The 288,358-nt window shown below is 42.3% G+C and overlaps 1 protein-coding gene across 1 annotated transcript; it reads left to right on the top strand.

Moving 5' to 3' along the window:
• Nucleotides 1–67,729: 67,729 nt before the first annotated feature.
• XYLT1 (xylosyltransferase 1) lies at nt 67,730–273,218 on the top strand. The gene is made up of 11 exons (XM_050905951.1): nt 67,730–67,960; nt 174,236–174,770; nt 210,533–210,705; nt 211,355–211,557; nt 237,168–237,248; nt 249,592–249,808; nt 251,922–252,098; nt 254,108–254,370; nt 257,874–258,069; nt 264,087–264,420; nt 272,830–273,218. Exons 1-11 carry the CDS (start codon nt 67,730–67,732, stop codon nt 273,150–273,152), a joined length of 2,733 nt encoding a protein of 910 aa, XP_050761908.1. The 3' UTR covers nt 273,153–273,218.
• The last annotated feature ends 15,140 nt before the right edge of the window (nt 273,219–288,358 follow it).

Below are 288,358 nucleotides of genomic sequence, written 5' to 3'. Positions count from 1 at the left end.
CAAACCTTGTCTGCTGTGGGAAAAGCTGTCGCGGTAGAAACATTCAGTCCTACCCATGCTCACCTCTGAGTCCTAACGTAGCCAGGCACCTGAAGTACTTGAGGTACTGTATCTCTGAACAGCGTTCAGAGTAGGTCTTCTAAGCCTGGGTTTCAAAATGGCAATGGTGGCTAATGGGCTGCTTATTTCAAACTGCTCAAAACGTGGTTGGAGACTGCCTGTTGCTTCTCCAGCTCAGCAGATCAAGAATTTGTTTCCATTCCTTACATAGCTCTGTTGTCTGAAGCTCAGATGTCCACCTGAGTGCATTCAGAGAGACCTAGCATATATCACTGGGGTTTCCCCCAGAGCAAATCGGGAATATGGCACCTCCAGTTCCACTAGTTTGATCCATGCCCTCCCTTACTGAAGCGTTATGTCACCTTCTCCCACCGCTGCTACCCCTGACAGCAGCCGTGGTAAAAATAATTCAGACAGAGTGTGTGGTGAAAAAAAGACTTTAAACAAAGTTTGACATTCACTGAAGCTGGTTCTGGAGACTTTGAAACCGTTCAGGGAATATGGACGTGTCATTTTCATTCTTTCTAGTTCAGTTCAATTTTTATTATATAGACTTTATTTAAATGTCTCAGCATCAAACATTGCTATTACTGGATGTGGAGCTGTACTGGATTGTTTGTTAAATGTATTACAGACTGCTCCTTGCTCTTGAAATCTAACATTTTTTCATGACATTTTTCTGACATTATAACTTTAGTCATTCAAACTTCATGTTACATTAATACTTCCTTGCATATTTAATACATTTCAGTTTTGTCTCTGCAGCAGTTGCCAAAGTTTTCAGACAAAACCTTCAAAAAATATAGAAAGTGTAAATCTTCATCAAAAAGTTATAAGAAGATTATTCCAGATATTTTCCCATGGTAATGATTTCCATGTGTTTGGTAGAGAGCTTGTGTGCTGTTGTGCTCTAAGAGGCTGTGCACACAAATTCAAGGGACATAAAAGAAAGCCTGAGATAGTGAGTCTATAAAATAATATGGGTTCATAATAGCTGAAAAGCTACATTATCCCAAATACTCAGAAACAAATCTTTCCTATCCATTAACTGTGTTGTTACTAGCAGAACACTTGCTATCAAAAAGGAATAAAAACAGTCAATATGGACATCTTAAAAATATTAGCTGGAGGACTGCCAGGAAGTGAAGAGCAAAGTGTGCACATATGCAGTGTGCAGATGTTCTCCACTGCATTATGTGGCCAACAGAAGTGTGCAAAGACAGTTCTGTTTATCGTCCTATCAAGTCAGTAATTTGCATTTAACACTCACAAGATCTTCTATCATCCCTCTATTCCTTCTTAATTTTCATTGAAAATCCTTCCAACGTTAAAATAATTTCTTCCAGCTTTGAAGTAATGTATGCCCAAAATCATTGTCTGACTACTTGAGATAAATGCAAAATGCCACCATGTAATAAAGAACTACAGTTTTCAGCAGAAGAAAGCTGCTTTGCCTACCTTGAGGGTGCTCTTTGCCTGCGGTGTGTGCTAGAAAACCATCTCTCATTTATCTTCCATTGCAAAGGCCCTAGCACTGCTGTACCTCCGTCTTCTTTTGGTACATGGATAATTGCTCTCTGGGGAACTGCAGTAGTGTAGTTGCCCCCAGTTACTAGCTCAGTTGAGGGGTAAATATATAGTATTTAATGGTTTGTACTTTACAGAGGGGAAGAGGAGGAGGAGGACAGTCAGCTTTGATAAGCAAATGATGTCTTCTGCATTTTAAGTTCTACGAAATCATTTGGGCTGTCATTAGAGCTCAGACACTTGCGAAATTCATGTGATGAAACCAGAGGAATGGAGATCTGATAATTTCCCTTCCCAGTAAAATCGAAAGCTACCAGCTGGAAAAAGATGACCAGGGTAATTTTTTAGAACTTAAAGAAGAGAAAAAGAAAAAAAGAAAGGGAGAAGTTTCTCGGATATTTCTTGGCTTTGCAATTTTGGAAAAAGTCTTTCTGTTCCAGCATTTAGGCTATTGTCCCTCCAGATGAGGCTGTCACATTGATCCAGGTTCAGGAGATCCCGTTGCATGAGAGGAAGGAGTGTAGAAATTGCTGAGTGAAAGGGAACAGGAACACAATTAGGCTTTGATTTAAAACCAGTGGACCTCACTCTTCACTACTTGCAGCTTGTGCCAGCCTTTTTTACCAGTATAAAGAAAGGGCAAAATATATTTCCCCTTTGACACGCAACCTCTTCTGATGCAGCAGCAGAAGGTGCAGATGAGTGAGAATCAGGGTCATCAGGAAAACACACAAAACACTTGAAATTCAGGCTGTGTCTTATATCCCCCTTGTACCAGACCAGCTCAAAAAGCCTCGGTTATCCTAACACCATGAAGTCTGGAACCTCTGTTTTTGAGCAGGGACCTGTGACAGAGCTTTGCCTCCAGTCCTGCAGGCACCAGGTGGCTGCAACAGGACTGGGACCCCAGTTCCCTGAACTCTGGGCCCCATTTGCTGCCGGACCAGCTCTGCTCCCATCAGTTCTTGATTTATAGAAAACAGCAGAATAGCTTGGCTGGAAGGATGGTGTAGGAACGTGGGGAGTATTGAACACACTGCATGAAAAAATAATCAGTTTCCAAAATTGGTAAATTGACTTAACTGAAAGCTGTGCCTGTAGAACCCCCGGAATATGGAATATTGTAATTAATTGCAATTAATAATTAACGGTAGGCAGTTAATTGATTGTCATTTGTACTGAAGCCCAGAACAATGATCCACAATAGCAGAGGCTTGTTAGTTTGGCCAGCTGCTTTTTAGCTGACTGTGTTACCATCAGAAGGTGTCCGACATACAACAGAAAGGATCGCCGCATGTCAGGTACCCGGCAGAGGGTGTGGGGGAGATCTCTGACAGTCAGAGAAAACTTCCTTCAGCTCACCTCCACCTTCCTCTTCACACGGAAAAAGCAAATTAACCCAAATTCAATATGACAAGTATTTAAAATGCTAATGCCTAATCATTTGGCATTATGAGGGAGGAAGGAATGGTAGAAGCAGAAATTTCTTCAGGCCTGACATGTTCATGGATATGGACTTGGCTGGTCTAAATTCTCACAGTAAATATCTCGTAGAAAACTTGACTAGAGAAAGGCGAGAAAAAATTAATATTCAAAGCCAAGGCATTCAAAGAGTTTTAAAACCTTTCCTTAACCCGTAAGTAGGAAGGAATGGTAACCAGTGACCTGAGTGCTCACAGCTGAAACATCCTTAATTTCATTCCTACTCCTCTCTCTTTTTGGAATAATTTATTTGAGCAGAGAATTTTTGCTGAAGTGAAGATTAGGCTGCTTTGATTTTGTCCCTTTATTGTGCATTCAGACGGCTGCCTGGCACGTGCCTGCGTTTTGTTTACACGAGCATGTCCAGGGGATGCTGCACTGCTGATGCTAATTAACACCTCGAATGTCACTTTCTTCCTGGTTCATGTCACTCATCGTGTGACACTGCTAATAGGAAAACCAGAATTCAGGGGAGAATTTCATGCCTGAATTTTGAGCTGTAGCAAAGATGAGGTGCCTGCAGTCTGAGGCAGAATTTTTCAGATATCTGAATTTTGCTTGACTAAGTGTATGGGACCAGCCTGAGCCTCCTTAAGCACTCACAGCTCTGGTTAAAGGAAACCTCCGTCTGCACTCTCTTACTTGTAAGTGTGTATTTGTTGACCATTGTGTATTTGCTGGGATGCTGTGACTGCAGGGCCAAATCAGAGGTAAAGGGGTTGTAAGCAGGAAAGCGGGAGGCTAGCACAAAGCCACAGGAACATTTTGCAAAAAGCAAGTGTGGATGTAGGACCAGGGGAAGGAGGCGTGAAGGATACTGGGATGTTGTGGTGGGGAAGCGGGAATGCAGGGATGGAGGAGCTGGAAGGAACTGGAGAGTGGTCGCTGTTAGGAGACAGCGATCGGGCATCTGGCTGGGGGCTGAGGACTTTGCAGAGGTACGGACAGGCCTGAGGGATATTGAAGGGGATGGAGAAAGTATAAAGAATGAGAAGCAGTAATTCCTATGAAAATCTCTATAGAAATATTTGAGCCTCTTATGTATGAATCTGTGTGAAAGTCTGTATGAGCTATAAATACGACACATTCATCCTGGGGCCAATAATAATGTTTTATAGAAAATAAGCTAGCACTTGTTTTATTTCTTCTTCATGCTTCTGAAGGGCAAGTATTCTTTGGTAAATTTTCCTAACAGTTTTTAGAGCTGAAATACAACCGCTCAGTCATTTGTATTAAAGCTATTGCTAAAATTCAGAATCAATTAATGAGAATGGTGTTAACTCACTGAACTTTAGAAAAGCAAAAAGGGAACACAGAAAGAAATCTGTCTTGCTGTCCTTTTCACCAAGTTTCTGTCTTTTACATCATGATGCCGAAAGGCCAAAGCAGCACTGGGGAAATACACTGTTGAAAGAGGAAGTCGTTCTTCCCTCCTTAATTAAAGAAAATGAACAATTTAAACTCACAGTTGATGGCTAGACAACCAAAGCCAGACTCATGAACTTTCCAAACGTACTTAAGTTCCCCAAAGTCTGCATCAGGGAACTGGCAAGGGCTTTGTCTGTAATTGCTCAGCTGAATTACTTGGTCTATTTTTCTTTCCTCTTTCGTGTCTGACTGGCGAATAACCTCCAGCAGAAGGACCTGCTTTTGCTGTTTTATGGGCAGGGTCCTATACCCAGCAACAATTTCAGTGCCACATCCAGCTCACGTAGTCTGTGCTGGGATTGAGGTGGCACGGGGGCAGGTGCACCGCTGCCTTGTTGGCAGTGTCAGCGTGACCCTCTAGAGGTCCATCCCTGTGTAGAAAAACTCATCGCATGGCTACAGTATAAGAGTATTTGCTGCATTTTTCTCCCTACCTCACACAGAGAGGGTGGAAAACTTTTGCAGTTATTCATCTTGCTTTCAGCCAGCCTGTTTCACAGCTCTGTTGCCCAGCTGTTTACAAGGAGAGCACGGTTAGACTATTGTCTGTGGACAGTCATTCACACCAACTGCTAGAGGTGGATTAGGCATTCTGCCTGGGGTTTATTTCTGTACTGATAATAGAGATTGAGATGTTTGGGTTTTTTTTCTCAACAAGCATCAGTTGTGGTTTTGTATGTACCTACTGCTGCCCTTTACTGATAACATTTACATACCAAATTTTTCGGGGAATGCTTTGCTGGCAATATCCTCTCTTAGATGGCCGGCTCTTGTGTAGTTAGGGAAACCAGGCTGGACTTGGGAACTGACTGCAGATCTTGGCTGCCCAAATCCTCACTCAGAAGTAACCTTGGTGTAAGACTCTCGTAGTTTGCTGCTGCCTACCATTAGCTTATCTGAAAAGCCAATAGTAAAATAAAAATCCTTTTTTGTGTGTGACCATTCATTGTGATTTGCAGCAAACATAGGATGGAGGTGATCAGAGGCTCCATAGTTCTGTTTTAAAGTTAGACACACTGACGGAGGAGTGCTCTATAAGTACCTGTTAACATGGAGGACCAAAAGCAACCTTGCATGCGTATAGCAGGGAACTCAGATTTATAGTTGCCCAGCCACCTCCAAATGTGCTCCTGGCACTGTCGAAGGCAGGAGTGAGGCTGGGGAGACCTTTGGTATGTCTCGGCCAGCAGGGCCTTTTTAAGCTTTTTCCCGTTCTCATAACGTGTTCTTGGCACAGCTTAAACCTGCCGTTGCACTCAGAGAGCTGGCACTTCCAAAGAAACCACCTTGGCAGGCCTCACCTGAGCGAGCCTGACCAAGCTTGACCCTTTTTGTACAGACTCAGCGCTTTGCGTCAGGGTGGGCCTGTTCAGCCAAGGGCTCCCCATCGGTGTCCCCCATGTCCCATGGCTGCTGTGCCACTGCCCCCTCAATGGGGTATAAGAGCAAAGCCGCTGGGCTGGGTGGAATGAGGTGGGCAGGTGGAAGAGAAAAGGTGTGGAGCGATGGGCACCTCCCTTGCTCACATCCAGCCGTAGTTTCAGGAGGGTCAGCAAACACCATGACAGCCCTGGTGACAACGGGGGAAACCCTTTGTGGTCTTCTGAGCCCCAAGTGCTGTGTTAAAGGGTACTAGAGACATTTTAGGTCTTTCTGATAGGACTATAACAAGGCATTGGAAAGCAAGGTAAAAGTGTTCCCTTATATATATATTTTATTTTATATTTATTTTATATATGTCTATATATAAAAAAACCCAAATGTGTGTATGTCACCTGTGAAGGAGTCAGTCCTGAAGCTCATAATCAACTCTTCCTTGGTGCACACACAAGGCTGACAGCAAGGTGAATGAAATCAAACTAAAAAGCAGGAGCAAATATACGGACTTCTAAACTTGTCAATGTGTTCGATATGCATTGCAAGTAACAGAAAGAGGGATGCTGTAAATCAGAACTTCACTTTTCTCCCTTCCCTGTATCATAAAACATAACGAGTCTCCATGGGCACGAAGGAAGGCCCCATCTCCTTCCTTGTGATTGAGCGATGCTATAAACTGCAGCAGTAGAAAGATGGCTCTGTCAGGTTTACTGGGCAAGACCTTGACGGAGTTGTTTAGGGCATATCTGCAGAACCAGACATGAGAGCAAGCTCAGCCCAAGCTAAATGTGAATCTGCAGGGGCAGGGGAGCCGGGCTGGGCTTTGGATGCCTGCTGCTTTATTGCTGTGGTCCGGCACTGCGCCACGTGGGTTCAGTGCCGCCAGGTTCCCTGCGGTGAAGGCGTGCCATCGCTTTCCAGAGTAGGGAAACTGTAAGGAGATCTAACTTGCCTCTTCCTTGAGAGCATTGTGAGAATAAATATGTGTTGGTCTGAAAGTACTGTAAAGGAACGCTGTCAGTGTTTTTACCAAAAAGGAGTTAGATGAGACTCAATGATTTACTGTGCTTAAAATTACTAAGAACCGACAAGCTGCCTTTGTCTTCCAGTTAAAATTTACATCTGCTCTAAAACAAACAAACAAAATAAAAATACCCCAAACCCAAGGAAATCTTTTGTACTTCTGAGCCGTCTTTTAGCTCATATGAGTTCTCCTTTGAAAAAAAAAAAAAGATGTTTTATCAAGTCCCCTGACACACAATGGAGCTGGATTCAGCAGGTTCAGATTTACTGACTTGAATTCACTGTGCGAGGTTTTGCTAGAGAGCAGTCTGGCCTGATAAAAGTTGTGTGTTTTTGAATAAAGTTGTCATGCAAATGCAGTTTAGAAGACCTTTAAATAAACAATAAAAATCTTCTGTTTCATACATGCATATATATTTACATTAATCTGCAGCTAAGTTAGCAAATGCTATTTTTGCCTTAAATACTGAGTTTGATGAAAACAGTATTATGTGCCAAGCTGGTTATAATGATCATGTAATTCAGAAAATATATGGGACATTAAAACTCTGTGACATCTCCTTTCCATGCTAAAGACTGCAAGAGGGATTGATGGGACCAATAAATCCATTCCCATAGGGAAGACTGTAGAAAAACTGGGAAGCAGTACGAAATATAGCCCACCTGGTAGTTTTATGGCCCTATCTGAATGCTGTAATCATTTCAAAAAGATGCTGATTAATATCAGCAACAGGAGTTGAATTGGCAGCATCAGTAGCATCAATTTCAACAACAGCACTGGAGGTCCTTAAGTTCCCATTTTGTGACTTGGATGCAAATGATTCATCCAGTCAGCAGGTGCTGTTCAATCTGTACTAAATATATATAACTAACAGATGAAGGAATGCAGAATTTGTACTTAAAGAAATAATTGAATGTCTCAACTGTCACTGAAATTCAGTGATTTGAAAGGACATTTTAGAGTACAGACAGAAAGTAGACAGAAAAGATACAGGCCCAGCCCTTCAGTGAAGTGAATGCGCCACGCTGGTTCATCCTAACTGGCAGTCTGGCATGGAGATAGTTCTTTCACTTTTGTCATGAGTTCTGCAGATTTCCACAGCCGAATCTCTTCCAGCTAAAACTCAGTCAAACAGCAGTGGTTGGCTCCAGCCAGATCATCAGGATTCATCTGGCTGAGCCTGAAGGAGGAAAGGCAAAGCATTGTAACTCAGAAACGCAGAAACACCTTTCCACAGCCAAGGATGGTTTTCGTTTTAGGAGCCGCATAAATGTGTTTCATGAACCTGAAAACCAGCATGATGACATGATGCCGTCAGCAAGAAGCATCAACGATTATGCTTTGCAAGTTATTCGTGTCTTTCCATTCAGATCCTGTCATTGGGGTTTATGTGTTTTCAGTGTCTTCCTGGACGTGGTGTCTGAGGCACACAAATACACACTTAGGTGCATTTCTCATGAAGGGAGGAATCGTCCACAGGCTTGCTGTGAAATGAGGTCATTAGAGAGACAAGGACTATGAGTGGTACTTGATGTTCAGCTGGAGATGAAAATCACATCCTCATAAGTCAGTTTGCTTTGAAAAAATTATTTTTAAATTTGGTTTTAGATATAATAAAAAATACCTTAGTATAAACCTAACACATTGAGTTCTCCAGCCATTTCAGGTCTGGGAGGAAGGACTTTCTCCAGCAGACTGTTCACATCTGGTGTCCCTTGTGCTGCACAGAAACACTTGGCTGTCTCGCAAGCAAACTCACTGCTGTCATGCTAGTCAGGAACGCAGACAATACCTCACCATGCCCACTCTGCTGGGGATGACAAACTGAAGTGAGGAGTCTCGGAGCTGCTCCTGGTTAAGGGAAGGAAGAGGTTATGGGGTTATGCATCTCTGGCATGCTCCTGCTTCTATGAAAAGTTGTGGTCTGTGGATTGGAGAAGGAATTGGGCACAAAGCAACCCTAATTTCGCCCTCCCTGATCTTAGATAGGTAGCTGGGATGCAAGGTTAGGTGTCGAGCGTCCCCATGCTCTCTTTGTACTCGGTCATCCAGGTGGTGATGCCGATCTCCATGCGATGTGCCAGCGCTTGTTCAAGGCTCAGCTTTGCTGGGGTCCTGTCTTGCTTGCACTTTGTTCATTTTTGCCTCTCTTACACAAACAGGCAAAAATTCTTGGAAGAGCTGCTAATGGAAACTTGCGTGTGTGCCTGTATTTTTGTCTGGAGCTGCTGTTTTAAGGGGAAGCTTAATAGGTTTTTGTAAGTATCCTCAGTCAAGGGTGGCTGTTACACCATTCTCTAACAGCTGCCAGTGATAGCTGTTTGTGGTACAACTGTAACGTTGCTACTGACCTGGTAAGGTTTTATCCTCCAAAAAAAGAATTGAAACTACACAAGCAGTAGATAGTGGTGTGCTGTTTATCCATGATACCATATAGACTCTGAAATGGGCCATTGGTGTTTCACCTTCCTGCTGATCAAGGGCCAGGAGACATGCTGCATTGAGACTATTTGTTTCCAGCACATTTACATTCAAGCTGTCCATCAAGAATTTTTAATGTGTCAGTTCTATAGTATATCAAAAGTAAGTTGAGTTTGTGTAGGGCCATCTCTGAATACTGGATTTGGAGTTCATAGGGTTCAGCAGGATTTCCAACAACCTGCACCTGGGACAGGCAGAGAACGTATGGCCCTTGGACTAAACCAGTCACATTTCCACCCACAGCAGGTGAAGCAAGAGAACTGCTGGTCTGCCAGCGTGCAGGTGGTCCTAGCACAGTGAACTCCACTTATCTGTAGGGTGTAAAACATGTGTTTTTCTCCTCACAACCACTTGGGGCTCCAGCTACGTTGTATCATAAATACAACTTTTGCTGTACCTGTTAGCGTGGCACTTTCTTTTTTGCACTCTTTTCCATGGAACCAGTTTCTACAGAATTTAATGACAAATTGGACTTACATCAGCAAAGCCTTGAGCGTGCTGGCCATTGATCTTGTGGCAGAATATATCGGCTCCGCTATTCATGGTGGTTCAGTTCCTATCACCATTTCTTTTTTTTGTTTCCTTGTCGTTAATAAAAGGAGGGTGGGAAATACCTGCTGTGCTCGTTATCTTTTCTATTCCCTGATTTTTCTGCTAATTTCCTGATATTTTAATTTCTTTCTTTCTCATTTTGGTTCATTTTCCTTTAAGGCATTGTAATTAATGGACTGTTCTAATTTCCTTTGAGACAACATTCTTAATTGCTGTAAATCTCACTTATGTCTTTTAGGCATCCCTGCTGGCATTGATTTATTTCAATTTGCATTCCCGAATGCTGCAACTCTAAATACTCAGTCAATACATGTAGCCAGCTAATCTCTTGTCCTTTTGAATGCGATACAGGTTTTTCTTTGCTTTTTTGTAGCAAAACTAAATGGTGACGTACGGTTGTAGCATTATCTTAAAAGCTGGCATATGTGCGCCTTTATCGTGTTCAGTATGTTGTGCTTTGGGTTGGTGGTAAAGTGACAGGGAGTTTTAAGTGATGTATTCTACTGTGCACGCCTGCCTTTTTTTTATTATTTTGAGAATAATAACCTTGAGGGTTTTTTTTAAACCAAATTGTCCAAACAAATGAGTTTTCCAGGGATAGAAATTACAAGTTATGAGTAGGACTTGCAAATCTGGAAAAAAATAATATGCGCTGGTGACACAATATTTCTTTTATAAAGAAAAGGTATGAATGAGATCATATGAAGCTGAAGGTCTCCAGCTTGGATTCTTAATGAAGGCAGCAGGAACAGCACCGCGAATGCCATTATGCAGAAATGTTTTGCCGTCTCTGCCTCGCTGCACTTGTCCCGGTGCCAGCGTGACCCCCACCCCAGGATCGGCCTCTCACAGTGTGGCAGGAGAAAGCAAGTTGAGGGTCTCCTGCCACTGGCCTCCTGACCCCATCTTACGTTAGCTTTGGACTGAACAGCTTTGAGTAGATGTTTTTCCACTGTCAACTCATTTTCTGCAGGCCACCAGAAAAGCCCCAAGGGAAGTAAGTTTTAGTCACAGCTGTAAATAAAATGAAACAAAGCGAAGCAGCTCTGTGTCCTGTTACCAGACCCCTGGGTCACTTGCTCTTCGTGGTTTCTCATTTGGCCTTTCACTCTGGTACAATTACTTCTTGCAGGCACAGAACTTTAAAATGAGATTAAAATTACTTGGATGTACTTTAGAATAAGTGCATCCAAATTGCTCCAAACGCAATAAAAATATCCCCTACAGAGGAGTCCTATTTATAGATCAAAGAAATACAACAAATAATCCACTATTTTTTTAGTATCCCCACAAACGCATTCCCATGGAAGGAAACACGAAATGTGGTTCTGCGGTCAGCACTTGAAGCAGTTGCATTTTCTGTATTGATGACAGAGAGTTGCAACAGGGAAAGACTGCTGGGTTGCAGTAAAATGGAAAAGGATTGACCAATTGTCTTCTCACCGGTTAAGATGATTAACCAATGAATTAGGACAAGAATTAAAAGCTTAATGCATTAAAATAATATTTATACTGGTGATTTAAACTGCTTTAATAGATTATCTCCATTCAAATTTGTGTTCACTGCACATCACTTACAAATAACAAGTGGTGGGCAGCACACAGAACAGGCAGGAGGCAGAAAGCAGATAGATCCGTGCTAACGTGTGCAGTTACAGGGCAGCCACTGGCAAGCCTTCCTTGTACCGTTTCCTACTTCCACATGTGTTTATTTGGAATTGCTTAATTGTTTTTGAGTATTCTGATTTTTTTTTAATGGAAAGTGTTTGTGAACTATCATCATGTTGAACGAGGATTCCCATTTTCCCCTACCCCATTTATATTTGTTGTAAATTTTCCATTCATTGACAAAAATTGATTCTGATTATCTTGTCCTTTATGAAATATGTAGTAAAGAGGTTTCATTACGACGAACTTAAATGCCAGTTAGAATGAAATGCGACATCGGCTGGTGGGAAAGCTCACCGGCCAGGCAGCGTTAGAGTCCAGATAAAGCAGTAATGGGCTCTGAGAACAGGCTGTGCTGCTGTTACACCTTTTGTTGTCACCTTTGCTCTTAAATGGTGTGCTTTTATACTGCCCTGGATGCTTGGCCACAGAGCACGCTGCCAGCGCAGGGCAGACGCATCTCGCGACTCCCCCCAAGAAAGCAGAAGCAGGGAGATAGTGGGGTAAACTACAGTTCCTGTTTTCACCTCTTGCGTAATGTAAGTCTCCTCCAAGGTGAGATCAGTTTTTGCCAGCCAGCAGTCTTTGAAATCCTGTTGAACACATGGTGCCTTCCAGGAGGAGTTTGCTGACAGCGAGGTCTCTGCGAGAAATCAGGTCGGTTACTCAGAGCTGCAGCTCTGGGTGCTCTAGATAGCACCACGGGGCTTGGAGGGTGTTTGAGGCTTTCCCTGTCCTTTTGCAGTAGACTGCTGGGCCTGATCACCGGCCTAGGTCCGTACCACGTGTCTGCGAGGCACTGAAATCACCCAGTGCTGGCGCCTTTGCGGCCCCGCTGCCACGGCTGGCTCCAGCGTGGTGCCCACCTCTCTGGTCCCAGCGATGCTGAGGGGCTCAGGGGTGCTGCCTGTTGGAACAAGTGCTAATTACCAAGTCCTGAGGGCAGCTTAATTACATGGGTTTTGTATCTTCTTATCTCAGGAATTTGTGCTGGGTGAGCATGAGGAGAGCAAAGGAGAAACCTGTCACGCGCTTTTACACTCATTCATTTTCACACTTTCTTCATTCTTGTTAGCTTGGCAGGTTGTCAGCGGGATGAAGAAAAGCCCCTAATAAGAGTGCTGGAAAATAGAATACAAGCATCACTGCAAAGCACAGAGGCTGTGAAAGAGGAGATTCAGGGAAGAGATGAAAGCAGTTGTACGAAAGGGTAAAAGTAACTTAATTATTACTTGGCAAAAAGTATATACAGCCAGCCACAGTGTTCAGCAAAATCTCTGTTCATTTTCAGTCCAGTTGCAGTACTCTGGTGACTGCCCTAAAAAATTCTTGGTGGTCACAAGAGGTTGTGATCAAGGGCACGATGTCCTCCTGGAGGCCAGGCAGTGGTCGTGTACCCTTGGTGTCGAAACTGGCACCAAGGAGGTTTAACATCTTTGTTCACAGTCATCACTGACAGTGTCGTGTTAGGGTAACTCAGAAGCAAAGCCCATCAAAACAAAGTAACTTTAGTTATAAGGATGGTTGAAGCAATGTAGAGGCCTGAGAAAAAAGTTGCATGAGAGAGAGGAAAGGCTGGGTTGGGAGACTTCATTGACTAGATCCCCTGTCCTGGTGGGCTACAGAGCTCTGCAGACTGGACCCTGCCCCAGCAGTTTCACACTGACTTCAGACCCAGTTCACTTCTCAGTGGATCCTGCATAACCCAGGTCCTGCTTCGCTTGATGATGCACGCTGCTCCCGGGGTAGAGGGAGCGATCCCAAGCCAGAGGAGTGGACAGGTTTGCAGCAGATGTACAGTCACTCCATGGTGACAGACAAGGAACATTCCCACTCGGGTTCTTTGGGGCACTGCCTTTTTAGACCTGCTCTTCACCAGCTGTAAGTAATTTCTTTTGCAGCTGGCTGAGTGCAAGGGGACATGGTATGCCATTGGTGGCCAGCCAGAAGGCTATTTAGTGTTTCATTGACCTGTAGGCCAAATTGGTCTGTTCACTGGGTCATCTATTTGACCATTGATGTATACAATATTCCATCCTTCCAAAGTGGGCTCTCACTGTACAGTGAGTTTTGTGCCCCCAGTTCGCTTACCTGCACCCCTTCAAGTCAGTATTCCCACTGAGCTGGACATGCTGTGATGTGCTGAGAGTGGACAGACCAGGCTTTCTCTGCAGATTTGTTTTGGTTTATATTAATAATAAATTGGCTCATTCTCCTTGTGACTTGGTTTAAAAAAAAGATAGATGACTTAAAATGAGAGTGAATTAAAATTCAAGATGTGTTGGGAGCTTGAATGAGCTGGGCTGGATTCCAGGGTGCTTCACGAAGAGACAAAGACAGGAGGGGAGGCAGCAGAAGCAGTGTGAGTGGACAAGCAAAAGTAAAGTGGTAGCCGGCAAGGGGCAGGGAAGCAGTGATTCCCCCTTGCTGACATATATACAAAGGAGGTGCTGCTGTGCCCATGCTCTGTGTATAGCTGACTTGTCTTTTAAATTGCTTTTAAGTTAATCAAACTAGGAGGGAAATGCTTGAAAGACGTTGCCCCTTTTCCCTTTCGTTCCTTCCTCCTACAACCGATGCTCCTTCTGTCTTTGCCATTTTCTTATTTTTCAAAATCCAAATGTTTCTACTGGCTCTGTGCAAAATGAAGGACGATATCACTTTTTCCCTGATTGCTTTTCCCCCCAAGCAGTCCTTCCTAGGATGAAAATCTGAAAATGGCTGTACGTAGGGAAAACGCTGCTTCTTTCCAGACAAGCCAGATGTTAGGGAGGGCACAGATAGCCTGGCCTCACCTGCGAGAGCATGGCTGCAGCCCGCAGCGGCTGGGAGCCCCGCCAGCCCCCGAGGGCCTACGGCCAGGCACGAGGAGCATGCTGCAAATGCAGAGTGCTGAGTAGCAGTGGGAGGAACAATATCTGAGAAAAAGAGCAATAATCTAGTATTTCTTTGGGCAAAGCAATAGGTGGCATGGTAAGCTGACAGCATGACATGTTCTCCCACTGTTTAAAAAGTCTTTGGAGTGGTGTGTTTAGGTAATGCACCAGTACCTGGTTGTCTGGGCTGCATAGGAAAGTATCTTTTTTTTTCCAAGTATGTTTTTAATAGCAGAAAATAGTGTCAATTCTTTTTTTTTTCCTACTTTTGTAATTAGTTTGCATTCATTGGTATTTTCTTACAAAGAAAATGATGAATGGGTCTTAAGTTAACACCACTTTGCTTGCAAATGAACTTAAAATAAGTCCATTTAATAAATGATAAAAAATGCAATAGAGCTGAAGGGAGGGCCAAGTAATTTACTGATTTTTTTTTTTTTCCAAATTAATATATAAAAATCGGAGCAATATAATTTTCAGCTGGCTTCATAAAAATAAATAAGCATTTTCTGCAAAGCACTATTAAAGCAGGAAGAGATGTAAGTAAGATGACCAACACATTGTGCTATGGCTGGGATTCCATTTTTGCAAAAGAATGGCATACTTAGGCAAAGCAAATTATTAATGCTTTTATCTTCTGAAATAACAAAGGAGATATGAAAGATTTTCTGTTATGCAAAACTTTCAGTGAGGAAAGCATATGCAAAAGGTAGCCAACCTGCACTGTAAGAATTGCTCCTCCAGCACTTTTTCTTGTCTATGAAGTCACAGAATTAATTGTATTCCTCTCTACTTTTTACATAAAGTTAATGCATGCACGTATGACTAAGCTTGCCTCCTGTACACCTAGTAGCCTGGAGGCCTGTGAATTTGCATGCTGTTGTTTAGATGGTCCTATTGACTAGATCAGAAGCTAATCTGACCCAAATGTTAAGGGTGGTTAAGTTATTATCCTAAAGGGGCACAAAGAATTAAACCAAACGGCTGAATATCGGTGGCTGCATCCTGCGCTGTGAACTTGGACTGCATCTCTAGCAAGAGTAACCCAACTTTTCTTCCTTCCTTGAATTTAGCATCTGCCTCATAAATTCTCCTTCCTGGAACTGCCTGACATAGAAGCACACTTATTTAAGGTCAGAGCTAGCTTTTTGATAGCTTCCATAATGGTGACTGCCATTCCTAAGAATATATACTGGAAGAAATATAAATCGACTGGCCTTTGCTGCCTGCCGCTGTTTATCAAAGTTTCTCAGCTGTAAAAAATAAATATCATCGTTGTCTTCCATTTGCTGCTAACACCACTGAAGCCAGGCACTGCGGGGCTGATGAAATGAGTGGCTAATGGGTCTGTTTTTAACAGCCTGGCTGCTGCCGGGGTGTTACTAAAGCCATTTGTTTGGGAAGGGAACCGTTGTCACTTGCATCTCAGCAAGCACTAATTTTCCTAAGAAAGCACAGGAAATCTATATTTAAATTATATAATAGTTTGTACCAGTGTAACACCGTGGAGGTTTACTGTGCTCTAGAAACCTGCTCCTTCCCCAGCCTCTGCTTCTGCCTGGGTAGTCTCTTCACATTAAGATGCACAAGTGGGAGAAGTTAAGTAGGGCTTTCTAGATTGCACTGCACCAAGTAAAAATGAAAGCCAGAACGAATAACTTCAGAAACTTTTGAGAGCAGCAAAATGTCTGAGAGTGATGTAATGTGCAAGAAACAGCAGAAGTTCACCATGGAAAAAATAAGCTGACGTGCTGGCAAGGAGATTTGTCTGTTCATATGCTAAAGCAAAACAGAGATCCATAAAGGTGGCCTTCAATATTTGTGTGATTTACAAAATTCAGCTGTCTGTGGGGATATGCCTTCCTTGGCCCTTATGAGTGGCAGCAAAGGCAATGGCTGAGACTTGCTCAGGTTGCCTGGTATGGCTGTGGAGCGCGGGGTTTCTCCACCGGCGCAGTAGATCTCGTTGGACATACTGCTTCTTCAGCACTTTTGTTTTGGTCCTTTGTGTCCAGACTCTTCTCCTGGAAGAAGACAAAGATTATAGTAAAGAATGCTGATGGTACGGAATAAGTATTTTCATGTGCTGTGGCTACGGAATAAGTATTTTCATGTGCTGTGCAAAGTTACTTCTCTTTGGAAGACTTAGCTGTGCTGGCATAGCAAAGTTCTGGATATTTGTGCCTGTCCCTGTTGTCCCAGCCAACTGTAAACAGACAAACCTGAGATGTGCTGTTGATCCTTAAAGGCTGCTAAAAATGCCTAAGTGACTCGTGGTTTCTTGGTTCAGTTGTTCAAAGAAGAAAGAATTGTTATAGCAAAGATTGAGATGTACAGATAGTTTAGTCACGTCTTAAATGTAGATGCAGTACCATGGTTAGACATAGCCTATAGCATTTAAGATTTACACACGATATGCAGCGAGGCTCAGTAACACATCTCAAACTCCTTTTCTCCTAAGGAACAGTATAAGTAAGTCTGTGGAAATATCTTTGGGGGAAATAGCAAAAAATCTGCACCTCTGGTCCAAAATTCAAAGTGAATTGAAACTAAAACATCTGGGGCATTTTGGAAAGGTTAGTTAACTTTTGTAAAAATGTAAATATGTCCCTACACTCCTGATTTTCAGGTTTGAAGTTATCTTACCTGTAGCTCTTGACAGAAATCTACTATAAGTTATTGGCTGGATCGCTTTGGTCTTCTCACATTCATTCGTCCCTGCTTGTGTGACACCACTTTCAGATTTGTTGAAGCCCCTGCAACTAGGCCACTGATTGCACATGTAGGTTTTTCTCAAAGTTTTTAGAAGAGCTCCCATGCAGCGAGCTCAGGTTGTAAAATTCACAGTGGCTGAAAAGTGAACCGAGAAAAATGCAAATATAAGGAACGCACTACATCTTTCTGCTGGTTGCTTTTTATGGTATACACCTCATATTCAGCTCCTTATCCCCGTAAGTTCTTCTATGCTAAAACTGTGTCTTTTCTATCACAGCCCTTTAGCATAACAAGACCCTTATTTTCTTCAAAGCTTCTGAGGGCAACCTAACATAACTATTAAGTAAGTTACACCAATAGTATTCCTGTGCCTCCACTTAGAGGTATTACATCATCCTACATTTCACTTGTGAATTTTCCCCCAGTTGGACATAGCGTTTGGCTAGGCAGTGAGTGCTGGAGATGATATGCTGCATGCAAACTTCTTGGCTCCGCTCCCATGGCAGAGTGGCTTCAATATAGGTTCTCCTTCCAAAAATACACTACAGATTGGTAAGTGTTATAACAGCACCCTTGCTTTTTATTAACACAACTTTATCTAAGCTTGAGTGAAAGCTTTTGTGAGCCTTTGGTGAACACTTCTGTGGCGTAGATGTTTTGCTAATGGCCTCTAATGAGCGGCAGCAGTTAACGTGGAACAAGCCGAGTGGCTAACGGACTCGCACCCGTGTGCGGGGGTGATGCTACGCACCGTGTGCAAACAGACCGAGTGAGGATGGGGTTTGTCACAAGAAGTGACTAACTGTGAAGTGTACAAAGTTGAAAGTCTGCTGGCTCCTGTCCCAGCTCTTGGCTGGGAAGAAGAAATTGGAGGAGGGAAGAGGCTGCGGCTAGCAAAGGCATTTCTGTGCAACATGGTAGGGTGTGAATCAGAAATAGTGAGGATGGCTCTTAGCAAGCTGTTCTGTAGGTGTTTTACTTTCTACAGCAAAGCTCCCTTGTCTGTCACCAGAGCAACTTTCCCTGGGTGGTACCACGTTATGGCTTACAGTCACCAGCAGCTTCAGCTGTCCCTTCCTGGGGTCAGATCTCTGACCTACCGCTGTGATCTACCATCTCTCCCAGCTGCTAACATCTTGTATCCTTCTTGACTTCTCCCTCCCTCCCATCATCAAGGAAAACACATGATAAACCCATTTGTGGCCTGGCAGAGCCTGTGATGTTTCTCACCGTGCAGTGGCTGTGCAGAGCTGCGAGGTTTGGGTTGCAGTGCAAGTGCTCGCTGAGTGCTGTCTGAGGGTACTGGCCCCCAGCCTTACGTGCCCCTGGGTATGAGTCTGACAGCACTACTGTCCTGCCATGCCATGCTTTGGATGAAATCTTTGAAAATTAGAGGTTGTAGGACTGAAACATCCTTCTCACCCCCCTCATCTCCTTCATTGCTGCACTCCTACCTTTGCTTATGTTCAAGAAATCCTGAGATGCAGCTGGAAATCTTGACTGAAGGCTATTTGCTTGTGTCCTTGGCTGTTTGCTGGGGTGGGGATGTGCGCAGCGCAGCTTGCTGAGAGCCGTGCCTGTCGGAGGCTGAGCTCTGCAGCTACCAGAGCCTTTAGTGGGAATGAGGAGGGGCTTTGCTCTTTGCTGGGGTACATGGCAGTTGCAAGAATCAATTCCTAATGTGGAAGGAAGCAGTTTATTTCCTGAAATGAAGAATACGGGGAAGTCTCAGTTATCAAGGTCAGATCTCTACAATGACAAGAGGAGCTGTCTGTCAAACTCTTAGCATCAATACGATGTCCTCTTGTAGAGACTAGCAGATGTGTGTAAACTCTGCACATTAAAAACCACTGAGGAACTATTCCTTCCTAATCCATTGAAAATTAGGAAAGATTTTAGCCCATGCCTCCATTGCACTGTTTAATTCATGGAACACACATTGCATTTAAATTGCATTAAAAACACGTAAAGCGAAGTAAAAGAGAGAGGAAGAAAGAAAAATCGTGGTGAAGGCTGGAACAGATTTTGCCATATCGTGTCCCTCATTACCCAGTCACTGAGGGGTGCTACGTGACAGCTTTTTCCTGCACCCATTTGTGCCAAGATACTTGAGGAAATACGCTTTATTCTGTCCTTGCCTGTGAATTTCTTTGCCTTTATGGTTTCTCATTATCGCCTTAATGTTTTCTTACTGTAGTTTTTAGAGTGTGAATAAAACCAGTGGCAGGACACATGGTCCTTAGAAAATGATACCTTGTGTGTCTGGAGTTCCAGCTTATGGCTTTTTGTTGTTGCTTCAACAGTCTAATGCATGGCTAGAGGAAGCATTTTAATCTGGTTCAGATGTTGTCTGCAATAAGGGGGAGGAGAGAAACCTTCAAACGAGCAGGGAGGCTAGTGAACGAGAGATGGCTGAACGCTGCAACACACCGTTATTCAGGGCATGCCTTCTGAAATGCACTGGTTGGTCAGCAGTTTTCACGTATGCCAGATCTGAGGCTATGAATCAATTGATATTGGACCAGCACTGAATTACTTAACCCAGGCATTGGGCCTGATTCTGGGCATCTTGAGCAGAACTTGTCATGATGCAAGGTTGGCATGGGCAGCAGATCAGATCGCAGTGTTGGGCCTCTGTCTACAGCATGTCGCCACTGTTGGGAGACTTAAGTATTTGTGTTTTTTTTAAATTAAATGCTTTTTAATTTATTGGCAATCACATTTAGTTTTCTTTTAGCATTGGCGGTGTGATGGTGCAGGGCACTCTGGGAGGGGATGAGGGTTTGCAGGGTGACTGGCTTAAAGGACTGACCATCAGAAGTCAGGCTTTGTAGGGCAGCAAGCAAGCTAGGTGCTGAGAAAACTTTAAACCCCCTTTTTTTTTTTAAGAACTGAACTCTCCATGAAACTTTGCACTCATTGTTATGCCTGCTAAGTGCCATGGCTTCTGGCAGTGTGTAGATGTCGCGAGAACAGAATTCAGACGGATTTTTCTACCTGTGGTATTTTGCAGGTGATTGTCAAGGAAACATAACTCTCACTGTTTAGGAAGTACACTTTTATAACCTTAACGTAGGTAAAGCAGTGTTTTTGTTACATAGCAGATGGGAAGACCCCAAACCTTTTGAATGTTTGTGAAACTTCACAAGTTCTTCCAACCACTTATAAATTTTCTGTGGGAACTAAAGCTTATTTCTGGAGTTACCCTCCATACTTTGATGTCTTTATAAATGCTGCAAAAATGTCTCCCTGTCTGCTGTGGCTCTACATTTATGGCATGCTTACAGCAAAATCTTATTTCTGTTTGTAGTTGTAAAAACTCCCAAGCTGATCCTTAAATAGATCTGATTGCTCTGTAGTCCTTGCTGCCTCAATTTGTCTTAAAAATATTAGTCTATCCTTTCTAGTCATTAAACATATGCCCCTTCTGTCTGCCACCAAGGATTTCGTTGGTGTAAGTAGTGCAGAATATTTCGTATTTTCCACGTGGGGATTGGAACAGGCTTAATGGAGTGTAAATCTTTGTATTATTTGAATAAACAGGTTTCTGTCTTTCTTCTGATTGTTAATTTTGTTCATTAATTTTGAGCATTTTGTTCTGTCTAGCAGACCTGCCACAGGGATCAGTGAGACCTGAGGTCAAGACTTGCTGAAAATGAAGGGCTAGAGGCAGACTGTGGTTACAACAGGTTTTCCAGACCTAATTGGAAATGCTGAAGGGCAGTGCTGTCCTCTTACGTAAGGAAGGCTCTGTGCATGGAGCTGGTCCACCTCTCCAAGCTCTTTAAGAGACCTGGTTATCGTTTTTATTACCTTATGTATTATTTACCCCTGGCTTGAAATACCAGCATTTCAATAGGAAGTAAGTTTCTCATTTTGTTAAATGTTTTAAATTCTGAATGTGGGCAAAGATGTTGAACATGCAGGGAGAAAGCAAATAATAATTAAAAATAATCCAGGGTTTTTGGAAAAAACAAAAGGATTTGTGGCTTTTTATCTGTCCAGTTTAAGGACTGCCTGCTGTCTGCAAGCTCTGGCCCAGGGGAGGGCTGTGAAAGAGCCCAGAGTGGTTCCTCTGGAGCTAGTCCACCAGCCCTCCCCGCCACGTCCACGCCAGTCCCAGGAGTAGCGCTGCTGGACCAGAGCCTTTCTGGGGTAAACCAGCTTCACCAGCTTGTGCCCCCACCAGCCCCTGGCTCAGCAGAGCAGCTTGTGGGTGGTCAGCTCTTCCATGGCTGATATTTGCACTTGTTCTGCAGTAAACAGCCATTGTTTAAATGGAACCGTAAGGTAATTTTTGCAGTTGATTTTGAGGTCAGAAAGATGTTTTTGTTGCATTTTCACTTGCCGCTCTTACAGTTTCTCCTGACATTATCTGTGGCAATGTCTTGGCATCCCAGGTGGGGTTTCGCTGCTGGAAAGATTAATGTCACATCTGTGTCACTCCTGTAGGCATGCACCATTACTGTAATTACTCTGGTGCCATTATAAGCTAAATGTACTGCACTTTCTCCTCCTTTGGTATGGCAAATTGACATTAATAGGCATGGTTTTGAAAATGTTATTTGTGCTAAAGAAATTATTGGAACTATACCGTTCCATGGTATGGAATACCCCTTTGGCTAGTTCAGGTCAGCTGCCCCGGCTGTGCTCCCTCCCAGCTTCTTGCACACCTGCTTGCTGGCAGAGCACGGGAGACTGAAAAGTCCTTGGCTTAAGATAAGCGCTACTTAGCAACAACTAAACCATCAGTGTGTTATCAACATCATTCTCACACTAAATCCAAAACACAGCATTGTACCAGCTACTAAGAAGAGAGTTTACTCTGTCCCAGCTGAAACCAGGACACTGCTACATAGAGCTTTCTTGGTTATTTTCCTTGTGCTCTTTATACTTAGCTCTTTAACTCACACTTAGGGCTGGGTGGTTGGGGAAACGGTCTGTGGTAGAATGAACTGAGGTCTTTGGGATTAGTGGGGAGTTTTGTGTCAGTAGAGTTATTCAAAATAAGCCTTAAAAGAGAACAAGTTCAGGAGGGAAGGAGGACATCTGTCAAATGATTTGAGGAAACTTGAATGAGTGGAAGGTGCTGGTGAGAAATTAGGTGCTCTTGCTGATAGACATTTCTCTCAAAAAATGACAAATAGCCAGATGTTGAGATCTGTTTTTATAAAGTGTTGGGTTGTCTGTCTCAAAGAGAAGGGGCATACATCTGAGGCCAGATATTGTTGTGGGCTTTACAGATTTTGCCAGGGGAGGCATTTTTTTAAGAGCTGTCGTTGTAGAGCATGTGGCTCCTCCAAAGACGTCCCCAAGATGAGAGCTCTCCTTTCTGAGCAAACCTCACGCACCTGCAGTGGCAGCCATTGAGAATATGCGTCATCTTTTATACATCTGTTTATGTTACAACATCCCACTGGTTTTTAATAGAAATATTGTGTGGAATAAAACTCATTAGTTTCTTCTTTTTTAGCTTTTTAATCAGAAATTCTGGGAACAATGCTTCCGTTTCGTCCCTGCAGGGTCTCTAGTTGAGGTCCGTAGTGACATCCCAGGGATGTCTACAGTTCTTCCAATAGAAATGCTCTCAGATTACCTACCGCTGTTCACACCGGCCAGCTGCCTTGTTTATAACCTTCACCTCTCCCTATTAAAGAAACAGCTGAAAAGATCTCTTTTCATTTCAGAGCAACTTGCATGTATGTTTTGTCCCTCTGAGATACTTAAAGCTCAAGCGCAGTGCAGTGTTTTAACATAATTGTTGTGTACAGTTCTCCCTGTGTACTTGCTCACCTCAGCAAACAAAGAATTGCACATCATTGATGTTCAGAGTCTGCAAAATTTAGTCCCGAGGGTTGTTTATACAATATGCTTGTTTTATTTTTCTCTCCCAGTGCTCCTATCTGTCAGATGACAGCTGGGAAATTCAAGATAGTAGTGTCTATATGAAATGAGAAACCATTTTCTGTTGGTTTAATAGACAAGGCGGCAGTTCTAGGAGGGAGGCACCATGGTTTTGTCTTCCCCAGTTTAAGGCCTGAAAATAAAAAAAATAAAAACTCTGGGTATTTCTTGTTCTGCTGTGAAGCAAGCTTCCTGTGCAGGCAGCAGCGGGATCAAGCCTGGGAGCCCAGGCTGGAGCAAGAACGGTCCCCAGGTTTTAGGTGACGAGCAGGGTAGTTGTGACACTGAGCATCAGCTGAAGGTTGGCTCTGAATCTTGCTCTGAAGCAATGATCACATGGAAGATATTTCGCGTTCATGTAGGTGATAATTACATATGTGAAGGTTAATACTCTCTTCTAGCAGTCAAGTCAGGTATGAAGCACTCAGATGTGCTTCCATGCTGTCCATACTTGGAGTCTCTAACGCTACAGTTACAGAGATTGGGTTGTTCTTTACGTCTAGAGGAGTTGCTTTACACGCTGTCACATCATACACTGCACATAAGCACATACCACATACAGATACAAAGTGTACTCTGATTTTCTTGGAGGATTGCTTCATATTCATGAATAAATGGAGAGGCAGGAAGGCTGATGGAAATGGGCAGCAGACTGGGAATCTGGTAGTGCTCTTCTAAGATGTGAGGCTGTCCTCTTGCTGAGGAAAGCCACCCGACATGCCGGAGCTGGCCCTGAGCACGAGGCGTCCCCTTGCCAGCCTGCTCTTGCTTCTTGCTTTGTGGTCTTGGGCAAGATGCAGAGATGTGGCACTGAAATGTCCCCATCTGTAGAGGAAAGATGACCATACTCGTCTTCCAAACAGGGATTTTGCTAGGATTAGATAGTTAATGTTTCTGTGGGTCTTTAAAATGTAAAGTGCTACATAAATGATGAGCGTCCCTATTAAACACCAGGGACATCTGTGTTGTTGTATAAATAGCAAACAATAATAAAAATATTAAATTGGGTAGACTTCTCAAATAGTTATTTCTCCAAACTGCAGGTAACATCTTTTTAAATCATTCAGAAGCAAATTAGCATGCAAATGTTTCTGCCTCCCTTAACAGATGATTTTGCCAGTTTTTAGTTTAAAAGATGAACAATGCAAGATGAGAAGTTAGAGCCTGTTATTCTCTGGGTGGCAATGGAAATCAGCTGTCAAAAAGAATCCAAGAGATTTCTGCTTCTAGTTAAAAAAGCCCACAGTTGCTTAAAGGAAGTCTAAAGGGGAAATGCCATCTAAGATCTGGTGACCTCAAAAGGAGCAAATAACTAAATACAGAATCGTTTCAAAAACTCACCTGCACCCATCATGGGAAGGCAGCATATCTGGTAACTTCTTTACACATGATCTGCCTTTTGAACTTTGCAAGGTCATACGTTTTTGGTCTCACCCAGGCACACAAATCAATGAAACCCAGCAGTGGGACATGACTGACAGCCCAGTGTTCAGGTAGGCTGTGGGATTTTGAACAAATGCTAAATGAGTTCAGAGTTAGTCTGAAGTGAGTGAGTGAAGCAGATGGGTTTTGCTCCATATGAGCAAAAGGAGAATCAGATCTGTTGCCTGGAATTGGAGTGTATTAATGGATCTCTCTGCTATTTTCATGCCTTTTCCTGCTTATCTCCAGTTTTCATTACCTTCCTCAGCATTGTTTCTGGCTTTCAGATTATATAAACATCCTTAGCCCCTTTAAGGTATAGTCTTGTGTTACACCTAAGCCTGTTTAATGGCAGCTGCTGTCAGAAGCGCTCCCAGCTCCACTCTTGGTTTTGCATTCCTGTTGTCCTTTTTGCATTGGATCTTGCAGAGGTGGTTGGCCAAACTTGATGGAAAACTAACTAAAAAAAACCCACAAAATCCCAAACCCTACCTTTTGCCTCTGATCAGCCCAGTCATCAAATTTAACACAAGCAAGGGGACAGGAACCTGGAGCAGGGACAAACTGCTGGAGGGAATGCAAACTGCTGATTTTGACAGAAACCTACAGTTGCACCAGATTAAATGTAGTGTGAAATTCCTGTGGTAGCACTCCTTTAGTGGGAAAGGTGTGATATGAGCATGTGTTCAGGCAGATAAACTTGGTATCAAGGGAATGTGCTGCTCTCACACGCTGTAGGTCTCAAGAGAGACTCACATGTATATGGACTCACCTTCTCACAGGGAGACCATACTCTGGAGCTGCTCTCCGGGGTGACACATCAGCTCAGGGACTGGGGACAGCCTTGCTATGGCAATACAAGCATTGATGGTGGCAGCCCTCTCCTGCCTAGGAGTCTGTTAGGAGGACCAGCCTGCTGCATGTACCGAATCTGGCTGGTTTAATGTCAGCGCCACTCCTGGATGTCACCCCCTGGCATGGCAGTTGACATGCCCTTGGTTTGCTGCTGTCAGACGTGTTACAGCAAAGCCAGGGAGCAGTCAGTTCAGACATCAAGATTGACATCGAGATTCACATGCAGACAGAGTTCAGATTAAGTGTGTGATCTACCCGGAGTCATAAATGTTACTGCAAACAGATGTCTGTGATAATTAATTAAATACTGCTGGTGAATTTGTAATAACTGAGACAGACACAAAGTGCTATTATTCAACGTGCAAAACAGCACCTCTGGCAGCTGAGGGAGGGCTGTTGCATTACTGTTTGGCTGTGCCCATCGCAGTTCAAAAGCCGCTGGTGTTACACACGGGAGCAGAAAGTCTCCCCCCACCCGGCTCCCATCCAGCCCCCAGCCCCGCTGACCTCTGCCCATGTACTGGCAGCACGTGAGCGGTGCCCCACCGAGGACCACATCCTCTTCTGACTTGTGTGAGACCTGTGGCCAAGAGAAGGTACATAAGGACCTTAGTGAGAAGGTTTAGTAGCCTTATTATGGGCTCCAAATGGCCAGAACAGCAGCCTGGGAAGTGCCATATATAACAGCTTTATGTCCGTACTTCAGATCTTAGAGAGACACAGGGTTGCTTCTCCTCTCCTCTGTTTTCCACAAGCTAGGTGATGGCAGTTACTCCCACAGGCGTTTGGGACATTGCATTTCAAGATTGCAGTTCAAGGCTCTCAGGTTAACTCAAAGCGAGTTTTACACTTACTGGTCTAATTGCTTTCAAGTTCAAACCCTTTCACTTTGATGACAGGAGTTATGATTGTTTGAATGTCAGTCTAGATATTGCTTTTAAAACTGCTGGTTTTAGATTGAACTGGTGCTGAATTCTTCTCCAAACGAAGCTGCAGCCCTGTGGCAGGGGCTAAAAGCAGGGTGCACAGGAGGGCTGCGGGCTGTACGACGAGGGGCCGTGGGAATAGAGACGATGTGCTGGGCTGGGGTGCTGTGTCCTGCTCTCCTCCCTGCCCAGGGCACCCCCAGGATGCTCTTGGGGCCAGACCCCACTCAGGAACTTCTGGGGTGGATACGAGCTTGGTGAGTGTGAGGCTGTTGGGTTAGGGGCATCATACAGTTGGGACAGGCGCAGAGCACCAACCAGCAGTGCTGGATGGACCCACCAGACCGGCAAAGGAAGGGGCTACGTGTGCCCTTGTGCTGTGGCATGCAGGGCACTGTGTACAGGGGCAGTAGTACAGCTCTGGGCCAACTGCCTTAAAAAATCATGGTGATTACTACTCTTCTTTCCCCACTCAATTACTGCTGCAATTGTAAGCTACAATTGGCAACTCGATTTTAAGGCACTGCGCTCGGGGAATACAGGGTAGTTTGGTACATGGTTTTATCTTCAGTCATTCTGACAGCAGCACGTGTGTTAACAGGAAAGAAGGATCATCAGCTGAAGATGCTGTTCAACCAGTGTAGTGTTAACTCTGTATGTGGTGTAACACAAACAGCCTATAACGTTTCTTTTTCTCTATATGTAACACACAAACACAGCGGCTACCTGCAGGAATGTATCTCTATATAAATAAGGCACCTTAACTTGGAAGCCAGCAGGAGGAATCGGTAAACACAGGTCCTTTGCCTATCTTGTGGGTCTGCCCAACACTGCTGAGCCAAGGACGGGGCAGAGTATTATTTTTATCTAAGGGCCCTGGGGTCTCTCCTGGTGCCAAGCAGCAGGAAGGGAAAGCAGAGCCATATTAAAGCCTGGATACGGTACAGGTTGGTCTAGATGGCTTGATACCAGACACAGCTACACAGGCTGGTAACGTGCAGCAGCTTCTCGAGTGTGTGGTGGCTGCTGGAGGAGAGGACCTGGGCCAATTAGGGATGCACTGGTGAAGCATGATTCAGCTTGGCCCACAAGCTGCTCGGAGCAGTGACATGAATCACGGTTCTTCTATTAGAATTGCCAAGAGCTCCAGCAAATGGAGAAGTTTATTGCTGAGCAGTGGGCCCAGGGACCTCCAGCGTTCATTGCATTCAGAGCATCGCATCGCTGAATCATTTTTGACGTTGTAGCCAGCAAAGACTGACAAGACCGAGGCCTGAAGGCACTTTCCACTGCAGCAAATAGCACCAGCTGGCACTGCAGGAGATGTTATACTCCCCATGGAATTATTTCTGAGCTCTGTAAACCTTCTGTGTTCCTGTGATTTGATGCTCAGGCAGCAAAAATTGGCAAAGCCCCTCCACCTCCATGGGGGCGATGCTCTGGAACTGGAACTGCAACCGCAGGATGGGATTACAGGAGGAGGAAGACTGGATAAACTGGAAGCAAGAAGGAAAGAAGCCAGCAGGAAGAGCTGTACATCCATCTAGGATATATATGTGGTGCATTACAGCTGAAACCAGAACAGCTGCCCTAACAAATCATTGCCTCGTCTAGTAAAAAAGAAAGGGGGGGGAATATGTGGGGTCAGACAGGCAATTGCTGCTGTGTTTCTAATCACTCTTGCATATTTCTGATAAAGATAATATAAGCTTAAAAGATGAACCATCCTGTGTTAGCAAACAGTTAAACAGACAGTGCTTAGAGAAGTCCAGAGCTGCCAAGTCCTGTATGTTCAGCACTAGGTATGCACATCTGGCCACCGTCTCCCTGTCTGGTACTGCAATGCTCTCAGCTTGCTTATTCCCCAAATGGCACCAAAAGGTTCCTGGACCTCAGGTACCAGATGTAGATGTGATGGCCACTCAGAGATGCCAACTTACTTTGCAGAATCAATAGCAAGGGCAGCAGTCTCCAAGAAAGGTGCACATTCCCCTATATCTGTCCTGGGAGTGGAGCTCCATGCACTGGCACCTTGAGCAAAGGTTCAGCCACTGATTTATGCATCTCTGCCAGCTTTCCTTAAGGGGCTCCAGCCCATAGCAAGGCAAATGGTTTCAGAGTACGGGCACACAATCAAAGCAATAGTTCCTCTTGTTGAACTGAGTTATGGCTGCTCATCAGCCGAGCTTCAGGAACTCAGGGGAGGTGTGCTCACAGCTGATGGTAAATGCAAATCCCCGCATGCCAGAGCAGAGCCATTCCAGCAGAGGAGCTGCAGTAAGTTATATGTTATGGTGGTACTTTCAGTATTGGTTTTGTTTTGTTCATTTGCCTTAACTGTGAGACGGAGGAGATTGGTTTTTTATAGATGGCAAAACTGAGAGAAGCTCAGAATAAGCCCCACAGCCTGGGAGTGCCAGCCCTCTGCATCTGACACGCACCTTTGGCTGAGAGAAGTTATTTTGCTGCTCTGGAGATGTCACGACACAGAGTACAGCACACACACTCCATGCTGGCCATGGTCAGTACAGCTCCCTCAGACAGTGAGGCAGTGCTTGCTCACGTGAACTCCAGGCTCTGGGTTTCCAAACAAGTACCTCGTCCTAAACTGAAGTAAAGGTGCCTCAATCCCTGCACGCAACTTCAAGGCACTCTGTGGTGGGTGACACAAGCAGCCAGACAGCAGGTCTCTGTTTTCTGCTGAGGCTGGGGCATTTCTACTGAGGCTGGGGCATTCACAAGGGACACTATAACAGTAAATTGTTCAACACAACAGCACCTCGGCTTTCAGGAGGGAAAAGGGAAATCCTTTGTTCCCTGTATGACTTATAAAAATAATGGGAAGCATCATACCAGAGAGATGTAGGTAGCCAGTGGTCTTTCTGAAAGGTAGGTTATGAATGGGTATATATACGTAGCTCTGCCCAGAACATAAACGTGCCCTTCATCAGAAACGCAGCCCCTACCTCCTCACAAGTGGAAGAGATCACATAAGATGTTTTCATTTGCAGCATCTTAAAATTCTGTTCTGCCTTAACCATCAGTCTTAAAAAAAAAAAATAAAAAAAATCTGTTGATGTGAGTTGTTAGTTTTGTTAATATTGGGAATTGAGCTCTTGTGTAATATGATTCATGAAGTTTTCTAAGATGTAAAAAATGCTACCACTCATCTAGTAATTACTAACAGCTTGACTGACTGAAGAAGAGCTATGCAACTTTGTCTTGCAGCAAAATAAGATCCTGTTTTTGTTTGGGACTCTCTCTGCACTGTGTGGTTTCTGTAAGTGGCATGAGAGGAAGGGATGGGTTAATCTTTTCCAGTTGAAACCTCTCTGATGCCTGCGAATTGAATGGAGTTTGATGTATTTTTAATTAATAGCTCCACACAGAGACACCGTTTGGGATGGTCAGTGAGTGAGGAGGGATACTATTTCTGAGCTTAGCATAAATCATGCTGTTTGCCTTTTTTTACTGTCGGACTTAAAACTTGACTATTTTCTGCATGGTTTTCATGTCATTTCCTCTACCAGGATGAAATAAAATAATTTCATGCATGATAAAGAAGTCCCTGGTCAGTTCTGTTCTGAGACCGGTGTTGGAAGCTTTAGAGTGAGATAAGTGAAAAGCCGACGTAACTTCTCAATATCTATTTCAAAGCCTTTTTTTCCCTGCTTAATCTTCAAAGACTTTTATTTTGTCACAGCTGACAGTTTTGATCACTAATGTATCCACAATGCTCTCTGTACAGATTGTGGGCATTCAGAGATGATGGGGGTGGTGTCTGCCCTTACTGACTTGGAGGCACCGGTCTCCTGCAAGGAAAACTGTAGTATCCAGTATTTGCAATATCCTCTTATGCACAGGTAAAATCAACAGGAGCTTGGTATTCAGTGTAAGCCTGACAATCAACAAAAAAATCCAAACAAATAATCCCCCTCCAAACCCTCAGGAGGCATTAGATTGAAAGCAAGTGGTTTGGAGATGAATTTCTTAGAAATTTCTAAATGTAGAAAAAGCTTCATGTCCTTGAGTACTAGTTGGATGCAAAGCTCATGATTTATGTGTGTATTTGTGACAGGCAGCGATTGCCGGAGCGATGTGCCTTGGTGCCATGTGCCCAGTGGACTGGCGCTGGCCTCACAAGATGGATTTTGTGTCTGATGTCGGCTCAACCCCTTGGGCGAACGCTGTAGACTCTGACTGCAGATCACCGGTAGCTGTACCACACCATCCTGCTCTGTCTGGTTTTTCAGGAACTCCTGTTGCACCTCAGAGCAAGGACTTTCAGTGCTTCCTCAGACTGTGTCTAAAACGGTTTCTCCCTCCCATGAAATTGGGTGCTGGGGGATTTCTCGGTGCTCGAATCCTGCACACCCCTGGTCCCTGTGTGCAGCCAGGCTGCCCGGGGGCCGGGAAGGCACACGCTGCTGCGGGACACCCCGGGCATCACGGGAGCACCATGATGGACAAAATCACCCGACTGCTCTCTGACAGCAAGCAGAGGTCGATCATGCTCTGTCGTAAGTGAGCTCAGATTCAATCTGTCTTTGAAAGTGAGCAAAGCCTACTCAGCCTTTCTTAGAGCTATTCATCAAAACTTCAAAGAAGTACTATTTTTCCTGCAAGGTAGGTGCACAGCCTGGCGTCCCTTTTTCCCTTTTTACTTAAAGCAGTAAATCTTCATTTTCTTAGAGCTCTAGGAGCAATTTCTCATCTCCGTATATCCCAGTTTATGAAGATGTTACTTATGCGGACATCTCTTCTGCAAAATCTTTTCTGCCTCAAAAGACTCAGTACCCTTCAAGCACTATATTCCCCTTTTAATGCACATCTTTTTTTCCAGCTGAGCACCCTGGCTAGCCACAGGACTCTGCCTTCTGCTGTGGCTTCAGCCTCCTACTGACAGCAGGTAATTTGCAACTCGTTCCTCTCCATGCAAAAGCAAAGCTGATCATCAGCTTCTTCCAACCCATTGCCTATTACCTGAGATAAAAGGCTGTCCTTCTTCACAAGGCAGCATGGGAAACGTGTCAGAAGAGCAGCATATCACACGGCCAGACTTGTCGTGTTAGAGGAGCGTCTGATCCTCTCCTTCGGGACCTGTCATTCCATGTTACGGACCAGCCCGAGCAGCTACAGGGCTCTCTCATTAGTATTCACTGTATTTAATGCGGAATTGTAAAACACTGAACTCAGATGAAAACAGTCTGCCTTAAGTTACATGGCCAACTGCGAGCTGTCATAGCACAACGTGCTCTCCCTGTGGTGGTGGAGCCGCATTAGGCCAAATCTGAATGCTTGTGGCAATCCCGTCTGGGTTTTATTCAGAAATAATTTGGTAATACTCGTGGGACTGAAGAAACGAATATCCACGTACCTGTTTGCGTTTGCTGGGGGTATTTACAGGCACGCTCTGAAGAGGCTGTTGAAAGACACAGTGGGACAAAGGAGAGAGCTCAGGGTGCTGAGCGCTCCTGGGGGGCTGAGTGCCCGCAGCCCAGCAGCTCTGCTGGGCGTTTGCTGACCTGATTTGATTCCACACTTGCCTTGCACTAATCAGAGTTCAGTGACTTCAGCAGGAGGCTTCCAAAATTACAAATGTAAAAAAGAGGAAAATTTGACCCTAGCCATGATCACAGTAGAAATAGCAGCACTTGCTGTTTGTGGGGGGAGGGGAAGAAAAAGGAAAAAGGGGGCAAAAAAGAGCGAAGACTCAGCAGATGTGCTGTCTGTAGGCCATCTCTAATAGCGCAAGTGCTGGCAAAGCAAGGCATGAAGATTTAATAGCGATCAGACCGTAACAGGCTGAAGCCCTGGTGGCTGTAGCCCTCACAGTAGCAGGGAGGCACTGTACGCCGTGCTGGGCTTCGCTTAGCTAACCTTTCCCCACTTAGTACTTTCTGAATTCTAGTCCAGGCGCTGCATTTGTCCAGCTCATAGTCAGTCTTACACCACGTTTGCCACCATACTGTGACTCTCGTCTTCAGAACTGAGAAGTCTGAAATGAAGCAGAGGAGAGCCATGAGCTCCATCCCTAGCTCAGGCTCAGCAGGCCTCAGGCAGGCGCGGCGCTGCGCAGGAAGGAGCTTCACTCTCCCAGCTCAGTTATTATTTTGGTACCTCCAGCTTTGTGATCCCTCCTAGCACGGGCCGATTCTTGGACACGTTAAATGCCACCATGCTACGAACACGCCGACAAGTTCCCCGGGGCTCAGCTACATCAGTGAATGGCACAACTTGTAATTCATCCTGTCGATAAGTGGGTGTGTTAATCAAGGGGAAAATCTGTGCAATTGGCTGATCTTGATTCCAATTAATTTTCCATTAACAGATTTCCTAAATCATTAACAGAATGCCTAGTTACAGATGATGCCAATAACTCTTTGGCACATATGGCCTTCCTGCCATCACGGGAGGGAGTGGGCTGGCTCAGTCAGAAGGGAGAACTTTGAGGATCCTGGTGCCTTTCTTAAAGTAAGGATTTTTACCTGAATATTTTTATAGAGAGGTCTGCTTGTTGGAATACCTGTGTCTTGGTGAAGATTGATCTCTTTGTAAAGGGGAATTATGTTTTGTGTGGTAAGAAGCAAAGTTTACAGTAGCGTGTGTATTGTGAAGTTTGATAATTTTGATTTCTGTCTGAAATTATTGTGGCTGTATGTAAATCTGAAGAATATCGTGTTCCATTTGTATCCCTTGGGTTTTTTTTCCTAAGTGATGAGGGCTTTTCACAGGATAAATACTAGGAGAAAAAAAAAAGTTGCGTGAGTGAAGCACATCTATCGTAAAAAACTCTAAGGGCTATGGAAAAGCACTCTGGAGCTGTTAATAATTAGGGGTATTGATTAGGCAGCAGGGAGTCAAGATTCTGGCTTATGATTCAGAAGACTTGCTACAGGATCAGACCACTAGAACGTGCAGTACTCAGTGTGTCAGAGAAGGAAGAAAGTTTTAGCATACCTAGGTATTTTAAAAGTTTTATAGTGCTTCAGGTTCCTGCTGTTTTGCACCACTCCGCTGTTGAAGGGTTGCCTTAAATTCAACCTACCAAGTGGACTCCTTCAGCGGAGAAGAAGTTTTGGGAGCTGAGACTTGCTGGGTAGGAACTGTGGATTTAGACCATGAGCAGGATGGCATCGCAAAGAAAGTTAATTTTCATGGAATCTTTTTATAGTTCTGGGCTCTTTTAAAAAATCTCTTCTTTAGATTTCAGTTGGTAGAAATAAGGCCTTTTTTTTTCACAGGGGAGTTCCTGGTGCCTGTGAAGTCAGTGGGGGTTCCGCTGTGGACTACAGCTGCTGACCCATGATTTTATCCTTCAGCTTCGTGGTTTGCAGTGAGCCACCAGGGTTCACCTCTGCTCCTGGACAGTCTAATTTGGGGTGCTCTTGGCTTCTAGCTGTGCCATAGATCATCGAGTAAGGACTCTGTTGTCAGAAAAGAAAACCCTTAGGACCAACCCCAGTGGAGTTAAGAATGGTATCTTCAATTGTGGGAGCTTTATTCAGAGCATCCATCTCAAAGAGGCTTGATGTCATTCCTGTCATTGAGGGTTGGTTCTGGTAAGAGTTACTGCGCCTCTGTTTTCTACAGGTTTGTTGTCTCTTTCTACCTGGAAATCATGTTTGAGGTCTCTGGGTTTCTGGGTATGGGGCAGCCCCCGCTGTGCTGTAGAGTGACTGGGTATATGGAGAACATCACAAGTCAACATGCAATAGCTTAAATAGTCCTTTGCCTTTATAATAAATGGCAGGCTTTAGTTTAAATGTGATTCTTTTCCAGCTTATCTCAGACTCAAATGCTTACAAGTGCAGTTTAGGACCCTCGCGGTGCATGTAGCTTTACTAACGAACACTGCGTTAACCACCAGCTCTGGGAGCAGCCACGGAAGTAGGATCTAATGGATCACACAACCCTGGAATTTAAAACAGCAGCACGAGGAAGAAAAAAAAAACCAGAGCAAATAGTCTGACTGGGGGGAAGGAAAATAATTCTATTTTATAATTACACTACAAAGCAGGATGACAGACTTCATAAACTGAGTCCTGTTTCCCTAGACAAGTCAATTAATGTACATGGTTGGAATGATATGTGTTTTAACAAGTAGCATGAAAAATAGTGAGTTTCAAGTTAGGAAAGTCACACTCAAAGCCTTTAACATGCACAGTCAGCTAGATACAAAACGCCAACAAATCTATCTTAACAAGCTTTTAAAATGTATTTGGAGTAATGAGGAGAAAATATAGGAAGACTTATAAACACACATTAAAGTAATTTCAGCAGTTATAGATTGCATAGCACAGTGAAAGCATTTTAGTTACTGAGCAGCAGTAAAATGTGTTGACTGTTTAATTTGTACACAGTTTTATTTTATAGCATTTTAAAAGTTGCCTTTTGGCAGAGAGAATGCATAAGGATGTAGACTTATTGTAAGGCAGATGACTGACAAAAGAGCTCAAGTTATCTTCAAGGTTAGAACTACTGTGGGATAATAATGCTCCCGAGGATCTGGGATGTACGTGGCTGTGTCTGTGTCTATAATCAGTCCCAGTTATGGATCCCACCAGCAAAGGCATACTTGGATTCTTGCAGTTCGCTAACAGCTGTGTTTCAGATACTTTGCCAGGGCCTGATCCCAGCCTCGTGCTGGACAGCCTGCTCTTCGTTCGGTGGACTTTAGATGAGGCCTTTAATGAGACATTGTCTTTTTACAAATGTGCTGTAATCAAATAGAACAGGTTCCTCATTACTGTTTGTGAAATGACTGTGACTTCCTGCATATTCTTTTTTATCTAACAACCACACAGGAGTCCGAGAGTCCTTATGAGATCTAGAAACTTCATTACAGATAATTTTACAGTCAGTATCTTCAAGCACAGCGCAGTTTAAAAATACTACACTTTATATAGTATATAATAGTTCTTCACCCTGGCCAAGAAGTTTGGGTTCCACCCTTCCATCTGAGAGGCAAGTGCTTTTGAGTCCTAAGAGCAGTAGTTAGCAAGACAATAACAAAATTGTATAGAACTACTTGATCATGTATGAAGTCCATGTAGCAGGGTGGGCAGTAGTTACGTCTACTGTGTATTAGAAAAGGGAAAGACGATGGTAATGCTTAACTAGCTTCAAGTCTCAAGAGAGGAGGCATCAGTCTGTAATAACTAAATGGCAATATAAATGGGCAAGAGCAGAACTTACACTTTAATAGCTGAGCATGACACTCGCTCTGCGTGCTGCAAGGCTTATTTATGATGAATTTTCTCCTCCCCTACCCTGGCAATGCCTGAGGAGAACATCTGATTTGAAGGTGGGTGAAAGGGGCAGCCTGGCTCAGGCCGAGGGCAGAGCTGAGCTCCTCCGAATCCAGCAGCCCTGGAAGCGCCGTGCTACGCGAGTGCCTGCTGCTGTTGTCTCCTGTACGGAACACTCAGCCATTTGAACTTGATATCAACTGAAATAGAGCCATCAGTGTTTCAACTTGGAAAGTGTTAGATCAGGGGTCACAAATCTCATGCTCTCATCCGTTCTAAGTGTTAAGCTGTTGTTTCTTGACTGCTCCAAGCTAAATGCACGTGATCAGCAGCGCTGATACACAGTATTGATTTTTATGCTGTTCTTGGATGGGGTTCACATGTGACTCCCAGATACTGTGGGCACAAGCCAAGAAGTCCTGGGCAAGCTCCGTACTGTCAAACCCATGAAAGACTCTATTCAGTTGTGTCGTTACTGCTGAGCTAATGGCTGGGGAAAAGCTCTGCTGTACTGAAGATTAATAAGGGCTCTCAAAATAGCAGCCCAAAATTTACCTCTCTTTGTGGTTTGGTGCAATATCCTATGAATCAGTGGTGGTTAAGGCTGTTTCCATCTTTTTTTTTTTTTTTTTTCCCCTCTGTGAGATGAAAGACCAGGGCCCCACCCTCCTTAAGTAATGAAGTTTCACCAGCAGTTCCTCTCCACATGTGGATGGACCAACTGCCTTCCACGAGCAGACAGCCTGTTTCCAGCCATCTCTAGGCCAAGTTACACTGTAGCATCTGGTTGTCATTATATAAAAGCAAATAGGCCTGTTTTTCCATCTCTCTTACATATGTTAATATAGCACAGCTGGACTCCAAAACGTGGAGAGAAGCTCTTTGCAGAAGTGTGAGACCAGAAATTTGCCGCTTTCTGTTGCGCACAGTTTGGCTGCAGTGGTGGGCAGGCATCAGTGCTCCCATTCCTCCCAGGGATTAACCTGCTGCTGCAGCCATAAGCCTGCCTTGGACCCCACAGAAAACACTTTGTATTGTTATTGCTGCTGAGAATCACTGTTTGGACGGAGCAGAAAGCAGCCTTTTGTGACAGTTACCGAGGAGGAGTACCGTTTCCGTGTGGTTGGTCACCCCCATCACCTGGTATCTGGGTGTGCAGTGCTGGGAACCACCTGCAAAACAGCTCAGAGAAGCTTCCTAGCAGCACAGGTACCCTTCCTTGTCAATGTTATGCCTCATTTGCTTTCCCTGCTGCCTAACTGACATGTAAAAGAAGTACCAAACCAAACTGCTACAGCCTCCATCTGTTCTCCTTTAAGCTCTAATCCCATAAAACAGCTCTGCATGTGTTTAATGCTCAGCGTGGTCCGGTCATCTCGCTGAAGTTAAAGATCTGGATGTTCAGCCATGTGCAGGGGTTGTATGGGAATGCCAGCACGGAGAGTGATGTAGGCACAACTGACAGCTTTAAAGCCAGATTCAATAAATGTCCTTGCTGTGCTCTGGTCTGTTCCTCTTCCCAGCACTTAACATCTATTGACGTCTCCTGCTTATGTTCCTTTTTGAACCACAACGCACTGAGCGCGTGCCTTTTGTTACACTAAAGGGAAAGTAACGTGGAGGGGAGCTCGACTTCCAGGACACACAGAAGCCTTGAATGTAACCTGGCATCCCTTGATGACAGGCCTTAAATGTAACCTGAAAAAAGGAAAATACATCACTATTTCAGTTTACGTTGGTAGCTTCATTTCTCTTACTTTTTATGTGTTTAATTTATCTCTACATTTGGAATTCCTCATGCAAATTATCACTGACTGTTTAACTCTGCTTAACTAATTGGTACTTGTATATGCAAGATTAGTGATCAACTATATTAATATTATTGACCCCTGTTTGCCTTAGTGCTATCTGTTTTTCCCAGGTGAATGCAATTAAAGCATAATTAATTATCACATAGCTATGTTCCTTTTATTCCGAACACTGTAACAATTACACACAGAGATCAGCACAAAATCCTGAATGCATAATTCATTGTCTTGTGCTTTCGCCATAGAATCCATGGGAGATTTGCTAGAAAACAGACACAAGTAGTTGGTACATAATGTATTTAAAGACCTATAAAAGTTTCATCCTTGAGGGTCCACTGGGAATAGGATGGTTTGAATTTAACTTTTAATTGTATAGCTGAGAAATGACATAGAGATAAAGGGACGGTTGCTGTAACTGGCACCAGACCAAAATAAATGTTGGACCCAGCTGTCCATAGCCTTGAATACAGGAATAACTTTATGTTCTTGGGTGGTTTAATTGGATTCTGTGGGACTGTGAATTTGAGTAAACGTATTCATGCATGGGTATTTTTTCAGAATCAGGCTGTTGCAAGTACTTTCGTTGTTGAACAGAGGAAAAAATTCACAGTGACTGTAGCTGAGGCCATGCATTTGACTCTGGGGGTGTCAGGTCTGCTCTTGCCCAGTGAGCGCTCTTGTCCATCCTGCGTTGGCACGCAGGAATCCCACTTCCCTGGGCAGCAGCTAACTCTGCAAGTGCTGAGTACTGTGGCCACGGCATCTACTAAAACTGCACCATTAGAAGAAGAAATGATTTCTGTCCTTTTCAAGGCCAAATCTAAATGTAAATTGGCGTCTTCAGTTGAAGTAAAAACAGTGATGGGATAGGAAGCCTATGTACCAAGTAAAGATACTTACCTCACTGGCCATCCAAACCATCACGGGCCAGGTGCTGCATCAGCTTTACGTATCTTGTCCAAGCCAAGCCTGGATGCTTGTCCTGATGCAGGGTGCCCTGTTCCTTGCCTGCTGCTGAGCACCAAGCTCCAGCACCGCAGGGGGAGGCTGTGGCCACAGCGATTCAGAGCAGGAGTGAGACCCTTTCTGTGCTTGCTCAAACACCTTCAGCTTTCCCACCTCCCAGTTAGGGCTGTGACGTACTTGGGGATGCAGGGGGATCGATATTAAGTGTGAATATGGCCCTTTACCTTGGGTAAAAGCTTTTTGACATATTGGGATTAAAAATTAAATGCATGGTGCAATGGTTGCAGGTTTCATTTTCCCCTTTAAAAAGGCATAGAGGAGCAGACCAAAAGAAAAGTGTATGTTTGGCTAGAAAGACTGGCAAGAGTGAAGAGAGGTTGGGTGGGATGTGCTCACAAACTAGACTCCTGATTCACTTAGGCCTTTATAGCTGTGCCTGTGTGCATTAAAGAAAATGCAACTAGATAGTTCCCTTGGGGGTTTTCTCCACCTTTCCCATTTACAAGGGACCACTGGAGCATGCTGGACAGGAATGCAAAACATCTTGATTCTTCTGTCTTTGTCTGGGGTAATTTCAATAGATTGCTTTTCCCCTGTGTATCCAAGCTTTTCTGTTAGTAAATCAGGGACAGTAACATACATGTTCTTTTTATAAAGTGCTTTGAGATTATTTTTTTTTTTTATTACTGTGACAGTCTGGGATCTGAGTGCACAAACATATGAAGTCTTGTAAAGCACAGTGTTTCCCTAAATTTAAATTACTGTTCTGAAATATGAGTTTAAATTACAAAAAAGGGGAAAAGGATCTGTTTATGAGCTTTGGCTGCTTCTCTCCCCCCCCCCAATTAGTTTATTAAATCCTGAGCTCAGTGACTCAGGATGGTCAACCCTGCTCGCCAGGCTGCAGTGAACAACAGACGCTTTCTGAAGGTTTAAATACGCCGGTGTCTGGCTTGGTTTTTCCCCTCGGTTCTTCTTTTCGCTTCCTTTGCCCTTTCAGGTTTGGGAGCAAAATGGCTACATAGCAGCGAGCGGCGCATGTTTCTGGTTGAAGCGCCGGCAAAGGCTGAGGGTGCGTTCCCTGACAGGCTGCCGAGCTGCCGGCCCGCAGCAGCTCCTTACCAGCCCCGAGCGGCTCGCCGGGCCGGGGCCGGGGCCGGGGCCGGGGCGGGGCCGGGGCCGGGGCCGGGGCCACCCCAGTCCCGCGCGGGGCTCCGCGCCGCCCCCGAAGCCGGTGCTGTGGCGCCACCTGGCGGCGCGCGGGGGCGGAGGCTCCGGCGCTCCCACCCGCGCCCCGGAGCCGTGGGCACAGGCAGCGCGGAGGCCATCCCTCCAGCCCGGTGCGCTCGCGGGTTTCAGTGAGCTTGGACACTTCCCTCGCATTTCAAGACCATCCTGTCTTCCCCCCAGACCTGCTGGTGGCTGGTTAAATAATAGGCGGTAGCGCTATCTGTTCATAACCGTTTCTCCACGCCATGTTTGCTGGCCGTGCTGTAGGGCTCCGTCGGTTCATACTCTCACGATGTTCATACCAGGAATCGGTATTCAAGAGAGAAAAGTGCCTCGTTACCTGTTTTAACAGGTTTCCAAGACATTTTCCGAGAGTGGTGCTCTACTAATGCTGAGCTCAGCTCTCCGTGGCAAGTTTTACTGGTTTGAGATGGAAAATAGCTGTTAAAAATGAGGAGGTGGAGAGGGAGGAAAAAGAAAAGAAAACACCCCAAACTCTAGCGATGACAAGTTGGAATACAATTAGCTGAACTCCTGGCTGGAAAGCCCTGAAATACTGAGGGCTGCAGGAGACTTTTGGAATGATGTTGCAAGAAGTTTGAAAAATATATTCCATATTGTCCCTAAGTTTTAATTGGCAGAGGTGAATAAGCCAAATTTTATTGGTAGAAACACATCAGAGAGCTCTGCATATAATTCTCCTCTCTTGTTATGGTACTTTATATATGTTTTCTAGCATAAACATTTATTTGAATATGCGCTGGGCAGTTCTAAAATATTTCCACATATCTGTGATGTATGCCTGACACAAATTAGGTGAGATAGGTTCAAGGTTTCATTAAGTTACTGCTCTTCTTGCCAGCTTTATACGGCTGAGAAATTGTGAACCATAAAGTCCAGCTTTCTAACAGCCATAAACACGTCCCGGGGCAGAGAGGATGATTCCAGGTCCATTAACTGTGCGCGTGGCCTTAATGATTCTAACTTCAGTCTTCTCTTTGTCAGAATTTGGATCGAGTAGAGCAACGAGCCAGGTTGTCTTTAACTCCTCCTGTTTATCAAGAATATCAATGCATGAAGGTAAAGCTTCTTCCCCTAAATCAAGAGGATTTGCTATCTGGCTGTCATGTAAAATTAACTCCAGAACAATATCTGGAGATACCAGACCTCTCCTCTTTCAGTTGTATCACTTGGAATTGCTCATTTGCTAAATTAAAGTTATTCAAGTCTTAGCTTGACCCAAGGCTCTGGACTACGTAGGGTTCCTCCCATTAGTTTTCAGTGGGATTTACATGAGAAAAGATGAAGTTCTCCACCCTCACGTACTTTCATTTCTGCTTCTCGTCAGAGCTTTTCTTTGCCTTTCGCAATTCTGAGAATCGCTTTTTCTCTTCGTTGAGGGAAGGCTGTTGTCTTTGACAGCTGCCAAGGTATAGTCTGTCACTCACAATAGCAAGTCACAACAACTAAAATTCTGGCTGCATCTCTCAAAATAGGTTAGGTAGTTAGCAGAGGCATTAACGGAGCCATTTCTTATAAATTATGATTAATTGAGCATGAATTATGAATTATAGTTCATGTTTGGTGCTCAGCATGCTGCTTAAGAACACTTGTCCCATGTGGTACTCTTCCATTTTCCAGAAAGAATTAAAGGATGTTTATAGAGGAGAAGGAAGTATTTTGATGTTACTGTGGCATAAATTGGAACAGCTCCACTGTTCAGTGATTTTAGTCTGGATTTCATCCAGCATTACTCAAGGGATAATTTTACCCAATTTTTATTGCATTTCTTCCTTCAGATGGCTGTTGTTGTTGTTGTTGTCATTCTTGTTGGTTTGTGGGTTGTTTGTTGTCCCTCCGCTCCCATTTCAAGTGAGTTCCTGATACTTAGCTTTGTGACTTCACCTTTGTTCCTAGTCCATATGTTGTAGGGCAGGCCAACGATATTCTGTTTTGAGGGGAGAAATCAGGCTGTAGGCTTTTCATCTGTTTTTCTTAACCAGGCAGAAAATGAGAGCTTTAAAATCAATGTTATTTGACTATGTCATTAACATAATGATAGTGGGGATGAAAGAACTGTAGCGAGCACAGAAGAAGAATTAAAAATGTAATACACTGCGTTAGATGTAAATCAGGACAGGTATTTATTCCAGAGTTTCTAAAAAAAAAAAAGTCTTGGTAGGCAAACATAACTACATACTGGGACTGAAGACGTTGTTCTGTTCTCGTGTTATGCTAACATAAGATTTTTCAGTTGAGTTCTAAACAGAATAATTCTGGTTAAACACACACACAAAATGTGATCATTTAACCAAACGCACCCCAGCTTCTGATTCTTCTAATCTCAATCCCACTCTGTTTACCCCTCCGGCACATCTCTGTCATACCTCTTTCCTCTCTGCCCCACCTGTGACCTTCTGCTCCCAAGGAAGCTCCTTATTGCATGCAAAATCATGGTGGCAGAAACTAGATTGGCTGGGCTGGAGACAAAAGCTGATCTAAGTCCAGTGACCTTTAATGGCCAGGTCCTGGGAAGGACTTTTAGACCAACACAAATGCTTTGACTGTGACGTAGCAATATCAGTTTATTCCAGCCTGAAGAGCTGGTCCAAACCCTTGTTTCAGTTGCACAGATTTATACTTCATTACACATTACAAATCACTTAAACCTTCTTTGGGATTTGTTCTTTCTTCATTTTTGTTATTATTAAAATAATCATCAACGCTTATAGGTCCACAATGGGATGAAGTGGGGGAAAGAGAGTTCTTCAAGTCACTGATCTCTTTTGGAAATAATGCTGCCTTACACTTACTTATAGAGATAAATCCATGGTCCTAATTAAAACGGCTATAACTGCATGTGTAAATGGAAATGGATGTTTGCTTACACCCTGGAGGTGCTTATACACAGGTCTTGAAACTTCTTTGTGAGCCTCATGGCTCTCCCATGGGATGTTCTCCCCTAGGATAATCATGACTCGGGTAATCAATTGCAAAGCACAAATTCTGGCAGTGAAACAAGTTTCAATAATCCATTTGTTAAGTAATCGTGCAGAGCAAATTCAGAAGAAAAAGTAGTTTGCTTGTAGAAAACTCCCAATCAGAGAAACTGATTGTGTTTTGGAATTGGGGATTCGTTGGAAACGGTTTACCCAGTCTTAGAGACCTTACTTTCACAGGTTCTAATACTTTTGATTTTTAGGAAGATCTTGCAAAATAAGATGTTATTCCTCATGAAGCTGTGCTAACTTCCTGGTTTCGATGGAATGACTCCTATCTGTGTAATTCAGCAGAATTTCACCCTAAATTCTAGAAAACTGGATTGCATGCCTTTTTTTTTTTTTTTAAAGTATATCATATTTCAGATGCATCTGATTTGTACTACCTTCTTTTTTTGGTTAAAGAATTACTTGGTGTACAAATCAGCACTTTTGGTGATGCAAGAATACAGAGGAAATACTAAAAATGCAATCAAATAAGATCCACTGTGTCCTTTTTTAAAAAGAGTTATGGATAATTGATCCCATATTTGTCCCTGGACTGTCAGATTGAGTCTCCGGGTTGGGTCAGTATGGCGACTGCGAAGCTGAAGGCTGTGATGGCAGCAGCATGGCTGCCAGTTCTCTAATTAGCCCATGGGAATTAGGGGTGACATGACTGTTGTGATGAATATTTTGAGCTGTAACTAGGTCTGTGAGCACTCTGACATTTTTGGCACCTTTACGCCCCATTAGTATCTACTTTTGAGAGATATTCCTCTAGTTAATCTTTCTGGCACAAATGATCTAGAGAAGCACATACCAGAGACCCAAGCAGAAGGCATTAACAAAATAAGCCTTGCTGCAATTGTTAGATGAAAGAGGCTACCATTGATCTGGCCGTAGAGGGTTGACTAGTCGGAGCTAAAGCTAATGGGGTTGGGAGGGAAGGTCTTGCATTGGAAATGACTGTGGAGAACGCTGGAAGACAACTGAGACAGATGGAGAAAAACCCTGGAGACTGGGGTTTTTTTTCTGGAAGTCTAAGTGAGCTAGATAGCCACATCCTACTGACATCTGATTTCCTTTGAGACTGCCATGAATAAGTCACTGCGCTGGTGTAACAGGGTTGTTTCTGGGACCAAAACTAGTATCTTCGTACCAGATGCTGTGTGCTGTGTAGACAGACACATCATCAAGATACATCAAGTATGATGGCTGCTTTTACCTTCTTCACGGTATCCTTGGATTCACTTAAATTATGTTCCACCAGAGGAAGTAAAAGTTAAAGATTACTTTCTGCTTAATACATACTTTTCAATTGAGAATAGTGCTAAAGTTTACGTTAAAAATTCCCATAGTAATCTAAATAAACAATTTCAAGGCTAAGAGCTTAGCTTATTCACAATGTGGACTTTTGCGTCCATGCTTCATTTCCTCTAGACAACATTATTGTAACACGTTGCTGAGTGCTCTTTCCCCTCCTGCTGCCCCCCCACCCCCCCAGTTAGCTCACAAAATTGCCCCCAGTTCCTGCAGATCGGCCTGTAACCAGAATACAAGGTCTCATCGCAATTTACCAGCCTCAATAGATTGATTCCCATTTCAAACACATTGATTTTTTGCGGCATTCTGCTCTCCGTGTTTTGTACCCTTGACTGATCAATGTTAATCTTCAGCTGGAAGCCTGGATGTATCTCTGGTATGAACTTCAGCTTTATGTTCATTTAGAACTTACAAGCCTGAGGAGTTTCAGCCTGAAATATGACAGTGACTTATTAGCAGCTCAAAAAAGAGGTTTGTCATGAAAATATGTAGGAAGCTGATCAATCGCTGGATCAGGTGGATCTATTGTGTCTCCAGCCACATCTTCTTGTATTACGCTCCTCTACAGCTAGGCTGACTTCGGCAGCGAGAATCAGTATAAATGAGTGCTGTCTCCTGACCTGACATTATACCTAGCACAGCAAAAAAAGAGGTTTTAACTGGCTTGCATTACTCTACACACTTAAGTACTGAATTAAAGCTTCTTCTAGTGCTGTCAGTCTTTTGGTCTGCAGATATTTTGCCTGGAAAAGTATCCCGTTCTCCCTCTGCATGTAATAGGCTAAATTTATTTAGAGGCAAATATGTGCCACAAGAATACAGGACATAAACCAGAAAATGTAGAATCACAGTGAAATCTGAATGAAATGATCCTGTCAGTGAAGAATATGGCATCAAACTTTTTATTCAAGGAAGATACAAGGAAGGGTCATCTGGATGTTACCCACAGATCCTCCTAGAGACATGTCTTGACAAGCCTAGAAAACTCATGTTACTTATTATCTAAGGGTCAAGAGTACAATAGCAGGGGAAACAGGACATATTACATCAAATCTAAATTTTTGAGAGGTAGTTATGGTTATTGTATACAGACTATAAATATACATTAATAGAATTGTTGAAAGGGTGGAATTGGATTGCTCTGGAAGTTCTCAGTTAATGTTCTCAGTTCCTACAAACTGGCAACCCATACCTATCCATACTTAGTGCCACACTCTTAACTTGTCCTACCTCATCATCATTTTATTAATATTTGTTTCTGTAACACTAACTGCATATGAACTAAAGAACTACCTTTTTCCTATGTTCATAAATTAAAAAAAAAAAAAAAATCACAGGGACCATTTTTGTAATCTTCTCTCAGCTTGCACAGACATGAATTCATTGTCTTGGACCTTTTAGGGAGAATTTTTTTTTCATAACCTGCCTTGATTTGACCTTAAAACTACAGATGATGATTATTCCCCAAGAGTCCTCAGTGAGGAGTTCTATAGGCTATTTCGATCACTGCTGCCAACCTTTCCTTAAGATGCCCAGCTGCAGTGTCAGCCAGCCTATCTTGCTGACCTTGTCTGACATGCTAAACAACCTAGTCGCCATTTTTTGTCTGAATTGGGAACAGTGATGTTAATTCTCTTTTTATTTGAATAAACACTTTCAGCCTCCAGAAACTTTCAGCAGAAAGGGTGTTCCTCCTACACCCCACCCCCCCACCCCCTTTTATTATTCCTTTGGGGTTTTTTTTAACACCTTTCAATTTATTAACTTCACCCGCTACGGATTCTGGTGCTGGATATAGTATTCTGACAGTAGCTGAGACGGTATAGTCTATATAACTTATTTTTCTTTAAATGCTTGAGGCACATCAAGGTCATATAAATCTGTCTTTATTTTGGCCAGGAGGAGGGAGGAAGAAGGAGGAAGATGGCCCGTGCCCACAAGCCTTCTGCAGTTTCTGTGTCTACTGTATTTGTCTAAGCTTATATTGTACCTTTACTGCTGATACATTTTCTTGCAGAGGGAGAATATACTACAGTACTTCATCTTCTCTCTACTTGTGCTGGCTCTCAGGGAAAATCTGGTCTTTTTAGTATGCAGTTCAAACACTGTCTGAAAAGGTATCATGGTTTGGATAATAATTTTTCAAACAAATTTAATACACTGATTTCCTTGGGATGAAGATCAAGTACTGTTCCATCCAAGATGCACCTAAAGGGCAACTTGTTTGAGTTAAGTTTACTGAAACAGAAGTGACAGAATATCAATTTGTTTTCTAACTTCACGTCATATTTGAGAATCAAATAAGCAATTACATGAGAGTAAATTGGATTTATTTCAATATCAGATTTGCAGTCCACTTGTTGTTTTATTTGATTGAGATAAAATAGCCTTTCATTTTACAGTAAACATGCTCAAATATTATATTTCTTCCTTGGCTTCTTCAGAGCTTGTAGTTTCTCAGCCTTAAGTTGAAAACATTACCGATACATAACATGTAACTGACTGACTTAACACCAGAAGCCGCCCCTGTATTAAGGTGATGAAGGTGATGAATAGTCCCAAGTCTCTCTTTCTTTGCGACGAGGCGACTTGCAAACTGGTGCCAAAGTATTCATGTCAACTTCTTCCGTCATTTGCATTTCCCCAAACCCCAAATTTGAATGTAAAAATAGGACCTCACATGTAATGTATTTGCTTAGTCCATGGGTGCAACCATGTGTAAATATAAGTCAAAGTTATTGTTCTGGTTTCGGTTAGGATAGAGTTAATTTTCTTCCTAGTAGCTGGTATAGTGCAGTGTTTTGGATTTAGTAGGAAAATAATGTTGATGACACACTGATGTTTTCAGTTGTTGCTAAGCAGTGTTTACACTAAGTCAAGGATTTTTCAGCTTCTCATGCCCAGCCAGCAAGAAGGCTGGAGGGGCACAAGAAGCTGGGAGGGGACACAGCCAGGACAGCTGACCCAAACTGGCCAAAGGGATAGTCCATACCATACGATGTCATGCCCAGTATATAAACTGGGGGGAGTTGGCTGGGAGGGGCAGATCGCTGCTGGGGAACTAACTGGGCATTGGTCGGTGAGCGGTGAGCAATTGCATTGTGCATCATTTGTTTTGTATAGTCTAATTCTTTTAGTATTATGATTGTCATATTATTATTATTATTATCATTATCATTATTTTTCCTTCCTTTCTGTCTTTATCTCAGCCCACGAGGGTTTTTTTTTTTCTTCGATTCTCTCCCCCATCCCACTGGGTGGGGGGAGTGAGCGAGTGGCTGCGTGGTGCTTAGTTGCCGGCTGGGGTTAAACCACGACAATTATATGACCCATAAAGGGTACAATTTTATCTTTTGTTTTAGAAAAGATGGCATTTTCAGATTCTTCCCAGACTTTTCCAAATGTTCAGATGCCTCCAAATAATCTAAATTGTCGTACTTAAAGGAAGCAGATTTCAGTAGTCTCGTCCTTTCTGTTGTTCATCAAAGAGCTTTTACTGTAATTTGGTTTGTTACTAGATATGATTTACACAGATGTTTCTGCTCCCTAACACTATGTAAGGATCCTAGACAGCTCAAAGGATTACTGAAAGAAAACTTAAGTGGTTCATCTCTAGGCCTCCTGCTCAAGATTAATGGTAACGGAATTGCTTCCTTCCCCTGCTTTCACCCATAATATATTTTGCAAAATGTGTCAAATCAGACTCTTCCAATTCCATATGTTTTCTGAATCTGAATTAATTCCCATGGTGGGGAGGCAAAGATCATTTTGCTTTTGTTTTAGTTCATCTTTTACACAGAATTATCTTGGAATATATTCTATTACAAATTACTTCTGTGTAAAAAAGCACATTCTTTATCTAGAATTGTAACGCCCCTCTAAGCCAAACAGAATTTTGGTGAAATATGTGAAGCTCTTTGCCAAATCCCTGAGCCACTGCTAGACACTCCATTCTACACAAATCAAACTCATGCATTTATAATAGACGTTAAAGAAACTCCAAACATGACAATTGAGGTTTTACCAGCCTGAAAATTATAGCCCGACCGTGATAACTGAAGTACTGGCAGCAATGAAACTGAAATTTGGCCGCCAAAAGCTGTATTTAGCTGTTTGTTCTAATGGTTGTGATCACCATGAATTCTGACGGGAATTAGCAATCTCGGTCCAGAAGTAGTCGCAGTGCGTGCAACGTGCATGAAACAGCCAGGTATCTACATGCAAAATAACAATTGTAAGCCAAAGGAATGACCTCGGTCAATTAAAGGCTAAATTAGTCTCCTAAATGAACTACTCAAAGGAGTTGCCTACAAAGGCCTAGGCTGAAGCTCATTAGTACTGCAGTGTCTCATACTGCCATTGCCCACTGGAGTGGTAAATGCAGCACTTGCTCATTGGGTGCTGCCAGCCTTTCAGAAACACTGAATTCACGTCTCCTTTTTCTGATAGATAAATAATGCTCTTTGCAAACGTTTCTTAAGCCATGATTTGGACCTTCTTATTGCAATTGTTTCTTCAGATTCTTTCAGTAAAATCATACTGTTTATTAATACATATGGCTGTGAAAGTATTTTTCTAGCATCCTACAATTTGCAGACAGGAAACAAGTTCATCTGTGTTTCCATGTGGAACTGTGGCAGGGCTCCTGTCCCTTCGTTCACCCACTAGCATATTCTGTAGAATCATAGAATACTGGGTGGGAAGGGATCCTGAAAGTTCTTTTTGCCCTCAGGGAAAATCAGAAATGCTTCAGCCATTCCTGACAGCTTATTCGTCTAACCTGTTTTTGTGGAGACTTCACAGCCTCCCCAGATGATCTTACCAGTGCTTAGAAAGTTTTCTTAATGTCTTTCTAAATCTTTTTTTGTTGCGGTTTTCTTGTCCTATCTTCATTTGGACTCAGAGAACAATTTATTGCCTTTCTCTTTGCAACAGTCTTACGTATATTTGAAGGCCATTAGCATATTTACTAATATGCTATCCAAGATGTACAATACATATTTTCATTTATCTTTTCCTTTTGCATCGCAGGACATGCAGTCAGATAAGCTATGTCATAAAATTCACCATCTCCAGTGTGGCTCCATGCTGTGCTAAGGACTTAGATAAAGAGTTTGCCCATTGGCTTTTAGCAAGAGGTGGTATAAATGTACATCAGCTCAGGAACAGTCACTTGCCGAGGCGATCAGCTCCGGTGCAGACGCGTTCTGCAGCAGAGCGGCCGATTGCGACGTGCAAGGGGAGTTTCCTGAGCCGGGGAAACGCCAGGAGAGCGCAGAGACCCGCCAGGAGCCAGCAGATCTTATGAGAGCGAGCGGCTGATGAGGCGTGGGCGAGGCCTGGAGTAACGGCGGCCACCCCCCACTCCCACAAAGGGCGGCCCTAGGGAGCGTCGCGAACAGGGCATGGTGTGGCAGTTCATACGGGAGGGCGCCTCTTTGAAGGAGGGGCATTCCACTGGCCGAGTGGAGAGGCTTGAAGTCCACATAACCCAGCAACCGGGCACTGTTCTGTGACCGTCTGCACAGGTCAAGGGCACTCATCCTACCTGACCTCGACCCTCGAGGCAGAATGGTGTGTGCTTGTCTGAGAGCAAAGGCTGCAGCTCTGGCTGGCTGGGGGTTCTGCACCATCTACTGAACCGGTGGCCAATGCCTCCACCCAGACAGAGCTGCTGAAGGGAGAGGCCGCTGTGCAGGCCTCAGACTGCAGGCAGTGCCTAGACCTTTCTCCTGGGGCAGGGACAGGCAGTAGACCTGCCTGCAAAAGGTGTGCCCAGGTGGAGGACCTCCTGCAGCAGGTGGCTGAGCTGCAGGAGGCGGTGAGAAGGCTGCGTAACATCAGGGAGGCTGAGAAGGAGTTAGATAGCTGGTTCCAAGCGCAGTCTGCAGTGGACCCACAGCCAAACAGCCAAAAACTCCCCACTGGCACACACGGAACGGGGGGGGGGGGTCAGTAATGCAGAAGAGTGGAAGCTTGCAACGGGAAGGACCTGCAGGAGGAAGGGACTTCCCCTAAAGCCTGAGGCGCCCTTGCAGAACCACTTCACCACTCTGCAGACTGAAGAGGAAAGACCCGTCACATCAGGACAGGCACTGGACCTGAGTAAGGCAGCCCAATCTGCTCCCCGTATAACAACCAGCGCAACTAAAAAAAGGCGACAGGTGATAGTAGTAGGCGACTCTCTTCTGAGAGGTACGGAGGCAGCCATCTGTTGACGTGATGCACTCTCTAGAGAGGTGTGCTGCTTACCAGGGGCTCATATTAGGGATGTCACCGAGAGACTACCAAGCCTTGTACAGTCCACTGACTATTATCCGCTGCTGTTGTTTCACGTGGGCACCAGTGATACGGCCAGGAGCAGTCTGAGCAGCATCAAGAAGGATTACAGAGCCCTGGGAGCGGCGGTAAGGGACTCTGGAGCACAGGTAGTTTTTTCATCAATTCTCCCAATCAAAGGGAAGGGGTCTGAAAGGGCCAGTCGAATATGGCGAATCAACAAATGGTTACGGGACTGATGCCCCAGCCAGGGGTTCGGCTACTTAGACCATGGGACTTGCTTTGAAAAACCTGGTCTACTGGGGGCTGATGGGGTCCATCTGTCAGACAAGGTGAAGAGCATCTTTGGTCATAGGCTTGCCAAACTGGTGAAGAGGGCTTTAAACTAAAGTTGCCGGGGGAGGGGAACCTCAATCCATCCCACTCCTACCAGTTTGATGCCAGTGCCAGCAAGAGATGCCCAGAGCCTGGAGGGGGATCACAGGTCAGCAGGAGAGCATCTGAAGAGCAGCACAAAGGAGTTCCAGCTACTCCAGCCATTACGTCACCTTCATTGGGGGCCCAACTTAAATGCCTCTATGCAAACACATGTAGCATGGGGAATAAACAAGAGGAGTTAGAGGCATGCGCATGCTTGCAGGGCTATGATCTTATCAGCATCAGAGAGACGTGGTGGGATGGCTCCTATGACTGGAGTGTTGGAATGGAAGGATACAGGCTCTTTAGGAAGGGCAGGCAGGGGAGACGAGGAAGGGGTGTCGCCCTGTATGTCCATGACCAGCTGGAGCGCGTGGAGCTCCGCCTGGGGATGGATGAGGAGCCAACCAAGAGCTTATGGGTCAGGATTAAAGGGAGGGCAGGGACAGGTGACATTATAGTGGGGGTCTGCTACAGGCTACCCGACCAGGAAGACTGAGCGGATGAGGCCCTCTATAGGATAGGAGCAGCCTCATGTTCACAAGCCCTGGTCCTCATGGAACCACCCCGATATCTGTTGGAGAGACAACACAGCAGGGAATAAGCAATCCAGGAGGTTTCTGGAATGCGTTGATGACAACTTCCTTCTCCAAGTGATAGAGGAGCCAATGAGGAGAGGTGCTACGCTGGACCTTGTTCTCACCAATAAGGAGGGGCTGGTGGGGAATGTGAAGCTCAAGGGCAGCCTTGGCTGCAGTGACCATGAAATAGTGGAGTTCAAGATTCTTAGGGCAGCGAGGAGGGCACACAGCAAGCTCGCTACCCTGGACTTCAGGAGAGCAGACTTTGGCCTCTTCAGGGATCTGCTTGGTAGAGTACCATGGGACAAAGCCCTGGAGGGCAGAGGGGCCCAAGAAAGCTGGTTAATATTCAAGGATTACCTCCTCCAAGCTCAGGAGGAATGCATCCCAACAAAGAGGAAGTCAGGCAAAAACACCAGGAGGCCTGTGTAGATGAACAAGGAGCTCCTGGACAAACTCAAACACAAAAAGGAAGCCTACAGAGGGTGGAAGCAAGGACAGGTAGCCTGGGAGGAATACAGAGAAATTGTCCGAGCAGCCAGGGATCAGGTTAGGAAAGCCAAAGCCCTGATAGAATTAAATCTGGCCAGGGATGTCAAAGGCAACAAGAAAAGCTTCTGTAGGTACGTCGGTGATCAAAGGAAGACTAGGGAAAATGTGGGCCCTCTCCGGAAGGCAATGGGAGACCTGGTTACTTGGGACATGGAGAAAGCTGAGGTACTCAACGACTTTTTTGCCTCAGTCTTCACTGGCAAGTGCTCCAGCCACACCGCCCGAGTCGCAGAAGGGAAAGGCAGGGACTGGGAGAATGAAGAACCGCCCACCGTAGGAGAAGATCAGGTTCGAGACCTCTAAGGAAGCTGAAGGTGCACGAGTCCATGGGACCTGATGAGATGCATCCATGGGTCCTGAGGGAACAGGCAGATGAAGTGCCTAAGCCACTATCCATCATATTTGAGAAGTTGTGGCAGGCCGGGCAAGTTCCCACTGACTGGAAAAGGGGAAACATAACTCCCATTTTTAAAATGGGAAAAAAGGAAGACCCGGGGAACTACAGGCCAGTCAGTCTCACCTCTGTGCCCGGCAAGATCGTGGAGCAGATCCTCCTGGAAACTATGCTAGGGCACATGGAAAATAAGGAGGCGATTGGTGACAGCCAACATGGCTTCACTAAGGGCAAATTGTGCCTGACAAATTTGGTGGCCTTCTATGACAGGGTTACAGTGTTGGTGGATAAGGGAAGAGCAACGGACGTCATCTACCTGGACTTGTGCAAAGCCTTTGACACTGTCCCACACGACATCCGTGTCTCTAAATTGGAGAGACATGGATTTGACGGATGGACCACTCGGTGGATAAGGAATTGGCTGGATGATCACAGTCAAAGAGTTGCAGTCAACGGCTCGATGTCCAAGTGGAGACCAATGATGAGTGGCGTTCCTCAGGGGTCAGTATTGGGACCAGCGCTGTTTAACAACTTTGTCGGTGACATGGACAGTGGGATTGAGTGCACCCTCAGCAGGTTTGCTGATGACACCAAGCTGTGTGGTGCCGTCGACACGCTGGAGGGAAGGGATGCCATCCAGAGGGACTTTGGCTTGAGAGGTGGGCCCGTGCGAACCTCATGAAGTTGAAAAAGGCCAAGGGCAAGGTCCTGCACATGGGTCGGGGCAATCCCAAGCACAAATACAGGCTGGGCGATGAGTGGATTGAGAGCAGCCCTGCGGGGAAGGACTTGGGGGTGTTAGTGGATGAAAAACTGAATGTGAGCCAGCAATGTGCACTCACAGCCCAGAAAGCCAATCGCATCCTGGGCTGCATCAAAAGAAGTGTGGCCAGCAGGTCGAGGGAGGTGACTCTCCCCCTCTACTCTGCTCTCGTGAGACCCCACCTGGAGTAGTGGGTTCAGCTCTGGGGCCCCCAACATAAGAAGGACATGGACCTGCTTGAGTGAGTCCAGAGGAGGGCCACGAAGATGATCAGGCGGCTGGAGCACCTCCGCTATGAGGACAGGCTGAGAGAGCTGGGGTTATTCAGCCTGGAGAAGAAAAGGCTCCAGGGAGACCTTATAGCAGCCTTCCAGTACCTAAAGGGGGCCTACAAGAAAGCTGGAGAGGGCCTTTTTACAAAGGCATGTAGTGATAGGATGAGGGGTAACAGTTTTAAACTGAAAGAGGGTGGATTTAGATGAGATGTAAGGAAGAAATTCTTTACTGTGAGGGTGGTGAGGCACTGGAACAGGTTGCCCAGAGAAGCTGTGGATGCCCCATCCCTGGAAGTGTTCAAGGCCAGGTTGGACAGGGCTTTGAGCAACCTGATTGAGTGGAAGGTATCCCTGCCCATGGCAGGGGGGTTGGAACGAGATGATCTTTAAGGTCCCTTCCAAACCAAACCATTCTATGATTCTAAAATTCAATCAGGTGAACTGTTCATCTATAAAAAAGAAAAGCCATTTTGACATGTTCAAAGCCATTTTGTCAACTTGAAATGTTTTCAGTATGTATTTATATGTACTAAGTGCAAATATATTATGTGATTCTCTTTTCTAATTATTTACGGCCCTTTTGTGATACTGCACGTCAGTTTAAATTTGCACCGCTGCTGAAGTTATCTGACAGTAAGCTATAATTCTGACATGCAGTTGCGGTGCTGTAAACAATATCTTGTCTTACTGGTGAAGAAAGCCAACCTCAGAGGCTCCTCTAAAAGACTAACACGATAGTAGATGGGTATATTTCCTGAGACTCTATAAAGCATACAGGGCTTTTTCCTCCAAAGGTTTTTGATAGTTCCCATGATACTTGTGCTTTTTTTGTCAGGTCTCAGTTATTGTGCTTGGTTGATGATGATATTTCACAGATTAATCCAAAAGAGGAACCAAATGGTAATGTGAGACAAACAGTAGCAGAGCTACAAGGGTTCCTCCTTGTTCAGGATACTGGTTTTTGTTGCTCTATAGTAAGACTAAGTCCTTTTTTTAGCCCTTTGCAAAATTATTTAGAAACCTGGGGAGGAGTTGCTCTTTTCACTCCTTTCCACTTCCTTCCCAGTCCAGCTGTGTCAGAGGACGAGGTCACCATCCTCAAATGCTCTTTACTACCACTCTGAAGGAGAGCAGTTTGTGAGAGTGCTAATAGGCTTCTGACAGAGCCAACTGGGCAAGTTTAAACAGTTTTTAAATGGATAGTCTGAGCTATCTCAGACAAATTTGCTTGAAGAACTGTAGGAGTGTTCCTGTAAATGTATTCAGTAGAGTTATCCACCAGGGAGTGGTGACAAGTGGCTGGCGTTGATGATCTCTCCCACTAAGACAGCTGGATGGGGAGATGATGAGTGTCTCCAGCCCAGTCCCCAGGCCAGCAGTAAGTACCACTGGCTGTATCTTCAGAGGGGACTTGTCTGTGTATGAATGTTTTATCAGTCATACACTCTCTATCCATGCTGACTTTCTCAGTTTCGTGTTAACCTTTCCTTAAATACCTTAAACAGAAGACCCTGTTATCCCTGCAGGAATTACAGTCTTATAAATAGTAACAGGAATTTACACCTGAGTTTAGTCCAGCATAACTTTTCCTTGCACCTTGAAACTTACTGTGCATCAGCTGAATTACATTAACTTATCCTGTGTGCTCTTAGCCTATGATAAACTTGGTGATTTCATCTCAGTCATGCAGTAATAAAAATAAAAACTAAATATACCAGATTATTTAAAGGCACTGTAACTGTTTCCAAATGAATCCCCATCTATTGTTTGTAAGGATGCTTTTTGCTATTTGAACAAACACATTGAATTTGAAAAATGGAAATGGGAGAGAGATGGGAAGAAGCACTTAAAACTGTTCTTTTGACTATACTATGCACAGCAAAAGTGGATTAAGGACCTGTTCCTGAGCTGATGGTAGTGACTGTGATTCATACCAAATTTAAAATCTATATGATGTCTAGTTTCATCATGTTTAATTTTTAGTGAAATATTTTGTTTATAATGACACACATGCCAAATAAATAAATCATAATCCAAGCTAGTGAGGATAAAGGAAACGTGAAAGAAAAATGACAAATTTGATGGAATTGCAGTATTACGAATTCCACCTGTATTTGATGCGCAAGTACCCATTGCATCTTGCGCTTATATCTTTGGAACGCTTCCTCTGCATTTCAGAGCTCATATGGTAGAATGATTCATTTTGTCATCATCAAATCAGGTAGCACTTGAGGCTGCTTAAGCAGTGCAGTGATTACAGTTGATTGGGTGGCATAACCTTTCTGAAGGTTATTCTGACACCCAGAACACTTGGTACTGTACCACGTGAAACTGAGAAAATGCCTATGGTCATTCAGCAGGGTTTTTTGCCATTTAAAATGCAAGAATTACTCTATCTGGCTAATAAGTGCCTATGTTTCCATTTCATATACCATGTTAGCATTGCTTATGCAGCAAAGTTTACATCATCGTCTTCAAAGAGACTTAAATTGGTTACATGCATCCAACATCCATTGAAATTCAGTGGCATTTGGACACCAGATTCACTTGTGCACCTTTAAATACTTTGGCCTTAATTAGCAATAAACTTTACAATATGATTTAATCAACCAGTGATTCTCCATCTAGTCTTAATTTTTTTTTCTAATCTCTTGCTGTGTGTGTGAAACAAATAGAACTAATATCAATAGACCTCTTAATCCGTTAATCTAGCTAGCTTTTGTGTTATGAATATGAGCCTGACTTTCAAGCAGCTTCTTCTTTATGTTTTGCTTAGGGTTCTAATATTTGTGCTTAACATCTTTGATGGATTAATGAGTAAAACCAAGCCTGTTGTGATATGCCTCTGGATCTATGTCTATTATGACTTTTCCTTGCGGCAAAGATGGTTCATAACGTTTCAGAGGCACAGAGAGCAATGAAATTATTTAATGTGTACTCGGCTAGAATCTGCGTTTCTTTGGAAGAAAGCTTGACTTTTCTCCCCAGTATTAGCAAATTTGCTAGTTTAGAGTGGGGGGAGGCAAGGAAGGTGCTAGCAAGCCATGGAGGACATCAGAAAAATAAGCTGCACATGAGACCCAGAAATACTGAAGGCTTAGAGCTTGCCACAATGCTGGTTTTAGGGGAATGCTCACAAGCCAAGACACTATGAATGGGCAGCAGTCTTTTGCAAAGGAAGGGTTAGAAATTTTATGCCAATATGAAGAGCTGATGCCCCTAGAGTCAGACTTGATGGTAGGTATGGTACAAGTCACATATTGCAATATCTCACTCACAGTGTTGTAAGTCAGAAGCAAGCACAGTGAAGTCCAAAGATACACGCTGCTGTAAGAGCAGAATCAGGCATCATTTCTACATGCTGTGGGATTTATTTGCTGTTCAGGATTTACAGTCATCTCTGACAATTGCTTCTTGCAGCCACAAAACCAAGTACATCCTACACTGAAGCACAGCAATAACAAGATTTGAATGTTATTAGGGGCTTCTCCTACACATCTTGTATTAAAGCAGCTAAGTGTTTAACCCATGAATAGAGCTCCTATTATCTTTGCTTTTGAAACCTCAGTATAGATCACTTAACCACTCTGCAAGAAATCCCATGAGACCAACAACAGCAGGGAACAAAGTCAGGCAAAAAGGACTGTATCTGCTAGAGCTTTTTAAACACATTTTTCATATGAGTGCAGTCAACTTGAATATTACTCCTAATATAGATTAACCTAAGACATTTCTGCAGAGCATGAGGCTGTAAGAGAATTTGGCCAGATAGTTTTTCACTGAAAAGCTCTGCCAATTATGTGCAGCACAAAGGAGAGACTAATGCACGAAATGCATAATATGCCTCCTCCTTCACAACATGGGGCTTAAAAATAAACGTTACAGATCCTATTTGCATTTTCCATCTGTGCTCAGGTAAATCCAAGTCTGAGATAAGAATCTATTTCAGCGTAGTTCATCTAGCAAAATGAGCTACCAAATTTGTGGGTTCAGTTTCCAGGCAAGAATGTGGCCATTTGAGAAGTTTCAGTGTTGTATAGGGTCAGCTACAGTCTCATCAACAGTTGTGTAAATCTGGAGGACTGGGGTTGAAGAGGTAACAGAAGTGTGAGATCTACCTGTATATAACTGATTGAGAAGAAACCTAGAGCCTCTCTGCTGGCTAACAAGCAAACTACCTTATTCACTTAAATATATTTTATAAATAGTAACTGATCATTAACAAATGTATAGTACCCTGGCTTTTTACTTATGTTTTAATGCTTAAAACAGATGTCAGATTGACAGTACATCAAACAAATCTCTTTGTTTAGTCACAGAAAAGTTATGTACTAAAACTGGTGAAAAAGTCTGTTTTTTCCTCTGCCCTTAATCCAGTGACTTAGAAGGACTGACTTGAAGAGGCTCCTTCCAAAGGGAAATGGGGTCAGACTCCACCTTCATCTTTGGCATTCCTTCTGAGATTGCAAACGGATAATTGTGATGATGGCAGTTGTATGCAAAGTGAGGTGAAAGGATTAACACTATGAAATGCAATCAACCTATGCTACCAGCCAGCTGCAATCTACTCTTTGCATGAGTGTATTTGCAACAATGTTTTAGCAGTAGTTTTACAAATTAAATGTAGGGCTATATATAAAACAAACAGACTTGCACATGCATGCATAAAATCTGTGTTAAGAGTTGGCTATATGCTGCTTCCTGGAGCAGCAACAGTGCTGGAGAAGAGATTTGGGATCATGACTATGCTGTGGACCTGCCTGCATAGCAAATCAGAACATTTCCAGAGTACTCTCTGCATGATCTGATTATGGACTAGACTAGCTCTCAGTCTGGATGTCACCATGGGACTTGGATACAAATACACCTCTCTTATGAAATGTAAAGACATTTACTGTTAGCGAAATGAATTACAGAAATTCATTTCCTAAGCAAAAGCTTAGCAGGCCACTGCTAAGCAAGGAGAAACAGGGATGCTGACTTCCCTTCCCTGTTCTGCTCGTCTGAGGTTTTCTTTCGTAGGTCTGCAATGGAGGAGAAGTGAATCTCTCCTCAGATAAATCAGGATAAGCTTTTGTTGAGCTAGGCAGTTTGTTTCCTAGTTCAGCCACAGGCAAAGCTCATCCAGAGACAATAACGTGTTGCATATGAATTTTCAGGAAAAAACATCTCACACCTACCGCTGAACAGCAACCTGAAAAATGTTTCTGAATATGGAGGTAGGAGGACAACTTAAAAAACCCGTACAATTATTTTACATCAAAAAAAAGAGCCTAAGAAATCACTGTTGATCAGTGGTTACATTCAATTTCAAGCCAAGTTTAGTTTCTGAATATTTTTAAAGTGATTTGCACAGCATCATTCCGTAAGGCCTCAACTCAGCAAAGCTCCTAAGTACATGCTTTATTTGAAGCCTTTGCATATGCCACCAAATTCAATGGGATCATACATGTCATTAAGTGCTTTTCTGGGTTGAGACCTAATTCTTTGAATTTACAGGGATTTCCAGGTGCTTATTTAGGTCATAAGAGATCTGAAATATTTTATTGTAATAGTTCTTCAGGAAAAGAAAAACCTAATGCAAAACTTTGCTTTCACTAATCATCAAGAAAGGTGTGTCCCACTATTACATGAAATTGCAACTACATATTAGAAGCCATTCTAGGGCAAAAGAGAGCCATATATTGTAATACTCACGTAGCTGAGAATGTAGATTGGATTGAATTGGATCATTTATGTGTTGTCAAAATTTACTACATGGTTCAGAATTAATCAGAATTAAAATTCACCATAACTTAACTTTTTTTTTGATCTTAAAGGTGGCTTGCACATTATATACAAATAACTTGCTATATCAACTTCCTGAAGAATTTATTTTATACTGTAATTTAGTGTCGAAGATGTAGAGACAACAGGAGTACATTTGAATTGTTTTACGAGCACAGTGTAATCACCGTAGGGTATACTTACTTATTTTCCCTTTCACTGAATAATATTTAGTTTCTTTTCTAAATCTTCTCTGCCTTTACAAGAGAGGTAACACTTATTAAAGTCACTCCTGGGGCAAACTATTGTAATTTAAGTTCCAACCCCTAATCTGTATTCTGTGAGCTAAGGTATTTTACCCATGGCATCTATTTGTCTGTTCAAAAATGCCTATACATGTACATGCCTGAATTTTGCGCATATAAACATCTAGATATTCAAGTTTTTTAATCAAGGCATTATGTGCCTATGGTGGGTTATGGGGGAGTGCGTTATTTGAGTTCTTACATAACAAGTGGATGTCTCCTGCACATCACATCACTGCCAGAACGGTTATCCTTTGTGGCAAACACCTCTTGGCCTTTCGGAGCAGAATGTTCTCCAGGCAAACAAGTTGTCAGACGTATGCTGTACCCACAACTTAGTAATAAAATGGGTGGAAGGAACCAGTAATTTCAGCACTGAATTGTCATGGCAAGAACCTGTACTATCCAAAAGGTAGAACTGTAGTCATGTAAGTATCTCCATCTTACCAGGCAGACGTGAAGGAAGGAGAAGCAGCAGGACTTAGTACCGCATGTATAATCTCCCTTAGTGAGACTACAGAGAGCAAGTAAGCCACTACCTCCAGTGGCCCTTGCTGAAGAGTCAGCACATCTACAGTGCTCTTACATGAGATAAGTATCAGTTTTCAAAACTGATGGAGCCATGATGATGGGCAGCAAACCACACCTTTTCCTTAAAGATGGTTACAACAGTATGTGCTGTACTGTGGCATAACTTGGACATCTCCATATGTACATAATTTTTGCAGCTGCAGGCATGCAAACCAACGAACAAACCACTGATTACATGTGCGTGCAAGTGGTCACTACGTAGTAGCCACTGCTTAGGCATGGTCAGCAGCATGGCTCCGGAAATCGCAGGCACCTGGTATGTTTTGTATGACGCTGCTCATGTGGATGTGTTAGTTTACCAGCTCTTTTTCCTCCCAGTCCTTAAGTTCATCAAAGCAGAAATCATTATGAGGCCAAAACCATACAGATTTAGAAGATCATTTCAAGATACTTCTGCTGTCTGCTACTGCAGAACTGCTGCTAGCTAGCTCATGAGGATTTTCCTCTGGCTCCTCAGCCTCCATAGGGCTTCAAGAACCTGCCTTCTTGTCTTGCAAAGATGGGAACTTGTTCCCTAGAGGAGTATGTTTGCTAGATTCTCAATGAATCTTGCATCTTTTGGTCCTATTTATGGAGGTTTTTTCATTGTGATGGAAGATCTGGGGCATAGATAAAAGTCGGTGCTTGATCCGTTAAAAATGAGAGTAATTCTCAATGATTGTCAAGGAGGTATCACCTTTACCAAAATCTTCCCTGATTCAATAACAAGTGTTTACAATGTGTTACCAGTTCTACGAATTCAAAAGCTCTTAAAATGAGAAATTGTATAGTGTACGACGCAGTCATCTTTGCCATACGTGGACTAATACCTTACTCCTCCAAAAACTGTATTTCTTTTAAGGCACATCAAATATCTTGTCTGAATACTTCCTTTTCTTGTAGCATTCAAGTTATAGCCAAGCAGGTATTTGCACCTGCTTTTGTTAATGCCTGTCTAAATACAGCAAGATTAATGATCATTATCAAGCTTGTTTGCTTACGTTTGTATAATTGTCTTTGGTTTATAATATCCTTGATAAGCCTGTGGTGTTGACAGACCAAGTTCAGAGGTGAGCTGAAACACTTCTTTGCTAGCTTGGCTGCTAGGAACCGCAGCAGGAAATGCAGGCTACCTGTTCTGTTCCTCTCTCCCGGGCGAAACAGCATGTTCACACTTCCCGCCCCATCCCAGGCAACCCGGTCCAAGGGTTTGGACTATTTATGCAGAAGTTCAGGAAAATTTCACTGTCCTGCATGGGCATACAGTACCACCTCCACCTAGCACACAGTTTTCTGTGGGATGGTCCAGTGTGGTCAAGGGACACGAGTGCATCAGTGGCAGGCAAATGATCTGTTGAAGCTGCCAATACTGGGTTTGACATAATATCATAAACAATATTACCTGACAGAAAAAGTTGTATTAAATCAATTACCACAAAATGGCCCTGTATGACGAATAGCTACACTATTTCATTAGATATTTTTTATAGCAAGCTTTCATACAGATGAACTTGTATTGTATCAGAAGCTTACGAATAAAACTTTGTCTTTAAAATACTGTATTTTTCAGTGTTAGGCAAAATGAAAGAGTATTGAAATCTTCTTTAAAAAGCTTGTTTCCTTTCTAATTATTGTTTCTGCAGCAAACGATAGTGATGTCTCAATAAAAGTTTAGACACATAGAAAATGTTGCAGGTGACTAGTGGAAGAAATCTCTATATATACTTTGCATTGGTATGTCATTGTAATAAATGTTGTCTAAAAAACTCTCTGTTGGTGTTTTGAAAAACTGGCTAATCATACAAACACCATCTACAGTGTCACTCTTCCTGAAGAAGTCTCTTTTTTTCCTCTCCTCCCCTTTGATTTTCCTTTTTTGGGTACCACCTGTCTTTTTCCATCAAGTGGAAAAACAAACAAACAAAAAAAGGCAAAACCCAGAATGAAAGCCCAAGCCAAAGAAACTTCCGCATCTAAACGAAGTGCTATTTGCAACAGTCAGTGGCTGGTTCTAACTTAGATAATCCAAAGTAGGTCACCTTCATGAGTCTTCCAGACTTTCCAACTTAGTAACTCAGAAGGACAATAATACAATTTTTAGTTAATGAGAGAACATCAGAAAAAAGAACTGCAGGAAGCTGTGAACTGCAATATCGCCTTACTGAAGACAGAATGCCACATGGCAAGAACAGATGGGTAATCCTTCCGTGATTATCCTCGACCACTGGCTCAAAGAAAAAGCTGTCACAGCACTGAGGACGGTATATAAAGTACATATACATGACATTCCCCCTCATTGGTAGTAAAAGGTTATATATGCTAAGAGATTATAAAGAAAAAGGAACGCTTTAATGTGGTGCTGAAGGGAATAATTCTTCCATTTGCCTTCACTTCCTGAAGTGGAGCATATGCCAAGGTCCTGAACTAAATTCATCTCTTAGAAGGAAGAAGTAATATATATTGCACATATGTATTGGGTATTTTATATAAATTGAACATAGAAAAGTACCTGCTTTTATTGTCTTTGACTATACTGACCCAGAAGTGAAAAATAAGGATTATTTGTGTTGCTAATTTATAGATATTGTTACCAGAATGAAATGTTGGTGTTAAAAATTTGGTGTTTGCATATACATTGACACCAGAGTTTGTATTTGCAAACTATTAAGTGGCAAAATGGAACAAGAGTGGATTAAGAATGGCTTGCTGGAATCTAAAGTTTTACAAAACCACCAGAACTAAAAGCATTTTTTGCACACAATGGTCACATCTCCATTGACTTTAGTTCTGCCAATGCACGCTAAGAGAGAACCTGGCTTTTGTAACTCACTTGGAGAGTAGCTAGATGTAAAATGAGTACATAGCAAGGAATCTTGGAATTTTGTTTGTTTATGAAAAGAAGAGACGGAATAGTGAATATTCATGGTACAGTATACGTGAGTGGTGAAGAATGTACATGTAAACCATAAAATGACTGAACTGGAGAACACAGAGTAAGTTAATGATGGTGCTGTGGTTCCAAAAAAATCAAGATACATTTCCCCTACCTTTAAAGTATAGCAATACACCAGTGTTTAAAAACAAAAAGCAATGAGTTGGGAACTTGTTGCAGAGCAGACACGGAACTGTAGTCTGAGATGGTGAAATTCTCAAAGGGTAATTCCCTACCCTGTTTTGCTCTTTCAGATTTGATGCGTAGACCAGTAAGACTGCCAGCCTCCCGCGGAAAAGGTATATGTCCTCCATATGCACAATGCTTCACTAAAATGATTAGGGGTGGTATGTTGTTCCAGCTAGTGATAGAAGGAAAAGAAAAAAAAGAATTTGCTGCTTCAGGGGAGAAGCCCAAACCTCAGGAAGATACCTCTACCGCTACTGCAGGTTACTCATGAAACACTGCTCATGCTCGTGGCCGATTTTCAGTCTTTTCTGTTCCTAAGGTACGTTCCTTAGGCGCTATGATTTTTTGAAATCATAGGAATATATATAAATTTGCTAATTGTTCTGGATTCTTCACAGATTTTCTTTTGAGTGTATTAGAGATACCTATCCTTAGACAAATCAGTTCATTCCCAGATATGCCTTTTCCCCCTTCACCCTGGTAACATATATCTGAAATCTAAATTTTGATGTGATAGGGACATGACTGTTTTTAAGAAAAATGCAAATCTTCATTCTGAAATAACTTAATCTTTCACTGATTACAGAATGTGCTTCTAAACCGCCTATGAGTCAGCCTGTGAGTTGGAGTTCAGATAAGCCTGTAGTGTTTGTTCACCAGATGGACCATAAGCTCTTCAAAGGAGAGGAAAGGATATTGCTTATTAACATTGCTCTCAACTTCACTTATTTCCTTGTACAAAGTCTGGTTAATTGATTCAGTTTTAGACTATATCTACACTGTAAGGAGGAGGAAATGTATTTTTATAACAGGATAGGTAAATCTAGCAAAGTAGATCAGAGTAAAAATTTTACTGGAACGAAGCATGGTTCTTTTTTTACATCATTCTGAGTAGCCAAGATTGATACCCACCTCCTCTCAAACACACCCAGGCTGAATTTACATACCTATGCAGAGGTAGAAAATATTTAAACCAATTATCTGTTAAGATTTTAGAGCAAATCAGCCAAGTCACATTAGTTATCCTTGCTTACAACACCATCTCTTTGACAGTTAAGTGCAACCATGATAATACTTGTCCATTAAGAATAAAATCTGTTTTTTCTCTTACATACTTTGTGCTAGATACTAACAGTCTCACATAACATGGGCAACATCAGGAATTTTCAGTGGTAACTCTCTCAAATGTCCTCTGTGTAACCAGATTAAATATTTTCTGATGCAACATAGCTCACTCGAGCTGCCATTATTAATGAATGTGATAATAAAAAAAGTCCATTTTATGGTTTTAACTTTTATGTAATTTCTGATTTTAGTTTGTTCTTAGGATTTGTACAGTTCAGGTTTTCAGTTTTTGTGATTTTTTTTTCATCTTCAAATTCTCAAGCAGCTCAGTGTTGCCCTTTTTACTTTCCAGTTTGAATCAGCGCAGGAACAAATAATTAGCTAAATTATCCTCCTTCTTACTTCTATTTGGCTGTTTTCTTTAGCAACAGAAGGAGGATGTTTTGAGCAGTTAGCGGTCATTGGTCATAGCATGGTTTTAAAAATGAATGCCATACCTACTGCACTCTCCTTTCCAGATTTTACATCATCTCTATAAATACAGGGAAAGGAGGATGTTGTCAGAGAGAAAGCCTGCTCCCCTCCCCGCTCCGCTTTTTCACTCAGTGCAGAAGTGTCTCGTGCTGAGGCTCCCACCCGTATGCAGGGCTGACTTTACACTGAAGACTCAGATCTTTATGGCCTATAAATTATTGTGGTTTGGATACAAATCTTCTCTCCAGACGTGCTTTCAGTAGGACACACGTGAGACTGAGCGTGCACTGCTGTTCCTCACTGCCTTATCAGTCACAGTAAGTATATACAGAGATTAGGAAAATCCACAGACATTTTCCGGTATAAAAATTGCCCCTGAAAATCTGGAGGAAATTTTCCAATAGGTCATAAAAATTTTAAGGAACATGGATCACAATTTGGTCATAATTACTGCTGTGCTCCTTTTATAGACAGCCGTGTTGCCCTGTGCTAAAACACTGCCTGGCTTGAATGTTGCTTTTAGGGCTTTTAGGCATTTTAGGGCATCCATTTGAATGTGTCTCCCATTTCACAATGAGGAACGTAGGATCAGAATCAGGCTCTGAGGTCTATGGCTCTTCAGAGCTCTTGGTGATTTGACTAGTTCAAGTCTGTTTTTTCTGGCTCCTTGAGTACCTCCTGCCCTCCAGAAGCCCAAGGGAAGGCTGCATGGGGCAACCACATGCTAAGACCACAACTTCCTTTTGAAGAGGAAGGCACTTAATCCCAAGTGGAAGACACTTTTATCTAGTTTTCGTCAGCAGATTTGCTTGAGTGTATTTATAATGCCCAATTATTTGATGGTTTGGAATAAAAGTTATCCATCGACTTCCCAAGCTGTGCAGACTCTGTCAGAATATTCAAGAACACTTTGAATCTTTTTTGGTTTTTTGTTCAAACAGCTCACTTCACTGTACTGTGTGACCAGAAAATCCGATGCATGTGCAACTGGTGCGGAAGCCTGGCAGTGTCAAAATTCGTTATCACAGGCTCTCTGCCCATAAAGAGCAGTTCGCCATCACCACAGATGGCAAAAATGGATGCTGTCCCATTGCATGAACTGAAGGTCAGCCAGACGATGCTCAGCCTTCACACAGAAAGAACCCTTTCCGTGCTGACTTTCCTGGAAGTTGCTAATGATGTATTTTGATCTCTCCATTTAGAGACACCTTGAAGTCAGTGATACTCTGACTGCAACCCTGTTTGGAACTGCATGCGTGTATTTGGGCCTGATTCAGATCTCACTACTCTATATATGAGGAGTAACTGCATTGAGTCAATGGTTTTACACCAGGACAGAGTTGCTGTGAAGTGAGTATCCAACAGCGTCAGAGGATAGTACAGCACCAAAGAGCCCAGGAACTGCCATGTATGGAACACCACCTTGCATTTTTTTCTTGAGGATACAATTTCCCACTGGAGACTCAAAATTCTTGTGTTAGGAACAACAGATTATTTCTTTCTAAACCTGATTCTTCCATCAGATCACGAGATTATTATTAAAAATTAATTGTAATATTAGAAAGCCTGTTTACCTAATCATGCACACCTCTGTAAAGCTAAATACTTGCACAATGCTTCTTGCCACTAACCTGCCGCCTACTTCATCTGCTTCTGTAACACTGCAACAAAAAATACATCCTGTGAAATTTTATTTGCAGCCTCATTGGATCATGAGGAATATTCCCTTAATAAAGGATGCTTCTGAATCTTACTACTTGTTTCATTGTTCTTCAGATCAGAAACTAAAGCACTTCCAATGCAAACAAAATCCTGCTGGTCTGTGCAAATCCTGCTTGGCTGTCATTTAGAAAAAGCAACTGTCCTTATCAGAAGATATTATTTTTCACCTTTGGATTTGGTTTGTAAAGTGGAATTAGGCTTACAAAAAGAGGCACTGTGCAGGCAGATTAAAAAACCTCCCTACTTCACTACTATCATCAGATAATGAGATCTTTCAGATTAGAAAGCCAATACCAGTATGGGAGAAAAAGGCAACTGAAGTCATCCATTACGTACACTTTTTGAGACACTGGGCATTTAATTACAGTCACCTTGCGCCTATCCCTGGTACTTGCAAACCTCACAGGGCTGTGGAGGTGTTTGCACCTTGCTCTCGTTCTCACTCTGCTGAGGCCAAATGCTGCCAGCAACACTTTTGCTTCAAAAAAAAAATCTCAAGTCTTGGGGGATCTGGACCGTTTTTGCCCGTCAAACAGTTTGCACGCGTTCATGCCAGTGTCATACATGGGGATTGCTGTTCGCCAGATGGGGGGAAATGACAGTGTCTTTAAAGGCGTACCTACACTGCAAGCAGTCAAACCACTTGGCCATTGGCAGGGCCCACACAGACTGAAGGCCCCGCAGACTGAACATCGCACTCAGGTCTACTTTTACCTATAAAGGTAGCTAAGCTACCCTGCTACATGGCAGGGAAATTAATGAGTATACGTGGAGTTGTTGATAAGCTGTGGAAGTTTGACGATTTATCGACAAAATTTTCTTTCATTAAGGAGTGCAAGCCGCACCGCCTTTTTGCTGCGGCCATTTTTAATGCAACCAGTCAAAACGAAAAAGCTCCATCTGAAACGGCTGCAGGTCAGTTCGGCGCGAATTAGCTCCAAATCGGTTAAAAAAAATAATTATTAATAATAATAGAAAAAGGACCGAGTACCAACCTTCACAGGGGAATCGTCTGCCAGCCGGGAGCGGGGGAAGGCGGCAACCGGGCGTGAGGCGACGGGCGGGAGGCGGCACCCTCGTGCCGCCTCGCGCCCGTCGCCTCGCGCCCAGTTCCCGCCCGCCGGCGCGCGGCAGCTTTCCCTCAGAAGATGGCAGTCGCCGCCCGCCCCGGCGCCGGCCGCCCCCTCCCCGCGCCTGCCTTCCCGCCCGCCGTGAGGCGCGGAGCCGCCCCGCCCCGCCCCGGCTCCTTCCCCTCACGCAGCGCCGGGGTCGCCCGCCCGCCGGCGGCAGAAGCAGCAGCAGCAGCCCCCGCTGCCGCTCCTCCTCCGTCTACAGCCCACCCTCCTCCTCCTCCTTCCTCTTCCTCCGCCAACCCCACCCCTCGCCCCGGGCTGGCCGGGCCGCGGGCTGCCGCGCCGCCAGGGCTCCTTGCCGGCTTCCCCCATCCCCACGCGCCGCGCACACCTCCTCCGCCCGCCCTTCCTCCTTCCCCACCTCCGCCCTCCTCCTGCTGACGTCTGGCTCTGCCCGGCTGAAAACTCCGTGCCGCGGCGGATGCGGCGGCTCTCGGGAGCGCGGCAGCCGCGAAGATGGTGGCCGCTCCGTGCGCCCGGCGGCTGGCGCGGCGCTCCCGCTCGGCGCTGGTGGCGGCGCTCACCGTGCTGCTCCTGCAGACCCTCCTCGTCTGGAATTTCACCTCCCTCGATGCCGGCGAGGAGCAGCGCGGCGGCGCCGCCGGCCGCGAGAAGCGAGACCGCGGCGGAGACCAGCGGGCGCACCCGCAGCGCCGCGGACCCGCCGCCCCGCACGGGAAGGCGATGGTAGGCGCGGGCGGCGGGAGGGGGAGCGGCTGCGCCCCTGTCTCGGCGTTCCTCCGCACTTCTGCGGAGGGGGCCGCCCGGGAGGCGCGGGGAAGTTGGGGCGAGCGAGGCGCGGTCGCCCGGGGCTCGCGTCCCCCCACCCCGCGTGGGCGCCTCCCGCCGCCGCGCAGGTGCCGCGGTGCGGGTCCGGCCCTGCCGCGTGGGCTCCCACCCGCGGCCGGGGTCCTGGCTGCCGGCGCCCCCGGCACGGCCAGCGGCGGAGGGGCCGTGCGGCGGGAGCGCCCGGGGGCCGCGGCTGCAACGCCCGAAAACGCATCGGTAGGATGCTCTCCTCTCCCCGGTGCCCCTTCGGCACTGCCTGGCTCCGCAGCGGGCATTTCGGCATCCCCGAACTTCTCTGGAGAGCCGCCTGCTCGATACGTTCCTAAGGGTTTATTTTACTGCTACTTTATTTTTTCCACCTGAAAACCGCACAGGCGCTATTGTTTATTGCACAGCTCTATCAGGCCCAGTAGGTGACAGGCAATGAAATCTAATGCAATCGTTTTATTAACCGCTAAATACTGAAGGATACTGAAACTGTGCCCTCTCGCCGTACCTCTTAGCATTTTCTTTTGCAAACTCCCCAGTTTTCAGTTACATGACTAAGGCCTGGAACTGCAAGGGGTTGATTGCCAGTTGCATTTCTGAATTTTCTAATAGGCACGTGAAAAAGCAAATTAACAGTGTTCTTGGTCAATTAATGCAAACCTCAGAAATACGTGGTGGTGTGTGCCACCGGTATGTAGTATTCTTCAGCTCAAGAGAAGGTTCCTTTTGGTTTTCATTTCATTCTTTTAGCAGTAGGGTTATGTTAAATAAGTGCTGCCTCTTAAAGTATGCATGCATATTTTTGTCTGTTTCTGTATTTCTGTTTACATCTTGAGAGAGAAAGCAACAGCTTGGGGCTCAGAGATGACTTATGCTCATAAATGACTGTGGGTGTTTCGGCTGCAGAAAGGCTGCAGAGAGCTGTGCCCCAAGCACACGAGTGCTCTGTCACTAACATTTTGGGACAACTTTTCTGAAAGGTAGTACGTACCCATCCAGTGTGTGCAGATCCTGCTGTACTTTCTAGATGTGAAAATTAAAATTCTTGCTTACTGAGTTCTATCTTTGTCTCTACACGTAATCTTATCTTGGTACTTGCTGGGTTCATAAATGTAACTGTTCAGGCTCCACTATTTTTCCTCCAGCGCTCTGCCCTCTGCCTCTTTTCCTATCTGTCTAGTCTTTTATTCTTTTATCTTTCATCCTTCTCCAGCTTTTTTCCTTCTTGGTCTCTCCAGTGTGGGTTATCAGTGGTTCGCAGGTGCTGGTACCCAGGCAGGCGGGGGGCCAGGAGGGGGCAGGCCGCACCTGGGGCTCCAGCCCCGCTCCCTAGCTCGCTGGGCTTTCTAGGAAATAATCCTCTTCTGTGGGCTCCAGGGCAGCGTCAGAACGAGTACCGTTAGCAGTTGTCCTGCAAACGTCCTGGCACAGCGTCCGGTTTGCGCCCAGTGCGTTGGAACAAATGCCGAGTTCAGGGCCGAGAGCTAATTGTTTCTGTGCTGGCGATATGCGGACGTAGAATATGATTGTTTTGATGCTGGCAGTTATGAATCATGCCTTGGTGCATACAGATTTGATCAAAGACCTAAAGATGGAGCACTGGGGTTCCGAATAGAAAACACGTTTTAAAACACATGCTGAGTGTACCTATTTTCCTCTCGTTATCTAAATGACTAGTATGGATCACACTGGGCTGTCCCACAATGTCTGACATTGGTATTAAAAAAAACCCACAATGCTCAAGACAAGTGGCAGCGTGCTTGACAAAGTGCTTTGTCAAGAGGTGATTTGGCAATACTTCTTCAAGATGACTTTATGGTACTTGCGGCTTTGCTTAACCTACACACTGGGGCATGGCCGCCATCCTTAAAATTACTTTGTCAGAATACAAAATCCCACACTTAGGCATCAGTCTATTGATTAAAATGTGTGCTTGGTGGAAAAGTGATAGGGAAATTGGATTTGTGCAGATTTCTGCCTTAACAACCTGGCAGCTTGCTTAAATTGGTAGGTGAAGTTACCAGGCACTCCTGACAAGCAAATGTTGATTTATTTAACCCTACTTACGTTGCCTGTCTCTGAGGCAGGCCAAATGTTGATTTCAGACTCAGGTCATGAGAAAAATCTCTGTTTAATGGAATTACACAATACAGAATCGATGTGACAGAAGATTTTTTTTTCTGTTGCTTTGTTTCCACATTACAATGCAATTTATGTAATGCCCGAGCAAAGTTGTTATCCTTCTCAATCCAAGTTTCCCATAGTTTGTGTATGTCAAATTGTTTTGCAACAGTTGGAGAAGCTGGCTGGTGTGAATACAGTAGTCCCATTATATCCAAATGTCTTTGGGGTTAGTGCATCTGAGAGACCCTCCAAGGATTTTCAAAGATTTCTCAGTCTTGCATTTTAATCAAAAAAGAATTTTAATTTTAATGTATCTTTGGTCTGTTAATGGAGTGGTGTGTTTAATATATCTTTGAGGAATATTTTCTCAAAAGGCTGCTAAATGTCTGACATAGTACTTGATCACTTTTTTCACTTTGAAGAGTCTTTAACGTGTGGACGCCCTGCTGACTGCCTTTATAAAAGCCTTTATACTAAATAGTTAAGCAAACCAGATTTTGGACACTTTGCAGAAGATAGCACTTCTCAAACCTATGTCTGAAAGTTGCCATATGAGGTTACAGTGTTTTTATTTATCTTGTTTTTTCTTTGTCTCTGACCTATGTATGTTTTTTCTTTTGTCTCTGACCTATGTACAAGACTGAAATGGTGGTACGTGTTTTAGTTTACTGAGCTGGACATAGGTAGTGTGAGGATTTGGTAATTTGTGTCTGTGGGAAAAGAAACATAATCCTTTGAACCAGGTGTTTAAGGGGTATTTAGATTTTTATTAAATGCTGTCAGATATGTGTAATAAGCAGTTTCATTTGGAAAATGAAATAACATCGTACCATAGTAAAAAGATGTTGCCACTGTACCTGTGCATAATTGAATATGAATTGCCAACTTGGCAGGAAGAAACAATTTTGAATTGAGCTATTTTGCAACTGAAAACATTGACTGTGCTAGATCCCCTGGCCAGCTACATCTGGAGCTTTCATTACTCATAAGCAGTTTCCTGCAGTTGTTCCACATTTAATTAAACCAGCTTATAGATATCTTTAAAGAAGTATGAATTGTATCGGTAGCAGTGATTTCAGTGGGTATTTGCAACCATGTATGATTTTTGCAGCTGTTCAGCACCCTTTGCACAAGCTTTATTCATTCAGCAAAACTTAAGCATTGAAAGCACGGAAGAATTAAGCTACCTTCTGAGAATGGGTTGATTTTTATGTAAGGGTCTTTAGCTTTGAAAAGTATGCAACAGCTTTTGTGCGACAATACCATAAGCATGCTGCTTAGTCTCAGGCTTTTTTAATGCAGCCTGCTAGCGATGGTGGAAGGGGCTTGTTGGTGTGTTGGGATGTTGTGTGTTGGGAGCCCAAAGGGAAGAACAAGGAATGCAAATCCCCGCTTCAGGGCTGCTGGTGATGAGAGGGATGTGACAGCAGAGCATCTGCCGTGGTCTTAGCTCACACCCAGCATTGCACTGAGAGGCAGTTGTGCATCGCAGTCATGTGCTCGCGTTACCTAGCTGTGGCCTCTGCCTTGGAATTAGGCAATGTCTGTGGGTACGTAATGCTCCTTCATGCCTCGTGGCACTGTTGGATTTTCATTACTGCCTGTTTTACCATAAAGCAAAAATGCCACTGCATTGTTACTATGTCAGTTGAGTGAAATATAGCTCTTGCCTGCTGGTGTGGGATCAAAGCTTTTCTTTAGTCTGAAATTTTGTGTATTCATTTTAAAGAAATGGCATGTTTCAGCATGAAGCTGTCAAAGGAACCAAGCATAACTATCGATAGCTCAAAATGTTCAGAACTGTAAAATGAAGTGTCTTGTGTTTGGGGACAGTGAGGATTATCTGTTTTAACTCCAAGCAAAAGTTAAGCTAGGGAGGACAGTCCTGAGGATCACTAGTGCCTCTCCTCCTTATTTTCATTTCTGTAGTGGGAAATGTGGTATTTCTTCTTCTCCTGGGAATGTGGAGAGTGAGGCTGGGTCCACTGCTCCTCCGTGGGTTGGCCAGCTGAATAGGCTGAAACAGGTTATATTTCGTCTTGCTTGTTCCTTCTTGTCCTTTCTTCTTGTCCTTGTTCTTTCCTTGTCATCTTGTGGTGATGCATGGTGATCCACCAGGTTAAAGATGCAAGAAGCCAAACGTTACTATAATGTGTGCTTAAACTCTGTAATACCTGTTGGTTACTGAAACTAAGAAGGGCATCCAGCTGCTACTCTACTCAATGCTAACACTTAAAAACTGGGATCAGTTGTTGTAACTGAAGGCAAAGTAGCAGCAACTCCGTAATGCTGCAGAAAACTGGGGGAATCATACAGCAAAGAAAACCCAGGAAACTTTGCTCCACTTTCTCTGAAGTCTGTCCATCAAATATTTCCCCCTGCCTTTTCCAAATGCTTCCCCAAAATAAGAATGGTGCAGAATTCACCTTGCGTATCAAGCAGAAGCTTGGTGTTTTTTCAGGTTTGGAAACAAGAGAGTTTTCTTTTGAAGAGTATGTGCCCCTGTAATGGTTAGATTCTGCAGGTGGATTCCCAGCGCTGTTTTGCCAGAAACAAACACACAGCCCGGACCTACCCTCTGCTGAGCATCAGTGCGTTATTCATGTAGGAGGTACTTAACAAGTGATTTTCTGCACGGCGCACAGGTTTCAGTATAGCACCTGCATTAAAGTATGGCTTTGCACTGGGGTGATAGCAAGGTGAGCATCGAAGGAGGGAGCTTCTGCCTTGGGCAAGGAACCGGCCTACTGCTGGAAGATTCACTGTAGTTGCTGGGAGTTCACTCTACAAAGTTGCACTTAAGCATAATCTGTTAAGCTCCAGAAAACAAAAGAGATTTCAAGAAAAAAAGGATTATTTCATCCCTAATTTATCCTTTTTGCTTAAATGGGTGAATGTATAGGTTCTATATATGATGACACAACCAGGTGGTACCTATTTAAACATCTTCCCCTCTAAGTAGCTTGTTGATGTAGACATGTGGCCTCAGTTCAGTAATTTCATCTCTGAACACAAGAAATGAGGGGAAGAAAGGTTTTCAGAAAAATTTCCAGACCTGAAACGTGCAAGGGAGCTTAATGTGAGCTAATCGTTTATGTGTTAAACCTCAGTCCAGTGTGAATCAAGCTCTGGAAACTAGGTCCTCACTCCTTTTAGTATACCTGCTGGTCTCAGTGAAACAGCTTAGTTAAGGTACCTTAGGTCGTGAATAAAATTAATGGCATCGAGCTATTCTGTGGCCAAAAATGATGTATTTCTTAGAGAATGGGTCCATAGTACTGACTTGACCGTTAAGTACAGTTTTGCTTGTTAACAGGAGCTTAATCACGCTGCAGTACAGCTTTAATAACAATTGAAAAGGAGAATGGAGACAACTAATCATTTTGTAATGGGAAAGGGAGGAGACAATACATCTGCAGCTAGAAGCTGCATAACGATTTTTACAAAGTCTTAGCACTTAAACAAGGCACATGTTAATAAAACAAACAAATCTTTTCAGTAACAGAGAACTAATGTATGCATTATTTAAGAAGAGTATTAGAACCAGATTAGATTGATGGACTCCTGCAGCAGTTACCTCGTTAAGCATCTTCTCTGTGGGGATGTGTGAAGGTATTATATGAAATGGCTGTGTTAATTGGTTATGCCATCGGAAGTCTTTTTCAGGCCACTGGTGTATTTTTGTTGTGTTGGTTTTTTATTCTTTAATATATGATGGGATCTTGCAGATGTTCCCTTTGAAATAGAAGCGGTTTCATTTTTTAGCAAGAGAAGACCAGCTGTTGTACAGGAGACATACAAATCCCATTTACTTCTTGTCAGCTATTGCAAAATGGGTACTTTTTGGTGTAAAAGGCCTCATTACCTACCACATGTCTCAGCTGTATTGAGAAATATTTTTCAAAATATTTTTTCCCTTCAGCAGTGAAAGTCCATGATATGTGGTATAGCATCTTGTTAGTGTTTGATGAAGGGACAGCAGTATAATGAAAGCATGAAGTGAACTTAATTTGTAGGAACGGTCAAATTATGTAACTTCAAGGATTGATTTTGATCAAATACTTCCTGGTTTTTCTTTACAGTGTTAAAACTAGGTCTGGCAGTTCACTGGAGCTTTTACAATGACTCTTTAAATGGGATACAATGTCCTGTATTTTTTCTTCTACTTTAGGCCGATGGAGTGTCTGATTTGGGCAGATGCAGGAGCATCCCTGCACGGATACTCGGAGGGTGCATGAGTGCTGGCGCGTGTAACTGCTTGTATTGGTGCAGTTTATGAGGAATAGTACTTTCAAGTGTTCGAGTCTGATTTCTAGACTTGGGAACCTCAACCCCTCTTCATTTTTTTTAAGTAATGGTATGCCTTTGATGCTGTGCCACAGAGTACATGTTAAACAGGAGAGTGCTCTGTGGGAGCAGGGAAAGTCGGAGTCCTGGTTGCCTTCTCCCATCAGTAACCTCTTGACATCTGTAGCAAAGCGTTTAGAGCCACATAGCTAAAAGCAACATGTAGTTTTGGGATTTTCAGTTATTGGCTGTCCAGACTAATCCTCTTTTGTCTGATAACTGTGTTTTGTTTTTTTTTCCTCCAGAGGAGCCGAGCCCTGGCAGGTTCCAACTTTATTTGTCCCTTTCACGTTTGGTGCTGGTGGTTACGGCTGTCCCCTTTTGAGCACTTAAGTCGGGGCTGAATCTCACGAACACTGGGGTGCTAAATTCAGGCAGTCTAAGGCCTTCTAATGAATAGAGATGAGTGCCTCCAGAAGGCAATTCAGCTAGCTTGAGGTCTGAATCTCTGCAAAAGCCTGGTCCTCTGTGCCAGCAAGGGAGGGGCACGGTGGCAGTGATGCTCAGATACCTGCCGTGCCGTTGTAGGAATCCATTCCTTCACATGCCAGGTCTGGCATTTCTCTTCCCCAGTCTGCAAAGTGTGCTTAATTAACTTCCCATCTTTCACAGAAGTGGTGTGGGTTTGAAGTAATCAGTCCTTGTGAAATAGTTTGAGATCTTCAGCAAAGACTGGGACCAGCTTGTCAGCTGCCATGCGTTGGCATAGTTCCATTAAAGTCAGTACAGACCAGCTGAGGATTCTGGACCCACAAATGTAATTATTGTTATAATAATAGCATCAAACAAGTAATCATTATTTTTACTCTCTCTTTTCATTTCAAAATGAGAAAATGATTTCCTCTTGGATCAGTGAAAGTAATTTACATTATGCACAATAATGGTCTACATGGAAATATAATTATTATTCATTTGTATGGCACCATCTGGCCACTAGAAGCTTTACAGACACATGTGAGGAAAGGTCCCTGCCTTGAAGAGCTTACAGGCTGAATAGCAAGTATAGCTGCTAGCACTTAACAAGAGTCACGAATGTAACTTTTGCAGTATTACCATCAGGGACCTGTTCAGCACAGGACTTCCACAAACTCTTCTTCAGTGAGTTCCACTCACTGATCAGAATTTCTCTGTGATTGGCACTATACAGCCTAAGAGTAGGATGAGTCAAAGGATTGATTAGCGTGGATGGATCAAGAAAGAAGTCAGCAAGAGGCTAGTATTATAAATTGGCTGCCCAGCTGTTTTCAGGCAGGTAAAGGAGATTTCCAGGCTTCACTTGGGAGCAGAAAATGGTCTCAATGCCTTGTGGACCTGTGCCTCCTATGGAGCTACTCCCAAGCTTTACATCAGATACAGAACTGAATGCTTTACTGAGTTTGAGTATGAGCTAGAAGTGAAGAGACCAGGCTTTCTAATCTTGTGGGTATAAAAACTGAGCAACATGTAATGTTGCCTAAACTTATATATGGTGTAACCTTCCTGAGTTCATCCTTTTATGTGAAGTACCAAAAGGGTTAGTGCAGGACACTTAAATCATGTGACTTCTTATTTTTAGAGATGATTAGAGGATTCCTCCAAGGGATGAACTATTTATAGCATGTCTATAATTGGCTTCTTTTTTTTGTGGTAATGAAATTAAACTTCACAATAAATGAATATCAGTTTAGGAAAAAAACTTAGCTAAAAAAGATTTCACACGAGTATGTGGTTGACTCTGAGGTCAGATCTTGAATGCTTCCCCCATGTATTTTGTTTTCAAGCTACTGCTCTATTGCTGTTCTGTTATATTATTAGAGAGTAAGTGGGATGCTTATTTAAAACAGTTCTACAAAGCTGAACGACACTACAAACTGTAGTTGTTGGATTTGGTTGAATGAGTCATGGACAGTCATTTTTATTTCATACTGCAGCCTTTGCTTGCCCTTCAGATGTACTTTTTGGTTCAGTTATGTTGGTGGAGTCTGAGTATTTTTCTTAGGGTTGATACTATTTGCTAACTTTTCTTAATGGTGAGTTTTGGATTTCATGCTTTCTGAATTTCTGAGAGGTCTTTTGTTCTTAAAACTCAGCCTGTTTGTAGTTAGCTTTGTTCTTTATAATTGCACTCTTTGATTCAGGAGGACACATGGTTCAGTTAAAACATCTTCTTTGAAAGAAAAAGCGATGGAGGTCGTGGCTTTATTGACTAAAGCGAAGTGAGTTCCCTGAAACTTTATCCAGCCCGTTGACCCTTACTTGGGAGGTGAACAGACAAACCTGAAAAATGACATTTCCATGGTAAATTTTTGGTTCTTCAGAAATGTGCAACCATGTGTCATAGAGGCAAGTAGAGTCCTTGTGTCACGTGTTCTATCTGTAAATTTAGCGGGACGACAACTGGCCACCCTTGATGAAGAGCCCCACAGCTGCCAGGATCATTAGTTATCTTTTTAAATGAGCAATTTTTTCCTCACTCTGGCAGTGTACCTGGAGCTGTAACTAGCTAAATGGCCATCTGCTAATTAGGAAAATTTAAATTGGACTTCTGTGTAGAAATGGAGTATTACCAGAGATCTGGATTGGGGTCATCTTGAAGAAGCATGTGAAGAAAAAATAAACTGTTATCAAGCTGATATTACCTGGTAGAAAAAAATACACTCACAAAAAATAGCAACTTGTTGCCTGCAGAGGTCCACGTTTGGGTAGCTGGAGATAAATCTAGGCACCTAACTATATTGACTTAGATGCCTACAGGCTTGCTTATGCACTTAAAACTTTCTATGGATGCCTGACACAGATGTTTAAATATGTAAATATGGATTCAGGTGGCTACCTTAAGGCATCTAAGTTCAGCAACTTGGCCTACAGTATGTAAAACCCAAGCAAACAAGCAGAAGAGGAGTAAATGTAGTAAACAAAGCTGTTAGTGTGTATACACCAGGAGAATAATAATACTTTGCACAGCTACTGTGCCTCAAATTGCTTATGTTTTGGCATTCACTTGAATTGAGTTTAGTCACTCAGTTGCATAAATAGAAACTTGGAGGTGCTGTCTGCTAGCAGCGTACATGGAGCAGTACCTCAGCAATGAACTAGCTTTTTGGCAGTCTTACAAGAAAAGATGTGCAAGTCTTCAGCGCAATATTTTGATAAGTCATTGGTTCTTATTAAAATAGTAATTATGGCGATAATTATAACTGTAGTTGGCTCTGACTGAGCTGCTAACTGAGTAGGGGGCGGCGGGAGGAGGATTATGAAATATTCTTGTAAAACCATCTGAATCCTGCTTGCTTAGCTGTGTGCACACAGATGAGGACGTTCGTGTTGGTATTTTTGGCATGTCATGTGCCAGTACATGGCAGCACCCGTGTGCTGCGTGGCTGCCCTTCGGAGGGCGCTGGAGATTCCCGCGCAGTCTGCCTTGCAGGCTGATCATCATCCCTGGGTTTGTGTTTCTGATAAGAGATATGATCAAAATAGGTGATAGTGTTTTACAGCAATACAGTGATAAAATGGTGTAATAAGCTCGTGGCTGTCTGGCTTTCTGTAGTTAGCACTGTGACGTTTGCTGTGTCCGCAACTTCATAGCAAGATTATGTCATCTTGTTCCCAAAAGCCCAGGTCAGGCCTTGATAATATTGAACCCAAAGGAAAGTTTCCATTAGCAGGTAGCACTCTAGCTATGATGACACTTTCCTGAGCCTTTCTAATCTAATTCAGTATTAAACATTTACACTAGCCAGGCTGCTACTGCATGACCTCCTGTGCTAAGTGACTGCAAGTGATTAATGACTATTTATTAGAAAAAGATCGTCTCAAACCTGCTTATTTTCTAGACGGTGTAAACAGTGATTTCCCTTCCTCACCCCCAAGCCTCAGTTATAAAATATGGTATTTCTCTGTCTGGTTTCTTTTGAAGTTGCTTTTTCTCACCCCTGGATATCTATGAGAAAAGCAAACAGCACTGGCCATTGCCTGCCCCCCTTGTGTGAAGCTGCAGTAGGCATCTGGAGTGGGAGTTTTGGGATGCTTGCTCCCCTTGCTTAGGGCTTCAGCGAAATGCCTCATGAAATGGGCAGAAGGAGAGTTCAGGTTTTAAATTGCAGGACAAGTTTCTGTATGGGGAAGAACAGAAAGTTAGAGGTCAGCTGTGAAGCTCTGTGGGACCTCTGGGAGCACAAGCATTTTAAAAATTGGATAAATCTAAATGCATTTAGCACCCTTTCAGAGCACAGGAATTGTCCAGAAGTGAATCTCATAACGAGTGCTTATTTTGAGAGGTAGTTGGTGCAGAGAAAGAACAAGGTTTATTTGGTATTTTGGGTAGGTTCATGTAGCCCAGGACTTTGGTTCTGCAGTTGCTGTGGGATCCACGGGTTTACGCACATGTTCCACACAGCAGAATTTGACCCAAAGGTATTTTATGTGAAAGTTAGGTTATAGGGTTTGTCTGCCTTTATGCAGCCAAATATATAAGGAAAAAGTGCTTTACTAGAGTTCAGACGAGTTTGACAGTTATTTAAGGCAGTTTGTTTTTTGTCCGTTTCAGTACCATCAGCAGTCTGTCAGACTGAACAATGATCTCATGCTGTCAGAATGTTACCAATAGGATATTTCATTCTGTAGTTTAAGTCCTTCAGGGGATTTTCACTTTCTAGTTGCACTGATGTAAATTTGCAGTAATTCTCATATGAAGGACCCATGAATGAATGTAATTGCGGAGGGAAATATGGGTCTCGCAGGTCAAATGGTTCTTCAAGGACTCCATATTTGGACAATGTGGACATCTCAACAACTGATGGAGCATTTTGTTGCTTTTGAAGTGTCACTGTAATTTTGTAATGAGTGTTCAACAGTCATGTGCTATGCTCTAGATGCTTTCTTTTTGCGGAGTGTATGTCACTTGGAAGGGATAAGTGAAAGGAAGCCCTTGAATTTCATACTGTCCTGGATTCAACTTCTGGGTTGTGTTTCCAGTTTAGTTACCAGACCTAGCCAGGTTTTGATCTGAAGTCTGCTACCTAAACAAACCTCTTCAGTGCTTTGAAGCCTTTGGTAGTCAATAAGCAAGGTGCTATTTGTTTTGCTTGTTAGTAAATGTTTGTATTTTGTTGTTAGTTTTAACATAGTCTTGTGTATTAACTTCCTCCTCCTCCTTGAACAATTCACTCCTGTTTCTGGAGGTTTTCTCAGTGGTTGCAGAGGCTGGTTCAAGCTCTAGTTTGAAGTCACTGGGAGTTATGGCGTTGACTTCAGTATCTCAGCTGGGACCGTGTTGGTAGCACAGTTGCTCAGGAGGTGGATTAATGTAATTGGAAAGTACTTCAGGTCTCTATTAGACACTTGGTAAATAGTGACTCCGTTATGGAACGCTGTTTCTCCTTTGAATAAATTGGTGTGTTTTTGTTTTCCTTGCTTGCTGTCATTGGTAAGCTGTTTTCTTCCTAACTTGCAGTCGTCCAGTTTGAAAGACTGTTTCCTGTTTGCTTAAAATAAACACTTCTGCAGCATTTGCCTGTTTTATGCTGCCTTCAGACAGCAAAATGTATCCTCAAATGTTTAAATCTGTTGCTATGGTTAGGATGGTAGTTTTGTAGTGATGTAGAGATGCTATAGGAGTTTGAATCATCTCTTTAGTAGAGAGTTGGTGGTTTGGTGTATTTTGGGTTTCCCCCCTCCCTGTTTACTAGGGTAAAATGTATTCAGGGCTTGATTTTGCAATTCTTATGCGAACAGAGGCGTGCATGCATACCTGTATTCCATAGTCGTCAAATATTTGTGAGTCTCAGTGCCAGTTAATATAAGCAAGAGTTGCACATTTGGGTGATTTGGCCAGGATTTTCCAGACTGACTGTTGCTTTGAAATATTTCGCTTTGCAGTATCCAGTTTACATGAGCCTGGGACTTGGCAAGTCAACACTTTATCAAGTTTGTGATCTTTTAGTAGCCAGTCACTTTTGAAAATCTTCACATTTAGTGTTAGTTCAGACTTTGATCATTATCCTGTGTAAGCATGATGTGTGAGAGATTATTGTACAGGACTAATTTTGAGACACCTTTGCCAACTAAATTTCACCTTTTTCAGTGTACTCACATTTGCTATAGGATGAAGACAGAAACGTGCAAGAGCTCGAGTAATACAGTACACTGAGAATAACCTGTAGTTCTTCAGAGCCACTGAGTGTCTTCACTAGGAGCTGGAGTGCAGAATTGGATGTAAAATGAGGCAAGAATAGTCTTATGAATATGATTGTGTTAGGGTTTTTTTATGTAGCTTTTGTATATTCATTTCAGTTGTTAAACTGAAAAGGCTTTTAAAATAAAGGTTGTTCTGTTGTCCTAAAGTGTTCCAAAAAAAAAAAAAAAAGGAAGTATTTGATAGCAACACTTCTTTAAGTGGGTTTTATAAATATTGGTTCTGTAAAACGTGGTGGGTTGACCCTGGCTGGACGCAAGGTGCCCACCAAAGCCGCTCTATCACTCCCCTCCTCACCTGGACGGGGAGAGAAAATATAACGAAAGGCTCGTGGGTCGAGATAAGGACAGGGAGAGATCATTCAGCAATTACTGTCACAGGCAAAACACACTTGACTTGGGGAAAAAAATTAATTTAATTTATTACCAGTCAAATCAGAGTAGGATAATGAGAAATAAAACCAAATGTTAAAAAACACCTTCCCCCCACCCCTCCCTTCTTCCCAGGCTTAACTTTACTCCCAAATTCTCTACCTCCCCTGCCCCAGCGGCGCAAGGGAATGGGGGTTGCAGTCAGTTCATCACACGTTGTTTCTGCTGCTCCTTCCTCCTCAAGGCAAGGACTCCTCACACTCTTCCCCTGCTCCAGGGTGGGGTCCCTCCCATGGGTGTCAGCCCTCCACAAACTTCTCCAAAATGAGTCCTTCCCACAGGCTGCAGTTCTTCACAAACTGCTCCAGCGTGGGTCCCACCCACGGGGTGCAGTCCTTCAGGAACAGACTGCTCCAGCGTGGGTCCCCCATGGGGTCACAAGCCCTGCCAGCAAACCTGCTCCAGCGTGGGCTCCTTTCTTCACGGGTCCACAGGCCCTGCCAGCAGCCTGCTCCAGCGCGGGCTTCCCACGGGGTCACAGCCTCCTTCAGGCATCCACGTGCTCTGGCGTGGGGTCCTCCAGGGGCTGCAGGTGGCTATCTGCTCCACTGTTAACCTCCATGGGCTGCAGGGGGACAGCCTGCCTCACCAGGGTCTTCACCACGGGCTGCAGGGGAATCTCTGCTCTGGTGCCTGGAGCACCTCCTGCCCCTCCTTCTTCACTGACCTTGGTGTCTGCGGAGTTGTTGCTCTCACATATTCTCACTCCTCTCTCCAGCTGCAACTGCTGCTGTGCAGTAACTTTTCCCCCCTCTTAAATATGTTATCCCAGAGGTGCTACCACTGTTGCTGATTTGCTCGGCCTTGGCCAGCAGTGGGTCTGTCTTGGAGCCGGGTGGCACTGGCGCTATCGGACATAGGGGTGGCTTCTAGCAGTTTCTCACAGAAGCCACCCCTGTAGCCCCCCCACTACCAAAACCTTGCCATGCAAACCCAATACAAATGTAAAACTGATATAAATCTGATATGATTATTTCTGTTAAGCAGTAACTTAAAATCAAAATAATATACAACATTCTTTTAACTTTTCATTCCCGTTCTGTGTTCTGAATGGAGATTAGCCGTGACAGGAGAGATTGATGGGGCTGGACAGGTACAGCTAGAGTTCCTGCATGTTTCTGTTGGCAGTGGTGGAATTATTTAACAATCACTGTCCAATTTTAGTGTTTTTAGGGGTGCTGAAACTTACAATTCAGGATTTTTTCTTTTTTAAAGGCCCTTAGTATTCTGCTGGCCTTGTTGGGCCTCTTCCTAAGTTATGCAATGTTAATGATTTCATCCCATGCTGAATTACTAAAGATGCTCATGCAGGAGGACTGCACTCTGAGTTTTGCATTATGCTTGATGCATGGAAATACTACGTTGATGGAAGATGTGTTAAATCCATCTATGTTGCATTATGCTTTACCTCTGATAGTCAGCTTCTAAGAGGTCATACGCTTCAATAAGTGTCTACTGGTGGACTTCTTTGGGCCAGCTTTGAAAGGAATGGGTGGGGTTTCTGAATGGGTTTTAAATGTCTGCTTTGTATTCAAGTGGATTACCTGTGTTAGAATTTAATTTAAATGTATTGATCCCTACTTAAGGAGATATCCAAATTACTTGTACATGGTGATCTGCCTGGGGATCAGCCAGTGTTAGGTTAAACTACAAAGATTTATGTTGAAGGACTGTGTTGTATTCTGATCAGCTTGTACAGTGTGTCAGCTTTAACAGTTGTTTAACAGTGTTTTTAACAGTTGGACTTGATGATCTTAAGGGTCTTTTCTAACCTAAATGATTCTATGAGTCTAACTTTGAAAAATAAAACAAAATCTCAGAGTCTAAAAGAAAGGTGCTGTGTCTAAAGGCTGTGTGGCAGCAACTGGTTGTGGATTCGACTCCTAGCTTTACAGGATGCTGCTTGTGTGGCCTTCTTGTGGAGGAGGAAAATACGGGGCTTGCTGTCTCTGCTTCCCGTTAGTCAAACAGAAGGACTAAGTCACTGGATAGTGGACCTGATCTCTGTGTACCGCTTCCTGGCAGACTGCAAACACGCGTATTGAAGCTGCACTGAGAGGCGATGTTCGCCAAACATCCTCGTCTCACTTTTTTGAGGAAGGCGACTATCCTGGATAGACCAGTCAACCAAAGGAGTTTGAGGGTTTAAGGAGCATTCGTAACCTGACAAGTGACTCAGTGGGGAATACAGAAGGGAAGGTGTATTTGAAGAAAAGCATAAGATGTTTTTTTGCCACAATATCTGTTGGGGATTACTGTGACTAAGGAGACTGCGTAGATAGATGTACTTTGCTGTGACAAATTCTTATTCCAAAACCAGTGCAAAAAGTGGCTGTTTTATACAGCTTCTGTGTGTTAGGTGTGTGCCCAGCATAACCCAGTGCAGGTCTCCCAGAAGCAGAAAAGTTCTTCTCTTTGTTTTGGTTTCAGAGTCTGAGTTTGTTTGAGCGAAAAATAAAAATGACTGTTGACAAAACAGTTGCCAGCCCTTAACCTATCCAGGTGTGTTGTGCTAGCATCTTTCCTGCCACAAGAGAAGAGACCCTCCTGCTTCAGCTGTCTGATAGAGTCTGGTTTGGTGGGATGAATGGTCCAGGCCTGGACAGTGATGATAACCACTTACCAGTTAGATTTTGTTTCGAGTGCTATGGGCTGGGGTTGTGCCTGGCTCGCCTCGCAGCAGCTGTTTCTGTTTCAGAGCAGTTGGTGGGAGGGAACCCATTTCATCTTCTTTCTGCTACATCTGTAATCAGGATAATTTTTTCTGTGAGCTGCATACATCTGTGGCCTAAAACCTGTGCTCAGCCTGGAGGTAGTCAATGGAAGGCAATGTTTCCCACAGCGCGGTGTTCACTTGCCATTAGTGGAAGCTTGTGCTGCTTCACTCTTGTGCATTTTATTTTTAGGGATTCAACACTGATATTTATCAAGTCCTTTGGTTTGCACATATCAACATAAATATGAGTATCTTCTGAACATACCTAATGTATTGCAAGCCTAATGTTTCTTCTAGGATTACCCATCTCCTTAAGTAGCCCTTCTGTGCATATGAAGGGGGAGTAAAAAAACGAACCCAAAAACCTTTGACCATTCCAGCTGCTGAGTTGTGAGCACTAAGTCCTTGAGAAGAAGCTTTTCTATTATCCCTAATGCTCTAAAGCTAGCTGAATAAACAAAATGAACACAGATGTTTCCTCGCTGATGATACAGTTCGTAAGACTACACCACTAAAGGCATTACTCAGCTGCAACTTAAACTTCTGTGTGCAGAAATCTGTTGACCAAACAATTCAGTCTTACTCAGGAAAACTTCCTGCAAAGTTGAACAGCCTTGCTGAGTAATGTTTTTTGTGTTAGCAGTTTATTAACCACTTGATGAATTACCCAGATGTGTTTAAATTAGCCAAAAAGCTGTTTTCTTACCGCATGGAAATGCTGGGAGGACGCTGTGATGTGCTGCTGATGTTGTGCCCCGTTCCTGGAGGAATGGGCTGAACCGTGTGAACAGGCATTTGCCTGCAGTTCTGGGGAGCAGCTCTTTGGCTTGTACTCGAGTGAAAACAGAATCAAAATCAGTGCTGTGCAGAAACCCTTTACAGGTGTTTTAATTCTGGCTAAACTCTGGTTATGCCAGTTTTAACAATTTTGTAAGAAAATTTCTTCACACAACGAAAGGAATAACTATGAATTGGCTGCAGTCTGTATTTAGTAACAAAGCAACTCTTTGCTGCACTGATCAGGCTGCCTCCCTGCCTGCTCTTTTTCCAATTATCTTCCTTGTTTAGGCATTTTTTTGCGAGATTAAGATCTTTAGGTTTATAGAACAGAGTTTGACGATGCAGGTGGGAAGGGGAAGCCAGAAACAATGCCCAGTTCTTCAGTGAACCTGAGCCACAGCGGTGGATGTGCCCTGGGAGCAGAGGGTGCTTCTAAAATGCTCTGATCTTAGGCAGCTTTCACAGCTCACCTAAAGATGAGGTCATGGTTTGTATAGTAGAGCAGGCGTATCTTAAGGCTTTAAGGCAAGCTTGAGAAATCTGACAACTTACACCCTGCTTGTGACTACAGGATCTGCTATTGTGTTTAAAAAAATAATTATAAAAAAGAAAGACTACTTTCTTGGCATGTGTGTGTGAGGACTTATGTTTTGATAATTATTTCAGACTATGTATTTCAGGGATTTTAGAGGTATCAGTTGCTATTAGAAGGAAGATAACTTTAGTCACCTAGCTCATGAATTGTTAGAAACAACCCATGTGGGATGATACTATCTCAGAGCTGCTGATTTCTGTTACTACTCTATTAACTCCTGACTCTTCTTGGTAACTCTGTTGTTGCTCTGATCCCCAACTCCCTTTTCATTGAAAACTTACTCCTTTATTCCCACACCAGGCTGAGCTTGCTGTTGCTGCTGTTTCTGTTAGCCCAAGGCAGTGACACATGGAAACATTAAGCTGCATGTTCAACTGCTGCACTGTGACATGGCTGCTTCCCAGGACCCACATATGTCACCAATTGTACGAGGCTGTCCAGCACTCTGCCGGAGTTGTATCAGAAATTCTGGAGGCTTGAACTTCAGCCACCCCTCATCCCACACGACACATCTGATTCACCTGCAGGACAACTCATCACTGGTGCAAAGATGACCTTTCTGTTTGGATTCTCCCTCAGTGCACCATGGAAACTTGGTTTCATGTCCATATCTGTGGTCCCTCTCTTCTGGCACCTTTTTTCTTTCTAAAGATCAGATTTTCCTGCTCTCCCTTTCATTTTATTTTTTCCTCACTGATGTGCATCTCTACTTCTGTTCCTCCCTCCCTTTTCTGAACAAAGAACATTTCTTGTTTCTAAGCATTTGATTAACACAGTTTTGTTCCTTTTTTGCAGAGATAGATGAACTTTGATCAATAGCAAAAGCAAATGGTTGTAGAAATTCACATTGTGCGCTTCTTGCATACTGTGTAGAGTGTCTTTGTAGCTGGTACTTAGCATATTGCCTCTGGAAGCACGTTTCTGGCATGTAGCTTTTATTTGTGCAGCCAGAGACCTTGGCAAATGCTTCACGTTTGATCTGAACCCACAGTCCTAGATATTGAATAATATAAATAAGGACTTATCAATATGGGAAAGTGATGGCAAAATAAGCAAAGGTTTGAGTTTAAACCTTGGTAGTTTATGTGATACTAAGTCCCCACGTGGGCACTTTCATTCCACATGCAGGGTGCTGCTCTGTGGGTTTGCTTGATCCACTCCCAAAGCTGGTGAAGTTCAGCTGATACGTGCTTTTACTATGGTTGAAAGCCACCACATAGGAAGCAGGTGAGGATTAGTTACTCTGGGCTATTGACCCAAGTCCTGAGTATATGACTTGTTCCAAAATATCAATATTATTGATCATTTGTTCTTTATATAAATAAAGCAAAGAACAATTAAAAGAAGCATTTATCTTCAGGCAAGTTGCTATTTTTAAGCATGTTCTTCAAGAGTAATTTTAAACTAGTATTTACAATAAGTTATGTTATCCATGAGAGAAACTGTGTGTTTTATTACTCTAAATCTAAGTAAAAAAAAAAAAAAAAAAGTAATTTTTCTATCTCCATCTAATGTGTTACTGTAGTTTCCTCTTTGGATGACAGCTGGAGGGGTCAGAGGTGATAGGAATCAATGCAAACTAGTACTGGGAGACGCTTCATGGCTTATGTTGCGTTAACATGGGGTTATTTTGCTAGTTGCATCTGTAATGCAGCCTTTGCTTACTTTGGCTGATTTGTAGTATCTGACTCCTCATTTGCATCCCATTTTGCATTGATGGCATTTTTGCGCCATGGCTGACACTTATTTCTGTGCAGAAGGTCAGTGCAGATCCTGTGCCAAACTTATTGAAAGGTCCTCATCAAACCAGGTTATGGGGTAGAAGCAGAGCAAATAGTACAAAGGAATTTGTCATGGCTTTCCACTCTAAGGTGAATTTTTATCCTAAAGTAGAAAGTACATTGGAAAGTCTGCTCTGAAGTCACTGTAAGGAGAAGTGGAAATGTGAGTAACGGGGGGCACATCTTTTTCAGTCAATTAGAAAAATTAGGTTTGATAATAATGGTGGCTGGAGAAAAATGTATTGAAGTGGCTGTCACTGAAGTCTTGGGGTCCTAAGTAACGTGCTTTAGGAAATAGCTGCGGAGTTCATATTCTTTTGCTCAATCCAAAGGCCGGTTGAGAAGGGATGAGCATGCTTCTGAGGCTGTGAAAAGTCCAAAGTGAACTCTCTGAAGAAACAGGATAAAACATGCACTTTTTTTTTTCCATTTCCCTGGAAATTGCTTCTTTCACATGTGTATGTTCTTTATGATACCAGCTGCTTTATGAGAAGCATCTTTCTGTGTTGCTTTTCAATACTAGTAATAGCAAAAGGCTGGTAGTTACTAATATGGATGTTAAAAGAGCCAATGGAAACAGGGTATAGCACATTTCTTGTATTTTGTAAATAGTGTTGTAAAATAAATTTCAGCTTTGGGTAGGTGTGCATCTTCTCAAAGAGCACTGTGGTTTGTGCCCTACAAGGGTGGCATAATATGGTATGGTATAATGGGAAAGTTCCAAACGGTATTTGAAATAGCGTATACGTTATTAACGGTAAAAGCAATTAAATGTGGAAGCAATTTCTTAGGAAGGTGGTGAATTTTCTGATGTTGAAGTCTCTTAAATGAAGACTAGAGGGTCTAGGGTAACTAGAAGTCAGCATAGGTATCACAGGGTAATGTTCTGTGGCCTCTGCCATGCTGGCCTTAGCAGGACGTGTCTGTGCATTTGGTGTGTTGGAAGGTTAAAGGGGACACAGAGGTAGTGGAGTCCAGGCTTTAGGTGAAATATTGTCCTTGGATACATCTGTGTTCGATTCATCCACATCACTGTGCAGGAGCTTTACCTGATGCTGATGTTTCTATTAGCTAGGCTCAAGGACACCATGCTACTTGATATTTCTAATTTCTACCTTTTCAAGATCACTTAAATTAAAATGAGAATTTCCACTGTCCTTTAATATGTAGTGTCCAGTGTGAATTCTCAGCTCCTCTGAAGATGGTGGAAAAATTCCCAATTACTTTGGAGGAGTTAAGATTTCACCTTAAGGCTTGTTTGCTCTAGCTTTCGTCCTTTGAGTGTTAAACTCCTGGCACAGCTGTAAGACCTGAAATATTTAGTAGTGATCAGTAGTGACTGACTGCAGTCAGAGTCACCTGGAGCATTTCACCAATTTGACATTTGTTTTCTAAGCTCATGTTGATGTTTCCTTTAACATTCCTTACTCAAAATCAAGTTCAGTTTTGATTCACATTGCCAAAGAGGCATTACAAATTTTGCCCTTATCTAAAGCAGTTTGCCATGATGTAACATTTATACGATGGCAGATGCATGAACATCCTGAGCTACTGTTTAGGGTTCTTTTGCCAATGCAAAGCATTTATGGATCTTTCTCCCTGCTTATGAAATGCACCTGTCCCAAATATGGCATAAGCAAATACATCTAGAATAAATGTTTTTCCCTATGCCCCATTTATCGACAAACCAGCCAGCCTTACTTAAATATGGATATGTACATATATGCATATACATACATATACATGTGTTTATATGTGCACATTGCTTCACCTGCCTGGTGAAGCCTGGGGGAGGAGATTCAAAAGCCTGGGGGATGAGATTTCTTGCAGTGTGAAAGTCAGAGATCAAAGGGTTCATGCTCTCCCTGAAAGGCAGTAGGGTGTCAACCCATCCCAGTTACTGTATAAAAAGATTGTGCAGGACTTTCATGCTGCATGAAGCAGCTTTAGCCTCCCAGTGAATATTGTGTTTTGTTGCATAGAGGAAGACAAGGACATCTGTGGAGAGCGAATCTTGAGGAAAAAGAACTTCAACAGATAACAAAGTGAAATTTGTATTCATACACGGCTCAGGTATTTGGAGAGTATAAGTTGTGTGCAGAATTGTGCTGCTGTGACAAACTAGCTTTTTGATTCGTAACAAAATTATTGCTATTAGTCTTTTGCAGCACATCCAAAAGCTATTGCAACATTTGATTTCAGGTTAAAGCTGTGCAAACCCTTCAGGTTTTTTTTAGAGGAACATAGTTAAATTTTCCTTCTCTTTTAGATGAGAAGTGGTGTCTGCCTGCTACTTTTTTTTTTTTCCCATGTAACTTTTCTTCTTGGTGATTGTAACAAAAACTGCCAACTAAATTTTGTTTCGTGTGACAAAGTACATCCTTGGCACAAATTCTATATAGCTGGAACAGAAAGCACAATAAAAGAAAGATTTGGAAAGTAGCCCGTCTTAATCTAAGACAAATGTTGATAATCTGGTGACCTTTTTAACAGCATAGAAGTGTGATATCTTGTTACTTATTTGCAGTCTCCTTGGTTATTGAGGTTGTCAGTGGGATCCTACCCATCTCTTGCCAATTTCTGTATTTTTTTTCCCCCCAGTGTTTATGTATGTGTCCTCAGGAGTTTGGAGCATAAACAGTTCAGCTTCTGCAAAGGAAAATGAAGTCTTGCTAATCTGCTAGAAGTTATCAGCAAAGTAGATGATAAAGAGGTGAAGAATTATGAGTCTGCAATGTAGTAATGAGCAATTCCATTCCGGAGCTGTTGACAGGACACTGCTAGAGAAAGTAAGTTGTCAGGAAGTGAGGAGCAGCATCCTGCCATGATTAGGCGTTGCCTGAAAGATTATAAAGAAATATTAAAAATAAATTATCCATTTTTATTGTTGCAAAACATATGTTGAGGGTTTTCTCTGAGGTGCAAAAACCTGGAATAAGTTTGGTAGCGCTGCTGAGAGAAGAACTGCATGCACCTTGGTCCTTGTAACAACTACTCCATCCTCATGTGCTTGAGCCCACTCCAGAGAAACAGCATACCTTTAAACGTCTTACCATTAAAAATAGATACCCCACTGCTGCTGCGTGGCTTGCTCCCCACCTGGGCAGCTGCACATCCAGCAACTTCCTTAGCCCAAAGCAGCGGCTTCCTGCTGCTGGGAGATGAAGTGGGCAGCAGAAGTATGGGAGAGGGAGGGTTACTGGGGGCAAGCAGGGAGGTTGCGGGGAAATCCAGAGCAGAAAGGATGTGGTCTGTCTGTTGTAGTGAGTCTGGTAGTTTCATTCATATATGCTCCTGAAAAACCTGTGGATATTCTGACTTTTATTTATCTGTAGGGACTCAAGGAGAGGCTCTTGCTCCTCTCCCTCTCTCTCTGGATCTTGGACCTTGAGTCCCTGTCCCCTGCCAGCCATGTTCCCCAGCCCACACCCAGAACCAGTGGGTGGCCAGCATGCTGCCCTCCTGATCCAGTTGCTGGATGCGAAGGATTGCTAGGTCTCTGCTTAAAATCCAGGTTAAAATCTAGGGTTGTAGAAGCTCAGGAGGAGAGGAAAACAGGTTTGACTTCCAGTTTATGCTTTGTGTTCTTGCACAGCAAAACCCCAGAAGGCCAAACAGAAAAAGTGTCTCAGTCCTCCTTGTTGGGGCTACTTCTAACCTCTGCTTCAAAGGTGTCTAAGTGGAGTTGTTCCTTTATTCCTGAAGAGTGATTCTTCTAATATAGACCAGCAATTCTGTGCATCACCAAGATAATAACTTTTTAAAAAATCTTTAAAAATTTTAAAATTTTCTTTGTCAAAGAAATAACTGATTCTCCTTTCTCGACTTGCTTTTTTCCTCCACATTTAAGAGATCTCAAGAAGTGTTTTCCCTGTACGTATGAGTTTCTTTTCAGTACCAGACAGGGCATGTCGTCATGAAGAAAAGATTGAGTATCCTCTTTGTAAGGAGTGCTTGGAACATGTTATTGTTGAGGATACATGGTATATGGCAGAACTTGGTAACCTCAGCTGAGGTAATGACTAATCAGAAGTACCGCCTCGGATGTAGGGATGCGATGCCTGTTAAAACCACACAGGAACTGATGCACAAAGTAAGTCTTACTTGTTTATTTTTTATGTGCCTGTATTTCCAGTTGCCTGTTGGCATCTTTCTAGCTTGAAAAAATTAAAAGGGCAGATATGATAGCAAAATGTAACATACAAGGGCCTCAGAGCCTTCTCTTAGAAAGTAAAATGTGCTTGCAGTTAGACAAGCACGTTATTTTATGCCCCAAATTAAGTCCTGTAGTAAACTTGAAGAAATATGAGATGACATAGCAAGCGAGGTGCTGACCTTGTTAATTTACCTTCGTCATCTGGCAATTTTTCAGAAACTCCCACTGTATGCATTATTTATTCACTATTTTAATAGTTCTTGCTGCCACCTTACAGTTGGTACTGTCTTCTATAGAGTTTTAAACCATATTTAAAATGTTATATCTTAGGGTAAGAATGTGTACTGAATCAATCACTATTCATAATAAAGCAGCCAAAGATGGATAAATTAATACTATTTGAAGACTCTCTAGTTTTATAATTTCAAATTGTTTCATAGCCTGAATTATTTTTTGATTACTAAAGCATTGATACTAAACCTTGAATTTCTGAGTTCTAGCAATAATTTCAAATTAATGTTACAAGTTGCAGTTCAGGCCCTCTAGTGAAGTTGTCCAATACCTCTGCAGTAACTTTACCTCGGTTAAATTAACTATAGAGCGATCTTTGTGCTTGATTCCTGTAAAGAAGTGAACTTTACACTTAAGCCTTGTGAGGAAGACTATATACCAATGACTTCCGTTCTGCACAGTGCAAGAGTAGCTTCTCTCATTGTCCCTTGTCTCCTCCTGAGTTCAGAGGATGTTACACTTTATTACTGGGAGTGGGAGAAAGGATCAGACAATACTGGGAGACCTCTTGACTCTGCAGGGGTAATACTGGATACAGGGGGACAGGACTCCTAAGTTTTACTCTTCCTGACCTTCTTTTGTGGCCTTCGCTGGCCTCTGTGCCTCTGTTTCTTTCTGCATTTAGTCTTTTGTCTCTATGGATCTTGTAAGTTTTCTTTGAAGCAGGAATGTTATTTTACTATATGTTCAGCACAGAGAGGCCCCACTCACAGCGGGAGCATTCAGGGGCTTTTGTGTTACATGTAATGATCGGTCCGTATTGTAAAAAAGGCAAAGTAAACAAAGCAAGAGAGGAGAGTGTATGCGCTTCTGATTTGAAGGCAGGTTTGTGCATAAATATCTGTTCAACTTTAGGAAACTGAAGTGTGTTACAAAAGAAATGCTTAGCTGTAGCTTTCTGCATGTTTCAATTTTTCATTTTTTCCCCCTCTTCCTCCCTGCATCTAAATTGTCCAGCAAAATGTCTCTTCCAAACCACTGTTTTGCTATTTTAACATATGTAATTGGTCCTAGGACTTTTATGAAGCTATCATCAGAGGGAAACTGCTTTCTTTTTATTGAAACTTTTTGGGGTGTTTTTTTGTAGCTTGACTGCAAGACTCTTAGAACTTTATCATTGTCTCCTGCAGTTCTACTTTGTGTGTTTTACCTTTGCATTCTTCTATCAGATTCTCTTCAGAGCTCTATGTCGTCCTATTTGTATCCATCTTTATAGAAATATTCTACAATATACTGTTTACTAGGAATTTTGATTCATCTAGCAGTTCTTATCTCCCAGCAGATTGATTTACAGACATTGACTGGTACATGTTGCTGTTTGCTGCTGTCAGAAATGCAGAGTCATGTTAGAAACTGTGCAGCATTTTGTTGCCTAACTATGATAGTTAAACCAATCCTTGAACTGCAGGGATGGTAAACCTTTTAAAAATTGAATTGTATCTCATAGAGGCCTATTACTCTGTGAGAAAATAAATTACTTCTTTGTAACATTTTCTGCTAAGATGTTCTTCCTTTAGCTTTCTGATTATTCATCAGCTTGTCAAACTCTTCCTATTGCCATTTATCCTTTTGTTTTAAGTGTCTCATAAGTTTTGATTGATTTGCCAAATTTTCCTAGTTTGGAAGAGAACAAGTTTGGGAGCTCTGAAACAGTTGCTACAATACCAACCCCTGAGAAATGCTGTGGTTTTGAATGCTAATTCAAAGAAAAATTGGTTGGGAACATTATTTTTCTGTTAAATGCTGTTACATAAAATTCTCAGGGATCTCACATAAACGTTTAATTCCTACAAACAAACCCTGAGCAGATGCTTTATCTAACTCATTCGAAGTTAAAAAAAGAATTAGTGCTGTCTTTGGAGTAAACCTGCAGGAGTTTGGAAAGTTGCTCTGTTAATGTGATTGATTTTTACTTCAAGGATAAATCTTTCCTTCAACACCCAAGTGCAAAGGTTTACACGCCTGCATGGAATAACTAAGCATGTGCGTGACTTCAGAGTCTTCAGGAGGCAAAGGAACAGAGTGTTTCCAAACAAAAATGCCTGTTCTGTTTCTCTGGAGAGCAAGAGGCTTGGTGCGGACTCTGTCAGGGAGAAACTTCTGGTAGGCTTTATTTCAAGATTATGTCAGATGGGTTTCTGTGGACGGAGGTGCACAGCTCTTCCTCCTTGGGGACTCCTGGCGTGGTGGCTTGATCTGCATTTGGCCAGTTTTTTTGCAGGTGCTGCTTGGGATGTGATGCTTCAGTCATCTTGTAAAATCACAATAATAAATATTGGCTCATTCACAAAGTCTCAAAAAAACCCCAGCACTGTCAAAATCATATCATTACAAAGCCAGCGGCGCAGAAGAGCGGTGGATAGCCCATCAGTATTCCACCCGTGTGGACTTGCCTTGGACAGCCCATGCTAATGGGCTCTGAATGAGCCCAACTGCCAGCCGTTGTTGGATGGCATGGGGCTGCAAACACCGCTACTTGTGAGTTACAGCAGTGAGTGCCTAATACCGTGCTCGATCGGGGTCAGGAGGCAGCTTAACGTGACATCAGTCAGCAGCAGCTATGTGGGGACAGCCGTTGAAGCAGGGTGGCATTCTCTGAGCACGTGCTGCAGGGAAAAAGGGGCATTAAACAGTGTCTGCTGTGCTTGTGTGGGAGTGGAGAGAACAGAAGCTTTTAAAAAAAAAAAAATTTGCTTTTTTCTGCCAAAATATTCTAGGCATAGCTGATGGAAAAAATAAATTAACTGGGCTTTGATAAGTATGTGGTTAGCCTCTGTCTCCATCTGTATCTTTGTATTTATGGAGCATCTTAGAAGTTTTGCTAGTTTCATCCGAGGTAAACAGGTTGTGTGTCCTGCACACCTGCAGGTTTTATTTGTACTCTCCTGCATGCATACTCTGAACATTGCAAGCAGTTTCTGTGTTAGAGTAATTAGTTGTTATGGGCTATCATTGTGTCAGTATTGATTTCTCAGTTGCAGCAGGCTTGTAAGTAAGGTGATGGTCCAGAGCCCCAAATTAGGATGTACTACTCTTGCTCCTTACTGTGTTGGTTGGAAATACTTCCAACATTGCTTACCTGCTTAAAATCTCTATTTCACACTGTACAGGTTGGTGTAACAGGAGCCTTCCATGCTGCTACTTAGGTAAGAAAAAGATGAACACTTAAATGTGAGTAAATGACAAAGCAGGAGTTTTACTGGGTGTAGGGGAGGCGTTCTGTGCTGGAACATTGCCGTTTCACCTGCCTGTTGAGAAAAGGATGGTTTTGTCATACAGTTTTTCACTGCAAATCTAATTCATGCATGGCTGAAAGTCTTGTGCAAAGGGATTGTAAATGTTATGCAGAGGATTCCCTGAAGAAGTTTATGACAAACAAAGCAGCAATATAGGTTATTGGATGTTTGTTACGTGTTTGTAGGCCTTTTTTTTAAAAGGGAATTTTAGAGGTGTCATACAACTGCAGATTTTGAAATTTTAATCCTTTGGATAAGGTAGCAGAGGTATCTTTAATGAAAACTACATTGGAAACAGCTAGGACTATGTGTTTCCTAGCACTTGAAATGATTGATGGAAGGAGACAAGCAGAAAAGCAAACAGCAGACGATTATGTTTCAGGGCAGAGCTTAAGGTTTTGGGAAGAGGACGATTTTATTTTTGCTGAAGTGCTTGTCATGGAGATGATGTTTGGTACTTCACTGCACTCTGCCAGCCCCTGCAAAACAGGTAGATGCTCAAGAAGATGAGCTCACATCTATGCTTCCTGTAAAAATGTTTCTCAGCTTCCCACTTTTAAACTTCCTATCTTATGTGGTTTTCTCATATCGCTACCCCTTCCTCTATTTTCCTAATTGCTGCCTGGATGTTATCACTGTTCCTCATCCTCTAACCATTCTTTTTTCTTCTTTTTTCCTCCTGTAAATCCTAGCAACGCGTGTGCTGTACTCTCACCACTGTAGTGCTTCCTGTGTAGGGTTTCTGCGAGGAGCCTCAGCCCAGCTTTTGCTGGGTGCTCATAGCAACCTGCGAGCGAGGCACGGCCATGGCTGAGCCAGTTCCTGTTTTCTCGTAGTGCTGCACGATGGCCACAAACGACACGGCTGCTGAGCTGCCAAGGCTGGCACGTTTCTTCTTCTGTTGTTGGGGGAAACTTGGACCAGCAGCAGCACACAAAGTTAGGAGTGTTAAGGGATAATGTGTTAGGCAAGTTACTGTCACAGACACCTGGAAAGCTGACTCTCAAAAGCCTTGCTTCTGCCTTCCAGAAGGGCAAAGTTTTCTACAGGGAAGTTTGCTAACGGTTGTTGGCAAATAGACTGAATTCTTGAAACCAGTAATTCTTGCATAAAGTAACTGCCTGTATTTTCAGAGGTAATAAAATCAGCCATAATCTATGTCTCAGCCAGTGTCTTCTATAGGGAATTGCACAGATAGACTAGATAGTGTAGAAGATCTGACTATGTATTTATTTATTTATTTATTTTTAACAGAGCAGTTGACATTGGAAAATGCTGTTTCACTAAGGGCATGTGTGAAAACTCAATGTAAGATTTTAAGTAACTGGAGACTGGAAGAAGCACTACTGCATTGCCACCCTCCTAGCATTGTCGTCATCTTTCATTCTATCCCATTAGTTACAACATAGTCTGAATATACAGTACCTAGTAATAACTATAGGTGAATAATGTGTGCATTAGATCAACAGAGTAGAATTTTTGATGTCCTTAAAGTGAAAAGGATAGAAAACACTTAAGAAATTTTATCTAGAATTTTCATAGAATTAAATTGAAAGTTGTTCAACTTCTGTTTCATATTAAGAATTAAGGTTAACTTCAAAGCATCAGACTTGGTTTGTGCTGGAAGATCCATTTTCTGTCCATGTCTGCAAACAATAGTTGAGCAGATACATACTTCAACTCTAACAGTAGTGTCTGGAGTTTTGGTTTATTATTTCACTCTGTGGAAAGGCATAAGACAATGTCTGTATTTTTACCAAATGGAAAGAATTTCGTCAGGAAATGTCTCTACTCCAAATATGTTCAGGTTTTCTTTACTGCAATCAATACGGTTATTCATGGATTTCTGCTCCCAGCTCACTCATGGCTATATTTAACACATGTCATTGTACTAGGCTACATCGTTTTAAGAACGTTTTTTATTGTTGTACGGATGTGTGTTGCAATGAGGCCAGTGTTGTATACAGCCAGAGTGCTGTATAAATCTGTCTCCTACTCCTGTAAACATGAGCAGGGCTGCTGTGTGTGTTGGGTTTTGCTGATGGTTGATGTCTGTTTTAAATTCCTGTAGTGGCTGAAGCCAGCTCAGCAGATCATCCTTGGTGTAGGTTCAGCGGCCTCACAGCTTTTGCATAAATAATTGCTCAGATGATCTGCATAGTTTGTGTAGTGCTGAAAATAATTTGCATTTGCTGATGATGAGGCCTGCGGCATTATATATCCACTTGTTGTGATGATGTGTCCTCTGTTGACAAAACAGATTCTCCCCCCCCCCCCCCCCCCGCCCCCCGGAGTTTTGAGTCTTCTGAAATGAAATGACTGTTTAATTTTCAGTGGCTACTTTCTTTTAAAGGTCAGTGGTTACACAGGCACAATTAGGAGCATCTCTGCTGTTTTTATGGACAAGGATGAACCAACATTACATATGAAAAGCAAATAGTATATATTTTTTTTTCTTTCTCTCTCTCATCTGTTGCCTCCAGATGATTTTCTGTTGAAATGTGATGCTAGGCAGTAAAGTAATAAGATTTAAAGTGAAAACTGCTCCCAAGCTGAGCTTTGAGATTTTTGGGCTACATATGTGGATCCCAATTCTTATGGGTGCCAACTACCCACAGTTGTCAGGAACTTCAGTACAAACTGAAGATCTCTGGCACCATCCAGAGGGCATTTGGCACTTTTTAGTTAGGTCCCAGTTGGATATTTGTTAACATCTGTAATTTTGAAGGGTCTGTGACACTTTGGCATACAGATGCCATTCGTTTTGAGTGAAGTTGGCTCCTTTTGAAAATCTCAACTGTGTGTCCTTCAGTGCTGACGTTGGGATTGCCAGTTGCTTCTCATTTACATCATGTTGGGATCCCCTAGTTTCTCGCATGCATTTTGCCCCTTAGTAGCCTGCCAGCATTATCTGCAAGAAGTTTTATTGCTACATTCTACAAAAATGGCATTTAAACTAAAAAAAAATAAAATCTGTTGTACTGCACGTTTACTCAGAAAATGCTGTAGTGCATGGGATCTGGGGTCAACACCTAATTTACTTGGTTTAGGTTTGGGATAGGTGTAAGTATTGTAGCACCCTGTGTTGTGTGCTTCCTGTGGCAGGGCAGGGGTATGAACATCAGCCAGCCACCCTGCGGCTGTTGTGAAATGCTCAATGGGCATGCATTGAGAAACGCCATCAGAAGTTGCGAGTGCATTTGTGGTTTTTCAAACACATGTTTGAGACACACATAGTTACCTCTGGAATGAATATCAATTACAGAAAGCTGGGGCTGGTAGACATTTGACAGGTAGTAGTGGTATAACTTGGTTCATTTCCACGATGCTGTCCTAATAGGATGCAGCTTACTAAGGCAGAGAGCATGGGCTGGCTGAAAACCAACTTTGATTAAAACAGTGAAATTTCCACCCAACTATAGGTAGGAATTTTATTACTAATTTTTATCCCCCCACAGTTACGACATAATAGGCTGAAGAGGAGTTATGTTTATATTCATTTCAGGTGTCATCCCTTTAGGGTAAAACCATATTATGTGATTTTGAAAAAGAAGATAAATGCAGAGATTATCACAAAAATAAATTTCGTCATTTCAGTTGCTCTGTTGCAGACTACAGATTGCAACTTGAGAAGAAAATGGGGTTGCAACCTTTTTTGAAATGCTGTAACACCTGTTTTTGTGGTAAGCCTTTGAACTTTGAAAGGAAGAGAGTCCTCAGGTGAAGGAAGTATCTCTTCTTTGTCCCTTGGTATTTTGCTGAGGTTGGGCCGTGGTATGAATTTGAAATATCTCAATTTTTTGCCATCAGATTGTTTTAGATTGGATTAGGTTAATCTACTTCATAATAATGCTGGAGATCTGGTAAAATGACAGATCATTATTTGATTGTTGGTTTGTTGGGTTTTTTTAATTTTATTTTTCCTTCCTTTCCTTTCAAGAGAGTGTGTAATACCAGCAGGAGCAGCAGCAAATACTTCAGAGATTGCAAGAGCAGTAAGACTTTTCTTTGCTTCATTGCATTCAAAGCTTGCAGTAAACACTGTGGCAAAATTAAGACTCCTGCTTTTCTTTGACCTCAGTACAAGTGTAATGCCTTGTAAACGTGCATGAGTATGTTGCCACATCTGATGAGGAAACTGCAGCAGAAAGGTACGCCTGAGGCCTCGTAAAGGATCGGTGGCAGATCTAGAATAAGAAATCAAGACCTCTTGACTACCAGAATCTGCTCTCATTTGTCTGAATCCATGCTTTCTTTTCATCAGAGAAGACCTATATCTCTCCACACCATCCACAGATAATATTGCCTTTAGCCATTGCAGGAAGACTCAGCAGTTTTGAAAAATTTCCAGTTGTTCACCAAGGGAATGAAAAATGTGTTGGAGCTGCTGGCTGGCTCTTAAAATTGTGATGCAAGGGTGTGGCCAAGTGTTGGAACACTGTCAGCAACTGATTTTGTGTGTGTGCATGCATCATTCATCTTAACCAAAACCTAGTTGTCTTTCATTTTCTGGGTTGCCATGCCTTGTGTCCCAGCCTGGCTGCGATCAATGGGGCGAGTGGTGCAGCCCTAGCCCATTGCTTGAGCTCTCCCACAGGAGAGTCTGCTGGATACAGCTGCAAAGCAGAACAAACCTGTTTTATAGGAGCAACTCAATTCCTCATGTTTTTAACTTGATCACCTAAACGCTATTGTCTTAACCCTCCCCCCTGTTTTTTTAAATAAGCAGACTAAGTCTGAAAGTGGAAGTATGACTTTAATGCCTGAAGTGATACGGTTATTGCAATAAGGATTTCTTATTTTACTCAAATCACAACTGGCTGTGGTTTGCATAGTGGGCATAAATTAAGCTCTGCGGACAGTGCTGTGTTACCTCTCGGACATAAAAGGGTACGTCAGGCAGAAATGTTTACATACACCCTGCAAAAATCCCAGACAAGTCCTCTCCTGCTAAGCACTCTATGTAGGTTGGCTTAAGTTATTCATAAAATTGCTTATCCTTGTTATTTACTGATACATAGGCAAGCAATTGGTATAATTTTGTGAGCTACACAATCAAAATTGTTCTTGGCCACAATTTTTAACGGCAGTGTATAAAAGTTTTTAAGGAGCATCTGTATGACCTTGAGCTGGCTTCATGGTTAAGATGGCCGTGGTATGCTGGTTCATCTGTGACAAGTGGTACCGTTGGCTTCCAGCTGTTGGCTGTTCTTGGGAGGATATGAATAAGAGCATGTTAATTGATCGCCTATGAGTAATCAACTTAGCCCTGTTATTTTTGTACGAAGCAAACTAAAGAGCTTTTGCGTTACATATTAAAATGTAGGAGGGCTTTGCTTCTTTTTAGCTGGAGATCCTTTTTACCAGTTTTTACTTTCAGAATACTCCATGGTGGCATGCCTCAGACTTCTGCTCTTTCTGATATTCACACCCGACAGTTAAAAAGACTTGTAAATTATGTTGCATGCCTAATATCACTATTTTCTCTTTTGCATCTGATTAAATGTTTTAAGCACTAGACCAAGCAGGATGGGGTAACTCTTGGTCTGCTGACTAGACTGGGTTTGCCCTCGGTCCCTTTGGGAGCTGAGCAGCAGAGCAGTGCAGAGTGCCTCTCCTTCGCCCCACTGCACCGTGTGCCTCCTGCATCAGTGCAGATTGCTTCCACTCATGTCCATCTCCCTGCACCACTCAGGAGCAGCTGATTATGTTTCTAGTTGCCTTCCACTGCTCTTTGCAACTTGTTCTTCTTGCAAAACTTGTCCTGAGCTTTGAGCTGCTGCGAGGTTGTTTGTTTGGTTTGGTTTTTGCAAGACAGTTCTGTTTCTGGGCTCATCTCCAATCATATGCTGGAATTACATTTTTACTTTGTGGCTGCATGTAAGAATATAAAATCAAATGTCAGGATACGTGGCTGCAAGAGAGATCAACAGTGAGAATGAGGCAGGTTCCTGTGCTGTGGGGAGGGAAGCAGCAAAAAATTGCATTGCCTACTCGAACTTTTTTTCCCCAGAAAAAATCTTTTTTCTTCACCAGTCTGGAAATGGTGTCCTCTAGCAAGCATAGTGTTATCAAGATGATGGACCTTTGTTCAGTTTGCAGCATGAACAGAGATTTATGGTTGCTTTACCTAGAAATTAAATAGTACTGCCACTGAAACTTGTTTCTGCAAACAGAATATTTATTACAGGAAGTCTTGAAACTTGGACTTCAATGTTTACTTTTATAAACTTTGAACTTAGCTTGGTATCTAGGCAAGATACTTTCAGATATAACCATGCTGGCAATTGAGAAAGTGAGTTATGTAAATAATAATCAGAATAAATACGCCAAACCAATGAAACAAATTTGTCAAATGTATTTGCTACTATCAATCCATTATCTGGATGAAATTGTAGCAGTGTCTGATGTAAGCTCAGAAATATTTAAATATACTGTAGTCCAAAATTTTAGGTCTGGTATATGTTGAATATGTGTCTATTTCATATTGTGAATTTGAATGGGTTTGGCTGTTTGTGTCTGTGTGTCCATTAGAAAGTACTTGGAAAATACCATGCAGCATCTTATGGCTGCACTAAAACTGTTTGTGGCCTCCTAAAAATTGAAAAGCAAATACCTTGTTGTTTCATGAAGCATAGCCAAAAGAGAAAAGTTTTGGCTAGTATTTTGCAAGAACTATAGACAGCGGTGTGTAAACATAGCGAGACAATGTGGCAGATCTTCAGCTGGTGTCTTGGGTGTAGCTCTGTCTCAGCTGCATTTTCAGCAGCTGAAGGTTGGATCTCTGTATAACTGCTCATTTCAAGGGTCAGTCCCAGCTTTCTTTGCCCAACAGGCATGACTGCGTGGGGCTCAGTGAAGTAATATTTTGTCCACGAAAAAGAAGAGCGAGGCCCCATAACTTTCATAACTGCTTTATTTAAAACCTCATAATCATTATTCATTTAATTTGGCCAACACACTTTTTAATAATCCCAAGTGTTAACATGTCACTCTGGGCTCTTGCAGGTGAGTGCAGTTTGACAAGGAGCCCTCTCTCTCTGCCCCTGCTTCCCTGGGACGCTGCCTGAGCGCGGTCTGTGCGTTGGCAGGCACGCTCAATGGGCTTCTTTCACCAAAGTGTAAAACTTGGCTGTAAGACGGGTTTGGAAAGACACACTGCCTTGCTGTTGCACAAAGAAAATTGTTGCTCCTCGGGGAAATAACAAAGTTAGAGCTCTGGTGCCAAATGTTATAGGATGCCGGCACAGCGAGTGTTTGCGTTCTGAGAGATCTCTGCCTTGCCATTAACAAGGAGTGATTGTGCAGGAGGAAAGCATTTGCTTTGCCTTCAAGACCTGTGCAGCAGTGAGCAGAATTGCCATTAGAGTTTATTCATTGCCTGATACTTTTTTTTTTTCCCTTAGACACCATCAGCTGGCATACTTGGCTTTAAATTGGAAGGAATTAGTTTGTAATAGATTGCTGTAAAGTGATATAATAATCTCACTGTTCAGTAAAAGTCTGATTTATATGGCATTGTTTTCATCCCAGGATGTACATGTGAAAGGAAAGAGCATCCTAATTGCTCCTACATCACATGCAGTAAAAAAGTTGATTTTGGAGAAGTTAATGCTAAAAGCAAAGTTGCTGCGTAGTTAAAGGTATATATAAGTGTTAAGCATTTTACAAAAACCCCTCTTTTGACTCCTGAGTAGGTGATCAACTTGTGTTATTGCATGTAGAGCTTTCTGTTAAAATTGCATTTTTATTTTTTCATCAGAAATCAAGCTCAAGTCTTTCTTACTGCCTTAACAGAGTTTTTGAAGGCACAAAGGACCTGTTCTGGTGAATTCAGAGAAAGGTTTTCAAAGCTGTTGTGATGCAGAATAGGAAGGAAAATAATCCAGTCCATCGGAAGTTTTGTGAGAGCGTTGGTTAGAAAAGCATAACAGCGTATCTCCAGGTAGAAAGGGTGTGGACACCTTGAATGCTCAGTTACTACAGAGTAATGCTCTGAAATGGAGACTTCCATACCTGTGGATATAAATAGAGCAAAGGATTGGAACTTCCTAATGGTAAAGAGGCATTTTGGGCTTACTGGGGGTAGTGCTGCAGCACATCAGCGTTTGAATGTATGGGTTTGTGTGTTCGGGAAGAATAATGCTTCCTTTCTTCTGCAGTGCCTTTCTCTCCCCCGCTCTTGGTGAAGCACATTTCAGTGAAGTACTCATCAATTACATGTTTCAAACCTAACTTTATGGTATTTTTTATCTCCTCATCAGTGATGTTTTCTCATCCTGCCCAGTTATGTACAGATCTGTGCTGTAATTGGCAAGTAAAACTTTGCGAGTTCTATAATAACTTGTATTATTAGCTCAGATAGGAACCCATGATCAAATTACTGGCAGGTGTTAGTTGCTAGAACTGTATCCAGGATTAATGGAGATCATTAACTTCGCAGATCTTACAACTGCAGTGTCTGTTTTAGAAAAAGTACAGAAATTGGAGAGTAGAGGTACTTTACATTTTCTAGCAGCACCTGAGAGAACCACACGTTAAATCCAGATATAAAATGGAGCAACTTTATTGTCTGAGTAGAATTACATCTGCTCACACTAGCTTTGACCAAAATAGTTTATGATAAATCAGTGTTACAAACTATAGCACAGAGTTTATAGACTGTAGTGTCCAGCACTCCACTCAAATGTTTTTTGTTGTGTTTAATGACTCAGTTTGACCATAGATCATGTTTTGCATTAGTAGATTTAGCATATGTGTATCCCAGCCCGCAAACAAAAAGGGCTATACTTCCAGATCCTAGCAGAGAATTTTCCAGGATCATGTGGGAGTGTTTTCCATTTCTTTTTTCCTTTTTTTTTTTTTTTTGACTCTCATGACATGAATTTGCACTTTTTTGCCCCCATTTCCAAGGTACAACAGTTTGTATGTACTTTGCTTTGAAATCTCCCTCTTTTGCAAATGATCTGCCTGCTATGGGTGAATAACCGTAAGAAAAGGACTTATCCCCTCATAAACCAGTGCAACATCTATTTGTTTATGGAGTGGGAGTAACTCAGTGACTTTTCAGGTATAGGCACACACCCTTTCCGTCTCCCATCGTTAAATCCAACTCTGGATCTTTCATTATGTCCAGAAAACTGTGGCCAGGATTAATATGAGCCAGACCACCCTGGCCTCTGCTTCTGTCCTCCTGAGGTCTGTCTGCAGGCTTTAGGTACTCGGAGTCATCTCACTTTAACATTGTAACTCCATCTTTTTAGGGTTTTATATATTACTTTTCCTCAGCTAGCAATCAAAAACTCAGAGGCTCATTTCCTAGCTTCCTTTTTCAGAAATGAGTTGTCTTTTTTTAGCTGAACTTGAGGATAAGGCCTATGCATTACTATTTAAAGATCCTGCTTACCACATGTTAAGGAAGGTCATGGAGTTTCTTAACCTTCAGTCCATTAAAACAGCTCAAAAGGGCTGTGCATTAATGACATTTCTGCTTAGCTTAGTACAACGGTACTTCTTGCTTACTGAGAAAACCCTGACTTCAGATAGCTCCATTTCAGGTGCCCAGACAGGTTTTCTCCTAGTCCTTAAGGAATGAATGAATTCAGAGTATGCGTTTGGTTGCTTTCAAAGACATCTGTTTAAAAAAGCCAATGACTGCTATTCTGATGATCCTTTCTTTACAAACACCCCCAACACCCCCCCCCACCCTCACACCCCCCCCCCCCATCAGATCTGGTGACTTGCTCTTTTTTGTCCAAATTAAAAACATACCCAACTCAGCCAGTCAAATTCTTGGCTGATCAGGCATGAGCAGTGTAAGCTCATATTAAAGTAAACTTATGGTTTATTTCCCCTGAAATTTTCAGGCTCTTTTCAATCAAAATATTAAGAATACATTAAATGTTTTCTTAAAAAAGGTGTATTAGTAGTCTCTTCAAAACAAAAAAAGCCATTGCCCTAGAAAGAACTGAACACCCTTGATTGGATTGACAGATTTTGCTCTGGAAATTTTGTATTTTAAGTCGTTCAGTAGAAAAAACTTTCTTTTTATCTCTGTAAAAATGTAATTACTCTAGGCGTGAGATAACGTTGAAAAACTGCATTATTTTTCAAATACAGAAATCTTGTCATTTATAGTTTGAGAGTTGTTTGATATATATTGCCTTTACTTAAAGGAACTGTTGCTCATGGAAGCTACCAATAGAATGAGTTGAGGTATGTTTCCTCTTAGATAAAACTGAATTTCCTATCTGCAGCCTGGCAGTCACCTGTCAGTTACAGAATAGTTAGAATGAGAAACACCTTCCTTTTGATTTTTATTATTTTTTTTTTTTTTCTGAAACACTTGCTTCTTGGATAATATTGCCATTAGCAATGTAACATTCAGTAAATTAACTGCCTCTGACAGAGCAACAGTGTTTGTTTATGCTTTAGATCAGTGATGGTATCTTCAAGAAAAGAGATGTTGTATGTGTAGCAATTTTGATCCTCCCCCCCCCCCCGAGCCTGGATAATCAGTCTGCTCTCATCTCCAAAAGTGCTGGGTTTGTTCCAGCAAGTAGGAGACTTTTCCTTATGCTTGGATGAGAACCTGCCTGCAACATCCCATTAGTTTACAGTTTCCGTGCTGATTTACTTTAACGTATCATGTCAGAAACTGAAGTACATACCCCTCAGTTTTATTTAAAAAAGAAAAAGAAGTGGTAACTTTCCCCTGATCCAGGCTGCCAGGAAGATGTCAGGCCTTGTGGTCAGACTCCTCCCAATCAGCTTCAGTTGTGTTTTAAAGGCAATTCATTGTTCCCAGGACAGTAAAAAAAACCCCACATTTTTCTCTGTGAGCGTCCCACAACAGTTACGTGCAGTGCATGGACACTGAAAATTTCGCATGATAGCTGAGAATAAATTGTTGTGCATGTAGGTATAGAGCAGCCCTTGAGACAGGACTCATTGTAATCATAACTCACCTAGTCCTTTTAATCCATACTTTCTGGTAGCTCCTAGCCTTTCAAAAACAAAAATCAAAACATAGGAATAAGCCCAATGGCACTGAAATTCAGCCCAGAAAAGGGAGAAATGCTAGACACACAGCATGAAGCCCACTGGGAAATTTGCACTTGCTTGCTTGTTTTGTGGAAGGTGCTCAAATACAGATGAGTGTCAGTAGAAATCTTTTTTGATAGCCTTATGTGATGATTTCCTGCTTCCAGGAAATGAAATATAAGAGTGTGCTTTTTTTCTTTGTGTTTTGTCCAGAGGGATGGCAGTCCAGGTAGCACAGTCAGTTATTTCTTTTCACCTGTTATGTGTCAGAAACAAGAGCATGCTTGTGTATTAGCCTCTTCTCCCGTTAAAAATAATGCTCGGTCTGGAGTTTGTGGAATATCAGTCTATGAAATTCTGTCCTCCAGGAGTTTGGGATGAACTGGCTTCTTTACTAGGTCAGCAGTTATATCATAAAAAGGATATGGCTGCAGTGATTAAGATGAATTAGCCAAAACATTTATCAAGCTACTAAAGCCATGAAATCATACAATTAGTGATGAAGTGGTAACAGCAAGTTGGCCTTTCATCTCAATACTGTACAGATTTTTCATTCAGAGAAGTAGAGTAGTCAAATTCTTGAACGTAGGTATAACTCTACAACAAAAACCTTGGGTGACCAGTGTATTTGTAAAGGTATATGTTTGCACAACCAAATTTTCAAAAATGAGAAATGCTGTGGGCAGTGGAATACTACTGTTCACTTTCAGAGGTGATGATGGAAACTGTTAGCCTGCATGCTGCACAGTTATAATTGTATGTGCAGATGAGTGCTGTCCAGGCTCGGTAACTTACTGCTAGAGTGCTCAGCCCAAGACAGACTTACAAAGGAGTTTTTTCCTATGGGATGTTCTGCTTACATTGTGTTTGTATTATTCCACAAAGATACAGCCCTTAAAAATGCAGTAGGAGACCAAAGAGAAACAGGTTCAATTTCAAGTAGAAATCTAAAGCCAGTTTTAAATGCTTCTGCTCCAGCGATGTCCGGCTATCTCTTGTAACCTGTATGTTATTCAAGATCTTTGCATCTTAAAGCAGGGTACTATGAGGTTTCATTACTGTAGTTTCAGGCCAAAGGCTGAGCCCTTATGGCTAAATTAAATGCCTATTTTTGTATCAGACATGACTCTATGTTACATGGAGGTAATATGTCTCTGTGTCAAAATATGTTGATATCCTCATGGTGTGTCTTCTGCTCTCAGCATAACCTGAGAATATTGTAGCTCTGATCTACTTAAGCAACTATTAGATTTATTTAGATGTGCTATTACAGGATTTACAGAGAGCCTGTATTAGCCATAAATTCAGCCTTCAGCCTCCCCCAAACAAGATATTACGGAGGAAGACTTTTCACCACTGGATCCTGGATGCAACAATAACGTACTTGTTTATATGGTTTTTCAGGCTGCATTCAGAGATGCTAAAAGTGTAGACAGATTTCAAATGATGATTTAATTGTTTACAAGTGAGTGTTTTCTGCAGAATACAAAAGAGATGAACTAATCCCAAAAGGCTTTTTGATATAACTTGAACAGATGATTTCCTGACATTGTTATATATCCTGGTTTAAGGCGATGAATAATTAGCTATTTAAGTTAAAAAAAAAAACCAAAAAACCTTGAGAACTAGATGTCAGCTAAAAAGCTGTCAGTAAATTTGGAACAGCTTTGCATGTCAAGTTGATTATAGCAATGAATAAAAGGAATTACAGGAAAATGAACCATGCAGCGTGCAGTTTTTAACTTCAGTCTCCCCACAGTTTCTCCCATCTCATTCTCCAGATTCCTAGGGTGCTTGTGATATTATCAAGCTGTGGAGTTCCCTTTCACAAAATCCTTTACTGTGGGCAACTCTTTCTTGCTATTTACTCCACTTCATCAATGTGCAGTCACTTGAAACTTTACATTCAAGGATTTCCCCCCTCCAGACCCAAGGGCCATTAATAGCATCTTTTGTCTGACTTCCTGAAATACGGAAAGCCACTTACTGCACAGCTTCAGTTCCAGGTGACTGCCCGGGACCAAGCAGCTCAGCTGAGGGCAGCGAGTTCTCCTCTCCTGCATGTCCAGCAAGTTGCCATGTTTATCCTCTAGTAACAGAGGTTATTTTATGTTTTCCAGAGTGGATCGGATGGGCGTATTCTCTGTGCGGTTAGTAACAGAGCAGTTGCTAGGTCTGAGCTGAACAGTTTGCAGGCTTAGTGGGATGGCACTAAGTGAATTGCAATAAAGAGTTTTGGAGCCTTTTTAACAAGAGCATTAAGTTGTTTTTGAAGGTCTGAACCCTGCCTGTGGCTGTGCATAAAAGGGCACTATGGACATAGAAGCTAATCAGGGTCTTAAAAATCTGGTTCATTTAAGCAGGTGGGATTGAATTAATGTTCTTTGTATTATTCAGCTTGAAAATAAAATCATGCATCTGTATTAAAGTTAGATGGGCTGAATCTCCTGACACCTACATGTGTGGAAGCAGTACTGACTGCAGTGCAGTGAATGGAGATGCTTTGGCAGGAATTGCGAGATTCTGTATTCATATTCTTATATGAGCAGTCATCACCGTGGCATCTGAAGGCCAGTGCAAAATGGAGCTGCTGTACGGCCATCTCGTGTCTAGATGACAATTGCTGTTTACCAACACAGAATACCTGTCTTGATATGCTGAAGTGGCAGACTTCGCCTTTCTCCCGTCGTCATGACTGTTGTGAGCCAAAGCAGTGCTGGAAACCTGTTCTAGAAGAGAGAGGGAGGCTCTCCTGGCAGAGGCAGCTGTGCTGTTTATGAAAAGGTGGCTTACAGAAAGTAGATTGCAGATGGTCTGGCAGCAGTGATGCACAGAAGAAAGGAGGGGAAAAAAAGGAAAACAAGGAAAACTTGGAAATTAAGGATGGGGATGAGAGGTTCCTCGCTGACTGCTTCCCATTCAGACAGTGAGCAGCAGTGAAGTCGCTTTGCACTGGGTATTACTGCAACCCTTTCTTTTGCCTGTGCCCCCTTCTTGCCATACCATTTAAATGTGTGATGTGGAGCAAGGCTTGTTCAAGAATACTTTAAAATCATTGCAATTGGTCATTAGTAAACCATGTGTCCCACGTGTGTTGAAAATACATGATCATTTTGGGCTGCAGTACTTTTCACACTGCTGCAGAATAAATACAGTAGCAATGTATACCAGTATAGTGATACCAGTGTGGTGTATACTGGTATAGTGAAACAAAACCAAACTCCTACAGTGTATTACTAAGTACTTGGCTGTTTGAGGGGCTTAATGGCATCACATGAATGGATTGGTAGCTAAATGAAGGATTGACTAAGCTAATCTCTGTGAGAATCTGCTTTAATGACTTAATGAGGTGTTCTTATGGGCTCCCTGCACACACAGATGCTAAAGAGAGCTTTTCCAACTTACCAAGTGATGAAACTTGGATCTGCATCCAGGCTGATAATAAAAATGATGGATAGGTTCTGTTATTTGGGAAAAATATGTTTTAGTTCTGGCATGAAAACCACAGAAGGGAGCCAAAACTGCTGTTCTACCTGCATATTCTTTATCTTTTCCTATAGCATATTGATTAAACTCAAAGCCTCAGTACTGCTAAACCCTCAGTACTTCCAAAGCTGAAAATCAGCAGCTGTACTTAAAAAAATTATTTATCTATTTCATCCTTTAAAGATCAGCGTTACCAAATTCTGTGTTCAAAAATTTCCCAGGAAGACCCGGTTTTGGTTTTTTGTTGGGGGAGGGGGTGTGTGTGTGTTTGTTTTGTTGGGTTTTTTTTGGGGGGTGGGTGGGGTTTTTTTGGTTTTGTTTTGTTTTTTTTTTTTTCCCTCTCCTCTCTTAAAGATTGGAAGGTAGTAAGTGTATGCAGAGGAAGTGTCTGGTCCTAAATTGGTTTATCAGGGACGTTATTTCATAAAACCACAATTTTTTAAGCTATAGCAGGGAAACGGGGAAAACAAATCTTGGTGGGATTTAGGGCATTGTGTTATTTGTAGCAGTGGGATTGTTTGTTTTCTGGCTGTGCCTGAATGGGAGGTCTCACCCTTCCTCCTGTCAGCGGACTCCTGCATACCTGACATCTGCCAAGGACTGAATTTCTGCGATGCATCTCATTTGACTCTCAGGAAACAGAGAAAGTTATGTTTATTTACAGGGTGGCCAGTGGTGGGGGAGGAGGTGTTGTACAGTGCATGGGTCTGTGTGAGAGGGGCAAGGGGGATGGATGACGAGCGGCTGTGATCTGATCTGCCAGCCAAGGATCTGGGGGCAGTATCCTGATGCTGGATGTGTCGTCTTCACCTTACAGCAGGCTTGCGTCCATCAGACACAATCTGGCTTTAATGCAATCTTCAGATTTCGTTAGCGTTCTCTTTAATCCTTGTTCCAGGTCATTAATGAATTTGTTCAATACGACCTCCCCTTCGCTCAATACAGTGCCATTTATCATTATCATTTGTTTACAGTCCTGCAGCCAGTTCTCAATTTCAGTGCTGTGCACTAGTCCTTCTCAAGTCTTCTTGAATTAATTTTTCAATTAGGATTTCAGGAGACACAGTATCAGATGCTGTCCTAAAATCCAAAAAATATGACTCCACTGTGTTCCTTTAATCCCCTCTGTCTGTAACTCTATCAAAGAACAAATAAAGCAATTAAATTTGTCTGGCAGGCTTTATTCTGTATAAAGCTATACAGGCTGCCTCTCATTCTATTACCCTCAAGATTTTTAGCTGGATTTTCTTAATTAAGCTGACTTCCTCTTCTCTTTTTTTCTCTCTTCCCCCCCTCCCCCCCCCCCTTCCCTCCTAAAAGACCTAGGGCTGTGTTCCCAGCCACTTGTTGTCCTCAGTTTATTCTTTTGAAAGATCCTGCTCATGAGAATAGCAGGATGGAAACGCTCAGGGCATGACCCAGGCTCTGTGCCAGGCTGCGCACCTCTCTGGAGGGGCCCCAGGGGATTGCAGAAGGCTGCAAGACGGTGAAGAGCTGAACCTAGTGCTCACAGCGTTAAGTGACTCCACAGCGTGGCTGTCACCAAGTAGCCATGCTTTACTCTGCTTTGAGACCAGGGGTTGTGTGGGTGTCTTTTTCTCTGTGCAGTGCAAAATCTGGTGAAAATGTGCTCTCTGTAGTTGTTGTTGTTATTGGGGTTATGCAGACACCACTTAAGCTGGCCTACCACTGTATCTCTTTCTTTTCCAAGTGCTTTGATACAGATTTCTAGCTCGATTACCTGTGATAGCTACAAGTGAAATGTGCGACTCTTCTGCCGACTGGCTGACTTCTGTTCACACCATGGCAGTGCCTGACTCAGCTTTGAAGCTTGTCATGCCTGAAGTCCGTCCTCTTCGGCTGTTCATTTAAGTTTTGAACATATTCCTTAGTGCAGGCTTTAATTTTCTTCTGGTAGCTTATTTGTCTGGAAACTTTAAATGAGCCTGCTCTTTGAATTCGGTCACGGCCTTCCTGCTGATTTTCTGCACCATGTCCTGTTTCAGATAATATTCAAGCAGAGCAGTTTGGGATTGTTCTCGTAAGAGACGACGACTGGAGCGGTTGTCAGCCAGGACAGTTCTTTTTTCCTTTAAATGCTATGCTTATACACTGAACTGAATTAGTGTCTCTCTCCATGTGTAGCTTTTTATAACACTTAGTTACTCTATAAATACAGACTCTTCTAGCTCTATTAAAGTTGTGAAAATGTTGCATAAGGACATGTATCTCTTTTTCTTTTGCCTTTCCATCACTAGAACTACAAGTAACCCACATCCATGTGCCTGAATATAATTATACTCAAAATCATACCCAGACTGTACCTCCTGGGGTGCCCTCTTAGAGGCTTCCATGGCAGCATCTGCTGGAGAAGTGGGCATGAAACTGCGTTTCACAGCAGCGAGGAGCTGTGGTGTGGGGCTTTCAAAGATGAGCTGGGGCATGGAGGGAGAAACATATTTTTCAGTATCATCCGGTACACTTTGCCATCTCTAAACAACCCAGTTACATTGATATGTTAGATTAGTATTCCTCGTATTTTTACACATTTGCATTTCATGCTGGAATTTGTTTGCTGCCTGAAACAAACTGTCCAGTTTGTTAGGACAACTGAACAACACAGCAAAGCCACCGCTCCTGCCAGCTCTTAATAAATTATTAAAGAAAGCAGGACAGTTGACCCTTGCTCTGAATTGGTCAGATGTATCATTCTTAAGCACATATTCAAAAAGGTGGTGTTGGAGCAGCTATACTGTATTAAAGTGTCAAGGCTGAAAGATAAGCCTGCCCAGAGTTAGTAAGTTAAAACATTAACTGTCTTTCAGCTCGTACCTGTGAGACAGCATGTCTGGCCTGGGTAGCTAACATATTCAAAATGTCAAAGCAGTACTTGGGCAGCAGCATCTCTGTGGCCAGACATATTTTATAGACATCTGTGAAAGCTTCCTACTGCTATCTGCATACTGCTGCAGCTGGCCCTGGCTGAGTTCAGGGGTCTGTGCTGGTAAAAGACACCAAAGATAGGGATAGTACCGGCTTCATTTGTAACTGGAATTTCAGGATTTAATAGACAGCAGATTCAGTCTGTGGCTTAAGTGTTCAGTAAGATGGTATGGATTTATTTTGGGTAATGGTTTTTATGGAGGCATTTGAGAGTTCTGGGCTATTTCTGGGCACTGACTATTATTGCAGACTAAGGAATAGTAGGTCTTGCTGCAATTCAGGTTCTGTAAATGACTGTAGTCTTCTGTAAAACTCCTGCAGACAAGAAAACAGTTTTATCTTTGTGGAAAAGCAGGGAACCAGCAGGTCTTAGATTTAACTGAGCTGCCCTTCAACTGCCGGATAACCATGCGATTGTTCATTTGGCAGAAGACACATGTGCTGTGTTAAAGTCCTGGGCAGACCCTCAGCTTTTTGGCTTTGAAGGAGCTACACCAATTTACTTTACTAGCCAAGGATTAGAGCAGTTTTTACCAAAGCCATTGGCTATTAAAGAGACTGCAGTTATTTCTGGTGGTGAAATATCCAGAGTCCGTGTGCAGAGGCATCGGGCACATCAGATTTTCAACCAGAACATTATGTTCTACCCGTTGATATGTACCTCAGCACAGAGGGAGTAATCTTCACCAAACTATATCAAGCTAGTCAAGGACTAAGTAGCTATGAACTGATGTCTCTGTTATGTCTCAAGTCCTGCTGACTTGTTTCAAGTTAAGAAAACATGAAAGTGCTGCCCTTTCCTACAGCTGCCCTGTGGCTGAGTAGAAACAACCTGGCAGCTTGGGCCTCTTCACATTTCTAATACTCTTATCACAGGCTTAATATCCAAATGCTTTCTAATGCCCTTTCTTTCATGTGGGAGAGCTGTCCCAGTGTTGCAGAGGATGGTAAGCCTATGCCACACTCAAGTATGTGTTGATAAAGTTATTCACCAGTGTGCTATTTTTATTTTCTGTAACTTGGGTTATCTTAACCCCTCCGTAATTCAGACAGAACCCCAATGCACTTGGAAATGGAGTGGGGAGGAAGGCTGTAAGCATTCGGGGTCTCAATCTCAGATTTTGCTATTTTGTCTTGAATTTTTGTATTGCAAATGGTATCTCTGCAGAGTTCATCTTCTCCATGTTTTTGCTGCATGTGCTGCTTTCCACTTTTAGTAGGTGTCTTTCTACGGTTTGTTTCTTCCTGCCTGCACTCCAGCCTTACTTGATCAATATCCTCTTCTTCTAAAGGATTACAAGTGGTTTCAATGTATTTTATATTCTCGTTCTTGCTTCTTCCTAGTATTTTTCTACCTGGGACTCTCCTAGGTATGCTACAACTGAGGACAGTGAGAATAGCTCAAAGCGTGCAGTGTAGTAGCAGGAAAACTACGATATAGTTGCCATCACGGAAACATGGTGGGATGACTCGCACAACTGGAGTGCTGCAATGGATGGCTATAAACTCTTCAGAAGGGATAGGCAAGGGAGGAGAGGTGGTGGGGTAGCCCTGTATGTTAGGGAGTGTTTTGATTGTCTAGAGCTTAATGATGGTGACGATAGGGTTGAGTGTTTGTGGGTAAGAATTGAGGGGAAGGCCAACAAGGCAGATATCATGGTGGGAGCCTCTTATAGACCACCCAACCAGGATGAAGAGGCAGATGAAATATTGTATAAGCAGCTGGGAAAAGTCTCACAATCGCTAGCCCTTGTTCTTGTGGGGGACTTCAATTTACCAGATGTCTGCTGGAAATACAATACGGCAGAGAGGAAACAGTCTAGGAGGTTCCTGGAGTGTGTGGAAGATAACTTTCTGACACAGCTGGTGAGTGAGCCAACTAGGGAAGGCACCCCACTGGACCTGTTGTTTGTGAACAGAGAAGGACTTGTGGGTGATGTGATGTTAGAGGCCGTCTTGGGTATAGCGATCACGAAATGATAGAGTTTTCAATTCTTGGAGAAGTAAGGAGAGGGGTCAGCAGAACTGCTACTGTGGACTTCCGGAGGGCAGACTTTGGCCTATTTAGGAGACTGGTTGACAGATCCCCTTGGGAGGCAGTCCTGAAGGACAAAGGAGTCCGGGAAGGCTGGACATTGTTCAAGAAGGAAATCTTAAAGGCACAGGAGCAGGCCATCCCCATGTGCCAAAAGACGAGCTGGTGGGGAAAAAGACCAGCCTGGCTGAACAGAAAGCTTTTGCTGGAACTCAGGAATTGGAACTCAGGCAACTCAGGAGGACTACAAGGATGTCACGAGGTTATGCAGGGAGAAAATTGGAAGGGCCAAAGCCCAACTAGAACTTAATCTGGCTACTGCCGTAAAAGACAATAAAAAAACGTTTCTATAAATACATTAGCAACAAAAGGAGAGCTGAGGAGAATCTCCATCCTTTATTGGATGTGGGGGGAAACATAGTGACAAAGGATGAGGAAAAGGCTGAGGTACTTAATACCTTCTTTGCCTCAATCTTCAATAGTAAGACCAATTGTTCTCCGGGTACCCAGCCCCCTGAGCTGGAAGACAGGGATGGGGAGCAGAATGAAGCCCCCATAATCTAAGGGGAAATGGTTAGCCACCTGCTACACCACTTAGACACACACAAGTCTATGGGGCTGGATGGGATCCACCCAAGGGTACTGAGGGAGCTGGCAGAAGTGCTCACCAAGCCACTTTCCATCATTTATCAGCAGTCCGGGCTAACCGGGGAGGTCCCAGTTGACTGGAAGTTAGCAAATGTAACGCCCATCTACAAGAAGGGCCAGAAGGAGGATCTGGGGAACTACAGGCCTGTCAGCCTGACCTCAGTGCCAGGGAAGGTTATGGAGCAGATCGTCTTGAGTGCCATCACGCGGCACGTACAGGCCAGCCAGGTGATCAGGCCCAGTCAGCAGGGGTTTATGAAAGGCCAGTCCTGCTTGACTAACCTGATCTCCTTCTGTGACAAGGTGACCTGCTTAGTGGATGGGGGAAAGGCTGTGGATGTTGTCTACTTAGACTTCAGTAAAGCATTTGACACAGTTTCCCACAGCATATTCCTGGAGAAACTGGCTGCTCATGGCTTGGATGGATGTACTCTCTTTGCCGGGTAAAAAACTGGCTGGATGGTCGGGCCCAAAGAGTTGTGGTGAATGGAGTTAAATCCAGTTGGCGGCTAGTCACAAGGGGTGTTCCCCAGGGCTCAGTATTGGGACCAGTTCTGTTTAATATCTTTATCAGTGATCTGGACGAGGGGATTGAGTGCACCGTCAGTAAGTTTGCAGACAACACCGAGTTGGGCGGGAGTGTCTTGAGGGTAGGAAGGCTCTGCAGAAGGATCTGGACAGGCTGGATCGATGGGCCGAGGCCAGTTGTATGAGGTTCAACAAGGCTAAGTGCCGGGTTCTGCACTTGGGTCACAACAACCCCATGCAATGGTACAGCCTCGGGGAAGAGTGGCTGGAAAGCTGCCTGGCAGAAAAGGACCTGGGGGTATTGGTAGATAGCCAGCTGAATATGAGCCAGCAGTGTGCCCAGGTGTCCAAGAAGGCCGATACCATCCTGGCTTGTATCAGAAATAGTGTGGCCAGCAGGACTAGGGAAGTGATCGTCCCCCTGTACTCAGCACTGGTGAGGCTGCACCTTGAATACTGTGTTCAGTTTTGGGCCCTTCACTACAAGAAAGACATTGAGGTGCTGGAGTGCATCCAAAGAAAGGCAACGAAGCTGGTGAAGGGTCTAGAGAACAAGTCTTATGAGGAGCAGCTGAGGGAACCGGGGTTGTTTAGCCTGGAGAAAAGGAGGCTGAGGGCAGACCTTATCGCTCTTTACAACTACCCGAAAGGAGGTTGTAGTGAGGTGGATGTTCGTCTCTTTTCTGAGGTAGGAAGCGATGGGACGAGAGGAAATGGCCTCAAGTTGTGCCAGGGGAGATTTAGTTTGGATATTAGGAAAAATGTCTTCATCAAAAGGGTTGTCAAGCATTGGAACAGGCTGCCCGGGGAAGTGGTGGAGTCACCATCCCTGGAGGTATTTAAAAGACGTGTAGATGTGGTGCTTAGGGACATGGTTTAGTGGTGGACTTGGCAGTGCTAGGTTAATGGTTGGACTCGATGATGTTAAAGGTTCTTTCCAACCTAAATGATTCTATGATTCTATGACTAAGAATCCAGATTAAGTGCCTGTATTGTGTACTTAAGGGTGTTGACCAAGATAGTACTTTTATGGAGCCGATCATGAAATTCTGTATCTTAAATTTTAGTGGATGTCCTGGCTTAAGCTGCTCTCCTGCTCTTTGCGGTTTCTCAGCAAACTAGATGAGGAAACGATCTTGCTTAAATGTATTTTCCCCCAATGGTTTGTTTTTAGTTAGGATTGGTTCTCCAATTTGGCCACACAAACACTTCATTTGTCAAAATTAAGGGCTGGCAGAGGCCACGTGGGCTGATGTTGCGACTGAAGAACAGGTTCGTTAAGCTGTGTACCAGTGAGGCTATTAGCAGTGAGCGCAGTAATTGCAACTCAGTGGTTTGGAGCAGCCTCTGCACGTTCTGGCATCCCGAGAGCTTGCAGGAGCTGCAGGACCACCTGGCAAGTTTGGCTGGGGTTGCTCCACCTCCATTGTGGCCACATCTTGTCACTGGCACTAGTTGAGAGACGAGCCCCTGGAAGGTGTCTGCATCTTCCTCGTGTTGGCTTCACCGCAGGAGTTCTCCCCTCTCCTGGGGCTTCAGTGTCTGTCAGTGCCACGCACTGGACTGAGAGCAGGGCTGAGACCTGAGCTTGGGTCTGTACCAGATGTAGCGGGTGGTGGCTGTCAGGCAGTTGAGAAGCAGCTGTCGTCCTGCCCTGACTGCATGGCCAGCAATGGGGCTGTGCTGTCACTGGATTACTGCGTGACACAAGTCTCTGCTGCTGGAGAGCCAGCAAGTGGGGCTCAGCCTGGCCCTGCTGGTTGTCCCAGGGGGTTGCTTCATGCTAACTACCTCCTTCAGTGTTTCTACTCCTCGGAAGCTGTTGTCATTGCTTGCACACTCCATCTCCCCTCTGCTCCCTTCTGTCTCTTCAAAGGACATGATAAGTGTCTGCGGCTCTTTGTCATATGAAAATTTGGGTATGTGGCTTGCAGAGCAGACAGGTTGGCTGCCCCTTTTCTGCACTGCTAGTTTGGGTGACGGGAGGTTGTACACGCTTCGGGCTCGGCTTCTGCCACTGCTTGCCTAGAGCCTGCTGCACTGGCTGAAATCCTATCTTCACTAAACGTTTGTTTCCAGACCATTGCAGCTGTAGTAAGTGGTGGAAAGATTGGTATATTGGTAGCACAGTAATTTCTTCCTTAGAACCACTATTCATTCAAACAATGTTAGTGAGGGGAAAAAATGGTGCAAATGTGCTAATTTCCAGTCTTGGTATTTCAAGATCAGTCTTTCATTGAATAATTGTTCTTAATGCATAGCAGGAAACATTCTCCATAGTCTTTTTCCTTTCTCCTACCTTTTGGAGGAGGAGAAAAGAAGTCAAATAATAGCTCTTACACCTGTGTACTAGAGCCTGCTGGATGCGTGTGTTAAGATGTCCAGCAGAAATAATAAAATTATGATTTATGTGGCCTGTGATGACAAGCTGAGATTTTTATGGAATTGGTGTATTTCCTTGAAAGGATTGTTTGCAGAGCAGTTACACTGAGGCTCTGGGTACATCAGTACTAGGGAGTCCTTCCCATCTTTTCCTCTTTATGCAGACACTCTTATGGAGCCTGTGAAGTGATGCTAAGACCAAAAAAAAAAAAAAAAAAAAATCAGGCTAGTGCCGTGCAGACCACCCTGGTAATGCTCACCCTTCTTACCCTTCCCCTCGAGTCAGTGCTCACAGATGTTGCTGCAGCTTGTGATGGTGGGCAGCGTGATAAAAAGCAGATCTGCAAAAGCATTTTCAGGTTTTATTTTCTTGATATCTAAATGACATCCTGTTTCATGAGCCCGGCCCCTTAGAAAGTGCCTAAGCGCGTAGGAGATATTGCTGCCGTAACCCCTCTGCCTTGCAGTATGAGGACGTGAGCTGGGTGACTTTAGGATTGCCTGTACCCCTGCCCGGCAGCTCCTGTCCAGGCTAGCAGTACTGGCGCTGCCAGGAAGTCTCTCTTCCCCAAGTAAGTCAGCGCGTATAAGCTAGCTGGTAGTGTAGAGGCGGCTGTTAATGTGACTTATATCTAAGGGTTACAATTAAGGTTACTGAACACTTCCTGTAATAAGATGCTGGGTTTCGTTCCATGGACATGCCGCACCCCCTCTGTCTGCAGGGAAACTCCGTGCGTTGGTGCCCAGGGTGCTGCTCTGGGGTGCTTGTGCCACCACTGTCCTTGTGATGCATGGGAGGTTACCTGACTTGTGTTCCCCCTCGCTAGTGGAGAGATGGGCAGAAACGTGGGGAAATGGCAGTCCAGGAGGTCCCTTCCAATCCTGTTTGGTTTGTTTTGTTTTGTTTTTTTGTTTCTGTGAATATACAAAGGTTTTGAGCCAAATTTGAGCGTAGGATAAAAACCACAGGCTGGCAGGCTAACAAACCCCTGGGTCATAAAATGAGTCAGCAGAAGAGACGAAGCCGCAGTGCCCTGGGATAGCTGTAGCCCTCAACTGCAATTTGTAAAAACAGCACTGCCCACACAGGGAGCTGCTGTTATGTGGTCCTGCCTTGCAGGCAACAGAGCTGTTGGAGAGGACATGTGAAATGTCACTTTTAGGTGAACGTTTTGTGTCTCTGTCTGAAACTGTGGTTTCATGGGAAGAAGTATTTGGTGGTGATGCTGGCATTTGTTACTGCTACTTGCCTCCTTACCCTGTCCCAAACTGTTGATTCTTCCTCGTATCCTCCCCCTCCTGGCTTTGCTGGCCACCCCTCTGCATTGTGGCATGAGCTGGGTGAAGGAACTGATTCAGCTGTAAAAGGACACAGAACAAATAAATAAAATTTAAAAAGGACATTTCAAGCTGGTTTGGTTCGGGTCAGGGCCTGGCTGCAAAAAACATGAGTGCAAAAACTGCTGCGGTGCGAGTGCTGCAATTCTGGAGCAAGGGTACCTGCAACTGGCACTGCTGCTGGGGAGCCACTGCCCCGTGCCAAGCCACATGCAGGTCGGTGTTGCCTCCAGGGATGGAGAGAAGTGACTAGAAACTCAGTGAAAATCAGCCCATCAATTAAAAAAAAGCTTTTCAAGTGCCTGCCACGCTTGTCAAAGCTCAACAGAGCTGCGTGGGAACTGAAAATGCAGTCCAGAAGTGATGGAAGGGGCAGCGAGCAGAAGGTATGTCTGCAGGATCGGGTCCAGTGCAGCCAACAGCACTTTGCTGGGTCTAAGCACTGGGCTTTCCTGCAGTCAGTCTTGGACCGTCACCAAAAATATGTCTGATTAGGTTGAGGCGTAGACTGAGTTACCATATTCAAACCTGATGTCTCTCGTAACGGTGCTAGAAAACTGTTTTTTGTGGCATGGAAGAGAGACGTCTTCTGGTCAAGGTCCTAGACAGTGACTTAGGGATTTCTCTCATATTTCCTGTGTGACTTTGGAATACTTGGTTTATTTGTCTGTACCTCAGTTCCTCTGAGTCTTTCCATCCTTTAGTTTTGTTTTGGGAAGGTTGCAACTTCTGTGAAAACAGCTGTCTCTTTCCTGTATGTGAGCGAGACATTAACCCTTTATGAAAAATATGGTAATCAAACCCCAGACCGGAGTTGCTGTACTCGGTGTCACTTTTCAATAGTAAACAGTCTTACCCTGATCAGTCTTTAAATGTGATAAATGTGTCATGGCATTTATACAGCAATGTCATACTGTTTACACTCCAGTTCCACTACAGATTTCATTTGATCACAAGCACTGGAGATTAATGATTCATAGCACTTGAAAAATGGCAGTCTGAAATTTCAGATGGGATGATTGCCGATGTCCCCGGGGTTTAGTTATAACAACTCTTGCGGTACTGTGGCAGGCTGCTGAAACCTGGTAGAGTTTAAGTGGAACGCATACAGACCAAGCAAAACTTTGCTCAGAATGGTGCTGGTTGTTCTGCTGTTTGTTCCTAAGCGTTTCCGTGTGTAGATGTGGACGAGTGATAACTTTGCTCTCTGACTCAGACCTTTCATTAGCAGCTAATAATCAATGAGAGCAGGCAAGTTGGACAAAGCAGAGAGGTTGTAACTTAAAAAAAAAAGCGTGTGCCCTCATCCCTCACATGTGGGCTATTCCTGTGCACATTACCATACGTAACCGTGCATTAGGCCACGCACAGGAGCTGGAGAAGAGCAGTGGGATTTACCCAAATGTGAGATACTTATTTGGCACTAGTGATAGGTAGATAATTTTAAGAACATGCCTCTTCCTGCAGTAAGAGAGAAAGCCTTTCTTTTAAGTTGCTGACATTGAGCTCGAATTTTAAAACTTTTTTGCAGTTGAGAACTGAATTTGACTATTTTTATGTCCTCACTCCTCTTTCACCCTCCTCAGCTTCCTTATTGCCTCGCTTAAACAGGAGAATTGGGATGCATTCTCTGTGGTTGTGTTTTGGGGACCTTCAGGTCAGCTCTGAGAGCTGTGATGAGTGCGGTACCTGTAACTGAAGGAGTGAAGCAGAAAAGTAGAGCGGGCAGTCGGGCACCAAGTGAAAGAAGTAGCCCCTGTGTGAGGCAGAGGTGGCATCCAGAAACAAACCGGCAAAGTCTCTTCATCTTTGTTTCACAGCCAGTCGATGCTGAGAGGCAGCAATATTGCACCGCGTGAACTGCTGTTGGAAGAAAGGGGAAAAAAAAAAAAAACCCAAACCTGCACCATCTCTAGCAATTGTGCTGGTGCAAAAAAGTGTGAGATGGGGAAGGAGAAATTTACCTGTTTTGTTCCTACTTTTGCCCGTAAAAGCTAAGCTTCATTTTTTTCTCAGATAATTCCGAAGCAAACACGATGTCACGTGTACGAATGATGTGTGTTCCTAATGATGGGGGGAAACAGGTCCCTCCGCAGTGCTACAGTACAGGTTCCCTGCACAATGGCTACAGTACAAGTTAATACAAGTAACCATAGCCAAAATGAGGGGGAGGAAAATAAACAGGAAAAACTGTAGCATCACAGTTTAATAGACCCATGCTGATGCACCATGTTCCACATGGTGAAATAATGCCATTTAAAACCTGGTTTATATTTACAATTTTCTTTAGTCAAGAAAGCTTTTGAAATCAATAATTACCATAAGAAATCCGTTCTGTTCAGCAAGCATTGGACTTAATCTGTCTGGCTTTTAAATAGTCTGAAGCCTTATCTATTACAGGAATCCCCTGATCTTTCCAGGATGTTTTATACATACAGTAGCTGCTTCCTCTTATAGAAGTAATGTCATTTGGAAGTGAACAGTACATGCTGAAAAAGCTTTTGTCTGCAGTCAAATTGGCAGCGACTGAGAAAATCCAGATGATCTCCCAAAGGGAGTCCGTGCAGCTGGGCCATTCTTTGTAACGGTAGTATTTTGCTCTTTCTATTTAAATACATTTTGTATTCTATCTGCCACACACACCTGCCAGTATTGTGATCTTCCTGCTATGATATAAATGTGAGTGGGACAATGTAGGACAATGTTGTGATCAAACTAGCATCGCTTAGAGTCCAGCTGCAAAATGGATGAGTTTATCCTCGCTAAGTCTATAGGAGAAGAGCTGTGAGTGCTGACATCGTTTGTCTTTAGAAATGTAAAGCCATCCAAGGACAAGATTCCTCTCACCTCTTCTCTCACCCTCAGATGATTCTCCCCGCTCCCCCCCCACCCCCAGCTTAGCTGATGACATGGTATTTGGATTTCACTGAGGTTTCTCAGTCTCCTTCCAGTCTTGATATCATTTGGCCAGTTGTCAGATAATATCTACTACATGTGTATAATAATGGTGCTCTGGTGTTAGAACACGTTGATGAAAGATTACATTTAAGTTAGCAGTGTGACAGAGGTGATCGTGGACTTTTTCACCTGGGCACAGCATGCTGCCTGGCCCATGACTTACTGAGTGGAGGAAAGATGTATTGAGGGTTTCAAGGCCAGTTTCCTCCTTGACTGTTTTTTCCTGGGTTGATAGCTTGTTTCTTCATTATTATATTTACAGTGAATATTAAATCAAAAGCTGCTTTATAGGCATAATTAAAAGTAAAAGGAATATATAGTTTTTTGGAGGAAAGTCAGATTTTTTTTTTTATTCTGTTCTGTGGTTTAGCCAAAGGGAGAATCACAATGACCTGAGTATCTGGGGATATCAAAACTCAAAATTAGTCTCAGGAGCCTGATAATCTGACAGACAAGAACTTACTCTACTAAACTAAAGCTGTCTAATTTTGACAGATGTGATGGATTAAAGAGAAAGCATCATTGACCTGGTTCCACTCTGTTAGGCTTTCCAATTAAACAGGATGTTGTAGAAAGCGAGACCTTGCAGAGTAATACCTGGACCAGCAGGACTGAGGTTTTAAATGTCCCTTATACTTTAAAAGATGTTCCTTTAAAGATTTTGTTTGAGCGCTAATCCCAGAACACTAATGATGGAGTCTTCTGTAGGGACGTTATCTCTTTCTAACCTCTTAATTAACTGGCTAAATAGACAATTTTTGTGCTTTAGTGTTTAGAAACTCTTTAATGAAGTTTGAATCCTCTGGCCAAGCCAAGTTAAGAGTTCAGATTTTGACACCAAGGAAGATGCCAGACTGCAGAAAATGCATGGTGCACTTGCACATATAATGTGCAGAGCTGGAGAGATTTCATCAGGATGAAATTTTAATGGAAAACAAAACCACCATGGCGTAACTGCAGCTGTTGGGAGGAAAAATTTTGCCAAGGATGTGGCCAGCCCTTTCATCATCAAGTCCTGATCAACTTTCTGAAAAAGGTTCTAATGCCTTGAAATTACAGGAGCACCAGTCAGTTGTAATCTAAGAAAGAAATGTAACAGAGGATTAAATCAAAGATGTAAGGGCCTGCGTGTGGCCTTGAGTTGTTCTGTAGCTAATCTGTCTCTGGTATACTCTGGTTACTGCAACTTCCTTCACTCATCCAAATATTGTAGAGATCCTGTAATTTCTGTGCGATGGTAGGATGTCTGGAAAAGGAGGATCTCTTAAAAAAAATTTAAAAAATCCTGTCATCCTTCTTCAAGCAGGTGTGTTTGTACCTAACACTGCTACTTTGGACCAATAATGGCTCAAAACACCTTTTCCACTGTTCCAGGGTAAGGGCAGTTTCTGTCTGCTCTTTTTTGTAGATTGAACCTCCTAGTCCCTACACCAGCTTGGAGACTGAGGTTAGTACCACCCCCCCTCCCACTTCTTACAAGAGATTCTCTGAAAGAGAGGGCTGATCTGCTGTTGCCCACCATATTTATGATATACCATGTTGGTGGCCCTGGAGAAGGTGGAACTGTAACAGCAGTAGCAGTAGCTCCCAACATGACTGACTGGGCAAGAAGAGAACCAGACTCTTTACAGGAAGCAGTAGGTGCAGATGGTGAGGAAGGGACCCAGCGTACAGTTGGACAACAGCAGAATTGACTTCTATTTGTTAGAAGAGAGGATGCAGTCCTCAAGGCAGTACAAGCATCCATTCATGGGATTCTCATTTCTTTTTGTATACTCAGCTTCCTAGCTTTTGTAATGATCCCTGCTGCTAGTGTGTTACTCTAAAATACTGTTGTGCTGCCGATTTCCTCTTTACACATTACAATGAATGGTAATGAATCCGTGGAGATGCCTGGCACCACAAGGTCAAAGTGACAGAAGGGATTTTACAAAGTCACTGATGCTGTGTTTTCTAACAAGGCAGCATCATTGATTTCCATTCTCACTGATCTTTGGGAGACAGCAAAGGCAATGGTACTTGCATACTGGAGATGAGTGTTTATTGAGAACACACATTTCCAGTGTCCCTTAGTGACTGCATAAATATTTCTACCTTTGTCTTCTTCTGGCCTTTCTCTGGGGAAGGCTTTTGACTGTTTTGTTATTTGTTTCAACAAGCCTACTACATCTTTTTTATGGACCTCACTTTGGAGCCAAGCCTTTGTGAGTCGAAACTGGCAAGGAAGGATCACACAAAGATTGTTATACACAGATGTAGAACTAGAAATATACAGTAATAATGAAGACTTATTTTATTACTGACTTAAGATAGTGTAAGGACATCTAGTTTGTGTCAGTGAAGGTACTAGGGGAGAATGCACGTGTGAGTATGAGCGAGAGAATTTCACACTTGGAGAAGAAGGAAGTGAAAGGGCGATCACCAGCTCCAGCTGGCACAGCTGCCGGCTGCAGCAGATGACTGGCTGAGGTGGTGCCTTTAGCCCCAGCCTACCTCTTCCTTGTCCTGCCCTGCCAGTCTGCGTCTTCCCTGGCCTGCATGTCATTCGCTCTTCTGGCCTGTTCCCTCCTTGCTAAGACTGTCAGCAGGAGTGTGAGGTGACACCAAAAGTTGCTGTGCTTTCAAGGGGCCTTAATATTTCTTGGGGTCAGGGACGGCATAAACGCATTGTTTAATGAATAATTAAGGTAGAAATTAAGTGTATGCTCATATGTGTTGATATTTCTTTCAGTGTTACTGAAAGCCACATCCACTTCTGAATCCATTTTTTGTAGAAAGCTGCTTACTTCTGACTTTGAAATAGATGAGGAGAGCCAAAACCAACTTCTTTTGGGCAACGCACTTATGTCCCAAAGTGTTCTAGACTGCTGGGTGCTGCTCAAATGGAGGAGCTGAGACCAGGCAGGTATCCTGGGGTGTGGAGGGAAGGGACTGTCTCTCTCTGAGAGGTGGAGGTAAATCTGTGTATCACAGGTGAAGGTCAGGGCACGACTTTGGTTTCTAGGGATATATTTCTCTTTAGGTGAAGTGGTCAAAAGCATTTGGATTAGCAGTGGAAGTTGTTGTTTTGTATCCAGACTAAGAAGTTAGCAATTTGAGACTGGTCCACAGTCTTAGCTGCAAGTGTCTCTGTTTTCTTTGCTGAGAAAAATAACGTCAGCAGCTTTAACGTTTTGCTGACTTGAACAGCATGTTAACTAATATGGTTAGTGAAGAATCCTCAAATTTGCAGAAGTTTCCCTGCATGCTTTATTCTCTTCCTTTTTCTTCAGGGACAGATGGGAGCAGAGAGTAGTGCTGCATTCATTTGAGACATGTTGAGTAGGCTGGTGAGCAGCTTCTCTGCTTTGGTGGTTTCCTGCACAATCTTGGGATGAATCAGCTCATTTGAGAGTTTCTCTCCACTGCCCTCTGGTTTCCTGTCTCAGCTCTGGCTTGGTTGGTATTTTCAATGTTGACATTTCAAACCCATGCTGTGTGTTGAAAGGGGACCGTATTCTGGAGGCCTTCTCATGAATTTTTCATATAATTTCCCCTCCTTTCCCTAGTCTTCCAATCAGCTGTACAACTGTTGAAAATTTTACAGGTATGGCTGCAAGTGGTCTTCTAAAGAGAGAACGGGTACTCTTCCAACCAGCTCAGCTTCAGCAGATCTCTTTGAATTCCCCTATAAAGATATATTTTGGGTTGTGTGTAAATGAACAGAGGGAAAGTATTAACTTGAGAGCTAAGCAAGTGTTTTCGGCTGATATTTTTCCAAGGAAAAGACAGTTTCTGCAAACAAAAATATTTTTGCACAATTCCTTCATGTTCTTGTCTCTTTTAGAGGCATATAAAAATAGTTTGTTCAAATTGGACCTGCCAAATCACACTACTCATGTTAATCAAATAGCAATATATTGGGGATCGGTCTGATTCGTTTGTACCTGTGCTGGGACAGTGTGTCAAAAGATGATGCAGTTAGGCAGTTCCTATTCTTTCTGTTCTTTTTTTGTAAGTGGGATTATATAGCTCACAAACAACTATTTAGCTTTCCTCATGTTAAATGGTGTGTAACAAGCGTGAATCATGTAATGTAAAATTTGGTGCAGCAGATTAACAACTATTTAATCAGCTGTGTTTGAGGGAGTAGGATGTTGCAAATTTATTTGCACTGTGTTGCAAAATGATGCTCATCTAGGGTGAAACCCAGAAACTTGGTCTTTACTGTATTGGAAAAAATATTTTGAAAACAAACCTGCCATTTCCTATCTCTAAATCTCACTGTGTGCTAATGCCAAAAACAGATACCCCTGGGCATCCTTGAAGCGTTTGATAAGGTCACGTTGTCAGGATTCTTTTGGAGGGTTCATGCGTGTTTGTCTGCACTATCATGCAAAGAGAAGCTGAGCATAATTTGGAGAGAATGAAGAAAACGAAGAGAGAATGAAAGCTGTTTCCAGCAGTGGAGATGGTTGTACGTTACATCTGAAACAGCTGTGACTCTGTGACCACTTTTCTCACGATTTCAGAAGTTATCTCCATCAATGAGATTGTGGCCGTTTGCATTTCACACTTCCTATTCTTCATTTCACAAAAATACCAGGAGCCAAATGTAATGGCTTCAGCAGCAGTTAGCCCAGAGATAAATTTAGGCCTAGTTTTTCATTCCCTCGGAGCAATGGAGTTTGTTAACATCTTTGAGTTAGAGAGATCGCTATCAGTCTCCTTCCGAAGCTGTAGCTTTGTGACTGTTAAAAGTTGTGTGATTGGATGCTATGGAGCCCTCTAAGGCTTACTGATATAGGACCATGGAGTATTGCAGCTGGTGGAGGGAATGGGGCTCTGTGTAGCAGGTAAATGGGCCTGACTAATAGGTGCGGCAATTGCAGTTCTTACCTCTGCCTTCACCTCTCAGAGGTAAACCTTGCCATGTGTTTTCCTTTTGCCAGTGCTATCCCCAGCATGAGTGCACTGCAGTGCTTGCCCCGAGAGCCACTGTCTGAGGGCTGCTGGGCTAAGCCTGCGGCAGGCAGATGTGCACCCTCGTGTTTGTGTGGTAAGTGGTTGGTTTTCCACCGCTTGGAGGTCAGCAGCATCTCTTCTAAGCTTACAGCAATAATAATAAAAAAAAAAAAACCAAAACAAAAACCAAAAACCAGTTCTTCTTCCCAGAATATAGAATACCGATTTTTCCTGTGTTGTTAGAAGTCAAAATATGAACTGATTTTTGCTGTGCGGTTTCCAGAAGATGGTCTCAGGGGTGGCTTGTTGTGCAAGAGTAGCTGGTGGCTTGCAGCCTCCCTTTAAGTGATGGGTGCAGTTCCCAGGTGCTACTGAAGTGTGAAACTTGGAGATTGCTGAAATAACATGTGCACTCAGAATCTAAACATGAGACCTGCATGTAATGCATACGCCACGCCAGGAGGATTTCAGCTGGAAAGCTACCTTAGCCAAGGGGGGACGCCAGTCCAGAGAGGATTACGTTGACAAAGAGCCAGTGTGAAAGATGCTTTGAAGGCCTCTTCCCATGGAACACAAGTGCTCTCCCACGTTGGTGAAGTAAATATTGATGTTTGAGTATGGGCAGCAGTGTGCTTGTCATAATACAGCAAAACCAGACTGCTTTTTCATACCCTTCTGTAATTAGGGTGTACCCTGCCTGCAGCATAGCGGCTCAGTACCTCTTACCCGTGTCAGCCTCTAGTCTCTGAGAACAGCTCAGACGTTGATCGCTCCCAGGCAAAATTTGTATTCTAACAGTAGTGCCTTTAAAGAGACCAGGGGAGAAAGCTGCTTGTTATTGTCCTCTCTACCATTTAATTTAATTTTTTTAAGAGCTAGCTCTTTTTAGAACGAAAATGTCCTACCCTGGAGAGCATCGTGTAAGGAACAAAAATTGTCATATTAGAAGGTATTTATTATCCTGTAATTCCTTTCTCTGAAATTGATTTCTGGTTTAATTCAATAAAAGACTCAGAACTGAAGGTTCGCAGTGTGCCACTCTGTTGTGGGTGTTGCAGTTCACAATTAAGTGGCCACTTTGAGCAGCAAAAACGTACTCTTGGTGCGTTTCTTGCGAGCGCCTGGCAAGATGCCTTTGTCATCGGGTGTGAGTCAAGTAACTTCATTGCCTATAGGACTCTTTAAATAATCGCATGCTCAGTTGTTTGACCTTTAATTATTTCTTCTGTTCAGCCCAGAAATTTAAAACCGTAACCCTCAGCTGTGGGTGCCAAGAGGACTCAGGTCTGTGATCTGCCATCGTAGCCTGCAGGCAGGAGAGAGGCCGTCTGGAGGCATGCTGCTGCCTGGAAAGCTCACGCGCCTTTTACCTGGTTCTTGTCTGGGAACGATGGGGTGCTATCAGCCCTGCTTGGATCCAGAGCACAATGGCAGCAGCCGTACAAGTTGCCTGATCATTCGTCTTAAAACGGAGATGATTGTCTTTGCAGATAAGTGAGCGTTTTGCCCTTTGTGCATGGACTTGGTCAGCATCTGCTTCACTGGGGGCTGCACAGCTGATTTCACCCGAGTGCCATGTAATCACCATTTCCCAGTAAGAGCATATAAGAATGGCAAACTTAAAGGTACTATATCCACTACTAAAAGCAAGAATAGAAACACTCCCTGCGTTACCTGTTAGATTATCATATGGAAAAGAATCATTAAATAATTGGGAAACTGTTTTTTAAAAGAATATGACTAAAAATAATACTCTGTATCTTTTGTGTCTCTGGTTTTGGGTGTGTTTGGGATTACTTTCTGAGTCTTATGGTTACCTCACAAGTTAGAAACTTGGGGATTTTTCCAATTTTAGTCAATATTAATGAAAAAAAAATGAATCCAGGAATCTTGGAGCCTGTAGAAAAACAGCATCTTGCAGTTTTTGTGACAAGGTGATTGTGATTGGTAACACCATAAACATGGAGTCTTTCATGAAATGATGTTGTGAAGATAAAGTAAACTTCCAGAGTACTTGCTTTTCAAAATGCAGATAAATATTTTTCTCCCAACTCATTAGTTTGGGGGGCGAGGAGGGGCGCGTGCCGTTTCATAAGGTGCTGAAGTGAGTAAAGAGCTGAAATGCCTATGGGATATATGGCCACTGGGGAAAATTCTGCCATTTCTTGTGGTGACTGTGCTCATGTTAATTGATGATTTTGCATTCTGCTGTCAAAGTGAAGAGGAAACAGTATGTTTTCCTTCCCACTGAAGAACATGAAAATACATGTAGAATTCATGGGCTTACCTTTGAAATCTTCGTAATACAATCCCCATAGAAACATCCAATGCAATCAAATTGCTGAGCTGCTGTTGTCTAATAATCAGATAAGCCCAGAAACACGGTGGCTAGAAATGTCTCCATTGTTAAATCACACAAGAAAGAGAATTTAGATCTTTCTAGTAGAATGTGTCTTTTCACAATGACGCTTTCACTCAGCGTCACCCATCTGCTGAGTGGGTCCTTTTTGGATATACTCTGCAGTGTTAACTGGGTATTATTTGCATTGAAGATACCTAGGTACAGTCTCATGCAGCATTTTGGGAAGTTTTAACTTTTATTACACACGCAGTCATTGTATGTGATTCGGCTATGTACATAGAGAGAGAGAGAGAAAGGAAGGAAGAATATATGGTTTTGAACTCTAATCTCTAGCCCTTGTTTTCTGCATTATTTCTGTGAACAAACTGTGAGAAGTTTGGCATTGAAGGCCAATGGAGTCCTTTGCAACAGTCTGTTGCATGAAGAGGGTACATACCATCTGTCACTTAGATTCCTCCCTACCAATGCTGTGAAACTTGAATTTTATATGAAACTCCTTTTTAAAAAAAAAAAAAAAAAGAAAAAAGAAAAGAAAAAAAGCCTTATATGAAGCTTTCTAACTTATGTAGGGAAAAAAAAAAAGCACCTAGCCATCAGCTTACAGTGACCCGGGTGCTGTATAATAATGTAATTCCTTTCTCTTGTTCTTTGAAGGTTGTTTGATATTTTCAGCATGTTTTCAGTCCGCTTGGTGCTTGTAAAAGCTGTCCCATGGACAGCACTGAGAATGAAATCTCCCCTTTGAGGGGTACAGCCTGGGCAAACTTCCCAGACCCAGCAGATGCGGAAGGGAACTTCTGTGATGGACGGGATGGTATTTTTGACTGTTCTCTGAACTCCGCATCCAGAGCTTGCTAAGCATCCTTGCTTTCATTTAATTGAGCCTGAACTGCAGCTCATATTCTCTGGATGTCAGATGTGGGTTGGGTTTTTTTTTTGTTCCCAGAAGTATTCCTGACCTGTCCAGTGGGTTGTCTGTCCCTTTTAATACTCATTTGAGAAAATATTCTTGTCCTTTCTAGAAACAGGGAAGTTTCTAATTGTCCGTAAGTCCATTCATGCATGATGCAGCTTCAGGAATGTGAGGTGCTCTTATGCAGTTATCTTTAATTATGAATATTTTTAACAGTACACCTACCAAAGCCTTATGCTCCCAAGCTAAGGTCTTAAAGATACGAGAATTGTGATATTTCCCAGCAGAAGCTGATTTGCCAGTGCCCTTTTAATTTGCACAGCATTCAAAATGCTTACCAGCAATAGCTAATTTTTGCGAAGTATTTAGCCTCTGATGGAAAAAGAATTGTAAAATTTAGTTCTGTGCTTGCCTGTTTTTATTGTATAGGGCAGAAGAGAAGATATATAAATTATGTTAATTATAATAAATTATCATCAGAACCAAATGGTTTATTATGACCGTGTCCCTGCTGTACAGTAAAGCTATTGTATGCTGTCATGCTCTGCACTTCAGATGACATCACAGAACAGGCAAATTCTTGATTATTCCAGAATAATGGTAACTGGGCTAAAGGATAAAAGATTAATATTTGATAGCATGAGGTCTGGCTGATTGCTTAAATAAGCTCTAATGCAGAACTATTCTGATAGCAAATAGGGAATTGTGCCAGCAAACCGAAATATTCTGAGACTAATTGAGTCCTTGGGGTATCTGTTGCCATTCTTTAAGTGAAATACATCTAGAAGTTGTTCCGATAAATATGTCTAGAAATAAAGTAGTACTTCATATCTCACAGATTGCAAATACAATATATATTTGTGGCAGTTGCAATATGGCAGTGAGGGGCTGTTAAGAGTTTTACAGCTGTTTCCTGTGTCCTGTGTATCCCTTCCTGTCAGAACAGCAAGAGAGGAGGAATTTACACGTTATTTTCCAGTCAAATGTTAGGTAGCTTCCCATTCAACATCTCCTAGGCTAACATTTGAGAGCATGCTTTTAATTACAAGCACCCACTTAAGTGCAGCTGACTTGAGGGTGATTTTTCCTTGAAGTCCCACTGTGTATCATGCCTTCATTTCTTACCTAACACCAAATTACCTTTGCAGTAGTTTAAAATATATTTTTATCTCTGGAGCTCTTTTACATACAGTGGACTGGATTGTCTGGTGAGTAATTCGCTGTGCCTCTCCTGACTGAAGTGGAGCGGTGTCAGTTTATACTGGCTGAGGAGGTGTCTTACTGTATTAATGTGAGCAGTGAGTAAAATGCAGGTCGACTTGCCAGCCTGGCAAGTTGCCAGCATGACTGGTGCATAGTTGTGGAAGGTTGTGCAGCAGGGAGAATGAAAGCTACGTGCAGGTGACTGGTGTCTGATGTTACCAGCTTGTGCCGCGTTCTCTGTGCAGCATTCCTTTGGAGATATCTGGGGTGCATTTTGCTTTGGGATTGGTTTGAAATGATACTGAAATGTGGGGTCTGTTTCTGTTTTATTTCATTTTCTGTAACAGCTACAGGTTACAACTGAAAAAACTTTTTTCAGCAACTGAAAAAGCTTTTGTGATGATTCTTCCCCCCCCACCCCCGATTTTCTCTTCCTCTGGTTACACTGGGATTAGACCTCAATGGCATAAATAGCTCTTGTGTAGGAAAGTGGTTTAAAGCGATAATTCTGTTTTTTGGGCGGTGACGCATAGCACAGAAAATAAAATTGCAAAAATAATTTCTTAAAAACAAGCAGATAATAATTGGATGAATATAGACATGCCCAGCTGTGTTTTGCATGCAGCATTTTCCGGATCTAGTTACAATAATTTTGTAGCCAGGGCAACTTCGAAGCGGCTACATCCACTTTCATGTAACACACTGAGAATTTTATGCTTTTGTAATGACCTAGTCCTTCAAGTACTGGTGAACACCGTACAAGGAGAACCTACTTCTAAAACTGTTGTTCTTGATTTACAGAAGTAGGACCAATTATGCAGAAGGTTCTTTTGCTCGCATGCCTGGGCTGCTGCACAGATCGCACGTGCGCTTTTTCACATTAACCTTCCTCCTCCTATGACTGCCTTGTTTTACAGACTTGTTGACATAGCTTTGCAGTCCCTGTAGTTTTGCCTCATTATCAGAGTTCACTTGTATCACTAGAAGAGGAATTAACTGGGCTGTAGGCTGGCAATAAAAGCGTATTAGTAGTTGGTAAATCCAATGAAGATATGGAGGTAACATCTGTATTACATACTCCTGTGTTTTGTGTTCTGATTGGGAAAATGACTGCAACTGAATAGATTGCAGTGCTGAAGCCAAAGCAAGATTTAAAAGAAAAAGATGCAAATGTTTTATTGTCTTAACTTACAACAATGTTTATTGCTGCAGTTGATGACAACACTGAGGCAGTGGGCTAGTGAGTGGCAATCAATAGGTTGTCACTCCCAAGGGTGCTAGCTGGACATCTGTGGAAGTGATGGAATTTGTGTGAAAACACTTTTCCATGGGAAATTAGGAATCTAATAATCTTAGATTACTTGAAATGTTCCCTATATTTGCTTTTCAGGAAAAAGAAACTAAAATTGTGACTTGCTGGTCTGGACCCTTGTTAATACTGGTGGGAACTGTGTGGTTCGATGTCATTTCTGAACTGACTTGTTCAGTCAGTCACTGTCGTGACTGAAAATCTTGCGCTGGCCCAGGCCAAAAGGGGTGTTTTGGCTATGGAAATAGCATGTCCCACATGCACCAGCTGCTCTCCCTCCCCTTCAGCACTTTTTTGTGGCATCCCAGTCATGATGACAGGGGTGACCCTGGCCGTAAACCATTGCATCCAGTCACATAGGCAGCCCTGCAGTCCTCTATCAGTTATACTGATATATAACTGCATCCAGCCACAGCAAGCTATGCATTAGATAAGGTTATATGAAGAGTCTGAGCATTTGGAATCTGTGTCCAGTAATCGGTACAGCATCTGAATTTGAGGCTTGCCTTTCAAAGCTAAAGCCAGACCCTGTATTATTGCCTAAGCTCTGTGTATTGTGTGCATGTAGAGAGCTGACAACCTCAGAACAGGATTAGCAAAATCTGTCATGCAGTGAAAATACTGAGGATGTGAGATTTCTGAATCTCACACCACCGCGGCCCTTGGGCAGAGCTGTAATGTGCCCTCTCTGGCTGGCCGGCATTCACAGCCCATCATGCCAAAGCATTGCTTATGTCCATTCTCAGAGCAAAATAAAACCAAAGACAACACCCTGCCAAGGCTTGCTTCTTTCCGTGAAAGGTGTGGGATTTTCCCCCATGGGCAGCGCTTGCCTGAGAGGTGGGAGCCCCAGAGGGACCCTGTCCATAGGCTGGGAGGGCGCAACACCTCTGTGCTGGTGTCTTGGGGTGCCCTGGCCACACTGCCCTGTGTCACCCAAGCAGGGAGGTGGGACTTTGGAGAGTGCAGGCTGTGCTGTCCCTCGCGGGAAGGGTCAGTTCCCTGCTCCTTGTTGCAGGATTGTTTCTCTATTTTATATGTGCTGCTAAACTGGAGAAAAAATCTGCAGTTTTAAGATTCAAATCAAGATGAAAATAGCGGTTGGGGAGCCTGTGGTGCTGGTTTCTGTTAGGTAGCAAGTGCCAGGTGCTGACATTCATAATGGGTTCATAATTTGTATGCATTACTGCAAAGTCAAGCTTGAAGAGGAACTTCCAAGAAGGGTTGTGCTACAAGCAGGTTTGATAAGCTCCTGGCTCTGCTTGGAGAGTCAACTTTAAAACAATTGTAGCCCTGAAATAGTTTTCTTCTTGCTGTTTATGTGTAATATAATTTATTATACATATTATTCCATGACTTCACAGGAACCAGAAAGAATTTTTATTATTATTTCTTTGTTCCTGTGTCTTTTGGCATTTAATTGTGCTTCATCCTATGTAGTAAATGTTACCTAATATTTGTAATTGCTTATAATATGACTGTCTACTGATATTTGAGTTTACATACAGCAAACAAAATATTTTTAATAAATGCTGATAATAAAATAATGATATTAGAAGAGCAAGCACTTAGTGCCTATAAAATGACACTAAGTTCATTATTTGCAGATTACCTAGATGCTGATTTGGTTGTGGCCTTCAACAGCATTTGGTTTCTTAGTAGGCAGGAAACATGCAATGTTTGATCGCTGCTTCCAGAGCACCTTTCTGGCAGCTCAGCTTTGAACTTTCGTTGGCACTTTTATCACAATGCTTAGTAGCTGGACAAAGTGTCTTACAAAGGTCAAAAAGTTAGTCTTGACTAATAGTTTAAAAAAAAAAAAAGGCAAAAAAGCAAAAGACAATTTAAATAACAAATCGATGAAGCTTTATCAGTAAGTGCCACATCAGGCTCATGGTAATCTTTCTCAAGGCCTGCTGCCTATTCCTTTGCCTGTGAAAACACAGAAATGTAGCATAAATGGAGGTTGTTGCCTTTTTATTTTAGACATCAAACTGATGACTGACATACTTTTCTCATTCATTGTTTTTTCTTCAAATAGCTTTGTGTTCTTTATAGCCCAGCCTTTCAAAACTGACACAGACATAAAACTGTTGATGTTTTTAATCTTATTTTTAAATTCTGATGTGGACCCGAAGTTAAAACACACCCAAGTCTCTGTTCCAGACTTCTGTGCAGGAGTCCCTTTCTGACTCTCCTGGTCCTATGGCAGTTTGGTAGCCTGGGCCAGAAAGTGCTGGCGATGTGCAAGTGCTGTTACTGTCAGTGATATGGTCGTTTGTGTGGAAGATTTAGCGTGCATATTACTTGGCCATTCATAAGGAAATGATTTAGTTCAACATGGTGGCGTTTATTTAGAAGGTACCTCATAGATTGCAGGTTGTGCCGTGCAGGAGGAGCTGCCCCGGTTGCAGCTGGGGAGGTCTGTGGGTTTTTGGCAAGTGAATGTTTGCTGGGCAGAGCTCCTCCGGGCTTCCTGCGGGAGGGCTATGAATCCTGGCACAGCCCCAGCTCACCTGAGGCAAACCGATGGGCTTGGAAAAGTCCAAAAGCTTCAGAGAAACTAAAACTCAAATGAAACTCTTGTTCAGGATCATACTCTGCAGTAGTGACTGTAAGGAGCTCTCTACAGGAAATGTGTGTGAGTAGCCTACGTATTTGACTAAGCGGCTGGCGTCTGTCTCCATGGAAGGGAGAGGTTTCTGATGTGTAGCTGTTTCTTGTGACACCAGAAGGTGGAAGTCCAGGTCGTGTCCCTTGCCTGTAGGTTGCCTCAAGTGACAGCAAAATGCTGAGTAACTTCTGTGGAGTTAGTGGAGCCTGTGTGGTACTCGTGAATCCAGGGGTGTGCAGACCTCATTCATGTTACAGACATTTATAGATTGTGTCTGGATATGTACTATATATAAAAATCTTTTAAATATAAATTTCCCACTGTTTTGTCTTGTACTAACATTGATATTTTTGGTAAATTCTGGTTCCAGCTTAGAAGCAGTGGTTTTTCCCTGTACATTGTACACCACGATACAGACACCAGTTTGGAAGCTGTTCCTTTACCATGCAGTGAAAGAAGTTAGTAAAGACCTGTTTCATTTTATTTTTACACAGGGTGCCAGTATCATGACTGATGTGCAGGTCTATGCCACTTTTGACCATTACCTGAAAAGTCACTCCGAAGGCCGTGCTGTTAAAATATGAGAACGTTATTTCAAATTACATTTAATCCAGAGTGAATTGGGAGGCTTTGGCATAGCACCTAGTTTACACTAAGCCTGCCAGCAGAGGAAGTTAATCAGGAATTGTTGGTCCAAGGTGAATTCTTGCTCTGTTTTAGCTTGAATGACTTTCCACGGTAGACAGTCCTACATCTTGAGCTAATCTATTCAACTCCAGGATTAGGTTGTGTATTTTCAAAAGCATGATTTCCTTGAAGATGCTCCTGAAACAGCCAGCTGAGCCTGTCTGCTCCCTCATTCCCAGCTGTGTTGCTGGGTGCAACCACAAACTCCAACACCAAATACTGGCATCATTTGGAAAATGTCATCCATTTGCTGTGCTGAAGTTGTTCCACGTGAGGGACCATGAGCCTGAGGCTCCTCAGTGGGAGAGTGGGCATTGCAAAGAGTCGGTCAAGGACCTGGGGTGTCCCGGTTGGCAATTTTTATTTTTTATTGGGATCATCAAAGCTCCTCCACCCCCACCCAAGGTCTTAGCCGGTCATGAAAATACAGCGTTAGCAAGCTGTGGAGGATCATCCTGGGAAATTCAAGCTGCAGAGGGTCAACAGGGCTTGCCACTTGGCCGAGAGGGAGGTTTGCTGTCTGGCAGAGATGTTCTTTTCTGAGAAGAATGTTTATTATTTCTTTAAGTGTGCATGTCCTTCAGACCTTCCTGTCCTCCCTTGTCACCTCCTGACATAACTGTTGTGGCTCTGACAACATATGCTTTTTCTCCTAGGTTTCATGTTCTTAATTAGTTTTAACTTTTAGTTTGATGTTTTCCATTATCTGAATGTTTTTCAAATTGAGATTTCTTTTGCTTGATGTTTGTCTTCCCTCTGTGGCAGTTTATTTTGTTCCCTATAGGTAAATGTGCTGGCTGGAGTAGAACACTTTCTTGATGTCCTTATTTCCATTTTTGTCTATCTTTGTGATATTGTATGTATCTGAATAACTAAGTATTTTGACATCTGAAACAATACGGGGGGGCTAAATTCTGTCAGTGCTATTTGCTTGGAAAATGCAGTATTTTTCTATTCGGATTCAAAATTATAGGACTTAGGCTGAAATTAGACTTGTAGCTTGTCTTTCTAGTTATGAAACTGATGTTTTCACTAGATATTTTGAAATCTTGAATAACTGTCTGTTTCCACAAGGGAAAATAATTTACAGAGCTGGGTAATAGCCCTTACTCAGTAAAACACAAGAAGACTTGCAAGTTAGGCAGTTGCATCAATGTGAACGCTCACGTGCTTTGAATTGAAGATGTTGTTTAAGTGTTTCCCTGAGTCTGGCCCTTGATGCAAAAACATTTGCTTATAATTTCAGTGAATTGGTTTTTGCTGTCTTAATAGGCTTTTTAATTATTTATTGGCAGTAATGCTGAAAGGGAGTGAATTTCAAAGATGCATGCACTTTAAGTTAAGGCACGCGAACAACTGCATTTAAAATGCCTGCTTCAGCATTCAGTAGGGAAGAAGGATCCATTAGGCCGGTCACAATCACAGGAGTGCAAATGCTGTGCAAAGATACACAGTGAAATTCCTAAAAATGCTGAAGGGTGTTTGCCAGAGTGCTTAAAGGCATCCAGCTCTCGTTGCCTTTGAATGAGAAACCCGTAGAGCTAAGTAAGAAACACTTTTTTTAGCAGTTACAAGTTTTAGAGATTCGAAGTGGTTTTTCAAAGCAAAACTAGATCTTTTGTTTTCAAAACAAAACCAGATGTTTTGTTATTTTCATAAAAGGTGAGCAGAAGATACTCCTTAAACACAGTGCTGTGTTATGCACGCATGTACCAGAGGAGTCCTAGAAGTTCAGACGTTCTCCCTGCTGACCTGCTGCAGAGCAGGAGGTTGCGTGAATAATGGCAGTCATCAGGTAATACAAATTTCAGAGAGATCTTTTCTTTACCAGCCTTTGGAGCATAGTGGAAATGCATCCTATTGACAGAGAGAAGTGTGTGCTGCAAACTCCTGGTCTTAAGCATCCATATACCCCCCAGAAACTTTTTTGAAAAAAAGGAAAGGTTAGAGCAGGAATTTTATTTTCTCAGTCTCCTAGTTGTCATGTTTTTGCCATAAAACTCAACCATGCACTAGCAAAGATTGAATGTCTGCCCAAAGGACCAGTCTGCCTCAGTCTGAGAAATATCAAAAGCCTGTATTTCACTGAGGGTCAGAGCTCTGGCTCAGAGGCTGGGCAGTAGAACAGGAGTGGTAGGTGGTATCTCTGTAAATGCAAGTGCCAGGTAGTGTGACCAATAGCCAGAGGCAGAGTCTTACATTACAGGTTTAATTAAAGAATCTCAGGGAATATGCATCGTCTGAACATTATAACGCTCAGCAGGAACTTTGAGTCAAAGCCAAAGGATAATAAGAATTAAACCACATTTTAACCATGTACATTACAAGGATTTATATTCTTTGCTGGAGCTGAATAATGCATTACTGTAGTGCTGTAACTGGTGTTATATATGACCTTATAAAATGTTGTGATCCTTTCAAGAATTTATTATTAAGTAAAAACCGAAGTATTTTTCCCAGCTATCCCACTTTCATAGTTTTTCCAAGTTTAAAATTGGTTTTGGAACATAGCCTGGAAAGAACAATTACACTAGCATCATTATTTTTAGGAAAATTTGCATAGCTTACTTCTACACGGGTATATAAAGACATAATGGTACTAGATGTAGAAGGATAGCTGTGAAGTGCTTTGCTTTGCTTTGCCAAAATTTCATTTAAGCATGAGATATCATCTCAGGGACTGAGAACAAACTTGTAATTTCAGAGAAAAATATGAAAGTTGCTTCTTTAGTTTAAACTTCTGTTATGTGTTACCAGAGACTAACAAAAGTAATAGGAAACAACAAATAGCTTAAAATAAAGAGTATCTTGTGTCCGTGTAGTAAAGCATATGTGCATGTAAGCAAGAAAGTGGACAAAAACGAATCATCACAGTCGTTATCAATCACCATTTGATCAGGTGGAGGAGAAATGGAGTCAGAAAGCACTTGCAGTATCTTCTTCAAGATCACACCATGAGTCACTAGCCAGGTCACTAAGTTTGTTTATTAGGCTTTTTGGTTTCTTCTCCTTTTACTGTTATTTGACAGCCACTTCTCCTTGCAGCCCTCTGTAAGGGCAACGTCTGCTTTTTTTGCTGATTGCTGCTGTTGATTTCTAGGCAGTGCAGGGTGCTAAAATAACTTTTGAAGTTTGTCTTAGGTAAATGAGGTTAAAGAAGTGGAGCTAAATGCAAAGAATGATTCTAGCTCTGGCAATGAAGAGAATAAAAGGTGGCAGTTCAGAATGACTCTGGGCGAAATAGATGGTGAACCCTAGGTCAAGTCTCTGAGGTCTCTAGAGTTTGGGGTCTGAAAATGCTCTGCAAGCTTTGAAAATTTCACCAAATTCATATACTAAGCTGAGGTAGGGCTGCGATTGTTCATGTGTGTACCTGTCTACCTCTGTAAAAAGAATTGACGCTTGGATAATAGAGAGCTGTACTGGCAGACGATACAGCTGCACTCTCCTGGGCTCGTCCGCTGGTGGCAGAGGGTAAAGGAGGGTCCTCAGGAGATGTTCCCCACCTGTCACTGTGATGGTATTTTCGTAACAAAAGCCAACACAATGTTTGTAACACTTATGTGCCCAGGCCGGTTGTTTCTTGAGCACCTGAGCGTTTCCTCCGAGGTACAACTGTGCTAACTGGGCTTTTTCCACAAGGACCTTTATTCTAATTTACTTTTCTTCTAATTAACTTTGAGTCAGCCTTCCAAACTGTTCCCATGACATGTGGCTAAAGCAGGACTGCTGTGTAATCTGTAAGACCATATGTGGGTAGAAGGCGTGTGTATTTCCCCTTTCTTTGGTCTCTCTAATGATTTTTCCTAGCAGATTTTCTGCCCTGTAGCCCAAACTTTCAAATGTTTACCAAAAACTGGGAAAGGCCTCGTCTTAGAAAACTTCCCCTTCGTTATATGCCTTCCTCTGGATCATCTCACAACAGCACCCTGTCCCTTTAAGCGCTTTTCTTTAACGTAAGTATTGCTGGTGCTAAGTGCAGTCTCCCTGCTTTTTATTGTTTATTAAATATATTTACTTAATATATAATGCTAAAGAAAAATGTTTTGCTTCAGAAGGAATATGGTGCTCTTCCCGGTTTACAGTCTTGGTGTAGCTGTGTTGTACCAATATCAGCTTCGTATGACATATGTCCAGTTAGTGGGATCAGTGAAAATGAGTTAATACTGATGTTTCTCCACAAAGCTACATAAATACAAAATTTTTTGGCATTAGTTTCAAAATTTTAACAAGATCCCCTTGTTATTTAAAAAAGTACTTGTCCAGAGAGCACAGTAGCAACCTTCAGGCAGATTTCTAAACACCAAAACAAGCTTAAGGCAAGTAATTTGGTATTTCTGCATCACCCTTCATGTCTTACTCTTTGGGTTTGTTTGTTTTCTTACTGTTCTTGTGTGACTCAGAAGTATATAGGCAAGTGCTAGCCAAGAGTAAACATTATTATTTTTATTATCATCATTATAAGGTAAAGCTGTGTAAGTCTGTCTGGGTAACTGCCCTTTTACCGTAGGTGGTGCTGTGGTCTGAGCATGAAAAAGGGATGCACTGATTGCTCTTCTGTAACTGATGTCTTATAGCGGACAGAGTACCAGATAATCTTGGACAAGGCTTGATTCTATTTACATTTTTGCCCTAAATGGGCAGATGGAAATTTGTCTTGAACTTCTAGCTGTCGTAAAATAGCTGCTATTTGTGCCAACTCTTCAGCACTCCAGAGTCTTGCTGAAAGGGGTTTGAGCCCTGTCTTACTCTTTAGTAATGACCTGAGGTGTCATTGTGTGCAATTCTGCGTTTTCCACAAGGGACTTCCAAATTTTTATGCTGGGGTTAAAAGCTCAGTTGCTTCTAGTGTTTACATGACATCTTGAACAACAATGCCTTTGGAAGGGACGTTAATGATTTGAGTGGCTTGTCAGGCCCTCCAGTAACTAGTGTCCCACACTCTATGCAAAAGATAGTAAGCTGTGAAGCAACTGCAGTGAAGACTGTATATCCAACTTCAGCTAAATAATTTGCTGTGTGCTGTTTCTCTGTTTATGATTCAGTTTTAAAGGCCCTTTTAAGTGAAATTGGATACACTACAAAGTGTTGGTTTCATGTGTTTTATTTGCAGTTTAATCAGCGTGATCCAGCTGCCAGTGCAGGGGAAACTGGAGCTCGATTTTTAATTATCCCTGCTTTGCCTGAGTTAGGAATTCCCAATAGTGCTATCTGAGAAAAGATGCCAAAAACCGCATTGTTCTTTAATTAGCTGTTGTAATTGTTTCAGTCTAATCTCCATGATTAGCAGCAGCATTAAATACAGCAGGAAGAATAGGCCTGCCCTCTTTGTGCTGCCCTAGTAAACACAATATTCTTACTTCTGGTAAGGGACATAATATAAAATCAATTAGAAGCCAACTAGTGTTGATTGGAAAATGATAAAGAGCAGCTACCATGAAGTGCAGATTGCTTTGTAAAGTTGGTTTACAACCATACTTCTGGGATAGCTTTATTGCCCAGTTTTGGGGGAAAACACCAGAATAACAACCTCTGTGGCAGAGAAGCCTTTGGGGATCTTGCAGAGGCTCCATCCTCTGTGAAGCCCTGATACAAGCTTCAAAATAATCTTTGCTGTCACTAAGGTTAGTGCCATTCCAGTTTTAGGAGAAGGTCGTTCTTACCACCATGCAAAGCAGGTACATTGTCAAATATGAACAATTGCAGAATATTCCCCAAAGAGATGAATTTTTATTGTAAGTTTATCTGAGTTTTATTCTGAGGCTCAAAGATGCTCTGCGGTGGTACATTTGTAGTGAGGAATTCTGCTTTGCAAGGAACATTTCTGCACAAGCATATGGGTTAGATCTGTTTCAGAACAGATTGTGATATTTAGACATGTGAAGATACAGGAAAACTACATCATGAGATAGAGGTACAACTCCCATGCCTGCTTTGATGGTGTTGAGATACCTGTTAAGGTACCAGTTATTATCTTTAAGTGCTTAAACACCTGTGTATATTTGGCTTTAAGTATCATTGCATGTGGGAAAAGTAGGAATAATACTCTTGGAAGACGCAGACTTAAGGTAGGTCATGCAGTTTAAAGTGAGTGTGAGTGTAAAATGAGCACTTCTAGAGAAACGTAATTGCTGTAGTAACGGTTGTAGTCACAGACTGTGGAAATGTGAATATTTTGGCTGGTGCTATGTTTTTGTAAAGTAACTGATACAACTTCTTATGGCTTTTGATGACATCTCTCAGAGCCACTATGCTCCAGTGTCACCAGCAGAATTGGCAGCTTAAGTTCAGGTTTTGTATGTCAGAGTGCAGGTGTTGCACAGACCTGGGAAATGCTTCATCTGGGCATACACCCAGGAAAACTCAGGGGCTTGAAGAGTTTATTCTCGCTTAAGCCATGTGAAATAAGGTGATGTTACCCTCATTAGGAGATTAGAGAAATCAGGTTTTGTTGCACCTAAAAAACAGATTTCCTGAGTCTAAACCCAGTGCTTTGGACAAAAAAACCCAACCAACCAACCAAACAAAAAAACCCCCAATCCAACTAAACTTCCAGAAAAGCAACTGTAATTATGGATGAGCTAATGAAAGAATAGAAGTGAGCTTACATCTGTATCAGATTACTCTGTGTGTATCAAGATTACTCTAGTTTACAAATGTAAAAAATGATCATTTTCTTGTCAATGAAATTGAAAGAAATTGCGCAATTTTTTGTTCAATGCTTTTAGTTATCTGAAGGGTTCTCCCTAATTTTTAGAAGGGTCAGATTAATACCTCTGAGCCAGTGTCTGATGCCTTGTTTGAATAGCACTGCAGAGGAGTTGATCCAGGTTTACAGCAGAAATCCAGTTCTGTTAAACCACTAAAAAAATCAAGCTTTTGTACTTGTCCAATGAGAAATAAACTTAACTAAAATCTAAATGTATTTATTAGATTATTTCATTGGAAGATACATTGTGTGAAAGACAAAAGCTACCTATGCACTAAAACAAATCTTTTGTGATTGTGGAAGTCACTGTCCAAGTGCTTAATGTTGTGAAGCTGGATATTACTGAAATCTGAAATTGCCCATACCAAAGCACTGATTAAATAGGTTTGGCTTTATACTACTCTCTTATTCTTTCTGCCTATAATATACATATGGAAGGAGAGAAGAAAGAGGCCATTTTTTCTCATTGGTTTATCTATAATTTTCCAGTTTATAGACCTGATTAAAAGTAGAAAGAGGAAATAACCATATGTAATCCCACTGACCTTAAAAACACATGTAACCACATTTGCTCTGTCAAAAGCAGCACTTGATAGATCCAATTTACTGCCAATTTCACTATTTGCTTTGCAGTAACAATATTAACATTGATCAGTTGAAGTAGGTCTGTACCTGGGAAGGACTAAAAGCTAAATACTGCACGGTAGTAACACAATCTTCGCATACCATTTATCATCCAGGGTTTCTTGTATTTTCTTTTCATGGTGGTGCAAAACCTCAGCCTATTTAGGAAAAAACTTGTGCTTGACTTTTATGGTACTGGCTGGTTTTCAATCTGAAGATGATAAGCTCCAACATGTGCAACCATTGCTGTTGTACAGAGGACCGTTTCTCCACCAAGCAGCCCATCTATCCAGTTGAACTTCACTGCTAACGCAATCCAGCTACCAACAGACTTCTGCTGTTGTTGTGTTTCACGTAGAGCTTAAAAAACCTGGTAATAATCCAGAGCGCTGCTAGGTCTTGTACAATGTAGGCAGCGAAGGGACACTGACTTACACTGTAAGGAGATATTAAACAATATAGGCTCGTTAAAGTATAGAAATCAGAAGGGTTGAATCAATATAAGATGGAAAAGATTGGAGAATTAAGTCTGGTTTCTCTGCAAGAAGCAGTTATCACTTTCCATCAGTGACAGGAGGAGGCTGAACTGGGCATTAATTTGCTGACCGTTTATGCAGATGTGTAACCTTGTGAAGATTTCTTTAAATCAGTGTAAGTAAGCTGGGCTAGTTTTAGTCCTTCCACAGTTAAAACCAGAGGATTTCGGAATAGGGAAATTCTGAGATGGCAGTAAATGTGTGACCTGCTGCAGCAGTTGGGTTTCTGGATGCGATTTCTGCCAGTATTTAGGAACCAGTGACTGACGGGCATTGTGGAGTCAGGATGTCTTCCTACCAGCTCTGTAATCACAGTAAATGGAACCAACTTGTTTTATTTTACTGCTTCTGACACAGTATGTTCATACCATTTTGAATTCCCATAAGAGAAAATACAGACTTAGCAGACTACATGCTAAATATATGAAGTTCTCTGCACAAAAGCTGAGGGCAGCTGTGTTAATTATTATGTTGCCTTCCTCCAGTGCCAAAAATTGCTGATTTTGCTATAAGTTGAAATGGTTGGAGCATTTCCTTAACTTCATATTTCAGGAAATATCTTGAAAACACCAAAAAAAGTTGGGGCAGTTACTAAGCTCAATACCACTCACACCACTGGGATGAGCTGAAAATGGGCAGAGGATTTGAAGGTACAGAAAACACAGCAGCACCAGATTTTTGCATTAGTCCTTTCAGCTCAGAGGTAAGCCAAAACACGCTTCCCTTGATGGAAACTACTGTTACTCCTTCTACAGAGGAAAAGTTTTTAACTGTCATGGCTTTCAGTTTGGCACACTTTACAGAATTTCTTTCATAAATAAACCCCTGAAATTTCTGATCGGAATGAATAGAGAGCAGCAGAGTACCATCGTGCAGTTAAGGGATCATTAGCTTTTATAAATGCTTAACGTATCAGCCATAGATACATTATATGGTAAGCGTAAATGCTCTCATTATAAATTTACGTTGATTCTGTACATTCATATTCTGCAGAGCACTGCTAGAAACTGAAGCCAAAGTTGCCCAAAAGAAATGAAACGGAAGAGGCCAGCAGGCAGGTTTGTCACTGGCAGGAATGGCCTGCGCTCAAGTGGGTTTGAGGGAATTGCACAGATTTGGGGCAGCGGGAGGCAAATGCTGCCACACATCCCTTCTGCTGGTAAGTGCTCTCCGGCATTTGTCTGACCCTCCCGAGAGACACCTTGGAAGGGTGGACCTATACTACCCATGATTTTTTTTTTTTTATATATATATATAGATTTTATATATATATATATATTTATATACATATATATATATGAAGTTAAGTAATTCTAATCTCTCTCAGGCTCACCAGCAGTGCATCTAAACAGCAGGATTGTAAAATCTGCTTTATGTTTGGTGTAGAATCACCTGCAATGTCATTGCACTTGCATAATCCTGTCTTGTGGCCGTTATTAAAGAAAATGTGTTTCAGACAATGAATTTAAATAACTAATTCCCATGCAAGCACTGATTTCATAAATGCTGCAGAGGTCCTCCTGCTGCTTTCAGCAGTGGCTGAACCGTTCTTGGGCTGAGGGGAGGAGGTACTATCTTTGCAGTGGCTCTAGCAGCCTTGGCAGTCACGCGAGGAAATTCTCATTGCCTAATCTTGCATCTAGAAACAAGAGATATGCAGTAATTGGCTGCCTAAACTTTTTGCAACTGTTATTTTAAGATTTTTAGTTAGCAACAAAGAACATGAAACTTTCTTTCTTTGCTTCTTGGGTTGAGGTGCAATTATGCCGCTGATGTGCTCATTATAATTTGTCTCCAGTAATCCTTAGGGACTCCAGAGAGCTGCTTCCATTAGACTGTTAGGTTCAGGCTGTACTAACTATATCAACCAGCAGAATTTCTCTTTAGAGATAAAACTGCATTAGAATCAGAGTACATTTATTCTGAATCTCACACATGCACATCTTGCTGTGGGACTTTCTGTGGAGCTGGTTAAAAATGTAATACTGTTTGCCATTTAAACAGGCATCGCTTGTTGTTTATTTGTGGGCTGCCATGAGCTGAGGGTGTGGAAGAGATGATTTCATCAGCCCCAGAGCCAGGTCCTTTCCCAGCCAGGGCACACCCCACCCCTTCCAGTACAGAGAGCTCCTGCAGCTCTGAAATGCACAAGAGTCTTCCCAAATAAATATAATTTGGCCTTAAACTGTAGGAATGTCTGTGGGGTTCTTGCTGGCAAAGTGCTCTATAGTACTTGTTTTCATAAAGTACCCCGAAAAGTTTGGTATATGATTGAGAAGAGCCACTGTGTTTGAGAGCAAGCGCGTAATCTAAAGTGGCCGATGTCCCCAAGGCTCCCAGGTAGTGCCATTGCCGTGTGAGGTGGTGCGAGAGCCTGTCAGGCCACTCAGCCGGACCAGGAAAATTTTGACTTTCTTCTCGTTCTGTCAGCATCACTGCCTATAAAACAATTGAATGAAATAAATGGAAATCAGTTGACGCCATCTGAGCATTTTTCTGGTTTAAACCCAGTTCTTTACTGAGCAGTAGAGCTGCTCTGATTTACTAGCTGAAGATCTGCCCTGACAGGGGAGGCTTTGTTTGGGTTTTTTTCTTTGGGGTTTTTTTTTCCCCCCTGTACTTTTTAAGATTTTTTTTTAAACATAACTGCTGAGTGTTGTGTGAATTTCTGAATTATTGCAGAAGCAATCAAGGGATGTCGAAGGCTTCTATGGGAAGCAGCAAACAAGCTTCTTTTTAGAGAATTACATTGAGAATTACCCTGAAAGGATTCATGGTGAGATTGTTTTCCTGCAGTTAGAGGGGATGGTAACAAAACCAGTGATTCCGAGACCTGCACTGGCTTCTCAGAGCTGGCCTGGCATTTTGGAGTCATTCCCCTCTCAACAACGCACCATCTGTGCGGAGGTGCTGGGCGGGCGGCTGAGCTGGGGCGGCAAAGCCGGGTGCTTGCTGCGGCCACAGCCAGGCTCTGCCCTCCATGAGCTGCGGCTGGGCACTGAAAGCACCTCTGTGCTCCTGCACAGGCCCTTTTTGTCCAGAGACCGTCCCGAGATGTCCAGGGCTTGCTCAGGGACTGCTTTGCAAGGCTATGCAGGGAGGATAACGATTACACCACACAGCTACCGCCGCGGGGCTGCAGCTGCAGACAGGGTGCTCTTTCAGTGGCTGTGTGACAGTCACGTTATTCTTTTAGAAAAAGCAGGACTCTGAACAAAATCTCCAAGGTAGATCTGTGGAAGAATTCCTTTTCTGTACTCAAAAAACCCCAAAAATAATAATAAAAAAATAAATTAGTAGTGAACATCATTTTTTAGTTGAGTTGAAAAGTATACTGTACCAAAGGAAACCTTTTTGGTCTCTGGTTTGCCACTAATACTAAGAGATGTTTCTTTTAACTCTGAAAATATTTGCATTGATCTGTTCCATGTTTGTACTTCAGACACTTAATGACATACCAGATCTTAAAATCATAAAATCCTGATTGCCCTCTTGCCTCCTTTGCTGTCACATCATGGTGGTTATGGTTTTGCTTCCGTCTCAGGTGACAGACAGTTTCAGGTCTGTCTCTGCTCAAAATACGAACTACAAAGAGTATTTTGAAACAAATGAGAAAGAAGGGGTGAGGTAAAATTGGCAGACTGGTTAACTGGAGGATACAGCAATGAGTTCATATTTTATAGCCTGCATGGGCTCAGTATGAAAGTTAAGATCTTTAACTAGGGGTATAAACTTGTCATTACTCAGCATATTATCCTTTGGATGTATCACTTCATAGTGTCTTTTCTGGCCTTCTAGTAAGAGTGAAAGGCCAATACAGAAAATCCCAGATCTTTAGAAAAAAAAAAATGTGATCTTCGTTTTCCTGGTCATTTCTATTTCACATACAGTAAGGCTGGAAGAAAAGATTTTATTTTTTTTTTTTAATCCAGAATTTTATTGATGTCTTTCTGCTAATCACAGTGGGGTTTTTTTAATATTAAATCTATTTCTCATTTATCTTATTGTTTGAAAAAGCCATTAAATTAGATGCTGAGAAATCATATAAGAGTTTAGTCTTTATAGGTTGTGTATAAACTATAGATTTGCTCAGGAGCTAGAACATGGGCAGAACCCATGGAAATGTGCCAGTGCTGAGCTACTGGGTCGTGTCCGGCTCCTGGGCTCCTCCTGGCACTGCAGAAAGAGCTGACTGTTTGGTTATTGCTCTGTAGAGGCTGTTAAAAGTAACAGTAGCACACAAGTATAATTTTGATTAGTCAAACATACTAACCAGGAGAAATAGCACGAGGAATCGTTTCTCCTCCAGGTTTTCCCACATCCCTGCTACTTAAGTGTTAATTTGTAGTGCTGTGATACATCTGTCTCCTCCCCAGTTTTGCAGGTAACTTCGTAGCCTTGACCATCATCCTTTGTGTATATATTTATGTGAGTAAATAAGGTAGAGAGGGTTTAGGAGGTACGTATCTCATAGACTAACTGTTTAAAACTTCAGTACGTATTGGGACCTACTTGGGTCCCTGATTTGATTAATTCTTTTTCTGTATTAGGAAACTTCTTCACATGGAAAAAGTCCCTGTGTGGAGTTAAAAAGCATTCTTATAATATCTAATTTATTAAAAACCCAGGACCTGCAAAACAAAAAACTGTCATTCCTTAGCTCTAAGTGAGCCCTTATGCTCCTTCAAATGGCAACAGGAATTCAGAGCCATACATACATACCATTTTTACAGCCTGTCCCAGTTATTTCTCAATTTGTGTTATTCTTCTTGCATAGCAGACTCCACATTTTAAATGATTTGCATTCCCATCGTTTCCAAAAGAAAACCTAAACAAAGAAAAAGAATTTCCCAACTGACTCAATCTCACTGTGTATTGCCATGCAGTTAGGCTCTCCAGGATGTTAAACTGCTGCATTTTCCTATGCTAGTCCGTGCCAGGAGTTTCATTGGCTTGTAAGGCCAGATCATTCAATATGATGCTCTGTAAGCCTAAGGAAATTTCTGTGGGAAACTTAAAATCAACTACAAAGAGATACTTCTTCAAAAAAGAAGGTTTCTAGAGTCGGCATCCACTTGTCAGCAATGATCTGGCATGTCCTCGGAGGCCTCTGCTCGGAGCTGTCCTGCATGGGAGGGACGTGCACCATGTGGGAGGCATTTCCTGCCCCAAAGAGCTTGTACAACAACTGGACAAGGGTTATGGTTGGAGATAGGAATGGAGAAGTTAATGTGTTCCTGTCCATATGGTTTTTGTAATAGCTACCAGGAGGTTATCAGGTGAAGATAATCATCTTGATGAGGTGTGTAAATAATTCCTGGAAAATACCTCATTTTGATACTATTTTCTATTTAACCCATCTTAACCATGTGGGGAGAATAACGTGAGTTGCCTGTGCTTTACATGTGAGAAATATGGCATTGCATGTTTTCTGTTGCACTCTGGAAAGGTACAGCTACTGAAATGTGCAGGCAGTTTCACTGGGAGGCACGTGGGTGGGCTCCTACCGTGGCTGAGGAGGTGGCCAGCAGGTTTGGGCAGCTGGCTGCTGTAGCTGCCAGTGCTTGCTGGCTAGATAAATCGCAAAAGGCAGTGAGGAAACTTGGCGTGCGGGTTGCTCAAGCTAATGCAGGACTAACTGTGAAGGAAAGAGCAGTTGAGAATGACAGTCGGCAGCAATTACCAGGTTCAGCTCAGGTATGCAGAGAGCATGCAGGCTATGTCAGTGGCTGGACTGCCCGGTTGCAATAAGACATATATGTTACATGATATCGATAGACACCTCTTGACAGTTGCTAAGCTGAACAGTGAGTGTTTGTATCACATCTGTTGTCTGCATAACTTTTCTGCATGTGCTGAAAACAGTACGGACTGCAATAATTCAGTGATGGCCATGAACTACTGAAAAGCTGCTTGGTCCTGATTTGTATGTCATTGAGTAACCAGTGTGGTTCACTTGACAAATCATTCCTTACTGCAGATGAACAATCAGGATAGCAGGGACTGCTAGCTTCTGCTCAGTAGTTTCTAAATTAATGGTGTCATCTGAGTTACAGCAGTTGTATCTCTTATTATAGCAACATACATTTGCTTTACTGGTGGCTAAAATCAGCTGTGGACCATATGGGTAGCTTCTAAGCTCTTTTGGATTTGCTAAAGTATTGCTTAATGATCGTGTACTCAAATGTCTGGCATCACAATGTCTATTATTTGACCTATAAAATCAGTGAAACACAAACTGTCAGTTGCCAGAACTCTGTCAGAAAGACTTCATGACTTATCTAAATTTAATGTTGGTGTACATTCTCATTTCTCTTTATATGGACTTTGAGAGTTGGTTGTGAAGCCTCCCTCATGTAAAATGAACTGTAAGCCCAAATGCAATTTTGTTTAGATTTTCTAGAAAGAGAATGTTGGTTATAGGAGTCCTGTTTTGATATTTATATAGGATGTCTTAATTGGAAGGTCTTTTGCCCGCAGCTTTCCAAACCAGTTCAGGAAGATATTTTGTTTTATTTTTTGGTGGAAATTATTTATTGCTTGTGCTAATATTGAAATGTCCATATTTCAGTGGAGATGTGTATTGTGGAGTGTTTGGGATGAAAGATGCTGTATAAGCATTAGACACTTACTGCCTTTTAGTGAAAGCTGGCCACAGACTGCAGCAAGAACTCAGAAATAAATCATCCTTGTTTTCTCCCTTTGGATTTGCTGAATCTGCAAATTGAATTTGCTGCCTCCTATTTTGCTTTAGATGAGCTGTAGTTTTCCTGTGGAAAATGCCTTCTGTTTCTCTTACAGGTCTGGAAAACTCTCTCACCTGTCTCTTACCATTGATTTTTGAATTCTCACAATACAGTAAGTCAGCTGTATTTAGTTAGATACGTACTACTTCATGATTGTTCTACTTAGATAGTGCTGTGCTGTCATATTCATATGCCTCAGGCCTCATTCTGGATTGACTTGTGCCTGTGTCCAGCGCAGTTCGCTGCTGCCTGAAGGAAATGCCTTCTGGCTGGAAGTGAGCTGCTGGAAAACCAGTGTGAACGAGTAGCCTCTCAGAGCTGCTGCCAGTCTGTGAAGGCTGCACAGAGCTAGTCCCGTAACCAGCTCTTATCTACCTCTGATGTATTTGTTTTATTTTCTATTTTATGCACATACTAGTTTTAGTGGGATGAGTGTCAGCTGCATGATAATTACAGCTATCCTCACTTCAAAATTAAAAAAATGACACCAAAAAGCCCTAGGCTTCCTTGGGAGCCTAGGCTTTGTCAGCAGCCATGAGTCACCATGAATTGTGTGAATGTATGAGATGAAGCAAACATGATGATTTTCCCTTTGTTCCGTAACCTTTTCTGAATAAGCAGCAGGAATTGCCTCTCTGCACCTTAGCACCTAAAATTTCATTGAGGCATGAAAAGCTTCCAATCACAAACCTTGTAATTCTTAGACATCGTGTTCAGATACTGGGAAAGTGCCACATCAGCAGCTTTATCTGTTGCCATTGCAAAACAGAGAATATTTTTTTTTTTTACATTTTAACTGCTTGTTTGAATATCCAGCTGCCTTTAACTGGATCAGCAAAGAGGATGTCTGTCAAAAAAGGTTTTTTCCTTCCACCCACTCCTTTGCTTATTTTGTTGTAAACCGGATTCTTCATAAGAGAGGTTGGAAATTTATGAGGTTGCAGTGAAGATAAACAGGCTTTTCCCAAGCTTTGTTTAAAAAGCTATTTGATATGTAAGTCTGTTGATATTTGAAAAAAAATCAGGAAATGTGTAATATGTAAATTATATGTAAAATGTAAATATATAATAAGTATGCATAATAATGGCATCTGCTGTTTTTACTTTGGTCTTCAGCATATGGAGCGTATTTGAGTTTCACAGTTTTATAAATACTTCCATTTTGTATGCGTATTCATAAGGACTGTAATCGTACTTGAAAAGTAGGAGGAAGATCTCCAGTGTCAATATGAGCCCGTTTGAGGGAGTGATAATTCAAGAGAGACTGGGACTGTGGTGTTGGAGATGGCAAATTAAAGGAAGACAGAAAGTTGTGAAAACACTGTGTGCTCTTCTGTGTCCAGTCTCCTGGCTGAAGGTCATTACCAGCAGGACAGGCAGAGACTTGCAGGGAGTCAAAAATTTGATTGAAATGTCTGGGAAAGGAACAAGGAATCCATTTTTGTTTGTTTTCTGTGATAACGTAAACCAGATTTTAGAGGGACAGAACGTTTTTGGACTGGAGTAGCTTTATCCTGACTTTGAATTGCTTGGTTAACTTCATTTTACACACATGAAAATATTTCTGTTAAATAATGTATGCAGTCTGCATGCACACATGAAAATATTTCTGTTAAACAACACATGCAGTCTGCACGCATTTTTGAATGCCTCTTTTTTGTCTTTCCAAGACCACCATCATATATGTAGGAGGGAGATTAATACAACTTTATTAAAGATGATCTACATAAACATTGAGATAGTGTTACCGTGCAAGGAGCGTAACCTCAAAGCATTTTCCCTGTGATAGGAGAAAATACGTGTTTCTTTGAACATTGTGAACTGCCATATCCTTCTGCTGTGGGGGTAATAAATGCCTGCTAGATCTGGCAAATCTTTTGTTGCTGTAGTTAGCTGGCTTTGCAGCACCACAACATACAAGACTTACTGATCAACTTCAGTTTAGGACACTGTTAGCCTTTCCAGTGACTTCCATGTGATTTAGCCCCTGCTACCTTCATACCGATGTCATGGCTGCAATGGCTGCGGCTGCAATACCACTTAAATCTGCTCTTCGTGTCAACTGTCTGTGTCCTGCAGGCCAACACAGCCTGCAAATTCATTTCATGTGGCCTGTAGCCTGGTGGATGGAGGCTGTATTGTTCCAGTGGGTGTCTTTGAGGTGCACTGCAGCATGCGGCCTGTGTATTTGGAAAGCCCTAGGAACCCTCAGCAAAGCCAGGACTCCCATCCTTGTTTCAGCTTTGCATGGTGCAGTCTTGAAGCTTGCTCCAGGACTTTGACAACAATGGAAATACAACAATGTCCTGGCATGTTAACTGCTAGAAATGTCAAATCCATGTTTTCATTTATACTCAAATCACTTGCGGTTTTACTAATAAGCCTACTAAACTCTAAACTACTAAACTCGTTGTGAAAATGTTATTTTATCTAGAACTTTGGAAAGAATAGTAAGAGAAGAAGAAAGCAAAGTGTTGATGCCAATTTGTTGGGTCACACTGAGAAAGAAGAGGTAAGATTTTGAGCTCAAGGGTTATTAGGGAGAAACCTCGAAGTTTTGTTTGATGACTTTCATTGCTGACAAAGAACTGAAAAATACTGGTGGCTTTTTTGATCCCAGTATGCCTCTGGGTGGTTTTGTTCAGCCAGTCTTGCAGGGCAGGGGTGTTAAGTCATGATGAGCTCCTGAGCTACGCCGGCACCAAGGCCTTCATGTTGATGCAACTCTGCTGGTCTAGCAGTGCAAGAGGCAGCCTCACGTAGGTGCATATAATGTAAGGACGGATGGATTGGGGAACTAGTGCAGTTGTCCTTTGCTTTGATGTTCTGGTCCTCACTTGAAGCTGTGTTACAGCTTTAAGGCTGAAAAGTTTTTTGGAGATTTCATCTGCTTTCATCAGCAAGCCAGCAGATGAGGAAGCCTGACTCATATTGACAGCACTTCACAGAATCTGGCCGCTGTCTTAACTGGGAGTGGAACCTGACCCATGGTTATTTTTATGTTCCCTTATCTGTTTAGAAAAGCGTCTTTTGTTCCTTGTCTGACAGGTCTGCAGATCTGCAAAGGTTGGAACCCAGGCAAGGGCAGCAGTCAGACAAAAGGTGAACTTTTGAATACCAAAGCAGAAGCTGAGAGATGTGACAAGATTAAAAGACAAACACAAAGGGCATTGTATCAGCCGTAGATGGCATCTGACAGGAAGGATGCCCAACAGCAAGGTTCAAGATTGGGTCAGAAATTATAATCTGAAGGAGACTGAGGGCTAAATAAGTGTTAAATAGACTTAATCCAGAGTTCATTTCTTTAAACTGTCCATGCTTTCTAGAGAATAATCTTAATATTTATGGAACTCATTCTTTTTCATTGTTTATAACGTATATGTTCTGATGAATGTGTATAAGTTTTGTTACATATACATTTACACGTATCATTTTAGAAAGCTGTTTGCTTTATATTTTCCTTCCTTCTTGCCTGATTTTGTAAAATGCTCAGGATCTCAGAGGCCTGGGCCCTTCGTTTAACATTTCTGAAAGCTGACTGTCTAGCTTCACATCCATATGTGCTGATGTCAGAGTCTGTACTTGCTTGACATAAGTTATTATTGAAGATTTTTTTTTTTTCCCCCGGCAACTCGCTTTTCTGAGCCATGCATTACTCTTGCTTTTATACATTTTGCCATTAAGTCTGCTTGACCATTTTTGTATTATCAAGAACTAAAATCTTTAGCCTCTGGCAGTTGCACTGATCTTTAGTCAGTTTTTCTTGAATAAATAAATAAATAAAATCTGCCAGACACTTGAGATTGTACCATCATCTGCATGAGAGGTAAGTTGAATAGTCTATTGTTGGCTTACTTGCCGACCCAGAATTGAACTCTGAACAAAGGGACATTACACCTTGTTTTTGGAATTCCTGGGAAAATTTAGCCCTTGAAAAAAGTGCTCCTAGACAAAGTGTGGCATGGGATTTTCTAAATCTGGAAAATTGTTTCAGCCTTGTTATTTCAGTGTTCCTTTTGCTTCATATTCTTTGTAATGAAAAGTGACAGTTGTTTTACATACTGGAAAATCTTGCATGATTGGTCTCAGTTCAATATCTGCAGGAGGAAATTAAGATTACACTACCCACACATTAATGATGAAGTTCCCATTGCTTTTTAATGACGTTTTACTTTAAATACAAAGACATTGTGTTGCTGAACAAGATCACTACAGTAAATCCTAATGATCATGATCAGATCATATTTGTATTAATATGGTTTGTAATTAAAAACCACTGCTTTGTAATAGCAATTAAAACATTCCGTGAGTAATTAAATGCTGCTTCTTAAAGCCTTTTTTTTTTTTTTTTGCACTTAATGAATGTCACACTGACAGTCAAGAGGACTGGTGTTAAACAATTTCCTGCAAATACTTGTCAATTAGTTTTTTCGTGTCAGATAGTTGCCTCGCAGTTGGCACACTTGGCTCTGCCCTTTCCCTGCTTGTTGAGCTGTGTATCTGCATTTTTACACCTATATGCGATAGGTATGCAATTTTCTTGCTCAGACTCAATTTTTATCAGACTTCATGCATGATTTTTGTCTGGTGTTGGATATTCTTCATTTCACCATTCTCCCCTGCTCTGCCTCCCCACATGCCTAGAAGAGCAATGGAAGTAAACATACTTTTCTGCTTTTGTTGTGACTACTTCATTTCAACTACTGCCCTGTTAATACAGCCTTTTTCCTGCCGTGATGGGCCCATGAGAGATCTCTGCTCTTGTGGTGGATCCCATGTTCTTGGGAAGTGCTGCAGCTTAGGTGCCTCCTTCTTTAGTGAACTGAATCCTACAAAACTTCATTGAGATACTAAATGGAGAGGTACTGAGGAGATGAACCGCAGCACTGATACATCTCCTACTGTTTTATTGGCTTCTTTTGAACTCCACCATTTTGCCCAGTCCCCACTGTGTGCACCGTTCTCCACACGGCTTTCACGAATGTAACTGTAGAGAAACTGGTGGACAGTTTGTGATAAAAGTATTTCTGTGTAATAAAAGCAGTGGTGTAAGGAACAAGGGAAGGAGAAAGCTCGCTCTTTGGCAAGTTTCTCATGCAGTGTCATCCTGTTTTGTTAGGCGTTCCTTGCTAAGTATTCTGTTACTTTGGACATACTTGGAGGCAATTTCCATTTGGTAGATGTGTTTAGAGCTTCAGAAATTTCTATGCCAGCCAGTGCACCAAACATCTTTTAAAATATCTGGAAATATGCTGTAAAAAAGTATTGGTTCCTTATAGGAGATTGCATTAAAATATGGGCATTGCATAGAATAATTAGCATTGCAAGCAATCCAATTGCTCAGTACAGTTAAAAACATGTACTTAATTCACTTTGCTTTCTGCTTGTGCATTTTTGTTGGTGATAAGGGATATTCTAGCTTTAAATTAAAAAAGGAAAAAACCCTCTCTCTTACCACAGCAGTTGCTGTTTACGATTTTAAAAACAGTCTGTGGCTGGCGTCTTTGAAGGGACCAAGGGCTAAATGATATTGCTGGGTCACCTGTAGAAGCGTGGTTTGTCCAGATGAGAGATAGTCAGCCGATGGCGTGTATTGGGCTGTATCCGCTGCTCGGGCACTGTGCATGTACAGCCAGACTTGATGCTGGCCGTTGGAGCTTTGATGGCTGAGGATTGTAGCTCGTGATCTAGATTTGCTCTAACTTCCGTCACTGACCCACCAATGAAGACTATTATGTATTTTCTGAGCAGGACCATGCTCTAACAAGCTGGATCTGTGTGGGGACAATGTGGCTTGCCAGCAGTTAAAGGCTGACTTTCTCTTTTCTGTTGACCTCTGGGCGGGGACTGCCAGAATTTCACCTTAATCTGTAAAATCAGCACTGAAGTAATACGCTTACATGTGAGAACAGTCTTATTGACTGTACAGAACAGAGGAATTTGTATTTATAGCTGTTGTGTAACATTGTAATTGTCATTCCCTGTCTCAATGGACGATTGATGGCAGATAAGATGAATAGCGGGGGTTTTCAACCACTGCTCCTGTCTTGCTGCAATATTGTGTGTCAACGGGGATTTTCAGCTAACTAGCACATGTTTATTCGCAAACAGGGAAGGAAAAAATAATTCAAGGGACTCATTTTAATCACTTCTATAAAATTACCACAAACCACTTGTTTACTGGAAGCAGCCCAGCTGATTCATTGGGTCAAAGAGTTAAGGATGATAATAATCTTTTTGCTTTTTCCAAGGCATTCATTATCTCAGAGATTTCAACGCAAAGAGAAAATGTTGCCTAATAGATTCTTATGTCTGCTGTTTTTGGATTTCCTTGAGCAACTCCAGGAGCCAATAATAGCCCATGTACATTTTAACAGTCATTCAAAGTCTACTTTCAGAGCAATGTAAAATTTATTTGGGCATAAACTGAGAATCTGGGCCATAGACAGAGCCTAATGTTGTTTCTTCTTGATAAAGGCTTCTTCTGTTACAAAGGACAACACATGAATTAAACTAAGTAAAGGCGACAGCTCATTCTCCGCTTTCCTCACATGCAAAATGCATCTTTTCACATCAGTATTTACAGCGAGCTCTGGCTTGCATCAGATTTCTTCAAATCTGCTCGGCTAACATAATTTGATGCTAATAAAGAATAACGAAGGGCAACAATTTCAGATCCACTGACAATAATCAGTGGTCCTGCCTTTATAAGTGAAAGGAACCTAGAGCTTGTTTTCCTAGAGGAGCCTGCTGTATCGCAAGTGCTGATCTCTGATACTGCCACGCTCTGAATTACAATGTGGTACCTGCTGGGAAAGCTCATCTCCGGCTCTTTGTTTCTTTCGTGGCAGAGGTTTTTTTTCCTCCTTCCTGTTTGCTGTTAAGCTCATTGCTGGGCTGCATTGGTATTCCAGCCAGCACAGTCTTGAGTAAACATTTCTGTGCCATCCTTCTTGTGCAGCGGGGCTTGCTTGGCATGGGGGCGGTGGGGAGGGAGGCAGGGGAAGCAGGAGCGGGGGAGCTGGTGAAACCCTGTGTTTCGGCATCTTTCCCATGCTTTTTCTTCTTAAACTCCCTGGAGTTCAAAAAGGGAATCATGTGCAACCTGTTACCACAAGGGACTTTTCCAGGAAAGAGTTGAGGTGTCTGTGGGTTTTACAGGCTGCTTCCATGGGAAGCGATCTGCTGCCTGGCAGATGTGCACAGGAACCCGAAGTCTGGAAACTTGCTGAATTTGCTTCTTTTGTAGCAGCATTATGTCACTGAGAGGCAGTAGGTAATCAGACAAAATAGGATAATAATAGTCTTTTTTCTTGGATATACGGAAAGCACCAACCAAACAGCCAAAGCCTGCAAACTGACAGTACTTTATCTACACCCGTCACAAAAGGTACACAGTGTGTGTATGTCTCTCGTTGGTATTGCTTCATGTAAAGCTGTTGATATATCCATCCTTACAAACGATGGATTAGAAACTGCTAGCTTCAAATCTCTAATACCGATAGTTCCCTTAGGCTGATTTCTGGCAGTGTCCTTGTCTTTGCAGTTTATGCATCCTAGATAAGATTTTAGAGAGAGATTTTCTTCATTTCAAACCCTTGAAAACATTACTCTGCTGAAGCATTATTATTATGTTGGTAAATATATAGCATTATACTTGCCAGGTGTCACTTTGATGTTTGGATTTGTTGGCATAGTAAAAATACTAATGGGAAATATATATTTTGGAAGATACACATAGCATGATGTATGCTCTATCATCGTACTGTCTCTGCAAATGAAACTGTGTTCCAGCAATCAGAAAATTGTCAAAACAAAGTTTCTTTCTAAGAGGTGTATTACAGTAGTATGTACACCAAGGTTGCTGTAGATTATTAAATATGCTTGTAAAAGAGAACTCTCCCGTGTATAAAAGATCAAATCCTGTCCTGCACGCCACGCTTGAAATATAAAAACAGAGGGGAAGCTGTGATTGAATTTCCCACTCGCCCCATGAGAGAAAGCACCACTGAATGTGTGGAGTCACTAACAGCTTGTCACTGTAAACAGAGTACTGACTGAAAGGTGTCTTTGCCTTTCACCATATCACAGTGCTTGTGGGGAGTTGATGAGTGCTGCAAAATCAAGAAAAAAATCCAGATGACCTAAGAGCGACTGGTTAGAAAGCCAAAGGTAGTAACTTCATCCTGCAAGTTCTGCTACCCATTTAATTCCAGTTAAGTGGAAATAATGCTACTGTTGTCTATTGGTAGCATTGTATTCCCACACTCAGCTTTTTTTGGACTAGTGCTGATGCTGTAGAAGACAACTTACCAAAATCCCAGGTAAATTTGATAAAATTAGCACAATATCTATTTGTAGACCCAAATTTAAAGTTTTCAGTCTCAATTTACATTATTTTGTTCTTTTAGAATAGGGGGATATGAGGAAGATACCAACAAGAATTTCTTGACAGACGACCTGCTTTTCATTACTATTTCTGTGTGTGGCATTAAATCTTTTTTTTGTTTTGTTTTGTTTTTGTTTTTTAAACAAAGGAAATTCTGGCTGCTGTAGAAGAGGCTGGTCCATCGAACCTTTAGGTATGCAATTTAGAGGTTGCTCAGGTTTGTGCTGCTGAAGCTAATTGTCTGATTTTTCACATATTGCTCATGGATGAGGTCTGAGAGAGCATGTGCGGAGCTACTAACACAGGCGCGCACTCCTCTGCTGATGATTGAGCAAGCAAATGAATTTGTAATACAGCCCAAAGCTGCTATTCTGATCAAGTATTTTATTAGCACTTATTTATGGTTTCCTCAGTGGCAGGTAGATCACTGGGAGAATAAGAGGGGATATTCTGGGAAAAGTGCTGAGGGATGCAGGTTGTTCACAGCCTGTATGGGGCAGGGTTTCATGGTAGACATCCAAACCATAACTTTAGTTCATTGAATATTTAGGAATGGTAAATGCCACAGGTGGAGAGTTAGAATGGCAGATGTATGTAAGTACATATTAATATAACTGAGTGAGCATGTGTTTATAGTACTAGAAATGAAAAAAAAAAAAAAAATCATTTAACCCTCAGTCAAGAATACATCTTGACAGTAATGCCGTGGAATCTGTTGGGCTTATTAGGAAGACAATTTTGACCCTGTAAGACAGACCAGGATCATAGGGTGGAGGACTGAGTATAAACTCTAAAACTTGCCCAAAGTTAGGGCAGGCTTCAAAAGAGGGACTGGAGAGCATTCAGAGCCAGGGCCTGAAGGAGGGTATTGCTTATGCTGGCGTGTTCTGCCATTCTACAGCATTGTATACCTGAGCCTGTCCCTGCAAAGACATTGGGCTCCCTGTCAGTGAAGTGTGAATAGCCATGTTGCAAAGGAAGAGATTGCAAATTTGTTGCATGCAAGAAGTTGCTGAATTATGTGTCCACCAAGAATATAGAAGCATAATAAGACTTGAATTTCCCCATGCTTTCAGAAAAAGCTGGTATACTTCCTTAAGGTCCCTGGGGTAAAGTTTATTTTAGATCACGTGAAAAACTGCTGATTGCAAATAAACCTTTGGCATAGTTGCAAGGCCAGTGCTTGCCCTTAGAAAGAAGTATTTTTGTGATGCGCTGACATAATGATGTTAGTTAAAACAATGGAATATATTGTGATTTGAGTTTCCTGCATAGCATAGCCTATGAATAGTGACTAGCTAAGTTAACATTATGCTGTGCTGTTGATCTAGTTCTGTCAGTTGAGGATGTGTATATGCTGGGATATGATCATTGACTGTGTGTGGAGTGATTCCTTATTTCTGACATAATTGTAAGTGGGGAGTTATGGAAATATGACCATTGTTAAATGCAGTGTAATTACAAATCACTGTTTTGACAGCACTGTGCTTACAGCATGAGTGAAAGGCTGTTATGTGGCTAAAGAAAGTAGGGCACTATACAATCTGGTGTTTGGCTCGAATGTAGTCAGCATGTTTAGTGTGGTACAGAAAAAGGTTTTGGTCTGCAAAATGAATATCCATTCAAGTAAGGGTGGAGGAGGGCAGTTTCCTGGAAAACTTTTTGATGGCTTCTACTAATGCATATATTCTTCACAATCTTTACTGGAGCCAATTAAATGACAGGTTTTTGAACTGAAGGTGCATCTTTTTTTGGTGTTGGAAATCTGTATTTTGCTACATCTTTTAACCCCAAATCTCTGTTACGTTTCATCATGCTGTTAAAACTGCTTATTTGTATAGCTCTTAATGAACGTATTTGCAAGAACAGAGAATGCAGTACCACATAAGCAACCCCTGCTGAGGCCAGGTCCCAGGCTGAGTTTTCAAGATGGCTAAACTGCTGACAGGGAAGCTAAGGAGGCAGGTGGCAGAGACCATAATAATATTCTCTGGCCTTTTCAATTTTTATTTTATTAACGTAACTTACTGATGTTGCAGAAGAACCTTCTATGAAGATATAAACCAGTATCTAAAAACCTCTTTTCCCAAGTTGCTTTGTCGTGGGTCTGGAAGTCTGCCCCGTGACCAAGAGGACAGGATACTTTCCAGGATTAACATCTGCACCTAAGCTTTCAATTTATAGAGAAAAGGTAGTTTTTCAGATCATCTTCTAGCACTGGCTGGCACACATCCATGAACCTATAGGAATCATGCCAGTTTACATGGGCAGAAAATTTGGCTATTGGATGCAAACCATATGTGATTTTGATGGGAGAGAGAATTTCCCTGTTGCCCAGTGCAGGTCTGCTGTGAGAAATGCGCCTGCCTGCACTTGGTCACTGCTTTACCAGCACAGCAGGGACAGCCAAGACAGAGTTGCACAGAAAGCTGTAGAGCAGCTCTGGAACAACTCGTGAGGAAAGTGACCTTGAGGCAGTCCTTGGAGAAAGAAGAATAAAGAGACAGTCTTTCCGCCCTGCCATCTCTCTCTGTTTAGGGGAATGGGCAGGGGAGAGAAGAGTTGGTTAGAAGTGACCTGGCCTCCATGGGTAGAAATGAAATGGCAGAAGTAGAGTTTGTCTTTCACTGGCAAGAAGTGGTGCCAGTTTCACTGGGTCTGTACTACAAGCAAGTGTTGCAAATGTCCACCCATCCCTCCCAGTCCTTAGAGTCCAGGAGCAGGGCTGTACACTTGCATGAAAGGGTCTGTTTGGCTCATTTTGATTAGTAGATACAGGATATATTTGGGCCCCATGATACCAAACTTGGTGTTGCCGCATATCCAGCACTGGATAACCCTTGCTTATCTGCAGTCACCCTGCAGTAAGCATGCATATTGAAGTGTTCATATTTCAGTCTCACCCGAAATGAGAGGAAACATGAGGCCTTTCATTCCTGCATGCTTGATTCAAAGACTTCTTGTGGTGCTGGGCAGGTGAAAAAAAATGTGAATGAATCTATTTCTTTTAGTGCTGCTCATATTAATAGGCTTTGCTGTTCATGCTTGTTGTATTGTAATTCTGATTTAACAACATTTATCAGTAGAAGATCACTGCAGGGTCTTTAATGATTATAGTTGTTCAAGCTGATAGTCTGAGACTATTAAATAAGCTCCAATTACTTCCCATTTATTTGTGTTGTTTTTTCCCTCCAAGTAACAAAATGTAATCCTGAAGTTCATTATTATTCTTTGCATTGTATTCATCTAAATAGTTTTTCTACCTAATTAAGGCTGAATACGTTTGTGCTAAGCTGACCATATTTTACAAGGATGTTTTCATTTCTATGTGAGGGCGTCTTTGGTTTCTACCATCCATATTTTAATTATGTTTAATTTCTATAGCTGCCAGAGATCCTATTGTGTGTCTCAGCAAATCACCCTGGGCTGCTCAAGATTGTTTAGATTGGAGTTGGAATAGGCCTCCAGATGAATTTAGTTGGAATCTAGTTAATAACAAGTCACCAGAAAGCAATTTCAAGTGTTTACTACTGCTCTGAAAGATATAAAGTGTATATTGGCTGAATTTTGGATGAAAGAAATAGAGATGAAAGCAGAGGAATTCAGTTCAGATTAGCCGTGGGTTTTTTTTTATGGGGTGGGTCACTGAGAGGGGGAGATAGGAAAAAAAAAAAAATGATGAACAGGTTGACTGGTAATGAGTATTCAGTGTGGTTATCACGTCCATATTCTGAACATTCAAATGATTGAGCTTTACTCCTATACTTATTTTGTGTTATTTATTTGTATATGATCTCTCTGGGGCACCTTTATCAAATAATGAAGCAGTACAATTTGGTGATAATTAAAAACACAGAACATCACACTTTCATTTCAGTATTAGAATAACCATCAGGAAAAAACAACTGTGTAGATATACTATTCTTGACCTTACCTGCTGAACTCCTGTCCCACACCCCAGAAGATGTCGTTGTGCAAGCCCAAGACCCAGCCCCGTGCGGACACGAGCGCTGTGCTGTGCCGTGCCATCCCCTGGGTGAAGCCTTCTCAGGAAGGGCTGAGAATAGCACAAGTAGCCCTACGCTTGTTAAAAAGTTGTGGGGCATTAGTATCTGCTGCTGCTCTACAAAACTGCATACCTTTTCAAATGCTGTTTGAGGGTCCTGTTCAAGGACCACAAAGTAATAGACATGAGTATAAAAAGTCACTTAAATTTCCTTTCCCTTGAGAAAGGGCTGACTTCTTTGTACGCTCCTTCATGTCTGAACTCTTTGTTGGAAGGATTATAAGATCCATCTTCTCTTGGGAAGAAGCTACAGGAAAATAAACCTCCAGGGTTTTCCTGAGCTTCCTCAGAAGCTGCGTTTTGCACTGTCAGGCCAGTCCTCCTTCATCTCTTTCCTAGTTTTGTGGTGAAATCTGTTTAAAGATGTGGTTAAGCTGAAATGAATCCAGGAGTCTTAATAATGCTCATAAATGTTCCAGGACAGTTGCTCAAAGTGAATGGTCTTTTGAGGTTTGTTCGCCTGGGAATGGAGCAATGTGTCGTGTCATGCAAGGCTGGGTTCCCTTGCCTGCATTGAAGCAGAGCTAACTGCACTGCAAAGCAGCGGCGGAAACCATTAAAGTGTGTGTGTGTGTGTGTGTGTGCGCGCGCGTATGTATGTATGTATGTGCAGGCAAAAAAGCCTGCCCGAACTCAGTTAGCGTTGATGTTACTGTTGGTGAGTTTGACTGGGAGGGACCTTTGCCAAGAAGAAGGGCTGCGTGCATTAGTCTGGAGTCTGTTAATGAGATCAAGCATCACTTGAAAGGGAACAATATGCATAAAGTGGGGGCAGTAACTGGTTATAAATCAAGTTCTGTTACAGACTGAATAGATTTGACTAGTCTGTGGTGTCTTCCAGTCCTCCTGTGTAAGTACAAATTTTCCTGAGAAGTTTAAATTAGCAGAAAACAAAGTTGTCAATTTTTTAAATACTATGGATATGTGCTTTCACAGCTCTCTCTAGCAGTATTCCAAACTTTTTAATAACCAGATGAACATTTGAGATTACTGTTAATACAATATGGCTGTTCATACAGTTACTGTTCTAAGCTGGAGCAAATGTGAAAATCTGTTTGGATTCTTGAGGGCTGCAATATTGTTTTACTCCCTAATCTAAATCACTCTGACAGTAAGTCACATGTTAGCAAGAAACAGAAAAACTGTTTTGAGGAAAGCAGCCAAAGTTTTGAAGCTGTTTTCATTCTATTTCAAACCAGAACATCCTTCCTTAGTGTACAAATGATATGTATGCAAAAAGGAAAAAAAAGCAACTTCTATTAATGATATTTTTATGACGTTGTTTTGGAACACACTGCTGAAGTTAATGTTAAAAAAAAAAAAATCAATGGTAACATTTTTGGAAAGGAAGGAAAAAATAATCCTCTAAACAATCACTTACCAATGCAGATGTTGCAGTGCGGGGTCCCCTGTGTCTGTGCACTTTGTGGTGGTCCATCTGTTACTCTGCAGCCTTGAAATGCAAGTGTAAAAATATGGGCTAGCAGTGCCTGTAAGTATTTGTTAGCACTGAATCCTGAAGGACTAATGCTTTTTCAAGTATCAGAATCCCCCTTTTAATCCAAATGATCACTTTTTCTCATAATCTTTTTACATAACAGAAAAGATTGTATTTGAAACAAATCTTTTGTCTTTACCAGCTTGCAAGTTCAAAGTCAATAAATTTGTTTTCACCTTTTGTATCTCCCTCTTTAATGTCAGGTATAAAGTAACTTAATATATTTCTCACAAAATGTTTCTCACAAGTCTTCAGCCACTGACAATTGAAGTACAATGTACTTATTACAGCAAAATGGAAAAACATATGGAAAAATCTAACTACATTAACATCTGCTGTCTTTTCTCCATCTGCTCTCTTTGGCCATGCTTTTGTCCAAACCTGCCAAAAGTACTAGTTTTCCAAGAGTCTCGTGGTACATCAACCATGTCTTCGACTAAACTTCACAATTTCTTGTTCATTTTGATGGCGCGGCAGGCTGTCTGCGTCCCTGCGGCTGCATGACGACTTCAAGCAGAGCAATGTTTGTTTTGTAGTTTGAAACATGTGGATGTGGTAGGACAAGTGACAATAGGGTGAGTGCTGTATCCAGAGTTGATTTTGTAACGGCAGGGTCCTACCCTAACTGGGAAAACACCTTCCTTGACCCAGTGGCCTTCTGAGCCATTGAAATGAGCGTCTGGAGGATGTTGAAATCCGTGCCGTTGAGCACAGGAGATGATACCTGCCGTGATGCTCAGCCTCTGGACCACGGTGGGCTGCAGCCCACAGGTGAGGTGCCCGAAGCTCCTGCAGAGCCAGCAGTGTGTCAGCCCCGCATGCTTGATCATCCTGGGGAATGGGCTCACTTGGTCTGACAGTGGGAATGGAGAGAGGATCTAACCCATTTTCCTGCCTCACTCAGCAATTCTTTGCTGTGACTTTTTTTTTTAATTATTATTTATTATTCTGATGATGACCATCCTTCTGTATGCATCTAGCAGAAGAGTGAGTGTTTGGACAATTCCAGGCAAATGCCCTGTAGTTTTACTTTACAGTGATGGAGAAGGATGTTTTTTCTTGGACTCTTGCAGAAAAGGAGAATGGAGTGAAGCTGCTTCCCATGATGGCCCTGGGTATCAGCTGTGGGGCTGAAGTTGCTGTGCTCCTTGGTTTGGCAGCCTGCAGCTGCCTGTGGAGTGGGTGGTCTGTAGAAGTTTCTCTGGCCATGTGCCAAGGGAGACGGGTGCCCAGCTGTTTCAAAAAAGGGGATGAAATCGGATTTTTGAACCCAATGGAGCATGAGGAGTATTTATAATTTCCGCTCTGGTTCTGAAGACCGTAGTGTAATGTTTGTACTTCTGCTAGGGGGAAAGGTTTTGATTTCAACTAAGAAACGGCCCTCAAATACACAAAGGTTAGAGCAGGAAAAAAAAGGATTTAATCCAGGAGCAGCCCTTGCTTGTAGAGATGCCATCCGCCGACTCCTCTGGCAATTGGAAGGTATCATTATTGAATAATTAACAAGCGTTACAAAATAATATGTCGCAGAGCTGTAATTAATATTGAACAGAAACTTGTTTTAATTATCTTCTCATAGTGCTGTTTAAATTCTTCTTGGTCACAGGACAGGTAAAATAGATGGTCCTTTAAAAACTGACCAGGTCTCTTCAAGGCTTTCACATATGATGCAGATTTTGAAGCTGTTCGTCACCTCCTCGAGCTATGAGCTGGTTTGGAGCCTGCAGCAGCACAGCTCACCCCAGCAAAGTGGCAAGTGTCTGCACCAGCTCCGGGCGCTCATTTTGTCTCAGACGTGCGTGATCTTGCATGACTGCCCAGTGATTGCATATATTTTCACATGTGATCAATAATTATGTATTTTATTATGTGACAGGAGAAAAAAAAAAAATCTAGTTTTTTTATAGTACAGGGGTTGGATTTATACCTGGCCCTCAAGGCCAGCACGTCCAGTACTTTGTATTTAGAGGAAGGTCTGTGTGTTTTGTTGTTGCTTAGTGCGTGCGTATGCATATTTCTTGTTTGTTTTGCTGTGTCTTTAAGGTACCAGGCTTTGCCAGGGAAAGAACATGAGAATATGTTCTCAGTACAAAAAGACAGCAAATCCCTCCATGCTGGGGAGAAAATCAGTTGTGTCAGATAAACTGAAACTGTGAACATTTGCCATTCAGGGCTTGATTGCACATGGTCCATCCATCTGTGTAGTATTTATAGGACTTCCTTGATACAGAAATCATACAATGAATAACTTTTCCTGAGAAAGGAGCGTTTTCTCATTGTCGGCAGGAAATGCTCTGCACGATGCAATGAACACCTTTCGCAGATAAATGCAAGCTCTTACTGTGTGCCTTTGTGAACTGATTAGGGTTTTCTTTAACTTTCCTTACAAAGCCTCTACAAAAAAAGCCATCTGGCGGCACTGTATTTCCGCAGGCATGTAGCAGGTGATGCTGGAGCGGCGCCTACCTGCACGGTATGGGCTCTTCCCCTTGGGTTTGGTGTCTCGAGTTGGATCCCTCAGCCACACAGTCTGCATGCCCTTGCTGTCTGCAGAGCTGGTGCACATCAGGCCTCTGATGCTTGTGTCTGCTGATTTATATGCACATTAGGTTATCTCTTTGAAAGCAGATTTGAAATTGGTCTGATGTTGGCTTTTTGCATAGTGCAAAAATTAAGTCATGCCGTCTAATCCTGGCTGTTGGCGGAGGCACCCCTTCCAGGGTCAATATGAAACTATGCAAGTTGGTTCCTAATGCCTTTGTAGCGTATTCTAGTCTTATAGCGGGATACCCCACAGAGAATGTGCTGGTTTATTGGAGTTTTCCCTTGGTCAATGTTGCAGCCATAGTCTTTCACCTCCTGCCTGTAGGACTTAGGATAGAGAACTGTACCGGAAAGGTTACATGAGAATTTGTGACCTAGATTTTCTAAACTGGGCAAACCAAATGCAAATTTGTGCTTGAACATACTTAACTTAGAGCCAAATATACATGACAGATGCAAGTGAAAAATGTGTGGAGAGAGGCAGTCTGCAGGTATGTAAACTACCTGGGGTCTGGCTGAGCAGGTGTGTGTTGTACTTGCAAAACCTTTGAGAGTGTTAACAGGCTGTCATGAAAATCCATTTGTCATTACAGACGGCTGTAAAGTTCTTCCAAATTCTCTGTATTTGTGCGAGGTACAGTGAGCAGCAGCTGCTGTTCGATCTGTAGTAGGTGACAGCATTAATTTGTTCCATGGTCTTCTCAGTAGATCACAAAGGCTCTACCTCCATCTCTGCAGGAACCTGGGCTTTCTCTCCTGAGATAGACGGGACTTTGAATTCAATCAAGCTCACAGTACCTGAGCCCCAGACCCTCAGTCACCATAGATATAGTGGCTAATATACCAAAGAGCTTACATTTTGTGTGACAGATTTTAATAAAACACACTAAAGGTGGCGTTTGGAGAATTATAACCCGTGCGTTCAACAAGGAGCAGAATTTGGAGCAGAATTCAAATTCTCTCATTACATGCAATGACTCTGAGCTTAAAATGTTATTTTTGCATTAATGTTATATTATTATTTTTAGCATCAATGGCAATCAGTATGTAATTGGTAATGATCTCATGCACACTCCTGGGTACAGACTGTTTTTTCCCAGTTTGGGAGTATTTGCTTGTTATTGCCGAATTGCAGCGTGCACACACGCAGAAGAGGCCCCGCAGTCATTAAAAGTCTCCCTGCCAGGCCTCTTACCATGGAGTACTTGGCAGTTAACTTCTCCATGTATCTTCTGAGAACCAGATAAAGTTAGGACCGAAAATTTCTGTTTCTGGAAATCCTTCTCTTAGGCCTATGTTCTGTGATAGATAACCACAGTGTCACAATTGAGCTTTGAAATACGGTGCTACAAAGTGATGAAAAGCCTCCAAAGGTTTCTCTATAAAGGCTGTAAACAGAGCTGGCTTTTAAAATGTGGGAAAAAATACTTTGACCTGATCCTGTGCTTCTCTGCGAGAGTAGAATGGCTTTCATTGGCATTGGGAGCAGGAATGGGTCATTACTGAGCTACAAACAGGACCTCCCGTGGGAAGGGTGCACCATTTTTGCTGTTGGACCCAAAGGGAGGCCGTGTCAGTCCGGGACTGCCGGAGAAGCATGTGTAGGAACACACAGAAAGGGAGTGTTTTGCCAGGAGTGTAGTGGAAGCACAGCTGAAATACATGCTTTTGGGCAGCACGTGTTATGTTTGAGACCTGTAATATTGGGTAATTTTCATAGGGTAGCCCCCCAAATGAGCTGGCTGTGGATAGAGCCTCTTCTGATCTATGTCTGTTCTAAAGAGAATTACTCCATTGCAAAGACCAAAATGGTGCTTTCCATAATAACTTTTTTGTGTGTTCTGTGGATGAGATTAAGTCTATAGAACAACAAAAAATAGGAGTGTCAGGTGTTGGTTTTAAAATACGTCTTTCATCTTTGACTGTGGATACATACAGGCTATATTTATAGGCTCTCTGCTTCTAATTTGGTCCTGGTATAACCTTACATTTTTTCAGTGTATTTAATGTGATTTGCAAGCACAAAGAGAGATAAGAAGGTGCTATTAACGAATAACTAGACAAAAGTTGAAAAAGATGATGTTTGAAACAGCAAACCTGCTGATGTACGTTCCATGGTACTGTCAGAACCAGGAATGCCTGGTTTCAAGATCATCTTTCTCCGGGATGACTTTGTCCTGACTTGAATGTCTTAGACATCCATGGCAAATAAAGTCTGCAATTAATCTAGCACCATAAAAATTAAATATTGCAGAGCAAGTAAAACCCATCCTCCTGTAGCCAGCTGAAAACCAAATGTGCTGCGTTTGTTTGTACCCCTGAACTTCACAAATGAACACAATTTATTGTCAGCAGCTGCTGTTGTTTTAAGCTCGGAGTGCTGAGCTTCATTTTCCCTGCACTGCAAACGTGTGTATGTTCTGTTGTCACGTATGGATCCTATCTTGAAATCATTACGCCATAAAAATCATGCTCAGCTTTGATGAAAGTTATTGTAAGAGAGAAATGCAGATGAAAGGTGGATGGAGATTTCTGGTTTTGTGGCATTTAACACTTGCATCAACAGGTGTGGGATCGCGTGAGGCTGGAATTTGACTATCCAACTGTGCTATTTGTTACACGTCCTTATTTTTTCAATGTATATCTATAGCTCTTGGTTGGTACAGTTGTTCTACAGACTGTGCTTTATTTTTAGTCCTTGCTCCTCCCAAAGAGATGTCTCTGCAGGCACCACATGTCCTCTGTGGCAGGGAGGTTTTGTGGTGTTCGCTGTCCCTGCGGGCAGGGAAGAGTTACAGCCAAGCTTAGTTTTTCGTCTGCCTTTGAAACATTTAAAATTCATTTGTCTTTTCAAATTCCAGCATGTAGACTTGGAAGACCATTTCCCAGAGGGGGGCAAAGCACTTGAAGGAGGAAAACAGTTTAAAGAAGTGAACCTTACACCAGTAAATCTGCTGTTTACTTTGCTTTTTTTTCCTGAGGTTTCATCACAGCTTTCTACTGCAAGCGTAGTACATCAGCCGGGTGGGAACGTTCTGCTTAAACACCCGGAGCTGCAGCCTCTGCCAGTCCTGGGGGAGCTGCGCAGCTTGACCAGCCATTCATGGGCACAGGGGTGGTAATACGGAGAGCGAAGATCCCGACTGAAACATCACATAAGCATCATGTCAGATACTGTTTGAAACAGGAACGGGCCCAAACCTCATCCTTTGAGGCTTTTTCAAGCTACAGAGAGGTTTGGATGGGGCAGGAGGGCAGAGCATGGGGCAGGGCTGTGCACTCCTTGGGAGATGGGAGGGTGTGTGCCTGTCGCTCTGGTTCAGTCCAATGTCTCGTCTGTGGGTAATAAGAATTACCATGAAAAACTGACAACAGTTAACATCTCCTCTCCCTTCCTTTCCCCTTTATCAACAAGCCATTTGCTGTACAGATTAAGATTTAAATTTTTTTTTTTTAGCTTAAAGAGAAAAATCGTTTAGCGAGAGTCAGACTGTGAGAGGGAATGTTGCCAAAATACACAGAAATATCCTATCGTGGTATCGCCTTTAGAGACCTTGGAAAGAGTTTAATGGAGAAGACAGATTTCCACCCCACCCCGCATCCCGCATCGTTGCAGCTAGGTATTTTGGCCCTAATTTGCAGCATGGTGGAATGCTCCAGTTACAGATAAAAAGTGCTTTAAACCATATTAACAATGAAAACTCACGATAGGGATGCTTTGCATTACTGTGGAGTGGCGTCCCTGTAGCTCTCTGCACACTGCTGCTGTTGAAATGCAACAAATAACGTTCACATTTGTTCTTTCATAGTTTCCTTCATATTTCACTACCTAACCTGTTGAAGTTTGAGGACTATGTATAAAGAATAGCTCAGGCTGTGTTTGGGATATAAAATTTATATTAATGGAATTAATAGCATCTTGGATGCGTCTTGTATTTAAGTTTCCTATAACTGGGGGACAAAACAGTTGAAAGAGACAAGGGAAAGCCCTGGGTGACCCGCTGTCGTTACAGATTGCACATCCACACAGATTTACCTCAACCCTTTTGTGTCTCATTTAGTTATTCTCACTTATCCATTCAGATATCTGCAACTCTAGATAGCTCTGTGTGTTCCTGCCTGCATTGGAGGGCTGGTATAATGTCCTGCTATCAAAAAGGGAACAGTATATATGTGTTAAAGGGGAATCGCAGTGTGTTTGTTCTGATTATTTGTGGTCAGTGTAATTTAAGTTCGGCATATAGCTGTGTTTATATATACACAGCCATATATACATATATATATGCACAAGAGTGCAGGGCATCTTGCATTTAATTATTTGATGAGGCAAAAAGGTGAATTCCTGCACCAGCTTAGAGGAAATGTGACAACACAACAATTAAAGTTTCTGAGCTATTTCACATATACAAATCCAACATCCAAGTGCATTAAAATAAAGCAAGTCGAAATACACGAGTGCATAACTAAGCTGAGGTTTTGGAGTTGGCTGAACAACAAAGGGAACATGACAAGTATCAAACATCTGAAGTCTCAGAGCGGCGCGCCTTAGTGGAGATGTTTTGGGTATGATGTTAATAAGCTTTACATTTGTCTTGCTGTATTTGCAGTTTGCTGCTGGGTTTGGAGGGGTCTTTTTCTTTGAAGATACATTGGAGATATAGGCTAAGTGAAGGGAGCTGGGCTTTGAAAATAATTGTGGTTTTTTTTTTTTAGTTTGGTCATTCATGGGAATGAGGGCTGTCTTGAAACTGGTTTTTGTTTGTTTTGTTTTCTCTTTGGTGTCCAAAGAAGAGCAATGAAGCTGGTGAAGGGCTAGAGAACAAGTCTTATGAGGAGCAGCTGAGGGAACTGGGGTTGTTTAGCCTGGAGAAAAAGAGGCTGAGGGCAGACCTTATCGCTCTCTACAACTACCCAAAAGGAGGTTGTAGTGAGGTGGATGTTCGTCTCTTCTCCCAAGTAACAAGGGATAGGACAAGATGAAATGGCCTCAAGTTGTGCCAGGGGAGATTTAGTTTGGATATTAGGAAAAATGTCTTCACCAAAAGGGTTGTCAAGCATTGGAACAGGCTGCCCGGGAAGTGGTGGAGTCACCATCCCTGAGGTATTTAAAAGACGTGTAGATGTGGTGCTTAGGGACATGGTTTAGTGGTGGACTTGGCAGTGCTAGGTTAATGGTTGGACTCGATGATGTTAAAGGTCCTTTCCAACCTGAATGATTCTATGATTCCGTAAAAAATGCTATTCTTTTTTCTCCTTAAAAGTCAGAAAAAAGAATTTGGTTTCATGTGTGCCCTTAAAAATTAGAAAGATAATTTTTTTTAAAAGATATGTTCTCTCCAAACTAGAAATATTTTGTTTGAAAAACATTGGAGTTTTGGTTTGTGTGTGTGTTTTTGTTGTGTGTTTTTTTGTTTTGTTTTGTTTTGTTTTTTTTAAAAACATCTCTGCATTTCTCTGTCTGATAGCTAAAGCTACTTGTGAGCTGGAGATGTTCACGGAGAGAGAATCACTTCAATCACTCACAGAACCACATCTTCTAATGAATAAACTATTCAAACATTCCTCATTGCTGAGCTGTAGAGGTCAAAGTGATACTGACTCCCTGCGTGGCCTTGGATAAGTCATTATCTCCCTCTCCTTCCTCTACAAAACCTGACAGTTAAATAGTTCCTTGCAGAAGAGGTGTAAGAAACCATTAGCTAATGCTGGTGAAATGCTTTGAATACAAAATGTGGTTCATAGGTGCTAAGAGTGGCTCCCATCAGTCATCATTAGCAGATGCTGTCATTTACCAGCCTCTGATTTTTGGTTGTTAGGTCTTTCACTAGTGGAAAGAAAACAGGACAGACTCAAAAAGCCTATCAATATTTATACTCCTGTCTTCAGATGTTTTAATAACAATTCCCCATTGATTTAATCTGCTGTTGATCACTTTAATAAATGAAAATATTTCCTGTTCCATGGATCTAAAAATTGTGTCCCCCCCTAGCCTGAGGACTAGTTTCCACAGTCAGATAGTCACCTCTGGCTATCAGACAGGTTCCCATTTGATAGTAATATACACATATAAGTGCCTCTCGATTTTGTTCTAGTCTGTCATATCTTTTCTAGAGTAGATTGCCATGTTCTCTGTTGTCTCTAGGATCACTGGGATAGTCCTCCTTTTTCTTTGATGGTGTAAACTTGCTCTGCTGTTGATGGGCTGGGACAAGTTCCTGTGGTAATAGGTAGAGGTGGGGGTAAAATCATGAAGCACAGCGTTATTCTGCTTCAGACAAATATTTTACATGGTCTATTCCTTTTCCTTTATAATGTTGCAATGTTATGGTCTGTGTATTTATCAAAGTGTGCCCAGCGCGAAGAGGAACATGGTGGTTAAGAGCTGACATCTGAGCCTGTCTCTGACCCTCCCAGGGAGCCTGAGCTTCGGCAGCTGCTCACCCTCTCACACAGGGCTTGTTGCTACCACAGCTTCCCACCTGCGGCAAGGCTGCAGTGCACCCCATGGGAAACATTTCTCCAAAGTTTTATTATGTAGAAACTCAAAAAACCAAAATTAGGAAGGGTTTGGTTTGTAGCAAAGTTACTTCACTGAAAGCAAGCTCGGGCTATAAAGTCACGTGGTGCTTTCTGCAGAGGAATGGGGCAGTTCCTGGGATACCAAACTACAGTCACTAACACAAGGAGTGAAGGAAAGCACTGAAGGACCTGCTCTCGCTCTGTTGAAACCTGTGTCAGTTTTGCCATTGATTTTTAATGGTGTCAGGGTGAAGTCTCTGGTTAATAATTGCTCACAAACCTGTGTAAAACCTCCCTGCTCCATGAGAGATGGGGGTTGGACTCTGGCTCAGTGATAGGGGAGTTCTCAGCACTGACTTGGGCAATTCAGGCCTCTCAGCTCCGTCTTTCTGTTATGAACCCTAACATGGGGATTTTTTGCAGTATGTTGGATTGTAATTGATTTATGTTTTCATGTAAGAAATGCTTGTAATGCATGGGACGTGACTATTTTTAGTAAGATGAGTATAATTTTTCTCCCCATTTATAGGATGGCTATTTTTCCCACCGACCGAAAGAGAAAATGCGAACAGACAGCAATAATGAAAATTCAGTCCCCAAGGACTTTGAAAATATTGATAACAGTAACTTTGCTCCCAGGACTCAGAGGCAAAAACACCAGTCTGAGCTGGTGAAAAAACCCCTTAGCAAGCAAAAGGAGCACTTGAGAAAGAAACTGGAAGAGGAGAAGATGAAGGAGAACTTGCTGCTGGGGAAGAACTCCAATGAGGTGGTGCAATTCAGTGATCACCCCAGAAAAAACAGCAGCAGCAGCAACAACAACAACAATTTGAAGGAGATTCACAAATCTCCCAGACAGCATCATGTAAAAAAAAGTGGAAACAGCTCTCCGGAACTGAGATATGACCAACCACCAAAGTGTGAGGTAACGGGCAAAGAGGCAATCTCAGCCATGTCCCGGTCTAAATCTAAGCAGTGTCGGCAGGAGATCGCAGAGGTGTATTGTCAGCACAAGCATGGAAAGCTGATGCCGGAGAAGGTGACGCGTTTCTGTACACTGGAGGGTAAGTTGGTAGATGGTGAAGGAGAAATAACACGGTATCTCGGGGGAAGGATTCTATATAATTGAAATGGCCTTCTGATGACAAAAACATGGCTTTATGCAGGAATGTATAATGTACTTAGTCTGTGAAAATGAGGGAGGTTTTGAGAATGTTTTAAACAGGGAGTTATATGGATGTCACAAGATCCTTGCTAGATTCCTGTAGAATTTATTTTCACTTCCGTCAGATTTTTATTACACTACATGATGTAGGTATTCAGCTGCTACTCCTGTTTCTTTTAGTTCTTAATCTACAGACACAGAGAAGCATAGTCCAAGTCTTGTTATTCTGTACAGGAGTTGCGTGCTTTTTGGGGATCAGGGAACAGCCATGGTGAATTTTGGTGCCTTATGCTAACTGATACATGAATGGCATTGCTGTTCTGGCCCTATGGCCATTTTTCTCACACAGTGGAGTCCTAGCTAATAACCAAGACTGCTAAGCATTTTGATAACCCAAATAATTATCAGAAGTATAATTAAAAAAAAAAATCCCAAAAGCATGGGGAAAAAATCTGATTTTGTGGCTCACTTCTATTTTTAATGTTCTTCAATCGGCAAAAGTAATTTCCAAAATCACTGTTGTAGAGAGTCAGTTACCTCCGCTAGCGTAAGCCAAGCTTTGATTTGTTGATTTTGGTTTTTCCATGCAGTCAGATACATGAGTTATCTCTCAGCTTGCTGTCGGTTTGCATGTGTGAGCTGACCTTTTCCTGCTTTTCAAGAAGAGTGCTTCATGTGCCACCATTCATTTAGCTGTAAGCTTCCCATAAAGTGCTTCTTTTCTTCCTTCCCTTTCTTTTTCTTCCTTTTTCTTTTTTTTTTTTTTTTTTTTTTTTTTTTTTTTTTTTTTTTTTTTTTTTTTTTTTTTTTTTTTTTTTTTTTTTTTTTTTTTTTTTTTTTTTTTTTTTTTTCTTCCTTTCTTTCTTTTTCTTCCTTCCCTTTCTTTTTTCTTTAAATAAAAAAACATTGATCAGTTGATCAAAGTAGGTATTGATCAAGGAACAGCATTATCCACAGCAGCACTTGTTCATACAGCAGTCCAAAGTCCCCATCCTGTAATTGGCATTTCAGCCCATGCATGTAAGGATATGCCAATGTCTTTGTCTGAGCTGAAAGTGCAGAAGGACTTTCACAAACAAGAGAGTTGGCCTTGCTTTGAGATGGTACAGTAAACGTGGTGAGCCATGGGGATTGGGGATATTTAGTTTCTTTCATTAGGAATATTTAGTTACATTCTCTAACTCCCATGGCTTACCTGTTTATTGCACCATCACAAATCAGTGGTTACTATTGGGTGGTTTCAGTGTGGGAGGGAGGAGGATCCATGTTGCTACTACCTAAATTAGGAGGCTAAAATCCCTGTGCAGACAGTGGAAAAAAGGAGGTGCCCCAGAGGATGTTTCCAAACAAGAGCATCTCTCTGTAATAGGAAGCTTAGGCTTTTAATTTAAATGATGCATATTACCAGGAAGAACGGTGTGAGCACCCCATTTCCCACGCCAGTGCATCTGTGACTGGGTTTTTTTGTTGTTGTGTCTTGTTTTTTACCATGTCTCTTTTGGTGTTTTTTCTCCTTTTCTTATCACGGTAATACTCAAAATTGTTAAGCTGGGTGGGTAAATATTGGAGATAAAGAATTAATGGAACAGGCAGAAGACTTGGTGTTCAGTGGGAAGCAGGGAGAGGGACAGCAAAGGCAGCACAAGTTGAAGGGAAGATAAAAGAACAGTAGAGAGGTAAGAATTGAGCAAAACCAGACATCAGTGACAGGCTGAGCATCAGTGAGTACCCCCTGCGTGCCCCTGTGGTCCCATTGGGGAACCACTGGTGGAATCTACTGTGATAAGCATGTCCTTAGTATCCTTACCTCTCCTTCTCTAATGACAGGAAAGTCAGCTCTGGTCTGTGAGAAAGCTGATGGAGGTCAGCACCTTGCAGACACTGTCCTACACTTTTTGGGATCAAGGACATATCTTAGTAATGTCATCGATACCTTGTGTGGGGTAAATGCATCAAATACACAAATATGCGAGCAATATCCCAGAGAGAGCTGGAAGATGTATTGTCATTAGTGTGTACACTGCAGCTGCGTGCAATTTTGCACACACCTATGATTCCATCGCCTGCCTGCTAATCTGTCTCCCAGGGATGCAGAGTGACTTTCCAGAAGTTCTAAACAACTACCATTCATAAAAACAGGCTTCTCAAGAAATATTTATTGCTTCTTTTTTAAATGCAGAATTTATCTCATATGCCCTGCAGTCAGCATAATAGCATGGTCTTAGAACCAAGAACTGTGTCACCTTTTACACTTGAAGCCTTTCAGCACGTATGTACGTTGCACATTGGTATAAATGCTTCCTTTGTAATAAGACATAGTAAAAGGTCCAGAAAAACTGGGAGCTACAAACATGACTAGAGAAATGGAGAAGTTGTCCAAATATGGTTTTATTGTAAAATACACATGAATTTAGTAACAACTCATGAGGACTTAAAACATTAAGTGTAAAAAGACTGTGGCTAACATTTTTAGGTTTGCAGTGCTAGAGCTTCATTTAGATTTTTATTTTAGGCAGCGATGCTTGTTTAAAAAGAATAATTGGGGGATGTCTTTACTTAGCCAGATGGATCCTTGTGGAAAATGTTGACTTTTCTTTGCCTCAAGGTTATTTCCTCCTGCCCATGCTGACAGCTGAAGTTAACCACTTCAACAGCCAGGTTTCCTTGGCAGAAAATCTGGACATCCTGTGTTACATACAGGGTTGCTTTAGAGCAGATCTAGGAGCTTTGCTGTGGGGAAGTGATAAAGTAGCAGCATATTGAGTGGGACACGAGTTGGCTTATGCAGGAGGCGCCAATGCACAAGCAGATTGGGACATCAGGCCTATGGAGGAGATCCAGACTTTGAAGTCACTTCTCAAATGTCTGAATACAGGGCTATCAAGACAGACATGTAGGAACCCCAAAACTGAAGGTGCCCAGTGCCTACCAGAAGGCCTTAGATATATATATAACTTGGTAGGTCCCTTAAATTTTACAGCCCTGTTAAAGATACATTCCCTGAGTTTAAGTATGTTGTGGTCTCAGATCTCTCCTCCCCACTGCAGAACATAAATACTGCTGTTGTTCACTCACAGACTGGCTCCATCCCTCATCAAACGTGTCTTCGTCAACTCCAGAGTCCTTTAAAGGAGTTGAACTTGGCTAGGAGATGTTTGTGAAGCACTGGCCATCAGCTTTTGGGGATATAAGACACCCCATTGTTAGGATCGCTGGTAGGGGGAGGTCTGGGCAGAGGTCTTACCACTTTATGCATCAAAAAAGCTATATGCTGTTTGTCAGCAAAAGTCAGACATCGGGGGCTGAGTCTATGTATTCAGCATGTGAGTGGTATTCCCTTCAGTTTGGTTTGAAAAAAGGTTTCCTGTCTGTTTTCAGCAGAGCTGTGAAGTATAAATATTTATGCATTGGAGCAGCACTTTCATCCATTATCCCAGCATATAAATGTGTTCCCAGTGCTGTGGTTTTCATTGAGATGTCATCCAGCATTTAATCCCCTTGGATCCTGGGTCAGCTGATCAAAAGCACGAAGTTGCTAAGTGTAGCTATCAATCATGGACATGACTCCATCTGGCTGGATTGTCACAAATGTTAAGTGATAAGTTCACTTGAGTGGTTATCAATGGGAACAGGATCTTACAAGCTGTTTCTTTTTTCTTTTAAGTATTTTATTGTTTCCAAAGGCAACAGGCAAAAGAAGTCGTATTAACTATCTTCAGTGTATAAAAGAAAGAATTGTTAAAACCAAGAGCCATCATGTTTACTATGTGTTTGACATGCAGGCATTATTTCCATGAGAACAAGAGGACACGAGCTGCAGTCCCTCTAAGGACATTGCAGAGAGACAACACTGCTGAAGCAGGAAAACGGGACATGGCAACTTTACCAGTTACCTGACTTGCAGAGCGTGTGAGCTGGCATTTCCCAACAAGCTGGTTCTCAAAACAGGGCACAAACGCTATGGAACAGGGGATTGGTGTCAAAGGCTTTAGGTGCAGCCTTATCCAAAGTCATGGCTGAGATCAGGGCAACAGGCAGCTTGCAAGTCACCCTTCACTCAGAAGGGAATATTTGGAGTTTGTAGAAGTGTGTTTTGAGGGGAAATGCAGTCAGTGAAGGTAAGAGGGGAAAAGTAGGTTCAGGACAAGGTTAGATGAGGACAGGGCAAATCCAGTCCTGTGCAGGTTGGGGAGAGGGTACAGGGAGACATCTTTCTGGGAAGTTCATTTCTTCTCAGGAGACATGGTATGGAGATCAGCAACCTGTGGACAGTGTGGCAGATTGTTTCCTTGCTGGGGCCATCTCCAGCCTGGTCCTATACAAGCCAGACTAGAGACACTGATTCTCCTGGTGTGCCAGACTCACTTCTGCTCACCAAAGTTGTTGGTGGACCTGAACCAGCTGCTTCCCTTCCTTGTCCGTCATCATACATGGCCCTTCTCTTGTGCAGAGGTACGGGGAAGAAGCAGAAGTTTCAATGCAAATTCTTGGCTCTAAAATAAGCTTCACTCTGTACCTAGATAAAACTCCTCTTTGACAAAGTACAGCTGACTTGGTCTGTGCAATGTTTCCCCCAGCAGCGTCCTTCATTACTGTGGGCAGGAGTACAGTTTAGAATGGCCGCTGTCGCCCTGACTGCTGAGATTACTGCCCAGATTATTGGGCAGCAATGCAATTACAATTACACAACTCCACATTTCAACATGCATATTAAAGTTGTGACTTCTACTTGCAGTCCTCTTTCTGCGATGAAAAAAGCCCAGTTTCTGACCCACTGGCTGGATTCAGTCCCCAAATTCTCTGTTTTTCACTCCCACGTGGATCGTGGTAGTTTGTAGCTCTGAATCCCTTGCCTTGCAAGTTTGCTGGGTATGCAGCACGGTGGTTCCTCCTTAGTCATTGGCACCAGGTCCGTGAGTCATCACAGGCACGGTGCCAAGTGGTATCTGCATCAGTCCTCTGGGCCAGGTTCTCTAAGCTGCCGTATCCCCAGGGGAGACTCTGGCCTAATCCTTGTCATTAATTACCCAACTCGGTTTATGCTTGACCCAGATCTACGGCCCTAGATAGACCAAAAGTATGTAACAGATTTTTTTGAGGGATGTTTTCTAAGATGTAGTTCTGGCAAAAGAAGAGTCCCTAGGAAAGCAGAGAGCCTCAAGTGAGCCTGATTTATTTTCCCTTGGCTCTTCTGTTGTCTTTTCTTAGTTTATAAATCAAACAGGTTTTCTGCTACCTTCATCCCTGTGGGGTAAACCCAACTCATAAATAAAGTAGAAAAATAATCAAGCTACCCTCATTCCACATCATTCATCAGTACTGAAAGAGTTCTGTGCAGATTAGACTGCTTTCTTCCTGGTTGCTTATTGATAATGCTGCTCTGGCACGTTGAAGCAAGAGTTTTCAGTTTCTTACAGGCTGTTGAGAAGAAAATTTTCCATTTCATTTTAGAAAACACAGCTGCCTTTTGGTTTTCAAACTGAGAGAAAAGGGCTCTGGAGCTCTGTTTACTGAATAATACGCACAGGTAACAGCAATCTGCATGTCTATAATGTTTTTATCTGACTACTTCAAAGCACTGAACAGAAAGATATGATTTGCAGGAAGGGAGAGGATAAGCCACTGCGATGCCAAATACTCATGGGGTAGAGCAGAGCAGTTCTTCAAGGCATGGAAATGAGAGCATCCTCTATATAATTTTAAAAGAATGGGAGCTGTAACTAAGCAAATACAGAATTTCATCTGCTCAATATGCATGTGTATGTGCATAGTGACATATAAACATATGGCTTTGTTTAGCTTTCACATTTTTGACGATGCATTTTTGGACTCACTAGGTTTGATCGAAAGATTATTGAACCCCAAATTTGTCTTTTTCTCCTGGTTTCAGGATTCCCAATGACATTGGTTGCTGCTGCTTTTCTGTACACTTAATCTGTTAGTGTGACAAAATTACTGTGGTGAGCTATACACAGTTTAAGGAGCATGTAAGAGCCACTGCACGTGCAGCCCAGACAGCATTTTAATTTGCTGCACCACAGATGACTCTGGTTGCAATAAATTTACTGTGAGTAGACTAATTGCAAAATAACCCTAATTGAGTAGTTATCAGCGAACAACATCCTGTGAAACAAAACTGCTTACAATTAATAGCATTTAAGCCATACGCTGGTATTCTGCAGAATGCTAAGATGTAATTACACCGTGTACAGAGATTGTGTTCTGTTCTGGAAACCATGTTTCCAGCACTTCTTTCATTATAAAGGACCGTTTCAAGATTCAGTACTTGCATTTTAGGCAAAATGAGTTTATGAAATAAGTGGTGTGTCTCCTCTCCCCTTACATGTGTAAAGCAGAACCAGCTCTAATAAAATCAGTGCAGCTGTCGCACTGTAAGGAGAAAAACAAGATCTCAGGAAGAATGTATTGTTGCCAGTGATTCTCAGACTAACTTTTGTTATGGTCACATGTGCAAGTTTGGATAGTTAAAATTAGAATGTAAGTAATGAAAAGATACTTGATTGTTTTGACTGAAGATGGACCCTACTTCATTGTATTGATGAGGACTGGAGTATATCATTTATGTGATGAAAATGCATGTAAATGCTAGGACCTAAAGTGCACATAAGGCCCTGTCACCAGACTGGATGTGCAGGCAGGCGTCCCACCGTAGGGCTGCCTGTGTTGCTGTTGGGTGACCAGTGCATTCTGGTCATTTGAAGGGAGTGCTGAGGCAGCCTTCACGTAAGAGCTGCCAAAACACTTCCCCCTGCTCTCAGCTGAGTTCTTACCTGGGCAGAGGGCCAAATGAATGAACTATCCTCAGAAACTGGATCTGGCCAGCAGGTCGGAAACTGGACAAGTTTCTTTGCAGAAGGAAGATCTGTGTACACCTTGTAAGGGAGTTGAAATTGCTAGACATGTCCTTGTGGCATCCTAAAACAGGGTGACATTGTTTTGCCACCTCCCTGCATCTCTGGGGACAGCTGCAGTGTAGAGGACAGGAGACTGGTATTTCTCAGGGATGGGTGAGCTTGTGGCATTGCAGAGCTGAGGGAGTCTTCTCTCAAAAATAAGGCCATTATAAGCACAGGCTGGCTCTGTCAGCGCTGTCTTGCATAGTTTCAGCTCTGGTTTTAGAAGAAATTCAGCGAGGAGAAAACTGTGTTGGGTGTCTGTGCCAATTAATCCTTTCATTTAAATACAGACAATTCCTGTCTAGATCATCTACAAGTTTAGAAGTGGGAGAATGAAATCAGAGTGATGTTCCTCTGTTTTTTTCCATGTGATGCTACTGTCTGGTCATGTTTTTCCACGTTAGGCCTGTCTGGTCACCTGTGGATCTGCCGGCTGCAGAGTTGGTCCCTGACAGGCCAGGGCAGCAGACTTGCAGAAAAACATCTTGACAAATGGCATCTTAAGGAAATGCTGAGAGCAATGCATGACACAAGGAATGGAGGGCAGAAGGGCTAGAAAATTTATGGTCAGCAGCCCTAGTTCTCACCAAGGCTCTGTTTTGGAAAATGATATCGTTTTATGAAGCATTAAAGGGGGAGCATGGGCAAGCGTGGGAGAGGATAATGGCTAAGTATGTCCTCGCTGCAAACCTCCTGGGAAGAGAGCATGAGGGCAGCAGAAGCTCAGTGAATATTTTGAATAAAGATTACTGTGTATGTACAGAGATGAAAGAAAAGTACTTAAGTGATCGCTAATGCTTCCCAGTGATCCTGAGATGTGTGGACAGAGTGTCAAGGGAGAGAGTCAAATACAGCTATGGCTAGAGAAAATTATTGGTACAATGGTATGAGCTGGGGGGGAGCAGGAGAAAAAAGAAAAAAGAAAAAAAACCCAATAAACCCAAAACAAAACCACCAAACCCAACCTCCCCGTGTAGTAGGAAAACTTGAGCCATACTGGCAGTCATGGTTTTTTTCATATAAAATAGGTATTGGACCTCTGGAGTGGACTCATTACAGTGATTTTAGTAGACAGACCTTTAAGAGGAAACATGGCATCTAATTCTGTTTCTTTTGTTCAGTGCTAAGCAAGCAGCTGTGCGATGTAAATGCACAGTAGTACTGAACTGAGCTTGAGTTAAGGTTGCACAAGCAGCCTCAATGTTATATTCTTTCCTAATTTGACTTTGCAGCCATAACAAAACTGTGTTAGGGTGTCATTGTTACGTACTAATTGTAAGCAGGCAACAGCAACTTTCAGATTTGCTTTTTGGTTTAGGCCTGAAATGTCACCAAGGACACAAGGAGATTGCTGGGGCTGACTCAGTAGAAATTCAGCTCTGCCCTGCTAGCCATTGCACTAGTCTAAGTACCATTACTTAGCGAAGTAATACTCTGTTTTCACAGGAATCTACAGCTGATGAACTATTATTTTGAGAATGGGGAAGTCTCATGTCCCAGAAGTCCCATGCTAGCTGTAGCTTGAGGCTGCCACAGTTTGGTTTGAAGTCGGTGGCACTGACTGTATTACTTTTAAAATAATTGGGGGGGAAAGTCTTGATATTTAATTTCCTCCTCCTGAGCTGGGGCAAAGAATTTTCCTCTTTCGTGGCTTCTTGAAACAGATGCCTTAACTATTTACAGAGTTTGTTACAGGATTAAGTATATCGTTAAAGCGAATGCACCCCTTTTCAGGCAGGTTTTTGAAAGGGTACATTTATTTGATGTATTTCAGGAGTTGCTGGGCTTTATGAGACCAATGGCTGTTTTGTAATGTCTTTACTTGGAAATGAGGAAGAGTTGTTTAAGGGATCTACTCTGAATTAAGATGCCAACAGTCTAGGCATGAAGCCAATCTTACAGGACATTAATGCCATTTTAAGACTCCAAACGGTAATTTAGCTGTTTCTGTTGCAAATATTTCTTATGCAGAAGGTAGTTTTAAAACATTAGTCTTTTTTCTCCCTGGGTATTCATGACTTCTATAGAAAAAGTGAATGACAAGAATCTGTAGCTGAGCAACCTTGGAAAAGATTTTGAAATTTCTCAATGTATATTTAGTCTTCCAAATAAACGCTCATCTTTGATAGTTTAAGAGCATGTTAGAAGTGAATAGCCCTGATTCCCTGCTGACACTATTTTAATATCTGTGATATGTCACTGATTTATCATCTAGTTGTGTCAAAGAAGTTATTCCTGATTGGCACCTTTGTAAGGAAGAACAGAATACTCCCAACTCCCAGTATCTACTGCTTTCACCATCAGGCTTAGTTGAATGCACATTAAACTCTGAAGTATTCTATTTACAGTTATACTGTAAAATAAGATATTGGTTTTAAAGTCCTGGCCCTACAGAAAGGTCCATGGCAAAAGTCCATCATTTTCCTTCTCTAGTTTTCTCATCAGCCTCCAGGGAGGCCAAAGAATTTTTCAGTCCTCTCTCCTAGAGCTTGCTGAAGCTGAATCATCGCTACTATCTCTTGTGTTTGGTGCTTACCTGTCCGTCTTCTTCCAGTGGATGTCACTGTAAGAATGGTGGGAGATTTAAGCCAAAAACCGGAATTATACTGCAGGAAAATCATTATCTATTAACTCAAACTCTGCTGTTTATTGAAAATAATTTGAATGGCAATTGTATATGCTTTCAAATTGTGAAATTTGTAGGATTTGTTCTGCAGGACTGAATCGCTTGTTGCCTTTTAAAACAGAATTTCTCCATATTGCTGTTCTCGTGATAAAACACAGTCTTCTATAGGCAGCGCTGCCAGGAGAGCATTGGCCGTACTCCAGTGGCTGCATTCCCCTGTCACACCACCTTCTCTTATGCAGCGACAACTTTTCTGGGCATTAAAAGTTTTGAAGAAAGGCCCTTCTACCTCCTAACGATGTGCTTTGTCTAGACTGAGGAGAGTGGGTGCATTTAGGTTGTCAGTGGGTGGTACATATTAAGCTCGTCGTAAGCATATAAAGACTTGGTTCAGACTTGAGTTCAAGTTTCCTATTCATCATTACTGCATATACACGCTGGTTGTGTTTTGGAGGGACCATGTTGTTCTCCACAGGCAGTGAAATTCAGCAAAAACTTCACACATTTTTATTAACAGCAGTATGGATACTGCCTTTGAGTTATGCTGGGAGTTTAGAGAAAAAAAAATCCTGTGTCCTCATGAATCAAAAGCTTTTATTTAGACACCACTCTCCTTACCTTCCATTGTTTGAGGAAACACTACCATGGCAGGTGAAGACTCTTGTAGGAGGACACCCTTCTGACCTCTGTCATGCTGATGGTTTGGGGGCCAGCTTTGTGAGTTTGAACATGAAATCTTTATGATACCATAAAGATATCACGTTATCTTTGTGTGGATCAGCTCGAAGAAGCTCATCTACAGAGCTCATCTCCCACTTTCTTGCTAATTCCTCTGGCTTGCATTTGCTTACTTTAATGACCAGTTGTCCTTGAGGGATGATAGTCTGCAACAGTTGTAGGTCTTGTCAGGGAGCACCACAAAAAAAAGCTGTCTGTCAAAAGGATCTTTTTTTACCAATCTCATTGGAAACCTCACTACTCAACTGAAGTTCAAGGCAGCCCTTCATGTAACTAGAATATAGTTGCTTGTATCGTTCTCTTTGTTGCAAGGTGATTGCTTCTCTTTTGTGGAGACTTTCTTGCCCAAACGAATGGTGAAGTGTTTTGTTGAAGTCTTGATTCATTTGTATAACTCATTAAAAGTTGTCAGAGAACCGCTTCGCTGGTGAGAATGCACCTTTGTTTGTGACCAGCTGCAAATAGCAGCTTAAGCAGTCTCGCTGCTTACTCACCTATGTTTTTAATTGGAAATGAAGGTTTCCATCCAGCCAATGGATATTACCACGCAGCGGAGTATTTTCAACCATGCTACTTTTAGACTGAAAGCTTCTGGTATGCAGTGTGTTACTGTGCTGCATAATATTGTTGAGCTTGACAGTAACACGACTAAACAGAACCATACATTTTCATGTTCTCCATCTATTTGTGGGCTGTGATTCATTCTGGGCAATTTACTGAACAGTAGGGAGGAAAAGGGAATTTTAAAAGAGGAATTTACTGCAATATATGTTTTACCCATTTATACTTTCTCTTTTGCATGGGACCTAGGTGTAGGTGCTCTGAAAGAATTTCACTAATATATCTGTAAGTCTCTGAACAGGTTTGAGGATCTGTCCCAAAGTCATTCTCTCTGTCTGAGAAAGAGTCACGTTCTTTGGTTGCTTATTCAAAAGCATTGTAAGGAATATACTCCCTTACAGAAGGGAAAGCTGGACAGGAGAACCCAGCCTGGCTCAGTTGCCCACCTTGCCAGAGTAAGCAAATGGCTAATGAGAGGTATGGCTGAGATTAATTGTGAATAGAGCTGCTGAGATTAATTGCGAATAAGACTTCTACATAACACACACTGGATTTGCCAAGCCAGGCTACTTGGATGTGGAGCTGATGTGTTTTTGTAAATAATTCTACCGTTTTCTGCCAGGAGGTGGACACAAACCCAAGCTTCCCATGAAGTATTAAAAGCAAAGTGGGCTAGAGGTTTAACTGATGTATATTGCACTAGCTTTGATAGCCTCACTTAAATGATGTCTTATTTCAGTAACTTTATTTAGTAACCTTTATCAGTGCACCTTAAAAATGTCTCTATGCACTTCTATCTCCATAATTTTAAAATCACTGAGGAAAAACAAGACAATTTTGTTCCTACAGGAGCAAGCAAAGATCAAGAAAAGAGGTATTCAGGGCTGGGGATTCTTGTCTTACCAGTCAATGGAAGTGTATGGTCCAAAGCAAAGCACATCCATCCAGTATTTTGGGAATAAGAACAGTTTTATGGCAACTCTGATTCTGAAAATGTTCTACCAGCAGATCCCTGAAAAGCAAACGGGAAAATCACTTCTGTCAGGCTCCCAAGGAATACTACGAGGAGGCTTCAGACATCTCTGGCATTCTTCACCTAGTCAGCAAAAAGGAAATCTATTCAAAATGGTCCACTTCTAGATCTTCTTAATGAGAAATCCCATTAGATTTAGCTCCATCGCGTACAATGAAAAGGCGGCAGTTAACACAAGTTCACACGTTTTCATTTCTCTCGATCATTTATGGCCATTTGTAGGCATAATTTACCAGACATGCAGACAGGATCATCTTTGCAGCAATAGAAAGCAAACATCAAAAAAAACACAGACTGCAAAAATTTAGGAAAGAAATGAGAGTGATATTAGAAAGCCCCAGTGCAAGCTTGAAGTGGCTCAGAGTTCTACTGGAATCCATCCAAGCAGAAGTCTCATTTAGAAAAAGAAGGGGAAAAAAAGATTCTCTTGTTGTCCCTACGATGAAAGAATATTTTTTTTTCAAAGTCTATTTATTGTATTATCACCTGGGGATATGATTACTCACAGAGAGAGTAATTAGAGAGCTCCCAACTAAAGAGTGACGGCAAGAATATGCCATATCATAAGCCAACCATATAAGTGCTAACTAGAAAGTAAGCCCTAGACTAGTACTGTGGAAACTTGGGTTTCATTCCTTGATGTGTCACAGGCTTGTTGGGACACCTCAGACAACTCATGCCATGTACAGACCAGGGATAACAGATACTTAACTCCATTGCAAATATATGCAGAGGAAAAACGGTGTGTGGTGGTATTGTTACTAGTTTGGTATTTAAGTGGGTTTTAACTCCTGTTTACCAAGAGACTTGGAAATAATTTTGTAACACAATAATAACAACTTTTTCTGAGTCGCCTAAAGGAGTTTGCTGAACAAAAGTATCTTTAAGGAGAAAAATGGTAACGGAGTTTCTCTGAAGTCACTTAATTTAAGCGCTAAAATCTATAGTTCTGTCCCTGAAAAACCCTGGTGTTTTGCTGGAGGGATGAGGGCAGGCAAGAGAGCAGTCCAGCTGTAGGTCCAGTCTGACTTACTGTACCTTCAGTGAATTTATTAATACATCACTGGCAGCGGTTCTCAGCTTTGCACCACGGCGATGCACAAATGTGAAATCGGAGGAAAAGTTTTCTGCGATGTTTCCCCTCCATTTGTATCTGTTTGGCTCGGCACCTTCGTCCTGGTACAGTAACTTGTGTGTGGTGGCTGCTTGTTGATGGCTACTGTAAGAGGTTCAGTTGTGCAGTGTATCAGTTGATTGCTTCTGCATTAGAGAACTGGGAAAAGCACGATAGTAACTTTTTGTCTTGATCTGGTAGCTATTAGGATGCCTGATATTTTTGCACCAAAACAAACCCATTCCCTTTGTTTCAGGGTCGCTAGGAAGGGAACTGTGTTTTTAATTATCGTATATTTCAAAGACTGCCCAGTGCTGTATTAGTTTCTGCAGTAAATTTCCTAAGGTAAAGTGACAAACCAGTAATTTTTCATTATGAATCAGCTATCCATGAAAGAATGGATTTAGGTCAGAATTTATTACCCTACGGAACTGAAGCCAATATTTAACATAATGTCAGCTATCTTGATATTAAAGAATTTTAATGGCTATGCAGTTTTATTCAATGATGAAGTTATTTCAGTTGTGTAGTATATGTCTAGGCAATTTGATGTACAGAGCCTTGAGATGAAAATTGGATAAACATGGAAAATGGTGATTGATTGGTGGAAGGTTGCAATAATGTCTGCCTTGATATACCTTTTATTGTTAAATTATTTATCTAATGCAATCTCCTACACTTTTAGGAGTCTTTAAGTTGGCATTAAATCGATGTTTAAATCTTCACAGTCAGAAAGGCCTCATAACTCAAACTGATAAAGATCTTCTAACATATCAGGAGGAATAATGATCCATCTTAATATCTGAAAGTAGGAAAGATATTATTCTTTCTATTTGCTATGAATCCCTGTAGAAGGACTGAGCCATAAACCGGAAGAATTAAGATTAGGAGACAGAAAGAAATATTAGAAAGAAAAAGTATAGTAGTAGTAGTTTGTCTGGGGAATTGAAGCAAATTCTGTTTGCTTTGAAAGATGAGTAAAAATTTTCACCAGGACTGAGCAGAATAGGATGAGTTGACGTTCACATGTTGGCTGTCCTCAGAGGGCACACACAAAGCCTTCCAGAGGTCTGTGGGGTGGCTCATTCATGGAGGCAAAGAGAAGAGAAGGACCACAATTACTTTGTCTGCCAAAGCAATGAGCATCTACTCCAGATGACTAAGCCTACCTTTGACTGTTTTGTGCTCAGGGTGTAGAACGGGCATGGTGGACCAGTGGAATAGAAACATGTGGCCTTGGAAGAGCTGGAAACAAAACCACAGGATGGCATTTGGATTTGTCCCTCGGAGCTAGTGGATAAGACTGATCCCATGCAAATGGCCATCGAAACAGCCCACGTACTGTGAAGCCTTGGTACACTTGTGCTCTGCCCTGCATGTCCTTTCGCGTATGTTCTCTTGCCTAGAGTTTACCTAAATACAGATTAATAATTTTGTATTGCATTGTCCAGAAAACAGTATAGATAATTTGCTTTTTTTCCTCATCTACCAAGTGTTATATGGCAAGGGCCTGGATTATTTATCTAGAAGGCAGATAATAGGATCAGTAAGCACAGCTGAAGCTGCCCTTTTGCTATCTATGTACCAGTTTAAACACTGGAAAGAAATATTAAGCACAGTCAATAGGCAAAAAAAATAAAATCCTCATTCAGATGGTCACTAAACCTAGTGAAGAGTGAATGGGAAGTGCAAGTTCCTTTCTGCCTTAAAGGCGGTGATATTGTTGAACACTAATGCTGGAATTTTCTTTGAATAGTAGGAGGCTTTTTATTTTTTGAGGTGGAGGTGGAAAAAATTATCCTATGGAAAAATAGGATCTCCAAATGAGTTTTCATCTTCAAGCATTACAAATTTATTTCAACCTATATCTAAACCTATCCAGCTTCAATAGCACAAACCTGCCCTAAATAAACCTTCAAAACTTCCTTAGTTTGTCCAGAATTCAAGCAGAATGTGAAAACTTTGCATCATCCCTGAATAATACATTTCAAAGCTGATGAAACGTATTTCATCATTTGCATAAATCTTGAGTAGAACTAATTGTGATTTGACAATTTTCTTTTCATTATCTTAGTTGAGAACTGAAAATGATAATTGTTAGCTGGCCTAAATTTGCATAGCTTCATTTGGATAAAGCAATGAACCTAACCGACCCTGCAGCTTTTCTAAAATGCAATCATAGAACCATAGAATGGTTTGGGTTGGAAGGGACCTTAAAGATCATCTCGTTCCAACCCCCCTGTCATGGGCAGCGATACCTTCCACTAGACCAGGTTGCTCAAAGCCCCATCCAGCCTCGCCTTGAACACTTCCAGGGATGGGTCATCCACAACTTCTCTGGGTGGCAACCTGTTCCAGTGCCTCACAACCCTCGCAGTGAAGAAATTCTTCCTTATATCCAATCTAAATCTACCCTCTTTCAGTTTAAAGCCATTGCCCCTTGTCCTATCACTACACGCCTTTTGTAAAAAGGCCTTCTCCAGCTTTCTTGCAGGCCCCCTTTAGGTACTGGAAGGCTGCTTACAAGGTCTCCCTGGAGCCTTCTCTTCTCCAGGCTAAACAGCCTCAGCTCTCTCAGCCTGTCCTCATAGGGGAGGTGCTCCAGCCCCCGATCATCTTCGTGGCCCTCCTCTGGACCTGCTCGAGCAGGTCCATGTCTTTCTTATGTTGGGGGCCCCAGAGCTGAGCCCAGTACTCCAGGTGGGGTCTCACGAGAGCAGAGTAGAGGGGGAGAGTCACCTCCCTCGACCTGCTGGCCACACTTCTTTTGATGCAGCCCAGGATGCGATTGGCTTTCTGGGCTGCAAATGCACATTGCTGGGTCACGTTGAGCTTCTCGTCAGCCAACACGCCCAAGTCCTCAGGGCTGCTCTCAATCCATTCATCGCCCAGCCTGTATTTGTGCTTGGGATTGCCCCGACCCATGTGCAGGACCTTGCCCTTGGCCTTTTTCAACTTCATGAGGTTCGCACGGGCCCACCTCTCAAGCCAAAGTCCCTCTGGATGGCATCCCTTCCCTCCAGCGTGTCGACGGCACCACACAGCTTGGTGTCATGGGCAAACCTGCTGAGGGTGCACTCAATCCCACTGTCCATGTCACCGACAAAGATGTTAAACAGCGCTGGTCCCAATACTGACCCCTGAGGAACGCCACTCATCATTGGTCTCCACTTGGACATCGAGCCGTTGACTGCAACTCTTTGACTGTGATCATCCAGCCAATTCCTTATCCACTGAGTGGTCCATCCGTCAAATCCATGTCTCTCCAATTTAGAGACACGGATGTCATGTGGGACAGTGTCAAAGGCTTTGCACAAGTCCAGGTAGATGACGTCCGTTGCTCTTCCCTTATCCACCAACACTGTAACCCTGTCATAGAAGGCCACCAAATTTCTCAGGCATGATTTGCCCTTAGTGAAGCCATGCTGGCTGTCACCAATCGCCTCCTTATTTTCCATGTGCCCTAGCATAGTTTCCAGGAGGATCTGCTCCACGATCTTGCCAGGCACAGAGGTGAGACTGACTGGCCTGTCTGTAGTTCCCCGGTCTTCCTTTTTTCCCATTTTAAAAATGGGAGTTATGTTTCCCCTTTTCCAGTCAGTGGGAACTTCACCAGAATGCCACGACTTCTCTAGTATCATCTTCCTTTCGAACAGCATTTGCCTATGCTGAGACAAAATGCAGAAAATCCTACATTTTTTCAGATTAATTGGATTAAGCTAGACTGGAAATTGTGTAATACTACACAGTAGGCATATAGCATCCCTAAAACTTCAGGCTTCAAAGAGCAGTTTCCCCAGCAGTTCAGGCTCCCTACCTGGGCTTGTTTATTGCTTTGAACATGCAGACATACTTTTATGATTCATAATCATCCATAAAGAAATTCAACTGTTATTTAAAATGCTCTGTTGGGAAGGCTCGGTAGTTATTAATTAATAATGCATCAGTAAAGCAACAAAAAGGCAGGTAAAGATGCAGTTAGAAGTACTGGCTCAGTGTCTGCTGCCTTCAAAATTGTGTTTATGTCTCGTTTCCCCAGGGTTAGCTCATCAGTGTGCGTTGACTCTGGGTTCTCCTCTTCATACTCCAGGCACTTCCTTTAGAAAATACTGACTGATGCATTAATATGTCCATAATTAAAAGTAAATCAAAATGCGTGTTAGCATGCTGGTGTGGGTTAAGAGGTATAAACTGACTCTTAACATGATTTCAGTGCCAGAAACCTGTCAGGGACTCATGAGAAGAGAACACAAAACCACTCAGTAATATGTTTGAAATGCAGAAAATTTAAGGCTAAGTATAAAAAGGAAAAAAACCCCACCAAAATCTGCTTTGATCTGCTGTTCTATATTGCTAAAGAGAATTAGCAATTGAAGTGTGTACTTTAACTAACTAATGAGGTTTATAGACAACAGTGTCGCCACTATCACAGTGCCGGTGAGGATCAACACAGTGAAAGTCAGTGCAAACCTGGTGTAAATGGGGTTAGAGTTAGACCAGCTGAATGCTGCTGCTTTTGAAGAGAAAGGGTGAACTATTTGGAGATTTCCTATACCCACTGCTGGCTCAGAGTTGAGCTCTATTTAGCAATATTTTGTTCACATTTTACTTTCATGCTGATTACCACATTTGCAATGCGTCCTATTTTTGTGTGGTAATTGGTAATCTGGAAAACTTACATGGTGTGCAAGATTTAATATTAGTTCCTGCTGTCATGCTGACAATGAATTAGCTTTTTGGACTCTATCATATGTTCTCAGCAGGCACATATGTAATTAAAATGAGCACACGTTGGGTTTCATATTAACACTCAAATCTCCTTTGGCAAAAGGTCTCTGTTCTTTTGGGATTATACACTAGGGCAATGTAATTATAGTGTCAGGTGTAATTGTTATTTTTAAATACTTCTTCATTTAACATAATATTAACCCTTTCCATACTAGTTCACTTTTGAATTTGGAGAGTGATTTTGTTCTAATAAAAGCGTTGCCAGCAAACAGGCATTCTATTTCAGATGTTGTCTTCAACTCTGTGAAAGTTGTCCTGTTGAACGGTAAGCATTTGGTGTCATAAGACATTGAATTAGTTTACATAAAGAGTCATTCCAGAAATTAAAAGTGGTTTTACATTAAGGACAAGATGGTACTTACTGTGACAGTAAGGTCAGGGTGGTAAGCAAACTGCTTTTTCTTTTCACTTTACCTATTCTAAAATAATATTCTGAAGTATTCTAAAATATTTCTTTCTGAGGAAATTTCTTGAAGTACTGCCTTAGAGGTATGTTTTCTCTGGCTTTCTTCTTTTAACATTGAATTTTGGGGGTAATGTTAAAAACTTCTTTCAGTTGATGATAAGCGATACCATTAAAATGAATGTAAACATAAAAAGGGAAGGGATTCTTTAACATGAATAAACTAGAATAGTTAAATAGTAACGTGGCTTTGATAGGAAATGCAATGCTTTCTTCTTAACCTTAAGAATTAGATGCAGTGTTTTCAATAAACAGTTATTTTGCACAGTCCCTGAGTAGGCAGCACAATCTGCATGCTGCAGTTTGTTTACAGACAAGCAAGCTGGCACTGGATATTTTGAAGTAAATGCATGTTGGCATCTGGACGATGCTCCTCGTCATATGGTTTAGTTTTAGGTAGTGCTGCGAAGAGCAGGGGGTTGGCCTCGATGATCCTTATGGGTCCCTTCCAACTCAAGATATTCTATGATTCTATAATGTGAAAAAAAGACTTTTTTCTGACTCTAAAAATAAATACTCAAACTGATAAGATACGAAGACAATTCAACTACAAGTTTTAAAGCAAAGTTACAGCAAAACTAGCTGAGTTGTAAAAGGAGGCATGGGCAGAATCCGCTAAGGAATCACAACTTTCCCTGGGGGGCAGAAAAGTTATATACCACTGAAAACTCTTCTAAGCATCCTCAACAGGCTACTTTGGCCCATGTTTTTAACGGCATTAAACAGATCTACAGTCTTCCAGCACTTCAAGTGAGTGTGGCAGGACCCAGGCGCTCAGATTGGTAGGGAGCAGTTTTCCGGAGGGAGGTGTCACTGAGGCACAAGGAGAAGGAGCCTCAAAAATTACTCTGTTTTAGTGGGGGCCAGGTGATGGGTTCTGCCCTGTCAGTCTCACAGAGGAAAGGCAGAGAGTGAGTGGTGAGTGTATGGATAAACAGTTCGTCTTCTAGCAATATTGTCTTGGGAACTAATATGAAGAGATTTTTCGTCATTCTTTTAATGTCAAAATAAAGGTATTGGAAAAGAAATTACATTTGAAGGAAATTGCAGCTCAGTTGTATTTGATTCTTTTAGCTAGAGTGGAGGATTGTTAAGGAAGCTCACAGTTAACCTGCATTTATATGGATCAAGAATTGTTCAGAGCTGGAACATGAGCAAACTGAGCAGAATTTGGTTCACATATGCTAATTCTCTTTTGATACTAATTTTACTCTGTCGATTCTCCATTGATTTCAGATGGGTGACTCCTGCTGCATAGCAGGAGATGGACTGAAATGAATTCAGCAGATGAACTGAGAAGAGTTATGTTGCTACTACTCATTAACTAACTCCTTGCCGTAAAAAGTAGTATCTATCCTTAGCTACAATTAAAAATAATCTTTGGGGGTTTTTAGCTTTTAAGCTATGAGAAGAATGAGTTCCTGATAGTCCACAGCCACACAGAAGTGTTTTCAGCAGCAGCTGCAATAGTAATTGGAGGCCTCGCTATAACTGGAGACCTCAATGATTCCTGATTCTCCAGTGCTGTGATTTTTTATCTTTCTGTACTTGAAGTGCTAGCATTAGGATTCTTACTGATCCTACCCTTGCAGATAGTGAAGTGTATAACTATTTTTGCAACAAACCTGTTGGGGCTTTTTCCCCTGTCTCTCTTCCCCCCTCCACCTCCTCATGCTCCTCTTCCTGAGGATGTTCAAAATATTAATTATGAAAGGACTGGCTTAACCTAGCCTACGTGCTCATTTAGTTGCTGTCAGTCAGGTGCTCGGTGTCTGAGGGCTGCGGAGCACTTGCTCTTCAGTCCAGGAGTCTGCAGCTAATGGCAAGCTGTAACCAGCTGACAGCCAGGGAGTCTTTCGGTTGTTACTGCTATGGTTTGCCAATATTTCTTATTTTCCCTGGTCTCTTTTTTAAATAAACATGTCATTTTACAATCTGTGAGGTATTTCTTGTGTTTCACACTTTTTCATCTCCTAAATTAGTTTTGCTTAGCAGTTTTGCTGCCAGTTGATGATTTTTATGTCCTACTGTACTACAAAAGCCAAGTTTTGAGTGAATTTGTTTAGTTTGGGGCTCCATCTTTTTAGAGGAGGAGGAACTGAATTATATCTGAATGCAAGCTTTTTTTTTTTCCTGCCTTTTTTTTAAGCCTCCCCTTGTGATAGGGGTGGTCAAATAGCTTGTGTATGAGTGAGCAGGTGGCAGGAAAAAAACCCAATTATATTGGAAGCCAGTGCTACTGAATTACATCTAGAGCTTCAAAGCATTTTTTTAGCACTTGCTTCACCTAATTAAAATGCATAACTACTTGGACGTCTCATAGTATGCTGCACCGTTAAGTTATTCCTAGAGATCCACGCTAATACCTCATGCTTACTTCTGCCAGACTCCCCAAATTCAGTGGTGTGGGATAAGCTGCGTACAGGCAGAGCCTCCCTGAAGCCAAGGTCCTGCTAAAACCTTGCCAGCCCATGGGCAGCAGCGTTGGAAGGGGAGGATCAGTCCCAACCGCAGTAAATGGCAAGTGCCTGGTGCCAAATTTAGTGCCTCTGACTGAAGTGGAGAGTTGCAGAATGGGAAGACAGACTCTGAGGAGCAAAGCTAAAATAATTTTAGAAATGGTATCCATTATTATTTTTGTCTATAAAAGATCAGCATTAAATTTTTTATTTTAAACATTGCACAGATATTAATCTTTTGTGGTATAGAGCAGACTTCTACAAGTTACTGTTTAAGCAGCTCCTTGACATCCAAGGGCATCATAGCCTTGTTAAAATCTGAGAAAAATTTATGACTCTGGTTTATAAACTATGGTAATATTGCAAGAATGTATTTCACATACAAATTCTCCCCAGATGCCTTTAACAGCAGCTGGTAACTTATTTAGTCAATAAAATGACATTTTTTGCACATTGGGTTTTTTTAACAACAAAACTGAAATGTCTAGTGAAATACAGAAAAATCACTTTATTTTGCTTTTGTTGAACATTTTCCATTGCCAGCAATTTGATTTTCCTTTGTTTTCCTCTAGTGGTATGTTAATGGGATCTTTTTATACCATGATGGAGTAATAGAGTGAAAGTCCTTTATTTTAGCAACAAGACTACACTGTTTCTTTCTATTCTTTGCCCATAAATGTAAGTGTGAATATACATCCTTGTGAAAACGAATCCAAATAATTTTCATGAGACCATTTAAAAAATCAAGCTCAGTTAACAAGTAGTAATTTGTTTCCTTGCTTGTGAAAACATTGTATTAGGAATTGTTTTCCCTATTGGTTTGAAGGGATGAATGTTAAAAGGCCAGCGTCCATACCCACCTGCTAAGGCTGTAGTCCGCTTATACTTGTTAGTGATGTTTCTAAGTAACTGATATTCAAGTGTGAAATGGAGAGTTAAGATTATGTCTTCAGCTTCTCGTGTGTATTTAATTATGTATGTTTATGAATGAAAGAGATTTTAATATCTAAAATCTGTCTTCTCTGTGGTGAGCTTGCTTTTGAAATTGCTGAGAATGCTCACCCTGACTAATGTGTTAGGGCACACGTGTGTGCTGCTGATGCAGCTTGCGGAACTGGAGTCAGCCTGTTCAAGGGCAGGGTTTGAGTTTAGTTGCAGCGGAGGGTGGAGAGCGGGCTGGAAAGCAAAGGAGGCATTTAGCAGCTGTCTTGTAAATGGATGTTTCACTCGCACAGAACCGATCACAATGAAGCATGGAATTCAAGATATGATTTTCAAGGCACCCTAATTGGATTAGAGGGATTGTATTAAAGATGTTGGCTATGAAATGTTTAGAGGATTAATGTCCAATGATTTTTCTTCTTAAACCATATTTACTAATCCCTCTTGATCAGAAGCAGCTTCTGGAAAGCATTCCAGCCAAGAAAGAGAGCCCAGCCCTACCTTTCCCGTCTCCAGGTAGAGAGACGTAGGTTGTAAAATGCAGTGCACAGACCAAAATTCTCCATTTTAATTAGAGCCAGAGTACTTGCTGTCACTAGTGCTTGTTTTTTCTAAAAATGCACATATTTACCTCCTGAACATTTTCCATGTTATTGAACAATTTTGCAGTATAAGGGTGGCCTGTGCAAGAATTAACATCCATCTATTTCTCCTGTGTTTTGACCTGTCCATATATGTTAAAATCTAACTAAAGTAGTGTAGTGTTGTTTATTATTCAAATGTTATTGTAACTTAGCATACCATATGAGTAATCTTTTGAAGTCTGCCAAAGGAACTAGTGTTAATTGCTTACAGTAGAATCTATTTGCTGTTGGAAATGTCACAATATAATTATGTTGCATTCCTCTGTCTGACAAGTAATATACTAAGAGAAGATTGGTCCTCTTCTGTGTTGGGTAAAATTATTCACGCTCATCCTTTAAGTAGTACACATGGTAGCAAGCTTTCTTGAAGTACAAGAACTGATCAGTGATAAAATAGTTCATGTGTTACTCTTCAGATGGACAAATGAGAAGTACTTTATATAGGGAGTGTGAGGTAGGCAAGGTAAGGTTATGTACTTCAGAAATTTAAATTACACGGAATTAGCTCATTTAATGCACATAATACAGAGAAAAGTAAAATGATTGTATAGATTAATGCCAATATTAAGGGAAGGCACGGATCTTTGAAAAGTAGTGCTCTAATTCCTGTCTAATGGTTCCCACTTCTGCTCATCAAAAGGACTTTGTCAGCCGAGGACCCTTTAAGCAGTGGGTGACAAGCTGGAGAACTTTAAGCAGGGAGGCTGGAAATGTCCTGGTCTTGCTGGGACAAGCCAGCTGAGCTGAGCCTTGTGATCTGCAGAGCTGGAAGTGAATCTGCTAACACTAGAGCTGACGTCCCCGTATCATGCTGGTTTTGCTGACCAGAGATAACAAGAAGTCACAGGTGCTACAAGGGAGAGCCGGCAGAAACAGAATGGCCACGCTTCTGCAGCGCTCTTTCTTGGGAGGAGATTTACTTTGGGTCATTTGGGAAAACCATTGCTTACCGGTATCCTTTGACGTAAAGGATATTTGACAATAGTTATGTGTCAGCACACGTGCTGAAAAACATATACTCTGAATGCAGAAACTGCATTTGTTTCTGTTGGAAGCTAGTTTTTTAGGTATGGCATTTTAGTTTAAATATTTCAATTCCAATTATTTCTTAACTAACCTACTAGTGTAAACAGTGTGTGTATGTACACACAAGGCATGTATGTATTTATGGTACATACACATACATGAATCTGAGGTCTCATGCATCTTTTATTGCCACAGTGTGAGATTCTTAAAAAGCGCTCAGCTATGTCCCAGCCCTGCAGCTTTTGAAATCCATAAAGCTTAACTCAAAGGGATGTGGAGGAAGCAAAGCCTGACAGCTTCGGAGTGAATCTGCCCAGACATGTGCTATTTATCTTTTCTCTCTCTCTTTTGACTCTATTGTGAAATTCCTATTAATTTCACTTGCAGTGCAACTAGTGTCAGCTAAAACGTAAGGCTAAACTTTTACATTTTACAACAGATGGACACAAGGCACAGGTATGCAGGTTTATTTTTGCTTTTGCTAGTGTCAGTCTTTATTTTTGGTACGTAACTAGACCTTTTCAAACTAGGTATGTAAAATACCTGTGAAAGTCTTGACTTTTTTTGGTTTGTTTCCAACATTATGTTCATAATTATCTTGGGCACAGAATAAAGGCAGACTTTGTCCTTCCAATTCTGCATTCAAAAAATAGGAGACAGATGTAATGGGAATCTCAAAGGAAGGATTAATTTTGAGTTAGCAGACCAGATCCTCATATGGTATAAATTAACTTGGTCCTGGCCTTACACCAACTGATTATAATGATTAACTGTTCATTTCTTAAGAATATCTGGGGAAAAGATACTTAACATAGGACTTGAAAGGTGACAGCACAGTAAAACAGAATGGGAAGACATTGATCAGGCAGGTAACAAACATGCTTTTATCTACCTGTTCATTTCTTAGTAGTCTCAGCAGTACATAAATATCTCCTGGGAGGTTATGTGAAGTAGAGACTCTTTAACTATGTGATTGCTTATGTTTTCACTCCTTATTGATTATTAGTGCCGTGAGCATGACAGGAAGAGAAGGAATAAAGGTTACAGATGTGCCAGTCTCCAAACACACTGCAAAACACAGAAGCAGGCACTGGAATCAGCAAAGGCTGTTTCAAATGCTAATTTGAGGCATAAGCCTTGATAGAGCTCTATTGCTATTATGCTTGGGATTTGTTATGTTGATATTGTTACCTTCTTGTTTAATATATGCCTTGGTTACTCTGTAGTAACTGGCTGGCGTTCAAGTTTCTGTTCCTTGAAGGATTAAACTTGCTGATGATTTGAGGCAGAAGAGAAAGTCTGAACTGAAATAAGGACATTTTCTATGTTTTCTCCTTGTCCTGCACAAGAAATCTAAAGGCTTCTCCAGCAGGGAAGGGAGCGAAGTGCTTCATTGTAGAGAAGAGCTGACTCCGAAGCCCAGTGTTGGTTTTGGCATGAATGGCGGTGAGCCTGTCATTGGCGTCCACGTTAGGATGTAATCCATCTGCAGTGAGAGGGCTGGCATCCTCTGGTGTGTAATTCAGGCCACCTAGATCAGTAGTTGATTGTCTAATTTAGGTGCCCTTAGGGCAAACTGCAGGACCTGGGAGCACCTCTGGGCTGCAATCACCCATGTCCCCAGGCAGCAGCTGTAGCGTACCAGGAGGAGACTGATGTACATATGGTCCACCACTATTGCCTAAGAGAAACCTGAGTCTATCAGCAGAAAGAAGCCTTGTTGCCACCCTGGCCAATTCTGCCTCTATTGCCATCACTTGAACAGCCTCTAGAGAGTCCTTCTGTCTCCATGGACTGTTTGGAGGCTGATGTGTTAAATTAGGCACCTAAATTATGTTGCTGCACTTGGGCGGTGTGACTCTCACCCCTGTCACTGATCAGAGGGACAGGGGACTGCAGGTAGCTTGATGGCCAGCAGCCCTGGAGGGGGCTCTCCAGGAAGAATGTGCTGGTGGCTGATGGCCCATAGCATGCACCAGCTAAACAAGCTGCCCGGAGGAACTCGGTACCTACCAACATGGCGGTGCTGTTTTTGTAGAAGTCAGAGTGCTGTTGGCGTGGCTGTAGCTGTGTCCAGAAAATGCAGATAGTGGATGAGGTTTTATAAATGCTTCAGTTTGGGTTTGAGTCATCAGTTTTCTTGGGAGTGGTGGGATGACTTATCTTGTCAGACAAATTCCTGTTCTCATCAGTTTTGGACTGTTGAAAGGAGCATCCTTAGCAACAGTCAGTGGTGGGTAAGATATCTAAACACATGCCTCATCTCAACCCTTTCACTACTCCTTTTTCTTTCTGTAACCTCTCCTCTCCTAATGAGCACAAGGTTTCCCTGACAGTCACTCTGCTGGGCAGGAGTCAGCTCTTGGGCCACAAGACCTGAATGAAGTGTCTCGCCCTGCAGTGAGCTCGCTGGGAGAGGAGAGTGGCTCCACACATTAAGAAAACCTTCACACCTTATGTGTTAACCATAAAAGACAGGACTGCTTTTTTTCTTTTGAAGTGACTGCTTTTCTTGAGTGTGTTGTCACAGAACTGGCACATTCAGGAATTACTCCTGGTTTTGGTGACTGGCTGGTTGGTCTCCACAAGTTTTGACTCTGAGCTGAGGGTCCCACTCTGAATGGGCTGCTGGTTAGTCCCAAGAGTGACTAATCTCTCTTTTATTAGAGCATTTTCTTAGAGCTGTAATGGTACAGGTACCTGTAAATAGTGGTCTTTCTCTTTTTAGTGATTTCCATAGTGTTACCTCCCAAATGTTAAGTCGATCTAAGGTATAAGGTGCAATAGGAGTGAATAGTTTTTGCAAGGAGTATTTGTGTCTGTTGTTGGATCTGCTTTATATTACCTCTCTAGAGTCCAGCAATGTCACTGAATATGGTAAAAATAACCTCATGCTCACTTAGAAGGCATTTTGTATTCACCCAGTAACACTGATCATGATGCGCTAATTGGCTGTTAATTGATATGATAAATATTATTATTAGGAAATTCATTCTAATTCAACATTAATTAATTTACTGTTGCTTTTGAGTGTTATTTATTTATTCATGAGAGTCAGTGGGAAAAGGGAGAAAATGCTTGGCTAACACGCTCCAGCAAAACTACAAATAATTGAGATTTGTCTCCCAGGAATGCTACCATTTTCATTATTAGAATAGTCAGAAAAGCAAGCTTGTTACTGAGATTATTGGCCTGCCTGGATAAGTATCATAGTAAATTAAGTTTAGTGTGTGTTGCAAGTGCAGTATCATGGTATCTGATAATTAGTCAGTCATTTGCAAATCATAAAAATGGTTTCAGTAACTGCTTGAGACTGACTGCAAGACAGAACGAAGTTTTTGTTTGAAATATGGCAGGCTGCTTCAAACCAAATGCTCCCTGGTTTTGTTTGAAATTCAGTGGATATAAATGTGCTGTCGCAGCACACGCATATGCACGCATACACATAATGTGAAGTTCTGTACTGAGATTGATTTTGAACAGTCCTGTGTTATCCCAACTGCTTTCACGGATTTTGTGATACAAAAGATTCCTGTCTTTGTTCTCAAGGTTCTTATATTTCTTCATTTACAATGAATCCTTCAAATCCAAAACAGCCCTATACTAGCTACTATGAAGAAAATTAACTACTCCAGCCAAAACCAGCACATCATGTGAAAAACGTTCACGAAGTTTTCTGGTGCAGGGTGTCTTTCTGGATTTGTTTAATGGATGATACCTGCTCCATTGGGTTCTTGAGCGAGTCTTGGAAGTGGTGCATGCAGCACAAATGTTAAATAGCTGTAACAGAATGATGACAATGCTGGGATGGAAATGTTTTCTTTCAAGTTCCAAAACAGAAAACTATCTTTCCCCCCCCCCCCCCCCCTTGGGAAAAGATAGAAACAATTCATCTTCTTATGATCCAACTGTGAATATTTGATAGTTCTACATGTGTCCTCTATCTTCCTACCTTCCTTTTTTCATGCACTTTATTTTTCTGTTCATAGACAAGGTAGAAATCTCTCCAGCACAGGGGTTGCAGCAGAACTCAACTTAAATCTGTAATGACAATGAGTTTCCCTTTTTATATGAAATTCTGCAGGGATGCTGAGCTGCTTATCAGTTCACAAACTCACTGTAGAGAAACTTCCAGTGATCTCCTGAAGGGAAGTGTCCAGCTGTAAGGCAGTGGCTCTTCTCCTCTGACTGCCCTAAGTTTATACTGTCACCCTCTGAAATGATTAAAGCAGACTCAAAATGCCAACATCAGCAGCCCCTTTGTTCCACGCCAGGGCTTCTGCTCAGCGTGGAAAGAACATTACTGAAATCTGTCTCTTTAATGTTAAATGGACTAGCCATTGAGTGCTTGTAAATTATGTCTCGCTGCTTCCTGCCTACCTTGCATTGATTTTTGCTTATGGGTTACTTGATCATATGAACTTACAGAGGATCATAAATTGCTTCTGTAATTCATGGCAGAGTCTGAGAATGAAAAATACTAGAGCAGGGTTGTTGAGATAAAACATTACTGCAAAAAAATTGAATATCCACTTTTCAATAGCAGCGTGATTTCTGAAATTTTATCCAAAGTGCTCAACGCTAACTTGCAGATAAAAAGTATGGGTAACAGCACTTTTAAGGAAATCTACGGAACATAACTAGCAACATTTCATTCTGTAAACCATAAGCATCCCTCTCAAATCCCTCTGCCCTGGGGACAGTTACACAGAAGATCTTCTCAGCTGATTTCACCTCTCCTACTTTGCTGAGCAAGTTAAAACCCACTAAAGGAAGCCACACATATGACCGATCATGTTAATTATCTTCATGAGGAACTTGGTTTGTTTTGCTAGAGGTGAAACCCAGCTCCTCTTTGACGTGGGCGGTGGATGTGCTCGGTTCAGCTGGCGCACAAAGGTGCTTGTTCCCTGAGATGCTGAACGCGGTCAGCTCATGCCACTTCTTAGAGGCACAGGAAAGCAGGTGATGGCCTTGCAGCGAGCAGGACGTGTCTGTGATACACAGAATTCTGTGTGGCCAGTTGGTTGTCAGTATACATATTCACCAAAATTGCATATGCTGCTCAGCCCACTTTTTGGTGAATACCCTTACTTGCCAGAGGTGTTTTCTACATTGTGAATAGACCAGTGGGCGTTTTACATATAAATAGCGATAGTAATTTAAAAAAAAAAAAAAAAAAATCAGTGCTCACCTAAAATCTTTTCTTTCACTAAAGATGTCCACAAGGGCCACAATAGAAACAAATGAATCATTTCCTAGACTGGAGGTGAAAGTTGGCATCCCAATGTTGGGATTAGCATTGCTAAAGATAGTTTTGTAGGTTCTGGCATAGGAAAAATTGCTTTTTCATCTAAGTATGATTAACACACGCAGTGCTTCAGGAGTTACCTTGCCTGTGCAAGGTGTCTTCGCTGGAAGGTACTGTGGGAAGACAGAACATCCCCTCTCAAGCCTGATGGCAAATGAGGCGCTTGCTGTAATGGATCATTGATCATCTTAACTCCAGCAAGAGTTCTGGATAAGTCCAGATAAATGTTGCTATTATGAGGCCCTTAGACAAAGACTTCTCATCAGGTCCTGATGGCTCACTGGTAAATCGCTCAGTGAAATTTTTTGTTCTTTTTATATAACTCCAACTACTTCTATTACTAGGTCTGTTACAAAAATTGGGTTTTCTAAATGAAGGAATGTTTGTTTTTTTTTTTTTTTTTTTTTTAGTCTTGTCGCCATTTGAACAAGGCAAAACTGTTCTTGCTCTAACCAAAAGGGAAAAGATTTTCAGATTAAAGCCAAGCCTGGAAATTTTCAACCTGCTGTGTTGTTATGAGTTGTGAGCAATTGAAAAGAAGGAGTTTATAGTGGAAATCTGAGTTTGGCAACTACCACTCAGCTGGCTGTTGCAGAAATGGTCCCGCTGAAGGGAATGGGGCTGCTCCTGTGAGTTTAAGTAGGGACTGCAGAGCTCTGCCTCTTCAGAGTGATTATGGCTAGTACTCCTGCTATAATGACAGGGCTTCTGATTGCATTTATGGATATAATAGCAGTAAATAGTGTGCTGAACTACACAGCAATAACTCTTCTGATGTCCTCTATCCATTGATTCATGCTATCAAGGCAGAGTACACACATGCAGCTGTGTTCAGATGAAGTCAGCAGCATCCAGGTATCTCTGCGCAGAGGTATTCTGTTGAAGGGCCAGGACAATACCAAGCTGAGAATAGAAGTTGATGGATTGATTTACAAAAAATAATATGGCTCACAAAATTCATTAAAAGACTGCTTCGTGCTGCTAGAGAAGTCTGATGATTTCATTAGTTAGCAATAGAAGTAAAAGATTAGCAGGTTGGCTCTGAGTTAAAATGATTGCACTATGTTTATTATTCCAGCATTTAGTAATACTGCAATAGTTGAAGATTAAACTCTTAATTATAAGTATTGATTTCTCTGGGCTCTAGAAAGTGCAAGTTGAAATTGCACTAGAGCTGAGATTCTCCTGTTACCTGCAAAAATAGGTATGGGTTTTCCTGCTGACACACACATTGATGTCAGTCCTGTCATGCTTTGAGCAGGAAGCCAGAAGGGCAACTTTCACTTTTCTCAGTAAGTTTGTGAAAGGCATTTGGTAACAGAGCAAAATGCCATGTTTTGTTTTCAGTGTAGGATAGCAAAATAAATACGCATTGATACAAGGGCTAGAAGTGTTTGTTATGACCTGGGTAAGCACTGCCACTTCTGTTGAGGTTCCATGTGGCAGTTTCTCTGAAGCAAGGCAGCATGAGAAATCACTCTTCTATCCACCATTTCCATTGCATAATGAAACAGCAAACTGTCAAGAAGTTTAAGATAAGTCCTGCTGCTTCCAGGCCAGAGCTACTGTTTCACCTGTGCCAGATGGCCATAAAGAGGACACTCCATTCACTCTCCCCACTCACTCATATGTGCAAAGCTATTTCCGAGGCTAGAGCTGTGCTCCCAAGATGTAACTGTAACATAATATTCTTCAAGGCTTTTGTTTTACCTTGTATTAACATTGCAGGGTTTTTATTACATTTTATAAAACACCGATCTGCTTAAGTTATCCTAGAAAAAAGGGAAGTCCCTAAACACGTAGGAAAGTTCACTCGACAGGCAATGCCCACACTCAAGAGAAGCTTTCTAGGTGAGATGGGGTGCAGCCCACACTCAAGAGAAGCTTTCTAGGTGAGGTGGGGTGCAGCTCCAGTCCCACTGAGGCTGCCCCAAGCAACTGGTGCAGGAGGAGAAGATAGGAATTCTCCTGTGTTGCCTTGACTCATTTTTCTTGGAAAGGCAGACAATGGCACATGGAGAAGTGGCAAGTGTTAGTGAAGGCTGAGGGTAGGGAGTGCTGCAGAGGCAGGAAGCTGCCCATGACTCCTCTGTACCTGGTGGGCAAGAAGGAGAAAACTGAACAGAGGTGAAAATATTGTCAAGGGCTGTTTGGGACCAGGGAGAGAAAGGTGATCTTGGCAACTGCTTTTTGTTGGACTGAGGTGACTGAGGGTGGAGGCCACTTGAATTAGCACCCTGAGTGAGCTTTAGTGTGTGTGGCAAATGGCAATGTCGTGATGGCACTGAAGTAGCTATTAAATGCAAGTACTACCTTAAAATCCTTTTAGATTTTTATCACTGCTGAATAGTATGATGTTAAGTGAAATCATCTGATGCATCTTCTGTGTCTTCTGTCCTAACACCCAGAGGGGGATGTGCTCCTACATAAGAGGCAGGTCATTGACATGCAGGCATTAACAGCATGTGCAGGACTTTGGTATGCACAAGTTTTGTAGAAATGCAGTGGCTAGAGCTATTCAGATCTTGACATGGTTCATATATCTCTGAAATCCCACTGTGTTTTTTAGTAAGCAGAGTAGTCTGCAAAATAGAGGGTGCTAATCAGCCACGGGCTATTCTGACAGATGGAAAAAATACAACATTCTTACCTTCGTGAAATTCCAGGCAGCCAAGAATAGGATTAGATTAAAGAAGCCATAATAGTATGCAGGTGGAAAATGGGACTATAAAAACCTAAACCTAGAGGAGAAGGAAGGAAGGAGCATGTGGAAAAAGAGGTTAGAGTAGGAAAATAGCAGAGAGGAAAATAAGTCACTGTAGGAATTTATTAGAGAAACCCCGTGAAGTGAGGTGGCATTTCAGGTGAAAATTCGGGAGGATTTTGTTCTCAGTAATTGCTAGATAAATGGTAGTGTGGGTATTGAAAGCAAGTTAGTTTAAAATAAAAGACCCACAATATGGCTATTTTAAATTCCCCTGACCTTCTACATATCATTGCAGAAAGCCACTAATTTCAGAAGAGGTATTAAAAAATGTAGTGAAAACCACTAAAAATATTTGAGTCCATTGATGGACATCATCAGCTTGAAATCAAAGCAGTTTAAAAGAAAAATGTGTTGTTTTAGCAAATGCAATTGCCCTTCATTCCTCTGTCAGTTCTCCTTGCAAGCACGTTTTCTTTCTTTCACAGTCCCTTTCTGTCCCTGTCGCTCTGCGAAAGCCCTAAGCGCATGCATTGGGAAGCTCATCAGCTATGTGGGAGAAATAGTAGAACTGAGCATAGGCAAGTGGCCATAATAAACAAACTGAAAATGACAGAAGAAATTAAATGTAAGCTTTTTTCTAATCTTTTAATGCTGTTCGTCCGAGTCTTATTGAATGGTGGAGATTTTTTTAAAGAAATACCATTTAAGTTGTTGGTGTCCCATTTAAAGTTAGGAGTGACTCATGGGTCTAGAAATTTCCTGATGGGTAGTCTGAATACAACTGGGGGCAATAAAGTTGCATTAACTTATGAGTAATACTACTGCAGATAGATGTGCCTTGAGGGGCTGCAGAGAGGTAAGGGTCTTTTACATGGGGCAGTGAGCCTCTGGGACTTTGTAGGCTCTTTCGTGTTCAGTATCTACGTATATTCCTGGATAGGCGCATAGCTGCCTTTTAGCCCCTTATATAGTCCAGCAAAGAGCCTTATTCCAGAAACTGGGTACACCTCTTACACATACAACTTTCCTGGACCTCCAGTATGGAAAGAACAGATTCTGACTTAAAGCAAGTGTGCTAGGGAAGCACTGCTGAGGAGGAGAAACTTGAAGGGAGAGTTATGGGAGATGTTGAAACCATCCCTTTCTGGGATGTGCTGCTCCCATTGCAGCAGGATCTCTCTCTCGTGGTTGTCTAAAAGGAGTGTTTCAGTTACTCAAGGGCATTTCAGTACAGTTAAGGGGATCATATTGTTTAGGTAACCTTGAAACAGTGCTCTGCAAACTTTCAATCGGTCTGTTTTTCTGAGTTCATGCTACTCCCTTTAATAAGGAGAAGATGCAACAAGAAGGATTAGGCAAAGGCCTTTTTTCTATGTCCAACTTATGATTTGTAATTAATACATTTAAAAAAAGAAAGCTTTTGGTATTGTTTACTTTTATCAACATATGTTTCCAGTTTCCAAAACCTGGGAAAAAGTCTTTCCCTCTTGCTTACTGTCTTCACACTTGGCAAATGTCTTCTTTCTTGTTCCTTGTATCAAATCAGACAGACATGAGCATGTTTTTTTAGTAACTGTAGGAGATGTTTTGGAAGGCACAGTGGGCTTCATGGCTGTACTCACGCTGTCTGATAACTGTGCCCAGGTGCAGCCTCAAGTTCGTCCTGCAAACTAGCGCAAGCCTATTGTGTCCCCACTGTCTGCAAAAGGAGTCTTGAAATGGTGGGTACATGGAGGTGGGAGGAAAATGGGGGCATCCCAAAAGGCACTAGTGCAGAAACTGAGTACGACTTATCCGGATACGCTCCTTGGTGTTTTTAGGAAGAAACAGAGGATCCATGACAAGTTGAAAAGAGGATGGTTGAGCTAGGAGCAGGGTTTCACGCTTCTTTCAAACCTGAGGGTTTTGTTAGCTATTAGAAGATCCACCTCTTACACTCCCAAGTTTGCTGAGGGTCTTTTCCTGAGTCCCCTTCAAATTCGCGTCAGTTAGGAAAGTCTAACCTCTAATAGTATGAATGTCTGCCCTGGTTTCGTGGTTTAACCCCAGCTGGCAACTAAGCCACTCACTTACTCCCCTGCAGTGGGATGGGGGAGAGAATTGGAAGAGTAAAACCAAGAAAACTTGTGGGTTGAGATAAAGACAGTTTAATAAGTAAAGCAAAAGTCGTGTGCACAAGCAAAGCAAAACAAGGAATTCATTCACCGCTTCCCATCGGCAGGCAGGTGTTCAGCCATCTCCAGGAAAGCAGGGCTCCATCACACGTTAACAGTGACTTGGGAAGACAAATGCCATCACTCCAAATGTCCCCCTCTTCCTCCTTCTTCCCCCAGCTTTATATGCTGAGCATGATGTCATATGGTCTGGAATATCCCTTGGGTCAGTTGGGGTCAGCTGTCCCGGCTGTGTCCCCTCCCAGCTTCTTGTGCACCCCCAGCCTGCTCGCTGGTGGGGTGCTGTGAGGAGCAGAAAAGGCCCTGACTCTGTGTAAGCGCTGCTCAGCAATAACGAAAACATCCCTGTCTTATCAACACTGTTTTCAGCACAAATCCCAAACATAGCCCCATACTAGCTACTATGAAGAAAATAACTCTATCCCAGCTAAAACCAGCACACCTGGACACCTGGAATCTGCTAAATGTCATCAGTTTAACTCACTTGGACACTTAATTGGCTCACCAGGCTTTTGTTGGGAAGGTAGGAAAAAAACAGCTTTTCTGATAGTGAGGAGAAAAATAAAGGTGATTAGTAGTTCCTATAAAAGTGTGTAAAACCCAGTCTGTTGTTTTTCTGGGAGGGCAGGGGAGACACCACTTGCAAACAAAGCAGGTTAAAGTCCTGTCCCACGTGTGCTTGCTAGCCTGGCCAGGGAGTTTTATTGAGCTGGTTATTTATTGAGAACATAGGTGTGTATTGAGTTTGAAGTATCCTGTTTGGCCAAAGCGTTGCGTGTGGTTGAAGGCAGGTGTGTTAACACTCTCGCACTGCAGCTGCTGCTTTTAGCTGGTTCAGCTCATGCATGGCCATTTCCAAACCTTTACTTGCAGTGGGAAATGAATGTTTGAGTCCTGCCCATGTTCACATGCATTTCCAATAATTAAATACATATTTTCAGTATAATCAGAAGTTCAGACTTTTTGAAATTGTCAAGTGGATTTACCTTTTAGAGGAAATAAACCAAAGTAAGAACTCAGATCTTAGGACTTTGAAAAATTGTACCTTTGAGGGGGAGGGGGGTGCGGAGGGGAAAGGGACTAAGTAACTTTTGAGACAATGATATTACCTTTCATTTAAAAAAGAAAAAAGTGAAAATATGCAAGAGGAAAATTCGGGCAGGAGGGATTTTTTGAGCTTTGAGGCACTTTTCCTTCCTTGTTCTGCTTATATTCAAAATTTCAGGTTCTTCCTAAATTGTTTTTGTTGAGAAAGGTCCTTACAAGGTCAGAGCACTCAAGAGGTTGTTTAACTGAAGAATGAATGTCAGTTTTTGGATAAAATTGTATTTTTCTTACATTGTGTTCAGGTTTTTTAATTGAAGAGCTGTTACACAAACCAAAACCAAAGCACTTCAAATTCCTGAGTAAAAATGTCCGTCCAGCTCTTCAGTTAATCAGTACATCCTGTCTTAACCATATACTGCGGTGTTTGCTTTAGAAAATGGAGACCAGAAATTCCTCCATTAAAATAAAAATGAACATAAATTTTAAATAGGATTGTAAGAGCCCCTCTCCTACCTGAGGAAGTGAAGATATGCAGGTTGCCATTTAAATGTTCCAGGATACATCTGCTATTACAAATAAATGCTATCAGTTGAGATAATCTTCAGCAGCTGTTAGGTAGCAGAGTTTCACCAGCTTCTCAGCAGAGCTGTGCTGATCACGGGAACGAGCATCTTTTGATAAACGAGGGGTTCTATTTCTGGGGAAGCAAGGGGGAAGTTGGCCTTGGCATTTTTTGAATACTTTGAACAGTGCTTAGAAACTTTGAGGTGATTTGTTTGAAGATGCAAATGTGCATACCCAGGTAGCGTTCAGTCCGACTCATAAACATTTGGGTATTTATCCATGTTCATGCAGCCTTGTCCAGGTTGAGGCATGCAGGCAGGCCTGCGTGGGGAAGGCTGGCATGGCTGCTGCCCATGGGGTGATGACCCTGTATGGTGAGGGAGGAGAGGGGTACAATCTTGATGGCACGCAGGCTGGCACCCCTCGTGAGTTCTCACTTCTCCTTAGAAACTGCTTTTGAAGAAAGCCGAGGTGAAATGTGTACTGCTCTCTGCACCCCTGCCCTGTGGATACACTCAGAGATGTCCTGTGTTTTGTTTTTGAACAGGAAAAGCCAACAACAATGTACAGTGGGATGAGGACTCCGTAGAATACATGCCAGCCAACCCAGTCAGGATCGCATTTGTCTTGGTTGTTCATGGCAGAGCTTCTCGGCAGCTCCAGCGCATGTTTAAGGCTATTTACCATAAAGACCATTTTTATTACATTCATGTTGACAAGGTAATATATCACTGGTTATAAATTGCCTGTCTCGCCATCTGTCAGTCTACCTATCTTTGTTGTCTTTTTCATCTTCTCTTTACCTCTGCTGCATAGAGTGCATGTCACTTTTTGTCTCTTCATCTGTTATATGTTTGGAGCCTCTTTTTTTTTTTCTTGTTATCTTCTCTATATAACAGCCTTCATTTCTCCTTATATGTCTATGAGTATCTATCCATGTCTGTCTGTCTGTCGTACGTTTAGTTAACAGTAATTGATAAGTTGATGCAGACTGACAGTGGTGGCCCATTGGATGGAGAGCTGACCTGAGGTGCCTTGGGCAAGTTACTTTACTTCACACTGTAAAAGGGAGGTAGTAACAGTCACCTCCTTTAGGAAAGCCCTTCAGGATCTGCTGATGACAAATGATAAATAAGAGCTAGTTACAGTGGTTAGTGATTACTGTAGTTGTAATAAAAAGAATTAAACAGGGATCTCTGTACATTTCCAAATTAGCATTTAGCAAAAGAAGGTTGCGTGCCGTAGTAAGTGAGGGCAAAGCAATGGCAACGCTCAGTGAGTCAAGAAGTAGAGTTGGTGGTTAGTGAATACAGGGAGGGACAATTTTGGACAGAGTAACTTGAATATGTTACTTTTTTCTCCTGTAAAGCGATCCAATTACTTGCACCGGCAAGTGCTCCAGTTTGCCAACCAGTACCCAAATGTGAGAGTCACTTCTTGGAGAATGGCAACTATCTGGGGAGGAGCAAGTCTTCTGTCCACCTACCTGCAGACCATGAGAGACTTAATGGAGATGAATGACTGGCCGTGGGATTTCTTCATTAACCTCAGTGCTGCTGACTATCCAATCAGGTACAATAAGTATTTTAAGAATATACATGTTTCATTCCTAAAGGAAATATGTATTGAAGGATATAAGGGATGACAGGTCCGTGCTGTGCTGCAAGAAGCAGAGGTCAGAGGGACAGTTTCTTCTGTCTTACAGCAGAAGACTCTTCTTGGTGAGGCTGGTGTCTGCCAGCCACACTTTAGCCAAGGAGACAATCACCTTACTGTACCCCGTGTGTCTGCCACTTACCTAGGAGGGACTGCAGCTGTGAGCAGGCTAGCAGCACTGGTTCTTCGGTTTTACTGAGGAAGCAGGGGCTGCTCTATTTAGTCGTTATTTCCAGAGGGGCACCTGCAAGAGACGATGAGTAAAGTGGCAGGAAGTACTGCAGCTCAGCAAACAGACCCCAGGCATGGAGAGATTCCTCCTTCCCAGGGCTCTGATCAACAGTTTGATTTGATGTCTCAGAAGTGTTGAAGGTATGAATATAGATTCAGTGAAGGTAATGTTCTCCTCTCCCTTTTTTTAGTACTTTTTCTGCGGAGGATAATGATAGTAGAAGTGACAAATAAGTTGCTAGGAGTCAATTACATCTTCAGCACCAACCGTTGCCTGAATATCTTTATTCAGATGGCATCAGGCAAAGAACTTCACACACCACCACATGACAAGGCTCATGATTTTAAGTGAAATTATATTCTTTCTGGATTTACATAACCCAGGCCCCACAGCTGCATTCTGTAAGGTTTACTACATTGTGCAAAAGTAGATAGTCCATAAAAAAACCCAAAAAACGAAAAACAAAAAAAAAAAACCCACTCAAAAACCCCCCAAAAAAGACCCAACCCTCCCAAAAAACAAGTGTTCTTAAACTGTTGGGTTTAGGCTATAAGAATTACCAAGAAGAGGGAAAGAGGAAATTCTCCTTGTGACTTCTGTTTCTCTGTATGTTGAAATGAATTGATGAAAGGAGAAGTAACTTTCTTGGGCGATTTTCTGATGAGCGATGACATAACATGCTTTTAATACTCATAGAAAAGAAATATATTAGATGCTTTTACTGCCTTTCGCTGATTAGGTTTCTGCAAGATCTCTCTCAAAGTATGGGTCCCTTCCTGAAGCTGCTACTCAGACAGAAATCCCCACTGAAGTGAAAAATGAAAAAAACCATGAGTGTATGCCTTAGGAAGGATTTTGTGAGAACTGACAGAAGGCTTTATTGCTGGTGCCCATTTCTAAGCCCTGTCGGTGAAATGCAACACATTTTGGGGAGAAAAGGGGAAAAGCACAAGAGTCACAGAGATTGTATTGATATTGCACCATGGGGATTTGAATTAAGAAATCATGATATTTCGTGTTGCATCCGATTTAAACAGTTTTGGTGTCCAACAGGAAGAGATCTAACAGTTTTGACATATTATCCTTGCTTGTAAGGGAGAGTATGTAGTTCTCTGTATATCTCTTGAGTTTTGGGAAAAGCTAACTTGTTACTCCTTATCGTTCACTTTCCCGGTGAGGAATGCTGTACTGATGATAAAAAGTAGACTAATGCAAGACCATAAAGGAAGAGGTAGGTGATGGCACTTTGAATCAAGTAAGATAAATTGTAGGAGAATAATTGCTGAAGGTCTAGCATAATTATAGACTAGTTCCAGCAGATGTATCCAGTTATCCTTCTGGGGTGTTGAGTCCGCCCTAAACATCGTGTAATGCTGAGGCCATGACCTGTGGCAGTCTCAACTGCTTTTAGTTCCCTGTGGAACAAGTTAAACCACAAGGCCAAAAGGGATCAGTCACTTATAGACATGGCCATAAACAATCACAGGATTTGTTGAGTAGACTCTAGTCAGTTCAGTGTTAATGGATTCTTTGTAATAATGCTGTGGTATCTTGCAGTCATTCAAACTCTAAACAAGTGCCATTCAGCTGGAAAAATTCCAGGCGCTGATTTCTTCATGGGGGAAATTCTTCTCCATTGCAGCCGCTCTGAGCTGTGTGGTGGGCTCTCAGCAGCCGGGCAGGCATCTGAAGTGCTCACTTCCCTTTCTGTCAAAATGTTCTGTTACCAGAACTGATGGAAATGTGCTTCCTTTCCACACCATGCACTTCAACAAAAAGTAAAAAGCCTTTTTCAGTGCTACAACTTTAATAACAGTGACTTATAGGTACTGATAAATTTTTTTGAATATGGAATACTACAACTATAAACCCTGGAAAATGTTATCTCATGAAATGTATATATGAGTCCATTTCATTTTCATAGTGGAGATGCTATAAATTAATATTCTTTATAATCTTTAGGAAGGCATTACCTCTCTGCATACCCCATAGAGAGCTGATTGTATTTCCAGGAAATAGTAAATAGGGTGTTTGAGGGTTTTTTTCCTTCTTTCAGACCTCATGCCAGGATTTGTCAGAAAATGGGCTAGGGGCAGTTTACACTTCTCTCACTGGTTAGTCATATTGCAGTGATTTTTGCTAGGTTTCCCTGCATAAGAACATATGAATTTTGTGGATTAATAGTTTTTATCCAGAGCTGCTTCACATTAAGCTTTCGCTTCCCATCTGCCATTCCATCTGTAACACTGAAACCTTTACTACTTCTCTTCTGATAATAAAAGCTAATCCAGCCTTATAAGTCAGAGAAACAGATTCAGTATGTGGGGTTAATACTATATGATGAAGCCTAAATCTGTCTGGGGAGCAGTCTGGTATGTTCACAGGCTACATTACAATTGCTAGGAGCCCTTCATCCTTCAGAAGAGACGTTCAGAAGCAGATGTCAAGGATCATACTATATAAAGGCAGGGGAAAAAAATATTAGAACCATTCATGTTGGGAGGGAAACAATTAAAAATGTATGAAATAAAACATATGCAAGCCAGGAAAATTCAGATACCCCTATTATTCTTCCTCATGCCTTAATGTTTAGTTTGTGGAGTCTGTAGGTCCAGCACCTAGCACAAAGGAGGTGCTAATCCATGTGCTTCTAGTTGTTACTGCAGAAGAAATCACTGACAAACAGAGTCTGGACATAAAGGCGCCTCCAACAAAAATACTGTGTTTCCCTTTAGTCATGAGGCAATATACTATTTATTGGCCTAAGTGAAATGATGTGGTGCATTAGCCAACCTTGACTCCATTCAGCTCTGTTAAACATTCTCAACAGGAAAAAGAGGGATGAAATGGCTAAAGACAAACCTCTACAAGCGACTCTGAGGAGGGAGATTGTGTGCCTGCCCCTCCTTTTGCTCTGGGGTTGTGAATAAAAAAAGGACACATGCCTTCAGGGTTCTCAAGAAATCATCTCTCACAGTCATTGCATTCATAAAGAAATGAAAGAAACCAGCACCTTCCTTCCTTTTCCTTAACTTTTTTAATTTTAGTGGCATTTTTTCCATGATTTAAAGTCTTTTCTTTTGAGAGCCTCTTTCAAAACTCTGTGGGAAAGCTATTGTTGTCTTTAACCTCTTACTTTACATGGGTACCTATTTGCATTATTTATTGTCTCTGACAAACAGCATCAGGTAGTCAACCTTATGTTCAGGGACTGAAATTTCACTCCCAACAAGATGAACTATGGTAGAGCATCTATTGATGCTGAATGTTTAATGTGCATTGCAGGAGTCCTTGGATAATGTGGCAGGTGAAGTGTTGCACCACTTAAATTAAGAAGTTTAATGAGATCATTTAACAGTGAATGTCATGTCAGTGCTTACCTGGCCACAAAGCTTGTATAAAGAATAAACATAATGAAACATTTGAACTATTTATAATTTACAGTAAATCACTGAGCCTCAATCACCAAAGGGATCACCAAATCTAATTGCCAGCTAATGCTTGGTCTTAAATAAAGGTCAAGCAAAATTATTAGCAGAAGCTTGGGGAATGCTTCAGAATAGTAAGAAAATAGAGTGGCTTATTGATGGAGCCAGGAATGCAGATACGACTACATTTTCAATTATGAGCAATCAGGTATAACAAAGGAACTTAAAAGAAACCCAGTGAAACTACTTGCGTTTTGCTGTTTGGCACTATTTTAGGGTAAAGGTTGCATAGCTGTATTTTCCATAAAAGCCTGTGTTGTGAAGACTCGGTCAAATGAGACACATTCAATAGAGGTTTTGACCTGGAACTTGAATGAAATGTGTATCATAATACAAATAGCACCTGGGGAAGGGTAGCTACAGACTCCAGGGAGCAAATGGGATGATCTGACTGGGACTTGTCCTTTAAACAGGTGCCAATTTGGTGTAATTTATGGAGATCATCTTTGTCAGTCAGAATCACACTCAGAAATTAAGAAAAATGAGCTAGCAAAAAACTATTGACTGGACTGCTCTTGTTTCATTGTATTGTCCTCTGATGGTCAAGGTAACATTGTTAATCCTAAATAGCAATATTCATCTAAAGATTTAAATGCTCCTTTAGAAACTTGAGGGATGCCCTTTGAAGTAGGTAAACCTTTTTCTCAGGTCGATGTTTCCAGCCCAATCAGCCAGCAGCAGACAGGTAGTCTGACTCTCAGTCCTGCATTTCCTCCAGCAGAACCCGCACTCCTGACTCTTTAGGAGAGTTGTTAGCAAAGATAACCACCCAAAATCAACAGTTTTATTTGAACTCCTGCCAAATCCGAATGTGGTAGACAGCCTAAAAGTGAAAAAGCTGTCCTTTCACTCATCTGTCATCTTCACAGCTTTCATCTCTAATAACTTACGTGGCCAGGTCCTGCACTTGGGGCTATACCGAGGCTGCTGCCTTTGGTTATCAAGAAAGGAAACTGAAGACAAAATGGCTGTGAGGAAAATTAATTATTTAAAATTCTTCTCCTCTGCGAGCAGCCAGATGAAGTATTGGTTAATACGAAACCAAAGTGATGACTTCTGAACGAGGTCCCTGTGCAGCAAAGTGTTTGCCAAGAGTGAAAAGGTGGGAGTGGAGGAAATAGGTCTTCAGGTTTTCATTCTGGTGGCAGATGGAAATAATTATAAATAAATATTTGTAATTATAAATAAAGGTTTTAGAAAGAAGTTCAACCTTTGGGAAAAATGCTTCAGCACTTTTTTCCAAGTTATTTTTCAGGTGCCAGAACTACCTGGGAGAACAGCAATTTCCTTGTTTCAGCCACTGGCCCAGATTCATCTCCTGCAAAACATGGGTGACTACCACTCTATATAAACTACATCAGGGATGATTTTTGCTCTGACAAATTTACCATGACCTGTCCAGATTTCACCTGGGCAGTTCACCAAATGACAGAACCTTTGAAGCAGGTGACTGGGAGAAAAAAGTGAGAGAATATAGTTTGCATGGAGTGAGTAAATCAGACTCGAGCTGTCCATCTGCTTTTGCAAAACTTCTCAGCTTTTGCAATGTGCAGGCTTGACATGCAATATTGGAAATGCAGGAAAAACTCTTCTTAGTACTGAAACAACTTAGCTTTCGCATACAGCTCTCTAGCTTTGTGAGACATGTCTGAGACCCAGTTGTGCCCTCTTGATGGTTATGAACTTAGAAATCCCAAAGCCAGCAGGGCTGATGGAAGCTGTGTAATGGCAAATAGGATCACCAAAACCATTGGCTCAAAACGCAGTTCCACTCTCTCTCTCTCTGTGTCTGACTTCTCATCAATTCGACTTGACTGAATTTAACAATTCTATGTCTTACTGAGATTCAGACTTCAGAGCTGTCTCTTACAGATATTTCCTTCTTGGCAATACGTAAGCTGGTGCTGGACATGAAAGCCTGTCTGATACCGACTTTCCAGGGCTGAATTTGACCTTACACCCCATGTGAAGCCACCTGTTGCAATGCTGCTCTGAAATGCAGGCCTTGCCACTAGAATAATGGCAATAGAATAATGCCACTAGAATAATACAGCATTCTTTAAAGTGCCCTTTCAAATGTTATCCTGAACTGAAGCACTGGTAAATCATATCTGTACATCTAGATGGGAGTACAGCGCAGGTAGCTTCTGCAGTACAACTTCTGTTAAGATGCCAGCGCCTGAGGTTTTTATCTCAGTATTGTCGCTGACATCATATGTGGTTTTGTTTGCTCAGAATACCTTTATCTGGCAAGCCAGACGTCAATCCACTCTTAATGCTTCACAGGGAATCTTTTTTCCTGTCCAAAAAGGAATTTCATCAGTGTTTTTCTTGAATCTGCATTCTCTGAGAATTTCAGATGTGCTTCTTTCTTAAATCCCTCAAATAACCTTTTCTCCTCCTCTTTCCTCACTTTGCCAGCACATTTGCCTGAGATTTATGTATATTTTGAAGATTATCTTTTTGGTTTGCTATCCCACTTCTCTCTTTTACTGTTAAATTATTAGTGGTTGGCAAAGCAGTGGTTTTGCACATGGTCACAAATGGGTGGGGTGAAATGTTGAAAATATTATGGCTTAAAAATTGTATTTACATCTGGTGTTAACATAATATTTTCTTCAACCTGGCAAATGTAAGTGATAGGAGACCCACCCTTTCTCTGTGCAGCCACAGCAGCTGAGGTTACTCTTTCTCCACCTCCCCTCCTGGGTTTAAGGCTATAAAGCAGCTTTTGCTTTTGGTCAATTGTGACATCTGCAGCTCTTAGTAACTTTTTTGGATATTTAGTACTTCTGAAATGTTCTCCATAGCAGCCTCAGTCTGGCAACAGAAATAAACGCACCCCAAATTGGAGACTGGTTTGGCTATCCAGGCATCTCTACAGTGCATGCAGATTAAAGATGCATGAATAAAGCACATTTTTAGAATAGCAGTATTACTCAAAGTACCCTTGTACTTGGCAGCACGTTATCTTGTTGATTACAGTGCTGAACGTTCAGCCCTTCATCTCTTCCTATGTGAACTGAAGCATCTGAGCCAGCGTCTGAGACCACTCAGAGGACAGCCTGGCAGATGAAAGTCCCAGATGCCAAGCTTTACAGTTTGATGGGCATTGCAGCATCTGACCGCTTGCTGGGCTGCCTGGCTGATAGCCTCTTCTCTGCTGTCTTGGCTCTGGGGCTGCTCACAGGGAGGTTCTCCAGCAAAGAGCCAAAGGGTTTTCATCTGTTTGCCATTCGCTTTCTGGATGCAACTTATTTTTTACTTATTTATGACTGAGAAAAAAGTCTTATCTCCTAAAGGAGAGTTAAATGTGAGTCTTCACTGGATGCCATTCAGCCTGATCTATAAACAATAACAGTACAAATGTTGTGGTAATGTGCACCATTGGTTCCTAGGCAACACAGTTATGTCTTTTGCTGTCAGGATGCTAGAATAATATCTAGAATAGTATTTTTGTAAGAGTAACTGATGTGTTGGGACTGAGGAAGGCATTGAGCAGTATGAGGGATCTTGCCAGCTCAGCTATTTCTCCTTCACAGCTCCAGGTCTATTTATGAAACCTGTTTTTCACTTACAACTTCTCTTTGTGGACAAATAGTCTGGGGTAACCAAGTCAAAAAAAGGGTCCTTGGTGCAGAATGGCTCTTGTACTTTAAATCCATGGTTAGCAAAATTCCCCACTAGCTGTCCCATACTGGCAAGCCCTTCCCATGGTACTCAGCTGCTCATGGCGTTCCTGGGCAAGAAGTTCCAGTGGGGTTTGAGAGTATAGCGGGATGTCAGTCGTTAGGGAAATCCCAGGTGTGACTTTCTCTCCTGTGAGTTCCCCTGCAGCTTTGCTTCAAGTGGCTTTTACTCTGTGGATTTAACTGTGAGGTGGGTAACAGAAGCTGCAGAGAAACAGGTCCTTGTGGTGTTTACCTGCATTTTATGAGCAGAAACTCTTTAATCTCTCTTCAGCTGGGTTTTGGGTTTGTTTGGTTTTTTTTTTTTTTTTTTTTTTTTTAGAAAGTTCAGTAAAATCATTATCAAATTCCAAAAGCTAAAACTGCTTGGAAGAGGGAAACATTCCTATTATAGCATTGCATTTTAAACACGCTCTCCCTTTGTGGCCTTGCTGAATTCTCTCAGGAAATTAAAAATCTGTTGAAATGGCCATTAAGACACTTTTTTGTTTAGATTTCAGGATGCCACTTACAATAAAACAGCTGCAAAATAATATCTGGTGGCAGTTCAAAGTGAAGATGAAACAACAACATGTGCTATTATACCTTTCCCAAGTCACTCTTAAATAGCTGCGAACCAAAAGGCCATTAAAGGGTGAGCAAAAATGTTGTTCTGATTCAGTCTTTTAGTGGTGATATTGAAATAGAAAGGAGAGTAATAGATGAATAGATGAACTCTTTTCCTCCAAAATAGGGCTAAAAATGTAAGAGTTGAGTGGTATTTGATGTTAAAGATTTTTCAACCAATTTATACGTGAATTCTGGTCTTGTCTTGATGTTAAATTATGCAGTTTGACATTTTTTTATTCAGGATTACTGCATGTGAATGAGCTGAAGGGCTGATTTGAATGAAATACTTTGCAACAGGATTAAAGCTGCTTTGGAACAACAGATATTTTTTAAAAAGCACTTCTGTATAAATAAAATGCAGTAGTAACCCCCTGTGGTTACAGAGCAAGGGTGGCACGAGTGTACAGTCCCAACTGCCTCTTCCCTTTACTCTGATCCAGTGAAAACTCCTTTTGCCCCAGAATCATGGTGCAAGGTAAGAGCCAGCTGGCCACCAGCTGCCTTGCTCCCTGGGATTTATGGGGAGCACTGATGGGAAATACTGTATTACTTGTACAGAGGTATCCAGCATTGCTCTGTCTGCCTGCTGCTGTCACTCAGTGAAGTCCCTAAGACCACACCACGTGCTGATGCTCCAGTCCGCAGGCTCCTGGAGCTGTGGGATGGAGGAGGGTGGTTGCAGGACAGAGGTGGGAAGCACGAGGCTGAGATCTTCCAGTGCACTCCTTTACATGGGAGTTGCTTAAGAGGCTCCTTCGCCTTTGTTCTCTTCTGCAGGGAACAAATCCCACTTCATCAGTCTATAAGTGCTGCAGAGGAGGCCCGGCTCAGCTCTCACGTCTCTGTAGACCAAAAGCAATACCTGTGTGCATGTTCAGTGCTGCAGAGCTTGGGTGGATCAGAAGAAAGTAGGGCACCTCTGTGCATGCTTCGTCCTTTGGGATGTGCTGCAGAATGTGGCTCTTTCTCCCAAGGTGTGGTGTTTTGGGGGTTTTTTTGAGAGTCCTGACTAGTGCCAACTAGTCAAGACTTTAGATCTTGAGATATCGTGGAAACTTTGACCTGGTGGTGCAGAAATTCAAGACCTACATTTTGCTGTGCAATCCCAGGTAGAATTAGTGGCTAGTTGGCTTTTACAGTTGCACCTTATTACAGTTGAATAATTCATTTCTGCTTGTCCTGCACAGCACTATTAGTTGCAATGCATTTATATGATACTTCTGAACCTCTCTTTATATAAATAGTGATGCTGAATACCGTTGACTATGTTTGTGACTGCGCTTCTGTAGTTCCAGGCTGTAGTTCCAGGGGATGAGGCCCTAAATGGTTCATTGTAGCACACATTCCACTCTGCTGCATGCTGTTTAATTATATCCATCACTCAGCATTACTTGATGAACCAGCTGTAGGCACAAGCATCCCTAACCTTTCATCAGGATAATTGCACTCTTTGCCACATTAGGAACTGGTTTGGGGCCAAGTCTTTTCCAAATACAGAGTCGATCTCTGTTTAAAAGTTTGCTGCCCCAAAGTAATTTCTAGCAAGTAATCTTGCAACAGCGCATTCTTGGGGCAGCTGAAGACTGAGGTCTATAAATCCAAATCGGTTACTTGTGTCACATTATGACTTTAAATAATTGGGGCAGCCTTGGAGGATGTTTTAGCACTGACTCAGATCACTGTATTCTGAAGATGGGATGCGCCATGCCAGTCAGGTGCAAGGTAGCTTCCAGATGGTTTCCGTGGCAAGGACTTGCAGCAACCATGGCTATGCGTGCTCTATGAGGGTCGATGTTGTTGCTAAACCTTCGTATAGGTGGTATCGTGTAGGCACTGAAACTGTTCCTGCAGGACTCAAGTCATGTTGCTGGTGGCAGCTACAGAACTATAGCTGAAGGCTGAAACACCCTATTCTTTCTTCTGTATGTGAAACTGATACACATGGTGTGTCAAGAGCGTGTGTGTCAAGAGATATCAGTGCTGGGTATCATCACAAAGTGCCTGGAGGACCTCCAGATTTGTGAACCATTGCAACCCAGGAGAGGAGAGGCAGCCAGGACATCGCTCCAGGTCACCTCCTGTCCGCTAGGCAGTAGGGCTTGGCAGGGTCAGGAGATCAGCTGGTGACAGACTGCATAACTTAAATTCACATGCCTTTTTTATAGTCTTTTCTTGAGTTGAATTGAACCACTGGTTCTCTTCTGATCTCATGATTAAATAAGACTGTATTGGTTGCAGCTCTGTTGAGCACAGCAGTGAGTGGGAACACCAGCCTCTCATCCTCCCAGTTGTCTTCTCGTCAGCACCAGTTATATCAGTTAATGGATCTATACATTACCTTTATAGTTCTCTCGCTCAGACCTCCTCTCTGCCACATGTTTATGCTCCTCATCTCAGTGCTGCATTCTTCACTGACTTACTCCAAAACAGTCCCAATGAAGAGTAGGGCAGGTCATCAGCTGGCACAGATTGTCAAAATAAGATTATTGCTCAACCCAAATAAAGGTAACAAAATGTGACCTTCTGTTGTTAAAACCAATTAAGTTTCCTTCCATCAACTCTCAGTTCATTATCCCTTTCACCCTCCAGGTCCTGTTCTTCCATCTTTTCAGGCTTGGTGCAGAATTAATGTTAAATCCCATTAGCCTGACCCCATTTTCCCCATTTTGCCTTCTGGTCCTTTGAATTGATGCACTCCGACAGGTTGATTCAGCAGCTCAGGGATCAAAGGGAGTGGCAGGCTCACAAGGAGCTTCGGAAAGGGCCTGGTTTACTCTAATTCACTTTACTTTTAAATGAGGTTTGTGAAAGGGCCTCAGCAGCAGGCTCTCGCAGGGAGGAGGAAGGGCTCTCAGCTGCATCCCTGGTGCAGAGAGCACCCCATGGCCCTTCTGCTAGTGGGATCCCACCACTCATTTCTTGGGATAGCTCTGTTTAGGAGATTGAAGCTCATCATTGGATGAGTGTATATTCCCTCTTGCCTTTTCCTTGGAAAATGTGGGATGGGAAAAAAAAAGTTTCTTTACCCAGATACATCTTTCCCGCTGCATCAGAAGGACCATCTGTTCTCAGAGCGATGTGAGACTATGTTGGCCACTTTTTGTCTAGGTTGATGCTGCAAATTAAACAGGGAGATGGCAAGACCCAATACCAATATTGAGTGACTAAGCTATACGTTGTGGCCTCTCAGAAGGGGCTTTCCTGCTCCCTTTTCCAGCAGTGGAATGGCGGTCTCAGGTTTCGTGCTGCTTTGCAAGCTTAGCATGAGCATTTTCCATTTCTTTATTGACATGAAGCGTTGGGTAGCCACTGTGTTGTGTGGCAGCAGGGAATGTGCCTGGTGAGCTTTGCAGAAGACACTGGACCTTTGCATTTGGGAGCATGCCTGCCCTGCTTTCCCCTGCACAGAGCCAGGAGGTGGCCCTGCAAAGAGGGGCTGTGATGGGGTGGCTTCAGCGGTGAGCCACGTGTGTGAGGAGGAATGTTTTCACTCGAGTCCTGCAGTGAACCGCTCTTCGGTGTTTTGCCAGGCGTGTGCTGATTTTGAAAGTGATGTGGGGAAGATATGATTGAACGGCTCTCATTTCCTGATATGACAAATGGATGAAGGTGGGGTGACGGGGTGAATCACGGCCCATGCGGAGCACACAGTCAGAGCGAGAGCAAGTTACGTTTCAGAAACTGAGAAATGACCAAAATGTAACATTTAAGCTGGAAAAGTGGCACCTTAACAGCTGTATCCAGAAAAGCAAAGATTTCTCATGAGTCTTAAGTTGCAAGACTGTCGCAGCTGATTGAGGAACACACAGCCCACAATGATGGACTTCAAATCCGAGGTGTATCTGCTGGGTAGATCCGTCCCTGGCACGCAGCCTGGCCTAGCCTGATACCTGTACACATGTCACCCTCACGTTATCCTTCTGCATGTGATGATGAGGATCCTAGCCCCAAGGTGAGGTGTCTCAGGAGAGGAGTGCTGTGCACAAGGCTGCGTTTCTTCACAGATGCTGGAGGGTCTCCACTCCGGCAGGACAGCAGGATCGCACCCCCAGACTGACAGACTCTGCGATCTGCAGGCAACGCTCTGCAATGATGAGCAGGGTTGAGAAGGCAGTGGTGTTAATACTGCTTGTGACTGAGTTTACTTCACATAAAACATTCTCAAGGTCTCTTTCTTCCCACTTTCTTGGAAGAAAGTGAGCATTTTTAATTATAATTACTCAATCTAATGAGCAAATCATTTTTCTTATTGACTTGTACAAATAAAATTTCAGATGGATGCAGGAATGTATAAATTAGGTGAAGTGAACGGTTGCTTTAAATCTATGCTCATATTTAATTTTAATTTCTTTTTTACACAAAACTCTTGGTAATTTAATTTTAGAGATGGTGAAAAAGATTGCTGAATATAAAATATGCCATGTAAAATATACGTGGTGTAAACAAACAAAAAGATCCCATTCAGCCCATTATCAAGATTTTTTTCTTTTAACCAAAGTCTCACTAATTTGAGTGATGGACTTGATCATTTCTGCAGCTCAATCTACTTGCTTATTTAATCAGTGATTATTGTTTTCATCAAAATGGGATGTATCGTGTAGGCAGATGAGGTTCTACATGAATATGCAATGGCAGACAAACACTGAAAAAACGCAAAGCAGGGAGCATCATTCTGTACTAAATAAAATCCCAGTGCTTTGATAAACCTAAAAATCTATCATGTTTAGTTTTAATAATTAAATATCCTTGGGTATTAGCAGCTGGTTAGGCAAGCATTTCACTATTTTTTTTTTTAAGATACTTTTCAGCAAATATATTAAGTAGGCTCAGTTCTTTTTGTGAGATAGGATAGTCATGTGTTTCTTAACTCTTTGTGGTGCTGCATCCTTAGAAATTATATCCTACCTTTGACAGGAGGATGGCTTGTGTTTTGGTCCATCAAGAGTTCGTGTGTTAGCTTGTTAAATGTGGTAGTTTTCTATATTGATCTCTGCATTGATGCAGTTGATTAGTAATGGAATGGCTTGTTATTGCAATAGCAAGTAAAGGCAACTTTGTGGAAAGTAAGTTATCTTGGCAAATACATTTCAGCAGCTGTTAGAAGTCATGTAGTAACTGGCAGCAATTACATTTTCTGCCACTGACACATTAATGAATGGGCCTTATGGAAAAAGATCGTTGCTTGGGAGCTTTTCCTATGGAGAATTACCTACTATGAAACATGCAAGCACGGAAAAACAGAGCAGTTCTCAGAGTGGTAGGAAGACAGTGCTAATTTTCATCTGTTAACACGCTATCCACACATGCTAACAACATACCTTCACAGCCTAATCAGTCTAGCCTCTAAACTGGGAAACACCACAAAACTTTTGTTATGATTTCCCATAGCCCGTTCCAAGAACACAGAGCCAGGTTTATGGCCTGGCTTACGCTAGCGTAAACTGAGTGCACTGCACTGATTTTGGAGCATTACAGATATGAAAACAGAATGAAATGCAGTCTTTTGCGTAGGGCTTTATCAGCTGGAAAGAGGATAGGAAAAAAGTATTTTTTCAGTGATGAAAGGAATTGCAAGAGGGAACTTGTCTCACTATTGACAGTACTAAGAATATTAGTATTTTAAGGAACAAAATAACGGTTAATTTGTGTACTGCTTTCTTCCAACATGCATCTGGTAGAAGAATGGGCAGAAAGTGCATTTACCAATGTTTCTGTCATTCCACAAGTTATTTCTTCTAGTGGGAGAAAACCCTTATTGTCATAAAAGTTGTTAAATAGGAATATGCTGAAAAGAGAGAAAATAACACCCAAGATGTTGCTTTTTTTCCTTGCAGGGTTAAAATTAAGTAAATAGCATCATTAAATTTAGACATTCTGGGCATTAATCCTCTTTAAACATGCATCTCAATGTAAATAGCAATGTGGCTTAAAGCTGTGTTGCTAACCTGTTCAGTTACACTGCTCCTTCCTGCTCACTGTTTATCAAAATGGTCATTTACGTCAACACTGAACTTCCTTATAGATGGAAATGTAAAATATGATAGACCTCTGACAGTAGAATATTAAAATAGCCTTTCCGCGCTGAATTTTCAGAAGATAGCTTGTGTTCATTAGCTTCGCACTCTGCCTTCCATCACTTTATACAGTCTTAATAGAAAAAGGTTAAAAATGTTCGGACTTGGACTCATTGATGTCATCCACCTAACCAGTGCAGTTTTATCACGAAAATCACAATTCTTTCCATTTATCCTAACCACAGCTACCTTGGAAAGTTGCTGACTAAAGCATTAATGGCAGCTATTAGTGGAAGGTCAACTAAAGTGACTAGGAACATTGGCCTCGTTGTACTTTGTCTGAACCCATCTGGCTGCGTGTGACACGTTTCCCATGAAGTTCTTCGCAATATGTGCAAGCTCACCTGCCCCTGCTTGCACTGATGCTTCTCCTCCATTTGTATCATTAATTTGGGAAGAATCAGTTTTGAACTGGAGCGATGACTGTTGTCTGCTTGTCTTCTGAAAGTCTGCCATGTGGCATGGAGAGTGAATACGGAGAAGAACAAGTAATTGGTTATGCTGCTCAGGGGAGAGCGGAGTTGAGCTGAGCTGTAGCGTTACTGCCGGGGATCCTGGCCCGGCTCTGGGGCGGCAGCTGGGCCCCTCCATGGGCCCGGCCTTGGGCCGGAGTCAGACACCTTCCGCTCTACTGCTGGAGGATGTTGCATCCTGTCTGCAAAGGCAAGAGAGACCCAAACCCCATACATGGCTCATTCCTTACATGCCTGTTAACCACAGCAGGGGTGATAATATTTAACCATTGACTCTACCAAAGAACAAAAATTAAAACAGAACATTGTATGTTAGGCTATTTTTTTCAATTTGCGGATTTGTGTTGGTGGGATCAAAAGCCAAAAAAGGCTGGAAACAAACTATAAATGTGCCAGAGCCAAGATAAACAGACTAAAATATGGCTAGACAAATTGCTTGTACTCCAGGCAGACAGAGACTGAAGTGGGGAGCAGGCAAACGCGGCAGCTCTCTCTCTTAAATAGCTTTCACAACTTTTTCTCTTTTTTTTAATGTCCATGAACAGCAACTTCTGCTTATGAACATGAAATGTGCCAATGCCAAAAGGAAATCTGCTTACTCAAGATTGGCACCTTAGTTTAGGAGAGCAAACTCATGTTTGGAGCTGAGATAATGCTGAGTAAGCATCAAAACTGGGTTACTTATCCAAAAATGCTAAGCATTTTGGATCAGGCTACAATTTGAAGTGTCTAAACCCCACATTGCTGTATTTTCTCTTCACCAATCTGCATTATTTTAATTTCCAAATAGGAATAATGGGAATGGCAGCAAGGCTTGATAAACAGTTTTTGCCAGCACTGATAAAAATGAGCTTTATTCCATACATGCAGTTCAACTAAACTGACACCTCTTGTGAATGTAGTGGGAAAGGAATTTTGCTTTACTACAATATATACTTTTAACAAGTTTTCTAGCCCTTATCTAAGTTAGACACACGTCTCTGCCTTTACTTAAAAATATTTGTTGGAAATATGCAATTACAGGCTTTTTTAGCAAAGGCTGTCTGTCAGGTACTCAAGCTCTGGGCTAGCAAGATGGGGAAAAAAAAGATGTGCTGATGTGCAAGATGAAAAAGTGGTGATGTGCTGATCATTCATAAATAGAGAAATAAATAGAAAATTGTTTAACAAATCAGGGTGAAACGTTTCCTTCCTTTTTAGCAAAATGCCTCTGAGTTGAATGTATCAACACCAGGTTATTTAGGGAATAATTCGTCCTGCACGTAGCTGATTTTCTTTGATTATTTTCATGTGTACCAGGTTCTATGGAGTTGCACGTTTGGAAGGAGCTTCAGAAGCTTTTGTTGTTCAAGTGTTTTTTCAGTGCATTCATTGTTGATACACATACGTATAATCTAGGCTTAGTGATTGCATAAAATTAGATTTATGAAAGGGAAACTACTTTAATGCATTTTTTAATTTTTCTGTACAAAACATAGGTTGCTTTAAAATCGGGGAAAAAAAGAACTGCACGTGACATGGTATTACAGGATAGTGTTTTTCTTATTTCTTTACTTTTTATCACAGCAGTAGGGATGCTCAGAAAATACCATTGTCACAGACAAGTGAGTTCCTAAGATCAGTTCAGAGGTACTCCTGGGACTGAGGGGATTTTTTAAAAGTGTTTTATGAACATCAGTGAGTTAAATCTGAAACCATCGGTGAGTTGTGTGATATATCTGTGGTAGAGATGGACAAACTGAGGTACAAATGGATTGACCTCCCTGGAAAAGTCTCCTTAATAAGTGTACTTGTGTGCCTAAGAGATCTAAGATTAGTTAAAGGACAGCTCTCAGCTCTTAATCTTGTCTGTAATCATTGCACATGCTGCTTCCTAGCATACGGACATGTAGACCCTTACCCATAAAGTAATTTATGAGAATATAGCGTGAAAGTCGCATCGTTTCGGAAGAGCTGCAAGTGTGCGACAGTCAAGCACATGCTGTTAAGTGCTTTACCGGATCAGAGACACAGTGATTGCGCTATAGTATGGTGTGTTTGATAAGATCCTGGATAATTTAAATGCTTGTGTTGAAATTGCACTATAAAATAATTGCAGATTGGGTAGATTATGCCCACCAAATAGCTAAAGAAAATCAAAAGCAACAAGTTAACAAGTTTTAATGAGTGCATGTGGTGAGTATTTTGTTATCATAAAAGCTGTAGGGTTTATTAGCTGATACAGGGCTGGAGTTTTTCATTAGCCAAAGGCATTTCAGAATTTCATGGGATATAGCTGTAAAACATTCCAAACAAATGAATATTCTATTTTAAAAGAATAATGAGACATTGAGGGTTTTTATAAACTCCAAAGTTTGCTAAACCAATATCTCTAATTAGATGAAGAAACTCTCTATAGAGGCTTTACATCAACGGCTGTGCACATAGCAAATGTTTTAAGCATTTACATATCAAATACTGCTGGCAGCATTTTGGCTGCAGTCCAGAGCTGTAGATAGTTTTAATCACATTTGTTCATTAATCCTTGGTGGAATTCTCTTGTATGGTCTCTTTAGGATTTTCATTTAAGCATGTGCTGCTGCTTGTCAGCAGTGGGCATATTTATTTATTTTATGAATGCCAACTGAAGCCTTCAATTTATAGAAAATAGGTTGTGAGTGGCTCAGGAAGTAGACGATGGAGTATATTCTTTTTCTCTCAGTAGATCTCCTTTGTGCCCAAGCATTTATGTACTCTCAGTAGGAAGAGGTTTATTCAGCAGTGTGACATTTAAAGAAGACTTTCACTCTTTTGTGACTACGTTAGTTCTTTTTTTTTCTATAGGAAACAGACAATGGTTGAATGGGAAGCAGTAATTGAAAGTACAGCAAAGATGATTGTATTGCTAATAAAATGTCTTGAGAGTCATACAACACTGGCAGAGCTGCACTGAGAGTAGCTGCATTCCGTACGATGACTGATCAGTGCCTGGAGCATCAAAATGCAGAAAGCTAATGCTTTGAAATACACGGGTGCGACTTCCCAGCCCAGATGGCAGCACTGCTGCTGGAGCAGAACTCTAATCTCTCAAGTACTCGAGCGAGCTGAGCTGCTAAGGCAATAGTTTTCTTCCATTATCTTGTTCGTCTGTTAAACCTGACTTGAAAGACAAAACAAACCATTTAAGACAACACTGTTGCAAAAGCAGAGGTGTTAACAGTCACCTAGAGCCTTCCACATGTAGTTGGCCTCTGAAATCGTATCTATCGTTCTCATTTTTATGGTACGTTTTACGAATGACTGCTGTTATGGGAATCGGCTTCTCTGAGAAATGCCTGCCATACTAATATTTGTTCCGTGATAGATAGCGAGGGCTAAATATAGCCTTCCCCTTTCTTTGCATTTTTAGATGACAGTCTTTTTTCCTTGCTACAGCTAGGGTCAGACTCCTCTGAGCCTCCCCTTGTGCTAAATTGCCTTTGGGGAGAGAGGAGGAGTTGGGAGCATCAGTGAGGGGGTCAGGCTGCATATCCATGGTCCGAAAGCTGAACCCTGCAATGAGAGGTTTATTCCTGTATTGTTGTGCTGCATTTGCGTGGGTGATCATCATGCTATAAGCATTTTCTTCAGGAAGAGGTCTTGTAGATTTTTGCTTTTTTCTGCTGAATCATTCCTCTGTTGTATCCTTTTGTTAGGTTACCCGTGCACGCCATGCACACACCCCCACACGTGTGCTAGCTGGCATGGTGGAAGAGCCAGTACGGATCAGGGTCCATTACTGGAGTAGGAAGTTCCCACCCAGCTTCACTGCCAAGTGCTGCCATGTCCCAGCAGACACGGGAGTGAAGCTTTCAGAGTGCACTGGACGCTATACAGGTGTAGGTGGGAATTTGCAATAATTCTTCCCTGTCTCCTGGATTGCTCTCCTTCCTCCCCACCTCCTCTGCGCCTCGCGGTGATGCAGGGCTGCTGGCAGCTGCAGAAGCTGGTGAGTGGATCTGAACACCTGCACTCCTTGCATAAGAGGGAGAGGGCAGCAGGGCAGGATAGTCCCAGGCTAGGAATAGTCAGAGGAGGAACTCTCCGTCTGCCGCAGGGGTCTTGGCAGCGATGGCATGTCCTAATACTTTACAATAATGTGTTAAGTAAGGTTAAATGAATCATTTATTGAAATCAATGAGCAAAATCGTAATTATTAGAATTTATTGAAAAGAAGGTAGCAAAATCGAAGGCAGTCAGCTCTTCCACTTCCAGGCTCTTGTGTGCACATCTGCACATTTAACCATGGAGTAATATCGTGCTTAACTCTGAGTAGATGAGTTTGCCCCATAATTCCAGTTTTCTTCTCTGAAGTCTTTTTCTTCTCTAGGGATCTTCTAGAAATAGTTTCTTGGCAAAGAGCTGCCAGGGTTGCTGTACATCTGGGCTGTGTAGGGTTGTGCCTTCGCACAGTCACAGTGATCCTGGGAAAGGAAACTGTGGAGAGGAGTCAGGCGGGTATGGGTGGAAATACCAAAGTTTTGGGCACTGAGAGAACTTGTAACAGTTTTGACTTACCTCTTCTGACTATATATTTGCCTTCATCATCCTTGCTTCAGAGGCCCTTCATTGCTGCTTCAAACCACATTAGCCTCCTCGCCCTACTCTCCCAAACACTTTCCCCTTTATGTTTGTTACTCTGGGTTTTTTTGTCTGTTCAGCTGCTTTCGTGATACTTGCCTACCTCTCCAGCACCCCACACCACGGCAGAACTACCGCTATGTTTGCTGACACTACTGTTTACCACAGCAAGGGTTAACCCCCTCCCTGCACTCAGGTCCCTCTTTGTTGCAGCTGTAGGGTCTTGTGCACTGGCTAGCAGGCTTGCCTTTAGATAACGCTAAATTAACCATGATTAATAATTTTAGCCATTTTCAGTGTGCCGTCTCCTCACAAGTGGGTATGTTGTTCTGTACTAACCTAGGCTTTTTGAATTGCACCGAAAGCAAGCGTACGGCCCAGCACGGAGACGTGCATGTTGGTGTCTGGTGAGACCTGCTGCCTGAATTCAGGAGCTGCCCTCAGACCCCAGGTGCTGGTGTCATGGCACAGCATCGTCACGGTCACTGCAATGCAGCTGTTTCAGTTCAGCACTTCAGTATTGTTCTTCTAGGGAATACAGCCTTTGTCTTTGCTAAATATGGTAAATATATGAAAAAAATCTCAGAGCTGTGGCTGCTGAAGTGTTGTCAGCAACGCTGTAGGTGCTGGTGTGTGCTCAGTTGCAAGGACTCCCGGGTTCGGTGATTGCTGGTCGCTGCAGCTAACAACTATTATGCACTTACCTAACTGCAGCGGGATGGTTTGCTGGGGAAAAGTTGGGCAGCTTGTAGAAGCTCCGATCCTGCTGCTGCCTGTCATCTCAGTAATGTCGCTCGGTTAACATAGCAATTACTTACTGTGACCAGTACTGTGAATTGTCACAACCTGGGCACACTTACATTTCTTTTGCTGGGAGTGTGTCAGTAGGCAGGGTAACGAAAAGTTCCTTTTGTCCCATGTATGTAGCAATAAAAAAGGTGTTAATGGTTTTTTTTACCTGTCAGATTAGAAAATGTAGGAAAAAAACTCTTCCACACATTAAGATTACAGGAGTGACAAAAACACTAAAGGTAAAAATCACATTCAAATCAGATTAGTGCTTGGGGAGAGAAATTGCTAAGAGGCCAAGATACTGTTGCTTCCAGCAGGCTTTGCCTCTTCGCTTCTGGAGAGGTGTGGAACGAGGACTGAGCGGTCTGTTTTAAACAATTTTAAAGCCACATTTTAATTGTCTTGCTCTAGCTTTTCATATTCCAACATTGTAATTTACAAGTAACCACATTTGTGATTAAAGTAAGTTACAGCTGCCTGGAAGGGGTAGCAGAATCCATTTCTCGATGCTGAGGCTTGCATGTAAGAGCAGGCATACAGGAAAAGAGAAGAAAAGAAAATAATGCCAGAAAATAATGATTAAAAATGGAATTTAGTCTGGGTTCAGCTTAGCAGGTGTCCCTAGACCGTGCTTGTGCATGTAATTCAGGACAAGTTCATGACAGACTTTTAAGTTGGGACAATGTGGGGTATTCCTGGTGAGTGAAGTGCTGAGAACGACCTGGCAAGAGCCAGTGCAGTAAAAGCCATCCCTTCCTGGGCACTGCTAATGAAGCAGGACTGAAGAGAATGAAGTTGCCTATAGAAGTCTAAAGCCCAGCGAGACCATAGGAGAGATTTCCATGGATTTCATTAGATTTTGTCTCAAGCCTTGAGCCAGTAACAAAAGAATTCTCCAGTACGAGAGCTGCTTTCCAAGCAGAAGCACGGTATACATGCATAACGTCTAAAAACATTTATTTAGCCTTATCTTTCTGATAGATCAGAAATTAAGTGACTAGGAGACAGAGAGATGATCTATACTTTGTATGCAGATGCACTGCAGCCCCTAGCACTTTTCATGAAGTTTGAAACAAGATTGCCCAGTCTGGTCCTTGATAAAGGAAATCATTTATAAACCCAATCCGGGGATTTACCTGAAATGAGGACATTTTTTGAAGACCTCACTGGTGAGTTCACTTGAAGCAGATGGCAAGCTGAGCCTTCCTACCTGTGACCTCACCGGCTGAAGCAGAAGAGAAACCAAAAGAGATTTTTGGCAGCACTGCCTCTGCCGCAGCATCATTGTGGGTGGGCTTTGCAGTTTGGGCTGGGTTTCAGTTAAGTTGGTGGCTTTTTGGCTTGCAGCAATCTGTGGTCCCCAGGAAGTTTTTCTTACTGTCGCTACTCCCTGTTTTAATCAGCAGGGTCTCATCTGTCTGCAGAGCTGCAGCCTTCTCTGTGCCTGGGCAGCCTCCCAGTTCCCAGTCCAGGCTGTGGGGGGAAAACCCCAGGGTCTACACTGGAGCAGGCAGACCAACACCAGCATGTCTGAAATACCCCTCTGGAGAGGGGCACCGGGCTCTCACCATGCAGGGGGCAGCCCATGCAATACCAAAATGGCAGAGTCCAACCCCAGAATCCAACAGAGCAGTTGCTCTTTCCTTCATCTGATTCCTACACAGAATCAAACTATCTTGTTTCCGTACCTGTGTGCTGCCAAAAGTTTCTGAACTTTTGATCTAACTTAGCCAAATTGTTATGCAATTGTGTAAGTTTTGACATATGAATAGTCCCATTGAAGTGACTGCTGTTCCTTACATCCTTCAAGTTGCCCATGTGTTAAAGTACCTTACTGAATCAAGAACATTTATATTAGTCTTCACTATCTTCCAAAACTAACAGTCTCTTGTTTTCCTTTTCTCAGATTCTCCAAAGACTTTCTTTATCTGTTTTCACAGCTGTAAACTAAGGGGATCTCTGCTCTTTGCTTGGATTAGTCACCAGGACTTGGAGGGTTTGCTTAAAACCAGCAAGCCCAGCATTGCCTTTTGTTCCCTGCAGTGTTCGGCCGTGGTTGTGCGCAAGGATGCACTCGTACCGCTTCCTGGGCAGACCTGCCAGTGTGTTCAGACAATGCAAGCACAAAGTCAGTGTTTCTCTTTCCAGTTTTCCATTTCAGTCCCCAGTGTATACGCCATATTCTGAAATTATTGCAATGCTCGGCATGTATATGTGCTTACTGAGTGCCTGGCTAGCCTGCTCACACCCTGGGACACCTCAGTCCCAGGCCAGGGGCTGCTCGTGAGAAAACACTGATAGCGGACCTTGCTTTGCTTTGGCAATATCTTCTGAGTTCCCTTCTTGCTATAGGACTCACTTTTCTCTTCCTTAGCCCTCTAACTGTAATCTTGACCCTAACCCCGGGCTGAGCCCCAGCCCAGGGGCTCAGCCGTGTCCCCAGCTTGAGCAGTGCCGAGGGCTGAGTCACTGGCAGCCCTGGAGCTGCTTTTGCAGCCTCCGGAGCCCCCCCGCCTGCCCGGCCGAGTGCTCCCGTCCTCTGAGCCTGACCCCACGGGAGGCTTGGCTGAGTTTTGCTGTGTGGCATCTCAGCAGGCAGGCACGGTGTGCTGCCCCTGCTACCTCCGTCCACCCTTGCTGCAGGAGGGGAGCAGCAGGACCTTATTGAGGTGACCTCAGTAAAGTTCTGGTGGAGATGGACACCTCCGTCCCAGCTGGCAAACCTGCCCTTGCTTAACACCAAATCTACATCAATGAAGTCGAAAATGCTTTGTTTCCCCATCAGTCTTCTTCACTTGTCATCTTCTCATGGAAGCCCTCCCACACGCACGAGCTTTCTCCACACTTTGAGTTCACTGGAGGATTAGTTTCCCATTTCTCTCTGCATGCTGCACACCTGAAAACGGCATGTTTTCTCTCAGCCTCTCCACTCTCGCATCGTCCTCCCTCCCTGCTAATGGCATAGGTAACCAGCTGACTAATCCTTCTCCCTGGTGCCTTGCCCTCCGAGTGAGTTTAATAACAAAAGGAAATAAAAGTGGGAGCTGTGTGGATGCATCCATCAGCTCCAGCCTCACGCAGCAACTGTGGAAAGGCTTTTTCCTCAATCTGTATTCGTGCTATGTTACATACTAGGGAAACTGATAGGAATGTAATATGTATATTAGTGTGTTTTAATCAGTAACATGAGCTACTCTCCCTATCCCCATGACTTTTTTATTTCCTTCTTAGGAAGGAAATACTAGAAATATGTTGCAGTTGTTACTTTCTGTTATACCATGATGGTTACTAAAAGATTTTGTACCAGATTTATGCTCAGTGAATTATCCCTGAAATTTGTGGAGCTATAGCAGAATTTAATTTGGCAGTGTGGAGTTGATGGTGCTCCCAGTGATGTCTTCAGCTGAAAATCTCAGCTTTCCATTGCCTTACTTAGAGAAAATATAGGCCCATGTCTTTAGTGTTTCTCAGGAGTGCCAGAGGCATTGTAAATAGCTGGTGCCAGAGGCCCTGCAATGGTGTAGAGACTCTGCTGCCGCCGTACATGAAGAAGTGTGGTAGCAATCTGTGCCAGAGGCATTTAGGAAATATACCCCTGAAGGCAAAGTTTTCTGAAAGGTGAGGAGGATTTTAGCAACTGTATTAGCATCTATGGCATGTTCAATACCTTTGATTTTCTTTTTAATGTCATGTGGTGGAATAATTTAGAGGTGATGTGCAGCATCCTCATGATACTGAGGCCAGAAGAAGCAGTTTGAATGAAAGCTTAATAGAAATTCAGTGCGCTCCCATGCTGAGCACAGAATTGGTTGACCACATAAATCTAAATGTCAAATAACTAGAAAGTTTTACCAAATGGAAATGTGATGTTTTATTTCCATGTTGTCAACACATGAAAAGAAGCATACTTAATTGACAAAGAATAAAACTCTGTGTAAGTTCTTTTTTTTTAAATAATATTAAAAGTAGGACCAAGATGCCACTAATGTTTTCAAGAAGTGGGAAAATGTCAATTATTAATTATTTTGAGAGCTAAACATAATGTTGGCATTTATAAGCATTATCTAAAAAGTGAGAAGCATTGAAAAGTTTGTATGGCAGCCCCGAGTCCAAATACACTTGGTAGAGCACTGCTGAATAGCAAAATATAGGTTGGTGAGCAATCTAGAAATGATGATGTTTTATTGAGTGGTGTGGATTGTTACTTCAGTTGATTTGATTTTTATCCTGTAAGGAAATTAAAGCTCCAGCACTTGCAAACTTGGTTATATTTCTAAAGATCATCTTTGTGTGCCAGCTTTTGCCTAGAAACTCACCCGAAGATGTCAGCCATTGAAACCATTTCATGTGGAAGCATTGCTAAGTAAATTCACTAAATGCCTATTCATCCCAGTAAGATGGAGAATCACTGGAGCAGCAAATGTGAAAATGTGCACAGCTTACTATACAGAAAGCAGTTTTCTGAGGTTGCTAAATTGAGATGCAGAGTCTGACCCTGGGAGGTGTTACAACTCACATGAGTGAGCATAGAAGGAGGGTCTCGGGCTCCTACAGCCTGGTCGTTCGGGCTGGTTGATAGGCAGATGCTTCATTTGGTCCAGATAAAATCAATGAGATTATGAAGATGGTTTACTAGGCTGATAACATTCCCAAGTTGTTACAGCCTGACCCCAGAAGTTAAACGCATTTTGTACAGGCCTCTGGTTTAACTTGGTTTTCTGTGGCTTATAATAATGAAATGTTTTCAAGATACAGTACTATTGACAGCTGTTTTATCTTTTGTTTTTTTGCCATCAGCTCCATTACAGACCATTGCTTAAATGGTGTTGTATCTATAATGTTGTGGTTTTGAATGCAACTCAGGAGATGAAGATCTTTTTAATATGATTTATTCAGTTTTCCTAAATATGCTGACCTAGATAAATAGAGAACATTTTTGCTCTATTGTTAAAGAAATAACAGACCACAAAAGCTGTCAAGCGTAAATACATTCTTGGACATGTCAGCTGAAATTTTGAAAATACTGGTGTCAGATTGCTAGTCATACTAATTGGAATTAACCTTCTAAATTCCTTTGTTCCTATTAATTATATTGGCATTTTGACATCCAAATTCTCTTGCTTTATGCATTCCAACCTTGGCCTCTTCTCTATTACAAGGATGAAAACAAATAAAATGCCAGTAGATACTTAACCAAATTCCCTAGGAAGGATCTAGCAAAGCATGTAAAATGGGACTATCAATGTAGTCATCTCACAGCTGGATTTTCATACTTAAAAAGTGCTGAGCAGTATTACTTAATACATACTCTGTTACAATGCCTAAAACATCTGCCAAGAGTTGATAGGAAATTCATTAAGATGTAATAAAGCTGTGCTTCTTTCCAAGTACGCTTTCCTGAGTAGAGGGAGGCAGTGAAGTTTAGCAGCAGGATGGAAGTTTTTTCAGCAACTGCCTCCTTCAAAGAGTCTGCGGATGGTCCCCAAATGAGAACAATAAGTATATAAATTACTCTAGACGTAGTAGTTTTTGCAGTGTAATTTGTGCATCTTTTGTTCTTTCTCTTGCAGGACAAATGACCAGCTAGTAGCATTCCTGTCCAGATACCGTGATATGAACTTCTTGAAATCACACGGGAGGGACAACGCAAGGTAAACTGGCCCTTTCCTCAGCTTATTTTAACCATGGCACTGAGAGTTTTTGCATAGTGATGGTTTTCCAGCGTTATCTGAGTGAAGAAATCCCTAGTCCAGGAAAGAGAAGCGAATGAGGAGGAAACCCTCTCCTGAGGACAGTTGTTTATTGGTCCAGAATGGCTCCTCCCCAGAGCTGGTTTGCAAAGATGCTTTTGTGGGGAGGGAGACATTAAGCAGACTGATGCTTGCTCCCTCCTTGGGGCTTGGCACAGATCAATGTTTCAGGAGCAAGCGGTAATTGCCCTGCACAACAGCACTTCCCTGCCCCAGTTGGTCCCAGCCACACTGGTGACCAAGACCTGCGCTAGCTGAGGTCTGCAGCAAAGCCTTGTGCATCTCCACAAGGTGTAGGAGCCTGTACCAGCTTGCACATGCTAGCGAGGGTGAGGATGGTGGCTGGAGGGTTATCATGATCTGCTACAGTTTTGAAGTCCTTGGATCAGTGTCTCTCTTCATCCACACTGCGCAGGTCTCAGGGAGAAGAGAATGTGCTGTATTTCCCACAGCGCATCAGTCATACTTACAGCTTTGTGGTTTGAGGGAGCAACAGTGACCAAACACCATGCTTCCAAAGATTTAACCATCTCTGCAGGTGGAAGATCTTTCACATCTGATTGCAGTGGTCCTCTTTTCCTCTTTATTGCTAGTTTTGTACCGTAACAGCAGTCTTGCAACAGTTCCAGCAACTCCATGTGCTGAGTCCCAGTGGCTTTGCACCTAAAAATACTGTTTTATTCTGCTTGGGTCACCAGATCGTCTCTTTATTCTGTAAAATGTCAAGTGTACTGTAAGGCTGGGTTCAGATAGTGTACATAGAGAATGTGACACACTGAATCGCATGTTCAGCACAGTGGGTGGGTAGAATAACGCACAGATCTCTCTCACTTCTTGGCTGCTCTTGCTCTTGTCACTAGATTTATCAATTCTGTCATGTTCCTGTTTAAATGAAGTCCTCACGAGCATTCATCTTGTGCATGTAGAAATTCTATAGCAGGCAGTAAAAAATAATACTGTGAGGAATAATATTTAAATCCAAGTCAACAGTTTTCACAGGAGAGTCTCTGGTTTGGGAAATACAGAGTGTCAGAGTGATTGGCAGGCTCAGCCCTAGCTGGCAATAGTGATCGACAGCAGAGTTAAAGTAGAAAAGGGAAGAGAAACGGCCAGGGAAAAGCAGTCGGTCTCTTACGCCTTTTTGCTTCTCTGGTGCACCTGATCCTTCTCAAATTCCCTGAGCTGGCTAAGGAAAATAACTAATGATTTATGACATGCCTGCATCAAGCTGGTTCAAACATGCCAACCTCAGCTGGGTTGGAACAGTTTAGATCAATTAAACACACTAATCTGGTATTAATTTAATAATAAAATGAGTTAATGTGCCACTTGTCCTCCCCTCGCAGGAATAACGACCCATTTATTAGTTCAATGGTTCCCTTTGACTGTATAAACAACTAAATACCTTTTAGCCTCTTACAACATGTCGCCGTGTTTTATCTTTTCTCCTGGATTTCTACCATAAATTCTCTGTGCATCAGGGAACATAACGTGGGACACGAGCGCAGATTTGCCGTCCCTGTCTGCCGTGGTTGTCTAGTCCCTGAGTCCTGTAAGCGCTCCCACTGCTGACCACTGGATGAATGGATCCTTTCACGTCGCCCCTTGGCAGCTCCCCAAAGTGTCTATCAGGGAGATAGAGTGGCTCCCCTCCTCCTGCATAGCCCAGATAACTGTAGAGACAGGACTCAAGCCAGCAGCTGTGGAAGCCTCTGAGTAATATTGGCGTTCGGTAAAAATTCATTCCATTGGTGTCAAAAGCTGATCAAAAAGCAGTTAGCCCTCTGTTTGTATTGCAGGTGAATTTCCAGCTCTACATCCACCTGTTGAGAAAGAAATTGTATCTAATGTGAAGATCTCTAGCCTGATCTTTCAGTTTTAGTGCTTCAGTAACTCAGTCTTGTCTAAACCGGTAAATGTACCGTCTGCTCTGCCCATTTGACACACAATTTCCAATTGACTTTCATTTTATGCCCAAGGTGTGTAAGCTGTGGTCATGCTAGTGATGTTTATCCCTGTAGTTAGAATGATGAACTCCTCTGGGCTGAAATACCTTGTATAAGCACAGGCAGGTGAGATGAGACCGAAGGCCCATCTAGGCTGTCACCCTGTGTCCTGCTGCCTACAGCCGATGTCCCCAGAGGAGCAGAAGAAGAGGTGGGTAGTGGTGCTTCCTTACAACATTATCCCAGCCTCCTGTGACCTTTGCTTGGGGAATTTCCACAGCCAAACTTAGTGACTTGCTCATTTAAGAGTAAGGGATGATTATTTTTTTCTATTAATTTTTCCAGTTACTTTTTAAATTTTGCCGTTTGCTCTGCCTTGTCACAGCCCTTTGGAAAAGAAATATCCCATGGGGGGAATGGTATGGCCAAGAGCTTAGTAAGGTCTAGAAGAGAAGCAACAGCCTCAAGGTTTGGCAACAAAACTTTAAAAAAAAAAAAAAAAGGACAGCTTTTGGAAAGGATTTAGGACACAGGCCAGTCTCCAAGTTATTAGGCAATAGGAGAAAACTCCCTTGGGACATCCTATCTCAAAACAGACTGGAACAGGATTTTTTATTAAAAATGGCTAGTTGAAGCCATGATAAGGGAGAGGACCCTGGACTAGACTGACTGCCGCCCCATGTACAATAATAATTTTGCCGTTCCAAGGTGTTTTTCTCAAAACATGTGAACTAATAATACAGGAGCTCAGCATTTAAATATCACTGAAAGCAATGTATAACCCTTGCTGCTATTTTTTAGTTTAATTTGTGGATGAATAATGGCTCCTAAACAATAAGCTTTTCAACTGTCTAAGTCTGCTTTGTAAACAACTGGAAACTCTGAATTTTAAGTCATCGTAGTCTTTGGATCATACAACGGAGAGAGAAAGATTAGAAGTGCCATCTTAAAACTGAAATGCTTATACAGCTCAATTACAATGTACTTTGTATTCAAGCCATGTTCACAATCACTACATGTTTTACTGCCAAATAAGGAGAGAAACCAGGCTTCCTTTTACAGAGTGAAGTTTTCTTTTAGTTATGCCAAAGTCATTAAAAAGTGCATCGCTCCGATTTTCTTTTATTGGCTTCAGAAAAGGGAATGGACATGAAAATGGCTCCTTAACTCAGCTGGAGAAGCATTATTTCCTTAGAGAGCTGGATGTATGAAATGAAATTGCATACAGTGGCTGGAGTCGTTACATAGTACTTAGTGGGCAACGCTTACATTTTCTCCTCTTTTCAGTGTCTTAGACTATTAAAAACAAACGAATAACCTGGTAGTTGTATAAGCTATTACAATTATAACACCCGGAAGATTTGTTTTTTTGCCAGGAGCAGCACCTGGCTGATGTATTATAAAATATAAAGACAGTCAAATGTGACATCTTCAATGACAGGCAGGAAAAAGGGGGTTTTTTTATAGAAACCTTGCCACAGTAGTCATTTGGGAAACAGTGTAAACATGCTGTGAAGGCTGGATGCTGTTACGTCTTAGAGGAATCTGGAGCTCATAGGCAGAATACAAACAGCTAAACAAAAAGCCATTAAAAGTTTGTTATGTATGTGAGTTCTTTTCTTGTGCTGTTTTTTTCTCCTCATTAATGCTGTTCTGTGCAGTTCTGTTGTCCCCTTTCTGGCTCCTGGGTTCCAGATACTTTTAGAGGTGTTGCTGAACTGTGTGGCTTTTAGTAAGGAGCATTGCAAGCCCATCCTAGTTCTCAGAGGCTGGAGAGACCTTAATTCCTGAAGGGCCGGAGCACGTTCCCAAAATCTCCACCTCTTTCAGCCCAGTTCTGCTGATGCATATCTGTTTCATCACCTTTTCAGACATGCCTTTTTTCCACTGTGGCACATGCTGTTCGTTGGCATTCTTAGCTCCCAGCAGCGCTTACCTTGCTGCTCATGTGAAATATTTGGTCATTCATTTGGCTCAAATTTCCCTCAGCCATACTTTTTTTGCTAATTTTTTTTACACACTTCAGTATTCTGAAGCACACGGACTAAGATCTATTTTTTGCTTGCAAGTAGTTCAGTCCAACAGTTGCATGTGAATTGTAGTGACTGAAATAGCAACATGCATCTTCTATGCAAAGAGACTGCACTTAAAAATTTTAGACATTGCAGCTAACTTTCTAATGTTCCTTATTGCTTTATGCTAGGCGTTAGGGGAGCCATAAAGCCTTTACTGCTTTAGCTTGACAATTTGCTCCTTCTAGGGCTTTTATTTCTGCTCAGTTTTGGAAAAAAATGCTAAGTTGTCAATGCAAAGAAAAACAAAAATAGGTTGAAGATGATAGGAAGATGCAGTAAAAACAGCCATATGTCTTGACATAGGACAAAACAGGATGTTTTTTGGTCTTGGTAGAGTATATAAGCAAGCTCATCCACCAATTCAGGAAGGTGCAATAAGTGAGAAGGTTTGAAGTAGGCATAAGTTATGGGGCGGAGCGGGAATTAGGAACGAGGTGCAAATTGAGGTACCAGTAAAGTAATCAGAAATCTTATTGCTATCTAAGAACATGGAGCTGCACACTTCATTTTCAGTGGTATAAATAGTAACATTTGTATCCTTTCATCCGAGGTCCTGAGGCATTTTATGAAATAATTATGGCAAGGAGCATCCTTTTAAGTTGGACAGATATTGCTGGCCTTATTTTACCCACAGGTCAGTAGCCTGATTTGGTAGCTTGAAAATCTGTATAGAAGTGACTCACACTTGCCCTCAATCGCTTGGAAAGTTTGAATCCCCATTTCCTTTTCTTTCTTCAGTCTTCTAGTATGCAGATCCCGAGATGTTAAGCACAGTAGAAACACCCAGTGAGATGCTGTTGTGGTGGACACCCAGGTGTCCTCTGCACTGCGTGTCCCTTTGCATTGCCTGCGGGTGCTGCAGCAGCTGTGATCTGCTGGCCGTGGTGGAAGCGGTAGAGTGTGCTATAGCTGCTCCAGCAGCAGCATCACGTAGATGAGATGGCTTCAAGCTCAGCCACTCAGGCCCAGCAGCGTTCCCAGGTCAGAGCCTGCTCGGTCATGTGGGTGTTTGGAAGAAGAGGAGGTGAGGAGTCAAGAAATCTTCTAGAGAAGACATTTACTGGAGACAAACAGATGGCAAAATGTCAGGTTTCATATCATTGAGTCTGTCTGTGGTTAATTCATGCTACATCTCTGCACACTATCATTTGCAGTTTTCTTCCTGTTTTGCTTATTTTATATAAAAAGAAACAATCACTTGAGTTGTGGCCTCCCTGATTGTGAGAGGAAGCCATTACATTTTTGTCCTTGTAAAAGCTGTTCCAGTGTTTCTTGGAAGATATTGTAAGTGAAGAGTGGTGGAGAGAAACCCACAGGAAAGTCTTTGAAAGTCCCTCTCAAGCCTTGTACTCAGGAAGGACTGTATGGAACTCTTGTCAACACAAGGCAATTCCTAGCAGAGTCATTACTGCAAAAGATATCGTACAACTAAAAACAATTTTAGAGGTTTTTTTGGTTTTGGGACACTTGAAGAGTTTGTTCCCCTGACCTGCAGCATTAAAATATTGAGAAGCATTAAGGCTTTTTAAGACTTCCTCTGAAAGAGAGATTTGCAGAAGATGGAAAGAAAGATTTTTCGAAACCAGTGGAAGTTAACGCTTAGGAAAACGTGGACGAGAAGAAAGAATCATGAGGAATTTCTTCTAAACATAATGTAAAGATGTGATATGACTAAAGCATTAAATGGATATACTGAGAAATTACATATGAAAGAAGCAGAAACAAATTATGTAGAGTATGAGGCACCTATTGTAAAGCTTGAAAAATCTGATTATGTCCATATAGACATGGAATAATGGCCAGATAAAATGTGTATATGCATTGGCTTTCGACAGCATCTCATGTGGAATACCCTAAATGCCATGGACGTTTGGTTTCCATAAAGATGCCATTGATTGAGGAGGGCCATGTTTAACATAATATTTCAAGGTAGACTTGTAACTTGAAAGAGCCAGTCAAAATACTGTACCATTTTTGCTACACTGTAAATGATCTAAACCTTATGTTGTCCAACGTTTGTGGCAGCAGACCCATTGTCTGCCCCAGATTTACTTGCACACTGAGCATAAAACTTTTTAAACATACATTGGAAACAACTGTGGTAATGTGGACCGTCAGAACATCCTTCCGGTAGAGCTGCTTGGTGTCATGACGACTTGCAGCCCAGCTCCTAGAGACCCACAGAAATTGCAGGAACAAATGTCACTAACTGCATCTCTCAGTGCGGGCTTATTTTTCGTGGCTGTGTCACCTGTGTTTTCTGCTCTGAATTCAGTCCCTGTCCTCCCGAGGTCGGAGCCCGTGCTGTCCTCGCCGAGGGGCAGCTGGTGATCCCACAGTGCGGGGTTAGCCACCCCTCCGTTCACACGCCCGCCATGCTCTGCTGCTCCATGAGGTCTGGTGCCCTCCTCTGTTGTAGAGCATATAGAGATATGAATGACAAACACTAATCGTATTTTAAAAGTAAGATTTCCCTATGTGCCTTGTTAACTTCCAAGCATTTAGCACAGTGGGCAAAACTACTAAAAGCATTTCAATTTGTGTGCTTACTTACGGGTTTGGCTTTTGATGTGAAATAAGCCCAATCTCACTATAGCAAATTCAGTCAGGAGAGAAATTCTTTATGATATTGTTGATGTTTGTTTGTGTATTGGCATTAAAGCTTAGGGGATTGTTAGGATAGTACTGTGTTTATAATATTTTCTTCAGAGTAAGAGAATTAAAGAAAGAGAAGAATAATTCTGCTTTTGACCTCGTAACATTTGCATTCAGGATGCCGCAGTTTAAACACATTGGAAAGCAGGTTACAATTTTTATTTCTCCCTTTCTTTTCTTCCATCGTTTTTATCTATACTGAGAGTTTTTTTCATAGCCTTTTGAAACACCAGGAACTGTGCATTCTGTGCTTTCTGCATGCTGCCTGTCATACCGGGAGGACATCTTCCTCATCTTGACAGACTAAGTAGGTGCTATTTCTTTTTGACGTTGTTGCCCTTTTCAAGCTTCAGCTCCATTTCGGGAGTGGGGGGTTAGCCCTGGAGGCTTTCGGCATGACAAAAAGAGGTCTTGGGAAATATACTGCAAGATCATATCTTTAGAAAAACAGATGATTATCTGGTACAGTATAGACATTGAGCTTAAATAGCCAATTGTTAATTATTTCAGATTTTTTAAATACTGTGTAACCCTTCATAGAATAGAGTTACTCATGGAAATGGGGTGAAGTCAGGGTTGTGTCGCAGTCAACTGGAAATTCATTGCGTACTCAACGGAGGTCAGAATTTCTGGCCTGCAGTGCACAGGAATGAAACTGCTCTGTGCAGGTTTGGGTTTTATGAACTTGCTTATTACAAAGAATTATTCAGTGACTGGTTTATGGAGATATATTGTAGCCTAGAGATTGCTCACAAATTACTTGTTGCAACTGTTACACTCAAGATTGTCAAATTACTGTTCTGTGCTTTCTACTTGGTCACCTAAATTGCAAGTTATTGTTTTATGCTTATCAACTGATTGACTCCAGTAAGTGTTTCCAAGGTGGCTGTGCAAACACTGCTGGCAAGAGCGTCTCGTATTTCTCGTCCATAAAAATATTTACTTGACTTTTCCCACCAAAATTGGCTGACTTCTTCAAATTTTTGTCTAAAGAGTGTTAAAAGAGGAGCAGATAGAGTCAAAGCAGTGTGCAGAGTTTGTCCACATACATTAAGGATAACACAGACAGGGTGCTAGTGGAGCTCCAAGCTCTGCAGATCCTTGCTTTGACATTGACTTTCGACTTGTGGTGAATTGTTTCGCTGATGTATTGTTAACTTTTATTCATAGTTCTTATTCTTGTATAGTAAGTAATGATGATGTGGTCCTGGTAGGTGCACTTGGTTAACAGTGAAATGTCGATAGGAGGTTTTCTAGGCAAGAGGCCAGAAACAGGAAACATGTAGGAAGAAACCTTTTCACCTTAAAAATATATTCTTTCCAGACAAAAACCTTTTAGTGATGAAGTTACTGATAAGTAACATTTAGCAATCTGATAGCCTCTGATGCTTAAGAAAGTTTTATTCATTCATAGACTTCGGAAAACAGAGAACTCTCTGTCTTATATACTGCATAAGTGTGAGCATTCAGGAGCAGGGGTCTTTCACAGTTGCTGTGGTATGCAGTGTCACTTGGAGAAAACTATCCAAAAGGGTGATACTTGATTGTCGTATTTTTGCTGATATTAAGTAACTGTGCAACAATATTAGTAGTTAAAACATATCGTAAGAAGAGCTGAGTTGTGTTTATATTCGTGTTGTAGGAGCGTGTGCTAAACATCTTACAAATGCTTTGTGTGTTACACAATTCTAGAGTCTCATCTGAAATGCATTTATAAATATTCAAATGCACTACAAAGTAAGAGGAGTTCCCTAAGCTGGATTGCAATCATGAGCTGTCTGGACAGTTAACTATCTATACTCAGTGTGACAGACCACGTGCTGCAGGCAGTAGGTTTTTTTAGCAAAGTATAAAAATAACCATCCGGAACCGTGTAAACCCCAAGGCTGCATCCACGCGTAGTCAGGGCGCAAATGGCATCTTTCACACATGTAGTTGCCTGATTGCTGAGCTCAGCTGGCAAGATGCATTCGTATTATGCTATGCTTGCTGCTTACTTGCAAGTGTAATCCAGGCTTCTCAAAATTGGAGGCTCTTTAGGAAGGGTTAAAATTGATTAACGGTAAGCATAAAATGTCTTAGATGGAGTGTTCTATGAAATAAGGTAAAATGGCATGCTTTTTCTTAACCTCAGTCTTATTTTAGTTTTATTTTCTCCTGGTTGACTCTCTTTTCTTATCATCATTGTTTTCCTCCTGTTGTTTGTCTTAGATGAGGAGAAAGGTCAAATGTCTTCATCTGATGGCAATCTCCATTGTATTTGGCTAACCATACCTTGGTGCAATTGTATGTCATTGTCCTGACAAGTACATTTGCAGTTGTCAGAGGTGTGCCGGTCTTACCTGAAGTTCAGGGTGCCAGAAAGCACCTGAATTTTTCCACATTGAGTAAGATTAATGAAATGCTATTACTAATCCATTTTTTCTGCTTTAATTCGGGAGTTATCTGCTAAGTGTCCTGTAAAACCCAAGAGAGAAAGACTTGAGGGAAGAATCACCATTTTTTGCGTTTCATTGCTGTCTCTGAAGCTTGGCATGCCTTCATAAAATGCAGTGTTTTGGTATTACATTGAGCATAACTAGAAGCTAATGAGATACAGCATTAGACTAGAAACAAATCAGTAAGGTCATGCTTTTGCCCTCCATCTTCTTATCTTTCTTTTCAGAGGTGGCTGCTGCAAGCATTGTTGGATGGCTAGTCAAGAATCTTTATGAACTGTTTGTAGTGTTTGAGGGGTTTTGATTTCTTGAAAAGGCCTATGTGGCATACAAATAGCACCTTTCCCTTTCCCTCAGGCAATATGCAATATGCTTAGTTCTTGCCTCCCGGAGTGCCAAAAATCACTATTGCTGGAGTAGCTAGGAGCACCAGTCATCCTAGAAGAGAGTCTGGAGGGGGGAAAAAAAGCCTCATCCACCTTTTCCACTTTGGTTGCAGTTCAGCTCTCTGTGTGCCAGCAGCACAGCCTACGCTTGCTAGCGTGACCCACTGCCTCCTCAGGCAGGATCGTTTAGCTTCTAGCAGATCTGAAATATACTTGGTCCCCTTGGCTCCCAAGGGACATAAACGGATAGCAAGCAGTTGCCCAATGGAGAGCTGTGTCTTCAAAGCACCTAGTATAAATTATTGCTTCATAGATAAAAGGAAATTATTTGCTATGCTAACGCGTTATTCTGTTTAGGTGTAATGACTGTGTGTGAAGCAGGCCCATTAAGGGTGAGCCTTCTGAGAAATGCCTGCTTCCTGTTCGGTTGTTACTGGTATTTAAAACCTGATATGATGTTTCTAGGAAGGTTTCAAGAAGCATTAGCGAAAGGATCATCTCTTTGCAGGTCTCCAAAGGCGTCGCAGCTCTGCAGTTGCGCTATGCTGTCTTGCTGGAGGATGAATGGTTGGAAAGTACATTTAGTTTTCTTCTAATAACCTTGTTGTATAGGATTTTAGGACTGAGATTTGTTGTGAAAACACTTGTGCTCCCAAGAATTGTCTTATTTCACTCCATATGCCGAGATTTGCTTGTCCAAGCCATTAGCTCAAAAAAGTCGTAGAACTGTGTAGGTGTACAAAAAAGGAGCCTGTCAACTATTTTGGAAAATGTGAAGCTGTGAGCCTAGATTTGCTAGGACCTTCTCATCTTGAGTGTGGCCATACTCTTCTATTGCCAATTTCAGACAATAATGCTGAAGTTGTATAACTGAGCTTTCTGGTATTAGTTAACTGTAAGCCCTATCATGTAATACAGGCTGAGGGAGTTTGTAAGTAGAGGGGTTTTTTAAATTGTCAAGTGGGGGGGGGGTTGTTTGGGGGTTTCTATTGCAGTCAAAGAAACTTCTATTTGAAAATGAGAATAAAGGGTGATAAATTGGTAGAGATAGCAGTTGAAAGAAATGATTTCATGGAAAAGAATTTTACATTCCTATTTAAATATGGTCGATAAAATTCTGTTATTTTCTTAAAATAATTAACTCAAATGATAATTTAGTTTTGAGGGAAATAAATAAATGACCAAACTTTCAGGCACATTAATATTTGATTTGGAGATAACTGCATAAATATTGAATTTGAAGATTACATTCCAGAGCACTGCATTAAAATTGCAAGACTTTTCTATTATCCTTCATAATGGAACATGAAATTAGAAACTTGTTCATGGAAAGAAAAACTTCTCCACTCTCATCTACACATTTTCTGCACTGTTGTGTTAACAGAGGAGCTCTTCCTCTCATACTGTGAGAAGAGACATAGCTATCAGTAGGACATAGACCCTGAAGTCATTTACGGTCCTTTTGAAAATTACTACGCACCATTTCATAATTGCATCTCAGTTCTTTGGTATAGAACAAAACTTTAACCAGGGAGTTAGCCTACAGAGTTAACACTCACGTTTCCAGATGCAGGAGTCCAGAAAGCTTTGGTGTTGTTCCTTAACTTTTATTTCTTTTCCCCTTCCTTCGGTTGCATGTGTTTGAGGATCACTAAAATGTCTTCTTGACTTCCTAATCCTAAAACATTTCTAAGAACCCTGGTGTAGCTCTGTGTTGTTCAGGAAGGAAACAGAGGTCTTATGGTGTCCTCCTCACTGTAGGTGCCACGGCTCTTGTTAGTCTGCAGTTCTTGCATCCGGTGAGATCTGTGGTCTTGTGGATGTTAGTTACTATAACGGTCTGGTTAGCTAGCATTTGTTATTGCTCAGAACATGTGGGATGTATTCAACACAGCAACTCACCGTTATTAACAGCACTCAGCCCCCCTTGTGAAGGCGTGCGCTAATTCATGGCTGCTCTGCTTCCCTTTCTGAGAAATAATTCTGAAAATGGAATAGCAAATAGAAACCTGGATCAGACAGTCTCAAAACATGTGTGGGCATCCAGTCCAAAGTGTTTTCAAACATAGATTGATTTTCCAACTCTTTTTTTCTTCTTATATTGGTCTCAAGTAATTCATTTCCATAACTTTACAGTTCTGCAGTTGCTCCTCTTATTCAAGGTTCAGCAATAACAAAACATTGTTCCCCATAGACTTGAAAATGGAGCAAACATACTCATTCTACAGCAAAGAGCAATGCAATTGTATTTCTTTCTAATTAACTATACCCCAATAGAAAAATTTGTGGAATAATAACATAGGAGAAAATTGGTCATTTTACCTTTATGTACGGTTTGCTGTTTTTCAAAAACTGTGCATTTATTTAGAGACAGAAGCCTATCACACAGATTGTGTTTAGTTCCTGTTCATGTTATGGTTCTTCTGCAGTGGCTTGTTAAGAGTTAATGAACATTACGGATTTTCATGCCATACAGCTCTGTAACTTACACAGTTCTGTCTTAGGACAGCAGAAGGTGTAGATGATGTTTAAAAGCAATCTGTTGATCTTTGCCTCTATAACTGAACATATAACTGATTAATCATTTATTAAACCTCTCCACATTGTTTATAACTAGAACAGAAATATAAACAAATGACCTTTTTATCCTTTTTTGTTTGAGAAAGTAGCTTCTTTATTTATAGAGCTAGCGATGATAACAAAACGCAAATTAACTTTTAATGACTGCTTTTGTATTCCCTCAGATTTATCAGAAAACAAGGACTGGATCGGCTTTTCCTGGAATGCGATACCCACATGTGGCGCCTGGGGGACCGGAGGATCCCAGAAGGAATCGCAGTCGATGGAGGGTCAGACTGGTTTCTCCTCAATAGGAAGTTTGTGGAGTATGTCACTTTTTCTAATGATGATCTGGTAACAAAGATGAAGAGGTTTTACTCTTACACGTTGCTTCCTGCTGAGGTATGTGAATTCAAAGCAATCCCTCTCTGTGTTCAAAACTGCAATGTTTGTGCTTGTCCCAAAGATCACTGAAGTCAGAGGGGCTTTTGCCTGATTTCAGTGGGCTTTGGATCATCCCACAGTGGGTAATGAGAATTTTACTCCCATGACAAGTCGGTCCTTTAGCATTAGAACAACTTTTGCGGTTGTTCAGTTGCTTTGTTTGTTTGTGGGACTTTTTTGCAAGGAGTGGCTTTGTTTTATGCTTTTAAGCCTATTAAACTATTACTGAACAACCAAAATCTAGCTGCCCTTTGCTTGCAAATTGTTCTGCCACAAAGCCCGTGAAGGCTATTAGAGATGGCAAATTGTCTTCATAAGTAGCTTTCCTTGCTATTATCCAGCCCTTTTCTTTAAAAATAAAACCCCTACAAACAAAGGTTTATTGTTCCGTTCAAAACTTGGCTAGAAGGCATAGTCACAAATCATTTAGATCACTCAGGAATCGCTCTGGCTACAAGTGATGCAGAAGAGGAGCGCACACCAGGATGGGTTTTCGTCTAGCATGTGGCAGTGTGTCAGGGAGATGTGTGTTATCTACAAATAGAGCACAAAGCCTGGCAGGTTGTCAGGCTGTGCTACACCTGCCTCAGCAGGTACATTGCTCCCCTGGCTTGTCAGGCTCTGCTCCCAGGGTATGTAGCATGCAGCCATCCCAAGGAAGACCTGATGACTGTCTTTAAAACAATAACTTCCTTCCTCACTAGTGGCCCCTGAACATTTTGAGGGATTGATGAGACCAGTCTTGCAAATCTAGACTTATTAGCTTGCGGTGGAGCGCAGCGATTGTCATCTTTTGATAGGGGTTTATTATTCCACACACGTTGAATAATCTTGCTTTAATCCCATTTCTGTTAAAAATCACCTTTTCTCTCAACTCTGTTAACTTTTTCATCCATTATCTAGGAGAAATTTGTGTATCATTATAAAAGGACACAGGGCAATGGGTAATTGGGTAGGGTTTTTTTTTTTTCTTCTCGCTTGAATGAGAATGGATGCCTTTATGGGTTTAACCAAACAGTTCAAGCATAAAATCCATATTCACTGGGCTGTCATTTAACATTAAAAAGGGTAGGGGGATTATTTGGGGGCCAGCCATGCTAATGTTATGCTGGTTATTTATAGGTCTTACTATTGCTGATTTTAAAGAGAAGTCATTGCTCCAAAAATCATCTCTTACAAGGCTAAATTTCATCATATTCCATAGCTTCTTTCTACAAAGTTTCCTTTGCAAGATACATAGCTAGTTTCTTAAAATCACCCTGCCTTCACTGACCTGTTAACCTGCTATATCAGTCCCCATTACACATGATTTATGTAATAGCTGATATTATGATGATATAATTAGGATAGCTCAATAGGAATTCCTTGCTGCCTTGAGTCAGCAAATAAAGACTTATGATTTCAGACGTAATTGCAGGAGGCAGAATGTCCTTCTGGTGCCTGGGGTGAATTGTATATTTCAGAACAAGGCCATTCAACTAGCAATGCATTTCGGAGTGCTAGAGACACCCACAGAAGAGCTGTCTGAGACTGTATTTTTTTTTCATAGTAACCAGGGTGATGGTGAAGGTTTGAGAATTGTCTTAGGAAACAACTTGAGATATATTATTAACACACTGCTCAGGAAAATAATCCTAAATCTGTTAGACCAGAGAGTAACTTACAGAAGAGAAATAATGGGAATTTCTTAGAATTGCTCATACAGCTGAAATAAAAATAAAATAATTGCTGGCACTGGTGCCTTTCCTGGAGTCCTTTGGACTCCCAATGCCCAAAGCTGGTCATTGCAGAAGTGCAATTATTCTGTGCCAGGTTATTGTAGCAAGGCCTCAAATGTATGTTATTAGTTTGGCTGGGTCTATAGTGTGTTGACGTTTTTTTCATCATGCTCTATGGAATGCATACATGTAGAGTACTTTTCATATATGGCATAACAATTAACAATTGTTAATTCTGTCATTTCGAAAGAAAATAAGTCACCTGCATTAGGTTCAGGCCCATGGGCTGAAGTGAAGGAGAAAACGGAAGTCTGAGGAGCTGAATGTACTGATCTGCTCTGTCTTTCTTGCAGTCCTTCTTTCACACTGTTCTGGAAAATAGCCCGTACTGTGACTCCATGGTGGACAACAACTTGCGCATCACAAACTGGAACCGTAAACTCGGTTGCAAGTGTCAGTACAAGCACATTGTTGACTGGTGTGGCTGTTCACCTAATGACTTCAAACCAGCAGACTTCCACCGATTCCAGGTAACTGAAGCAGTCTCTGATACCCGCAAAGAAGCTCTTCCCCCTCTGCTGGGGTGTGGAGAGCCGTCTGGCTGCATGGCTGCAGCAGGGAGTGGGAAGGGAAGCTTTTATTTTGTCAAGCAAGGTGGAGAAAGAGGTGTGAGGAAGCTCTGCTCTTAATTTCAGGGGAATAAAAGATTGGTTCTCCTGTGTTTTGGCCCTTGAGACTTACTACTGCGTGGTAAGGTCACAAAGCAGCTCTTTGAACTACTTGGCATTGGTAGATTGCTGTGCTAGAAAGGAGGGAAGCTTGACACATCTCTCACTGTACCAATATTACTTGGTAACTCTTGTGAATTTATTGCAAAGGTTTTTTTCCAAAGTTCCAGCTCAGGTGCTTTCATGATTTCATGAAGCTCCTGGCTTTCATTGTTAAGCAATGTTTTTTGTCTTTGAAAAAAGCTTAAAAGTTGAATAGAGTGCCTGCTAGAGGCTTACATAGCACAAGGCAAATCAGTTTTCCTGATTATATTCATCAATGTGATTATATTTAAGTTTATCTTGTGGTTTTGGGGGCAGAGTCATGAGGTTTCGATCACCCAAGCTTGGCAGGACTGCCTTAAAAAGTTTAATCGGTTCCTTTGTGATACAGTTTCCTCAAGGCAGACATGAGAGCAAATCCTTGTGCTCAAGGGGTGCACTCAGTCTCAAGACTGTATCTGGCCTGTGTATCTTCTATTAAGAATGAACAACCACTTGTTTCAAGGTCACCAGATTTGCAATTCCATCCATGCAGCTCCTCAGGATTCCCTGCATAAAGCATGTTTGTTCAGGCTTTGTGTGGGATGGGGAATGTGTTACCCTACAGCACAAAAATGATGACTGCTCCGAAACAGAGATCTTTTCTTTATTGTAATGTGCTGCCTACCAGGCGCGGTTGAAGTCAGTGACACAGGCACTCACAGAAAGAGCAAATGAGACATTATCTAAGAGAGGCTCTGCTGCCCCAAACACCAGTCCCAGGAAAGTCTCCAGCACAGAATAAATGGCAAGTCTTAAAAATCTCCTGCCGGTCTGCAGAGGCTGACCTGCTCCAGGCTGGGAAAACAACCCACAATGACATTTCAGAAAACAGTCAGGTAAACTGAGCCGCAAGGGAAAGTTCAAAATTGGAATAGATGTAAATGCAACTTCTGACACTTGCCTGATGAGAGAGCCCCTCAGATGAACACACGGCACCAGAAGGCTTGCTCGCGGTTCCCACAGAAGCACAAAGCAAGCTGCAGAGGAGGAGATCAGAGAGCCCACAGCATGCACCATCTCAGAGTAAAACTGAGCATCCTCAAAAGAATTTTTCAATCATCTGGGGCACTTTTGAACTCCTCGGCATCTCAGAACCCATGCTCAAATATGAGCAAGGCAAAACAAAGGCTTTTTAAAAGCTAGTGGTAGTTGAGCAGCATATAAACCAGTAATATACCAAAGATTGTGTCAAGTGCAGAGCAAAAAATCTGTACAGGACTGGTCAGAAGCTGAGAAACCTCAGCCACAGATGGCACCTCTCCCAGAGTCCTCTTACCACCTTGTAGCAGCAAATCCATACACGCAAAATGCTACTCTGCCTCTTCTGAGCCCCTGTGCCACAAGACACTTTGCTCCCTGCCTGACCGCTCATAAGACGTTCCAGTTCTGCACCGTCTCCAGGCTAAAGCAGTGGTTTAGGGAGCGTTCCCCACCCCTCCGGCACTTGGAGAGCCTTCCAGAGCAAGGCAGCGGGGAGTAGCTGTTGATACAAAGGGATTGCAATGCCTACATTTTCGTTGAGTAATTATATAGTTTTTATCCGAATCTTAACGACACTCTTAACGACAAATGGTCACAAAGGTGACTTTTTAAGTAACTTTTTAAGTCACCATTGCCCACGGGGAGAACCAGTTCATGTCCTCAACTCCAACCCATTACTTAGGACAAAGTGTCATGGCTAAAAATGGGAACTCACTCCAGTGTCTTTTCCTTTCGTATCACCACAGCAGACTGCCAGGCCAACTTTCTTTGCCCGCAAATTTGAAGCTGTAGTGAATCAAGAGATAATTGGCCAGTTGGACTACTACTTGTACGGCAACTACCCGTCTGGCACACCCGGCCTCCGGTCGTACTGGGAGAATGTGTACGATGAGCCTGACAGCATTCACACCCTCAGCGACGTCGCCCTCACCATGTACCATGCGTTCTCCCGCTTGGGCCTGCGGAGAGCCGAGACTTCGTTCCATGCTGCTGGAGACAACAGCTGCCGGTTAGTCTGAGTCTGTCTTTGTTTTTCGGGGTGTTCCAGGGGACGCAGACTGAACTGTCGAGCACCGGCGGAGGTTCATCTGCTTGGCTGTGCTGGCTGGAGCATCCTGTCACAAACAGGGCCAGGCAGCTGCAAGTGTACAGCGCTTATTTCCAGGAGCATTTATGCCCATAATAAAGCATTGGTTATTCAGGGTTGACATTATGTGACCTGTTTGCTGCACTTTTAAGGAGCTCCTCTCCAGCCTGATGAAGACTGACAGGATCCAGTTGGGCAGTGCTACCCCCACTGCTGCATTTTCTTGATTAATTTCAGCAAGTGTATTATACCCGCAGCTCCTAAAACCTCCGTGTGATTTCAGCAGAGGTCATGTTCACCTCTATTATGCTTACCAAAAGTAGAGGACAGGATTTCAGAATTAATCTGAACACAGACAGGTTAATGGTCCTTGCTTGTTTGTTCCCCTGGGTGCATACATGGAGTACAAGAGAACTACTTGCTCGAGCTCAGTTTGCCTGCTTCGTACAGCTGTTTGTGCCAAAAGTGTTGCAATTGGTGGGATCCATTAGCATCAAATAAATAAAATGTATGTGTGTGTGTGTGTATATATATATATGTATAGCAGATAAAGGTCCTTATTCTTTAAAGGGAAACCCCCCTATATTCTAGATTCCTTTTTCACCTATAAGCCTAGCAAAGCGGAATTCAGTCTAAAAGGGATTTGAAGGAAGAATTCCTGGAGTTAGACTTGCACAGAAAAGGCTCTTTTCATGGTAGATTTTTGCTACCTGCAAACATATCTGAAGCTGTTTACATTCAAAGCAGAGAGGATTCATCTTTTAAAGTCTTACTTCACAGTCTCTTAATTCCTTCTTCAAAATGTATTTTTTGGACCCTGCCCTTTTTTATCCTAATAGAAAACACACACAGCCCAAGTCAGCAAATACTGAAGACACTGCTTGTGCTTTGACGGATGGACTTTGTCCCTCTTGTGTTCTCAAGAGGAAACCGAATGCGCCTTGACCTTCCTACTTAGTCATGGAAGTGCTGAGCAATGTCCCATTTAGAAAGATGTGGCAATAAGTGATCCAGATTCCTATTACAGCTTTGCCTGTAAAGGTTACTGGTGCAAAGTAATAAAAGATCAATACCAATTAGATAGAAATAATCACTAGTAGCATGCCTTCCTTATATGAAATAAAGGCAGACCTAAAGAAGTCCTGGGTCATTTGTCCTGCAGAGTGAAGCCAGCAGAGAGGATGGGAGCTAGGTATAACCAGTACTGAAATAATTTGACAATTACTTTTGTGCTTCTTCCTTTTGCCAGTGTTCTGATGATGATTTATATCAATAATCAATTTCATTTCTGGGCAGCTTTTCATTGCACAGGAACTCAAGGTGCTTTTCAAGCTTGCTCAGATTATAGATAGGGAAGCCATGCCATCCACCGCTGATTGCAGCTGTCTCCGGGATAAAGCATGGCTCCTTTACAGTAGGCTGGAGCCTCACGAAACAGTGCAGGGAGGAATTGCAAACAGTCATGTGGAGTGGCGGCTTCATTTTCATACCTACCTGAGCCCCTTCAAAACACTGTGAGTCAGCGTCCAATTTAAATCACAGAAAGGTGGATAATCCTCAGGTTTATGATTCACATCTCTTCTCTCGTGATACTACGTTGTCTTTTTAGGTGTATGCATGTATACACTTCCCTCTCGTGATTTTGCATGTCTCTCACATGGTAAGGGCAGGGATATATTTGGGCTGAGCACCTCAACAGTGTTCCCTTTGCTATTAGGGCTAACAGCAGCACGAAGTTAGCTGATATTGCAGTCGCCACCCCAGCTCATTTCACACTGCTTCAGGCACTGCGAGGAAAGCCTCTACCGCTTCAGACCACATTTGGAGTCAATCCCATGCTGCCACCCGCAGCGGCCCAGGAGACTTTTATAAGAGAAGCTGCCTTGCACACTTTTCTAACGAGGGCTAGCTCACAGCCACAGAAAGCCGGGCCCCCTGCAGACTGCTCTGGTACCAAATTAGATTGCATATCAGCATCTTCAGTGGAAGCAACATTAATGTGTGATTGAGATTTAATTTATTTCTCTCCGTCTCTAGGCATTTTTACTCACTGCTGCCAAGAGACAATTTACTCAGACTATTTCAAGGATATTGTAAATATTTGCTGCTGCACACATATAAAACAGGAGGCCTTAGTACTCGGAACAGAAGTCAAATTGTTGCTGGTGTTGGCTGCGTAGCTTTGCTGTGTTTTTGCTCAGTCCATCAGTGCTGGCCCTGTTTGTACCCCGTCTTGTTATGTTTATTTCTCAAGCTCTAGAGACTTCCTTCTGGGTGTTGCTGGTTTCGTGTAATGGAAAGTCCTTCTTGATTAGCTCCTCTTAGTGCTTATGTCTTGAGATGTAATAACTAGCATGAGGAGTCAGACTTAGCTGACCTGACTGGGAAGGTGTGATACTGGTTGGTTTTCAATGTGTTGCAAACACACTTGTTTCACAGTTAATGTCAGTGCTGTAAAGTAGCAAAATACTTGATATCAGAGCTATGAATAACGTGTTTTTAATTATTTATGCATCCATATGTACACAAACATCATTACAGATGTTTCTGAGACTATAGCAGACAATTGAGCATAAATTTTAATTATTTGAAACCATTACTACAATGTCTTTAAATCCGAACTGTAACTGAAGGCTTCCAAATCTCCCAATGAGAGGTTTTTCCTGTTTGTTTGACCTTTTTTCAATTTATTTTTAATTATGAGTAAAAAATCCACAGCAAAAGCAACCTCAAGTCTTTAAGGAATGTGAAGTTTATTTCCTAAAATAAAGGAGACCTAAAATGGGGACCGGATCCCGGTGTCCTTCGCTGCAGTGCCAACCTACAGAGCACTGCCCTTGGAGAATCGGATGGGGATCAGATTTATATGCGGGAATGGAGCGGGGCATCGGCTCGCCCGTGCCCGGCCTCGCAGCACCCTCTGCTGTCCCCAGCCTGCTGCTGTCCCGCAGCAAGCGAGGGAGGCACTGCCACTGCCAGGCATCTGTAGGGACTAACCCTGCTGAAGGCAAAAAAAAGAAGGCCACCTGATTTGGAGCAATGGACACGTTTCTTGAACATCGTTTATCCTAGCAAACGGTGCTGCAGCCTAACAATGTGTATCTCTGGGTGGCACGTTTTACCCAGAAGAGGTAGTAAGGGAGGGGAGTTTTCTGGCACACAGAGGTATCTCCTAAAGAGCTTAGAGCTGTGAATATGTTCTAAATAAGCATATATTCTTAGGAACATTTTTTTTATGTTTCAGGGTAATTGGAACAGCCTAAGAATATTTGATAATGAGTCATGAACACATTTGAAATCTCTTAATGTACAGTGGTGAATTTTCTAGTTGAAATGAATGCTTCTTAAGCCATTAGCTCCAAGTAAATGGAGATTTCATGTCTCTCTTGTGTAACTGATGAGTGTGTGCGTGTGCTGTTTTACAGATACTACCCCATGGGCCATCCGGTTTCTGTCCACCTTTACTTCCTTGCCGACCGTTTCCAAGGCTTCCTAATCAGACACCACGCAACCAATCTGGCTGTCAGTAAGCTAGAAACTTTGGAAACATGGGTGATGCCCAAGAAAGTCTTCAAGATCGCAAGTCCACCAAGCGATTTTGGAAGGTTGCAGTTCTCAGAGGTAAGTATTCACAGCCGCCCATGCACAATGTCACGAGGCTCTGGAGAGGTTGCATGCTAATTCAGCAGCCTTTAGAAACCGTATTTCCATGTAACTCTTAGGTGAGAGTGGCTCTCTAGCGTAATGCGCATCCTCTTCATTGAAAGAGTTACTGTTGCCAGTTCAGATCTGTGGTCAACCCTCATTTCTTAGGTTACTCTGAGTGTCCTCACTCCCTCTTGTTTTAAGAACAAACTGAAGGCATTTGCTGTTGTAAAAGGGACTCAGTAACTTAAAAGTTTTGTGACTCTGCTGTGAGAGATACCTGGGAAAAATGCCATGTTTCTGCAGCTCCAGATGTGAACGGGGATGTGGTAAGCGTTCCTCTCAAGAGTATGCTGAAAAAGAACTCATAAAATTAGTGATAGTCAGGCACCAATGCCACATGTGAGCAGAATATTGATGTTGTAACATGAAAGAGAAAACTATCACAGCGGTGGCTGAGATTTCCCACAAATCCTGTTATTTCTTCTAGGAATTTGTCTCAGGATCTGACATAGAGTGTAAAAAATGTACCCTAAAATATATCAGGAAAGTTGACCACTAATAGAACCTGACATCTGTGTTCTGTTTTAAAGATATAACTGTCTGAGCAGTTAATTTCATTATTTTTCTTGTTAAGCCACAAATTTCAATTAAGGTATAAAATTGATTGAACAAATGTGTTCCAGTCATTATGGCTAAGTCCATAAATTACCATCTTCTTGGGCAATTAAGAAATGCCTAGGTAGGATTCAGTGTTTTGGTGTGCATGGCAAATCCATGACACTAATGTGCCATTAAAGAGATGGATGGAAAGTCTGTTTCATTTATCAATGTGTCTAATGGTAGGCTTGCCATTTCATGCAGTGATAAATGGTCATACAAGCTTTAATTCTTGTGATTTGTAGGAGTAGTTCTGCTGTTTATTTGGTACTTTTAATCTCACTTTTGTCCTGATGCCTGCTCTGGGTCCTTCTTTTGAAGGCAGCCGGGCTGGCAGCAGGAAGAGTTTTTTCTAATTGTATGATGAAAAGAAATATATTGATCTCAGTATTCTAGAACTCAAACAAAAATATTTAGAAAGAATAGATCTGACTTTATTGCAGTTGTAGGGAGGAAACAAACCTGGGACCAGAATTTACTCGCTGGCCACTTGCCAGGTCCCCCCTGGCCCCAGTACACCTTTTTTTCCCCAAAACTAGCCCTTCAGCAAGCATGAGCCTGATTGATGGATGTCCTCCAGCAGCAGTGCCCAGTGTCAGCCTCCCCTGACAGAGGAAGTGGTGGCATGCCAGTGGCCTCTTCGCTGCACTGTGCCCACAGCTTTGTGGAGTGCATCGCCCTGCAGGGAGGATTCCCGGATCCCATGGGACTAATGAGCTGCTCTTCACGGCCTCATAGACCACGGCTGGTCTGTAAGCAGCCCTGTAGGAACTGCTGCTACAGTGAAGCCGTGTGAGTGCAAAGCATGAGAAGGATTTAATCACTGGTGAGCTTTTTTCAGGCTAAGGAAACATTTTCTTCTATTTGGAACACACAAAAAGAGTTTTGGTGGCTGCTTACTTGTTTTCATTGTTTTTTCTCGCCTAAACTCTTTAATTATCCTCTCCTTTCATAGATGATTCGTATTTTAAAAGACCAGGAGGTACAAAGTAAATCATTTAATCATTTCTTAATTGTTTATTTTACTTTCTGCCTTCCCTTGGCCTGCAGGCATCTCTGCCTCTGAGCCAAATTATTCTCTCAGTTACCTTGGTATAAATCCAGCATTAACCTCTTCAGCTTCAGTGTGGCTGGAAAGCCTCTGATCCGCTACTGCTTATTAAAATGCCACTTCTTTGTCAAAGTCCAGCAAGTGTAAAACAAACTTAGCAGTTTGGCTAAGATGAGGGCATCAATGTTCACAGGTTAAGCACCAGAAAAGAAAATTAAGATTTGTGCTTTTTGGGACATATAGCTGCTGGTTCTTCAATGACTTTCCCCCCATGATCTGGCAGAAATTTAAAACTGAATGGGACCTTTTTAGCTGGGAGCTTTCTTCCCTCTCTCAGCTCATACCAATGGGGCCAGCAGGAAGAGCACAAATGTGCTGCATTGAATGTGCTCCCAGGTGTATTTGTGACCCTGATGCACAACTGAAATTGCAGCGGAGACGATAGGATCTCTCCAGTCAGCCCGTCCTGCCCTCTGCTCCTTTGCTTTGCTTCTCAGATTTTGCTTCACAAGTAGCAGATTTCACCATACACCATGTAAAGACAAGTGGGAAAAAAATCAGCCGGCTGGGCTGCCTAACAGCCAGTGGGGTTAATGATAGCGTTTCAATGGCACACGGCTCCTGCACTCAGTCTTGGGCTGAGTAGAATAAAATAAATTTACAGGAAATCCAAGAGAGATGATTTCCAAGCATGAAACTCCCACACCTCCTAAAGTTGGCTTGTGCACAATGCACACAGTATGTATCCTACCAGCCTGGGTTCATGACAACTTTTACATGGAGAGCAGAAGATTGATTTGCTGTACAGTACTAAAAGTCTCAGCTCACCATATATCAGTTGAACACTAAGTTCATTTCTGGTCTTGTTAAGACTTGTGATTCATCACAGAGAATAAAATAAACTAGGTGGCAGGCAATTAGTGTGCATTGTGTGAACCTAATGGTCCTGTTTGTGGTGAGCAATGAGACACAAACCCATAATCAAGGCATAATTTATCTTGGGAAAATTTTATCTTGGGACTGAACAGAGATAGAAACAGGAGTTTTAAGTCAATGAGAGAGTTCCAGCTTTCCAAACATACCCTGTGTACAGTGCCTGCTCTTGAAGCCCAAAATCATGGTGATTAAAATAATGAGGTGGAAAATGTCAATTTCTGTGCCAGATCCCTTCATAATTTATCAGATATTCATTACTGCTTGATTCCATCCCATACTTCTTGTATTCTGTTTGAAAGTAAAAGCCTACTTACAATGTTTTAAGGGGCTATGAAAAATATTATAGGACTGTAGTATCTCTTGGCCTGTAAAATCAGACATCTCAGTACTGGGAACTCAGCTGTGTAGAATTCAAGGGAAGAGGTATAAACCTCTAACTAGTGCTTTAAGTAAAATTCCCGTTAAAATACTGTTCTTCTAAAACCAGCTTGTACTGTAAGCTGTGCAGCATGGGAAAGTATGTGCCCCAGCTGGAAACTGGACAGCAGATCCTGTACACAGATGTGTGAAGCTCCCTGCCTTTCCCTTCCCTCAGGTGCCTGTGGTGCACAGCCCCAGGCGGTGTCAGCACCTTGTCTTGGTTTGAGCCCGGGCTCAGGGGCATGCAGGGTGTCGCAGGTGCCCAGGTGCCTTGCCGTTGTGTTGCTGAGGGCCTGGTCTGTGGCAGTGTTTTCTTCTTAGGTTTTTTTTGTGCTGTTGTTTTCATGGACCTGCACACCCTGACGGTGGTGTTGTGACAGGCTCCCATGCAAAGCGATTGCCACCAGCATGAGAATTGTCCCTTCCTCCCCCTCTTCTCCTGCCCTTTGGCTGTAACTTTTGGTTTACATTAGGGAACCCAATAACATGCCTGCACAAAGCTTAACAACCTGCCAACAATTTTGTTATAATTTTTCCCTAAAAGCAACCTTCACTCTTCTACAGACCACTCTTTAACCCTTTGTGCATGTGAACACATCTCAACGTCTTTTGTGCAACCTGGTGTTGAGCAGTGTCACCTGGAGGTTGGAGCATGGGGATTGTAACTTCTGATTTCTTTTCCCAGGGATGAGAGACAAAGAGAAGGGAAATAGTTGGATGTCGGGGATGAGTGTTTAATTTTTGAGGATGAAGTAAGCTTTCTTCAAGGAGTTCTTCAGTAACAAACATCGAATGTGGTGGAAAGAGCTTCCTTATAGGCTTTTCTTTGCCCAGGAGGGTGTAGATTTGTTTCGCATGTTGTGGCTTTATTATTTCCAGGTCCCTTGAGCTCTGGTAAGTGTGACATGACCACACTCAGTGAAAGTTGGCAGAGTAGATAATAAGATCTGGTCAGGAAATTTTCTTTCTCAGCTTATTTCCATACATATTCAGTTGGTCTTGTCAGGAGAGTACGCACTGACAGCTCCTCGAGGCAGTCGATGCTTGGGTCTGATATCTGGGCTACGCTGTCTGGTTTGATTAGCTGGTGTGCTAGATGAAATACCTCTGAAATACCAGCGATTCTGCTGTGTTGATTGCAGAGTAGTGGAAGGCTCATTTTGTCTCATATTCTGCAGTGTCATAGTCCAGTAGGAGGAATTCGTATGATGACAGATGGATATAGGATGGTAGGTTTTTATTCTACTGGCCTTGTAGCTTTTTGCTTGCAGTCCTCCTGTAATTTGTCTGCCAACCACAGTGATTTATTTAGAAGGGATTGGGGACTGGACAGTTTCCAGTACAGGTATCAGTGGTAGTAGGCATCGGGTAATTGTTATGTTTTACGGATTTGGGGGGATTTTGGCATTATATTGGAACTACTTATTCTCATGAAATGAGATGAAATGTGGAATAAAAATCTCTGAAGCAAATGAGCTACAATTATGTGTTACGCTTTCAGGAAAGCAGGTTCTGACCATGCCTGTGTGAGGTGAAGATTAGGGACAAGGACAGCTCTGTGTTGGGGAAATCTTCAATACCCATATATGCTGAAAGAGGGGATCCTGTGTGTGTGTGCATGGGCCTCTGGAGACCGCTTGAGAGAATCCCATGGTTTCTGTATAGGGAACAAATCAACTCTTAGGTCACCTACACTGTTTGTTTGGAGATTAAGGCCAAAGAAGACCTGAAGGACTATGAGAGGTTTCAGTACCAGGCTGGCCAAAACATCTGTATGTCTCTCCAAGGAATGACGTCAGATGTCTGCTTGCCAAAAGGAGCCAAGGGGTTCTCCTGTTCTTCACTTCAAATGGGGTCCCTCAAATCTTTTTGTGTTTGATAATGATCACTTTTGATTTGAGATCATGGGAACAGGACCTCATGGGACAACCAAGGTGGGCACTTCCTCCAAAAGCAAATATGCAACCTTCAATACTGCGGTCCACCAGGTTGCCTTCTTGAGAATTGATGGAAGTGGTTCGTTAACGCTCAGCCTCATAAACACATGCTAGATTTAGTGCTGGGATAGTAAAAAGTCCTTCAGTTGGCCTAAGAAGGCCAGTTACTACATTTTCATGCTATCTGTTCAGATATGCTTATTTTCAGTAGCGTACAAGTGTTAATGGCAACAGCTTGTAAGTCTGTATCATCCCGTGGGTTATGGGTGCACCATTAAAATTCATATAAAGAGCACTGAAATATGAAAGCTGCTAGGAAAAAGAAAGGTCCATTAAATATTTACACTAGATTGTGAATCAGCTGGTTTACTGTTAGTTAGTGAATAAATAAAAAACAATGTCACTATTATGACTAAGAGTTTACCAGAAATACCTTCCCACATCAGGCAGGAAGGGAGTGCAAGGAGACAGCATCTCATGGACAGACTGTAGTATAGGACCTGATGTGACTTGTCCTAAAGTCAGCAAAAGCTTCTTCCTTGGTCTCAGTAGTAACTGGGTAGGTCTCTACTGCAGGGTCCATCTCTCAAATGTATGATACGTTTTCATGACCCAGGAGATGATGGGCCATATTTTTTTCTATGCATAGCGTGTGTTCAGTCACTGGCCTTGGTCCTTTATTGACTGCTTCCATGTGGAGGAAAAGGAGAGCTGCTATAGCCTGTTATGTCACTTTTAATGTAAAGAAAACCTTTATATCAATCAAAAGTGGACAACCAGACCAAAAAAACAAGCCTTGCATTCAAGGTTGTCTCACAATTTGTGTACACATTATGATCTTCAGTCGTGTTGCTGTCAGCCTTTATATGTATGCATAATTCATGTCATTAGAGAAATACGATTTGTGTGTCTTGAGAGCCCTTATTTGACGTAAGGGTCTTAGATGCTTACAGAGATGATGTTAGCAGCAATGTGGTCTTTGATTTCAGATTGGCACAGAATGGGATGCCAAGGAAAGGCTTTTCCGGAATTTTGGAGGACTCCTCGGGCCAACAGATGAGCCAGTTGGCATGCAGAAATGGGGAAAAGGCCCCAATGTCACCGTTACTGTCATTTGGGTGGATCCTGTTAATGTAATTGCAGCAACGTATGATATTCTTATTGAATCCAGTGCCGAATTTACTCACTACAAACCACCTTTGAATTTGCCCCTGCGACCTGGTGTCTGGACGATAAAAATTCTGCACCACTGGGTACAGGTAGCTGAAACCAAATTCCTTGTTACTCCTCTCACCTTCTCTAATCGGCAGCCTATCAAACAAGGTAAGTTTTATTATTTGATACAGGAATAATACAGTTATTGTGTCTGTATTCACTGTAAATGCTGCTGTTAAAAATGAAGTAGCGCTGTATTGGAAAAGGAGAAAAGAAAGGAATTTTATAGATACTAAATCAGAAGAAATTGTTGCACTAAGACAAGCAGAAGTGTCTGTATCCAGTCCGTAAAACACAGCCACTTTGAACAAAAGGCTATTTATATCTTTAAAATATGCACAGTTCAGAATCCAGAGAACTTCAGACTCTCAATAATCTAACAGCTATTGTAAAAGCCATCATTTAGAAAAAGAAAGAAAAATGGACCTTTCTCTGCTGCTTTTCATTCACATTTGCTTATAAAGAGTTACAGATGTTTAAACTGTTATCTTGACAAAGTCTGTGTGTTTAATGATGAAAGTATTAATACACAAAATGCTGAATTAGACAAAATTACCCTAGGCCAGAGCTCACCTGACATATTGTCAGGTCTAGGCATTCACTCTTGCCTGATACCTGCCAAAACCTGCTCAGTACATGCCAAGCAGTTGTGTTACAGAAATATCTATGGATACGGCGATCCTGGTAAGTATGCTATCAGACCCACGCTGACATTTTTCAGAAAGAAACCATTTTCTTCCCTGCAACAGCAGCCCTGAACCATCCAAATACAGAGATCATTCTCGGGCTGCCAGCGTCTGGGGGCTCCCAGCAGCAGTTTGCACTGGCACAGGCATTGTTTGAGTGCTTGGGTCTTCAGCCAGTGCCAAGGACACTGGGCTGGGAGCAGAGAGACCATTTTGTAGCCACACTTGTTTTCTTATTCAGTAAGATCAAAACAAGTTTGTCGCTATGAATATCTTTACCATTCTTCTTAACGTGCTCAAGTGCTTCCATCTGCCCAGTATTAATATTCATAACTTTAGACATCTTAAATTTCCTAGATACATGAACGATCCTATTAAGTTTTCAGAAGTTCTTCTTCCTGACAAGGCAGCAAATAAACCGAGTCAGGCATTTACCTTCCAGCATAACGTGCTGCTTCTGTAATGCAAACACCACCAGACAACTGCTGAGAGCTAATGCAGCCCTTATCTCGCTCAACAGGAGCTTGATTCTACACATTTCTCAGCAGAAGAGCTAACTTACTGATTTCTTCTTCTAACGTTTGGTGGCATCGTTTCTTAAGCAGAAACTAAACCACCAACAACCTGCTGCTGTTATTAGCTAATAGGCAATGATAAATTGTGAAGAAACACCATGTGTAGAAGGAATAAATTTTTAAAGTTGAAGGCAACCTACTTCTAAACGCAGCTGTTACTGACTAGGCTCCTGGAAGTTAATGAATTCCATGTTCTTTGCTAATTTAACAGTTAAGGCATCAACTGGATGGAAAATGTGGCAGCAACCTTGCTGCTTTTCCCTATAAAGTGAGAGCCCTGTGGACAGTTAAGCGTGTCTCAGACTTCAGTCATGAGCCCACACTTTATAGTGTAAAAGCAAAACTCCCTTTGGTCCAAACTCTGAATCTGGAATAATTCCACTGAAATTATGGAGTTACTCCATATTGCCCGTCGATACGCGGGGAGATGATCTGGCTCGTATTTTTTGTTAAAGAGCCCTGTTCATTCATATGGTAACCAGAATCTACTATAGGAATGAAATATAAGGCTTGGGAACAATATTATCTAGGAAAAAAGGCTCAGGAGTGATTTGCTACTGATGATGTGATGTATAATCTCCAGATGTCTGAGGCATGAAGGTAAAGAAGAAAATTAATTACAGGGGCGAATAGTGACACTCCACTGTAGTTAGAATTGTATTTACAATGCAAATTCCTGTTGTTTAGGGTTTTTAAGGCTTTCTGTCTCAGTGACACTATTGTGCTCTGTGCAGGCAATTGTCATTTAGCTTTGATTTCCAGCTTTTGTCAGTTTGTTCACCACTTTATTATTTAAATATATTTTTCTCTGCCAAATAAAGGCATTGTGAGAGTATGACAGAAGAATTAGAACTTCTAAAAGAGCAATTTCTGTTACTGTTATAAACAATGCAAAAGCTGCCAAAAATCTTCTAAAATGAAGGAATAGTATTATTGTGTTGTCTTAACGCTGAAAATAAAACATACATCAGACTTAGCCAGGAGTTGTCAGCAGAAGAGGGGAATATGTTTTATCAGGGATTTCTTTAAAATTTTGTTCTTCCAACCATCCTCCCTCACCCCCAGCCCCCCCAAAAAAGAGGGGGGAAAAAAAAAAGCTATAGCTCTTGGCAGAAAGATTACCCTGGAAAGTAATTTGCTACTCCAGAAGCTCTTTGAATGACTGATACATTTCATACCGCTTTGCATGTCATTGGCTTGATAATGATTCGACCCCCTCTGTCTCATATACTCCAGATATAGAAACTGGAGTCCATGTAGTTACATACATAAAAATCTGGCCATGGTCTTGTGTGTAATTTGTTTGTGTCATTCTAAAAAGTGTTTGCACAAATCTGGCAGCAGCGCAGCAGCCACTAAAATCTTGTATCTTCAGAGCATGGACATGACAACAGTCACTGTATTTCCTAAATCATTACTTATCTACACATCACTTCAGCACGGAGCACAACAAGGAAAAGTTGCTTTTGGTTTCCCAGCGTCATGAAGGGAGCCACTTGCTCCTCTTTTGAATACTTGAAGCAAAACATGTTCGTTCCTGTATCATGACACTCAAAATTCATGATTACAATTCAAAATAAAAAAATTAATCATGGGACAGCTACAAGCAAAGATGTTTTGTTTAGCAGTTTATAAAAACAGCATATGCAGCTAGTTTAGTCACTTTTCTATTCCCATTTATTTATTAATTTTGGCCTAAAGTCTGTGCATGCAAGTAAAACCATAAAGGGAAATCAAGAGCAGGTGTTTTCTTTGATATTGTGTCCAGATGTGCATAACTGACAGAATGTAAATTGTTTTAAAAACACAGATTCATTGACCTTTTCAAAACCTGGATCTGTAAGAGATCAGATCTTACATGGAATTACTGAGTATGCTGGGAGGTTTGGGGTATTTCCACTGTAAACAAGGCTCCCAAAGCTATTTCAGTGGAAAGTCTAGAATCTAATGTTATTTATTCTTTCTTGCTCCTCTTCCCCCTCCAGTCATCCAAATCTGTGTCTATTTTCTCTAGTTTGAGTTGTGTCACTGATCAGCTCTGCCTTCAGCAGATCCTCTGGCTGGAGAATGCCTTCAAGTGTTTGCCTGGTTGGAGAAAGAAAGAAAGAAAAGAAAAGGAAAATTAAGTGAATTTGTGAGATAAATCATTTGGAGAAATCAGGTTCACTTGCTCCACCAGTGTCTCCTTCCCCCTACGTCCTGCACAGCTGGATTCTGTTTTATTCTTCTTCTAAATGGTGATTTTGAGTTTCTCACCATATGGCTGTGTGTGTTAAAGCCAAGTACTCCATGCTTATTGTAAGGACACAGGAGGGCTGCCAAGGACCAGCAGGATGCCCTAGGATTGAATTGTGCCAAGACAGAGAGGGAATGTAACATGGAGGAAATAAAACAGGGAGAAGATCAGTAGAAGATCACTAGCAGTGATAATAGACAGGAATAGGAGGTATCTTGCTGTCTGCTTTAGGCATCCTGAATTTAAGTGCAGTTCGGAGACTTGAGGCCAGATGTCCAGGTTCCCTGCGTAGGGACTGGAGAGGCAGAGCCAAACAACAGGTATAATTCAGAGCATTTAGCCAGCAGTTCACAGACTATAATCCAAGCTACCAAGTAGATTTCAATTCCTAAGAAAACAGCTAATTCAGTAGAGGTTGGCTCTGCATCCCCATCATCCCCTTTGCCCACCCTTCCATGCTCTACAAAGTCCATGTGAAGCAGTCATGCCAAATGTGATCACACACGTCTCCCAGGGGCACTGAGAAGGGCAGAGAAAAAGCCAAAGCAATTTCATTTTTAAATTTGAGTTTACATTCATGGCAAAGTTTCCACAGCGATCCCCCAGCTGGAGTGACGATAATGAGTTGTCATGCGTTTAATGTATAGTACCCGTTTCATTAAAGCTAAATAGGTTACTGTGAGCTAGTGGGCAGATTCACTTCTGGGGCAGAAAAAGCCCCAAACCTCACGCTGATACTAAACACTGGATTGAAAATAAATAAATAAATGAATAAATAAACCCCTTCTGCCTTCAAACAAGGAGGGCAGTGAAGAAGAGCATCCTCCTTCTTCGCCTTAAGAGAGACCTTTCATGTTCAGGTCCTAGCTTGATCGCATGCCCTGGACATGGGGCTTCTGATCTCTGCTGCTCCACAACGGCACAGGGAGCCTTCAACACCAGCTCCTGGTCCCTGTGCCCTCTAACTGCAGCCACCTCTTTCAAAGGCTTGACGGCATTAGCAGACATACTGCGATGCATGCATGCATCTCAAAGGCCTTTTAACCTAATCCATATTTATAGATCATCCTAATTAAGTATATACTGGGAAACCTTTGTTTTGCCGCTGGTTGTTTGCAGTGGCTCAATCAATTCTAATTGCATCTATACGGATTATAAAGTGGGTGGCAACTTGTGTCAGAACTGCTGTGATTTCTTTAAATTAACCAGAGGTAACATGACATGTTCTTGATAAACGCAGTAATAGCAGCAGGCAAGCGCATGACTGCAAAAGAGTAGACATGCCCTGGAATCGTCATTCTGAGAAAAACCCTGAAGACAGGGATTTGCTTCGAAATTTAGTTCAGATCCAGTTGACAAGGAGTCGATTAGCTTCACAATGAGCAAATGCAGCACTGTCTTGTTTGCTGCAAGAGAAAACAAACAAAATGTCAATAAAAAATTACCTCTTTGCCAGAGGGTTTCAACACAATTCAAGTAAAGAAATAAAGCTGTACATTCTGTGTTGCTTCAAAAAAACCACAGGTCTAGTGCCTTAATGTGTACCAAGGTACCCACATTTTTCATTCCTTAGCCCACTCTCTGTCTAAACTCATTTGCTTTTTCTGCAAAACGAAGAACAAACCCACACAAAAATGCTGAAATCCCAGCCTATGTGGCTGACTATAGGCTGTGTATTTAGTCCAAAGAAGTTATACCAAGAAAAGTCAGTTGAGAAATGAAGTGGCCTCCCGGAGCGAAGAGCAAACAAAAATGGGGGACAAAAATAACTAATTTTTTTAAAGCTATAATTTAGAGTCAGTGGAATATATTTTGCATTGATACATGTCCTCCTGAAGTCAAAGGGCTATTTGGATGTGTTTGCTGGCAAAAACATCTGGCTTAATGTCTGCAATTCAGCTAATTTTGAATTGGTTGCTCTAACTGTACAGATGTAAATGTCTAAACACACATCTCATAGGGGCAAGCCTTACACTCTTCGTTATTTTTTCATCAGCAAGGACTGAAGTGTCAGTGCTTTAAAAGCATGCCAGTAGCTCCAGCCTCCTTTTATAAAGTATTTCAGGGCTTGGGATCCACACTGTCCCTCTCCTGTCCCAGCCCAGTAAGTTATAGAGTCATGATTATCTCTTTCGTTTTTCCTTTAATGCAAAGAGGAATAGCCCGCATCTGCCATAGCTTGGATGAGCAGCATCCTCCTTACTTTCTCCTGTGAACTTTTTAACAAAGACTTGGAGGCTTCAGGAGAGGGTTCTGGGTTGAATCCTCAGCATTTCCTAGATTAGTATACGTAGCTCTGCACCCAGATTGCTGTTACCCAGCTCTTTCTTTATAGGACGTGCAGACACCTAACTTGGGGTGTCCGTTCTGCTGTGGGGCCAGACAATCCCCTACCAGTACCATGTCAGGGTTTCATCATGTGTCTCACATTGGAGAAGCACATTTTCACAGTGGGCAGCAGTAGCCATTAACACACTGAAAAACAGAGTGTTTTGTTCCCTTTAGTACTGTCCTCAGCAGTCTTTTCTATTCCTGTCTGCTGATATTTGTGTGTGGCTTTTCAAAAAAGTTTATCTTCAGTCCCATTATACATTATTACTGTTGTAGCTGCCAGCACGCCCTTGCAGCACAGCCAGTTCTGGAGCAGAGCGTGGCAGTCACTTAGTGGTGCCGGACGAAACAGCAGTGTGTTGGTGTGAGAAGCACAGCGTGTCCACCACAATTACAGCAATAGTGGAGTGGAGAAATTTAAATGTGTTGAAGATGCTGAGGTTATCACCTTTATTTTAGCAAAAGCAGCCCACTGATCTTAAGCAACAAGGGTCACAGATTCAGAGAAAAAGATTATCTCCTGCTGCATTGCCAAGCACTGGGTCCTACAGTTTCTGTAGGTTTCATTCCTTCCAGTCCTGATAATCCACCAAGTCCTGAAGCCTGGGACAAGCGCGAGGCTGAGCCAGAGAGAAGAGCAAGTTCCATTTCATCCTGTTATTTGTCTGAAAAAAGATCTCTCTTGTTCCGTGCTCTAAACACATGCACAAGAGTCTTTAATTCAACAAGCTCTCTGAATTGCCTGTTTCAATCAGATGATCCTGCTAGTAATGCCAACTCTTACTTGTTTTGGGATTTTTACTTAGAATGTTCCTATTTAATTAATATATTGACAAACAGTCTTCCATATTTAATTGCTTCCAAAGGAGGAAATTTAATCATGTGTACTTGTTCTGTTTCTTAAACTGCAGTGCTCTGGCAGAGCACGCTTCTGACACATGTGCATGGAATAAACTCATTTTGAGTAGAGGTTATTGTGGATATCTACCATTTAAAATAAAAAGAGGGGTTTAGATGAATGCAGGAATAGTTAAGTGATGTATAATGGTGATGAGGATGTGCCGAACTAATTTAATTGGGGATTTGAAGTAATGGACTTGCACAGTATTTGACATTAAAGACTTTGCAAATGTAGCAGCAAAGCTCCAATTAAATATCCCTTTTCCCTCTAAATAAATGTACTGATTTATTGCCAGCCCCTGAGATACTGTCCTCTGCATGGAAGAAAGGACTCAGTGTCAGGCTGCAGTGCAAGCAGCAAGGACATGTGGAAGGAATTGTAGCCGTGAATATGTAATTCCTGGCCTCTAAATGCTATCTGAGCGCAGTGGCTTTCCTAGCCTGGAGCGCCCTGAATGGGCCCATTTTGTGTTCTAGACAGTGTGTATGTTGGCAGAGCTAAACATATCCTCTGTGTTGCCGGAGCGAGGATGCTAGGGAAGTCAGCTGAGAACAGAAAGAAATGGTTGAAAATTTACTCCCAAGAGGCACTCAGTGAACATTTTTGGAGGGTCCCATTCTGATTTTATGAGCAGCACCCTGGTGCACTTGCAGACCTTAAGCGGTCAGCCAGCCTTAGACAAGGGCGGTCTGACCCGCAGTGTCCAATTCAAGGTCTTTGAAGGCATTATCACAGCCTGACAATGATTTTTACTGCAATATTGCAGATTTGGGGCAAGGTACTCCATTTTGCTGAGGTAGAAGAGTTACTGTAAGGAAAGCAACCACAATGCAAAGAAAAGTGTCATTAGGAAATGGTTGTGATCCATTATTTGGCACAAGAGCTTGAAATATAATTGTCATGAAAGAATACTTTCCCAGTGAGACTGGAGCACTTCCAGGAATGATACTGGGGCTACACATATTTCATTATGGGTCCGGTCTGTCCAAGGCCATGTCCTTCCAGTGCCAGGAATGGCACCACCCGGTTTTTGGAGGCAGATTGAGCTAACAAATGTTGTGACTTTTCCACAGCAGGGCAAGGTTCATCAGTTTAGAAAAAAAAAACCAACCAGGCTGAGATCTTGGCTCTTCCTCCTAGACAAATCAATGATAGCACTTAAAGGTCTGATGAGGGTCGGCAGCCTTCTCACACCAAGCATCCTGGAACTGTTTCCCAATTTCAAAGCACAGCCTTCCCTGGGAGTCCACAGGGGTAACTTGAGCTGCACAGGGCTTATCTCCCAGGCTTCTTCTGCAGCGGAAGAGGCAAAATTAGCTTCTCCTGAATTCAAAATGGGTTTCTCCCAAGAAGGAGCTGCACGTTGATCAGGCTCCAGGTACAGACAGGAGCTTGTAGCTGGGATGCCCTTGAGGCTGGGCCTCCCTTTTTGTTGTGCTGTGCAGAACAGCTCTGCGTTGTGCCTGGGTGTCCTACAGCTCTGGGGATGCTCGTTGTACGTGATGATAATAAGGACGATGCTGCTTTCAGCCTCAGTGCTTTGCCCTGCTAACGCAGCGCTTGCAGGGTTAGCGTCATGGTGAGTGGAGCTCGCAGTGGTGAGCACAAGGAGCTGAAGAGCTGAGCATAGCCAGTCGTCCTCGCGATGCAGTGTGTCCTCAATGCTGGGGAAACAGACTATAGCGCACCACTAACTTCTGCCTTTTTGTTTGCTGTACCCTTAGGTCCTGAAGGTTTGGGTTTGGTTTTTTAATGCACTAACTTTTGGGTGTATTTCTGCATTTCCAGAGGAAGCCATGAAGTATCACAGCGGGCCTCCAAAGAATGCGTACATGGAGCAGAGCTTCCAGGGCTTGAACCCCGTCCTGAATATCCCCATCAGTGCTGCCCGTGTGGACCAGGCCAAGAGGAATGCGGGGCTCGTGGGTGCCCGGCTGGAAGCCTGGGTGGACTCTCTGGTCAGCAGTGTCTGGTCAGCTGTGGACATCTGCAGTGCCGGCCCCACTGCCTGCCCAGTCATGCAGAGCTGTGCTCAGACAGCCTGGAGCTCCCTGAGCCCGGACCCCAAATCTGAGCTGGGCCCCGTCAAACCTGACGGTCGCTTGAGGTAGCATCCGGTACGCTATCCTCCGGCATAGGTTTTTAAAAGGGAATTTAACCTTGATCGTATGTGAATCTCACACCAGATTTCAGAAACCTAAGGGAATATTATACTTTTTTGTTACTTATTGCAATATAATTCGTTAAAAAAAAAAAAAAAAAAAAGTTCTGACAAGGCCTTTGGCACTGCCCTCTCCATCAGCTCTGTCAGGAGCAGCTTCGGTCGTCCCGCAGCCTCTGCTGTCCCGTGGGGCCCTGGCTGTACCACACGCTGCTGCACCCGCTGCCTCTGCGGGTTTTAAAACAGTAGCAGCAAGCTATGGAGAAGGCAGTGAAGGAGCAGCTGCTAAACGTGTTTTTTAAAAATAAATTCATCTGTACTTCTGCTGTTTCGTAGGCTTTCATTATTTTGCTACCATGAATAAATCACAGCAAAATTCCCTTCTACTTACGCTTCCTGGGGAGGTTGGTTACTGCAGGCTAGACCCTGTATGGCCACATTACCTCACAGAACATGAAATAATTATGGTACACCCTCACTCTTTTCTTTTTTTTTTTTTTAAATAACACAAAGTAATTCTGGACTCAGCTAATGTCTGTTATCTTAGTTAGAGAAAACGAGCAAAAGCAGAAACTTTCAGATTATTTTCAGAGATTGTTTTAGACTAATTTCATTATATACTCTAAATGGAACCAGTGTTTTGCTATATTAGTCTTTTATGTCTCATGCTGTCAGGTTCAGGGTCTGGGTACTAAGAGTATTAATTTAAAGAACAAAGAAGCATTTTGGATTTCAGCCCTTTCAAATCCACAGGTTTTTTCCTAAGGCCACCAGTACCTAAGCATTTTCACAGACTTCCAGTGCAGCAAGTGTGTATGTGTAGGTTGGGGGTGGGTTGTGATGTGTCTGCTCACACCCTTTGCTGATTTTGCTCGTGAGCTGAGCTGAGTTCTCAGGCAGTGGAGTTGCGCGGAACCAGTAAAATGGTAGAATTGGGACCTAAATCTGCAACAACATGTTTCTTCCCTAATTCGGGTAGTGGCTAGTAAGTCTTAACACTAATTCCCTCCCTTGATCTCAGATCTGCCAGCTCTTCATGAAGAAGGGTCCTTCTAGGCTTGTGCAGAGCATCTGGAAGGCTGTGCAAGACATTGGTTCCTGACCGAAGCCACGAGCAGAACGTGAAGGAGAGCAATGCCATGTTTCTCAGTGCTTTTACTTTATTCTGCCAACAAACTACCCTTGCCTGTCTTCAGAATTTCTAGCAGGCTGCATCCTGTTTTAAATAGGCATGTTTTGCATCATTTTAAGCTGCATTTTCTACAGTAGGAAAAAAATTCATTTACATTCCAAGAACTTTTTAAAATATAGGTTTTATATGCAAATTCATCTCCAACTAATGCATTTTACATTAGCATAAAACATGCACTTTGTTGTTGTTGCTGTGGTAATCTCTTGTTAACAACATAACCCAAAAAGGCTATTAAAAGCTATTGGGTTAATTAGGGAAAAAATCCTGTTGGTGTAATAAAGTAAGGTATCTGTTCACCCTTCTGTGTGTATGGCTAACTTTCTGCTGATGAGAGTTAAGCGTCCACATCAGGAGGGAAACAGACCCTTAAATCATTCCGTAATCGCATCTCGCAGAAAGGTTGAATTCCCTTTTAAACAACAGTTGGAAGATGACCGTAACACACAGATCCCAGTGGCTTGTAGTATCTCTCTCCTTAGTATTGGTTTAAAGCTACTTGCAGTTTGCTTTGGACTTGAAATTGCGGTGTCAGCTGTGCTGGCAGTAAGGCAGAGCATTGAAATGTCTATCTGGCACAAAAATGGATGCATAGAAGGAACAATTTAGGTATTTATTATTTATGTTTTAGTCAATGACTAATTAGTAGGTGCTGCTTTTGCAGCTTGAAGATTATGTTATCTTACTAACTGAAGCTGCCTTTATTAAGAAAAGGCCTTCCTCCCCTCACACCTCCCTTTCTTTTTTTGTCTTGATTTTGACAGTCACGAGAGCCGTAGTTTTAGTAAAGCTTGTAGCAATGAGAGCTGGTTGAAATATTTCAGTGAAGATAATGTTCCAGCTTTTCAATCAGTTCTAGAGGCAAGCGTGTTTAAAACCAGGGTTGCCAACAGGTTTATATAATAGCAACACAGTGTTATTCAGTAGGAGTTTTTTAACAGTGCTTGTTTTTAATCTAACATTCCTTCGTGAAGTTCAAATTTTCTGAGGACCTCCAATCCTCACTGAAATCCAGGGCTTTAGTCATACTGATGCAATGGTAACTGCGTGATTCAAGCCCTGCAGATTAAATGAAGAGCATCATATTTAGGGCACACAATAAAATTCATTAACAATCCTAGTCAGTGATTGTTCTCAATAAGACTACCAGGGTAGTCGCAAAATCTTCAGTCTGTCTTGCACATAAGCATATGTATAAGGGTGCATCCACACACACGCATGCAGATAACTTGGTTTTTAAATTTGATACTTTTTTTATTCTTAAGCAGGAATGTTTTTAAGTGCTTTGTTGTTAAGTTTTCATTATTAACTAGACAAAGCAGAAGGTGGCAACAATCCCATCTTTTGTGGTTAGAAAAAAATCTGCCACTTTTATCATTTAAAATGTAAGATGCAAATTATTTTCTTTTAGTACAAAAAAAGTGAAAGAAAACAAATGGTTGCTGATATATCTATATACATTATATGCTAGGTTTAAAATATCTCAAAACAAAATTTATATTAGTTTATTTTCTGAAAGACAAAAAGCATCTACATAAAGAAGTTTTGCAGCAAGCTGGCAATCCCAGTGCTGCTGCTAAAACATATGATGTAAAACTGAAGAAGCTGATCCTGCAGTCCTTTCTCAGGCAAACCTTCCACGGAGTGCTAATGCTGAGTAAGGACTTCAGAGTCAAATCAAGCGTAAATAAAACGTGTGGCAGTATGCTATGAGTAAATACTGTCTGTGTTTGAAGTCATCAAAGGATGAGCTGCCACGTTTGGAACATCTTCTGGGGGCAGTGTCAAGTTTTGGACCTAAACAACAACCTCTACTATAGCTATTAATATGCAGACACAGATACATAACTTATATATGGGACACTGTGCCTGAGTTACAAAGTCCTGTAGTTGTGAAGAAAAACCATGGAAAGCAAGACTTTTTGCATCAGGGATCGGAGCTTGCTCCAAGCTGATGCTGTGGTAGCGCTGCTAAGACCAACGTCCTGCTTAGTGGCTTTTCTGGTTCTGAAATGGCAGGCGCTTGGAGCCTGTGATAAATACTATATATTGTTAGAAGAGAATAACTTCACAGATCTTACATTTGGTGAAAAGGAGAATTCAGAGCAGGGACCCACAGTTCGTACAAAACAAGCAAGTTATGCATCTTAATTTGAATGTGCAAGTGTTATTTTCCAAACACGCTGGCTAGTCCTTGCTGAATGGCACTCCAGCTGAAAGCCAGTTTTGATCAAAATCCCTTTCTGTGGGAGAGGGGTGTATTTCCATATGCACACATTTGTCCTCTGTGTGTAATGCTTTGCTCGTTTAAATTCCCTGCCCATTCTGCATGATAGCCATGTAACACTTCTGTGATCAATCAGTGTTACACAGAAAGGGAATGTGGCAAAATGCAGAACATCTACATATGTGATTTAATGAATTATGTCCAAAGTCAGTCTTAGCATTATGCAAACCTGTTTATATGGTAATGTTAAACCTTGAGGCTAATAGAAATAGCTCAAACGACAGTTTATTTTCAGATTTGTCCAGTTCTTTCTTTGATGACATTTGGACATTGAGTAGTAATAATTGTATTTTCATTTTCTGATATTCAAGGTTTTTTCAGAATTGAAATTATGTCTTCATTTTTTGTGCTCTCGGCAAGCAGAGAATTTTAACAATTCCTTCATGATAGCGAGTGTTATACAAGAAAGTCCCTCTGTATCTCTGTTGTTAAACCGTTATTGCTAAGCCTAGAGATACAGGAATGTGCACTCATGTGTTACAAATTGACTTTCCTAGGTATTGGCTTCAGTGCACAATGCATGTACAGTTGTTTAACGGCATATTAACAATGATCCTGCAGCACCTTTAAAAGGACCAACTAATGTGTATTCACCTTCTGTCCATCTCCTGCAGCACTAATTGCAATACTAATGAAGTCTCCGTCACTCTTAGCTATGATTATAGTGAACAGAGTAGTAAAGTCAGTGAATCAGAACTGGGGTATTGTAAACCTGACCAACGGGAGAGATGAAGGGTAAAGAAGATGCTGAAACTTTGCAAAAGTTTGACACAATTGTGCTGCAACAAAACTTTGAACAAACTGGGTGCCTTCTGCACAGCAAGGCTGAGAAACGCTGATACCGTGAGATCTCAGCTTTGACCTCCCAGATAAAAAGAAAACAAGATCCAGATTTTTATTGTGGCCAGGCAACGAGGACCAACTTTCTGTTGATTTCTCTAGTTCTCTTTCATCACAGCTGTCAGAGAACTGCCAGCTTGCCGCCGGCTATCACACCCTCCTCGTCATCTTCCCAGATCCCAAAGCTTTAGGAGTTGGCCACGTGAAACCTTGGCCAACTCCACCGCTCTCCGCTGAGCAGGAAGTTTTGTACTTGTGTGAGCCAAATCCCTTAGGCTTCTTCAAAAAGCCTAGCTGCAAAGCAGAAAAATTTGCTTTTCAGAGCAGCCTTCAGTCAGCTCAGTACTAACACACATGAAGGAGTTGGTAAAAGTGATAGCAATTATCTTTTCCTGATTTTCAGGCATGGGTATTTAATGTATGTAACAGTGGGTTTGGTTATTTCAGCAACAGAGTAAGACCGACCTGGTAGAAAGTGGCTGGCGGCATTTCTCACTGGCCTTTGCTTCAATCTGGTTGTGAAAAGATAATGATCCATATGTGCTTTTATTTCAGCCATTCAAGGCCTCCAAGATAAGGGATTCGTAGGGCATTACATTAAACCCATATTAAATGACGATTGAAAACATCATGTAAAAAAGTCTTTCCAGACCAAACCCTCAGGCTTCTGCCAAGACAGCTCCAGGGCTGATGCCCACAGAGAAGGGTGGGAGCGACCTAGCATTGGAGGGGACAGGACACTGCCCTTTTAGGGGCCCAGCAGGAGTTACTGAGAGCAGGAATACCTGCTGCAGAGCCCCTGCTGAGGGCAGCTCCTGCTGCAGCCAGGCACAGAGGAGCCAAACAAATGTGAATTAGGGTTAAGGGCAGCGAGGAAGAATTTGTAGGGAAATACCTTTTTTCCTGTAGACTCTTCAAGAGCGAGCAAATGCTCTGATTCATAACTCCCTTCGAAGGTGTAGAATAGAAGAGATTGGCCTTTGAAAACCTTCGCCACCACTGTCACAGTAAAGGAAAGAAGGATCAGGCTGAGAGCATTTAAAACTGAAGCAACAAGATCTTACAGCCCATGTTACCCAGGACCACGGTAGCATTAGGCTGTCTCCAGTTAAGTGTGGTGTTGGCAGCAATTAACCCTCACGATGTGATACTGCAGGTACCGTGTTGATTTTGTTCCTTTAGTATACTAACAGTAGTGTGTAGATCACTCTCTGCTCTTTGCTTCTGCCTTGGTTACCTTCTTTTGCTCATGGGTGCTATCACAGCTGCTACCTCACTGTGTCTGCAAACACGTTTACCTAATAACAACAAAAAAAGGTACCAGAAATCTCCTTGAACTGAATGTACAATCTATGCAAATTCTCTTTCTACTTTGTTAAAACCTAGAAGTATTACTTGTAACCTTGCCAAATAAACAGCAAGATACTGTACAGGTGCCTCTGATAACAGAGTGACAATTCTAAGCGCGGTTCATTGCGCTGCATTTGTGTATTGTAATGACTTGACTTGTCTTTGGTTCTGTTGTAATTAACACCCTCGACTGAGAAGGTAGCAATCTCTTGCTAGGGGAGCACCTTCAGTTTGCTGGGAATATTCTGGAGGAGGATGTCTATGGCATTTCATTTTATTTTCCTACTTACATCCAAAAGAAGGCACAGACCTGCTGGCCAAAATTAGGATGCTGTTTCGGATTTTCCTTGGGTGAATCCTATCAGCTTTGGATCGCTCGGTGTCTGTTCCCATTGTGGCATCCAGTGTGTTGCCCCTTAAAGAAAGCCTTACTTTCATCCTTTCTAAATGTGGCCTTAAACTGTGTTAGGAAGTTTGGTGTTGTCTGTGTCTTGCTCACTTTTTCTGTTTGTTGTGGAATGAATAAAAGGCACCTTGAGATTTCTATTACAGCTCAGTTGTGTTGCTGTCAGCTTACACTTCACAAATACAATAGAAATTGCTTACAAATGCAGTCTTTAAGGGAAGAAAATGACCTTCCCTTTGGGCAAGAGGAAGGCTCAGACGTTCATAGAGACCGTAGGAAATTATGAGCTCTGTCTTTTGCAACTCACTGTAGATAAGGAAGGTTGATTTAATTACTGACAAAGTACAAACTTAATAACTTTTAATTTATCTTCAGACTATAACAGGACAGACTGCTGTCAGATGCACAAGACAAATTCTGGAGTAATTTCACTCATTTTGACATGACGTAGTAGCATTCCTTTCAGATTTGTACTGGTAGCTGGGAGAATATAGATCCTCTTAATGGTATGGTCTTAAAATCTGAAGAATGTCACCACGTGGGGCCAGATTTTGAGTGATAGCTGGGAATCTAACAGTACACTTAGAAGACAGAGGAGTCTGGTTGTATCGTCTAAGTCATAAATGCATTCCAAAAATCTGGCTTTTGGAGCTTCATCCAAAGGTTGTCAAAGTCAGCAGAAACCAAGGACTTCTGCTAAGGCTTGTATCTGTTGGGTTTCTTTAATACTTTTCTCCATGAGAACTGTTGTGTTTCAGTAGCACCAATATTCCCGGCAGGCTGCAGTGCTTTTAGGAATCCCAAATCCTATCCTGTTTTGGTATTCAGATGCAGATAGAACCCAAAGGCAACTGAAAAGGGTTTACATAGAAAACAAGATTTATGAAACAGAAAGAATTAATTCGAGTTAATGAAATTATTTTTCTGACTTTGTCATTTTGGTTTTGTTTTGGGTTGATTGGATTTTTGTATTGCCTAACATAGTCCATAATAAGTTATTCCTATTCTGTCATTTTCAAAGACTGGTGGTAATATAGTTTTAAGAAATAACTATTTTGTTATAGATCATAATATGCATAAAATTGTACAGAAATATTTTGTAAGCTATTGAATAAGAAAAAGGAAAACCATGTATATACAGCAAAGTTTAAAAAAAAAATTGGAAATTCAAATGGAACACACTGAAAGATGTAGATATTTTGCTATTTATTTAAAGGAGTATTTTATGAGATATTGAAATGTCTTAAATTGACCGGTAATCAAAGTTCAAAGTCAGAATGCTTTTCTTGTAGTAGAATGTGATTTTCAGCAATTATTGCACTACCCGTTTTTGCACCCTTTTGTCTTTCATTTAGCAGAAAACATGTGCCTTAGCTGTATTCTTTGTCAATGGGAGTTTGGGTTTTTTGTCCGACAAAGCAAATTTTTTTGCAGAAAAAGAAATGGATGTATTAAATACTGTATTATACCAAAAATACTGCAGTTGTATATAAATGCTTTCTGTCATACTGTGTTTTCAGATGCAGAATTTTAAAATAAAAAAAAAAAGGCTGTCTTTAGGAACAGATGTGTACCTCGTATTATTTTCAACCCCACTAACGTACATGTTTATTTAAAAGAACTTCGCTGCTTGGTGATATTTAGGAGGAAAAATGGGACCAAGCACTACCGATCTGTGATCCCCGTGCCGATGCCAGTACGCTGCCTGGTCAGTCATTTCTCAGGCTCCGTTTCCCAGCCGTAGCAATTATGGGAGCAATGTTCACGGATGCCTTTCAGAAATCAATTTTTGTTGGTCAAGGCGATTGCTCGCAGGCACGCAGCGCTAATTGCAGCCTGGCAAGGGGCGCTGCCGCCAGCGGCAGTGTTGGGAGATGGGTCGGACTCCGCAGGGCTCCCAGTGCTGCCTGCACCGTGGGATCCAGAGACACGTCCAAGCTTTTTTGGGCCAAGTTCTCTTAGTTTTCAAACTCAGAGGACTGCTTTTGGGCCAGATTCTCCCTGCCTTTTCCAAAGATACCAAGGAATGGTAGGCAGAGGGGGCAGAAGGGATTAAGAAGGAGCTTGAATTAGGTCTCTTTTCTGAAGGCCATTAACTATGAGGAGTGTTGGAGCAGTTTCTTCAACTCATCCCCAAAGTGTACATCATCCCAAAGAAAAAGGACTTAGTCATGGGCTTAAGAATAACCAGCTGGGTACAGAAATAGGAATTAATGTTAGGGCTGGCTGGTTACAAGGACAGCAAAGTACGTGTCCTTTGCCTTACTGAAAGGATGAGCTCAGAAAGACACATTTCTTCCATAGTTCCCCCGGTGGGTTACGGACCCCAACCAGCCATTGCCTAATGTTCACCCAGTATGAGCACTTAAATTTATTTTCTTACCCACAGGCTCCACTCTGAGCACTGATTTCTTAGAGCTGCTTCCATAGATGCAATGGAGAAAAACAGTTAAATTCTCCTACAAGTAGGTGATCAGTATCTTTAGCACCATCCTCATGATGTATTGCAGGTTTGTCTCCTAGTGCTGATTTTTGATGTGGGATGCTTGAAAAAAACTCCTTGATGACCTTCCAAAAGTCTTTGACACCACCAGGAGTCTGCGTGACTTTTTCATGCACCCCCAAGCAGTGCTGCAGGTTCTCTTGGCAGCCAGAACTGCTTTTGATCTTGTGTTTTCTTTTCACCTGCTGTTCAGGAATTCCACTTTTTTGGCACTTAGATGCAATGAAGTCTGTTTAAACAGAGAAGGGAACACAGTGCTAATACGTTAGTCCTGGCACAAGGAAAAGATTTTCTGTGCAGGGGAAAAAGGAAAAAAAAAAAAAAAAAAGACTGCGCTCTCAGGTTTGAAGCCTGGTTTTATTCATAGATGGTATAAGAAGTATGCTGCTTTTTTGCTGGCTTATTCCTCATCCAGCTGCTAATACTCATGGCATATTAAGAAAAGCTCAACCTTTGTTTTAATTATCTCCAAATGTGCCATTGGCCGCTACTTTAAAGAAAAGGAAAAAGAAAAGCATCAAGCTACCAGGTGCTCAAGTGTTTTGTTGTCTTTGTGGACTTCAGCTGGAATCTGCACACTCTTTGAGGCTATGCACAAAAATCCCGATGCATCATGGAATGCTCTGTCTGAGCTGTCTACAGCGTCATGCTGGCTTGAAAGACACTGTATCACTGTCTACTTGAGATAGCATCATCACATTTTTGCATCTGCCATGCCTAATCTGTCTTGATTGTAATTAATATTTATAGAGTGTAGAACATGGTTAATTCACGGTAATGACACAAAACTTACTGCAGAGCAGTTTGCCAGTAGGAAGGCACAGTAAACCAAGTGCAACAGGAACGAGGTATTTAATTGCCTTGACAAGAAGGATTTCGTTGCAGTGCCCAGATATTTGACAATTCTTCATTCATTACTAAAGAAGCTGTAGCCTATTTTCTAAAATCAGAAAATGTTAGTAATCTGAGGCTTCACAAATGCAAACAGCTGTAAATCTTTGTTATCTATTAATGCTTAAAAAGCGGGAGATTCATGAGGTTCTGCTATAGTTAAAAAACAGACATGGAGGGCAATTTTTCATTCTTTTATGAAAGATGATCTTGGCTATTCTGGTGTCAAATCAGTATTTCAGCATGGTTTATTCCTTCACCTGGCTGCCCTGGGCTGGAAGCCCTCGCTTGCAGGGCTGTGCAATAGGGCACAGCTGAGACGCCGACTGCTTCCCACCCAGCTGAGGAAGGTCTGAACCTGGAGTTGGGGGACATGGGGGGGACCAGGTTCAGACACCGAGTGGCCTAGCATCAATTGCCAAACACCGGTTTGTTCTGGGCAGCTCTCAATCAAAGTGGTTTCATGCCAGGATTCTAATTTCATGGGCAAGGAGTTTCAGGTTAATTTATTAACAGTATTAACATGATCCAAAAGTATGCTGCGTTTTGCAGATTTAAGTCTGATCCAACTTCTAGTTGCGACCCTCTTCTAGAAGAGGCCAGATTGGACTTTTCTCTTCAGCTTCAGATAAAGCATAATGTAAATGTACATATTTGCTGTGCACCAGTAACTACCCCGTCTTGGGGAAGCGTTTGGATCCACAGCATTTGTGAGTCTAGAAGCGAAGCTGTCTGCTGCAGCAGCGTGAAAGATCAGATGCTGTGGCCCCTGCTGGGTCTTCTGTCAGTCTGCTTGACTGGAAATGAAAAGACGTTTGAAATGCAGCAGGAATATGACATGGGTTTGGGTGCCCAGATATTTAAGGTGTAAAACAGACATTTGCGCCTAGTCTGCCAATGTAAGTTATAAGATGTAAACCACTTCTCCCTTCTCGCCATGAAACATTCATCATGTTCTTTTGTGCTGGTTTCAGGCTGCCAGTGGTCCCTTCACCTCTGAATTAATACCTCCACCAAAACACGCCATGCAGCTCTCCAAAGCCATCAGCTGCCCGGCCAGCTGCATTGCTGCGTCCGCAGCCCGACACAGTCCCTGCAGGCGTCCATCGTCTCGAGCACGGCAGCTGCTGGCAGAGCGCAGGGCAGCACTGGACGAGCAGAGCCTCCCAGCCTCGCTAGCCAAGTGGAAACTTCATAAAACACTTGCCCACCGGCAGTGCAGAGTTGTAGTAGCAGCAACTCGCATTAATTATAGACCACTTATAAAATATACATTTGACTTCAGGAAGACACAGGCTAAATGTAGTATGTATATATGAATATACATGTATATAAAAATACGTATGTATGTCTGTGTGTATATATATGTAAAATCAGAACTACAGAATAATTCTGGTTGGCAGGACTCTGGGGAGGTCATCTGAGCCAATGCCCTGCTTGAAGCCAGGCCAGCTTAGAGTAAAACACGAGCCATATACTCTCTTCCATCTAAGACCATATAGGCTGGATGCCCACATCCCACCACTGGCACTCTGGCCCGACCCCAGCCCTCCCCGGGACAGGGATAGGGCTGACACCCTCACACCACTCGCCAGCACTGGACGATGCTCTGTAAAGCTGGAAGCACCTTTCCAAGCGCCTCTGATGGACCTCATTGCCTCAAAACTGCCTGCACAGCCACTGCAGCCCTTCACAGGGCTCTGGGCTGTTTCGGGGCTGCCCCAAGCCTACCAGTCCATCCTTACTATCTTTGACAGCCACAGCAGCTGGGAGAAGAAGAGCAATGCACTGGCAGGTCACTGTGCAGTCGCAGTCAGAGGGTGACGGGGCTGCAGGAGGGCAGCCCGTACGCTGAACTTGCACGGCTGACGGCTGCTGAAGAAACTTGTTTCAAACAGGTTTTTCTTTACGTTGTTGTTGGTTTGGTTTGGTTTGTGGGTTTGGGTTTTTTTTTTTTTTGCAGGGAGGGGTTGTTGGGTTTTTTGTGGTTTGGGTTTTTTTTTAACTTCATAGCGTGGACACTGGGTCAGTCTGTTGGGGGTCCACACAGTCCCTTGGGTTTACACGCCTCTCCCAGCCATGGTAAGAGACAGTTTAGAGCCTCCCAGATAGCTCTGAAAAGGTCAATAATAATTAACAAAAGTGATACAGATAGGTTGTATTCAGTCCCTGTGTGTCTGGATGTTGTCAAGACTTGAGACATTGCAGCCCCATGCTACATGAACCACTTTTAGGCTCTATTTGTATTTCCACTGCCTATAAGTTATCCTAGAGCTGGTAGCACAGCTGCGACAGAGCAACATCTTCCCAAGGCATTTTAGTATTGCACAATGTATAGCCTTCAAGTAGGAGCAATATTTCACTTGTATAAATGAGTTAAAATAATTTACTCCTCTTAGTCTGCTTCTGTAATTGTTTTTTTTCCTAACTAGGACTTGCATAGTAATAAAAGAGATTTGACTAGAAACATAAAAGTACATTTTAATGCGATCTCATTTATGAAAGTCTATCACTGGATATATATGGCAAGGAAATGAAAGTATTCTTATAACAGATTAATAGCTAAGATCAAATATTTCACTTTCTAATAGAGTCCGCCTATATGTGCTTTTAATTCCTCGCTAAATTTAAATTTAAAAGGGCTTTTTTTGTGCATTGAAAGCAAGCCACTGCCTGCCACGTCATCCCTGATTTTCCATTACTGCACACTGATGGTTTGCATTCATTAGCAGACAAGGACTCTGGCACTGGCCTTCAGAGGAAGAAATGACTTTTTGCCTCCAGTAAAAAAGAAAAAGTGATGTGAGCTCATTTCCAGCAGCCCAGCCACAGCGGGACTTGCTGAGCCAGGGGGCTCGGGGGCAAGCGGGTGTCCCCAGGGAGTGACAGCACAGGCAACCACCCTGGCCCTGCGCTGTGCCCGTCACGGTGGGGGGATGCAGCCATGCCTTGCCCGTGTGTTTGGAGGTGAGCCAGGCGCATCGCTGGCACGGCCGTTGGGCACACATGAAGGAGTTTGCTGCTGCCCGACGCAACCTCCATGTCTCCTACCAGATACCTTTTTAAAAATCTTGCTCTGAAATGCTCTTCCTTAAGACAGCTTTGCAAAGAGTAACATATAAAAGCAGGGATGAGGGCCCCGCTCCCCGGGCAGGTGGCTGGTTTTGCAGGAGAGCGGCACAACCCCAGCTCCCCGGTGCTCCTAGCTGGCGTGCTCCGTTTGTGCATACACCAGCCAGCCCCGGTCGTGCAGAGGGCAGCATCCCTGCCCAGAATGGGTGAAGGGCTTTGTGAGACCGGTTTCCGGGCTGTGTTGTCCAGTGCAGCCTGCCATCAAAATATTTAAGTGAGTGATTTATATACTGAACCAAGGTAACAGGCTGGGGAAAGTGTAACTGGGACCTGCAGTACAGGGAGCAGTACTGCAGAGACCTTACACCTTCCAGACGATTAATGCAATGTCTGAATGTACTTAAAAGCATGCACTTTCTTTCCAAAATTCCCTGTTTGGAAGCTTTTCTCTCTGATTTAGTCCTTCTCTCCATACAGCCGACCAGTCCTTAACCTGAGGTCCGCCAGACCACCAACTCCCATTCCCCCAGTCTCTCTTTCAGGGTGCCAGCACTCGGCTACTTGCTGAGTCTGAGTTACACCACAGTCCCTTTCTTTTACATGAGTAGGTAAGTGCTGAATTAATTTGTTCATTCGTTTAATTAATTAACATAAATTAAACTGGTATCAATATAAGAATGCATTAAGAATTAGCATAGACTGTATACTTATTTAGTATGCCTTAGCGTGTGTGTGAATCAGTACCAAAGTGAACTGAATGCTGTGTATCCATTCAGTGAAATGACACTGATTTATACCAGCTGGCTCTTGATCCAGCCTCAAAAGCAAAAATTCTCTTTTTTTTTTTTTTCCTCCCCCCCTACATTCAACTAGCCTTGAAGATGTTCTAAAACAAACCAAGAAATATCAACGGGAGACTAATACAGCAGCAATGCTCCGTGTTTATTTTTAGCCCAGCTCCCTGTCTGGTGCAGCTCGGCTCGTGCCCAATGTGCGTCACACAGAACTGAAGGAATTTGAAAGTGGCACTGCCATAATTGAACCCAGGATCCCCCAACCCCCCCCTTTCTCATCCTTATTAATGGCAGAGCGAGAGGCTGCCTGTGCCGGGAAAGGGGCAGTGGGACACGCTCTCTTCAACCCACAGAGGAGATGTTTTGGCAGGGGGGAACCCTTAAACCACCTGTGTTTGAAGTGCTGCCTGCCTCGCCCTGCTCCCTAGGCACAGAAGATGAGAAGCGATGGTCAACTGAACACACTTAACAACAGAATTACCCTTAAAACAGGGGCGGCTGCAGAGCTGAGCCAGGAGCTGGTCCTGCTGCCGGGAGCTTTGCAGCCCACCGGCCCTTCCCAAATCACCTCTGCGCTGTCACAACACTTGGCTGCTTAGTGTCTCCACGCTGATTAATTATAAAAAAATAGGGCAAGATGAGCAATAGTGAGGCAGTGATTTGATTCTGCATCCACGCGTTAATTTTGGTATGTGAGCATCCCCATGCACATATGTGAAATGCATATTAGAAACCCGGTGTTAAGGATTTTCATTTTCGGGCTCCAGAGCAAGGCTGGCACTGCCAGTGGGAACCGGCAGCGTTTCCTTCCTGGGCTCCAAGCACCTCGAGTCCTGGTGCCCAGAGGACTCGAGGCAATGCCACGTGTAAGGCAATGACTGCACTTGAAAATCTGAATTAGTTGTGGTGAATAAATAACTTCAAAACAAGAGCTAGCTAAGAACTACAGTTCACATTACAGCAATATTTTTAAGTCTTAAGAATTTCCTTTTCTCGGCTCCAGTCTGGATAAAAAGTGTCATTAATCCCAAATACTGTTGCTCTCGCACAAGCAGGCTGCTTTTCTTTCTGTGTTTGCCTAACGGTTTGGCTTGATTGCTGACAACCCTTGACTTCCTTTTCTCACTCTAATTCTTTTAGGATTTTTGATGGATTGAGCTGAATCAACAACAAAAAATACTATCTATTTAAAATATATTGAAATAACCCCTAAATTGTTGTGAAAAGAAAAGCTGAGTCTGGCCCTTTTCCATGTCCATATTCCATTGCAGTATAGTTTGTGTCTTCTGACAAGGTCATCCACATTTTCTAGTGTGGCTCCGCAGAAACCTGAGCAGTATCTAGTAGCTCCCACAGAAAACCACCAATTATTGCAAAAACCCCGCCAGGCAGCCCCTGTGCTCTGCAGAAAGCCTGGCAGGGTGACGGCAGCACGGCCGTCCCGCACACCCCGGAGCATGTGGGATCCTGCCTTGGTCTTGCTGGGTCTGGATGGGGATGAACGAGCAGTTTGGATCCGCCTGGCACTGTCACAGCCAAGGGAAAGACGGGCGAGATTTTATTCCTCCTGCTAGGGGAGGTGGGGAGCACGGCCCCTGAGAAGTGGAGTGGAAGACTTGGAGCACCTTGTCTCAGCTCACCCCTGCGATTTGTTGCTAAGAAAGTGATGGCCATTGCAACGCATCAAAATCCACGTGTGGTTATCCAGCACCAGGGCTGCATGCAGACATGCAGATGCTGCACGTGCTAAACGCCTGCAGCATGCGCTGGGTGTGATAAGGGGATTTCTGCTGCCACCCAAAAGCAGCTCTGTCTTCCAAGGGG

Source organism: Gymnogyps californianus, chromosome 15, assembly GCF_018139145.2.
Source record: "Gymnogyps californianus isolate 813 chromosome 15, ASM1813914v2, whole genome shotgun sequence".
Lineage (NCBI taxonomy): Eukaryota > Metazoa > Chordata > Aves > Accipitriformes > Cathartidae > Gymnogyps > Gymnogyps californianus.
This window is presented reverse-complemented; position numbering and strand designations above follow the sequence as displayed.

Coding starts and splice junctions, on each gene's coding strand:
- XYLT1 (XM_050905951.1), top strand. CDS start 67,730: ATGGTGGCCGCTCCGTGCGCCCGGCGGCTGGCGCGGCGCTCCCGCTCG. Junction 67,961..174,235: donor CCCCGCACGGGAAGGCGATG/GTAGGCGCGGGC, acceptor CCCCATTTATAG/GATGGCTATTTTTCCCACCG. Junction 252,099..254,107: donor CAGACTTCCACCGATTCCAG/GTAACTGAAGCA, acceptor GTATCACCACAG/CAGACTGCCAGGCCAACTTT.